Source organism: Cyrtonyx montezumae, unplaced genomic scaffold (assembly GCF_038088225.1).
Source record: "Cyrtonyx montezumae isolate F1298 unplaced genomic scaffold, pur_monq_1.0 scaffold_16, whole genome shotgun sequence".
Lineage (NCBI taxonomy): Eukaryota > Metazoa > Chordata > Aves > Galliformes > Odontophoridae > Cyrtonyx > Cyrtonyx montezumae.
This window is the reverse complement of record NW_027071892.1, coordinates 7598100-7886457: the sequence shown is the minus strand read 5'-3', so window position 1 is coordinate 7886457 and position 288358 is coordinate 7598100. Positions and strand designations below refer to the sequence as shown.

The window sequence follows — 288358 nt, the reverse complement described above, 5'->3', positions numbered from 1 at the left end:
TAGCTCAGCTACTTCCAGTAGGTTTGGAAGTAGAAGTACTTTTCTTAAATGAAATTAAATATACTATTTTCAGGTAGTTTAATACTCAGGTTCGGTTGTCCAAAGTAGCAGATTACTCGTTCATGTAGGATTATGTGTCTTTGCACTTGCTGATCATGAATTAAACAGATCGGTTCAGTTCAACAGCAGCATTGTCATCTGGCTTCAGGTGAAATAAGGTAATTTGATTTTCCAAAAGAAAAGTTGATTGTTTTCTGAAAAGCAGTTGATTCAGCAGAAACTACTTTTATTCCATAATTATTAGAAAAGCAAATGCTCATTTCATACTTCCACAGGAACTGCACAAATTTTACTGTTCAAATAAGGTTGTACCATAATTCAGTGCTTTGAGTACAGTGTAGGAATTACCATGCTGGTTTTAAAGGGCAGCTATTTGGATGCTGAGCATAGCAAAATTGCAGCAGCTATTTAGATGCTGAGAAGCAGAGCAAATTACACCATGCAGAGGGGATACTTGGCAGCATAGGCATAGTCTTTAATCTTTTAGGCTGTATTTGAAAATGTGCAAAATTACCTGAAGACTTCAAGCTGTATCAGGCAGGCTTTCAAACGAGCCTGGGTGCTTCGTGTTTGATTTCAGTGGAAGTCATGGCCTTGGTGCTCCACAATTTCTCCTGGTGAAGTATCAGCATCTCTCTGAGTTGTCTCTTGGAGCTCCCATCAGTAAAATGGGAACTGTAAAAATTTTCTTACTTGGCTGAGATTTTTAATTGCTTTGAAATTAAGTCATGAAGTGATGCTGTACTATTGAAGCAAATAGCTTAAGTGGCCTAACACAGAAAATGAAAACTTGCCTAAATCGTATAAACATGAGGTTAAATGATGTCTGCTGTGATATCAAGTAGCATTTGCAGTTGGCACAGTGACCTTTGATAAAGTAGCAGGCAATACTTGAGATAAACCACTAAGATCATGTTAAAGCATCACATAGCTGTACGTTTGAACAAGTGCTTACAATGTTTTGGCCTTTAACGTCACAAATGTAAAAGTTTGTTCTCAAAATGATTCTCCAGAGCTGACTGAAAAGCAAGATATGGCTTTAGAGAGAAAAAGAAAGTAGGAAAGGACAGCACTTCCAAATTGATAATGGAATTTATTTTCCTTCACAATGGTTATTGATTTTATGTTTTTTAAACAAAAATGTCCCATGGGATGAAAAACGCATTGCTGGTAACATGCACTTGACATAAGAATACTTTAGTTAAATTATGTTGGTACTGTTGCCTCATTTGTGAAGTCCAAATATTCTCCAGATCAAGCCATTGTGGAGAAACGTGTTTTTCTGATCCTCATAATTAGTGATGAGAAGATGACTGAAATTCCCTGCATTCTGGATCATAGATAAGAGCTTCTGTCAGCTCAGTCTTTTCTTTCAAGTGCAAGTACTCCAACTGTTCCAAGAAAATAGGAGCAACTAAGAATTCTGTGAAAATCCATTTTCCATCCGTCTCTGCCCCACACCTCTGCTCCTGTCACTGCCCAGAGCCAGTGCTGTAAGGGTGGGACGTGGCTCACATCTGCTCTGGTAGCACCAAGCCTTTCTCCCACAGTGCTGCCCCTCAGCTCCAGATTGAGGAAGAGTATGCAATGTCCCCTTCCCGAGGCAGTTCTTATGTTTAACTGCTTGGCATTTTCCTAAGTCCATTTCCCTTACCTTTTTTTGGCTGTTGCCCTTTTTCAAGCGTTCCCACTTTCAGCCCATAAAAACTTTCTCTCAGAAGTTTTTCAGAAGGTTAGCACGCCCAGCAAACTCCAGAACTGTCAGTTCCTATTATTGCTCTCCTGTTCTTCATTATCTAGACTTCATTGTGATAACAATGTCAATAGTGAATCATTATGTGTGCACTCAATTGAGCACTTTACGCTTGAAGTGAAAGCCAGGAGACAGCTCTGTGCATTGCAAGAGGAAAGCAGTGCTTCTGGGCTTTGTACTTTCTCACCAGACTCCAAAAGCTGAAGCATAACGTTTCAAATGTATTATCATGCAAATGGCATAGCAGTGATGATGAAATAATCTTACAGTAATATTCAGCCATTAGTGGTCAATAACTGTCACATCATTTAGCTGTTGTTGGTTGCATGCCACTGGCTTGTTCTTATGAATTCTGATGGATTTCTTATGCTAAATAGGTTAATCCTTCTTCCCAGCTGAAAAATATGAAGGTAGGTGCATAAGTCCCCAAAGCAAGAAGAATTACGGAGAAAGAATTACAGAAGTGTAAATCACGAAAGTAATATTGAACTTTAGAAGACAGCATACAATAATATGACACTTTATTCCATTGCAGCCTCAGGTTTATATATACTACTGTCACTTCCTTACTGTTCTCCACCACTAGTAATTTTCTTTCAATCTAATTTTTATTTCCCAAGGGTTTGCCAAGGTTAAAAGTGCTAGAAAACCAATGACTATTCACTTGCAAAGGACAATAAATTAAATTAACCGTTGTTGGTAGCCAAGTCAGGTCAGAACTATTTATATGTAAATAGGTGAAAAACCCTGGCATAGTGTATGATTATTAGCAGCTCATTGCAGACTCCACATCAAAAATTAAAAACACTACAAACACAGTTGTGCCTGCTGCCTCCCAGAATATCACTTGGATTTCTGCTTTCATGGTATCTTGTTATTAGTGGCCTTCCTGTGGATTAGAAAGCTAATTATTCAAGATCAAACTTAATGAGATCTTTCTACTAAAACTTGTTTTATTTCAATTTTATCTCCTCTTAAACACTGTAGTAGTGATTTCCAATTGATGGTACTAATGTGGCTAGGATTAATATGCACCATATCGTTCTGTTGTACAGGAAATGAGTACGACTTTGTGAGAGGCATCCGTTAACCTCAGGTCATGCCCCTCACTAACCTCCCACATCCTCTTTTTGGGGATCAAGTAGTAACAGTTCACCTCTTAGTATCACCTCTGTGTGCCACACCATTTTCTCACAAGACCCTTTGGAGTTCAAGTATAGTAGGAGCTCTGCGTTCTCCTGGATCCCTAAGATAGCAGCTGGAATTGTACCGTGTCAAACTTAGAAGCATCAGTGTCCTGGGGACTATTGACATGCCCATAGTCCCACCTGTGCAGCCTGCTTAGGGCATTTTAGGAGCTTTGCTTGGGTGTCAAAAGTGATAACAGCACACAGGGAAAGAGAAAGAACCAAGCCTAAGGGCTCCCAATGCTCTGAGCAAGATAGGTGCTGTTGCTCAAAGCATATTTATTGCTGTGTTCTTCCACTGTAAACCTTATCTCAACCTCTTTCTGAAGCACAGAGCAGGACTTGGCCATTGGTGCTAACAGGAAAAATATTACCTTTATGAGCATTGTGAAGATTCTGGTAAACCTGCCAGACAATAAGTATTGTGTGCACACCAATTTCAAAAGATTTTATCTGCAAGAGGGATGCACAGCCTGGCATGGAAAAGAATCAGCACCAATTCCTGTGAGCAGCAGTGACATACAGCCCGAGAGGCGGGCGATGCAGTGAGCTCTGCAGAGGTGCCTCTCTTCAGTGCTCTGTAGCTTCTATGTTTGAACAGTTACTGAAAGAAGGATCATTATGTGGAATTCTGCAATTAATGCCCTGGATATATACAGATTAAATAACAAAGAGCTCTTTCTTAATTAAGACCTTAGGCCACACGCCAGTTTTTCCTTTTCCAAGTGGTATTAAATCAGCAGGTAGCTAAGATGCTGGGTGTTTGCAGTTTGGACTACTTCATCACTTTAAGCTACTTGTGTAAGGAATGTTCAGGACAAACTGAAACACTCGAATTCCCATATGTTTCAAAGCATCATGAAGGTATGTAGTGAGCCTGCTGATATTATTTGCTGCCCAAATAAGTTTGGAAGTATCGCTCCAAAATATTCCCTGGGATAATGGGACCCAGAGTAGTCAGTCCCAACATGCTGAATATTAGTGCTAAAAGCTAGCTTTCTTTCTGAGGATTTATATTCTGCGCAGTTTTTTTTGTTGGCTTTCACTTGAATAAGCTCTTCATTTGGGAAATCCATGTGCCTAAATACTTCTGTTAATTCATTTCAAAAGGGCTCGTTATCTTGATGGGAAATTAGATACAGTGAGGTATCATGTATACATTGGGATGCTGAGAGAACTGGAAAGGGAACATAAGGTTTAACTGTTTCCCCCTTTATTTTTATGTTAGTGGTAACCTCTAAATGAGCGAATTTGTAGTAACTCAGGAAGGTATGGACTATGCACACATACATTACTGTCTTGAACAATTAATGCTTTCATGAAATCTTAAGACATTAAGTAGTGATTCTGTTGTATGTTATGTATGTGTTTGTTCAATAAAACTATGGATTTGGCCAGTGATCGTGGTGCAGTGGTATTCAACAATCTACTTGCTTGTTAATTCCTGACAAAAGTGTGTAAGTTCACTTCTTGCAAATTTGTTAGAACATAATATTCTTAAGAGAAAAACTCAGTCTAGAACTTTCTTATTTGCATAATTAAATAGATTTAGAGAGAATTAATGCTTCTTTCCAGATGGTTAGCTTTGCTGTCGTTTAATACTAAGTCTGTTCTGTTCATTAAAATGATAACATTAGGCATAAAACACAATTTTTTATGAGTAATGCAGAAATTAAGCATGATTTTCAAAGTGTAAATTTGCCAGTTCTACTGTAATGTGTCTTTTTAACTTCTAAGTTGAAAACACATTTGATAGGCAATTTTGAAAAGATTTACAAATAGTTATGCTGCATATTTAATTGTACAGGTATATTCTCTTTATGACTGAATCATTTTAATGATTGACTTATTCATTGTTAAGGATATTAAACCATCAGAAAATGGTACCTATCAGAACTGTGAGAAAAAGTACCAAATATTTAGAAAAATGCCTAATTACAGCCCTACCAGATTTGAATTGACACCATTACATAACAGTCTCAACATCAACAAAAATATCTCCCTTAAAAACAGAAATTGCAACTATCAAATATTCATTATTCTTCCATTAAAAGAGAACTAAAACATGTCTCTGATGAAATCTGTTAAATTGCTTTGTTCATATGAATAGGAAGAGAATGTTTACTGGCAGCCCTATGGGCAAATTCATACAGAAACTGTTTAAACATCACATCAATATGATTTAATTATGGTTAAGCATGCCCCAAAGAAGTAAATGAGACAGAGAAACAGCAGCACCAGCACATCTTTATGTTCAGCTCTGATAGTCTGTTATTTAACACAGAAATATGTGGAAGTTTATGCAAGTAACAGGTGCATTTTGGGACACTTGGGCTTTGGAAGATAGTCCTGTATCATTATAGTGCCTATCTCCTTGGCACACCATTCCAGCACACTCTCAGCCTCTCTCTCATTGTGACCAAGTGCTTGTTTTGCTTGTGGACTCCCATGAGAAAATAAACACACTCAGTTTATTAATGTTCCTGTTGAACATCTATCTTTGTAAACATATGCCTAAGTACTGACCTCTTAGTTCGTGCTTAACCTCACTCGACTTGTGTCTGATTTAAGCTTACACTTCAGTATTTAATTGTCTTTAATTAGATTACACTGCAGCTTATTAAGACACCACAAGGCAACTGGGCGATTGGTAGGGGTTTCCTCTTGTCAGCTGTGTGTGTAAGCTGCATTTAAGCAATTTGTTAACAGTTGTGTGTTTGGCGTTTTGCCTGGTTGGTGGTTACCACTTTCCCCTGTAGCATTACTGGAGCTGCTGTCTTTGGTGGCTCTAAGTTATTTCAATCTGCCCAACAACCCTCTGCATATAGTTAAATAATAACAATGAGGATGCAAAGAACTCATTAATTGTATCTGCTTAGTGTTTCAGGTCTCTGTCTAGTAAAATCCCCGCGTGCAGAGGATTTATGCCCCAAGTAATGCAGCAGAATAGTGATGTCAGGTCTCTCATTACTAATTTGTAGAGGGGTATTGACTGAGTATCAGCCCCTAATAATTCAACTAGGATAAGACTAGTTCCCTTAAGCCATTGTAGCTTTAGGTATTTACAAGCACATCGGGACACTTGCAGCATCGTAACGCTATTAGCAGTGCCAATATAACACATCTTCCAATGGTATTAGGACTGACTGCTTACAGTCAATGACATTTCCACTAAAACACATGCCAGTCTGCACACTAATGCTTGAAGTAGCCTGTGTGTACACAGCAGGCATTGATTTCACATAAAGTGTCCCTCAGTTCAGCATACCCTGAGGTTAAAACTGAAGCACAATGAATACAGCTATAAAACAGGTTCTTTAATGTATTGGTGTTCTGTAAGATAGGTGTATTTTCTTCCTCAGCTCTGTTTGGTCAAGCAGCTATCTGACCATGCCATGAAATGTACTGTGTGAGACTCTGCTATAATTCTATCTCATAAAGCTGATATCTTAGTTATTATGGAAGTCATGGCTAAACAGGCTTTTTAAAAAAAAAGAAGTGAAAAGCTTATCAGCAGTAAATCTGTCGGTGTTTTAGGCAATTAATTCATTATTCACAAATAAGCCTAGATGAAAATGAACTATAGTGTCTTCCGAAGAGGGTGGTTTGGGAGGAATTCTCTTCCATTACTATCAAAGCGTCTTTGGGTTTCCCACAGCGTATCTTGGTAGGAAAGTCCTGCAGTTTTTCTTTTGCCTGAGTCATATCATGCCCTGGTTGTGCAAGGCACTTATATAAATAGAATGGCAATAATTTTAATTTGAAGAACAGCAATTAAATTATTATTAAAATAGTTATGGATTTTTTTGTCCTTGCTGTTGCTACAGGCCAACAGCTGGCCTTCAGAAGCCCTTAAATGGGGTTTGGGAGAGGTGGAGGTCAGCCCTTAAATGGGGTTTGGGAGAGGTAGAGCCAGGCTCCACCCCTTCCACTCACACAGGTATATCACCTTCACCTGTGCCCCCATGGCTGACTTGGTGCTCACCTCAGGTGACCAATCAGTGGTTCAGGCTGTGATTCAGCAGTTCCCATACACTGATACATACCAATTTTGCTTTCCATGCTATAATGTTACAGTCTCACAGACAGAGGAAGTTATTCCAGGCTGATACCTACCATCTCTCTTATAAAACTTAAAATTTACTTAAAGGGAGAAGAATCCTTACCCACTGCTTCAGGGTGACTTCAGGTAATGGTGTGGACAATAGAGCTGACTAATGTGGCACCAGCTTCTTCATCTTTTAATTTTGTAGCCAGCACCTGAACAAGCTTAGACCTTAAAAATACTTGCAAGGAAACAGGAGCTTGGCTGCCCCCCTTTTTACTGTGATGTTAAATGTGAGTTTGATTTTAGTTGATGATGGTACATCAGATGGTATTTTTGTGCAGAATTTTAACAACTTGTTCTAGAAAATGATGCGATATTCTTGTACTTCTTTGTTTCTTCCTCCCAAAATGAGATGCAGTTGTTCTAACAGCCTCTGGCAATTTGGAGAGGAGCATGCAGGTGTAGTTTGCTTTGCACATGTTCCTGCTGCGAGTTGGGGTTGTTTACTGCTAGCAGAACAAATCTTCTTGTGTCCTTCTGGATGTCTTGAGCTGTTTAGCAGTGAAATTAGAAATTATGTCACTAGGACTTCTGTTTCTCACTGCCCGTGGACTCAAACAAGTAGTTTTTAAAGGTTCAGTGCCTGCTGTTGCCACCAAAGTATGGAGGAAAATCTGTCCTAGTATTATTTTTGCAGTTTTGTTTCCTGTTCTGATCCAGATGAAGTACTTCCCAAAGTGCTCATTTATCTAATAACAGTCAGACTCTGTAAAAGGCTATGGACTTTTTTTTTTCCCACTGACACCTGATTTGGTTGAGCTGCTTGCTTTGGGGTATACTTACCTCACCGTTACTGTTCTTTTAAGTGAACAAATGCAGCCTTTGAGAAGTTAGAAATGAACAAATGATTCCACATTTTACATTTAGAGCACAGGTCTGCACATAAACTGGGTCCTTTTCCTTTTCTTCTGCATTTATTTTTTGATTTCAAATGATTGAACCAGGTACCTTGTCTGCTAATTATCCCACATTCCTCCTTGCTGACCCAGGCTTCCAGCAGTATCACAGTTCTGCTGAGAAATGCAGCTGTGAGGTGCAGTGCCCTGAATGCCTCGTGGCCCCGCACTGTGTGCCTGGAGCAGCAGCTGTGGCTATTACTCATGTGATTCTTTTACTGATTTTTTAAAGAAGTATTAACTTCTTTAATGGGCACACAGTGTTAAACTAATAATCACCTGCCAGTGTTAGCTGGGGAACTGTCCATGAGGAAAGTGAAACGAGGGAAAAACAAGAAAGCTCCTGTGAGCACAGTCACAGCGTGTTTGGAGGGGTCCCACCCTTGGCCTGAGGAGGTTCCCTTGGCTCTGGAGGGAGCGCAGGTTCATTCATCCTGGGGTGGGAGAAGTACGATAACACAAGGTAATATGCAGACAGAAAAACACTGTGCAGCCTCATTAGTGAGAGAATGGCTTGGTGCCGTGGAACTTCGTGGGTAAATTCTCACTGTGGGGGACGTAAAGGGCCCCACATCTGTAAAAATAGAGTGCAGAGGATACAGGGGATCACATTTATTAGAATACTTAAAAAATAACACGAAGTGCTATTTTCTTTCATCTTTCTGAAAAAGAAGTAAGATTCTGCCCTGGAGTGCTTCTGCCGGGCCTGAGAATGTTGTGAAAGAAATGTCAATGGCACAGTTTTGTACTCCATTTCCAGGCAGGAATGCTGCTCTCAGAGGTGCACTGGCCTGCTGGGATGAGGATCTGTTTGGCTGTAAGACCAAAGCCACTTATTTGAGGGCTAGAAAACAACTCTGTGTAATCTTTCTCTCATATACCCTAGAATATTAATGAAAGTAAGAAGTGGCACTTATTCAGGTCCCTTGTTTCCATTAGTGTGTTTTTAGATCTCAGAGCAAGGCCTGGCTCTTCTCTTCAGCTATTCTCCTTGTAGGTCTCTGTCACCAGTGCTGCTGTTCTCTGCTCCAGAATGGCAGCATTGGTTTTCCTGCTTTGGGGCCCATTCTGCCCTTTTCAGTGTCTCATGCAGTCCATGTATTAAAATTTAGAACAGGAAATGAATATATTTTGCAACTTTATTTCACCTTTCATTAAGCTTTAGTTTTACTTTCTGCTGTCTTACTATGGTTGGTTTACCCTTCCAAAAAGTTTCATCAGCTCTTAAAGCTCATTTAAAATCTGATAATTAACGTCTCCTTAAAAGTATGGTACTTACGTATGAATGTCATGTTTATACAAATAATATGAAAATATATTGTCCAGCATAAGGTGTGCTTAACCTAAGGGCCACAACATTATTTCTTTTTTTGCTCAGTTTTCCAAGTGGAACATACAAACCAGTGCTTGGCTCAGAGTGAAGTACTTACACATGATGCCAGACACCATGACTGGGTGAATTGTCTATAGTAAAAGACTTATGTTTGCTCTAGAGAAGTTAAGAATCAGAAGAAAGGTACAAGATAGTGAAATCTCTAATAATAATAAAAAGTGTCATTTTTGAGCATGTGTATCTGGTTGAGGAATAAATTCAATCTCTAATACCCTTTACATGTGGTATTCCGTTTGAAAAATAAAAGGCAGTCTGAGGTTGGCAGATGGGAACTGTAGGCACAGCAACTTTAGTGGAGAAGAAAAACTTGCAGCCTTTCCTTAGCTGGTGTGTGAATGAATATGAGGAGAGCGGTTGTCTGGATAAGGTAATTGCCCCAAAGATATTCTTTATTGAATGCTAATAATCCCTTCTCCAATCAAATAGGAATTTGAGAAATTTGTAATTATAAAGTTGCCTATAAGACATAAAAATAGAATGAGATTTGGGAATGGAAGTGTGTGATATAGAAATTTCTAACTGGAAATCAGAACAAATGGAGACGTTTTTTCAGAAGTCCTTTTTGTCCTTAAAACAGCAAGAAGTCTGCTACTCCTGTACACAGAGGAGGCAGAGAGGTTCACAGACATTTGCTCTTGAATTCATATTTAGAAATAGCTTTCTGCTTTTCCTTTGCGTGCTTGTCTGTCCAGCAATAATTATCCATCCTCCTTTTTTTCCAGTTACATGCTTTATAATGTTTAGCAGCTATTTCAAGAAGCAGCTTATTCCTGTGTGACAAGATTTAATTAAACTTCCAGTGAAATAATTAGAGAGGGTATTTCAAAAGGCTGTTTAAAATCAATGCAGCACTGAGGTCCAAATAGAGTTAACACTGTCATCAGAGATCAAAGCCACCAAAGAACGTGACTGAAAATTAAACCCCCAGCAGCAGTCAAATAAAGAAGCACACTGAAACAGTTGTGATTTTCTGCCTCTTGGGTCCTATCTACAAATTGATTTGACGTGGAAAATTTCCCTCAGGTAAAAAATGGTAAATTTCCATTAGTTACATAGCAAAGAATGTTCTTTCTATAATTTATAACCCATTAGGAAATGTTTTGGGAGGTGTTTGCCTCCCATTATCTTTGTTTTCTGCTTTGCCAGCAGACCAGCTGAGGATGGTATGGGGGCTGTTTGCTGCCTCTTGGAGCTTCAGGCCCAGAAGAGGGCGAGTGTGGAGGTCTTCTGAGGAGCAGGGAAGAGTGAAGTGCTGAAAGCATGGCATCAATCACGTGTTGATAAATCCCAGCCTAGAGGCATGTTCTTGTATATCTCAAATCTCAGGAGAACAAGGCAGGGGCTCCTCCCTTAAACCTGTGGCCTGCCATTTACCTCAAGGTCATTCCTCTTATCCCCTCGTGGAGGTGTCATCTGTATTGAGAACAAAATCCTAGCACTGCCCAGGAACTGTACTTAGATCAGGGCAGCCAGCAGTTGGTTTCTGCAGGAGCTAGATGGAGGTGTGCTGTTGAGCGATGCGGGCTGAAGTGCAGTTAATTCTCCAGGGCTCTTTAGGCATCACAGTATGCAGATAGGTTCTGGAGTTCTTGGCTCTATGACGGTGCGTAAACCACAAGCTTAGCAGGACTTCAGCCTGGCTTTTTGTACGTTCACTAGGACTCTTCATGGAGACAGTATTGAGTGTGGAGAGCAGGAATTTGGCAAAGGATGAAAGCAGCTCAGTGTCAGTGAATGAGGGGCAGTGGAGCTGTGGTGTGTGAGGGAGTGCTTCCCTCCAGGTGGGGAAACCTAACCACCTGTGTGCCCCTGCAGCCCGTGGCCATGTGTTGAGCTCGTGGGAGATTTGTTGGTTTCTGCTGTATTTGTAACTGGGCTCTGTTGATTTACATTGCCTGAAGCTAAGGACTGCATCTCTGGGTAGAACTCTGGTGAAAATATCAAGAGCTACTTTGCAGGGAATAAATTTAATGGGTATGTGCTATGAGTTGCATGTTTGTCATCTCTTTTGAGCTGTGCTGTGCCTAGTTCGAACTGTGAAGATGTGAATAATTTATTCAGAAAGTTGTGCTAACTATGTATGGCACAGAAACCCTGGAGATGAGTAAATAATTAATAAATGCATTTCTTCTGCAGCTCTGTCCTTGTTTGAGTCACTCAAGTCTTGCTGAATATGCTGAGCAGTCAAATGCACTTCTCTGTGCCCTGTTATCAGAGTCCCTTCAATGTTTCTATTCCGAGGACTAGTAATTCCTTTACAGCCTCTTAAAGAATTTCACCTAAACAATTAAAATTGAAAACAGTGGAGTCTGTTTGTGATATGTTGGTAGGTTTGATTGAAATAAAATTGAAACCAAGCTGTCAGCAGCAGGAGAAAGAGCTGGCACTAAGCAGGGTCAAGTACATTCTGAGCAGGCGTAGTGGGAAGTCGTTGCAGAATAATTGCTTGTGCGTCCCCAAGGGCTGAGCACCTCCAGGGCCAGTTAGTGTTGAAGAGCAGCTGAAAGTCTGCTGTTTGAAGCAGGGATTCAACAGCCAAATCTTACGATTAAGGATGAAACTACACTACAGACCAGAATTACCACATGGTCTTGAACTCTCTTGAGTGTGTTTGTTTTGAGCATGAGATTTCTGGATGTCATTCTCTGGGTTTCTTCTATTCCCTTTTTCTTTTTTTTTAAGGTTCGTTTAAAAAGACAAGAAAATGTTATGTTTACAATCTCAAATATCCCAGTGCCTATTTGCATCCTTTGAAATACTTCTGACAAAGACAAAAGCCATTTAATAACGAAGGATGGTAACAAGGAGGCTTGAACCTCTTTAATTACTGTGTGCCATGCTGTCCATTGGCTACTCTTTAAGGTTTCTTTATTCACTATATATATATATTTATGAGAATAAACACTGAATGCAGTAGTGAGTATTCATACAGCATAAGGCTGAACAATATAGGCAACAAGAACTGCTTGTTTTTGAAGGTGAAAACAATAAGTCTTAGTACCCTTAACTATGTGGAATCACTCAACTTCATAAATGTTGCAGTCAAATAGGAGGGACTGTAGCGTGTGGACTTTTGTCTGTCTCACAAAAATGAGACGTTAAAAATCAGGATTCTAAGAATCGGAACTAAACCCACTTAAAACAACTTATGGCTGCAGTAAACTTATTTCAAATACGTAGTTGATCTTTAGGTTATTTTTTATGATCTTACACTTTTAGAATAATTATTATATGATGTTCTGATTTATCTGCAGTCTCATCAGTGGGAAGGAATATAAGCGAATTGAAATTTTGTGTCATAGTTCACTATTTTCAGAATGAACATTCAAGAAATTATGATAGTTTGATTTCTGAATAGTCAAGAACTATTCACAGATGACTCATACAGTGTTTTCTTACTTAGTGCCCTAAGTACAGATGAAGACTTTTGCCTACTATGAGTCCAAATTGTTTTTTAATTATTATTATTTTTATTTTTCTAGGGCTGCTTCTGAAATATTTAGGTGTGGAATGGGTCTTCTGACAGCAAGTATTATGGTAAAGACCAGAGATTTACAAGGTAATAAGAATGACATCTGCTTATGTGATGGAGGGAAGGAATTTAAAGAAAATTTTTGTTCTCTTACCTGTAATGTGGTAAACACTGTGGGAGAATGGTGCAGTCACCTCAGCAATCATGGTGATTTGATGTAAGGATACCCACAGTGTAGTGGCTCTTTCATTCATATTTATTCATATAACAAAACATTTTCCTAAATGCCCTTTGGGTAATTAAATGAGTGTCTTTGTTGTACAGCAGGCTTTGAATAATGATGACGTCCTGGGAGGTAATCATCACTCCCAGCAATCACAGTCATAATCTTCGGAGAATGAATATACAATTAACCAGCAACCCAGGCTGCTCTCTGTGAATGAGCAAGGTGCTCAGCATTTTGCTGGATGAATAACTAAATACTTACAGTGAACTTGGCTCCTTAGTGATGCGGGTCGAGGAGTCAAGGAGCAGTGAGCTCAGTGGGCAGTGACTGCATGCAGTGCTTGGAGCATGCTCTGATGTCCTGGACAATGTTCATCTGCAGTTGCTCTACACTGTGCTCCCTTGTAATAAATATTTTTTGTTTAAAGAAAGTTCTGAGGGAAGTTACAGCTGTACATGGAAGGACTTGAAGCATAGGGCTTGTGGTACAGTGCACGCAGTGGTTTGAACTGAGTTAACTGCAGAATGTGGTACTGGCGCACCAAGCCCTCCCTCTCACCGTGTGTGCACACATAGATCAGGTCACCAGAATCAGAATAAGAACTCATTGGTGCTCTTCAGCTTGCAGAGCTTTTGACTGGGGGAGGCTTGTTATGTCTGCAGTTCACATCCAGTTTGCAAACTGTTAAGGTGTGGGACAGACTGTAGGATGCCTGGAGGGAATAGGATGCAAAACAGAATGACCTCTGACCATTAAATGTCGGTATTTGAGATTTTTGCACAAAGTGCCTGGGTTAAACATGTAATACAGTGCATGTTTAAGCAGTCTGTGGCTGATGAAAAGAGTCTGTGCATGTTAGGGATGAGTGGGTTAAGTTTTTAAAGAAGGAAGTTTGAGCTAAAGATGCTTCTGCATGTTTTCTTCTCCTTTCAAAAAGTTAGCCACAGGGAAAATGTAAATCTTGGTGGATAAGTTAAAGATGACTCGAGGCTGCTGTCAGTCACTTGGAGCTCCTAGAACAGCTGCTACTAAATAGTTTGTTTGCTTCTTGTACCTCTTTACTTCCTCTTGATAGCCGCTCTTTGAAGATTTCTTCTGAGCCCATTTGCCTTTGACAGAGATGACTGCAGGAGTGGGGGACAGAGCTGATGGCAAGCATGTTCAGCAAACAAAACTCAGAGATTTTTTTTAATCAGTAAAATGTGCATTAGTATGACTAGTGGTCCAAAGACATGAAACAATATGATTGTTATCAATCCTTACCTATCTTTCAGCAAATTCATACATTTCCTACTATCTGTGGGTGAAAAGCAAAACTACTCAATATTTGGTGGCTGAGACAGTGCTTATCTGTAGGCAAAGGCAAAGGAAACCGAACAACTTCTCCCCTGCAATATATAACCCAAGCCAAGCCATTTTAAAGTTGACACAGAAATTGGTGAATCAAAAATACGGTGTGAGTCCTTGATTTGTTTGAAAGAGCTCTGGTTGGGTTCATAGATCTGGGGGTTATCATTGCCAAGTTCCCTATCAGTTATTCTTCTGTCCTGTTAGAACACAAAGAAGTCCGTCCCAATGAAAAATTCTGTGAGGTTTTATTTTTCTACCACATGAAGATGGGAACAAGCACAGGAGGATCACCCCAGGTCCAATGGCATAGAGCTTTTGGAAAAAGCAGACATCTAAGAAAATATCATTTGGAGGGATGAGATATGAGACTAACTGTGATATAAAAAGGAAATAGAGGGGTATCTGAGGGACTGTATGGGATAGGAGTCTACATATAGCCAGAGTTATGTAAAAGTGAGAGAGAATGTGCTGTCACAAACATGGAGAAAGGGGATAGGGATGGAAAGAGAGAGAGCTTAATTTGCTTGATTTCATTGAATAATTCAGATGAAATCCACAGACTGTTCCTCATTTTCATTTACTAGTTCAACCTTCCGCAGCAATTATCCTCTTGGGGGCTTCTGGTTAGAGAGGCCTGCTTTCAGAATGCAATGGAATTAATAAACAGTAAGGGGAAGTGCCATGCTGGGCACAACTGACATTTACTTGGTATCCCTGTTAAACAGCCAGAAAGCTGTGGTTATGCATGAGAAGTGACCTTATGGCTTTTGTGATCTAAAGAAAATAAAGATTAAAAAAAAATCCTTTTTCCAGGACTCTGGGTAGGATGCAGCCTGCACTGGTGATCCAAACCCATAGAGCATAGTGCATCACATGAAATAATTGAAAAATGGAGCATTGTTAAAACTTCTTTTGAAGCAGTGTGAAATTTCTGGTCGCCTCCTTTCTGCTTCCAAGTTTTTCAATTGTTTAAATACTACCTTTAGAACAACAGTGCCATTCACTTAGTAATTTGTCTTTTTATTCCTGATAATAAGCATGTTGACTACAAAAATAGCCATTCTACTTGTGATCATCAAACTCCAGCTGAATTTTAGACAAAGAACTTGGCAGATCTCCAGCTAAAATATTAGGCAGCCATTCAAGCAGTGATTAGAGTTTGTTGCTTACACACTTTGTGCTTTTAAATCTCTGTATTACTTCTGATACTTCAAAAAACAATAAGCTATTGTTCCCCTAAAACACAATCTGAAGTGCCTCTGAACTGAGTATTACCATATTTTTGCATGGGAATAAATCTTCTGGAATGCAAGAACTAAATATTGCACAAGAAAGTTACTCATGCTTGCAGAAACAGAATGCTGCCCATCCTGGTTGGTTTGCATTGCACTTGTTTAATCTGAACTTGGTCAATACACAGATACACTCTTGTTAAGTTTTCCAGGGAAAGGCCTCGGTTCTTACATCAGTTTCTCCAGTTATATTTGTGTTTATGCAGTGTTCATGTGGATAAATTATAGAAGACACAGTTCCAAGAGAGACGTATGCTGTTTTTTTCCGACTCAAAACCTGGTCATTGACTGAATAGATGAAAAAATCTGAACCCATGGCCTCATCCAGAGCTTACTGTGATCAAAAGAGCTCCATTCACATGAATCATGTTTTCTTATCAAGCAAGCATCTCTCTTGTGGCTTCAGTGGCACTGGTCCTGTATTGAAGTGTTACTTCAGTAACATCATAGAATCATTAAGGTTGGAAAAAACATCTAAGATCACCAAGTCCAACTGTCAACCCATCCCTACCATGCCCTCAATCACCGCATTGGAATTTTGGTCTTTTGTTTGGTAATACAGCCTCAGTTCCTATTGATTTAGTATGCTCTAGATTTCATTCCTGACTTGATCCATCAATCCTCTCTTTTTTTTTCTGGTTTATTAAATTAAAACTATATCATGACAGTTCAAATGAATGACGCTCAGCAAAACCTCAGGACTAAAGGTTCTGCAAGTTGGGTGTGGTAACCCCAGCCACAAATCCAGAGAGCAGAACTTCAGTCTAGAACCACAGTACACTTTTACCTCCTTCCTTTTAGAAAGCACTGGGATGCAGTCATTAACTGCAAAAAGTAAACGTACCTAATTTCTGGTCATAATTCCATACTTAATTTAAAGGATATTTTAAAGCTGCCCATTTGAAGACATTAACAAGAGGAAGAAAGAAGCATTGTTCCTTTATCTTCAAGTCACACACAAACTGAGGCATCCAAGGACCACATTTTGTTAAGCTCGGTGCGATTTATCTCCCAATTGAAATGAATGTTCTTCCTTTTAAATGTATCTTGGGATTCGTATTACTTACAGCTGCTCCGTTTCTCCCCTTCTCAGTCTCCAACTTTTTTTTTTTTTAACATGCAGAGAAAGTGATTTGCTTCCAAATATGTATCTTTTCATAACGTAAATTCATGGAGAGGATGGGCAAAGATGTATATGCTTGGCTGAGCTAATGAGAAAATGACTCAGTCTGTGTGCCTAACATCTCCTTGTATCACATCAAGTGTTTGACAAAGAAAAATGGGTTTTGCTTTAAATACTCAGAGCTGCCACAATAACTGATCATATTTTGTAGATTACAATAGGCTTAAAACAACAATAAAACAGGAGCCATGCAGCCTGTTCTGCGTGAGGTGATAAATACCAGCTGCTGCTCCGTAACAAATAAAATCCTTACTTTGAATTTACGTAGAGCACATTTTGAAGAAATGAAAAATCTTAATTGAAGGAAGAGAGCAGAAATGCCAAGCTGTAACCTTATCACCTCTCCTGTGAGAGCACTGGCATACAATTCAGACAGTTGCCTTTTTTTTTTAATTAAAAAATGAAAAACTTGTAAGGACAGTGTGACTGACCTGTTTCAGACGCAGCCTCGTCTTTCTGGTGTTCATAGCTTTTCTCTGTGCTCCCACTCCATCCCCCCCACAAACAGGCAATGTATTAGGTAAATTTAGGTGAATTTAATTTCTCTTCACATTGTTTTCTCCTCCTTGAATCCTTCTTAAATGAAGACTTCTTGTCTGCCGGGAAACGTAACACTGACCTCTGTTACTTAACATTCTAGAGTCCCATAAAATGAGCTGGGGAGGGGGCCGAAGTCATACCTGGTGGAGTAATGAATAGAGAGCAATTCTTCGGATTAACTAAAGCTTGATGGAAGTGGAAAATCTAAGACAGAAAAATGTGAGGAAGCGTCGGTATTTCATGAAATTTCCATGCTGTTTTCTTCCTCAGTAAAGTTTTGTTAATTTTATGATTTCAACAGGTGGAAAGTAATTTATTTTTAGGAATTCCTAAGGCAAGTTTAGTACAGATACTTGTTACAAATACCATGAGATTTCTGTCCCATGCAATACAAATGTACCATTCCAGATGTACACAGTGTCTGTTAATCAGCTTAGCTTTCATTTGGCAGTCTCATTTCATACACTTTTTTTTTCATGAGAAAATTGCTATAGTATAATCTGAATATTTAACCCTAAGATCCTAAATCAAGATAGTTCTACCAAGCTAAAAATGGAATTAAAGTTTAGATAAGTAAAAATTTGGCTTAGCATTGTTTTGCTAACCTCTTACTGAGTAATTTAAACTGTTTTGAAGTCTATTTTCTGCAAAATGTGTAGCCTGTTTACTGTGCTATCTTTATACTGATTTGTGAAACCCTCCTGTTTATTGTTCTGTGAAGAAGAAATTACTGGCAAGGATTATATATTTTATATTGTTTTTTTTAAAAATGCATCTGCTTTGGCTAAGTAAATTAAAACACTAATTTTATGCTTTCAGTCTATCTGAATTAACTGAGATTGCATTGAATGCCTGTATGAGCATGATTGCAACAGGTAAAAAGGATTTACTGCATTCTTTACAAAAATTAGATGTTATCGATCTCCTTTAAGTGTGACTTGTTAAAGATGCTGTTCATTGCTGTAGTTTTTCTCTTGTGATGCTTGTTTTGTAGGCTGAGCTTGCTTCAGCTATCTGTGGGTTCAAGCAGAATTATAAGATCTGCTGATGACAGAGCAAATGTTTTGGCATGTACAGAACAAGGCAATAACAAGCAACTCCATCAATGCTGGGCTTTGGATTTGGTGACATTTAAAATAACTTGCCAGGTGTCTCTGAATAGTTTTGTAACCTCAGAGGGGACAGGGAAGACCTTTCTGTGGTGATATTTTCACGTGAAAAGAAAACTAGTAGCCCCACGTGAAAATGAAGCAGTGCTGCAAGTTTTTTGTTATCCATTTTCAATGGAGATCCTGCTTGGTATTAAATATTGCATTCTTTACAAGCCTTGAACATTTTTATAGTACATTCTGTGTGCACTGAAAAGAATGTGCAAGTTTTGACATAGGTAATTATTTCTGTATAAATTTAACTTCCTGTGCAGGACAGGTGGTGATGCAGTTAAGGCTTACAAGAGGAAGTCAGGGAAGGATGAGGGGAGAACTGAAGGTGACTTGCTGGCCTTGGCATTTCACCCAGAAGTTTATTTTAGAAGCACATAGCATCCTGCTTGCCATTTCCTGCATTCACAGTTCAGAGATACAGCCAGGCTGACCATATATGTAGAACAGATCCTTTTTAATTAGTGTCAGATTCCAGTACCATGTAACCTTTTCTCTAGGCCAGTCACTGACAAAACAAGTCCACTTGAGTGGGTTCCTTGCACTGCTGGCACATCCACGCTTTCCTGCAGTCTCTGAGCAGTGCCACTGGGTTCAACTGCAGTAAAAAATAAGGGAGAGGCTTCTTATTGACAGATTCCCACAGGGAGATGGGAGGTGTTGTTCACAGCAGCACTCCTTGGCTCCACATAAACAGTGTGGGAAGCCCAAAGGTGGCCATGAAGGTTGTGCCTTGGACAGGAAACCAGCCTGAGGCTGTTCCAAGTTCAGTGACGCTTCGAGACGTTGTAAGGAATACCTGGAAATTTGCAAACAGTGTTTTAAGTGCTTTTTTGCAGTGGTTATCTCTTGCTCATCCCCAGCTTCCTGAGCAGTGCTGGAGGAGGGAGCGAGCTGCCCACGTGAGCTGCTCAGGCACACAAATACAGACCTCTGCATTCTGACAGGGCTGTTGGTCCATAGCTTTGTGAACAGAACCCAGTTGTGCTCTTCCTCTGCTGGGGAGCTGGTTTGAATGCAGCCGTATGTCTTTTTAATAAAATTAACTGATATTAATTAGCTAGTTCCTTCTTAGCTCTTCTGACAGTGTAATCCCATGTCACAAGAGCACCATATTCAATTTGGCACCAGCTGCTCACAAGAGAGGCTCCGAGATAAAAGAGCATGTAATCTAAATTACCTTTAAACACTTGAAAGAGCAACCCATCTAGAGGAGGTGAAAGTCATTACTGGTGAGCTGACAGTGTTTGGTCATAAAAGGCAGCAATGCATAGTTTCCTGGAAACCAGGGAGGGAGTTGAAGTTTTGTCTGGCTATGTCTGTGTCTTTCTTTGCACCAGAGGGAATACACGTTCAGTAAGAACATCTTTTCATCTGCTCTAATTGAGGAGTGGTTACAGTTAGTGTGTTTGGTAACTGAACATTTTGCCATAAAAATATTAAACGATATGGGAAAAATTTTAGTTGGAGAGCATTTTCTACTTCCCTTGTGATAAGTCATGTAGTGGAACAATCTGTTTGTGTGCTGATGCTTAGAAGTAAATCTCACATTTTGGGTGCAGAAGAAATTGTGCAAATCAGTTCCAACATCCATTTGTGCCATTAGAAGATGTGAGGCCAGAACAACTGAACTCTTCATAAAGAAAAATGCTCCTCTGAGAAGAATAACTACACTGAGGTCAGAGGGCCAAATTCTATACGTAGTTACTATTCATATGGTTATGTTTTATGCTTTAGCCTTCATAAATTTACATTGGTTGCTACTTGTAAAGAGTACTGTATCACTGAAAAGTTGTTTCTCTGGTGATGGTCAACTCTAAATATGAGGTTATTCTTTTTTATCTTCAGGGCTGTGAATCCTTGAGATGTCTCAGTGCAGGAGCTATTGACATTTTGCCTTGTTTAGTTATGATCAATGGACTGCTTTGCAGACCAAGAATCCCATGACCCCTCCATGTCATTTTGCGCTGTGCCTTTGAACATGGGAATATGCTGTATAGCAGAAGCACAAATATTGCCACTAGACAAATGTGTGATGACAGAAAAAAGTCCTGCTGCCAGGCCGGTCATGGAGCAATTAAAGGATGTAACTTCTGTGTCTGTGTGTGCTGGCAAAAAACAACTTCTGTTTGGTTCAGCGTTTTGTACAGTTGTGTTATGGTGGTATATGCATCTACTTTTTCTGATGTGAGAAATGCTGTAGTGGTAACTGAGAAAATGTTTGTCACTTTGATGTTTTCAGATGCTCTGTACCTTCTGCAGCAGAGGGCAGGTAGTGTTATTTCTGTTGGTGCCGTTGCAGCATTGTGTAAGAGGTGCTGTAATGCTCCTTGTGGCTGCAGTAAGTTGTGCACATGGAGTGGTTCTCCCGTGCTCCAGGTGAAGCTTCGTGCTTGGGCCTGCGTGTACCCTGGGCCTGTGGCAGTGCTGCCATGTGGTCCTGCTTGGGCTGCTCGAGTCATTGCTGCAGGGTAGAAATACGCGGAGGAACATCTGCCAGCTGTAGCTGCTGGGAAATGTAAATCATTCAGTGTTGCACACAAGCTGGTGCTGAATGACAAGGCTAGAGATCCCCTGAAGTCTGAGCTTCCCGTTGCCTGCCAGTGTGCAACAGCAGAAGGATCTGATTGCTGCTGAGGAGACAGCTGATAAACACAGAGGCTCAAAAAAAGTGGGTGCAATGTTTTTCACCCTATGAGGTGGTAGTAGCAGGCTGAGAGGAGATAGTGGTGTTGAAAGCCAGGTTTGCTTCCCAGCCAGTGCCCCAAACCCTTAGTATCCTATTGCAGAGCCTTGAGCAAGGCAGCATGCTGCTGGTGCCATGGGGTGCAGAAGGGCAGCGTTGCTTAGGAACTGGCTTCCTCCTGGTGCCTCTCACTTGGTTGTCCTTGAGATCAGCACAGAAGCCTGTCTGCAGGCTTACAGAGGAGAGCAGCACTACCATGGCTGTGAGGCTTCTGGTATCAGCAGCACTGCCATAGAAATATGATTTTCTGCTTCTCTTGTGATGGTTGAATCTTCTTCATACAGATTTCATGGATGGATGAAGTGTTGAACACTGTGACTCAGTGTCTAGAGTGTGGTGGGTGAATTGCACAGCAGAGATGCTCAGTAAGGCTCCTTCAAGCTGAGGTCCTTACAACAGCTGGATCCCTGTAAGAGAAGTTTGTGTTGCTGGGAACCAGGCCTGAGTAATTAGATTTTTAAAGCTAATATTTTCACAATCTCTAGGTCTTTGAAGTTTTCCAGTCTATAATATTTACCAAACCTGGCTTATTTCTTGTTTGCTTCACTTGTTAAACTGTCACTCCTTTTTACAGATGCAGCTTCTCACTCCCATTGTGTTTCTAATGCCAGTGCCTGACGACACTGATAATCTGCATGTTCCATTGTAGTGCCTCCTTTACTTTTTTGTTTCTCTTTCCTTTGTTGTTCAACAATTTTAAGCATCATTATTTTTTTCTATTTAGAAAATTCTTTCTTTTTATTCTGAATTCAGAAGTGTACAAAGCCCTCAGTTTACTTGCAAAAAATTCCTGTGTTTGTGCTCATAAATCTGCAGGATCTGCTTCAGATTATTGTGTCTGACAGAAGTGCTTTCACGTTCCATTTTATAGAGGAGTAAGCAAAGGCCAAGTGAGCGGAGGTGTGGGCTGATCGCAGTATTCCTGGTTCCAGGTGTGAGACCTGTGATTTACATCTTTATCTCCCCTCATCTTGGAGAAATGAAACTCAGGCTTTGTGATTTGTATCAGTAAAATAATTTCTGACTAAAGTTCGGAAATGTTTTCCTAAATCAGTATTAAAGAGAATCTCAACTGTAACAACAATATTCTGTCATCTTCGATACAAGCTTATGATTTACCTGGTTTTGGAAAGATGTCATCTTTCCCACGTCCTCCAGGACTGCATTTCAAGGATGCTAGCTTTGTCATTAGCAAGTAAATAAACCTGAGCATGAGATTATGATGTCTTACCTTGCAAGACAGAAGCTTTGCATCTCTTCTAAAGTTAATTCATTGGTCTTTCCCTTTCTGGGCTGTGGGCAGTGAGATTCTTTGACAACTGTTCGCCATAACCATAAATTTGGAAGTAATTCAGTGAGCTTCTAGTGGAAAGTGAAGGCTTCTGCCATACGCTTGAGGCTTCTGTAATCTCCTGGTGCTACAAATCAACGTGACCTTGCAGTGCCACACAGACTGCAGTGTGCCAGCAGGGAGGAGAACCCGGCGCACTGCTGCGTGGGAAGCTCCGGCTCTGTTGGTACCGCCCTGTGCCAATTGAGATGTAATTGTTTGGGGAATTGGGAGAACCATAAATAAAAGAGATTAAATTCTACAGTTGAGACAGAAGTTTGATTTTAAAAAGTCGTGAGTTCAAGAGTGGTCATGCTTATGTGCAAAATGGCTCTGTGATTCTGGGAGAAATGATTACAGTTTATAGATAATTTGGAGCCCGTGGCTGCTTATGAGCCCTGAATTAAGATGCTGAAGTTGTTCTTTTGTTGTGATTTCATTTTGTGCTGCTAGGTTTTCCATGATAGCTGTTCCCAGCTCTAGTTGTTCCTTGTTTTGAACTCTGAATGCCTTATGAACGTACGCTACCACAAATGCTTCTGACTGTATGCAGCCCTCTGAATGCGAGCTCTTCTTGTAAGATTAAACAGATCCCAGGTAGCACCTGTTTGGGCAGTGTGCTTTAGGAGAGGGATGTGACGCAGAGTGGCTCCTCATCCCTGCACCAGCTCCCTGTGCCTGCCAGGCTGCTTGAGCCCAGTTACCATCACAACAGCCAGAAGCATTGCCTGAGTGGATTTTTCTCGTAGCACAGCTCTGTGTGTCCTCCAGCCAAGTAGAACTGTTAAGCTGAATGTTAAACTGAATTTATAACATTTCTAAAGACACAATAATGACATTTCCAAAGGTGTTGACTGAAAAAGGAGAAGTGTAGAAGAGGTTTTAATTCATGAATATTTCTTCATTTCTAGGAAATATGCTAAGAATGAATTCCTTTTCCTTCTTCAGGGAGCTGGCACAACATACACTGAGCAAACTGTGCCTTCTTCTGGTTTCACAAACTATCAAAGTAGCATGCTCTCCATAACACACACTTTCATTAGAGGTAGCAGTTACCTGGCCAGGTCAGTTACTGTATTTATTGCCCAGACAACTGGCCTGCTGTATTGCTTTCCATGCTCTGCATGGCCTCACTTTCTGCAGGTTGCCTGCATTCAGAACTTGTGTGTTAGTTTCCCCATACTGGTCTGTAGGACAGAGGTTGGATAAGCTTAAAAATAACTTGATGAAGCTAAATTACGCAACTTCTTCTGTACAAAGTGCAGAGATGAAACGTGGTAAGACAGTAAAGACAGGCATCTCCCCAAAAGCAGCAGAAGGTGGATTTTCAAAAACTATCTTCTAATATGTAGTGTGTATCTTCTAAGATAAAAAAACTATCTTCTAATATGTAGGTGTATCTTCTAAGAATGCAGATCCAGACCTTTAAATACGTGTTTGGTTTTTTAATTGTACAGTCTGTAAATAAGACTTTCCTCTGAAGACAATCGTAATACTGGAGACTGATTTATTTATAGGTATTGTAATCAATCTTCAGAGTTTTGAGGCTGAGTTATTCTCTGAATTTTGGGTGAGAACTGTGTTCTTGCAGTTCAGATTGAGTTACAAGTAGAAGTCCTATTTTCAGCACCCATTTCTATCTCCCCCGAATGGATCCCTTAGTTGCTCTCTCAAGTTTTGCCCAGTAATATCAGGGCTTTTCATTTTCAAGCAGTCAAAAAATCCAAAGTGTGCTGACCTATCTACCCATACAGTGTTCCCACTTAATGCCATTTTTGCATTTGAATATTTTTCCATCTGATCTCTTAAGCTAATTGTACAAGCCCTTAAGCATGTGTTTTTCCCATAGCGTGCCTTGGTTGCACTGACTTCAGTAGAGCTCGTGATGTGCTGAATGCTGTGAGTGCTTGTAAATCCTTGCCGAATTTGGTTCTTTGGTGTGATGTATGGAAAATGATTACCTCAGTAGGTGTTAGTCTGTTAGAAAAAATTTTGGAGACCTTACAGGAAATCCCAGCTCTTCTAAAAGATTGTTGTTCCGTGAGTTCATCGTTCTCTTTTTTTCCAATCATTTGCCAGGAGTACTGCATCACTGACATCAGGAGGTGCTTTAAAAAGACTGGATCCTTGGATTAATTATATTATAATTAGTTTAGCAATTCCCTTTGAAGAAACAAAACTCTATTACATAGAAATAGAATCAATTCCTTGTGCCTCAGCATGTGCTTGAGAACTTAGGTGTCTGTGTCCATCAGCAGTAAGAACTGAATTTATATGTGTAAGCACAGAAGCAATTTCCTCTCTGTTCTACTTCTCAGCATGTAGCCCCAACAGTGGCCACCCCGTTCCAAGATTAGAAACACTTTTCAATATTATGTATTTAAAGGTAAAATTACATGCTGCTTATTTGGGCTATTTATTATTATACAAATTATTTTTGAAGCCTTTGGAGTTTTTCTTCTCTTTCTGTAGATTTTTTTAAAAGGACAAAAATATTTCTGTGTTTATATGATAACAGTTGAAATTTTTTTCTGGGCTAGCTACATTATTTTTGTCTATTTGTGGAAAAAAATCAGGCTGTTTGTAGTGTGTATAGTATTGTTCTGCACTTGGACACTTCGTCATTGAGACACTTCCCAAGGTTGGTAGTGATAAAAAACATTTGTCATCCAGTGCATGTTCAGTGACCCATGTGAAATGAGTTTAGTTTTTAGATAAGGGTTTTCAAAGTTGTGTTATAGAAAACAAGCGTTTTTCTCACTGTTTGCATTTATAGAAGCAGGAAAAATATAAAGATGCAATGTAACTACACTTCAGGGAATATAAGAGATGTAGAATTGGAAGTTACACAGCTATTTTCTTACCAGACTTTCAGTAAACTTGGTTCAGAATTTGACTTGATCACACACTAAGTTCCAGCATTTAGTTCAGGTTGATCAAAGCCTTTGTAATCTTTTAGATAAAGTTGGCTTCATCTGGAGGCTTACAAGAAAATGTTTGCTTGCACCACTTTCAGGCTTTGCTGGTACATTTTTTACAGGCTTTTGCTGTAGCTTGCATGCTTGGGTGCTTGATTGCTCCTGGAGTGGATATTGACTTTCTGCTGAGACAGACATGGCAAGCTGATGTGTTTTGTTTAACATTTAAAAGCTACTCAGGCAGCCTGAAGTTTGCATCCACCTTGAGAGGAGAGGGAAAGAACAGAGAAGCAGAATGGGAGGGAAACAGTTTCAGAGAAAAGCAATTGTAAAAACCAGTTCTCATTCGAAGTCAATACATTCAAATCTGTCTCTGAACAATAGAAAACCAGATTTTGAAAGACTTCTAAATAGCTCCCTGTACAGAGGTCAAAGAAGAAAGTAATCCCATTCATGGTAGAGGATCGATCGATAGAAAATCCATACAGGGCTGTGCTTTTTGTGGCAGTTGTGTTTGGAAGTTTTGTGCTTGGCAATGTTTAGAGTCAGAATGTCTTGGTTAGAAGCCTGTGTTTTCAGCATTATCGATGTCATTTGGCAAAACTATTGCTTTGTTTTTTTTTTCCTGGTATCAGTTGGAGCCTTAGCAGGAGAAATTGCTGTGACCAGCTCAGTTGTATCCCTCTTATTCCTGATTTACAAAGAGCTGTTATTCCAGATAATCAGAATCCAAAGCGGTAGAGATAACTTTCTACGATTTCAAATGTGAGTATGAAACTTTTATATATATGTATATTCATATACCTTTATATAAAAATAGATATTGCTCTTTGCTACAAGACAGTATACCAGTGAAGTCTTAAAAGTACTTTTCTAAAACTTCTTCCTATAACTGATTTGTTAAGTTGTTAGCATGAGTAGCCCTCAAAAACTAGCTTGAATATAATTTCAATTCAGTTCTCCAGCGGTACGTCAGAGGAAGGGGGAAAAAATAAACAACAGAACATTCTCATCTTCATTTACAGTTTGTGTCAGTCCAATTCGTGTTACTTCATATAAGTGAAAGGTGCTGATGACCTTCTCATGTTGTGCTGAGGTGTCTTATTACAACATATGTTGAAGAATGCTGCCCAGACCCCACCCCTGGTTTGAGTCAATTGATCAATTTCATACAGATAGTGCTTTCAGATATGGGGACTCAGCATTCCTTTTTGTATCCAAACTTTTCAGAGTAATAGCAAAAGAACAAGATTAGATAATTGTTTATCTTTTTCTTTGTAATGTTAAATTCACCTTTAGAATGGTCCATATTATTCAAAAACAATAAATCTGATTTTTATATTGCATTTTATCAACAGTAAGAGAAAACAGAAGTGTTTTCTTTCTGAGTATTTCAGTTCATTTCTTACTATAGAAGCTAGAAGGGAGTGATCAGGTTTCAAACCAAGGTGGCACTGGATGCACACTGGGCTTCTCCATTAGTTGCTGCTTCTTTCTGCTCCCTGTTTTCCCTTTGTTCCTGGTCTGTAATATACACATCAGCTGCAACATGCTTCTCTTTTTCACTCATTGTGCCAGAATAGACCTTGATCTTAGTGATTTTTCCTTAGTGATATTATCCAAGGTTAGCCTTTTTTTCTTGACTAGTCAATCAGAACTTCTTCCAGGCTCTCAGTAGTTTGAACACTTATTTCATGGATTGGACTTCACAAATGCAGTTTCACTGTGTGTAAGTATACTGAGTGCAGTTGCCAAGACAACTTTTTAGAAACATTCTTCGAGCCTTGTACTGCTCTGGATTCAGCTGTCCCTGGCTTTTCTTTCCCCTGTTCCACCAAGTGTCTGATGGCCACTCTGGGACGTCCCATTCTGTTCCATGGGATGCATGCCAGTTCAGCCTTTCCCTCCCAGATGTTGCTCCTGCCTATATGCTGGTATGAACCACTTCTTTGAAAAGTTTCCATTTTGCCCCCGTTGCACAAGCTCATCACATTATTATAACTAAAATCCCTCACAATATTTCTGCTGACAAAAATGTGAGAAAAATTGCACAAATCCTTTAAGTTTTCGTAAAGCAATTTTGTTTTTTGTTCTTGATGTCTCAGTCTGTTTTCATTCATTTTTTCATGTTTTAGTGAGAGATTATTTGGAGGAGGAAACATCTTCACTTTTGTGTTATCCCATTTTGTAGAGTATGCACCAGACTGTGAAGGCTGTAATGACTGTCATGGCTGGAGGTCCTTCATGGTGTTAAAAATTAAGACTAACATGCAGGTGTTCGAAAGAGAAAAATGAGTAGCTTAATTTTCACATCTCCCTCTTCAAACTGTCCCAGTTTTGATTCCAGGTTATTAAAATTCAGTCATAGTGTGAGTACATTAAGTATAGTTAATTCCATTGGAATTCTGATTAAGTGTTTTTAGCCTGCAGATGAAGTTAAATTAAATAATACTGCCATATGCCAATAATTCTTGTCTTCCAGGATTCTACCCACAAAGATATGACATTAGTAAGTCAAGGCAGTCACTAGGGTTTAAAGCATATCAATTTGGAAGTACTTTAACTTGGAAAGAGGCAGAAAAAATGAGCCTGAAATGAATCTGTGCCTCAGACTCGTGGAATTAATTCCGTCTTAGAAGCGGCATCTGTAGAGTTTCTCTAGCGGTACTTCCGGAGCCAGTTACCAGCCTGCCTTTCTGGTTCCTGACTAGTGGAGTTACTGAGTTGCTCCTTGGAGGAGGTTATCAGGAGCCTTGCGGATAAAATTCTGAGAGAGTTTATTACCATGATAGAATTTGTATGGATTGCCATCACAGGATTGTTTCTGTTACTTATATATCCTGCTATGACAATTTATATAAACTGACAAATAAGAACAGAATAAAGTAGTTCTCTTGTGAAGGGAATTCAAAACTCACTGTGCTAAAGCTCTGCACCTCAAAGTAGTCCTCATCCTGAGTCACTGAAGCAATTTGACTAAGTTGACATTAAATATGCTGTTTAGCTTTATTACAGTCCTGACAGTGGCACTGAGACTTGGATGTGATCTTTATTTCCCATAACCTTTCTGTCTCTCTGTTGCCTTAGACTGACTCTCCATTGCATTGTTTCTTATCACTTATTATTTTTGTTATAATATTAAGAGCCTACATAGCAGGTAGAATATCTTGTGCGGAGGGTCTTAATGGCACACTAAGCTGCCTGCTTCACTGAGCTAAGGGAACTCAATATAAAGCAAATTTGAATTCAGCTAGTTCTGGCCGTGCTCAGAATTCATTAGCTGTTTAAAAATCTTAGTATTAGATAAATTGATGTGGCTTTGAATGTTGATAAGGCTGCAGGCATAAAGGTGTACGTGCAAAACTGCTGGAGTGCAGATAGACTTAACCTATTCTGTCTTCTAAGTATGCTTGCTTTCACAGGGTCTGGATTAACCCCTCAAAGGGAAGTGACAATTTACCATCAATACAAAAATCCCAAATTTTCTTGCTAATGGGAGTCTGCTTATGTTCTTCTCTTAGGCAGCATCTGTTTTGGCCCTAAAGCACAGCCTCCTGCTCCCAGTAATTAAGCACTTGCTTGGAGCAGAACTCGGTTGCTAGTTAAACAAACATATCAGTCTTTTGGTTGAAAGATAACCTTAACACTTTAAATGGCCAAACTTCTCAACTACATCAGCTGGATTACATTATGCAATACGTCTGCCCATCCTGAAGCAGTATTAGAGTTTAAAAACAGAAAGTTCTATTTTGTTTTCCTTAGATAGACACATACCTCCCTGTTGAGCTGTTCTGCAGTGCATGAAGTCGGCCAAGCTGCCATCAGAGGCACCTGGGCTGGCCCTAGTGCGATGATAATAGGTTAAATTTAATTGATGGGGCATACTATTCCGAATGACTAAAGTTGGCAATTTGTTACGTTAGATGTGCACTTTTATCTGTGGTTTTCCTGGGCCAGAAACTATAAAATTCTGAGCTACATCCTTTATTCAGACTTACTGTACATTCCTAATACTATAGAGCTCTAATATCTTGCTGTATGTCACTGTCATCTCAGCTGCTAGACTATGATGCAAGAATTCATCTTGGCTGTGTAGCCCTCATATCCTTTGCACAAGGCAAAAATATTTACCAGAGATGGAAAGAGCAGATGCTGAGTAATATATTTGAAAAATGATCTATAAATACAGATCTCGATTGACTGGAAATGAAATTCTGTGATAAAAATTCCATTTGTGAAAAGTGTGATTGAGCCAAGGAGTGCATTGCCTGCTCTAGGGCTTTATATAAGTTGTACCGTTTAAGTGTGATATTATTTTTTATATTGCTAACTGGAACTTCAGGAAAGTATACTAATGGGTTTGGGAAAACAGTTACTGTAAAACTATTGCCAGGTTCCACAGCTAGACATCATTGTATGCACTTTACAGCACTGTGCCATTCTGGATTAGAAAAGCTTTTAAAAAGGAGGGGAAGGTGATAGATATGGCAAATTCAAGGAAACAAAAAAGCCAGTACTAATAGATACATATTTGATTTGGGCTACTTCAAGCTCATATTGCTTGTAGTATAAGATCCACTTTTGAAACTCTTGTTCTTTTAGTTGATAATGAAACATCTCATGGCACATTTTAGGTTGTTGGAAAATATCTTAGCTGCTGGGTGTTCCTGTCATTATGCTGAGAAATGGGTGCGTGCATCTTAGGAAGCATCACACTGGCTTACTGTGACTGGCACCCATACCAGCCCTTCAGACAGACTAACTGTATGAAGGCTCTAAACATACCTTCTCTCAAGGACAGCTGAAATATCCAAAGACCAGAGTGAGTGTGAATGGAGACATGGTATCAGTGTGATTTTTCTCTGTCATTTGGACAGGTACAGAGACACGTAGGAGCAGTGAAAAAAAACAAGAGGAGACAGAGCGGGAAGAGACACTGTGTCCCTGGGGCGAGCAGAGCATGGACTCTTTGTGGCAGCGTGCAGCTGGGGAGGTAAGGTGAGCTGAAACTGCAGTTGAGCAAAGGGACTCCTGTGTGCTTGGATGACTGTGGTGTTCAACGTGGTATTTCAGAAAGCTTAAGCGTGCAGCAGCATTTTTGTGCCTGTGCTCATCTGCTTGCTGTGAAACTCAGAACAGTGAATTCAGTGAGAGAGATAGGAGCTGAGGGCTCTTGGAGTTCAGACTGGTGCTGTGTGTGGTGTGAAGCTTTGTAACTGTACAAAGCCACATTGTGGAAGGTTAGAAGTTACAAAAGTGTTGATCCTCGTGGGTCAGGGCTGTTTGGGAACCTCAGAGGTGCATGGGAGACCTCAGTGGAGGTGCGTGTGGAAGGACAGGCAGGCCATTGGCATCAAAGCCTTCATGGTTGGTTGAAAGCAGCTCAAGCCTTCAGGTTTTATGAATTTCTGAGAGAAATTCAGTATTGCTTTTAGTGTAATAAATTACAGAGAAAAGCTGAAGTGTATAAAAGACCACTTCTTTCAAAGAGCTAGGTATCTTCAGATCCAGGCCACTGCATTGTGACCAGAGCCAGCCAGAGGAGCTGCTGCCTGGCCGTGGTGCCAGCCCCTGAGAAGGGGGTGATTCATCCAGAGTGACCTTCCAGTCTTCAGCTGTTTCCTAAATGTGCTCTCCTGAGGTGCTGTTGTTTAACTGCAGGCATCAGGGCTTGCTCTCCTGCTGGCTCTGCGGCTGTTGCTCATTGAACAGGTTGGAGCAATCGATGTGGTTCCTACTGGGCTGCTGCTTCAGAAAGGTCATGTACGCCCTGGCAAAGTCTGTCACTCGCCTTTTAAGATCAGTAGGAATCAAATCTTCTCAGTAACTGTGACCAACAAAGCTACGGGAGATGTTTTGCAGCTTAATATTCTATTACAGATCAGAGCCACTGGGAAAACTTTTGAAGTAACACAAGAAGGAACAACAACAAAAAAAAAAACAACAACTGAATAAAAGGCTCTTCAAGGCTAAAGTCTTTTAGCAATCCAGGCTGTCAGTACATTCACCAAACTCTGTATGAAAATAAATGAGGAACCCTTGGGAGCACCAGGTGGTTGCACCAAGCACCCATGAAACGTGTGTGCAGATGATGGATTGCCTACAGCCAGGAGCTGGTTGGCATCAGAGATGATGGAAAGGAGGTAAGAGGTAAAGATTTAAGAAAGATGACATTTTAGTATTAGGTATGTGCTGTGCATGTCTGAGTCAAAGGCCGCAGGTTAAACTAAACATGAATATAGTTCTGTTAGGGAACTGGTTGTGTTGTATGTCAGCTCTGAAGGTCTCACCTCTATTTCAGGTCTCATGGTAAAACATAGTCATGGAGCTAGAAAATGCAAACTTCATTAGCAGCTGTTATTGCACTGCATAGGGCATTTCTGTACTCTGTGATATCAAGCATTTGCTTTGTGCTTCAGAAATGACCTTTTCTTCTCCTAATGAAAGTGGGCACTTTGAAAATTGCTTGAAATGAGAACAAACCAGAGATCAGTTTAACCAAAATTTGTTAGCCAAAGCATTGTGTAAGCCACAGGTACCACATGCTGCAAGATGGTTAAAAATACCCTGAAACTGCAATAACCATATGCTAATTTTGTATCAGTCACAAGTTGGATTCTTTTCCTTTGTTGAAAAATGCACCTAAAAAAGGCAGAACTAAATGGGGCTTACATGTGGATTTTCATTGCAATCTCTGAACAGCTGTGATTGTGTAAAAGAATTAGGCACATCCAAGCATTTGTTAGGTTATTTTGATTGCTTAGTGTGATTTCTCAGAAGACAAGTTGTCTGATGTTGCTGGGTAATGCAGTACACAACCTTGTAGACATTCAGAGTGGCTTCTGGTGGCTCTTGCTTAATGTGATTGGTATATTGTAATTTTCATGCTCATGGGGAAGTGTGGCTTTTGCTTAGTTTTGGGAAAAGGATAAAAATGAGTCTCTAAGTAATTACATTTTGCCTGAGTGTTACTCTCTTTGATACACAGGACATTTAGAGGTGAAATAGAAATAACTTCTAATTCCTTTTGAATTCATAAACCAATGTTTGTGGTTTTTTTAAACTAGCCTTCCCTTTTTTTAACTCATAAATTTCCTATTTACCCTTTTTTCACTTATTTTAATATTTCATCTCTAATAAATCCTTTCAGCTTTTAAAACCATAGAGGAATGTAAATGGCAGCTTGGTACTTGTGGTGGTAAACTGTTGTGTTGGAGTACTGTGGAGTGCCTGAAACTGTGTTGCTGGTTGGTCCCATCCAGAGCCCTGTGGCATTCATGAGATGCTGACTGTCACCTTGCTGCCACAGCAACCCCAAGCCAGGAGCAGGAGCTGTTAGCTTTGAAGTATGTGAGCCCTCTCCTGCAGTAACAAAGTCTTTCTCAAGCAAATAGGAGATTTTTCCCTCAGACATAAAATGGACACTAAGTGCTATAGCAAACAAAATTCCACTTTGCATCATCCTAATAGTAGTTTTTAAAGACATCACTGTATTAAAGAGTTTTTTAGCACCTGATTTTTTCTCCCTGCAGAGGTGCACTGCAGCCCTGTAGATGCCTGATTTTCTTTGTGACGGCCTAAATACTGAGCTCCTTAATCTCTGGGTGTCGAGCATGGTAGTGTGCAATGGCAGTTTGTTGTGGAAGGGAATCTCACATTAAAAATGTTAATGCTAAGAGAGGAGGGAGGAGTTCAGTGCCTCTGTAGTGCATTATGGTGTGCCAGGCGTCTCGTGATTTGCATTCACGCAAACAACTTGCTTTGTAAATAATCTCTAATAGAGCAGGGCACAGCACAGCGTTCACTTGACTGGCAGGCAGCCAAATGTTGTGTCCACTGACAAACACAACATAGTGCAGTAAGCAATGCAAGTAGAGCACTACTGTCTTGATTTATATGCACACATGGAATGAGTTGTTCTTTTATTTGTGTGACAACTGGGACGACAGAATTTAATGAGAGTTCAGTTCCTTAACAATTAAGGATTAGTGGTGGATGAATATAGAAATATTCTGCTGATATGGGTGTGACTGGATTGTAGAAGGGATATGCAAAATGAGAAAAGAGTTAAGGCCTCTGGCAATGTTGGTGTATCATCTGCTGGCTTGTTACTGCCCTACCCAAGGAGATACCTGGTTGTAGCTTCCTTAACAGCAATAATGTTTAGGAAAGAAAAGTGACTTTCTTGGTTAATTTGTGTTTAGTTTGTTTTTTAAAGTAAAGTAATACTTGCAGTATTGATGTGGATTTTTGATACATGGTAAGAATAGAAATTACCTTTGTCTTCTTCTCCTTACAGGCAGAACAGTATTCTGGGTAATAAGACTTACTTAAATGCCCTCTGTCTTCTAGGTGTCTTAAGGATGTCTTAAGGATGGCTGGGAAATGGAGGAACTGTGTTCCTCTCAGTAATTTTCAGAAACTTTATCAGTAATTTTTTTTTAGGAGAGATTTCAAGTAGTGTGCTACCTATTAATAGGTTTGAGGATACAAGACATCGAGGGTTGCACTTAAAAAGGCTCCAGAACTGAGATGTACCCCTGTTTTGCCAAGAGCAGTACCCACAGATCCTGCCCTTGCACTCAGCAAGTTGAGTTAATACTAAGAATTGAGCAAATCATTACAGATGTGAGTTGATGAGCAGTAAAAGGCTGAAATGAGAGAATATGGAAAATCTTTCTCTCTTGCTCACTCTCATCTTTCCCTTTGGCTTACACTCCCTCATTATGTTTCCTGTGCTTGTCTTTGTGCTCTCTTGGCCTCCAGTATCTTATTGGGGGAAAGGAGGGGAGCTTGCTGCTTGCCAGAAGCTGCTACTGCATGAGGACTAGTAACTACATTCAGTGAGGGTTCTCTGGAAATATGCCTTTAAATAAATAGTGGGTAGGCAAGATTGCAGAGAGAAAAGTTAAGGCCAAATTAATCACACCAGTAGGCTTTTCATGGAATACTAAATATTTATGTTCATTGTTAGCATGGGCATCACATTATGCACCATTTATCTTAATATAAATATCAAAGTGCCTGACATGGCATTACTCACGATGTATATGCTGTCAGAGTGTGTCACTGTAAATCACTCATACTGTTGCAATCTCATTAATTAATGGATAAGTTAAGTGAGTAAGGAAATAATAAAAAAAAGACACTTATTCCTGAGTGAGGAGCAATTTTATGTATTATTAACCCAGTCACAGAGAGAGACCCTAACGAAGTTCCCCAGCTGGTTTTATGTGGTCTTGTGCAGTCCTTTAATATTGTCTTGAAAGATGCTTTTTGTTTGTTTTCCTAACACATCATTACGGTTTAAAATGACATATCCATCACACAATCAATGAAGTCTATGTTTTTAGATCCTTAGGGAAAATTTCTTCTGCAACAGTAACAGCAATCCTTGTTGCCACTATTCTCTACTTGGGGCAGGTCATACTTCGGAAGTAAACGTTGCGTCTGTCCTTCCCTTGTGTCCCAAAAACTACACTGAAGCAGTCTGTAAGGAACATCTTTGTAATGGCCAATGACATGTTCTTATTGTCTGGGGACTAGCATAGTTTGGCAAAGCAAATTTGTTTCCTCAGGAAAGCAAAGAAACTAACCTCTGTAGTGCAGTGCTGGAGTGTAGATCAATGGAGCACAGGATCTAATCAAAATGGCTGCTGTGCACACACAGCAGTGACATCTTTCCTTCCATGCCAGTTACTGCTTCTCAAGGCTCTGTTAGCACCCGGAACCACAGGGTCCGTCCCCTTCGTGCCAGGGATCTTCCTGTCCCCCTTGTGGGATTATGTCCATGTGCACACTAACTCTCAATTCCCTGGTTTGTTTTCACCAGATGGCTTTAAAATAGCACCTTCCACACTGAATATTCTGTATTTAGTTGTCAGACCCCTAGATTTTTGGTATGTGTGTATTTTCTTTTTTGAAAGTATCATACTGTTAGAGTTGAATTTAAACACCTATTGCATATCTCATGATTTCTATTTATAAGCAGGTTCTTTGCTGGTGCTCCCATAACACGAATTTTTTCTCCTGGAACTCGTGTGATATGAAGTACCACCAGCACAGGGAGATGGCTGCCTGGCTCTGCTCTTCACTGAGCTGTGGGCATCTGGTGTGAGTGCTCTCCCTTCCCCAGCTAGGATTTCCATGTGTGTGAAGCTGAAGTCAATTTGACTATAAAAGGTCATTAAACATTGAGATAATCTGTTCCATATCTGTAATTAGAGCTTTGAAGAGAGGATCTTGCGGAAGCACTAACAATCCTGGAGAAGCTAATTAAAGCCCAAATAGGAACATAGTAACACTCTCAGGGAGAAAGGAAAAAAGAATCATATTATTGCATTGACAGAAGGTTTTGAACCTCAACTCAAACACCCTTCGTGTTCTAAGTGCACGGTTTTCACTGAATCTGATTTGGTTGTGAGTTAAATTAACTACTACAGGCTTCTGTTCAAAAACATAGCTAGAGTTTTATGGGTTTTTATTAATTAAAGAAGGGAAAGCAAGTTCTTTTCACTTGCAACACAAAAGCCAGGAAGCCCAAGTGTCTGCTGCATTCCTCAGCTGTATATCAGGGGTGCATTCACAGCATTTACAAAGTTACATCAGCGCAAGTAAGGGAAGAACAAAGCTTTGATAGGTTAAATCTTTCTTTGAATATGCAGCTTGCCCTGGGTGGGTATTGCCACGACTTCATACTCAGCTGTCCGAATTACAGGCCAGTCAAGTCTCAGCCCTGTGAAGTATTCAAGCACATGCTTGACTTGACATCTAGAAATCATCTGGAAGATAAGGGTATTCAGCTCAGGTATGAGCCTGCATTTCGATGGGGCCTGGGACACTTCAGGGCTTGAATGTCTTCTAGGGCTTTTTTATTTTGACAAAAGTCAGGGTCAGTACACTCCCAGTTTTCCAGTTCTTCATAGCCAGTACTCCCCCTGCCACCACTCTATAGCTGACATGTTTGACATTAGGATGTGAAAATCCGCAGGAGAACCTAACTTAAAGTGCAGTTTCTTGAAGTATGAGTGGTACTGAATTTTCAGAATGCTTGAAATTCAGGCTGGGTTCCGTTTTGCAGCTATACCTTTCTCTTCAGTTCAATGAACCAAGGCAAAATCCAGTCAGCCTGTAAACTTTCTGCTTTGAAACCTTATAGAAGTTTTGGAGTTGCTGCTTGTATTCAGTTTAGTTTATGAAATCTGGAAGGAGCAGGTTTTATTGGTTAGAAAACGAAGAAGACATACTTGTCAATTCCTTGTCCAGCTAATCTTTAGCTTTGTTGAAAATGAGCAGAAGGCCTACACAGCTGTGAAGAGGATGGTGTGCTTAGGTAGTGGGTGAGTTAGGGCTGGGAGAATTTCTGAGGCAGATAGACTTGGGAATAGTTGAGAAGGAGGTGGAGCATAACAGGAAAGCACTGACTTTTTAATTCACTTCCTAGAGCATCCAGCTTCAACTTAAAATTTTAACACATGTATGTCCAAAAGACTCTCAACCAAATGAATATCTTCTCCAGATCTTTCCATATGCCTGCTTCTGCATTGAAGAAATTGGATTAGACCTAGTGTGGCACTGAAACTGATAATATCATGACTGGGATTAATAGCAGAATACTGTGTTGTCATCTTTTCCTATAGTTTCCTTTATGTTTATGTGTGCGTCAACATCTTTTCTGTTACTCATCCACAAATTTAGACTTGATTTCCTGTCTTAGAGCCTCTGACCATGCAATGGTGATCTAACTCATTCTCTAGGATGAGATATTAAATATTCTAGGATTGGTATCAGCTTGGGAGAGATGTGTAAACTATGCACATTACAAAGAGTGACCACAGAGGGAGTTTGGCTGGCAGGTGGCTGGCATATATTTCCAACAGCGCAGGCTCTGTTGCTCCCTGTCAGGCTGGCAGACCCCACGGAGAAAGGTGGTTTATTTCAGTGAGACACTTTTAACAGTAAGTGTGGATTCAAGGCAGTGAGTAGCAGAGAGGATGCAAGCAGCAGCATTGGAGGCAGGAGCTTGGGTGGGGCTTTGTGCTGCTGCTAATGGAAACTGCTAGGTTCCAAAGGGATAATTCCTGCTTGTGAGCTCCTGCTGCATCTCCATCCCTGCACCAGCGTTCATGCAATGTAGGGTAGACTGGTGGCAAGCAAAGTGATGCAGGATGGGGACAGAACATGAGTGTTGTTTTTCAGGTGAGGGGATAGCAGCTGCCTTTGCAAGAGCTGGCACAGCTGTCCGTGCTAGGGCACATCTGCTTTTAGCCATTCTGTCTTCACTGTCACCTCTGATGAGAGGAGAGGAGTACCAGAGCTGTAATCTTCCACTGCTCCTTGGGGAACAAGGGCTGAGCCATTGGAGGTTGCAGTAGGAAGCAGTCTTAGATTGTGCCAGGGGAGGTTTAGTTTGGATATCAGGAATAATTTCTCCATGGTGAGAGTAGTGAAGCATTGGAGTGAGCTGCTCAGGGAAGAGGAATTATTTAAGGGATGTGTGGATATGACAGTCAGGGACAAGGATCAGTGATGGGACTTGGTAGGTCAGGTTGGCAGTTGGGCTTAGTGGCACTGAAGGTTTTTTCCAACCCCAGCGATGCTATGGCTCTGAAATGGGCTCTGCCACAGAGGCCAGATTTGATACATATTCGGGTACAGTGTCTGTGACACTGTTACCTCCACAGAGGTCCCTTGCAGCAAACCAGATGTTGCTTTCAAATACTCTGAGGAGTCTGAAACTAATCATTTTGCTTTGTTTCATTAGCTCAGCTGTAATGTAGCAGAGCTAATGCAGTCATATCCCAGTTAAGGTACCAAGCAGCTTTAGCTGCTTATCTGCTATGGAAAGAACCACAATCACTTTTGCGATGAAAATTAAATGTGGAAATAATTCCCTTTTCCTTTTTGGAATATTACTGCATGATTAAATAGGCTTAAGAACATTAAAGAGTAATGACATGAAGTTGCATGCATCATTATTTTAAAGGAGATTGAATGAAAATATACTATCTGTTCCAGCTCTTGCCTAATCCTCAGTTTAATAGAGATTTGTAAGGGCCATGATGTGCATACATCTTAATAATGAAGTAGAGTTTTCAGTCTCTAAAATGGGAATTTCAGTATCCTTGCTATGAATGAAGTAAGCATAAAAGACACTGAGGATCCTGTTTTCTCAGTCAGGCAAAACTTTTTCTGTTAAATGACATAGATAAACCTGGAGAAATTAAAACTAAAATAATAACAGAATATCAGATTCTTTGCTCCCAGCTATGTACAGCAGCTGGTCACAAACATTTCTGTTGTTACCTCCACTCTTTGGCATCCCATGACTGCACTGCCTTGGTTTGACCATGTTATAGCTGCGTGGGATGGTTTCTCTGCTTTACAAATGGAGAGAGGAAGCACAGGAAGATGAAGGAGTAGGGGTGTAATCTCCCACTCCTAAACCATGTATGTAGCACAGGGAGCTTGTGTGGGTCTGTGAAGCCTGCAGCCAGCACACAGTCAAGCATCAAGCAGCATGAAGTTCCCTGAGACCATGGATCTGGAAGTTTAAAGGGGGAGGTTTCTCTTTCAGACATTGCACTTCAAATTTATTTTGCTTGAGGAGTAGAACTAGATTACATCAGTGGAAAATTCTCATGTCTGAGTTGCCCTCATTCAAAACAAGGACTGAAATGGAAGAGAAGAAATTGTCTAGTAGCTGGAGCACATACTCAGAATGAAATATTCATACAAGGAGGAAATGGGCTCTGTGTTTAATAAGAAAGAGAGATTGTTCAAATATTGTGCTTTTCTTCAAATCTAGGTTATAAATCCAAAATGTATAATTAACAATCCCATAAATAATGCATTTCTAATTTTAAAACATGAAATAAACTTCCCTTGCCTATTTTTATGGGGTATTCCTTTGAGAGAAAATGTTCTTGGTACTGAGTCTTATCACAAGAGGCAAGGAGAAGATGAAGAGTTTGAAATCTACAGTAGATTCATTGGAATGCTCCTGTTTGGAAAATGCAGATGTTTTTGTAGGTCCCAACTTCCTTTTTATTGAAATAAAAGAAATAAAATGAACTGCAAGGTGAAAGTAGCAAAGTACAAAGTTAGTTCTGAAAGCCGTGATGGGATGCAATTGTACTTCTTTCAGTCATCTGGGCCCATTCAGGTTCGATTGCTGAATGAAACAGATTGGTGGGCCCACAGTCATTTCAGTAGAGCAGGTGCCCATTGTATGGGAACTGCCCACCCAGGCAACAAGTATCTGAGTCAATACTTGTTATTAAACCTTAGTTCAAGGAACCATTCTGTTTAGGTATTGCCTTGATGAAGTAATACCTTTATTTTAAATACCAAAAGCAGTGCTCACCTGCTGCTTGGGATGCTGTGTGTGTTGCTGGTGCTGTTTCTTCTGCTGCTGAGTGCACGTAAGTTCCAGTGCTGCCGTGATGGTACACAGTAATGTGTGCATGTTGCAGTACAGGAGCTTGGGTTCAAATTGTTGAGGTATGGCTAACATAATGGTAAACAACATTTCAGTTACAATGAGAATTTGCAGTGATTGCATTTGGATGTCTGTATTCACTTTTTCAGTCATCCTTGCCTTTGCTTTTTCTATTGGAAGTAGGAATTATGCTATAATACTCAAACAAATCATTAAAACTCCCTTTCAAAACCCTCTCTGAAGGATTTGGTGACTTTCAAGCAAGAGATACAGGTTACCATTTCTTCAATAGAATGTGAATGTACTGATAAAAATGATAAAATGAAACTAAGGAAAGTTACTGAATAACTTCTCAAGAGTTTAAAATTCTCAGTGTACATATAAAAAGGCAATAAATAGGCAAAGGAGGCAAAGTTCACTGAACTAAATTTCATTATATACTTAGCTCCATATTAACCCCAGTGTATTAATACATACATAATTCAATTACAAAACAGAACAAAACAAAAAGTACAATGGTGTAGTAATTAGCACTAAAAAGTGGAGGCAGGGGCAAGGCAGGTTTGGGGCCAGAGGACTTGCAGATGGCCCTGGCAAAGGAAGCAGAGTTCTCTTGCAGCTCCACTCCCAGCAGGACAGCTCTGACCATTTCCCACGTGGATGGGAGCATGGGCTCTGGAGCTCAGCTGTCTGGGTGCTGGCTTGTGGCAGCTCCCATCAGAGCTGAACGTTGCACTTACTGTAGCCTGGGTGCTTGGGGACTTGATGTCTCTAACGAAATTAGCTCTTAATTTGCTTCACATGTGGCCCTTAAATTAGGTACTTTTCTAAGGAAGTAGATCTTCCTACTGACACATTGTGAAGTTACTCTGTATTCTGCTTTTTGAAGAAGCAGCAGGAAGTCTGTTACTTTCACTGTGGTAACTTTATCATGTGCCAAAGAGCAGTAGGACAGCATAGGTGCTTCTGAGAGCCAGCCAGCCTGAGAATGCTTCCTTTAAAGAGATGTTAAGAGGAAACACCGCAGAGACTTTTCCGAACAGTATCTCATTTTAAAGAGTGGGTCTCCAGTTTAGAATCTGGATGGTTGCTAACTCAGGAAGATGTCCTCAATGTTACAAGGTGAAGACAGCGCCCTTCACAGCTGAAGCACTCTTCAAGGATCTCACTTGCCTTCATCAAGCATCTCTTCTGGAGAAAAAAGTATCCAGCTGAAATTATTTGTGGAAGAGAATGTAAATAAGAATGCAACTGCTGAGGGAAGAGTTTCCTGCTTCTCTCTTATCCAGCAAGACGATTCTTCTGTCAAAGCAAGCCACTAACAGGGATCCAATCAATGAGCCTTCTACCTACCAAGAGAGTAGAAGAATAAACACTATTTGTTGTGTGGTAATGAAAGGAAATGAGTGTTCAGTTTCACATTAGGAGCCAATTGGAGAACACTGATTGTATTTCTTGGGCACCATGCAAACAGATGCTGAGACAGACAGTGCTACCTTGAAAAGTTTATTCTCTCCTAGGGAGCCAAGGGGATGGAAATATGCTTTAAGAGGTTAGCCATCAAAAAGCTAACATATATGCCATGTAATAAAACACCCACTGGCTTATTCATTGATTGTTAGTCATTCACAGTTGACTCACAATGCCAGACAAACTTATTTTCATCATACCCCCTCATCTGTATTCACAGACAAGAGTCTGGCTTCTCAGAAAGGGAGATAAATGTGAAAGACAATACTGTGCTCCCAGCCAGCATGCTCCTCAGAAGGATGTAATGCAGAAATCATGAATGCCCAGTGGCATCACAGCTGCAAATGGTCTCCCAGCCCATTGCTGAGAGAGCAGCTCTGCCATTCTTTCCATTTAATCTGTTGGAATGTCAACACGTTACAATACTTCATAACATCTGCTAGGGAAGTTGATCTTCATTTCCATCCTTAAAATCGCTTGCTGTAATGATAATACGATGGCATTTTTTTTATATAATATTAAAGCATTTTTTTTTCTCTACAGTCTCTTTACAAACTAGAATGAAAACATCTGTGTGTTTTTTCTTTATTTTTTGTATCCCTTTTTCTATTCTTTATCTGGAACCATGAATTATGAGAATGTAAAAGTGAGTGAAACATTGAGAATACTTCTGGTATATGGATGGGGAGGATACAGGAAGGTGAAGCTGATGGTGAAGGAAGAATAATAACCATTGTTACCCAGAAGAGGTTTTTTTGTTTTTGAGACAGGAGGTTTTCATTACTCAGCAGATAACTTGACCTTTCCTGTTGCCTCTGTCAAAAGTGAGTGAAAAGGCAAAAGAAAATGAAAATGTAGAAAATAAATGAATATTGCTACTACACTCATCATAAGAAAGAGTGATATAATCTCTCTTCACATCACTCCCACAGGGAAATGTGGATTATTCTTTAGTCTGGAGGTTTTCTTTCTTTCTTTCTTTCTTTTTTTACTTCCTCCTCTGCAAGAGTGGGCATTTTCAGAAACATACTTTGCAGTGAGCTGAGCATTACAACCTCCAAAAGTAGAAGATGAAAAAGGATAAGACAGTTTGAGAGAAGGTTGATATCATGTGCATTTGTGCACACATTTATGTGCATTTTTACATTAACAGGCTCAGAGTAAGGAATATGAAAATATTTGGCCATTAATTATATCCCTCTTCACACTTATTTCTGCTGATTAAAGGAACCATCAAAGCCTGTAAAGGTGTTCACAGATTGCATTACAGATGAAGAGTGAATCTTCAGAATTTCCAGGTATTGTGCACCATCACTACATAAAGTGTCATGATTTCCAGAACAAGAACTGAGAGCTGAGGATGACAGTTGGTTTCCTCAGATAAGGTAGTCCAAGTCATCTCTGTGTAGCCACAGAGCCTACTGGCTGGGGTGTTTCCACTGCTTCCCCTCACCAGGTTTATATGCAACTCCATTCAGCCATTTCATAAGGCTGTTTCTAAGTGGCACATGGAAGGCCAAGTGAACTATTAGGACAACAGTGGTTTGCAAAGCATGACAGATTTAATGGATTATCAGAAAAAATTGATGTCTGCTGCTGGGAACACCACATTCATTTTCATGCATAGTTATGCTGCTTGACAGAGGTGATGGTGTTTGAGACAGCATAGGGAAAGGGAGCAGCTAGTGCACTTGTAATGTCCGCTGTGTTCCCCACCTTCCTGACTTGGCCGTGTGATTTTGCAATGAGTCAAAGTTATTCTCTTGACAGGATTATTTATACACTAGGTGACTCAGCTGTCTTCTGAGGGATGTCAGCTTTCCTGCTCGAGAAGCAAACTTTGTAGTGCCATTCATGTGTCATTTTGTCCTTAAATTATTCATCCCATGATGTTATTTCAGTGTTGGAAGTGCTATAAACACCAAAACAGTGATGAATGAAAAGAATATGTGGAAATTGCTTTATGTTAATCATAACTTGAAAAATGGGCAAAATTGATTTGCTGTTTGTATTTTCCTTTCTTATGCCAATAACAAAAGGCCTTCTGCTGTAGGAGAATTAAGAATAGGGAGTCTACATTTCCTCCTGAACCTGAACATTATTTTACATCTGCTGAGTCTTTGTCTCTGTACAATAATTTCAATGGCTTCTGTGAAATAGTTCCAAATTTATAATAACAATGAAAAATCAGGATCAACCTTTCCTTTGTTGCCATGCATTATGAAACTCATTTCTTTTGTACAAGGCACAGGTACAGCTTAATAAGACATTCCTTGGCTTCTTGCAGGGGCTGCTTGCTCGAGTGGGCAGGATTTTCACTCAGAATAATGCTTGCATTGTTTTTGTGAGAACCTGGATCCATAAGTCTTAGTGCTGCCCCGCTTCGCTGCAGGTCTGCTTGGCTGTGTTTGTCTTTCTCACTATCAATTTGACGTCCTTTTCCTGCGTGTTTTCATTTGTATGCAGTAAGGCTATCCTGCTTGTTCTTCTTTTTAATTTTTGTTGTTGGAAGAGTGTTTCTCCTCATGTTCTGCGGTCTTTTTTATTCAGAAACAGTAATTGTTTTGCATTTCCTCGAGGCACTGAGCCATTCCAGTGGTAGGAGATAATCTATTTTCTGTGCAGTGAGTTATGTGCATGAAAAGACAGAGTATGTGGCTTTCATTTTCACCTTCATTGCTATTGGTTTTCACCTTCATTGCTATTGGTTTTCACCTTTTTCAATCTTCTTTTTGCACTGTCTTTTTTAAAGCTAGTTTCCACTGATTTTGTGGTACTGGGTTTGATTTTGCTGCTATATAGCTGACTCTTAGCTATTGTTAGAGGTTTGTTTGCTCTGAAATTGTTCCCTTTATCCAACTAAATTCATCTTTATGAATTCAGAATCATCTTTATTCATTTTTTCCCTGTTTTTAATTTAAACTAGAAAGCCCTTACCAACATAGAGGCACATTGAAATAAGCATTAAACTTGGTTATTTGGATGGTGTGGTGTGCTCATATACCAGTGCTCGAAGCCTCCTGGCTGTAATATTTGTTGCTAGGGGAAAGAAAAGCCCTGCAAAGTCATCCTGCGTGCTGAGGATGTGCTGATCTTTGACTACAGGTGCCAGTTTGTTTGATCTTCAGATTGATTTTGTGAGGACTGCACTCCTGAGGCAAGTTCCTTGGTGAGAAAGAGCTGATGACTGGATAAGGCCACTTCTCAAACTTGTTGCAGGCTTTGGCCCACTGCTGTTCTCTTGCAGGCTCTCTGTGCCATGTGAATACAAATGATCACCTATTTGATGAAGGTGGAGTTTGTGAGAGAGGATGTTGTGCACAGGGAGGTGACATACAGTTTATCTATGTGCAAGAGGTGAAGTTATACCCCAGACCTCAGTTCCTTTCTCACTCTTTACCTTTAAATTGGGTAAATGCAGCCCATGTACGATGAGATTTCCTCTGCTACATGGGGAGTGCTGAGAAACCTGGTTCTCTCTGTTCGGGATTTGGTGTGCTGATGGTGCAGTTGCCTCTCAGGATGACAGTGCAGGTCCCAGTGCATTCAGCCCCTGTGCATGGCTGGAAGTGATACTGAGGCCAAGAAGATGAGAAGGGACATCTTACTTGGATCAATTTGATGTGAGAAAGTAAGTTCAGTTCTAATGTTTCACAGGTGGAAAGCCAAAAATATTTGACAAGCTGAAAGCTCAATGTGATTTCAACTACACAGACACTCATGTCAAATAAGCAATTTTACAGAAGTCAGACTTTTCCTGTAAATTTGTATCATAGTAGAAGAACATGATGTGTAATTATGTTCCATATCATTTTAAGGATGAAGCTCATATTCCAGGCTCCATTAGCTTTCAGAGTCTTTGTAATATATCTATAGAACACAACCGAAGAAGTTAGAGACAGGATTATCATTGATTTTTACTCACAGCAAGAGAGATTCAGTTGACGATTGATGCTATTGTTTCATTTCTGTTTCTTTAAACTTGTTGGGTTAAACGTTGGTCTCTTGGCCCTGAAGATCAGCTGGTCATTGTGCAAGAGGTGGTGGTGTCTGCAGAATGTGTGTATCAAAAGAATTTGCCAAGAGCTATTAAATGTTCTGGGGGTGTGCATTTTGCCCCCCTATCCATTATCACTGGCTGAAGGGAGGCACAACTGTGCCATGGAAGTGCCTGTTCTCTTGTAAATCAGGCTTCTATTTTCAGCAAGCTTTGGTATCAGATTGCGTGCAAAGTCAATAGTTTTTCACATCAGAAAAAGCTGTTCAGATCTGTGATCTCAGCTGATGCAAGCTTCCACTTGGAAAGCTTTTCATAGTGTTTGCAGGTGGAGGTGGCAGCTCTGTGCATGGACAAATGTTGTTTCTGAAGGTAATGATATTCTACACATAGGAGTTCCAACCCAAGAAGTCTTGTTTCTGGAAAAATATGAAATGCACATAGTGCTGCTCTGAGTCAATAGAATTAATCAATTCTCTCAGCCTGCTTTATTCGCTAATGTCTGTTCTTCTGAATTGTTTTCTTTTGCCAACACAGAGTTCATCAGCTCGTGTGTGTAGTTTTGGTTAGAAGTGGGGCTCTGTCTGCATTCTCATCATTCCTTCAGCTTTTCAAAACTAAAGGTCTTTGAAGTTATTCTCTTTTTAAGCCCCACTTTTTATTTCTTGAAAGGAATAATATATTACTAATTGCTGGAAAAATTAAATGGCTTCTGAAATGTGGTTAGAAAATCAGCTCTGAAAGTAGAGGTACTTGAGAGGAAAATCTGTAAATTCAGAATTGAAACATGACCAATCAGATTTCGAGTCAGAATTGCAGTTTAATTAGAGACATTCTATGATAGTAGAATATGAAAGAGACTGTTGCACAGAGGACTGGTATTTCTGTTTATTGTATAGGGCTGTATACCTGGTTTTCAAATAAAGCTGTGACCAACCTGCAGAAGGCAGCATTGCTAGCATAATGCAGTAAAAATCATGGATTGATCTCTTTAAGGAAATGAAGACCTCTCCATACTGGCACAGTGTGGGGGATGGTAATGTGAGATGCAGAGAAACATGATATCTTCCAGTGCTGTATTACATTAACAATTTTTGTGTTGTTGTACAACTGATTTTGTTGGTCCATACTAGGTACTGAGCTGATCACTTTCCTGCTGTCTCTTTCACACTGTAAATAGAGGAACCAGAGTCATTTTCTGGAGTGGCTATGACTCAGTAGCAGTGTGAGCACATTCTCTATTTGCCATGTGCAGAAAACCCTCTATAACAGGTGACATACTGACCCTTGCAAAATGCTTTTATGAGAATACATTCATTATCTGCCACTGTCAAAGAAAGAAATACTTCCTCTGCTGTCTGAGATGAAGGGCTCAGAATGACAGACACAAGAGTAATGATACAGTAATTTGCTGATTTAAGGTGTGAGAGATGATTCACACTTTACAAACAACACTGATGGGTCAGTCCTACTATGCAGAATTTTTAGACCTCAGATAAATAGAGGTCCTCTTGACTGTTCTTTTGCACTGTAATTTCTTAAATATAGATAAAAAATGAATACCTATTGCATGTAGACCTCACTGTTGGAAGTTAGCATTTGTGTATACAGTGCATTTGCAAGTTCACAGGTCCTGCTGATGAGCACTGTTCTGTAATGGTAAAAAATGCTGAAAATAGACACTTGGTACTAAATACTTCCCTTCTACTTGCATTGTTTTATGCAGAAGTGTTGTGTGTATTTAGCAAAGGCCAATTTGATTCCTCTAATTTATCTCTTTTTATTCCTTCATTAATATTTTGGCACTTTGGGACACGCTGAACAACACCATTGGCTGTGTCTGCAGTTCTTCTGAAGCACTCTCTTGAAGTGTGGTGCTTCGAGGAGCTGTGTTTGTGGGGTTACACCAAGACAGGGAGTGTTAAGTCACAAGGATATAAACTGATGGATTTGGAAGAAAGAGGAGACTGAAAATGGAGCTGCTGTGCTTTCCTACCCGACTGCTCTCTGACAGCCATTGGCATTGCAGGAGAGTGCAGGGAAGGTCATCAGTGCTCAGTTTCTGCAGTTACAAAGAACAGCTTCTGAAAACTTCAGTCCTCACTGCTGCTGTGTGCCCAGGCCATGCAGGCAGCCTTTGTGGTGGCCTGCTGTCTGAGCCTGGAGCTGTGGTGGGCAGGGTCCCTCCCAGCCCAGGGAGGAAACTCTTTCCTGGGGAGGAAACATTTACTCCTTTTCAGATGCTGCAGAGTGAATAGTTCACTTCCACCTTAACACTGCCCTTAAGGAAAGGTATAAATCAATATTATTTCAGGCAGAATAAAAGGTAATGTGTGTTAATAGAGCAGTAATGATAGAAACACTGAAAGGCTTCCTTATTCCGTGAGATGACATTGTTGCAGCAAAGCAGTAGTATACATGCATTGTGTACACTGAACACTGGCTGTTTCCATAATGCTGTCCCTGTGCCCATGTGCTGAGACATGCAGCTCCTGAGTCCTCACATGATGCTTTCTATGCCCATGCATCTGTCTCAGTGCTTGCCAAGATCAGTTTCTGCAACATGGATAGAGAAGGAGAGGTATCATCAGGTCAGCTCAGAGATGAACTAATCTCTGTGGTCACAAGCAAAATATAATGCTGGACAACAGACTGAGTACGGGCACTTCATCTGAAGGTGAACTAACCTACAGCTGCCCCGTTGTGTGGACAAGATCTGTATAAATCTTTCACTTTGAGCTGTTCACATGGAATAAGGACCTTTATATACTATTTAGTGTATCCTAAAATATTAGAAATAAAGACTGGAGAATTCTCAAGCTTGCCATAAATTTAATCGCAAAGTCTTTCTGCCTGCTGAATTTTATGTTCAATTGAGCTAATAAAACCTTCCACTGAAAATGACAGATAAAAGGCAAAATGGTATTGAATTTCTGCTGGCTCCTAGGACAAAATTTGAAGAAGAAAAGCTTAGCTTTTTCCTGGGAAATATATTCACTTCATGAGATCATCGAACACTTCATCCAGTTGCATCGTAAAAGCCTTTTGTGATGGGAACTGCATCTTATCCCTGGGGATGTTATTCAGTGATTGTCCTCACTGTAAAACATTTCCTGTCTTGTACCAGGTGAAACCTCCCCTTCAGCTCATACCTGCTGCCTCTTGCCCATTTTCTCTAGTTCCTTCGTTCTCAGTTTTCCAAGGATGAGCACTTCAGATGCTGTGACTGATCTGTCTGTTGGTTTGGGGGGTAGGGCTGGGGTGGAGGGACTCACAGGGACTCGTACAGGGCGAGTGTTGGGAGCAGACCCAGCAGCAGAGCTGGGGGTACAGGTGGCAATGTCAGGACTGGCTTCTTGCCAGGCTGCCAGGGTCTGCAGGGACTGCAAGAGCAGTGGAGCCTCAGAGCCGTGGCAGGTGTGCTAGAGAGCCAGGCTGGAGGAAGGACGATTTCACAAGGACACAGCAGGCGATGTGGGAGACAGGATTTGTTTTCCAATCAGAAGATTTGTGTTTTGTGTTTGAAGACTTATGTTGTTCTTGCTTAGGATTTTGTGTTCTAATTTAATAGCTTTGGAGATAACACCCCCTTCCTGCCTTTGACACAGTCTCTCCAGGGCTACTGCCCTGCGCCCATACCCAGCTGAGCAGTGCTCTCCGTGCTGGCTCCAAGGCTGTGACAGTGCCTCCACCTCCACCCCCCGTGTGAACACCTCCTTGAGAGAAGGAAGCGTGTAAAGATCAGCCTGGCAGTTCCCCAGCCAATGTCTCAGAAAGATGAGGGGACAAGAGATTTACGCAGAGCTGATCTGTGGAGTGCACAAGATAATTTTGCAGTATATGCATAACCTTTTTCCTTCAGACCTTCCTCTTCAAGAGGAAGGTGGTGTCATCGATGTGAAATGCTCAGTTTATTCTGCTTAACTCTGAATATCATGTTTTGGTATTTCCAGGCCTGCACGCTCACTGTGAAAGACTTCTTGCAGTAAATATGTTGTATAGGTACAGGTACAACATATTTACCCTGTACCCTTTGACAGACTGCTAATGGGTTGTTGGTTGTACCCATATCTGTCTGGTCACTGCTAGTGACAAGCACTGAGAAAATGCCTCTAAATATCCAAATATACATATGATTTTGAGCAAATAGGCTTGTTAACTTCTTGGGAGTGATGTAATATTCACACCATTGAACTTGATAGCTCAAACACTCAGGTGCTCATGTTAAAAGTAAGACTTACAGCCTTTCTCAGTGAAGTATTGCATACCTCTTCTATCTATCTAGGTACCAGAAAGTTGATTGCATTTCATTTCCTTTATAACTTCTTTGTGACAGACTTTGAATAAACCAGGAAAGTCAATGACAGCTGAATTGAGAATTCAAAAGTCCATTTAAAAGGGATTATAGTAAATGAAACTGTCCTGGTTTTCCTTTACAAGTCTTTGTGGTAGTTGCACTCTCTCATTTTCTATTACCAGTGTGCTCTATAGGGTGAAGCAAAGCTTTCTTGTATTTAATTCTGAGTAGCATCCTTGGTGCCTTGCAAATGTGGGAAGAAATGAGTGCAGGAGAGTGGAGTGCCAAGTATGATAACTGTGCTGATAATGTGAAACTCTTTTTCATAGTGAAAATTTTCAAGAACTAGAAATTATATTTAGGCAATAGGGCTGTATAACAATATAGTACAAAATTTTAGTTTAATATGTTGTATTTTAAATCACACTGTAAGTAATGGATTTTTCTGAATCAGAAGATAACTGAGTTTCTTCATGTTTGAGGTATATATGTCTAAGCTTTTATCTCTGTGCTCTGTGCAAGTATCATCTAACATTTGGATGTACTAGATCTCACATCAGATCCTTATATTTTAAAGAAGAGTAAATCAATTAAAATTTTGTGTGATAGAACTGTTCTTCCTTCCTAATGCATAATTTTTGGGCTCTGCACTATGAGGAAAAACCTTAAATTTGATAAATTTGTCTCTAGAATTTGGATCGACTGTGAATGAATGACTTTTGGTGCTTCAGACAGTTTGCAAGAGAGGAAAAGATTGTGCAGCAGAGTTTGTAAAATCTCAAAGTTTGCAACGTAGTGCAGGGGCTAAGTTTAAGAATGAGAGAATTAGAGAAAGGAGGCTTCTCTGTAATAGAAAATACAGACCAAGACCACAGTGACTTCTAAGATAGGTGCTGCAAGCCTTTATCTGAGTTTTCATAAGCAGCTCCTGCAAAGTGTCCGGCATCTCTCATTTGCTTTCTGCACCCACGCTGTTGAGTTGTTTTTATTATGCATTTAATGACCACTGTACTCCAGTGGCCTTGATTGCTAAAATTTATGTCTATTTACAGTGTCATTATTAGCATCCAAGTACATGTTATTTTGTTGTTTTTAACATCCTGGAATCATATAGCTGAAAGTTTTCAATTAACACACTTGGTTGCACAGTATGCAGTATTGGATAGGATAATTAAACTCAATCTTTCTGACTTTATTGACCTAATTGTATCATCTGTATCACTTTATTAGTTTGTTAAAATAATCCTTCCCTCCCAACATATTGGAATGATACTGCACAGAATGATTTACCTTTACTTTAGTGTCATCACAAGTGAAATAGTTCTGGGCTTTTTTAACCAACTGTTGGCATTATGGAACTCATTTTCCTTATTAAGTTCCATTCTTTGCAACCCATTAACTTCTGATGACAGTATGTTGAAGGGGACCCTTCCCTGTTACGTGGTACCTCCATAGCCACTTCAAAGCCACACCCGAGACAGGCTTTTTCTTCTTTGTTATACAGCCACACGGTGACACTGGAGTCACTTCTCCTGCGCCCCATGTTTGGTTTGGCCCCCACATAGAGCTCCCAGGCACACATGTAATGTATGAGGAAACTTCTCACAGCCAAACACTGCACGTGCCCACATTTCTGAGTACATTCCAAAGTGTTTGCATCAAGATCTGCTTAGTACTCAGATAGGAATGTTGTTTGCATAATAATTATCTCTACTTGATGTAATTACTGAAGTTTTAAAAACAGAAATTTCTGAATATTTGTTTTGGTTATTTCACAGTAAGCACAATAATATCACCCTGCTGTTCTAAATTTGTCTTCTCTGCAAAATGTATCCTTATAATGGAAATAAAGTGAGGTCCATTTTTATGCACATCTCCACCTGTCTGTGCTGTAAAGGTGGGAGCAGCACTTAAATAAGACAAGCTCTGTGGTTACAGGGAGCAGCTGGGAAAAAGTCAATATGAGCACTGGTATTGTCCGATGTGACAAATGATATTTGGAGTTAATGCAGCACATTTGGTGTAAAATGACTTTTTGAAGCAGTTAATAGAAGAGAAATCTGTTTACAGAAATCAATATTTGTACAGAAGGCCTTTGCTGCTTTTTAAAGATGAAAATTTCAGCCTGAATGCATTGTTTCTGCTGTGTTTTTGTGGCTGTCAGAACCTGAGCAATACTGAGACCAATAAAGGCAGTTTGGCTCAGAAACCTCCTCCCTTCATATTTTTAACCTGTGCTTTCTGGTTTTGTTCCTACTCCCTTTAGGTCTTACACTGGGTAAGGTAAAAACTTCTGCTGGGCTTAGAGGTGGCCTGGGAGGACTCTTGGAACAGGAGGCACCCGGCTTCTCTGTGATGCTGGAGGAGCTGCAGCAGCTCCTGCATGGCTATGGCCTTCTAAACATCAGTGTTGTGTTCTGGCATTGCTGGCAATTTGGTGTCAGTGGGGGTAAAAATATATAAAAGGTTGCTCAGAGTTACGTAGGATTATTTTGGTTGCTTTGGAGGAAGGCAGAACAGCACAGCTGTCTTGTCATCTAAGGCTCACATCTCTTACCCCTCTTGATTCAAGGTAGCAAATTTTGCATAAGGTTTTGTATTTTGTTATACATCAGTTAGGGATTTTTTTCTTGACGGGGTTCAAATGCAGCCTCACCAAAATGTTAAGATTACCTGAACAGATCTTCCAGGTTAGGAGCTGAAACCAAATTCATTTTGAGACAGGGTTTTTCAGTCCCATAGCAGCAGCAGCTGCTCCTGTTCCATCCTGGCTGGTGCATGGAGCTCGGGCTGCCCCTCAGGAGCTGCTGTAGGCAGTGCTGTGTGACACACAAGGTCCTGGCTGGGAGAGGGCCCCTGTGGCCAAGCACTGTGTGAGCGTTAGAAGGCAGGTGTTTAAAGAGCATTTTCCTTTGGATGGAGTGTTGGTGTTTAATTCCCACTATAATGCTCCTATGAAATTTTCATCTGCTTTGATATAAGTGCTGTCCTCCACATCAGAAATGACCGAAATGATCTCTTTATCTGTCTGATATCCATGAGCAATTGTATGAAGTGAAAAAGCTGTTAAAATCTTTCTCAGATGCATGAAGTGTGTCACCTGACTGCACTGCTTTTCCCAACTTGGTCTCTTACATAAAGCAATAGCAAAATGTCAACTGGAAGTAACTGGCTGTGCCCAGCCCCTGTCACGCAAGCATGGAGACATCTCAGGCATGAATGATTGCTCCCAGTGGGCTGCTGGAGAGAGCCTGGACATTTCCCTTCAAACAAGTAGTGTTCCTGTCCTAATCCCAATTGCTTGTGGGACAGTGGGACCAAGTCTTCTGATCAACACTGGTTTCAGCTTCCGTTATGTGAAGAAAATCTGCCATTAATATAAATACTTTTCATTATTACTAAATTAAGCTGTGGAGAAGCATCAGAAAGAGGAACTTCAGGAAAATATGGGCGTATCAAATGGTTTGGATAATTTCCTATAAACAGAAGAAATAAACTTTTCAGAAAAAAAAAAGTGTTGCCTTTAAAATTCAGGACAGCCGAGAAGGAAAGAGGTGATGGCAGGTTTGTGCTGGGAAGAGTTGTTGCATTTTCTTTGAAAAACGCAGAAGGTGCTGCCTGGGCCATCCCATAGCAAAGCCTGAGAAAGCCATGCACAGCAGTAATTGGGTATTTACTTGGTTGCTTTTCCTGTTTCTAATGGAAGTACAAATGAAAAATATAAACCATAAATCTTGAGTTTTGCTAAGTCCTGAGCAGCACTTAAGAACAATAACTTTGCTCTAGTGGTGGAAGCTGTTAGAGGAGAGGGATTTAGCAGCTGCTGCAGCCCAGGGTTTGTACAAGGGAAGGCTTTCTTGCTTGGGGGTTAAAGCAGGTAAAGTGATATACTTAAGGCTTCAATTTAGAGCTCAAAATTCTGCAAATTCAGAAGGTTTTGACAATTTGATTTTTCTTCCATACATCAAAAAATATATTCTTCATATTTAAGCAATTCCCGACTTTTAAGATTAGAAGAATATAGTTCAGAACATATGTTTTTACTACTCCCTTCTGGCAGTATGACCTGTGAAATGCTGCCAGGTGTTAGAAGATTCAGTGTCCAGTGGAACAGATGGAAAGCATCCTATGGATGTCGGCTTGAGCTGACTCCGCAGAAGGCTCTGCATTTTCACACAGAAGATTTTTCGTTATCTGTATTCTCCCTGTCTGTTGTTACGTGCTGCTCCAGCTGTGGGAGATGCTAAGCTCTTTCTTATTTGCATAAGAAGATTATCAGAAGGTTCTCCTTAGCATACTAGGAAAGTCAGAGGTTTTGGGCAGAACTTTGGCCCTAAGTGCAGAGCGAGGGTTTGACTTTCCTTATAGCCAGGGCTTCACGTGTTCACGTATGCCAGACTCTGACTTCATTTAGAATTCAAAACAGCACAGTAATAAGGGAAAAACAAAATGGGAAGAGAGTCCCAAGAGAGGACCAGAGAGCAATGCTTTGTGTCTGCTCTTGTCCCCTAAGGCCATGTCAGCCCCAGACCTTAAGCATCACTGTGGCTCCTCGAACTGCTGCAATAGTGCTGGGGATGTGCAGGCATGGGATTGGATCTCATTGCTGGCTAGATGTTTTCTTCCATTTCTAGAATGCTCTGGTATGGAAAAAAGAGTAGATCAGGATAGAGTTAAGTGTTCTGATGCATCAAACAGTTGACATCATTTGTGGGCCTCAGCTGCCTCTGTTCACCCTCAGTGCTCTCCACAAAAGACGTAAAACCAAATAAAGATATGTAATTAATAGGATCTGACTAATTTATTTGCACAATAAAACAGCAATAGCCTAAAGTTAACTGAGCAAAACCAGTCTCACACTAAAGTGCTAAATTAATACCTCCCTGCTGCACAAATCTATTGCATGAATGTGTTTTCCAAAAGTTTAAAAATAAGGTGTTCACTGTGAATGTGTTTTAAAGATTATTAGAAAGAGCACTTCTGGGTAATTCTGTTTTCCATTATTTTTAGCATGGCATTCAGAATATTTTAAAATAAATTGTATTGGCAACTCTTGAGCTGCGCTGCATAGCCACAGCTGATTATGAGTACATTAAGGACCAGCAGCTCTAATGCCTGTTTTTAGCTGCTAACCAACTGTTGGAAGTTGTTCTCCATAAAGTATTTTTGACCTCCTTTCTTCTTGTTTGTCCCTAGCTGTCACCACAACATTGCAGCAGCTTTCCTCACTGCTGTTGCAGTATATTGTGCTACAGCAGCTGCATATCTCAGATCTCGCTGTGCTCCCCATTGTAGGAGGGCTGCACAGTGCAGCAAGAGGGAGAGCTGCTTGACCTGATGCTGCAGTGCAGAACAGGGCCCCTTCAGCAAGCAAAGCATGCTGCCTCGGGTCCATTAACCATCAGTGCTCATCACTCAGATGTGGCTTTCTGTGAGCAAAACCTGCAAATCCCAGAACATGTATTAAGAGGGCCCAGAAGTTTGTCTGGGAAGGAAATGGTCCTCAAAAATAAGCTTGCAGCCTGGGTAGGTGGAAAGACCTTCTTTTTTCTCTTCAATGGAATGTGACCTTGTGTTGCATCAGATGTAGAAGCTGAGATGTGAGAATGACCACCATGAAATAGGGAGATGCCAGAGACTGCACAAGTGCTTTGCACCAGGACCTCCTTTCTGGTGGAGTGTCTCAGTGCCTCGTGCTGCCCTGAAAAGTGAGAGAGCCTCAAACAGGATGTAAGGCAGCTCTGGGACCCCCAGCATAAAAGAGACATGAAGCTGTTGGAGTAGCATAGAAGGGACATGAAGCTGTTGGAGGGGTATGGAGGAAGGGCCACGAGGGTGGAGCTAGTTCAGTTGTGGTAGAAGAAGGCTCTGGGGAGATCTCAGTGCAGCCTTGCAGTAAGTGCAGGAAAGATGGGCGGGGAATCTTAATCGGGGAGTGTAATGACAGGACAAGGGATAATGACTTAAAAACTAGAAGTGGGCACATTTAGATTATATATATATAAGGAAGAGGTTCAGATGGTGAGCCACTGGCACAGGCTGCCCAGGAGAGCTGTGGCTGCCCATTCATGGGAGTGCTAAGGACCAGTCTGGATGGGGCCCTGGGCGGCCTGATCTGGTGGGGTTTGGAACCAGATCATCTTTAAGATCCCTTCTCAAACCCAAAACATCCTGCGATTCTATAAAAAGGAAGGAATAAGGAATCAAAAATGCAGGCATAGAGATAAGGTAACAGGGAAGTACTATACATTTTAAAATGTAAATGTACAGTGGAGAAAAAATCCAACAAACTATCCTTTTTCCCTGATTCTGGTGTGCTTCTAAGCTAAACACAATTCCTGTCCTGTGCACACAGATCTCAGCTGCATGGCCTCTGCAATCTGAGAAATGAACCTTTGTAGCCTCTTAATATTTCTATTGCCTGCAACATTTGTTTTAGCCACAACAGTTAAGCATCCCTTTAAAATAGTGACACATCTGTAGGAAACTGACAATCCGTAACATCATTTAGCAGAGAGAAACTTAGTTTCATAGTTTCACAGCTACTACTTCCCTAATATATTTTAGTGATGGATGACATTGCAAAAGAATCCTGCTCAGTTTATGATGCTATATAATCCACAAACACTGCAGCTGGAGTGGGATTGCATTCACCCTCAGCAGCACTGCAGCTCCCCTGGTTTGTTATTCCCAACACTGCTGTTTGTTCAATCAGTCTGACCCTGGACTGCATGAAAGCCAAGCTACAGAAAATAGGGAATGAATGTCTTCCTCTGCATGGTGAATCCTGTTACAAGACACGGGCATTAAATGTGCTTCTGAAATGTGAATCTCGGATTTGAATATAGTAATTCTCACCTAGAATATTTCTCTAAGCTTTGTTGAAATATGTCCCTTTACTTCTAGAAGTTTCTACAGTGTGCAAGGTAGCTTAATACTTCTTAGAAATTAAAACATTAATCCAATCTCTATCAGACATTTTCATGTGCTTTCACATAATAATGCAGAAGAAAAGCTCCTCTAAGAACTTACAAAACATTGTTTTTTTCAGTTCTCTCCTTGATTGTTGCCCCCAGCATATGTCCAATAATATATTCGCAAGAGCTAACAGCTACTGTTCTGTAGCCACTGCTCACTGCATTAGTTACAGCTCTCTCTTTATATCCACCTGCTGTCATTTGGCTCTTGTGATCTCTTCCAGTTGTGCAAACATATTTAGGTCAGTCTGAAAATAATACCTTGTATTTATTTCCATGGATACCACAACAGGTCCAAAGAGCACAACAACACTATTTGGTAGAGCGCATTCTCAGTTACAAAACAATATTTTTCAACATAGTCACCGCCATTAACTGTGCATGTTCACCAGCAATAAAGAAGAGCTGCATGATGCTCTCATAAAAGTCTGCACCAGCAGAGGTGCTGCACTGTCACTGCCACCACTGCTGAAACACATCACCAGAGCCTCACTGTGCCACGGCCACTGTTCAGTTTCAGCAAGCGTCCTTGAGTGTCAGTGGGTGCCATTTTTTTCTGCATGGAAGAATTCATTTCCCCCCCTTTGCTTCATCCACACCTCCATGTCAGACACCATTGTGTCAGAGCCCCTCTGCTGCCGTCTGTCCCACAGCAACAACTGTAATGGGATGTTGGTGGGAAGGTTCTGCCCCTGCTGCCATCCCACCAACAGCTGCCTCTGACATCCTGGGCCAATATAATAAAATAGGAGGTATTACTTTTGGGGCAGCCCTTGTACATTCATGCTCTTGAATACATGAATAGGATGAATAATGGCTTTAGAGTCTCCAGTACAATCTGCTTCCCTCAAGATAAGCATGTGAACAAGTGTTCAATCACAGATTTAAAGTGTAAACTCCTTGGAGCAGGGATTGCCCACTGGTAGGACTGCATAATGCGTCTTGCACTGGAGGACTACAACTGCACTCTGTCCTACCGTGAACAAAAAGCAAATGTTTATGGACTTAAAGCCCTTTATCATAAAATCCAGTAAATATGAAGGTGGTACTTTTGAAAGCAGCAATTAGTGAAATAATTGCCAGCTCAGGTTAAGTAATAACCTCTGAGGAGGTTATGAATTAAAGCCAGTTAGGATATGGATAGTTATTAAAAGCTACAAAGTGATCCCTTTGGACTTGCAGAGATAAATCCCCTTCCTGCTGATGAGCCTGTGCTTTGCAAGGAGCTGCCATCCACACCTCTTGCAGAGGTGCTAGGAAAGCACAGCTTCCCCTGTAGAACATTTCTGTCCTGTAGCAAGGTGAATCCTCTCTTGTTGCCCTTCGCTGCTTCTCCTCCATGTGAAGAGGACAATTCTGTCCCCTTTGTATCCACTTTAATGACCCTGCTGACTGCCAGCTCAGCCCTTCTGTACTTCTGTCCATTTTCCCTGGTGTTTATGGCTACTCAATGTACCTTTCTAATCAGTGTTACAATGACCATACTTCTGAGTGAGAACCAGGTCTTGCCAAACGGGGTTAACTCTGAAATTGCACAGTGAGTGAAAAGGCTGCCATTGATTTTAGTGGACTTTGAGTGCTTACTTGTAGACTTAGAAAGCAGAAAGTGCCTGGAAAAAAAACAGGCTTTAAAATACCAAGGTATTGGGTGTATTGAACAGAAAATGGAAGGTGTGACTTGGGCCAAACCTCTACTGAGAGGAGTGGAAACAATGTGCTGCGTGTGCATGCACACGTGGCACCAGCTGAGCTGGAAGCACGGCAGTGGCTGCACTGCCTCGCAGCCCTGTGGGAGCAGCAGAGTGTGCTCACAGCAGTTGAAACCTAGACACTTTTTCCCCCAATAATGATTTACTGTAATGAAAGAAAGAAGTATAGGAAACTTTTGGATTGCAGCCCACAAGGGGGAAAGTGAATGATCGCAGTGGTCGAGCCATTGTTCACCATGCTGTCATCATCTATTGGAAAGTCTGAGGTTGTAAGCAGCAGCTGTCCAGGGAGACAAATCAGCTGAAAAATTTATGTCTAACAGGCTTCCAGATACTGACCCAGGGAATATAATCAATTATAAAATCAATGTAATACATGGAGCTTGGGATCTCATTCTGGGCACACCAAGTTTTGAAGGATTCTGGCTGTGCTGGAAAGTGTAAATGCTGCAGGAGTTTATAGGCCCCAAACAACCCAGATTCACGGCAGCACACCAGCCTACCTCCTCTGCAGGGCACACTCATCACTGGGTTTCAATGTTCACCTTATATCTTGCGTTTGTCATAAGGTGTGAAGGAGGTGAGAAAGATATAGAAAGTAGAACCATGTTTAATGCATCAAGCAGTATGTTTTAAGGTTGGATATGGGATTGATTTGTATTTAATGTGGTAATCTTAATTGTAGTAAAGTGAAGGCAAAATTCCCATTGGCTTCAGAGGGACCCCATGTTCTCTCTGGCCTGCCCCGCTCCGTCTCTTCTTTGGGATTTGTCTTTTTTTTTTTTTTCCCTTTGCTCTTCCCTAAGCTTATGAATGTACTATTTTCTTCCTTCAACAGTGTCACTATTCAGCGTGTGCACCATTACCAGCATGTTTTCCTCCTCCCAGTTTCCAAATATGCCAGACAAGGACAGGATCTAATTAAAAATCCTTAGGGTTTGTTGTCCCTAATTGTCTTGAGCACTTTTAGAAAAATTAAGTCTCTCTAAGCAAGCAGCTAATGCAAAATATCATATCCAGTGAATAAGTAAAGTGAACTGGGACCCTCCTCCAAATCTGAGTGGGTTCAGTTACTGTGCTTTGAGCTGAGTGGGAATGTGGTTAGCATTTGAGATGCTCTAATTCTGTACCACAGTGGGAAATGCCTTTCCATTGGTGCTTGCATTTTGCTCACCAAAGCCCTGGACCCAGGGCTATCATCTTTTTCACAAGGCACAGGAATGTTCCTTCAGTCTGAGGCTTTCTCAAGATGCCCTGCAGTGTTTTCCTGTGAGGAATGCAGACAAGCAGGGGGATTTGGGGTCACCTCTCATGACAGTGTTTCCTGGCTGGAACGGCAGTGCTGGTTGCCAGGGGGCCCTGTGTGCTGCTCCTGTCACACACCTTCTGAGCCTGAGGTCCACCTGCAACAGAGGGGAGAAGGGAGAGGACAAGGAGGACTGCACAGTACCCTGCAAGTCTGTGGGAGGTCAGCATGACTTCTGAGTGCTGCTTCCTTTATTTAGTGCCAGGACCAAGATCAGGCAGCTGGTGAGATACTTGGTATAGAGCGTCCGGCCGGCAGGCTGGCAGGAGTGCGTGACAAGGAGCGTGATCTGTGGTTTCCAGTGTAGTGTGTGTGTGCACAGAAGCCAACTCTGTGTAAACCGAGGAGCGTGTATGTGGGGAACTTCATAGCTTTTTTCTTTTTTATTTGTTTAGAAAACACATTTGTGTTGCAGGCTGGAAACACTGCAGTAGAAATACACGGCCTGTGTATAACAACTGTGAATTCTGCCTTATGGACATACTAAGCAACGTAAAGAAAATATTAATCAAAAAAAGAACACAAGAAATATAAAGTTCAACCATACCATGGTTTCCTATTTATTACAAGATTTGTGTCCTCATCTTTTTCAGCATGTCTTTTATTAAAACTTTCATCATTTTATCCTGTACTTCCAGTTACATACTTCTTAACCTCGAGCACCGTTATAGCCCCATTTCCAAAAGAAATAAAGTGAGATCCAAAATAATCCATATTATATCCCTCAATTACAAGAGAAAGTTCCACTCAGTCAATGTTTTGTTTATGATACAGGTAAAAGTTGTGCAGTTTTTGCAGTTAGGCACAGCCTAATGGGACTCCTGCTCTTCGTTTTATTTAGTTCCTCTAGTTTGTTCTGTGAATAAGAAACCTTCTGTAGTTTCTTCTTTAAAGGAACTGGAAATAATAATTTCTTTCTAGTTTAACAAAACTACCCTGGTAGTGGTTCACCTGGGATGTGCTTCCAGAACAAGGCTGATAAAGCCAAGTGATGGTTGATACACGTTTGTCAAATTGAGGGTGATGTGAAGCCTTTATGTGGGAGTCAAGTCTTGTGCCCGGGTGCTGTTTGTTCAGCTCTGTTCTTTATTTTATCAGTTTCCAGAAATTTAAGATGTCTTCCATTTAACTTAACATCCAGATGTTCATCAGCTCATAATTGATGGTAAATAGTTTGAATCACAACTGGTATTTAGAACATAAGATGTTCCTCACACAGCAATTTTAGCCACTGTTATTCCAGGCACACAGAGCAGTTTTGGCTCAAGGTGGACTACGTTAGTCACCACAGCATTTATTGCCAGGGGAAGAAACTCCTGCCTCTCTAGAAGCCAGCAGTGTGTGCCTGCGTGTATTTTTACAATATCTGTTTTATAAGAACAGTTTCTCACTTCTACTCATTTGAGAATTGAATTAGCTTTTGCTGCTGCTTCACTGACTCCACAAAACATTTCCCTGCAATCATTTAACACACTATTAAATTCTGGAGTATGTTGTCTGTACATCTGATAATTTGATTTTGAGTGATGTTTGTGTCATTACTTAGCATTATAGTCAGCAACAGCGTTAGTAATATGTAGAGAAGCTTTTAACAATGAGCTCAGAAAGAGACTTTAGAAACCTCGTTGTAAGGCTGCCGATGAGCAGAATGAATTACTTTCAAAGCCATTATGGCTTCCTAGGCTCCATTCACTTAAACTTGCTGCTTTTGCGTTTTCAACAGTTTCCTTAATTTCTTCTATTTAATCCAAACTGGGTAAAATTTGGTTTCACTGATCTGTTTTTAAACAGTTTGAAACATCCAAACTGTAAAATATGAAGTACTTTGAGGATTGTGCTTCTCTCTGAATGTCTTTATATTGCATATTGTTCTTCAAGGGCTATCAAATCCTGGAGAAGACCTCACAGACTACTTTGGCCACCTATTTTTCTCCAGTTCTGGATCTTTTTCTCCAGTTCAACTGGGCAGCTCATCCCACTGGTAATGAACACTATCAGAGCCATGCTAGATTGGAGCTGTCAAGCCTGGGTGCAGAAGTGGTGTCCAAGCACCAAATCTGACAGGGAAATTTTTTCACTAGCAATTTACCGTTTGGAAGGTTTGTACCATCATTTAAAAGGAAAGGAAAAAAGAAAAAGAAAAGCTTGTTTAACCAGCAGCGCAGATTCGTCTTTCTTCTCACAAATGCTGATGTTACAACAGAACATGTTTTTGTCTGTGACCCCTGCAGCTGTGCTGTCAGTAGCAGTTACTGGGGTCTCTATCCCATCCCAAATGCTCCTCTGGTCCTCCTCCACCATCACAGAGAGTAGTGCCTTTTCTGTGTGTGTGCATTAATACAGACCTGTGATGAAAAAAAGCCCCACCAAAGTCCTAGTGATTAGAAGCTGGTGTCGCTTAAAGTCACCTTTGTAGATTTGGAATCGTGAAGGCTCTGATTTGACTCCTGTGAAGGCTACAGTTACTGGTGGTCCCAAGAGTCAGTGCCTTTTCTACCTTGAGTCAGCAGTCAGAAGATAGATGGTCCATTCCAACTCTCACTCTATTGACTTTACTGTTCATGCAGAGGTTCACTGAAATGGCAGCAAGACTGGGTCTGCAATGCCTTTGTAGGCACTGCAGCAGTTCAACTGTCCTGTAATTCAGTATAACAGCAATAATTACAGTGTATGTTAAAAATAAGCTTAGGTCATTGCAGTCCATGCCACGGTGGTGTCTTGTTAGGCTGAGCAGAGTGAGAGGTGCTGGGCTGAAGCTGATGGCTGCATGTGAGTCCTGTGCTGCTCAATGAGAGGGGTGTTTGGGTTCTGGACCTTGGGCAAGTGCTTGAACAAATGTTCTCTAGATGTGTTCAGCCCAAGGGGCATGGGCAAAAAGTAGCTTGGTACCATATCTACCTCTTGGTCTTCAGGGACAGGATCAACTCTTGGCACCACAATTAGCTGACTGTCCAGACAATAGAGACTATATTGCTTTGCTTTGCTTTCTTTGGTTATTTGTGGGGGTGGGAAAGGGGATACGTTGTGATTATCATAAAACCTGTTACTTCAATACTTGTTGGGTTTTGTGTATTTTTAGTTTCTCCCAGAAGTCTTGTCCTAGATAATTCTTCTATGAATTGTGAATGCCTTGCTTTGTGAACATTTAATCCAGTGTAGGACTTAGCAGTAATTAGCCATGTGGATATTTATGGAGACATTCTAACCTGCATTGTTCATGAATATTTCACCACGGTGGAAATTTCACACTCAATAAATCACTAATGAAAATGTCATTTCCCAGCTGCATTTACCTGACGTGCTGTTAATCTTGCTATACTCATTGGAGGTAGAATTACTGTCAGATTTGCAACAGGAAAGGAATTGATTTTTAATTAGTGACCCCAATAATGAAGGTTAAAAATTATTTTTTAAATGGTGATTTAATGGTCCTCTTTGCATAATGCTATCAGCTTCATTGCCTGTAGTGATGTTTTGTAGACTGCTATTCAAACAGATGCTGTGAAGGACAGCATAACAACTGTCTGCACTGAAGGGATTAGGGAGAGGAGCAGAGTTATGGAAAAGGTAAATCTGAAAGCGAGAACTGTTGGAGTGACAAAGCAAACTTCATCTTCCTCTGTATTGGATGAGCTCACAAGGCAGAAGTGCCAGTCTCCATGCATTTGCCTCTGGTTTTCTCCTGAGGTGGTCCTGAACTGGGCCATATAACCCTTGCTGACATTTCATGACAGCAGTTGTTACAGGATAGATTGTGGTGTTTTGAAAGATCTTAAACTGTTTTGCCTGATTTATGATCTGTATCCTTACATTTTCAAATTGTAACTTACATTGCTGCCAGATCCTTCAGTCAGACATCTCTAACTTACGACGTAACAGAGTGGCCAAGCACAAACAAGAGTACAGCTTCCCTAGGATTGTCACTGCTGATTCACTGACTTAAGTGAAGAAATTTAATGAAATACTAGAATAGGATTATCACTGTTGAAAATGGTCATGAAAAAGGATATGAATCGTGCCATATGAGGGAGCTGTAGCCTTCTCCTTTCTTCAGTCATACGCTCTAGCTGTATTTTATTATCCTGTACATTGCTGACTGCAGATGCTTATATCAGAAAGCAATAATAAACCCTCTGGTCAGTGCCGGCAAATCCTTCAGCAGGTTAGATTCTGAGAAAATGTGAATTTCCCAAAATCCAGCTCTGCTTCTGAACTTACAGGGGTGTGTACCTTTGTGTGCACAGATGCTTCTCAGTGTACATAGAACAGCAAGCCCCTCTGCAGTCAGTGAAGAAATTGAGATCAGGGAATAATAACATCGTCGTCATCTCACAAAAGAGGCCTTGGGATTTGCACCTGAATTCTGAATATTGCACACTTAAGGCTTGTCTACAACCATGGTGATTCAGCCCTCGCTATGGCCATAGACTTCTTGTGCACCTGCTTCTGCTACTTGTCCTGCAGGTAGAATAACTGTGGACCAAATTTTGAGGTTTTCTATTTAGTCTTGATTGTTACAAAGACAAGTTTGCCATGGTTTAGCTGATACTGCAGATATCTGACACATCTTAAATAAGGCCTCTCATTGCCGCAGAAATGATTAAAAGCATGAGCCAACCACGTTCCACTGAAATCAAACCAAATTTTTCTTTTCATTTTGCTCAGTTTTGAATCCAAGCTGAATTCCCAAAGTCAGAATACTCATATTTGAAAACATTATCTTTGATGACTAACAGCTCCATCATGCTGGAGACCATGGAGCTGTGACATGACTAAGCACCACGTTCCCTGACTGCAGATTTTTTATATCATGGAGAGGTTCATAAGAGTGGCGTTACTTACTGTGTGGATGTAACTCCTCTCTCCAGGGTTCTTTAACTGAACAAGCACTCCAAAAGCAACTGCCTCTAGCATTAGTTTTAGCATCTAGTTCATTAGTTTTATTTGCCTTCAGAAGCAATGCAGAATACTCTCTTCTTTGAAAAGAGAAAGTTAGTATATTTTTGAGAAACAGGTTAACCGTGAGAGTCATTTTTGATTTCTTAAATTAGGAGGGTCTCCTGGTTTAATTGTCACAGGGGAAATGCTCTGAAAGAATTGTGGTCTGCTCTTTGTGTCAAATCACTGCTGAGTGTGAAAGAGTTCTGGTAGAACTAATGTAAGACTTTGACTCTTTGAGGACTTATCTGTTTGTATTCTATATTAATGTGCCTTCATACCATGGTTTGAGGGTTGTGAAAGTAGTATTGATTTGGGACCATGAGTACTTTCTGTGTTTCTCCTGTACTGAGAGCACAGAAATTGGTAGAGCCCATTGTCCATCGTTCCTTCCTGCTTCCCATGGCTGTCAAGGGCAGCTCAGTGTACCTCTGCTTTTAGACACAGTTTTTTCCCAGATATAAATTAGTTATTCTGTGTTTCTCGATTTTGCAAGCTGACTGCTTCCCATGCCCATGTTAGAGCTCCAAGCAGCCTCTCTGTGAATTCACGGAGCAACCTCATGGGACAGGATGAGTTTACATGAATGGATCCCTAAGTTCGTATTGTCAAACACTTTGATAAAATGGCAGATGAAATTCATTGTTGATAAATGTGCAGTGAGAAAAACACACTTGGTGATGGTCTCTGAACTAGCTATTAACTGCAAGATCTCTTTCGTGAGTGGTTTTATAGAACTATCCATTATATTGTCAATTTCGTAGCAAAGCAAAACAAACCAAAAACCCAGATAGAATGGTAGGAATTACTAGGAAAGGACCAGAGGTAAAAGCAGAAAATGTTCTGTTGTGGTTAAATGGACTGATACTTTATGTCATAGTGAAGAGGTACCTAAGGGAGGAGTATGACAGAAATGTGTCACATAATGAGTGGCATGGAGAAGAGGCTTGGAAACCTGTTCCTTTTAGTGCAAGGTTAAGCCACCTTCAGGTGAGGTTGTCGCATTAAGATTTAGGACAAATAAAAGGAGGCACTTCTTCACATAACAATTCAGCTGAGCTGTGAAACTCTGCCATTTATTGTTGTGGATATAAAAAAAATAGGTAGAATTCTCAGAGCAGCTGGGTAGTTTAATGGGAAGCTGGTGTGGCAAGGGCCATGGAATGTCTGTATATCACCTGCTGCTCTTGAAGACTCTGAGCTGCTAATGAATCAGGAGATTTAACAAGGAGGTGTCACTCACTGGGTGGTTGCCTTGGTACCCTTGGCATCTGGACACAGGACCCTGGATTGCTGCTTGATCCCAGAACTTTTATTTTGTTCTTTGACAGTTAAGCCTAAATCCTACCTAAGCTCTTGTGTGCTGTAGGCACAGGTTCCCAACAGGTGTTCCAGTAAGAAGGTGTCAGCAATGTAATTCATCCCAATTTAAGGAGACTACATAGCCTGACATCTGTCAGATACCTTCAGAGCTCTGTACAGATTCTTACTCTTTAAGTGTGTCTCCTTTTTAACAACTGTGAGCACAGGGAACTTGGTTGCTTCATGTAAGTCAGAGTTTCGGGAAGATTTGAAAAGTCCCAAGACAGAAATATTTTAAAAGACTGCTCCTTTGGGTGTGAGCTGGTTTGCTACTTTGCCTTTCCATGGTGTCAGCTCACAAATGTTACTGGTGCAATGTTAATCGTTCAAGTTGAAATGTAGTACTCTCTCTTGTCTTTCATTAACAACATTTCTCAGGAGAAGGAAGGGTATTTAACTCTCAGGACAGAGTTGGAATGGCCGTGGAAGCTGAAGATTTCATGTTTTCATCACAAAAGTCTCTGAAATGACAAATGAGATCTCATATCCCAGGAGAGGAGCAGTTAAATTTGAAAGAGATTTCCTTGAAAGCTTGAACCTTTCCAAGAAACAAAACCAAAGCAATGAGCAGCCACTTGCTAAGGCTCTCTTGGGATGTGCTGCTGTCCTGGCTTTGCATTGAACTTTTCAGGAGGAAACAAAACAGATATAACACCAAGTCAGAACTGAAATTGCTGTCTGACCGTTAGCTTACTACCTCAAAATCCCAAAATGACAAGAAGAGCACTTGCAAACCTAAAAAACTCTTTTCTCAATGCTTAATTAATTAACCCATCCTTAAAGCTTTCCTGCTAAGGTATTTTTAATAACTGAATGCATAGAAACTGAAGTAGATTCTGATCCTGGCTTTACTTGTGTTTCATGTTACCCTCTGCCAGATACTTTTTCCCCTTCTGGCATCCTGCATTCCTCAAGCAAAGTGTTAATTCCTTCTGTAACTCTTTCTTCAGTGAGCTTTTCAAATATACAAGCAGATTTGTATCAATGTGTCAGGCATTGAAACCTTTATGCACCCAGTCAGCTTACCCCTGCAAAACATACTTACTGATCTGAATCCTGATCTTCAGTGATGGCTTTAGCAAGTCCTGTTCCCCAGGCGTCTGGTGCAGCACAGAGCAGCAGGTGGTGTCCCCACAGCCCCCGAGTGTGGCCCGATGGATGGATGCCTGTGGGAGACACAGCTCTGCTCTGCCACCAATCTGTCTGCTGAGCCGAGCTGCAGAGCAGTTCAGATACAGGATCTTGAAGCACGTGCTGTTCTCCATTCAGATCACATCCTCCCTCTGCTGTGGATGTGTTATTCTTAAGGGAAGCTTTGGTGTCTGTATGTGGGCAATGCAGTGACTGTGTCGTGTCTGTGAGTCATTGTTAACTTATTCTATTGCAATGGAACAGAAATGTAATCAAAACACTGATGATAATGGTTGCATGGCTATCTCATAGCCGTGGTTTATAACTGAAGTTTCAGATACACTCCTTCCTCACTCTTCCTCCCCAGAGTGCACAATTTGAGAGAGCAAACTTGAAGAGGGGAAATTGAATGGATATGAGCATAACATGCTGTGGGGAGGGCTGGCAGCTACAGCTGGATGCTCCTTGGAGTGCAGGAGGGCTCCAGGGCCGGGGTTTGGCCTGAGGGCGATGAAGCTGGCTTTGCTTGGGTTGGCTTCTTCTGGATTAGGTCATTTCACAGGGAAAGCCTTCTGTTTATCATAACCTAATCTAATGACTTTTTTTACAGACTTTTCTGCACAGTGCATGCTACATGGAGGACAAACTGTAGTCTCTTAGCCCCCTTTCACTTCTTTTTCTCTTCACTTGCCCTCAACTGTAGGAAAAACGCTAATTCTCATGGGGGAGATAATGTGCAGAATGGTGGGTAGTTGATCAGGGAGCCTGGAGGTGGGGTGATCACCCAAGTCTGATGCAAGAAATACTCATTAATTCAGTGAAGTGGTAGCTGGTTGGAAGGATTCCCTCTGTAGCTGTGCCACTTTTGGAAGACAAACTCAGGTCTGGCAGCTGAAATCACAGGCACAGCTGAGGCTGCCAAGACAAAGCAGAAGTGGCTGAGCAATGAGCCACTGAGCTGGGGAGCTCATTTTCTGCACCAGTGTAAGCTGGCAAAAGGTGTGCCTCCACCAGCCACTCAGGCTGCAGTGAGCATTAATTACAGTGACTGCGCAAGTTAATAATACTAATAATTATAGTAATAATGCTATTAATTGCTTGCCTTACCATAACATTCAGTAATCATCTTCCTGGGTGGAATAAAACAAGTAATGAAGAGAGACATGAGTGCTACTCTGATAGCGGGTGACTCTGAATCCATGCTGGTGTGTGGGACCAGCACTGGGTGCAGAGCCCTCTGCAGCACCACACTGTTTACTCACCCATCAGGGAGGCTGAATCACAGAATCACCAAGGTTGGAAAAGTCCTCCAAGATAATCAGTCCAATTGTCCACCTACCACCACATTTCCCCACTAAACCATGTCCCTTAGTACAGCATGTTGGGAAGGATGTGGCTGTTGCTGCCTCGCAGTCTGTTCTTTGGGTCTGTCTCATTTCTGAAAAGACCTCTTTGGAACCTGAACACACAGACAATGGTTGGCTACAGATCAAAACTGATCTTGATGTCTGTTAGAGCTTGAAGCTAATTTGTTTCGGCACCATTCAGACATTGCCACGAGGATGGCAGCAGCCACTCTGAATGATGAGAGTCTTTGTCCCAAGGCTGAGAGAGTGCGCGTATGTCCCCAGCAGGGAGCAATAGCAGGCTTGCATGGTTTTGACTGGGAATCATTGGGGTTACTGGAGCTGCTGATGTCTTTCTTCTTGATGCAGTTGTCATGTCCCTGGTCAGTCCTTCCACAAGCAGCATTGCTGACAGTGCAGCTGGAGGGATTCCAGATGCTTCACTTTGATACAAGTCATCTCTGAAACCTAAGATAGGGTGCAGGATGACAGTCACTGCAAGGTGAGGGGCTGCAGCACCCATGTCTGTGCTGCAGGAGGACACTGCCAGCAGTGAGACATGGGCAAGGGCTGGGCATCTGCAGTGTGTGAAGAAGTTGAACAAGACAGCCTGGATTTCCTCAGGGAAAGAAATGAACTTATCACTTTACTTTATGATAATGACGCTGAATTCTGATATGAACAGACTGTGCCTCGTTTTTACGTCTTTCACTCAACTCTGCTTTAAAAGCTGCTATAAAACTGAATTAGAAGACTCGCTTCACTGGAGTTAGCTCAGTGCAAGTCCTTCCTCATTTATAATACCAGGTGACTTATGAATCTGGATGCAAGTTGTGCAAGCATGTAAGCAGGTACCAGGGACATTTCATGTACTCAGGATACATGCCCACTGAAGCCCAGGCTATGGGCTGCACTGAGCTGTGGGCTGCCTCTGCATGGACCTCCTGAGCTGGCTTCCTAGCAAAGCCACTCTGCTGTAAGCAGGTGGGAAAGGTTCTCTATGCTCTGGCTTGCAGCTTTGTCCATTCCCAAAGCACCGCTCCACCCTAGATCCAACTTTCATTCAGCACCCTGTTTAATTAGAAACTATGTAAGTGTCACAGACATCTTTAACCACCTCTTCCCTCAGTCACTATATGCAGCAGCTGGTAGAAATGTTATACTTTAAGCCCTTGTCCCTGTCATGGTTTTGTGATTTCTGTTATGTTACTGATATTCAACATCATGACATCGTGTAGTGTATTGGGAGTTGAAGAGCTAATGCTCTTGGTCTGGCAGTTAGGAGCCAGTGCTCTCATGGCTGCAGCCCGGGTTTGGTTCCCAGTCAGGCATACCCAGAATGCAACCAGAGCATTAACTCTTCAACTCCCGGTACCCTACACGATGTCATGATGTTGAATATCAATAATATAACAGAATTCACAAAACCATGACAGTCCCTTTATCAAGTTTATTTGGAGTCTTAGGTCATTGCTTGCACTGCTGAGCACTCAGCATTGTGGTAACCCAGTAAGGGCACCTGTCAACAACCCACGTGCTGCTGCGTGGCATTAGGATTAAGCTTTGACTGCCCAAGTGTGCAAGCTGTAGTGGCCACATCTGCTCAGAGCAGTGTCCAAAAGCCTGTCAAGAATCCTCCTCTGAGGTCTGCTGGTATTACAGTCTCCTCCCCACCTTTAGCATTACCTGCTCTATCATGGTGTACTAGTTCATAAGTTCATAAGTTCATAAGATTGGAAAGGACCTATAAGATCATCTAGTCCAACCATCCTCCTATCACTATCTCTACCCAACTACTAAATTAAATCCTTTAGCACCTCATCTAAACGCTTCTTGAACAGCGCTAGGGATGGTGCCTCAACCACCTCCCTAGGCAGGCCATTCCAGTGCCTGACCACTCTTTCAGAAAAGAAATGCTTCCTCAGGTCTAATCTAAATCTTCCCCAGCGCAACTTGTGGCCATTCCCTCTCATCCTGTCGTTATTTATCAGGGAGAAGAGGCCCACCCCCTCCTCACCACAACCCCCCTTCAGGAAGTGGTAGAGTGCAATAAGGTCTCCTCTGAGCCTTCTCTTCTCCAGACTAAACAATCCCAGCTCCCTCAGCCGCTCCTCATAACACTTGTGCTCCAGACCCCTCACCAGTTTTGTTGCCCTTCTCTGAACAAATAATAAAAATAGTAACTCAATACTCTGCTCTTTGGGTTATAAGAACAATTTCTGCCCTCTTACCACTCTGGAAACAATATTTTTTTCATCATGGCTTGTGCTCTCTTCCATACACAGTCTGACCTTGAGCCCCACACCTTTACTAAGAGGTTGCTCATTCCTCTACATGGGATTCCTGCAGCAGCATCTACTGCTTTCTTGAGGGAGAAAAAAGCTGCCTCACGTGAGCCCTCATTTTCTCAAACGATGACCACCTTTATTCTGTTTGCTTCTAAGTCTGATGTATAAAATCCTTTAAAAGTTTAACTGTGGGCTAACCCTGCCAAAAACAGAAAGGGAAGGCTGGTTACAGCCATTGTTTTCACCTGATCTTGGTAATCCTGCCTGAGGATAATTTGACAGATCTACAATTAGGAGAAATGTCATGCACCTGATCTACATGAATGGAGCAAGACAAAATACAGTGTTCTGATTTAAATTAATATTGATCCCACTAATGGAATCAGAAGTCCAAAATAAATTACATAAATTGAGTAAATCAAGACAAAAAAAATCCAAAAAGTAACCTTATGTTAATGGAGCTGAATTTACTGATGTCAAGTAAAGATGTGCAGAGAGATAACTGAGCATTTGTCAGGGAAGGCAGCGAGCACTGCCTGAACATCCAGGGCTGCTGAGCTAGGAAATTATTTCTGAAGACCTAATATATTAATTTACAAATAACGATTTTTTTCTATTTTACCCATCTCTATGGAACTACCCAAAGCCCTGGGCTAGCAGAAAGCTGCTGTGTGCGGCCGATCGCCCTTATTTCCCTTGCCCAGGGGACCTCCTCAGCCCGCGGGGCTGCTGGCTGCCAAGGGAAGGGAGAGCAGCGAGTGGGGAGCCAACAGGTGGGGATGGACAGCAGCTGTCGCAAGAGAATTGCTTCAAAGCTTCTTGGCAACAGACAGAGTAGATAATGTTTTAAAAAGCTGCTACTCCTACGCTCAGACCTTGCTGCACCAGGCGCTGCTGAACAGACGTTGTTTAGCCTGCAGCTCCGGCTGTTAATGCCGAGCTTTCCTGCCACGGGAGGAAGGAAGGAAGGTACAGGCAGGGCACAGTCTGGGCTGTGCTGGCACAGGGTCTTCTGCAAAGGACCTCAGAGCATACGGTTTGTTGTCTGCAGGCAGTGGAGAGCAGTGTCAGATCAGCGCGGTTAAGCGTGTGAGCTGCTTTGCTCTCTGCGGGGCACCTCTTCCCAGCAACAGTGGTCAAAAAAAATTCAAAGTCTGGTGGAAAAGAAGTCTTTAACCAAATTTTGACACTCACTGAAGTTGCTTCTGGAGCATTTCAAGCTATGCATGAATTTAATCACATCATTTCCATTCTTTTTGCTTCAGTTCAACTTTAGTTCCATACATTTTGTTTATATACCTTGGATTGTGTGAAGCACTGCTATTCCTGGCTGTGGAGCTGCATGGCACTGTTGTTTGTTGTTGTAATCTAACATTTTCTCATGACATTTTTCTGACATTATAAATTTAATTGTACAAACTTAATATTACGTTAGTAGGTATTTACATATTTAATATGTTTCAGCTTTGTCTGTGCACTAGCTGCCAACGCCTTCTAAGAAAACCTTGAAAAGCATCTTGAAAAGCATAAATCTTCGTAGAAAGCTATTTCCGATATTTTCCTGTTGTAATGGTTTCCATGTGTTTGGTAGAGAGCTTGTGAGGTGTTGTGCTCTAGGACACTGAACACAGAAACTCAAAGGGCATAAAATTGTCCTGGGATAGTGACTCCATAAAATAATACTGCTTCATTACATGGGAAAAGCTACATTATCCCAACTCATCAAGAGCAAATCTTTCCTATCCATTAACTGTAATGTTACTAGCAGGACATTTTACAGTAAAGGAAATAGAGGCCAAGATGGACATGTTAAAATATTGACTGGAGGAATGGCAAGAAGCAAAGAGTGCACATGTGCAGTGTGCTGATGTTCTCCACTGCACTGTGTACCCATCACCAGTCTGCAGACTTTCCTATTCATCATCATATCCAGTCAGTAACTTGCACGTAACAGAAGATACTCTCATCCTTCTTCGTCTTCTTCATTTTAATAGGAAATCTCTCCAACATTAAGGTCATGTCTCCCAGTGTTAAAGTTATGTATGCCAAAAATCTTTGGCCTACACAGAATCCCACCATATAATAAAGAAAGGTGTCCGAAGAAGAAAGCCTTTGCCTGCCTGGGGGTGCTCTTTGCCTACAGTGTGTGCTCAAAACTGTACAATTACTGTAGCACTACAAATCCCAGAACCTCTGAATCTGGGGAGGGACCCGTGGCAGTCCTGCACTTGCAGTGCTACAGGCACCAGCTGGACAAACCGGGATGGGCCCCAGGCCCCCTGGTCCCATCTGTTGCTCAACCACACTCTCCCCATCAGTTCCTGATCTATAGAAGGCTGCAGAATTAGCTTGGCTCAAAGAATGATGTATGAATGTGTGTAGTAGTGAATACATTGCATGAAAAAATAATCAGTTTCCCAAACTGGTGAATTGACTTAACTGAAATCTGCGCCTGTAGAACTCACAGAATATGGAACAGTGTAATTAATTGCTATTAATAATTAATAGTAGGCAGTTAGTTCACAGATTGCCATTTGTACTGAAACCGAGAGCATCAATAGCAGAGGCTGTGTTACATCACCAGGTGTTGGATGTACTATGGCAGGCTCAGACTCTGAGCATCAGGCACCAGGCAGAGGTTGTGGGAGAATCCCTGGCAGCCAGGGGGGAACACTGCCTTCATCCCACCTCCACCTTCCTCTTCACGTGGAAAAAGGAAATAAACCCAAGTATTTAAAATAATGATATCTGATTATTTGGCTTTTGGAGAGAGGAAGGAGTGGCAGAAGCAGAAATTTCTTCAGGCCTGAAATCTTCATGGAGACAGACTTGTCTTGACAATATTTCTCATAGTAAATTCTTCTTAGAAATCTTGACTACAGAAAGATGAGAAAAGATGAATATTCAAAACCAGGGCACTCGGAGCATTTAAAAATGCTTCCTTAACCCATAAATAGGACAGAATGGTTCTCTCAATTACCTGCACACTCAGAACTGAAGCATTCGCAATCCCACTCACACCTCTTTCTCTTTTTGGAATCCTTTTTTGAGCAGGGAATTTTTACTGAAGTGACAATTAGGCTGCTTTTAACTTTATGTATTTATTGTGCATTCAGACAGCTGCCTGATACATGCCCACGCTTTGTTTATGTGAGGAAGTCCAGGAGATAGCACTCCATCAATGCCAATGAACATCCCAAATGTCACTTTCTTCCTGGTTTGTGTCAATCATTACATCTGCATTCTTTCTAATAGGAAAACCAGTGTTCATGGGAGAATTTTGAGCTTACCAAGGATAGCATGCCTGCAGTCTGAGACAGAACTGTTCAGATAACTGAGCTTTGCTTGACTGAGCTTCTGTGTCAGTGTCTGTCCTGACCAGTCTTAAGAACTCAAGCTGTGTGGGCTCAGAGTCATGTCATGGAGTCTGCCCAAAGGACACCCCAAGCTTTGCTCTTCCCACCTTCCAGCAGAGCTGGAAGCAGCTGGGGAGCAGGTTCTGCTGGGAGGTGCAGTGGGGCTGGGGACTAAGGACTTCACTAGGGTACAGAAAGCCTGGGGAGGAGGGGGTTCCTTGAGAGGTTGGGAAGTAGACAAGGGGGAGAAGGAAGACACCAGCCTTCACTTGAAATCTCCAGCAATCATTCCTATGGAAGTCTTCATAGAAATAACTGCACTGCCTGTATCACCTTTGAACATAACATATTCATTCTGGTGCCAGTAATAATGTTTTATGAAAAATAGGCTAGCAGTTGTTTTATTTCACTATCTTCATGCTTCCGAGGGGCCAGTAATCTTTGGTAAATTTTTTTTTTGAGCTGAAGAACAGTTGCTTGTAATTTGTATTAGGACTATTTTTAAAAGTCGTAATCAATTAATGAGAATGGTGTTACCTCACTGAACTTTAGAAAAGTAAAAGAGGAGTGCAGAACAAAGAACAAAATCTGCCTTGCTGTCCTTTTCACCGAGTTTCTGTCTTTCACATCGCGGTGCTGAAAGGCCAAAGCAGCACTGGGGAATTACATTGTTGAAACAGGAAGTCATTCTTCCCTCCTTAATTAAGGAAAATGAACGATTTAAACTCACAGTTGATGGTTAGAGAACCAAAGCCAGACTCATGAACTTTCCAAACGTGCTCGAGTTCCCCAAAGTCTGTATCAGGGAACTGGCATGGGTTTTGTCTGTAATTGCTCAGCTGAACTGCTTGGTCCATTTTATTTTCCCCTTTGATGTCCAGCTCTGATCAATGACCTCCAGCAGCAGAACTTTCTTTTGGCTGTTCTGTGTGCAGTGTGGCTCTCCTGCAGCAGTTTCATACCCAGTCCACATTGTCTGCATAAAGACTGAGGTGACACCCAGGGGGGTCCCCACCAAGGTTGTGGCCAAGTGGATTTGGTAGGGAGCTCAGTTTTATAGCTGGCAGCACATGGCAGTGTGCTCCTGGCACTGTCAAAGCTGGACTTGGGCTGGACAGACCTCTAGTGTGTCAAAGGCAGCAGTACCTCTTAGGGCTTTTTCTTGGTTTCATGAAATCTTGTGTTCACAAGAGGGAGATGGATGGAAGTGAAGGGGTGCAGAGCTGCTGGCAGCTTCCTGCTCACACTCTGCAGTTGTTCCTAAGGTGAGCAACCAGAGATGATGCTGCAAAGCTGGGTAAAAATGCTACCTTAGACATGTATAAACTATGCATTGTGAGCCATGAAAGTGTCAGTCCTCAAGTTCCTAATCAATTCTTCTTGTTGCATACAGAAGGCTTTCAGCGAGCCGTATAAAAGGAATCAAACTGGAAACTAGGAGCATATATATGGTCTTCTAAAGTTTTCAATGAGTTTGATATGCATTGCAAGCTACAGAGAAAGAGGGATGCAGTAAATCAATGTGTGACTTTGCTCCCTTCTCTGTACCATAAAACATAATGAGCCTCTGTGGGCACAAACTCCCCTGTTTCCAAGCAATGCTACAGACTGCACCAGCAGAGGAACAGCTCTGTCAAATTTACTGGGCAAGACCTTGGCAGAGTTGTTTAGGGCAAATCTGTGGGAGCAGACATATGAGCAAGCTGAGCACAGGCTAAGCAGGTCTGCAGGAACAGGAGCTGGGCTGTGCCCTGGGCTGCTCCACCACAGTGGGTACAGAGCAGGGAGACTGCAGGGAGAGCTAAGCAGCCTCATTCCCCCATGCACACTGAGAACAAGTGTGCATTGGTCTGAAGGTACTGTAAAGGAATTCTATCCGTGTTTTACCACCTCTTAGATGGGAATCAAAGATTTGCTCTGCTTAAAATTTCTGAAAACCTCCAGGATGTCTTTCTCTTCCAGTTAAAATCTACATCTCCCCTAAAACAAATAACATACTCCCTCCTAAAGCCCAAGAAACTCTCTCACGCCTCTGAGCTATCTTTTAGCTCACGTGAATTCTCCTTGAAAAAAAAGAATCTTAATAACGTCCCTTGACTTGATAAAAATGGAGTTGGATGCAGCAGGTTCAGATTTAATGACCTGAATTCACCACACCAGCTTTTGCTTGGGAGCAATCCAGCCCAATAGAAATTGTATGTTTTGTGTAAAGTTCTCGTGCAGATTAGAGGACATTTAAATAAACAATAAAAACCTTTGGTTTCATATATGCACAGGTTTCTATTAATCTGCAGCAAAGCAGCGAAGTTAACAAATAGCATTTTTGCCTTAACCTCTGAGTTTGATGAAAACAGTATTTTGTGCCGATTATGATGATTGTGTAATTCAAAAAATATACGAGACATTAAAACGCTGTGACATCTCCTTCCCATGCTAATGACTGTAAGAGGGATTGATGGGACCAATAAATAGCTTCCCCTAGGAAAGACTGTAGCAAAAAGGGGAAGCAGTACGAAATATGGCCCACCTGGTAGTTTTATGACCCAATCTGAATGCTGTAATCATTTTAAAGAGATGCTGATTAGTACCAGCAACAGGAGTTTGAATTGGCAGCATCAGTAGCATCAATTTCAGCAACAGCACTGGAGGTCCTTAAGTTCCCATTCTGTGACTTGGATGCAAATGAATCATGCAGTCAGCAGGTGCTGTTCTATCCGTACTAAATATATATAACTAACAGATGAAGGAATGCAGAATCTGTGCTTAAAGAAATAATTGAATGCCTCAGCCGTCACTGAAATACAGTGATTTGAAAGGGGAATTTAGAGTACAGACAGAAAGAGGAGAGGAAGGATAGAGCTCCAACCATTGGTTGAAGTGAGCACAGCTCTGCTGCTTCCTCCTTCCAGGCAGTGGTCACAGAGTGGTGCCTCACTTCTGTCAGGGCTTCTGCAGCCGAACCCCCAGCCCAGCTCTGCCCAGCCCTGCAGGTTCTGCTCTGTGTGGTTCACCTGGCTGCACCTGATAAAGGCAGAGTACTGCAGGTGCAAATAGTTCAGAAATGAAGAAATGGGTTTTTAATGTATGTATTCCTTAGTATATCAAAAGTGAGCTGAGTTCTAAGAGTTGTATAGGGCTTTCTGAGCTCAGTCCCTGTGAGGTTTGGGGTCCCTGGCACCCAGCAGGATCACCACACCTCGCAGAGGTGAGATGGCCCTCACCTAAATCCCTCCTGGTTCCACCAGCAGCAGAGCAGAGCAAGAGAGTGAACATCTGCCAGAGTGTGGGGGTCCTAGCACCCTGAATCATACTGATCAAAGCAGTGTCATAAACATTTTACTCCTCACAGACATTTGGGGCTCCAAATGCATTGTACCATAAATCCAGCTTCTGCTGTACAATTACTCTGGGACGCTGGTTTCTGCACTCCTTTCAATGTAACCAGTTCCTGCAGAATTTAGTGACAAATTGGACTTACATCAGCAAAACCTTGAACATGCTGCCCATTGATCTCATGGCAGAACATACTGGTTCTGTTATTTGTGGGGGTTCTGTTCCTATCTTCATTTTTTTCATTTCTTTGTCTTTTATAAAAGGAAGATAATATATGATATATATTATCTTTTTTTATTTCCCTGTTTTTTTCTGATTCCCTGATTCCTCCCTTCCTTCCTTCCTCCCTTCCTTCCTTCCTCCCTTCCTCCCTTCCTTCCTCCCTCCCTTTCTTTCATTTTCTTTTCTTTCTTCCATTTTCCTTTAAAGCATGGTAATTAATGAACTGTTCTGATTTCCTTTGAGACAACATTCTTAATTGCTGTAATTCTCACTTATGTCTTTTAGGCATCCCTGCTGGCATTGATTCATTTCAATTTGCATTCTTGAATGCTGTAGCTATAAATGCTCAGTCAATACATGCACCAGCCAGTCTCCTGTCCTTTTAAATGCCTTACAGGTTTTTATTGCAGTTTTATTTTTTATTATTTTTTGTAGCAAAATTAAATGGTGACTTTCTGTTGTAGCAGCATCCTAAAAGCTGGCGTATGCTTGCCCTTACTGCATTTTGCTTTGGGTTGGGTTTTGCTTTGGATTGATGGTCAAAGTGACAGAGTTTTACATGATTTCTTCCAGGGTGTGTGCTTGTCTTTTAAAAATAGATTAGAGAATAATAACCTTGAGATTTAAAAAAATCACATTTTCCAAACAAATGAGTTTTCCAAGGATAGAAGTTGTAAGGTATGAATTGGGCTTGCAAATCTGGAAAAAAAATAATTTGTGCTGGTGACATAAGATTTTTTAATGAAGAAATGGCGTGAATGAGATCGTATGAAGAGGAAGGTCTCTTGTTGAAAGGTCTCTATACAATGAAGGCAGTAGGAGCAGCACAGCTAATGCCATTGTGCAGAAATATTTCACTTTTGCTGCCCCTTTGCATTTGTCCCTTTGTCACCCTGCCCCAAGGATCGACCTGTCAGTGGGTGGAAGGAGGAAGCCAGGTTCTCCTGCCGTTTGCATCCTGGCTCCATCCTACATTAGCTTTGGACTGAACATCTTTGCATAATGTTTTTCCACTATCAACCTGCAGCCATCAAAGAAGCCAGGAGGTAAATGAGTTCTAGTCACTACTGCCCTAAATAAAACTAAACAAAGCAAAGCAGCTCTGTGTCTTGTTAACAGACCCCTGGGTTGCTTAGTCCCCATGGTTTCCTGTTTGGCTTTTCATTCTGGAACAATTATTTCTTTCAGCCACAAGATTTAAACATAAGATGAAATGATGCTTGGATACATATTAGAATAAGTGCATCCAAATAGCTCCAAGTGCAATAAAAACATCCCCTATAGAGTTAATATTTATGGATCCAAGAAATACAACAAATAATCTGCTATTTTTCTTAGTATTCCTAGAGAAGCATTCCCGAGGAAAATATACATAGTTTGGCAGTGACTAATGGAAGCAGTTGCATTTACTGTATTGGTGACAGAGAGCTGCAATGGGAAAGATTTCAGGGTAGCAGTAAAATGGACTGACCAATTGTCTTCTCACTGTTTAAGGTGATTAATCAACTAATTATAATAAGGATTAAAAGCCTAATGCGTTAAAATAATATTTATACTGGTGATGGAAACTGTCTTCATGGATTAATTCCACTGGAAGTTTTGTCTGTCCTTTTGCCTATGATTAACCACCTAGGACCATTACACATGTCAGCAGGGCACTGGCATCCCAGTGCTGATGCCAACACAATGCTCATGGCTCCCACCTCTCTGCTCCCAGCCATGCTCAGGGGCATGCCTTGCTGGAACAAATGCTAATTTACCAGCTCCTGAGGGCAGTTTAATTAGATGCTTGTGTCATGTTTGTTGGGGCCTTATCTCAGAAGTTTGTGCTGGATTAGCAAAGGAGAGCAAAGGAGAAACCTGTTGCACACTTTTACACTCACTTTGACACTTTCTTCATTCTTATCAGCTTGGCAGTTTGTCAGTGGGATGGAGAAAAGCCCCTAATAAGACTGCCAGAAAATGCAATACAAGCACCATTGCAAAGTGCACAGTCTGTGCGAGAGAGATTCAGAGAAGAGATGAAAGCTGTTGTGTGAAAGGGTGGAAGTAATTTAATTATTACTTATCAAAAATTACATACAGCCAGCCACTGCGTTCAGAGATCTCTTCCTTTTCAGTCTGGTTGCAGTACTCCAGCAGCTGCCTTAGGACATTCCCAGGGTGGTCAGGGCACAGCACCCAGCTGGAGGCCAGGCACTGCTCATGGTAGCAGTCCTGGGGCTGAGAAGGTTTAACACTTCTGGTCATGGTCATCATGGACAGTATCGTGTGAGGGTAAATCAGAAGAAAAGCCCATCAAAATTGAAGTGTTGTTAGTACCTGGCTGGTGGAGGCAGGATGAAGCTCTGGTCTGAGTGTGGAACTGCCCACCCTGGTGGGCTGCCGAGCTTTCCAGCCCTCAGTCCTGCCCAGAGCTGTTTCACACCAACCCCCATCTGGTTCCTATCTCAGAAAACCTCTGCACAACCCAGGTCCCACTTCTCTTAGTGACAAACGCAGTTCTTGGGTGGAGGGAATGATCCCAGCACTCCCAGAGCAGAGCAAATGGGTTCACAGCCATGTATGGTTACTCCATGGTGACAGACAAGGAATGATCTCACTCAGATGTGGGCGCACTGCCTTGCAGACCTGCTCTTCACTGCCTGGAGCTGATCTGTTGTGCATCTGCCTGAGCACAACTGGGTATGCACAACTGGCAGTGGTGACTGTCTAGATATGCAGGTCAGAGTGATCTATCTGCCTGGCCACGTGTCTGACTGTTGATGTACACAGTATTTGTACTATATTTCAGAAGTGAATTATTGCAGTTATCACAGTGAGTTTTGTGTCCCCAGCTCTCTTCCCTGTGCCTTTCAAATCAGTATTCCCACCCAGCAGTTCCCTGAGCACTGGACGTGCTGCAGCGTGCCGCGAGGACTTTCTTGGCAGATTGGTTTTGGAGTATATTAATAATAAATTGGCTCATTCTCCTTGTGTCTTGGTTTAAAAAGAGATAGATGATTTAGAAGCAGAATGAATTAAAATTCAAGATGTGTTGGGAGCTTGAACAAGCTGGGCTGGTCTCCAGGACATTTCACAGAGACAAAGGCAGAAGAGCAGGTAGCAGGAGCAGCAGGAGCAGGCACAGAGCCTGAGCTGGGCTGGCAGGTGGCAGGGAAGCAGTGATTCCCCCGTGCTGATGGGGGAAGCGATATGAAGAACGTGCTGCTGTGCCCATGCTCCATAGAGAACAGGCTTGTAGTTTAAGCTGGTTTTAATCCAGCTAGGAGGGAAATGCTTGGAAGTAGTTATCCATTTTCCTTCTAAAATTGATGCTACTTCTGTTTGCCATTTTCTCATTTCTCAAAGTCCAAATGTTTCCACCAGCTCTATTGTTTTCAAAATTAAGGAGAAAATTTTTTTTTTTCTGATGGCTTTTTCCCTGGGCAGTCCTTTTGTTGCACTTTCAAGCGCAACAGTGCAAGGGGACCCCTTTCTCCTCTTCTGGGGAGAAGGAAAGAAAAACAACCCAATTAAGATAAGGAGAAATAACAGACTTATTACAAATGGTAGAAGAATGTAAGATAATAATAAGGAAGAGAATTACAATTAATCACTCAAAGGGGAGAGAGAGGAAGGCTACAATTGGGCTGAACCCAGAAGAAGCTTCACTCTTATCAGCCGGCGTCATAGATCATGTGTAGTACATCTCAGCTCATTTTCCTCTTGGAGAATCACAACTTACATAAGGAAGAAAATCTGAGGAACAGCTGTACTGTGTAGGGGAAATGCTGCAGTGCTCCTGACCAGGAGCTCTGTGCAAGATCACAGACAGGCCTGGTGTGGCCCCTGAGCACTTGAGGAGATCTCTGAAAATGAGAAGTGCTGAGGGCCACTGAGAGAAGCAAAAGCTGAAAAAGCACCAAAAATCTCATCTTTCTTTGGATAAAGCAGAAGTTAGCATGGTCCACTGACAGCCTGTGTTGTCCCACCATTTTGAAAGTATTTGCAGTCATGTATTTAGGAGTTGTAAATTCACTTTAGAGTTGCTCTGCTTTTGTTTTTACTGCTGGTCAAGATTGCTGGTGTTTCTGAGGCTGAACTTGTGGGCGCAGAGTGATGCTGTGCAGCATGGGGCACCTGGGGAAGGTGAGAGGCACTGCACAGCAGTTCAGGGCCTTTGGTTTCCTTTGCGTAATAATGCAGCACTGGGCTGCAAAGGGAAGTATCTTTCTTTTCCAAATGTCTTTTAGACAGGAAAAAAAAAAAGACAGTTCTTTCTTGCATGTGCTGATATTTTCTCACAAAGAAAATGATGAGTGGATCTTAAGTTAACACCACTTTGCTTGCAAATGAGTTTAAAGCAGGATAAAAAATGCAACAGAGCTTAAGGCTCTGAGTCATTTATTGAATTCTTTTCCAGATTATTATATAAAAGAAATTTGAGCAATAGGATTTTCTGCTAGCTTCATAAAAATAGATAAGTATTGTTTGGAAGGCACGATTAAACCAGGAGGAGATGTAAACAAGGAGAACAACACATTGTATTGTGACTGGGATTCCATTTTTGCAGAAGAGCGACATACATGAGAAAGCAAATCCTTAATGGATGCTTTTATCCTCTGAAATATCAAAGCTGATATGAGAGATATTATTATGCAAAATTTTCTGTGAGGAAACAATATGCAGAAGGTAACCAACACATGCTGTAGTAATTGCTCCTTCAGCACTCTTTTTCATCAATAGATTTACAGAGTTGTATTTCTGCCCAGTCTTTATGCAAGGTTAAAACATACAGGCCTGAGTAAGCTAGACAGTGATACATCAAGCACCCTGAAGCCCTGGTAATTTGGATGCTGTTGTTTAGATGGTTACTAGAGCAAGCCAGCAGCTGGCTCAACATTTGAGTTGGGTTATTATTTTAAAGGGGCAGAAAGAATTAGGACAAATAGCTGAATGATGGTGGCAAATAGCTGATGTGGTGGTTACTCTGAACTTGGACTGAATCTCCAGCAAGAGTAGCTCAACTTTTCTTCCCTGCATTTTGTATCTACCTCATAAATTCTCCTTTCTGGAACTGGCTGACATAGGAGCACACTTATTTAAGGTCAGAGCTAGGTTTTTGATGGCTTCCATAATGGTGACTGCCATTCTTAAGAATATATGCTGAAAGAAATATAAATGGACTAGCCTTTGCTGCCTGCTGCTGTTTGTCAAAGTTCTCAGCTATAAAAAATAAATATCATAGTGCTCTTCCATTTGCTGCTAACACCACTGAAGCCAGACAATGTGCAGCTGATGAATGAGTGGGTAATGGCTCTGTTTTAAACATCCTGGCTTTTGCCAGGCTGCTACTGAAGCCATTTGTTTGAGATCGAACCACTGTTTCTCACGTTTCAGCAAGCACTGAATTTCCTCAAAGCATGACCAGTCTGTGTTTAAATCATGTAATAGTTTGCATGGATGTAACACCAGGGCAGGGCAGCTTGCTGTGCCGCTGCAGGAGGGAGTGGAGGTTTGCTCACAGTGCCCACCATGTTCATGACACCTGCTCCTCCCCAGCCACTTGTCCTGCCCAGATAGCTTCTTCTCATTAAAATGCACACTTGGGAGAAGTTATGCAGGGCTTTCTAGGTTGGACTCCACAAAATGAAAAGGAAAGTGAAAAAGAATAACTTCAGAAGTCTGAGAGAGTAATGCAATGTGCAGCATAAGAGTACAAATTCACCACAGAAAAAATAAGCCAGTGTACTGGCAAGGAGATGTGTCTGTGTTCACATACTAAAGCACAAGCAGGAACCATTTTATAAGTGTGGCCTCAAATATTTTCTTGTTTGCAAAATCAGATTGTCTGTGAAGCTTCACCTTTTTCAGCCTTCATGACCTGCCAGCAGAGACACACTGAGCCCTGCTGTGCCCGGCCTGGGGCCTGCTGGGCTCCCAGCTGGATTTCCCAGCATGGTTTTCCTACAGCACTGCCAACAGCTTTGGGCATCTTGCCCCTTCATTACTTCTGTTTTGTCTTCACATCCAGGCTTCTCTCCTGGAAGAAGGCAAGGATCATAGTGAAGGACGATGATGTAATAATTGCATAATCCATATAATAATTATTTTCATGTGCTGTGCAAAGAGCTACCTCTCTTAGGAAGTCATACTTGTGCAGCAGAAGAGAACTGTGCCTACCTGTGCCTATCCCATTGTCCCAGCTCTGTCACAAGCCCAATCTGTGACGTAGTGTTGATCCATAAAGACTGCTAAAATGCCTCAGTGACTTACAGATTCTTAGTTCAACTGTTCAAGAACAAAGGCTTGTTTTATTAACATTTGAGATGTACAGGTAGTTCAGCTGTGACAGAAATGCTGGCACACTACTGTAGTTACAGTACCCCTATAGCATTCAAGACCTAGACATATGCAAACAACCTTAGTAACGCATTTAAGCTGTTTTTTTTTCTCCTAAGGAGCAGTGTAAGTCAGTCTGTGAAAACATCTTTGCAGAAAGTAGTAATTGATCTGCACCTTTGATCCAAAATCGGAACTGAATGGAAACAAAAATACGTGGGGCATTTTGGGATTGTTCATTCTCTTTTGCAAAAACATGGATGTGTTCTTCCACTCCTCATTTTCAGGTCTGAAGTTGTAGCTCTTGAGCTACAAAATCCACTGACTTTTTTTCATTGCAGCCAGTTAGGATAACAAGACCCTTATTTTGTTTAAGGCTTCCGATCTCAGGTCTAACCTCAATATTCAGTAGGTTGCACTGATGGTATTCCTGTCCACTTAGTGATACTGTGTCATCCTGCCTCTCACTTCCAAATTTTCCACCACTTTGACACAGCCTTCAGTTGCTCGGGGAGAGCAGGCTGTTTTCTGCAGACTGCTCAGCTCTGCTCCTTCAACAGGGGTTGGCTCCAACTTAGGGTCACCTTCCCAAAATACACTTAGAGTTGGTAAGTGTTACAACAGCCCCCTTGCTTTCTATTAACACAACCTTATTTAAGCGTGAGCGGAAGCTTTTGTGAGCCCTTGGTGCGTGCTTGTAGTAGGCGTTTTGCTAACGACCTCTAATGAGTGCCGGCAGTTAAGATGGGTGAGCTGAACAGCTAATGGGTTTGCAGCCTTGTGCACACAGAACTGGAGTGAAGATGAGGAGGAGAAGGGACTTGCTGTGAAGCACATGGTGTTGAAAGCCTGCTGGCTCCTGTCCCAGCTCTTGGATGGGAAGAAGAAATGGGAGGAGGGAAGAGTCTGAGGCCAGCAGAAGCCTTTCTGTGCAACACAGTGTAAAGCAGAAATAGCGAGGACAGCTCTTAGCAAGCTGCTGGGGAGCTGTTTGAGGTTCTGCCCCAAAGCTCTGTCGTCTAGCACCAGCATGACTTTCCCATAAAAAAACTGCCAAGTAAGGAAGCCAGGAGAGAAGGCAGATCCTGGGGAAGGCTGAACCAGGTTGGGCTGTGCTGTGTCTCTCACTACCTGGTCACTCAGAGGCTCTGAGATAGCATGTTCCTGTGCCCATTCATGCCAAGATGCTTGAGGAAACACTGTATTCCCTTGCCTGTATGTGACGTTTTCTTTATGGTTTCTCATTATGACCTTCATGTTTTCTTGCTGTTTTTTAGAGTGTGAATAAGAAGAAAAGTGTGAATATTCTGGAGGTCCAGCTTATGGCTTGTGTTATTGCTTCAACAGTCTCACGCATGGCTAGAGGAAGCTTTTTAATGTGATTCAGATGTTGTCTGTAATAACAGGGCTTGGATAAACCTTCACATTGCAGAGAGGGTAGCGAGCAGCTCCATGCTGCAGCACGTCATTAGTCAGGGTGTGCCAGCCAAACAACACTGGTCAGGAAGCTGCTTTAATGATGGCTGGGTTCTGAGGCTGTGAATCACTTGGTATTACAGCAGCACTGCATTACTTAACCCCAGCCCTGGAACTGATGTGCATGTGGGATGCTCGAGCAGAGCTCGTCTCAGGCCTCTGCCCATAGTATGTTGTCTCTACTGGAAGAATAATTGTTTGAGTAATTTGTGTAATTTAAATTAAATGTTTGCTTCATTTGTTGGCAATGGACATTTAGTTTTCATTTAGCACTGGCAGAGCAGTGCTGCAGGGCACTCTGGAGAGAATGGGAGCTTGCAGGGTGACAGGGTTAACATGGTATCACATGCGTTGAGTTCAGAATGAGACCTGCAGGGATGCCAGCTCAGTGCTGCCAGAAAGTTTAACAACTATTTTTAGTACATCCAGGCAAACTGAACTCTGAGAGACTTTGCACTCATCAGCTGCACCCTGCTTTTGGCAGTGTGTAGATGTAATGGGAAGATAATTCACACAAGGGCTTTTCTACCTGAGGTATTTTGCAGGTGATTGTCAAGGAAACTTCAATTTAGGAAGCATAGGTACTTCTATAACCTTAGCATAGGTGAAGCAGTGCTTTTGTTATGTAGCAGAGGAGAAGACCCCGAAACCTTTTGAATGTTTATGAAAGGTTTGAGTTTCTTCCAGCCATTTGGAAATTTTCTTTGAGAACTAAAGCATCTTTCTGAGGTTATCCTCCATGCTTTGATGTCTGAATAAATACTGCAAAAACGTCTCCCTGTCTGCTGTGGCTCCACATTTATAGCGTGCTTAAAGCAAAATGGTATTTCTGTTTGTAGTCATAAAAACTCCCAGTCTGATCCTTAAATAGATCTGATTGCTGTAGTCCTTATGGCCTCAAATTGTCTTCAAAATATTGGTCTGTCCTTTTTAGTCACTAAATATATGCCCCTTCTGTCTGCCACCGAGGATTTCTACAGTGCAAGCCCTCTCCGCAGCGCTCTTTGTTATTTTCCATGTCAGGATTAGAAGAGGCTCAATGGAGTGTAAATCTTTACATGATTTGAATAAACAGTTATCAGCCTTTCTTCTGATAGTTAATTTTGTTCATTAATTTTGAGCGTTTTTTCCTGTCTGGCAGAGCAGCTGTAGCGATCGGTGGGATCTGAGGTCAAGGACTGCTGGAAATAAGGGGCCAGAGAGGAGATGTGATTACAATAGGGTTTTCCAATTTGGTGGGGAGCATTGAAGGACTGTTGTATTTTCACATGTGAGGAAGGCACAGAGTTAACCTCACCCTGTATACTCCTCTCCAAGCTCTTTGAGAGACCTGGCTATCACTTTTGTGAACTCGTGTTACTTAGCACGGCTTTGGAAAAGCATTTCAATAGGAAGTAAGTTTCTCCTTTTGTTAAATGTTTATGTCCTGAATGTAGATAAAGAAGTAAAATGGAAAGGGATAAAGCATATAAAAATGTATTGATATCAGGGTTTTTTGGAAAAACAGAAGATTTGTGGTTCTTCCTCTGCCCAGGTCAGGGCTGCCTGCAGGCTCTGGGGAGCCTGAGGTGGTTGCCCTGGAGCCAGGGCCAGGAGCAGTGCTTGGAGCCCTCCATCTGTGGGAGCCAACGTCACCAGCTGGGGTGGCCATCAGCTCCTGGCTCAGCAAAGCAGTCTGTGGGCAGTCAGTAGGGCTTTGCCTTTCTATGGCTGATATTTGTATTTTTGCTGCTGTGAAAAGCTTTCACTTACATGGAATTGTTGGGTAGGAAATAGCATTTCAGGCAAAGGAAAGTCCAATGGAGAAATTTCTGCTGGCTGATGTCATTAACCTTAACCAGCTTGTGTTTTCAGCTTGTAATAAGATGGGAAAGTCTTCTACTGATACTCAAGTATGTAATCTGGTACTGGCTATATACACCAGAGCTGCAAAGGGAATTGGAGTATGGTCTTGGAGAGATGTTTCTCAGGGAAGGCCAGCAGCCCCAAGGGGGGGATCTGGGAAAAGCCACCTCTAGGGAAAAGCAGAGCTGGATCTTCTTGTTGTGAGACTGGTCCACTTTGCATCAGCTGAAGGTTGTTTTGTTGATGTTCAGCAAGCAGAGGTGAGCAGAAGGGCAGATGATTTGCCCAAGCTGTCCAAGAGCTTCTAAGCTAACCTCACAAAAAATCTTCCCAAGTTATTGCAATTTTTTTAACTGATTTTGAAATCAAAAATACATTTATTTTGGGTTTTCACTTGCTGCTCTTTGCATTTCTCCTGACATCATTGGTGGAGCTGTCTTGGCATCCAGGCTGGGTTTCCCAGCTGGAAGGATTAATTTCACATTTGTGTCACTCCTGTAGGCACACACTGCTACTGTAATTACCCCAGAGCCATCATAAGCTAAATATAGTGTGCTTGCTCCTGCTTTGGTGTTGCAAATTGACATTAATAGATGTGCTTTGGAAAATGTTATTTATTCTAAAGAAGAATCAGAATTGTTCTGCTATTTATGGAAGATTTCTCGGCTGTTTTCCTTGCACTCTTTTTAGAAGCTCTTCACACTTGGGACTGAGTGGCGGGGACAAGAGTCTGTGGCAAAGTGAATCGGGATCTTTGGGATTACTGGGGAGTTTTGCTCGAGTAAATTGCTCTAAATAAGCCCTAAAAGAAAGCAGGTTTGCAGTGGAGAGATGCATCTGTCAATTGACTTTCAGACATTTCAAAGAGCAGTGAATACAGGTGAGAAATTATATGATGGCACTATATGATGACATCTCTTTGAAAAAATCTCAAAGTATGTGAGATCTGTTTTTATCAAGTGTTGGATTACCCATCTCCACGAGAAAAGGCATACATTTGAGGCTCAATTTTGCTGCAGACTTCACAGATTTACCAGGGACGCTGCGTTTTAAGAGCTGTCGTTGTAGTGCGTGTGGCCCCTCCAAAGACATCCCCGTTCTGGAGAGCCCTCTTTGAGCAAATCTCACAAGCCTCAGTAGCCATTTGAAGAACATGTCATCCGTTAGGCATCTTTTTATGTCACTCCACCCCACTTGTTTTTAACAGAAATACTGTGTGGAATAAAACTCGTTAGTTTCTTCCTTTTTTAAATGTTGTTGGAAATTCAGTGCACAATGCCTTTGTTCCATCCCTGGAGCAGCTCCTGTGGTGGCAATCCAGGGCTGCATGCAGCTCTGCCATGCAAACGCTCAGGTGTTGCAGCACTGTTCTTGCAAGCTGGCTGCCTTATTGGTGACCCTCACCCCTTAATATTAAAAGACAGCTGAAAATCTTTCTTTTCATTCCAGAGTACTCACACTTCTGTTTTGTCCCTCTGAGATATTTAAAGCTGGAGCACTGTGCAGTGTTTTAACATAATTGTTGTGTACAGTTCTCCCTGTATACTCACCTCAGCAAACAAAGGATTGCACACCATTGATGTTTGCAGTCTGCAAAATTTAGTCCCTAGGGTTGTTTATACATGATGTTTGTTTTATTTTCTCTCTCAATGCTCATATCTATCAGATGACAGCTGAGAAATTCAAGATACTAGTGTTTATATGAAATGAGAAGCAATTTTCACTTGACTGAATGTACAAGGCAGCAGTTTTAGAAGGGCACCTCAGTTTTGTCTTCCTCATTTAGAAGCCTGAAAAGAAACAAACAAAATGATGTGTTTCTTGTTCCACTGGGGAAGCAGCTTCCCACGTAGGCCATGATTGGATCAAGCCATGGAGCTCAGGCTTGATCTTGGAGCAAGAGCAGCCCCTGGGTTTTCAGTGACAAGCAGGACAGTTGTGATGCAAAGTTTTAACTCTGAGTACTGGCTTGAGGCAATGGTCATATCCAGGTTTCTGTAAGGGCTAATTGCCTATAGGAAGGCTAGTTCTTCATTCCAGCAATTGAACCTGGTATGAAGCACTCAGATGTCTTTTTGAGCCCTTAGCACTACAATTACACAGATTTGTTTGTTCTTTACATCTGGAGGAGCTGCGTTACATGATATTACATCATACAGTGCACAGGAGCATATATCGTATTCATATACAAAATATACATTGATATTGTTGGGTGTTGCTTCATGTTGATGAGCACCTTGAGAGGTAGGAAGGTCTATGGCAATGGACAGCAGCTTAGGAATCTGGTATTAGTCTTCTGAAATATATGCACGTCCTTGCTGGGGCTGTGCACCCAGCATGGCCAGAGCTGGCCCGGGGCACGATGCGTCCCCTGGGGCTTTCTGCTCCTGGCCACTGGGAAGGGCTGGGCTGGTGACCCCACTCTGTGTTTGTGGTCTAGGGCAAGTTGCAGAGGTGTGGCATGGAGATATCCCCATCTGTGGAGGAAGGATAGCATTACTCATCTTCCAGATGGAGATGTTGCTGGGATCAGACAGTTAATGTTTGTGTTGGTCTTTAAAATGTAAAGTGCTACACAAAGGATGAGCAGCCCTGTTAAACACCGGGGACATCTGTGTTGTTGCATAAATAGCAAACAATAATAAAAGTATTAAATTGGGTAGACTTCTTAAATAGTTATTTCTCCAAGCTGCCTGTGACATCTTTTTTAAACCATTCAGAAGCAAATTAGTGTGGATATGTTTCTGCCTCCATTAGGAGATGATTTTGCCACTTTTTAGTTGAAAAGTTGAACAATGCAAGATTAGCAGTTAAAGCCTGTTATTCTCTCAGTTACAATGGAAACCATTTGTCAAAAAGAATCCAAGGGATTTCTGCCTCCATTTAAAAAATAAAAAATCTGCATATGAAATGTGAAGAGAAAATACCACCCATGGTCTTGTGACCTCAAAGGAGAAAATAACTAAACACAGAATTGTTTTAAACACTCACCTACGCCTGTCATGGGAGCACAGTGAGCCTTGTAACTTCTTTCCACATCGTCTGCCTTTTGAATTCTGTAAGGTCATACCTGTTTGGTCTCCTCCAAACACACAGATCAATGAAACATAGTAGTGGGATATGACTGACAGGCTGAAGTGTTTTGAACAAATCCTGTATGAATTCAGAATTAGTCGAAAGCAATGTGAGTGGTACACTTTTTTTTGTTGTTTTGGTGATCAAAAGAAGAATTAAATCTATTGCCTGGAACTGGAGTGTAAAAATGGATCTCCTTTCTATTTTGCATATTTCTTCCTGCTTATCTCTTCTGAGAGGAGGACGAGGCAGAACATTATTTATACCTAAGGCTCTTCTCCTTGTCTGCCAAGCACCAGAAGGGAATGCAGAACCATATTAAATGGCCTAGGCTGGCTGGGATGGCTCAGTACTGGCCGTGACCGACTGGTGGCTCGGGACTTCTGCTCAGTGGTGCAGTGGCCACCGGGGGAGAGGACCTGGAGCATTAGAGCTGTCTGGTAGAAGTGCAGTTCATCTTGGCCCAAGCTGCTCTGACACAAATCTCAGCTCTTCCATTAGGATTGCCAGGAGCTCCAGACAATGGAGATGTTTATTGCTGAGTGCTGGGACTGTGGGCCTCCAATGTTCATTGCTTTCAGCACATCGCTGAATCGTCTTTGGCATCACAGTTAGCAAAGACAGCAAAGACTGACAAGACCAAAGCCTGAAGGCATTTTGCACAGCAGCAAATAGCACCAGCTCCCTGTGGAATTATTTTTGAGCTCTATAAACCTTGTGTGTTCCTGTGATTTGATGTTCAGGCAGCAAAAACTGGCGAAGCCTCTCCACATTTATGGAGACAATGCTCTGGAACTGGACCTGCAACCTTGGGATGGGATCACAAGAGAAGGGAGGCTGGATAACATTTAAGTAAGCAGGATGGCACGTATTGCCATCTAGGATGCACTAAATAAAGCTGTGAAATCCTGAAATCTTTGTTAAAAATAAAGCTTGCAGAATAGAATTCTGTGGGGTCAGACAGGCAATTGCTGCTGTGTGTCTAATCCCTCTTGCTTATGTGTGATGAAGATAACATCATTCTAAAAGATGGACCATCCTCTGTTCACAAACAGATGGACAGATGATGCTTAGAGGGAAGTTCAGTCCTATTGTCTGGTGTCTCCTGCATAAGATATGCAATGCTTTCCGCTTACTTATTCCCCAAACATCCCTGAAAGGTTCCTGGACATTCCCCAGATGTCCTCCAAAAGGTACCTGTACCAGATGCAGATGTGATTGCGGCTCAGAGATGCCAACTTACTTTTCAGAATAACTCACAAGGGAAGCGGGCAGATGGCTGCATGAAAGGTGTGTGTTCCTGTACATCTGTCCTGGGAGTGGGGAAGGGAACCTGGAACAGTGGTTCTCATTTATGCATCTCAGCCAGCTTTCCTCAAGGGGCTCAAACACATAGTAAGGCGAATAGTGAAGGAGGTAAATGTCAGTTCTTAAACGAATGGAGAATGATGTACAGGAGAGATACAGGTAGCCAGAGGCCTTTCTGAAAGGTGGGCTGTCAGTAATGTAGGTGTGTACCTGAGCCTGGACCATGTGTGTGCCCTTCACAGAAAGGCAGTCCTTACTTCCTCAGAAGTGGAATAGATGATGTGCTCTCATTTGTGTCATCTTAAAAATCTGTTCTGCCATAGCAATTAGTCTTTAAAAAAAGTATATGTGTGAGTTGTTAGTTTTGTTAATTTGGGGAATTCAACTCTTGTGCAGTATAATTAATGAAGTTTTCTGAGATGTAAAAAAATGCTACCACCTATCTCATCATTGCTAACAGCAGGAATGACTGAAGAAAAGCTGTGTAACTTTGTCTTGCAGCAAAATAGTATCTCATTCTGGGGACTCTTCATGCACTGTGTGGTTTCTATCCACAGCCTGATGGGAAGGGATGGATTCATCTCTGATGCCTGCAAATTGAATGGAGTTTGATTTATTTTTAATAGCTCCACACAGAGACACGGCTTGGGATGGTCAGTGGGTGAATATGACCCCTGAGCTTAGCATAAATCATTTATTTTGCCTTTTCTTGCTGCCATACTTAAAACTTGCCCATTTTCTGCATGGTTTTCGAGTCATTTTCTCAGTAGTCCCTGGGATGAAATAAAATAATTTCATGCATGATAAAGAAGTCCCTGGTCAATTCTGTTCTGAGAGAGACCAGCATCGGGAGCTTTAGAATGAGATAAAGTGAAAAAGAAGGCTCAACCTTTCAATGCCTCTTCCAAAGACTGCTTTTTCTGCTTAATCTTCAAAGAATTCTGTCTTGTCACAGCTCACACAGTTTTGTCACTGATCTGTCCAGGGTGCTCTGTATGGAGCAGAAGGGTGGAGGTATCTGTCCTCACTGACCTGTGGGCACAGTTCTGAAAGGAACTCTGGGTGATGTATGCACAGGTAAGGTCAGCAGGAGCTTGGCGTTCAGTGTAAGCCTGACAACAATGGACAAAAACAAACCACTGAAAACCATCGGATTTGAGAACAGAATGATAAGGAATTAGACTGAAAGCATGTGGTTTGGAGGCTAATTTCTTTGAATTTCTAAATGCAGAGAAGACTTCATGCCTGTAGGAAGGATATTAGGAAATTAGGAAAAATTAGGATATTAGGAAAAATTTCCTCTCTGGAAGAGTAACAGTGCTTTGAAATGGGCTGTCCAGCAAAATGGTTGTGTCACCACCCCTGGAACTGTTCAAGAAATGTGGAGATGTGGCACTGAGGGGCTCAGGCTGCTGGGTGCTCCTGTGCCAGTGGGTGCTCCTGGGAGGGACCAGCACTTTTTTCTCACTTAGTACATTCTAGTCCAGGCACTGCATCTGTGCAGCTTTTAACCAGTAATACCATCACCACACTGTCAGTCTAGGCTTTAGCACCAAGTTGGGGTTGAAGCAGGTGGAAGTCATCTGATCCTCCTTGAGCTTCAGGGGCTCCTCCCGGTCATTTATTTCATTCCCTACAGCATCACTGACCCTCCTGGCACAGGTAGATTCTTGGACATGCTAAATGCAACTGTACTGTGCACACCAACACATTTCCTCAGCAATCAGCTACATCAGTGAATAGCACAACTTGTAATTCATCTTGTCCATCAGTGGGTGTGTTAATCAAGGGGAAAATCTGTGCAATTGACTGATCTCGATTCCAATTAATTTCCCATTAACAGATTTCCTAAATCACCAACAGAATGCCTAGTCACAGATGATGCCAGTAACTCTTTGGCACACATGTCCTTCCTGCCCTCAGGGAATGGGAGTGGGTGGTGCAGCCTGGAGGGAAAGCCTTGAGGATCCTATGCCTTTCTGAAACGGTGAGTTTTTACCTGAATACTTTCATAGAGCAGCTGTCTGCTGTAAGGCTTTGATTGATCTTTTTGTGAAAGGTAATGAGGTTGTGTGTGATAAAAAGTGAAGTTTATAGTGGCAAATGTGTTCTGAAATCTGGTAACTTCAATTTCACTCCAAAGTTATTGTAGCTCTGTTTAAACCAGAAGAGTGTCATATTCCCCTTGTATCCTTCGCTTTTACTCCTAAGTGGTTGGAACTTTTCACAGCATAACCTGCTGAAAAAAATAGCATGTTATCAAACCTAATCTATCCTTTTTCATACCTCTTAAAAATCCCTAAGGGCTATGGAAAAGCATTTTGGAGCTGCTAATAACTGGAACTATTTATTAAGTACCAGGAGGACTGTGGCTGATGGTCGATGGTTCAGAGGACCTGCAGGATCAGACCTCTGAACTGTGCAGGGCTCAGTGTATCAGGAAAGAAGAATGTTTTAGTATATTTAGGTATTTTAAAAGTTTTGTTGAGCTTCAGGTTCTTGCTGTTTTCCAGTGTTCCTCTGTTGCAGCCTTAGCACCAGCCTTCCTGGGGTCTTCTTCAGCAGAGAGGGTTTGGGAGCAGAGACTTCCTTGGTGGGAAGATGAGCAGGGTGGAATCTCTTCCCATGGTGGCCCCATCCATCCATGCTGTATGGTGACTGGGTTCATGCAACACACCACAACTCAGCAGTGCTTTGACATTAGCTTATATGTTTTTGTTTTGGTATACTTAAGTGTTAGAAGCTCAGTTTAGTAGCTTGCAGTGAATGTAACTTTACCCACAAATTCTGCATCAAACACCAGCCATGGAGCAGCCATGGAAGTAGGACCTGAAGTATCCATTGTGTGAGCCTGGAATTTAAAAACAGCAACATGAAAAAGAAAAAAACACTTCACATAATCTGACCAGGGGGAAGGAAAATAATTTTATTTTATAATTAAGCTACAAAGCAAGATGACAGACTTCATCAGCTGAGTCCTGTTTCCCTAGACAAGTCAATTAATGTACATGGTTGGAATAATACGTGTTTTAACAAGCAGCATGAAAAATAGTGCATTTCAAGTTAGGAAAGTCACACTCAAAGTCTTTAGCATGCACAGTCAGCCAGATACGAAACACCAACAAATCTATCTTAACAAGCTTTTAAAATGTATTTGAAGTAATGAGAAGAAAATACAGGAAGGCTTATAAACAGACATGAAACATTTCAGCAGTTACAGATTACATACTGAAGTGAAAGTATTTTAGTTACTGAGCAGCAGTAAAATGTGTTGACTGTTTAATTTGTACACAGTTTTATTTTACAGCATTTTAAAAGTTGCCTTTTGGCAGAGAGAATACAAAAGGATGTAGACTTGTTGCAAGGCAGATAACTGATGAGAAAGCTTGAGGTTAAAATTATCATGAGAGGACAATGCTCCCAGGGTCCTGGGATGTATGTGTCTGCATTTGCTTCTCTAATCTGTCTGAGTTAAAGGTCCCAGTAGCAAAAGGATTCTCAGGCACATGCAGGTCATTAACAGCTACCTTCCAGGCCTTTCAGATCTGATCCCAGCATCATGCAGGACAGCATGCCCTTCATTCAGTGCACTTAAGGTGGGACCTTTAATTTGAAAGCATCTCTCTGCAAATATGCCATAATTCCACAGAACAGGTTTCTCATTGCTGTTTGTGAAATGACTGTGACTTCCTGCATTTATATAAGCACCATGTGGGAGTCCCAGAGCTTGCTGTGAAGTCTAGAAACTTCAGTACAGGTATCTTTACAGTCAGTGGCTTCAAGCACAGCTTAGATGAAAATAGTGCCATTTGCATAGTGTACATAAATAGTTCTTCACCTTGGCCAAGGAGTTTGGGTTTCTCCTTTCAGCTGAAAGAGCAATAGTAGGCAGGACTGTAACCCAGTTGTGTAGAGCTACTTTGTGCTATGCAGAGTGGGTGTAGCAGGGTGGGCAGCATGGAATGCTCAGCCAGCTCCCAGCCTCAAGGAGGAATCAGTCCATAATATGTAAAAGGGAATATAAATGGATAAGAGCAGAACTTTCCCTCTAATAGCTTAGAATGATGTTCTGTGCATGCTGCAAGGTTTATTTCTGATGAATTCTCTTCCTGCTTACCCTGGAAATGTTGCAAATGTTGAGCTGTTGTTTCTTAACTACTCCAGACTCAATACATGTGAGAGGTATTACTGCTTTCTGTGCTGTACCTGGATTTGGATCACTAGCATCATCCACCACAGGCACAAGTCAAGAACCATGGGCAAGCTCAGTACTATCAATCCATGAAAGACTCCATTCAGACTTGTTATTGCTGCTTAGCTAATAGCAGGGGAACAGCTCTGCTGTGCTGGAGGTTTATAAGGGCCCCCAAAATAGCAGTCCTGAGTTTACCTCCATTTGTGGTTGGTGCCACATCCCATGAATCAGTGACTGTTAAAGCTGTAGCCATCCCCCACAGCCTGTGAGACGAAGGGCCAGGTCCCCACGTAGCACAGCTTCACCAGCAGTTCCTTTCCACGTGCAAGTGGACACTGCCCTTCTTATGCCTCCTTGGCACCTCTGGGCCAACTGAGACTGTCATACCTGGTATATGTATATTAGTGGCCACCAGAATCTGGAGGATGGTTCTTAGCAGAAATGGGACCAAAAATAGTCACATTTCTAATGCATAGTCCAACCACAGTGCTGAGCAGGTGTCAGCGCTCCCACTCATCCCAAAACTTAAACTCCTGCTGCAGCTGAAGGGTTGCCTTGGACCCCGCAAAAATCCCTGCATTAGTTAGATTTTGCTTTTTGAAAGGTATTTCTTTCTCTGTTGCCAGCTTGAATGTGCAAAAGAAGTACCAAACCTAAATGCTCCAGCACCCACCCATTCTCCTTTGAGCTCTGGTGCAGCCAAATTCACGCACGTGATGCTCAGCATGGCTCTTCATCTCACTGAAGTCAAAGCTCTGGTTATTCATCCCATTGCAGGGCTCTGAGTGCCACATGGGCAGTGGTGGTGATGCAGGTGCCACCCTCAGGGCAGGTGCAGCACACCCTGGCTGTGCTCAGCCCACTCCTGCCCAGTCCCCTGCTTACGCTCCCCAGAGCTGCGGCGTGCTGAGCGTGGGCCTTTGGTGGCTCTCATTTGGAGCTCAACTTCCAGAGTGCACACAGCCCTGTGATAGTCCCTTAAATGTAACCCGAAGGAAGGAAAATAGATCACGTTTCAGTTTGATTTGGTAGCTTCAGTTCTCTTACTTTCCATGTGTTTAACTTATCTCTACATTCAGAATTCCTCATGCAAATTATCACTGACTGTTTAACTCTGCTTAACTAATTGGTGCTTGTATATGCAAGATTAGCGATCAACGATATTAATATTATTGACCCCTGTTTGCCTCTTAGTGCTATCTGTTTTTCCCAGGTGATTGCAATTACAGCATAATTAATTATCAAATAGCTATGTTCCCTTTATTCTGAACACTGTAACAATTATGCACAAAGACCGACACAAAATCCTGAATACATAATTCATTGTTTTGTGCTTTCCCCATAGAATCCATGGGAGATCTGCTAGAAAACAGACACAAGCAGTTGATACATAATGTATTTAAAGACCTATAAAAGTTTCATCCTTGTGAGTCCACGGGGAATAGGATGGTTTGAATTTAACTTTTAATTGTATAGCTGAGAAATGAAATACAGATCAAGGGATGGTTACTGTAACTGGCACCAGCCCAAAATAAATGCCGGGCCCAGCTGTCCGTATCCATGAATACATGAATAACTGTATGCTCTTGGGTTGTTTAATTGGATTCTGTGGGACTGTGAATTTGAGTAAACTTATTCATGCATGAGCGTTTTTTCAGGACCAGGCTGCTGCAGGCACTCATTGTTGAACAGACAGGGGCAGTTTCCTGGCGCGTGCAGCCGAGGCCCTGCGCTCTGTGGTGGAGGTGTTGGCTCTGCTCTGGCCCGGGCAGTGCTCAGCCATCCCCCAGCAGTGCAGGAACGTGTGGGGCTGGGCAGAGGTCTGCCGGCGTTGGGCAGGAGCTGTGCCCATGCCCAGCCCTCAGCCTTCCCATGTCTCTATCAGGTTAGCAGCAGAGACAGAGGAGTCTTTGGTGGTGAAGATGGGCAAGAAGGAGACAGGCTAAGTGCTGTGATCACAAGGGAGACTCCTCATCACCCTATGGCCCTTACGGATGTGTGGGTGAGCATTACAGAGATGGAAGCCAGCTAGGCAGTTCCCTGGGGGGTTCTCCATCTCACCAATTGTGGAGCTGCACTGGAGAACCCTGGGCTGCAGAACACCTCGAGGTGCCTATCTTTGGCTGGGGTAACTGGGATCACTTGCTTTAGCATGGTTGTCCATGCTTTGCTGATGGTAAGGTGGGGATTCAACATAAATGCTCTTTTTTACAAAGTGCTCTGAGATGCTGTTATTGCAATGACAGACATGGGTCTGACTGCACCTTTCAGTAGAAGAAAACAAAAACAAAACACAAGAATCTGTATATGAGCTTTAAATCATCCTCTTTTCTCACCTCTCCCTAAATTAGCTTAGAAAAAATCCTAACCTCAGCGTATTGCTCGACTCGGGAACCTGTTTCACCGGGCTGCGGCGGGCAGCAGGAACGCTTTCTGAAGGTTTAAGCGCGCAGGAGCCCGGGCCGCCCCGCACAGCGCGCGGTACAGCGCAGCGCTCCGCGTACCCCGGGCGGGGCCGCTGCCACTCCCGCCGCGCTCCCCCCGCCCCGGCCCCGCCCGCACGGACCGTGCGCGCCCCGCGCCGCCCCCGACGCCAGTGCTGCAGCGCCACCTGGCGGCCGGCGGGGCGCGGCGCGGCGCGGGGCGGGGCGGGGCGGGGGCTGATGCCGAGCCCGGGGCTGCCCCGCGTTGCGGCGTTTGCTTGGTTGATTGGTTGCTTTCTGTCCTCACCTCTAGCTTTGCGCTGTTTGCAACTGGTTTCGTAGCATCTGTAACGCCCGTTCACAACCAATTCTACCAGTGCACAAGCGTTTCTTCGTCCTTTGTTGGCTCCTATATAGGGCTCCACGAATTCCAACTCTCACGATGTTTGTAAAGGCTAAGAGTCTGTATGCAAAATATGAAAGTGCCTTAATTAACTGTTTTAATAGTTTTCCAAGAGATTTTCCCAAGAGTGGTCCTGCTGAGCTCAGCTTTCCACGGCAGGTTTTACAGGTTTGAGATGGAAAGTAGCTGTTAACGTGAGAAGGTGGAGAGGGAAGAAAAAGAAAACACCCCAAACTGCAGCACTGACAGACTGGAATACAATGAGCTGAGCTCCTCCTGGCTGGAAAGTCCTGAAATCCTGAGGCTGCAGGAGAGGTTTGGAATGATGTTGCAAGAAGGCTAAAACATATGTTCCATCTTGCCTCTAAGTTTTAATTGGCACGAGTGAATGAATCAGATTTTACTGGTAGAAACACATCGGAGTTCTGCATGCAGTTCTTCTCACAGTACTTCTTACATGTTGCCCAACATAAGCGCTCTTTGGACGGGCAGTTCTAAAATATCTCCGCAGATGCTGATGGATGCCTGACGTGAATTAGGTTTTCAAGGTGTCATTAAGTTGTTGCTACTCTTCTCAGCTTATCCATCTGAGAAAGTGTGAACCATAAAGTCCAGCTTTCTAATATAATATATTCTTATAAAATATTTATAATATTTCTAATAAACATGTCCTGCAACATAGAAAACGATTCCAGGTCCATAAATTGTACACATGTCCTTAACGATTTTCACTTCAATTTCCTCTTGGTCAGCGCCTGTATTGGATAGAGCATGTAGCCACTCTGTCTGCCACTCCTTGTTCTGGGTATCAAAAACATCAGTGCATGAAGGCAAAGCTTCTCCTCCTAAATCAAGAGGGTTTGCTATCTGGCTGTCACATAAAAATAACTCCAGAGTAACATCTGGCAATACTGCACCTCTGCCCTTCCAGTTGTCTCATGTGGAAATTGCTCATTTGCAGAATTAATTATGTCAGTCTTAGCTTGAGCCAAGGCTCTGTATTACGTTTGGTTCCTGCCCCTTCAGTGGGGTTTGCATGAAAGGAGATGGTGCTCCCTGCCCTCACTTTCATTTCTGCTTCTCACTCAGACCTTTCCTCAGCCCTGTTGCACTTCTGAGAATTTCTCTCTTCATTGAGGGAAGGCCGCCGCCTTTGGCAGCTGCTGAGTTATACACAGACTGTCACTCTTAAGAGCAAGTCACAACCAGAATCCTGGCTGTATCTCTTCAGACAGGACAGGTAGTTCACAAAAGCATTAACAGAGTTGTTCCTGTTGTCCATAGTTGGAGCTCAGCATGCTGCTTAGGAACACTTCTGTGGGGTACTCTTCCATTTTCCAGAAAGAACTAAAGGATGTATATAGAGAAGGAAGCAGTGGGATGTTAACTGTGATCAATTACTTTTAGACTGGATTTTTGCTGCTGATTCCCAAGGGATAATGTTATCCATGTCTTACTGCATTCCTTCCTTCAGATGTGGTCCTGGTGTGGCTCTTGTTGGTTTGTGTGCTGTGTGCTCCCCCCACCTCCTCGTTTCAAGTGAGTTCTCCTCATAGCAGGCTTTTTGGCTTCACCTTTTTTCATAAGTCTATATGTTGTAGGGCAGGTGGAGGATATTCTATTTTGGGGTAAGAAATTAAGTTCTAGGCTTTTTATCTATTATTGAACCAGGCAGAAAATGAGAGCTTTAAAAATCAATGTTATTTCTCTGTGTTGTGAAAATAATGACAGTGGGGATGAAAGAACTGTAGAGAGCATAGAAGAAAAATAATAAATGTAATACACTGTATGGGAATAGATCGGAATGGGAATAAATAGGTATTTATTCCATGTGTAAGTCCATGGTCCTAAATAAAAGGACTGTAACAACATGTACAAATATAAGTGGAATTTTGCTTTCACCCTTGGAAGTGCTCATGCACAGGCCTTGACATTTCTTTGAAGGTCTTGTGGCCCTCCCACAGGATTGTGTCCCATAGGGTAACTGAGACTTGAGCAATGAAATGCAAAGCACAGAGTCCAGCAGGGACATGAGCTACTGAAGTCCACGTGTCAAGTAATTGTGAAGAATAAAAGCAAAAGAAGATATGATTTGGTTGTAGATAACCTCTGACCAGAGAAAATGATTGCATTTCAGAATTGGGCATTTACTGAGAACAATCCACCCACTTTTAGAAAGCTTGCTTTCCCGGGCTCGAATCCCCGTAGTTCTTAGTGAAATAAAGCCTCGTTCTTCATTCTGAGCAAAGCAATGCCAGCTTCCTGATTTCAGTGGAACGACTCTGCTTGCATCTATGTAACTGTCAGCAGAATTCTACCCTAAGTTCTAGAAAACCCAGTTGCATTTCTTGTATTATTTATTTTAGCATATTGTTTTTCAGATACTTCTGGTTCGTATTTAACAAAGGTACCTCCTTGTTTTTTGTTAAATTACTTGGTCAGTGTACAAATCAGAACTTGTGGTGATACAGGATGGTAAAAGTACAGATTAGCACTTGTGGTAATATAAGAACACAGAAGTATTCTTCTTCTTCTTGCTAAAAGTACAGTCCAGTAAGAGTCAGTGTCTCAATCCCGTATTTGTTTCTTGTCTGTTGCACTGAGTCTCTGGATGGGTCAGTATGGGAACTTGGAATCTGATGGCAGCAGCACAGCTGCCAGGTCTATCATTAGCCTATGGGCATTACAGGTTGACCTGACGTGTTATTCTGAGCTGTTGCAAGGTCTTCACATTTTTTGGCACCTTTACACCTCCTTCCTATCTGCTTTTGACAGATATTTGTGCCAAAAAACAAAACAAAAACAAAAAAAAAAAAAAAAAAAAAACCCTGCTGGAGGAGTAATCTCCAGACAGACACTTCAGGCAGAAGCAGGAGGCACTGAGCAGTCTGCACTGCTGTGAGCGTTGGGTGAAAGGCCGTGTGGGGCTGGCTGTCATGGGCTGATGCTGCAGCCAGAGCTAAAGCTAATGGGGCTGGGAGGGAAGCACTCATATCTGAAACAACCTTGGAGATGCTGGAAGGCGGCTGGGATGGATGGAGAAAACCCTGCATGCTGGGATTGCTGTAGCAGCCTGAGAGAGCTGGGTAGCCACTTCCCACTGAAGCTCAGTTTCCTTTGTGTCTGCCACACACAAGGCACTGCCCTGCACATCATTTCTGCAATAACTAGCCAAGCTGCTGTTACCAGGTCTGGGCTGTGCAGACATAGCACGTGATCGGTGGTTTCTGAGTATTTAGGGGACAAAAGTACTGTCAAGACACAGAGTAGGATGGCTGCTTTTACCTCCTTTGCCTGGATTCACTGAGTTTAAGTTCCGCCAGATGAAGCAAAAGCTGGAGATTATTTTCTGCTTAATACATGCTTTTCAACTGAGAATACCACTAAAGTTTACATTAAAAAATACCCATAATAATAATTAAAAAACAATGTTGAGGTTAAGAGTGTAGCTTATCTACAACATGGACTTTCATGGCCATGCTTCATTTCCTCTAGACGTTACTGTAGCACACTGCTGAGTGCTCTGCTGTTTTCCCCTCCCAGTTAGCTCACTAAATTGCCCCCAGGTTCTGCAGATAGGGCTGTAACAAGAATACATGGTCTCATCGCAATCTGCCAGCCTCAATAGATTGATTCCCATTTCAAACGCACATTGATTTTTTTTTTTTTTTTGTGGAGCTCATACAGTAACAGCCTTCTGCTCCCTGTTCTGTACCCTTGACTGATCAATGTTAGTCTTCAGCTGGAAACCTGGACATAGCTCGGGTATGAACTTCAGCTTTATGTTCATTTACAGCTTACAAGGCTGAGGGCTTTCAGCCTGCAATAAGACAGTGACTTATTAGCAGCTGAAAAAGGAGGTTTATCACAGGAGTGTACAGGAGCCTGAGCAGTCACTGGGTCAGGTGGGGCTGAAGTGTCCTCAGTCACATCTCCTTGTGCTGTGCTGCTCTGCAGCCATGCTGGCTTCAACAGTGACACTGTGTCAGGAGAGCACTGATTTGTACTGCTGTCACATCATCACACATAGCAAAGCAGAATGAGAAGCCATAACTAAACTGTGGTACACCACACACTTATGTACTTCTTCTAATGCTTTCTGTCAGCCCCTTGGTCTGCAAATTTTACCTGCAAAGGTATTCTCTTGCTCCTCTGCATAGTATGTGCTAAATTTATTTGAAGGCAAATAAAATGCATGCTAGGAGAGAGCAGGACAAAACCCCAAAAATGTATAGATGTGGTGAAATCTGAATGAAATGATCCCATAAAGGAAGAATTTGGGATCAAACTTACTATTCAAAGAGGACACTGGGATAAGAGGAAGGATCATCTAGATGTTACCCACAGATCCTCCTAGAGCTGTATCTGGACAATCTTAGAAAACTGGCAGTACTCATTATCTAGAGTTCAGGTGTACAATAGCAGGGGAAACAGGATATATTAAATCCCATCTAAAATGTTATTGAGGCGGTTTTGGCTATTGTACACAGTAACAATCTGCATTAATAGAATCCTTGATTGTTCTGGAAGTTCTCAATTAATGTTCTCAGTTCCTACAACCAGGTAACCATGCACTTAGTCACGCCTTTAACTTGACAGTCCTTGTCATCTTTTTATTGGCATTTATCTCTGTAAAAAATTTAGTAACTTTATGCAAAGGGACTAATCTCATTATTTTATTATTATTATAAGAGCATACAGAGATAGTTTTATATAAAAACAAAACAAAACAAAACCCATCCTTCAATTTCTTATCATCATGTGTTGTGGTTTCTAGTGCTGGTTTTGACAATGATTAAGACTGCATAGAGTCAACGTATCTTCTTTATATACATGTGACACATCAAAGTAATACAAAATTGTCTTCATTTTGTCTGGGAAGAGGGAGGGAGCAGGAAGTCAGCCCAGGCACACAACTCCTCTGCTGTTTGCATCTGCTGCACATGACTGAGCTTGTGTTTTACCCTTACTGCTGATGCTTTTTCTTCCAGAGAGACGATATACTATGGTGCTTCATCTTATTTTGTGCTTGTGTTGGCTCTCAGGGGAAATTTGGTCTTTTTAATATGCTGCTGCAACACTATCTGAAAAAGTGTCATGGTTTGGATAATAATTTTTCAAACTAATTTAATACACTGATTTCCTTGAGATGAAAAGTGAGCACTGTTCCATTCAAGATGCATCTAAAGGGCAACTTGTTTGAGTTAAGTTTACTGAAACAGAAGTGACACAATATCAATTTGTTTTCTAACTTCATGTCATATTTGAGAATCAAATAAGCAATTACATGAGGCTAAATTGGATTTATTTCAGTATCAGACTTGAAGTCCACTTGTTATTTTATTGTGATTTATTTGTGATAAAATAGCCCTTCATTTTACAGTAAACTTGCTCGAATCTTATATTTCTTCTTTGTCTTCTTATGAGCTTTTAGTTTCTCAGACTTATGTTGAAAACATTACTGATAAATCATCAATATTTACTTCATTTAACAACAAAGGCCTTCCTGTGTTGAAATGACAAATATTCCCAAACCTCCCTTTCTTTGCCACAGAGTGACTTGTAAACTGGTACCGAAGTATTTGTGTTAACCTCTTCCATTATTTGCATTTAACAAAAGCCCAAATTCAAATGTAAAAACATAACCTCACACATATGCTATTTGCTAAGCTATTTGCTTAGATCATGTGCAGCCATGCGTAAATAGAGGTCAAAATGATACGTCCCCACAAGTGTTTGAATTTAGCTTTTATTTTAGAAAATATGTCCTCCTTGGATCCTTCCCAGACTTTCCCAGATGTTCAGATGCCTTTGAGTAATCCAAATCGCCCCACTTAGAGTGAACAAATTTTGGCAGCCTATCGCTGCTGCTCCTCACAAAGCTCTTGCTGCAGTTGGGTTTGTAACACAGAAGTTTCTGCTCCATAATGCTGCGTAAGGATCCTGGGCACATAAAGAGTTAATGAAGAGAAACATCAGTGCTTCACCTCCAGGCCTTCTGCCTACCTGCAATGGTAACAGTGCTGCATCCTTCCCCTTCCTTCATGCACAATGCAGTTTGTAATATGGGGCAGATGAGCTCTTCAGTTCTATATATTTTCTGAGTTTGAATTATTTCCCATATTAGAGAGACAAAGATCATTTGGCTTTTGTCTTGGTTCATCCTTTACACAGAATTATTCTGGAAAATAGTCTGTTACAAATTACTTCTGAATAAAAAAGCACATCCTTTATCTGCAATTGTAATGCCACCCTAGGCCAAACAGGGTTTTGGTGAAACACACAAAGCTCTTTGCCAAAGCCCTCAGTTGCTGCCATTCAAATCAAACTCATGCATTTAGCATAAACATTAAAGAAACTCCAAACATGACAATTGAGGTTTTACCAGCCTGAAAATTATAGCTCAACCATGATAATTGAAGTTCTGACAGCAATGAAGCTGAAATTTGGCTGCCAAAAGCTGCAGTCAGTTGTTTGTTTTAATGCCTGTGGTCCCCAGGAATTGCAGAGGGAAGCACACGGCGCAGTGACAGCAAGGTGTCAGCAGCAAGGTGCAGCTGGCAGCCAAAGCCACGGCCTTGGTCAGCCCACGGCTGCGTCTGGTTCCTGACTACACCAAGGAGGTGCCTACAAGGCCAGCAGTGTTATTTGTGTGTAGCACAGCCCCATACATGGCCACTGATGCTTTCATTCTCTTTGCAAACATTTTTTAAGCCATAATTTGGCCCTTATTGCAATCATTCCTTAATATCCTTTCAGTAAAGTCCTATCAGTCACTAATACAGAGCTGCTGGGAACATATATTTCTAGCATTCTAGAATGTGCAGAAGGAAAACAGGGAGATCATCTGTGTTTGAAACTGTCCCGGGCTCTCCTTCCTTCCTTTCACCCATGTGCATGTCTGTAAGGTTGCAGAATATTAGATGGGAAAGGATCCTGGAGTTTTGATTTGCATTCCAGGAAAATTCGAAGTGCTTCTGCCATCCCTGGTAGATTACTTGTCTGAACTGGGTTTGTGGAGACTTCACAACCTTCCCAGACAATCTTACCGATTCTCTGAACTCTTTTTTCATGTCTTCGTAAATCTTAGATCTTGCAGTTTTCTTGTCCTGCCTTCGTTTGGGCTCAGAGAACCATTAACTGACTTCCTTTTTATGGCAGTCTTATATTATATTTGTAGGCCATTAGCCTTAATATTTACCAATTTTTTTGTCCAAGGTGTATAATATACACTTTCATTTATGACTTTTTGGCATTCTGGGACAAGCAGTCAGGCTGTGTCATGTCACCCTCTCCAGCATTAAGGACCTAGGTAAAGAGTTTGCCCACTGGCTTTTCTCAAGAGGCAGTATAAATCTACATCAGCTCAGGAACAGGCCAAGGATAAAGTTTTTATTGTTCTACCCTCCTGGGTGCCTCATTGCTTCAGTCGGGAAGTAATTTGCTTTGCTTGATATGCTGTTAGCACATCACTTCCCAGATGCAGGGACTGAGTTATTGTGGCTGCTGTGCCAGTAGAAGCAGAAAGCTTTAAAAACCAATTTTTTGCCCTGATCCGGTGATGTTGGGGTAGAGAGAGAAAGTGCATTTAATCAGACTTCCAAGACAGATCTTCAGTACACTGGCACATGCAATAATCTATTCTGAGAGTGGGACAACTGTACACAGTGAGCAAGAGAGTTGACTTTAGCTTTACCTTATCACTTTCCTTGCCAAGATCTAAAGTTGTTTAGCAAATGGAAGTTTTCCTTTTTTCCCTCTCTTTTGGATGAAGCCACGGGTATGTCTCCTGACACAGGACTCTACCTCTACCTACAGAAGGTCTTGGGCTCACCATGCCCGCAGTTGCCGTCAGTAGCTGGAGCAGCTCACCCAAGTACATTGTTTTGTCACCAAAGAGTCTCCACTGCCTGGTGCTGACCTGGCCATCCCACCTTTTTTTTTTGTTTCTCACCTCTTTCTTCAGAAATATTTCAAAATTCAATCAACTGAACTATTAATCTGTTCTGAAAAAAAATCATCTTGAGATGTCCAAGGCAACATGAAATGTTTTCAAAACATAAATGTATACTAAGGACAAATATGTTATGCAATTCTCTTTTCTAATTATTTATGGCACTTCCATGATATTGCATGTCAGTTTAAATTTTCACTGCTGTTGAAAGCACTACTGCTGAAGTTATCTGACAGTAGGTTCTGATTCTGATGTGCAGTCACAATGGTGTAAATGACACCTAGTTGTAGTGGTAAAGAAAGCCGGCCTAGGAGACTGCTTTGGAAGGTCGGTGTGGTAGGAGGTGGGACATTTCCTGAGGCTCGAGAAAGGGTACAGAGCTTTTTCCTCCACAGGCTTTGATAGCTGCCTTAATATCAGGGTTTTGCTGTGAGTTCTAAGTTACAGTTCTGGTAGATGATGATTCAGATTGTTGTTTGGTTCCTCTTTCAGGTTTCTGTTTGACAAACAGCAGCTGAGCTAGAAGGGTTCCTTCCCATTCAGGGTACTAGTTTTCATGTCTCCATGATAGGACTGTTTCTAGCCCTTTTGCACAATTACTTGGAAACCCAGGGAGGAGTTGCTCTTTTCACTCCTTCATACTTCCTGATCCAGCTGTATCAGAGAACAAGGTCACTGTTCCTTCTTTGCTATCACTGCAATGGAGAGCAGTTTGTAAAAGTGCTCCCAAGCAGACTTCTGCCAGAGTCAACTAAGTAACTTCAAACAGTTTTTAAATGAATAGTCTGAACTACCAAGACAAATTCGCCTGAAGAACAGTAGGAGTGTTCCTGCAAATGTGTTCAGTGGACTCTCTCCATCAGGAAGTGGTGACAGGTGGCTGGTGCTGACGGTCCCTCCCACAAAGACAGCTGGGTGGGGACACGATGGGCATCCCCAGCCCAGACCCTGCCCCAGCACTGATGCCACTGGCTGCACCTTCAGAGGAAGGTTGTCATACCAATGTTTGATCAGTTACATAGGTTCATAGTTTCATAGGTTCGTAAGATTGGAAAGGACCTACAAGATCATCTAGTCCAACCATCCTCCTATCACTATCCCTACCCAACTACTAAATCAGATCCCTTAGCACCTCATCTAAACGCTGTTTGGGTGGCATAACCTTTCTGATGGATATTCTGACACCTAGAACACTTGGTACTGCACCATGTGAAACTGAGAAATTGCCTCTGGTCATTTAGCAGGTTATTTTGCCATTTTAAGTGGCAAAATCAAAGGCTAATAAATGCCTGTGTTTTCATTCCATCCACCAAATTAACGTTTTTTAAGCAACAAAGAGATTTAATTTGGTTAAGTGCATTCAACATCCTGTGAAACTCAGTGGCATTTAGATTCACTTGTGCACCTTTAAATACTTCAGCCTTGATTAGGAATAAGCTTTACAATACTATTTAATAAACTAGTGACTCTCCATCCCACCTTTTTCTTTCTTTCTTTTTTTTTTTTTTGCTTTCTTAGTCTGTGTGTGAAACAAATTGAACTAATATCAGTAGAGCTCTTAATCCGTTAATCTAGCTAGCTTTTGTTTTATGAACATGAGCCCGGCTTTCAAGCAGCTCCTTCTTCACATTTTGCCTAAGGTTCTAATATTTGTACTTAAAGACTTTGATGGATTTATGAATAAAGCCAAGCCTGTTGTGTTATGCCTCTGGATCTATGTATACTACAGCTTTTCCTTCTGGAAAGACAGTTCATAAGGTTTAGAGGCAGTGAAATGATTTAATGTGTACTCAGTTATAATCTGTGCTGATACTAGCAAACCTGCTAGCAGAGAATAGGAGAGGATGCTAGCAAACCATGGAGGATATAAGAAAAATAAGTTGGATGTGTAACCCAGAAATACTGAAGGCTCAGAGGTTGCCACAGTCATGTTTTTAGAGGAATGCTCACAAGCCCAAACACTGTGAATAGACAGGAGTCTTCTGCAAAGGATCAGGCTTAGAAGCTGTTCATCAATATGAGGTTAAGAGCTTATGCCCCTACAGTTAGATGCAATGGTAGGCATGGTGCAAGGCCTTGGTCACTTGGCGTAAGTCAGGAACAAGCACAATGGCGTCCACAAATGCACACTTGTGGTAAGAGCAAAGACAGGCATCATCTCTACATGCTGAGGGATTTATTTGCTGTTCAGGATTTACAGTCATCTCTGACAATTGCTTCTTGCAGCCACAAAACCAAGTATATCCTACAATGAAGCAGAGCAATAACAAGATTTGAATGTCATTAGGAGCTGCTCCTACACATCTTGTATTAAAGCAGCTAAGTGTTTAACCCGTGAATAGAGCTCCTATTATCTTCGCTTTTCTCAATATAGATCACTTAACCACTCTGCAAAAAATCCCATGAGAGACCACAACAGCAGGGAACAAAGTAAAGAGAAAAGGATTGTATCTGCTAGAGTTTCTTAAACACATTTTTCATATGAGCACAGAGCCAACGTATTATTCCTAATATAGATTAACCTAAGGCAGATTTCTGCAGGGCATGAGGTGAGAAGAGAATTTGGGCAGGTAGTTTTTGTCAGTGAAAAGCTCTGCCAATTACTTGCAGCACAAAGGAGAGACTAATGCATGAAATGCATAATAACACGGCCTCTTTCATAACATGGAGCTTAAAAAATGTTAGATCCTGTTTGCATTTTCCATCTGTGCTCAGGTAAATCCAAGACAGAGATGATAATCTGTTGAAGTGGAGTTTATCTAGTAGAATGAGCTATCAGAACTGTGGATTCATTTTCAGGCAAGAATGTGGCCACTGAGGCGTTTCAGTGCTGTGCATAGTTAGGCCACAGTCTTATCAACAGTTGTGGAAATCTGGTGGGCTGGGGGTGGAAAGGTAATGGAAGTGTGAGATCTACTTGTCTGAAAAGGAAGTGAGAAATGAGCCCGTCTGCTGACTAACAACCTTACCTGCTTAAATACATTTCATAAATAATAACTGAACATTAACAAACAGCACACTTTTTTGCTTATATTTTAATGCTTCAAAAATGATGTCAGATTGGCAGCGCATCAAACAAATAGCTTTGTTTAGTCACACAAAAGTTCTCTACTAAAAATGGTGAAAAAGTCTGGCTTCTCCCCAGCCCTTACCCTGTGACTGGAAGGAGTGCCTTGAATGGGCTCCTTGCAGGGGAGCCGGGATCGGGCTCCAGCTGCGACTTCGCGCTCCTTCTGTGATTGCAAACGGTAATTGTGATGAAGCCATGTGCACAGCGAGGTGAGGGAATAAAGGCGAGGAAATGCAATCAACCTGTGCTACCAGTCAACTGCAGTCTGCTCTTTGTGAGTGTGGTTGTAACAGTGTTTTAACAGCAGCTGTACAAATTAAATGTAGGGCTGTATATTCAAACAAACAGGATTGCAAATGCATGCGTAAAACCTGTGCTAAGAGCTGGCTGTGGCTTTCCAGCGAGCCAACATGACTGTGCTCTGTACCTCCCTGCACAGCCATCAGAGCACTCACAGTGCTCTCTTCAGGATCCGGTGATGGACTGAATGAGTTCATTCCTGGCATTGCCACAGACCTGGGATACAGAAACATCCACCCTGTGAAATGTGAAGGTGTTTCCTTGTAGCCAAATGAACTTCTACAGGTCATCTCCTAAGGAAAGGCTGAGCAGGACACTGCTAAGCAAAGAGAAGCAGGGTGCTGACACCCCCTCTCTGTTTTGATCCTTTATGGATATCTTTGGTAGGTCTGCCCTGGAGGAGGAAGGCATTTCTCAGATACACTGCATAAGCTTTTGTTTAGCTGGACAGTTTCCCAGTTCAGCCATAGACAAAATTTCATCTGGAGACAATGTTGTATTGCGTATTAATTTTCAGGAAGAACTCTCACACTTGCTAGTGAACAGCAACCTAAAAAACATTTCTGAATTTGTGAGTGGGAAAAGAATTTCAAAACTTTTTTACAATTATTTTACAAATACATTAAAAAAAAAAAAGCCTAAGAAATCACTGTTGGTCAGTGATCAGGTTTTAAAAAGCCTGTTTCCTTTGTAAGTATTTTTTTTTCTGCAGAAAATGATAGTGGTGTCTCAAATAAGAGATTAAATACATGGGAAATCTTGCAGATGAGTGGTGATAGAAGTTTTGGCACAAGCTTTGCATTGGTATGGCATGGTGTTAAATGTAGTTCCATAAACTGTCTGTTTTGAAAAACAAACCATGCTAACAGTCTCATGTCATTCTCCATGCAAGACCCATTTTATTTTTAAATTCTACTTCCTTTGATTTTCTTCTTTTCCTATCAAGTGGCAAAACAAAAATAAAAATAAAATAAGCTAAAAAAGCAAAACCCAAAGTGAAGGCCTAAGCCCAAGAGCCAAGGTCCTTCTGCATCGCAAGGAAGTGCAATCTGCAGCAGTCAATGGCTGCTTCCAACTTAGATAACCCAAAGTAGGTCACCTCCACGAGTCTTCCAGACTTTCCAACTTAGTAACTCAGAAGGATAATACAATTTTTAGTTAATGAGAGAACATCAGAAAAAAGAACTGTAGGAAGCTGTGAACTGCAATATCTCCTTATTGAAGGCACAATGCCACATGGCAAGAACAGATGGGTAATCCTTTCGTGATTATCCTGGACTACTGGCTGAAAGAAAAAGCTGTCGCAGCGCTGACGGCTGTATATAAAGGACATATACATGGCATCTCCTCTCACTGGTAGTAAAATGTTATATATGTGAAAGGATTATACAGAAAAAGGGACAATTTAGCACAATGTCAAGGGAAGTAATTCTTCCTTTTTCCCTCAGTTCCTGAAGTGGTAGAAGAAGTACTAGATATTCCACATACGTTGTATCTTATATAAATTGAACCCAGAAAAGTACCTGTTTTTCATCTGACTACCGTGATGCAGCAATGAAAATAAGGGTTATTTATGTTGCTAATTTTAAATATTGTTATTGGAATGAAATGTTGCTGTAAAAAAATTGATTTCTGCATATCTGTAGTGATACCAAAACTTGTGTTTCCATATTATTAAGTTGGAAGACAAAACTACAGCAGCTTCAGAATAGCTTGCTGGAATGTACAGAACGCTGGGCGTACAGGATGACCAGAGATAGAGGTGATTCTTGCACACAGTGGTGACATCTCCATGGCATCAGTTCTGCCAGTGTGCATGCGTGCTAAGAGAGAACAGAACATGGCCTTTGTAACTCACTTGTAGAGGAGGTAGATATAAAATGAGCACATAGAAGTGAATTTGTTTGTCTAAGAAAAGAAGACAGCATATTAAAGATACTCATCTTTAGAAAAATCAATTCATTCCAGATATGCCTTTTCTCCCTTCGCCATGATAACCAATCTGCAGTCTAAATTTTGATGCAACAGGGACGTGGCTGTTCTTAAGAAAAATGCAAATCTTCACTCTGAAATAACTTAGTCTTTCACTGAATACAGAATGTGCTTCTAAAGTGCCTGTGAGTCAGCCTGTGAGTTGGAGTTCAGATAAGCCGGTACTGTTCCTTCACCAGATGGACCGTAAGCTTTTTAGAGAGAGAAGGATATTGCTTATTAACACTGCTCTAAACTTCATTTATTTTCTTGTACATGGTTCAATTTCAGGCTGTGTCAATGTCGTAAGGAGAAAGAGGGGACAGGTACTCTGAAGTAAAAAATGTACTGGAACAGAATCTAGTAATTTGTTTCCGTCGCTGCAGGTCGGCCCACGTCCTCTCACACACACCCGGGCTGAGTTCATGTATCTGTGCAGGGGTAAAAAATAGTTAAGCCAATCAGTCAGGATTTTACAGCAAATTTGACAACCCACATTAATTATCCTTTCTTGAAACATCACCACTTTGACTGCTAAGTGCAACCACGGTAATACTTTCCTAGGACAAATAAATCCATTTCTTGTTTGTACTTTGCACATTCTTAAGGAACGTGAGCAACATCAGAAGTTTTCAGTGGTCACTCTCCCAAACATCTCCATGTAGCCAGATTAATTCTTTTCTGATTCAGCCTGGTTCCCCTGAGCTGCTCTTACTCGTTAAGCGTCAAAATAAGAGAACTTCATTTTGAGTTTTGAACTTGTGTCATTTCTGATTTGAATTTATTAGCATTTGTGCAGTGTAGTTATTCCATTTTTATGGTGGTGTGCATTTTTGTTGGTTTTTATTCCTATCTTCAAATTCTCAAGAATCTCAGTTCTGCCTTTTTTACTTTCTTGTTTGAACAATTATAGCACAGGAAAAAATAGTTCAGTTATGCTGCTACTTATTGCTATTTGACTGTTTTCTTTGGCAACAAAGCAAGGATATTATGAGCAGTTAGAGGTCATTGGTCATAGCATGGTTTTACAAATGGATGCTCCTTTCCCACTTTCCAATGCCTCTTGCATTGTCCTTTCCAAATTTCACATCCCCATCTCACCGGGGAGAGGAGGGCACTGTCAGAGGAAGCCCGCTGCCCTCCACTTGCTGAGGCTCCCAGCTGTATGCAGAAGACTCAGAACTTTATGGGTTATAAATGAACGTGGTTTGGAGCCAGACCTTTCCAGACACGCTGTCAGTAGCACACATGCACAACCAAGCATGCATAGCTACTCCTCGCTGCCTTAATCAGTCACAGTGATTACATACAGAAATTAGGAAAATCCCCAGATATTCTTCTGTACAAAAATTGCCTGAGAATTTTGAGGAAATTTTGAGGAAATTTTCCAATAGGACTTAAAAAATTAAGGATCAATGGATCAAAATTTGCTCATAATTACTTCTGTGTCTGCCTTATAGAAAGCAGCATCAGCATCACATCATGTGCTAAAATGATGCTTGGCTTTCTGTGGGTTTATCATCATGTTTCACGACCCTGGGCAGCAAGCCTGTCTGCCTGAAAGTGACAGGAGGGGCCGCTCTGCAGAGCTGCAGGGGATGTGGAGGGAGAAATGGGTATGAGTGGTGCTGCTAGTAGCTGCAACCAGGAGGGAGACTGATAACCCTCTGAGCAAAAGAGCTTCTGTTGAAATCCTCCTAGTAATGCTGTGCTTCTGGGGAAGATCCGGAGGCCTCAGTGGAAACAGAGATGTCCTGTTGCTGAGCAGTGGAGAGTTAGTGCCTCTTCCAGCACACAGCATCTCAGGGAAACAGGCACAGCCTGTACTTCTGGTGCCAGGGCTCATGGTGCTTTTCTTATGGACACTGAACCTGTGTTCACCAAATCTTGAATTTTGGTTTACGGTATTTCTGTGGCATTATTTTGAACATGTCTCCCACTTCAGAAAGAGGTGAAGAGGACTAGAATCAGGCCCCTGAGGCCTTCAGAGCTTGTGATGCTGGTGGAAACCCCCCTCTCCCCCCGCTATCATCAGACAGGATCTTCCAAATGAGGAAGCCAATAAGCATGGGAGAAAAGGGCACTGAGGTAATCCATTACGCACAGGTTCTGAGGCAGCAGGCAGTTAATTACAGTCACCTGCAGCCCGGCACCTGCTCTCACGCGGCGGTGGAGCCGCGGCCGCCCTGGACCCGGCAGCCCGGTGCAGGGCACTGGGTGGGCACGGCCGGCGGTACCGACGCGCTGCGGCAGTTCAGCTGTTCGTTCGCCGTTTTAATTTTACGAAGGAACACAAACCGCGCTGCTTTTCGCTTCGACCATTTTAAACGTGACCGGCCACGAAACCGCTGGCGTTCCGATGCGGTTCCGCTGAGCGCTGGGTCGGCCCCGCCACGCGGTTTGGAGAAGCCCGGCTCGCAGTGCCGTGCGGGGTCCGCTCCCCACACGCCCCGGGGCCCGGAGCCGCCGCCGCTCTCCCTCGGAAGGTGGCAGTCGCCGCCCGCGCGGGCCGCCCGCCCCTCCCCCGCCCGCCGCGAGGCGCGGAGCCGCCTCACCCCGCCCCGCCCCGCGGCGGCCCCTTCCCCTCTCGCGGGGCCGGGGCTCTGCCCGCCGCCGGCGGCCCCCCGCCGCGCTCCTCCCCGGGCCGCAGCCCACCCCGCTCCTTCCTCTTCCTCCTCCGCCCCCCCCCCCCCCCCCCGCCCTTCTCGGGGCTCGCCCGGCCGCGGGCTGACGCGGCGCCCGCCGCCCCCTCCCCTCCCGCCGGCTTCTCCGGCACCGCGCCGCCACGCGCCGCGCACACCTCCGCCTCCCCCCACACCCCCGCCCTCCTCCCGCTGCTGACGTCTGGCTCTGCCCGGCTGAAAACTCCGCGCCGCGGCGGATGCGGCGGCTCTCGGCAGCGCGGCGGCGGCGAAGATGGTGGCGGCTCCGTGCGCCCGGCGGCTGGCGAGGCGCTCCCGCTCGGCGCTGGTGGCGGCGCTCACCGTGCTGCTGCTGCAGACCCTCCTCGTCTGGAATTTCACCTCCCTCGACGCCGGCGAGGAGCAGCGCGGCGCCTCCGGCCGCGAGAAGCGGGACCGCGGCGGCGCCGCCGGCGGCGAACACCGCGCGCAGCCGCACCGCCGCGGGACCGGCGCCGTGCACGGGAAGGCGATGGTACGTGCGGGGGCTCCGCGGGGCCGCGGTCGGGTTGCGGGGCGGTGCCGCCCGAGGAGCGGCGGTGACCGCGGGCGCGGCGCACCCGAACTTCGCCTCGGGTCCGCCCGCTCGCCGCGTGCTGCGGGCGCCTTTCGTTTCCCCGCTCCTTTTTTTTTTTTTAATACCTTGAAACCGCGCGGGCGCCGCTCCCCCTCCCCGGCTCTGCCGGGCCCGGTGGGTTCCGGACGACGCGATTTAATGCAATAACACCGTCGCCCTCCGAACGCGTAGGGTTCCGTCTCCCGCCGTCTCTTCGTTCTCTTCTTTCGCAAACCGGGGCCGCGCAGCGCCCGATCCGCGCCGCGTTCCGGCAGAAGTTGTGCGCTGTCCGTTCGGGGCGCAGCCGCGCTCTGTCCGTGGTGTGGTTTGCGTTCGCAGCGCGGGTCGGTGTTGAGCGGGACGGGGCTGATGCTGAGCGCCGCGGTGCAGTGCTTATCCCTGAGCGACTTCGTGTGTTGGTACGCATTGCTTTAGGAAGTGTAACTACTGGAACCCGGCGATTTTTCCTCCATCCCTACCGTCCGTCTCTCCCGATCCACTCCTTTGTTATCTTCCCCTTGTTAGCCCGGAGCCGTGCTCCGCAGGGCTGTGTGCAGGGCCGGCTCCAGCCCCGCTCCTCGCCTCGGGAGCCCCCCTGCACGTGTCCCAGCACTGTGCCTGGTGTGCTGGGACGGGCACTTAGTGCACGGCTGAGTGCGTTGAGAAGCATTCCCTCTGCTGGGGCCGTGTGGATGGAGGGCTCTGGGTGCCCGGATCTGGGAGCTGTGCCTCACTGCTGTGTGCACATGGATTTGAGCAGAGACCTAAGGATGGAGCACGGGGGTTCCTGGTAGAAGACTTACATTAAAAAGTTTGCGGGTTCTCCCCTGGTTCCCTCGGTAAGTGACAGTACTGTAGCACACCATGCTGCAGCTGGCAGTGCCACGCAGGAGCTGTGCTGCAGGCAAGTGCTGTGTTGAGAGGGGATGATGCTTCATTAAGACAACCTCATGGCACTCGTGGCTCTGCTTCACCCGCATGCAGGGATGTGGCTCTGAGCTTAGAGCTGCTTATTCAGGCTCTGAAAGCCATATGTAAGACCCAGCCTTTGGCACGTGGGATGTGATTTGTGCAGCTCCCAGCACTGCCAGGTCCCGCTCAGCAGTGCTCATGGCACGTATGTACATACCTGGCCCCGTGTGTGCTGTCTGCCTCCCAGGCAGGCCCACCTTACAGTTTCGGGCTCAGTTTGTACAGAAACTGTTTAGTGGAATTGCATGATACAGAATCAGTGCGGAAGATATCTTTTTCTTCCTTGTGCTTGGCTCCCATGTTAAAATCTAAAATGCAATGCCTGTGTGAAGTTGTTATCCCTTTCAGACCAGGCTTTCTGTAGTTGGTGTGTGTCAGGCTGCTTTGCCATGCCAGGAGGAGTGGGCTGTGTGAGCACGGCGCTGTTGTGGGGAAGGCAGCTTTTCTCCGGCTTCTGTCCGAAAGTTGCCGTATGAGGTTACAGTGTTTTTATGTTGATTTTTCTGTCTCTGACCTATGTGTAGTACTCTTTTGAGTCAGGCTTCAGAGAACAGTGTGAGGACTTGGTCACTTGTGTCTGTGGGAAAGGAAATGCAATTCTCTGAAGCAAATGTTGAAGAGGTATTTAGATATTTTGTCAAATGCTATCAGGTCCGCATAGTGAGCAGTCTCATTTGAAAAATGGAATAACACCTGCTGTAGTGTTTTGGTTGTTATTATTATTATATATATATTTTTAAAAGGTTGCCATTGAGTCTAATTGAACATGAGTTGCCAAGTTGGCAGGAAGAAATGATTTAGAAAGGAGCTATTCTGCAGCTGCAAACCTTCCCGGGGCCGGATCCCCAGGCCGGCTGCGTCTGCAGCTTTCAGTACTCATAGGCAGTTTCCTGCAGTTGTTCTGTGTTTAATTAAATCAGGTGATAGATATCTTTAAGGAAGTATGAATTGTAGCAGTGACTTCAGCGGGTGCTTACCACCCCGTGTGATTTCCACAGCTGCGGAGCACCCTTTGCATGGGCTTTGTTCCTGCAGCACTCCAGCAGAAAAAGCAGGGTTCAGCAGCAGGTCGCCGCTTTGCTCGCACAGCCTGCCTGGGGGGCTGGAAGGGGCTGTCGGTGGGTGCTGTGCGCTGGGAGCCCGAAGGGAGGGCGGAGGAACGCGCATCCCCGCGGCAGGTGACGGGGAGGTGACGGCAGGCTCGGGCAGGGCTGCGTGCTGTCCCGGCTGTGGCTGCACGTCGCTGCCGGCGGCTGCAGGGCTGTGTCCCGGCTCCCGGAGCCACACGGCACCGCTGCGTTACCGCCTGCCTGCGGAGCACGGTGCCGGCTGCTGCTGTGCGGCTCGGCGAGGTGTGGCTGTTGGCTGCTGGTGTAGGTTCGGAACGCTTCTGTAGGCTGAGATGTTGGGGATTGGCTTTAAAGGAGTGCCGTGCTTCTTCCAGGATGACGCTGTCTCTGGGTACCGAATACAACTGTCAGTAGCTGGAAATGTCGGAATTGGGAAATGCAGAGAACTAGTGTTTGTGTGAGGGGAAGGTTTTGATGGGAGGAATAAAGCTAAACCTGTTATTTCACCTCTAACTCAATCTTTCTGCTTCAATCACTGACTAGGTTCCATATGTTATATCACACAGGTGATCCCTATCTCTTCATCTTCCCCTCGTTAATGCAGACAGGTGGCCTCACTCGTTCTGGCTTTGAATGCAAGAAAGGTGCAAGGGAGCTCCATATGTGTTCACCCCCAGGGCAAGGTGAGGCATGCCCTGCTTGCTTTCAGTATGCCTCTGGGTGTTGGCAAAACAGCTGAGCTAAGGGCCTTAGGTTGAGAGTTAAAAGTATGGGATTGAGCTGTGAGGTGGTTAAAAATGGTACATTTCTAGGGAGAAGTACTGACTTGGATGTTAAGTACTGTTCTGCTTGCTAATAGGACCTTAATCATGGAGCAGTACAACTTCACTAACAACGGGGAAGGAGAATGGAGGTGGCTAATCATTTTATAATGGGAAGGGGGGACGTGATACATCTGGAGCTAGGAGCTGTATAATGATTTCTGCAGTCTTAGCACTTAGCAAGGCACGTGTTAATAAAGAAATCTTTTCAGTAACAGAACTAATGTATGCATTATTTAAGAAGAGTACTAGAACTGGCTCAGGCTGATGGACTCCTGCAGCAGTTGCCTCGTTAAGGATCTTGCTGTGGGATGTGGGAAGGTATATGAAGTGGATCTCTGTTAATTGGCTATGCCATCTGAAGTCTCTGCCAGGCCACTGGTGTGCTTTCTTGTTGTGGATTTTTTTTTCTGCTGTATGATGTGTTTTTGCAGGTGTTCCCTTTGAATTAGAAGCATAATTATTTTCTTTTTTTTTTTTAGCAAGGGAAGATCAACTGTTGTTGTATCATTACCCACAGTAAGTTTCTGCTGTCTAAAGAAGTATTTTTCAAAATATTTTTTCCCTCTGTGTTGAAAGTCCCTGATGAGCAATACAGCATCTTATCAGTGTTTGAGGGGACAGGAGTACAGTGAAAGCAAGAAGTCGGCTTAGTTTACAAAGGTGGTCAAATTATATAACCTCTAGGATTATCCTTAATCAAATGCTGCCTGATTTTTTTTTTCTTTACAGTGTTGAAATTAGGTCTGGGACATCACTGGAATCAAAGAGAGCTTTTCTGCAGACCACTTACTTGCCATTGGGTGCCTGGTGTTTTCTCCCCTGATTCGGGTGGCTGGTTTGGGTGGAAGCAGGAGCAGAAGAGGGAGCTGTGTTCTGGCTCTTGGGGAGACCCTGGAGAAAACTGGGGCTTGTGTGCTGAGTGTCCATCTTCCCCACTCTGGGTTCTTGTTGGAAACAACGTGTGTGAAATGTGTTTTGGGTGTAAAACTTGCTATTGGAGCTGGCTTTGGGTGTGTAGTAGCACAGCTCATGACGAGTAGTAGTGTTCTCAAGTGTTCTAGTCTGATTCTTAGACTTTGGTACTGTGATCCTCCCTCATTGCCTTCAGAAGCCGAGTGCTTTTAGGGCTGTGGTGTCAGCATATGTGAGGCAGATGGGAGAGTTCTCTGTAAGAGCAGAGAATGAAGTTGGAGTCCTGGTTGTGTTCCCCTAGCCTCTTGGCATCTGCAGCAAAGCCTTCAGAGCCACGTATCTAGAAGCAGCCACTCATTTTGGGCTTTCCAGTTCTTGAGTGTCCAGACTTGGTCCTCTGATCTGATAACTGTGTGCTTTTTTTCCTCCAGAGAAGCTGAGCAGTGGCAGGCTCTGCCTTTATCCCCTCCATGTTTGGTGCCAGTTATCACAGCTGTCCCATTTTGAGCACTTAGACTTGGGTTGAAGCTCACAAACACCAGGCTGCTAATGAATGGAGAGAGCTGAGTGCCTCCAGAAGGCAATTGAGCTCTCTCCAGACCTGAATCTCTGCAAATGAGCTGGGGAGACCATGGCAGTTCTGCCTGGAGACTTGCTGTGCCTCGCAGGGATCCATCCCTTCCAACACCAGATCTGCTGCTCTGCACTGCAGTCTGCAAAGTGAGTTTGGTGGACTTCCCATTTTTCAAAGAAGTGTTGTGGGCTGAAGTAATCAGTCCTTGTGAAATAGTTGGAGGTGCTCAGCTAAGACTGGGTCCAGCTTACCAGCTGCCATTGGTTGGTATGGCTGCACTGAACTCAGCACACCAGCTGAGGATTCTGGACCCACAAATGTAATTATCATTATAATAATAGCATCAAACAAGTAATCATTATTTTTACACTCTCTTTTCATTTCAGAATGAGAAAATGATTTCCTCTTGGATCAGTGAAAGTAGTTTACATTAGGCACAATAATGGTCTACATGGAAATATAATTATTATTCATTTGTGTGGTACCATCTGGGCACTAGAAGTTTTACAGACCTATGTAAGGAAGGGTCCCTGCCTGGAGGAGCTTGCAGGCTGGATGGCAGCTAGAGCTAGTAATGCCCAAATGAGCCACGAGTGTCACTGCTGTGGTGCTGCTGTCACCTACCTGCTCAGCACACGGCTTCTATGGAGTGCCTGGATTTGCTCTGTGCTTGGCATTGCACAGCATGGGGGTAGGATGAGTTGAAGGGTTCATCAGTGGGGTAGAATGAGGAATGAAATCAGCAAGAGGCTGCTGCTGCAAATGGGCTGCCCAGCTGTGCCCCTGCAGGTAAAGGAGATTTCCAGACTTTACTTGGAAGCAAAAATTCTGTCAGTGCCATGGGGACATCTGAGTGCCTTGAGCCACTCCTCAGTGATGCATTAGGCAGAGGGCTGAAGGCTTTCTTCAGATTGGATGTGGTCTAGAAAGTAAGAAACCAAAGAAAGCTTTGTAACCTGGTGGATGTAGGAGCTGCAAGAAATTCTGCATGGTGTGACCTGGCTGAGCTCTTTTTTATTGCCAGGTACCAAAAGAGTTGGTATGCCTAAGTCGTATGACCCCTTATTTTTGGAGATGATGAGAGAATTCCTCCAAGGACCATTTTTTTTGTTGTTGTTTGTGGCAATGAAATTAAACATCGCCATTACTGTCAGTTCAGTGTTTAAAAAAAAAAAAAGCTGAGAAAGCTTTCATACTGGAGCGTGGTTGGGCCTCCAATGCTTCCCACGTATTTTGATCTCACGTGGCTGCCCCCACTGCTGCTCACTTATATTATTAGAGAGCATTAGTAAGTGCAGTGTTTATTTAAAACAATTCTACAAAGCCAAATGAGACTGCAAAGTTCAATTTAACTTGGATTTGGTTGGATGAGTCATGGGCACTCATTTTTCCTTCGTGCTGCAGCCTTCGCTTGTCCTTCAGATGTACTTTTTGGTTCAGTTATGTTGATGCAGTCTGAGCATTTTTCTTACAGTTGATGGCATTCACTGACTTTTCCTAATGCTGAGTTCTGAATTTCATGCTCCCTGAATTTCTGAATGGTCTTTGGTTTTGCTGTTAAAGCCTGGCCTGTTTGTAGTTAGCTTTGTTCCTTATAATTGCACTCTTTGATTGAGGAGGACACATGGTTCAGTTAAAACATGTTATTTTAAAAGAAAAAGCATTGAAGGTCGTGGCTGTATTGACTACAGTGAAGCAAGTTCCCTGAAATTATATCCAGCTCATTGACCCTTACTTGAGAAATGAACAGACAAACCTGAAAAATGACATTTCCCTGGCAAGCTTTTAGTTCCTGCAGAGCGAGCAGCCGTGTGCCAGGGATGTGTGGAGGCTCCTCTCCCTGTGTCCTAGGGTTTGTGGGGGACGGCTGCCTGTGTGGCGTGGGGAGCCCCACAGCTGCTGGCTGTTGGCTAGCTGTAGCCAGGGGGTTTTGCCCTCAGTGTACCTGGAGCCTTAACTAGCTAAGTGGCTGTCTGCTAATTAGGGTCATTTAAACTGAGCCTCTATGTGAGGGAGGCATTAGCAGGGTGCTGCATCGGTCATCCTGAACCCTCTAGCAAGTGTGGATATGCTGGTGGCGATGCCACTCATGGAAAGCAGCAGCTTGTTGCCTGCAGAGGACCAGATTTGGGTAGGTGGAGGTGGTCTGTATGTAGGCCCCTAATTACGTTGACTCGGATGCCCACAGGCTTGTTTACACAGAGACCTTTCTGTGGAGGCTGACACAGGCACTGCAGTCTGTACCCGAGGGCACTCAGCTTCAGCAGCTCGGCGTGCGGTACCTGAAAGCCGAGCAAACAAGCTGAAGAGGAGTCAGTGTAGTAAACAAAGCTGTTAGTGTGTATACCAGGGCAGTAATAATACTTTGCACAGTGACTGTGCCTCAAATTGCTTACATCTTGGCGCTCCCTAGGACTGAGTTTAGTCACTCGCTGCATAAATAGAAACTCGGAGGTGCAGTGTGCTCGGGGCGTGCGTGGAGCGACACATCGGCAAGGAGCTCACTTGCTCCTTGGCAGCCTTACAGGAGATGATGTACCAGCCTTCAGTGTAATATTTTGATAAGTCATTGATTCCTATTAAAATAATAATTACGACGATAATTATAACTGTAGCTGGCTCTTAGACTGAGCAGCTGAGTGGGGGGTGAGGGGAGCAGGGCTGTGAAATTCTCGCTGCGTGTGGTTGGATATTGCCTGCTGGGCTCAGAGCACGTGGCTGAGGACACTGGGATGTGGGCTGTGCTGCAGTGCTGATCCTCATCCCCCGCCTGAGCTGCTGGTAGTGGGGATGTGAAACACCATAGCCTGCCTTGATCACAACATCACCCTGATAAAATGCTGCAATAAGCTCCGACTGGCTTTCTGCTGTTAGCACAGCGTGCTGTGTTGTGCCTGTGACTTTGAACAAGGTTATGGCTCTTGCACCAACGAGTATGGTTCAGGCCCTGGCAGTATCACTGCTGCTGAGAGGGGTCTGTGCTGGTGGCACCGCAGCCATGGTGGCACTGCCCCATGCCTCTCTAATCCAATTCAACATTAAACATTTACACTAACTGGGCTGCCACTGCCTGACCCTCTGTGCTGAGGGAGTGCAAATGATTAACAAGTATTTATTAGAAAAAGACAGTTTCGGATCTCCTTATTTTCCAGGTTGTAAACAGAGACTTCCTGCCCCCGAGCCCCACAGTTGCAAATATGGCATTTTTCTCTTTGTTTTCTTCTCAAGCTGTTTTTTGTGTCCCTGGAAGCCTAAGCAGCAGTGTTGCTTATTTCCTGCTGCTTGAGTGGAGCTGCAGAACTTCTGGATCTGGGTGTGCCGTGGGGTCTGTGGCCTTCTGTGCATATTCACCGTGGCAGAGTCTGACCTAAGTATATTTCAGGTGGAAGATAAGTGCTTGTCTTCATACAGCAAATGCGGAAGCAAGAAGTGCTCTGTGGGCATTTGACTCGCAAGAAGTTTGGCACGTGAAAATCCAGCCTTAGACTTTCTCCCAGCAGTTCCTTTTGGTCCGTTGCAGTGCTGTCACTGATCTGTCAGACTGAGCAGCTGGCTCATGCTGGCTGGTGTTACCATGAGGGTATTTCATTTTGCAGTTTGAGTCCCTCGGGATTCTTCACTTTTTAGCTGAGGGTGAACATGAGGCAGTTCTCGCATCACACGCTTCCTCGTGAGTGCCTGCTAGCAGAGGGAAGCTGGGGTCTGGCAGCTCAGCTGGTTCTTCAGGAGCATGTGTTGGGGCAGTACAAGCATCTCTGCAGCTGCTGGGGACTTGGGCTGCTTTGAAGCGTCACTGGTTTTCTAATGAGTGTTTGGTGGCCACAGGCAGTGCCAGAGGTGCTTTCAGTTTGCAGGAAGTTTGATGCTTGGATAAGTGAAAGTAAGCCCTCAAATTTCATGCTGTCCTGGTTTTAATTAACTTCTGGGTTTTGTTTCTAGTTGAATTATGAGACTTCTACAGACTTTGATTTGAACTCTGCCACCTCAACAAACTTGTTTGGTGGTTGGAAGGCAACTGCAGCCAAGGAGCAAGGTGTTGTTTTGCTCGTTAGCAAACTTCCATTTCATGTTGTTATTTTTAACCCAGTGCTGTGTGCTGACTTCCCCCTGCAGCCAGAGCAGTTTGTCTGCTGCTGGAACCGTCATGGCTCAGCCGGGCAGTGCTGGTGGCAGCACAGTTCCTTCAGAGATGGATTCCCATCGTTGGGAAGTGAAGCACTGCGGATCTCTGTTAGCTACTTGGTAATCAGGAGCTTTGTTATGGAAGCGTGTTTGTCTTCTGCTGAATGAGTTTGTTGGGGTTTGTTTTCCCGGCTTGCTGCTGTCTGTGAGCTTTCGCTTCCTGACTTGTGGCTGCCTGCTCTGACTGCTTCCTGTTTGTTGAAAATAAAACTTCTGCAGCATCTGCATATCCCCACGTGTTTGGGCCTGTTGCTATGGTTGGGATGGTAGAGGTGCTTCAGTAATTCAAAAAAATCTCATTAGTGAAGTAGTTGGTTAGTTTATTTTACTTTTTTCACTGTTTAGCCACTGAGTGTCCTCGTTAGGAGCTGGAGTGCAGATGGGGAGTGAAATAATGCAAGAGGAGTCATGTCAATATGACCATGATAGGGTTTATTTTTTTTTATGTAGGCTCTATATATTCATTTGAGTTGTTGAATTCAGATGGATTTTAAAATAAAGGTGTTTCAGTTGTCCTAAAGTGCTCCATAATATATATACCATTTATTTGGTAGGAACTCTTCTTTATGTGGACTTTATAAGTACTGGTTCCATAAAGCCTAAAGCTGATATCAGACTGATGTGATTCATTGTATTAGGCAGTAAGTTTAAATGAAAGCATTGTATAAAATTCTTTCAGCTTTCCACATCTTCCTGTTCTGTGTGGAAGCTGAGGGCAGGAGACCGGCCTGGCTGGGTTCCTCCTGGCTGCAGTGGGATTCCGTGATGGTTGCTTTCTGTTTTTAGTGGTTTTAGGGATGCTGAAACTTGTAATTTGGGATTTTTCCTGAAGCCCTTTAGTATCCTGCTGGCCTGTTGGTTCTCTTTCAAATCATGCTATGTTAATGATTTCATATGATGCAGAATTACTGAAGATCCTCATGCAGGAGGGAGGCGCTCAGGTGTGTGTTATGCTTGATGCAGAGTAGTACTATTTTGGTGGAAGGTATGTTACATCCATCTGTACTGTATTATGCTTCACCTCTCATACTTTCAGCCTTCTTTTAGGAAGTAGTATACTTCTGTAAAGGTTTGCTGGTGCGCTGAATTGGGTCAGCTTTGTAAGAGGTGAGTGGAGTTTCTGAGTGGGTTTAAAATGCCTACTTTGTCTTCAAGTTATCTGGCGTTAGAGTTTGATTTAGTGTATTGATCCCTACTTAAGGAGATATCCAAATTAATCGTATGTGTCGGTCAAGGTTAGGGCAAACCACAGACACTTATGCTGAAGGACTGCGCTGTAGCTGATATGTGTGCATATCATGCCAGCACTGCTGGGGAGCAGAGCAGCCCTGGGGATGCAGGAGGGCAGGGCAGGGCTAGTGGCTGTGCTGTGGGGATGCAGAGTGCGAGGCTGCCATGGGTTCCTGTGGCCAAGCAGGAGGTGTGAGGCACTACGAGTGGCTCTCAAGGAGTTCTCTGTGTGTATGCATATCTGGGATTACCCTTGAACCAAGTGGAAAGCACTTTACTTTGTTCTTTGTTCTACCTCACTAGGTTCATAAGGCCCCACCTTCCGAGTTTACCAAGGACTCTCTGGATGGCATCCCTTCCTTCTGCCATATCAATTGCACCACTCAGCTTGGTGTCATCAGCAAACATGCTGAGGGTGCACACAATCTCTATGTCACTGATAAAGACATTAAAGAGTACAGGTCTCAAGACAGACCTGCGGGAAACTGCTTGTTACCAGCCTCCACCTGGACATAGAGCCATTGACCACAGCCCTCTGGCTGCGACCTTCCAACCAATTCCTTACCCACCAAATTTTCCACCCTTCAAATCTCTCTCTCTTCAATTTAGAGATAAGGATGTGGTGTTGGACCATGTTAAAGGCCTTGCACAGTTCCAAACAGATGATGTAAGTTGTCTTCCCTTTGTCCACTGATGCCATCGCTCCATTGTGTGATTGGTCAGGAGTGACCTTAACATGGTGAGGCTGTGATGGCTGTCTTGGATTACCTGCTTGTCTCTTATGTGGCTAAACATCTTATCCAGGGGAAGAAAACAAAATCTTGGTGCATTATAGCTGATGAATTGTGGGTGCTAAGTCCTGGAGAAGGAACTGTTATCCTCAATGCTGTAAACAAAACAAACACAGATGTTTCCTCGCTGGCAGTACACCATAAAGGCATTGGTCAGCTGCAGGTTGTGTGCGCACAGAGCTGGGGACCAGACAGTGTGGGCATTACTCAAGAAAACTTCCTGCAGGGTTGAATGGGCTTGCTGAAGAATACTTTGCATGTTCACAGTTCATTAACCATTTAATTGATTGCCAAAAGCTGCTTTCCATAGGTGTAAGTTGGTGAGGATGCTGTGGTGCTGAGGTTGTGCCTGGCTCCAGGGACATGGACTGGGCACATGGTGGCTGTTCTGCTGTCCTGGGAGCAGCGGCTTGGCTGTCACCAAGTGAGACCAGAATCCTGCCCAGTTCTGCAGTGCAGGTGGGACACAGTGGTGCTGTGCCCCAGGGATGGGGGCTTCCGAGGTACTCGGTCCCCGAGCAGCTCTGTGCTTCAGCCGAGGGAATGGCGTGTTTGTGCAGCAGTGTGTGGTCAGGCTGCACAGCCAGCTTGGGAAATCTGGCTGCTTGTACTCTTCCTGTCAGTGCTGAATTTGCTATTGTTTAAAGAAAAATCTTTTCTTGGCTTGTGTGCACTAGGGCTTATGTAACAGTAATTATTTTAGTATGTACATGTTTCAGGGATTTTTAGAAGTAGGAGTTTCTGTTAAAAGGCAACTTCAGTCACCTGGCTTGTGGATCACGGGATGTCACTGCCTCAGAGCAGCTGGTGTGTATTACTGCTCTCTTAACTCCTGACTTTCCTTGGTGTTCTCATCATGCTGTCTCTTGTCTCTTTTTTTCATTTTTTTGCCAAAAACCTCCCTCCTGATCCTCACGTCGGGCTGAGCTCGCTGCTACATCTCTTCCACTGCCTGAGGCAGCAGCGCATGGAAATGCTCAACTCAGCACTGTGGCATGGCTGCTCCCCAGGGCCCATGTGTGAGCAACTAGACAGTGCTGCTGAGCACTGGATATGGTTGGATGTGTACCAGGGATGCTGGCGGATGGAGCTGCAGCTGCCTGGTGCCAGGGATGTGCCCAGTGCCGTGGGACAGCACATCCCTGCACAGGGATCCACTTTCTGCTCAGGTTCCACCTCTGCCTGGGGACGTATTCTCTTGCCCAAAGCTGTGATGTTTCACTGCTGGCACCTTTTTGCTTTCCAGGGATGAGGTTTTCCTGCTCTCCCTTTAATCCTTTATTCTCACTGATGTGCATCTCTGCGTCTGTTCCTTCCTTTTCAGAGCAGAGATCATTCCTTGTTTTAAGTGCTTGAGCAATGCAGTTTGGTCCCCTCTTTGCAGAGAGAGATCTGCTTTGATCAGTAGAAAAAGCAATTGGTGTAGAAATACACACTGTGCACTTCTTGCATATTCTGAGTGCCTTTGTAACTAGCGCATAGCATGTCACCTCTGGCAGCATGTTTCTGGCATGCGCCTTCTGTTTGTGCTGCCAGGGACCTTGGCAATACCTCACTCCTTATGTGAGTCCTTCTAGGTATAGGACCCATAGTTCTTCTGGGTATTCAGTATTGTGAGTAAGGACTTGATGTGGGAGAGCAATAAGTGGAGGTGTGAGTTTAAGATGCAGTTTATTTCATACTGGGTCACCATGGGAGTGATGTGGCCCCATATGCAGTGATGCTCTGTGGTGTGACCCATCTGGGTACATTGGGTGGACTCAGTGATCTTAGAAGTCTTCATGTATCCATGGTTCAGTTTACGTTATTCTTTGAAGAGTTTGTTTTTAATCATGCTGTTCAGATGCCCTTTCAAACTAGTGTTTTCATCCCTCACATAACTTAGCTTGTTGTACTTTACTTGCTTCAAATCTAAGTAAAAATGTCATTTTTCCCATCTCTATCTGATGTGTTACTGAGGTTTCCTCTCTGGATGACAGCTGTGAGGCCATTTTTGCAAGCACTCTGTAATGCCTTTACATGGGATCTTTTGTTGTGTGTCATTCCTTGTTTGCATCCATTTCGCATTGATGATGTTTTCACACCACAGCTGTGCAAAAAGGCAGCACAGATCTTGTGCACAACTCAGAGGCCCTCACTGAACCAAGGGACCGTGTGAGAACAGCACAGGGGAATTTGTCACAATTTTCTGCTCTGATGTGGGTTTGTGTCCTGAAGTAGAAAGTGCCTTCAGAAGTCTGTTTGAAGCCATGGTAAGCAGGAATGTAAACGTGATCAGTTAAAAATTAATGTTGGATAATAACGATGTCTGGGGGAAAATGTATCTAAGTGGCTATGTCTGAGGCCTCGGGTCCTAAATAATACACTTAAGGAAATAGCAGCTGAGTTTATATTCTCTTATTCAGTCAGAAAGCCAGATTGGAAGGGATGAGCATGCTTCTGAGGCTATAAAGAGTCCAAGTGAACTTTCTGAAAAGTAGCAGGGTAAAATACATACTTTTGTTTTCCCATTTCTGTGGGAATTACTTCTTTGCGATGCTTATGTAGCAGCTGCTTTATGAGAAGCATCTTTCTGTGTTGCTCTTCAATACCAGCAACAGGAGAAGGCTGATAGTTGTTTATATTGATGTTAAAATTGCTCCTGGAAACAGGGTATGGAGCATTTGTTATATAAGTAGAATGGTAAAAAAATTAAAATACAATAGATGACTGCTTTGTATGGGTTTGCATCTTCTCAAGAAGCACTGTGGATTGTGTTCTGCAAGGGATGTACAGCACAGTACGTGGGAAAGCTCCAAACTGTTCTTGAAATAGCCACTTAATTGTATAGTCTGCATACATTATTAACTGTAGAATGTTTTCTGCTTTCTCAGTGCCACTTAGAGTTGAATTAACACTAGGAGTTTCACTTTCCCATGCCGTGAAGTGTCCAGTATGATTTCTCTACCCTGTGGAACTGGTGGCAGAATCCACTCTTATAGCAGAGAAGCTTTCGCCTTGTGGCTTAGCATTTGCTCTGACATTTATCCTCCATGTTAGAAACTCCTGATGCAGCTGTGGGACCCACGAGTCAGTGATGGGCTGCAGTCACATCATCCACAGCCTTGAACCACTTCGTTTGTTGTCCAGACTTAGGGTTGATGTTTCATACTCAAAATCAAGATCAGTACTGATGCTTGTTGCCAAAGAGGCATTACAAATTCTGCTCTTATTTGAAGCAGTACGGCATGATGCAACGTTTATACAATAGCAGGTAAAAGGACATGCTGAGCTAGTGGTTAGGGCTCTCCTGTCAATGTGGAACACTTGATTATTTTTGTCCCTCCCTGCCTATGAAAGACACTTGTCCCAAATATGCCATAAGTAAATATGTCTAGAATAAATGGTTTTCCCTATGCCATATTTACAGAGGAATCAGCCAGCCTTACACAAATATATGTATATATGCATATATATATATATATATATATAGGTGTACACACTCGTGCACGTTTCTTGTGGCCTGCTCCAAAGCCATGAGGGACACACCTGCAGCAGGAAGGCGGAGTGCAGTGCAGCTCACCTGGGTTTGGGGCCTTTGCTAATGGTTGGTGAGGATTCTATGGGGCTCCAGTGGGTGGTGTTGGTTGAGGGAAGACAAGAACACTTGATCGATCCAGAGCAAATATCAGTGTAAAAGGACTTAGGTACACGGGTAAGATGTGTGTTTGTCCAAGTCCTGGTGGCTGGGGAGCATGGGCTGCGTGCTGTGTTGTGCTGTTTGCAGACTGACTCTTGGTTCTTAGCAGTGTTGTTACTCTGAAGTCTTCTGCAGTGCATCCAGAAGCTCTTGTCGTGTTTGGCTTCAGGTTAAAGCTGTGCAAAGCTTTCAGTTTCATTTTGTTGTTATTGTTTAAATAAACGTGCTTAAATTCTCTTACTCAAGATAAGAAGTGGTCTGCTACTTTTTATTTATTTTTTTCTCATTGTAGCTGTTCTTTGTGGGGACTGTAACAACAGCTAAGTAAACCGTTCATATTTGCAACATGATAAAGTGCGTCCTTAGCACAAATTATGTGTGGCTGGATCAGAAAGAATAGTAAGAGATTTGGAAAGTAGCCTGTCCTTACCTAAAGGAAATGTTGATAATCTGTGAGCTTTTTAACAGCGTGGGGGTGTAATATTTTGTTACTTATTTGTGATCTCCACTGATGAGGGTGTCAGTGGGATCCTACCCATTTCTTGTCCGTTTCTGTACCTTTTCTCCCAAGTGCATTAGAGTAAACCTCAAATGAGGTCCTGTAATCAACCTGGAGGAGTGCAAGGTGACGTAGCAAAGTGCTGTCCTTGTTAGTTTACCTTTGGTACCTGGCAGTTTTTCAGACACTACCACTGGACACAGTGTATATTCACTGTGTTGATAGCTTTTGCTGCCAGCTTACAGCTGGTGCAGTCTTTCCAGATGATTTAGAAATTCATAAATGTTGTACCTAAGAGTAGGGCTATGTACTGCATCGATTAGAATTCGTGATAAAGTAGGACAGGTGTGCTGAAGATGGAGAAATTAATACTTTGTGAAGATAGTAGCTCTCTAACTTCAAATTAATTCATAGCTTGGATTATCCTTTGATCTAAAGTGTCAGTAGTGCATACCATAGATCTCGGTGTTCTTCCAGTAATTTTAGGTTCATGTTAAAAGCTGTGGCTCAGGCCCTCGAGTGAAGTGCACCTCTGCAGAAACTTCACTCTGCTGAGATTCCACGTGGGTCATCTTCATGGAGGGTTTCTCGCAGAGGGGTGAGCTTTGCACTTCCTCCGTGCGAGGGAGGCTGCATGCAGGTGACTGTTGCCCTGTGCAGTGCATGTGGCCGCTCTCATTGACTCTTCCCCATACCTCATGCTGAGTTCAGAAGATGCTGTGTTTTGTTGCTGGCAGAGAGAGGAAGGATCAGGCTGTGCTGGGAGATCTCTGGACTCTGCAGAGGGTGCAGGGTGCTGGGAGCAGGAGCTGTAAGTTTTACTCATCCTAACCTTTCTGGTGGCCTCGGCTGCCCTCAGGGCCGCTGTCATGCTCTGCATTCAGCCTTTTGTCTCTGCAGAGCTTGTTAGTTTGCTTTGAAGCAGAAATGCTGGTTCTCTGTTTAGCACAGAGAGGCCCCACTGACAGCAGAGGCATTTGGGGGCCTTTGTATTATGGTAGTGGTGGGCAGTGTCATAAACCAACATAAACAAGCTGGAACCTGGCTGTGGATGTGCTTTGGATTTGAAGTCAGGCTTGTGCATAAGGTTGTGTTTAACTTGAGGGAGCTCAGTATGTTATTAACGAAATATTTAGCTGAAGCATTATGCAGATTTCAAAGGTTGGTTTTCTTTTCTGTTTTTAGTTTGTTTTTTTTCTGGTGTGTATGAGTCTAAATAATTGAGCAAAACGTACTCCCTGTTTTTTGGGTTTAATGTAATTGATCCCAGGATTTCCTTGAAGCTCTCATCAGATGGAAGCTGCTGCTTCTTTATGGGAACTTCTTTTTTTTTTTTTTTTGCAAGTTTCTGTAAGACTTTCTCAGAACTTTGTTGTTGCCTGACAGCTCCTGATGTATGCTTTACCTTTGGATGCTTCTACTGGATTATCTTCAAAGCTCTCTCTCATCCTGCTTGTAAACACATTTATGGAGAATTCATTCAGCACACCGTTTCCTGGCTGTACTGGGTGTTATGGGTCACCTGTGCTGCTCCTCTTGAGCATGGTGACATGCAGACACCACCTGGCCAAGTGTGTGTTTTAGGGCCAAGAGCTGGGCAGCACGATGCTGTTGGAAGGGTGCTGGCAGCAGTGGTCAGCCTTGTCAGACGGAGCTGTCTTGTGGGTCTGTTATTCTGAGAAAATAAAGTCACTTGTGTGACATTTTGATGCTGAGCTGTTGTTCCTTTTGATTTCTGATCATCCATTGACTTGTCAAACGCTTTCTATTACTGCTTTGATTGATTTACCAGAAGTCATCCTACTTGGGAAGATAAATTTAGGAGCTCTGATAACAATCTCTAAGAAGTGCTGTGGTTTTGAACACCAATTCCAAGAAAAAATGGAAGGAAACATTTTTTCAGTTGAATGCTGTTGCATAACATTCTCAGATGGGGAGCTCACGTTGGGTGCCTTCAGACAACGCCTCAGGCACATGCTTTGTGCAGCTCTTTCACATTTACAGAAAGAATTAGTGCTGTCTTTCCATGCTCCTGCAGGTTTGCTCTGAAGTCACCCTGCTCTGTGATTGATTTTACATCAAGGATAGATCTTTCCTTCAGCACCCAAGTGCAAAGGTTCATATGCCTGCACAGAATAGCTGAGCGTGTGTGTGTGATCCCACAGCCTGTGGGAGAGCAGGGCGGGGAGCTTCCAAGCCAAGTGCTGGCTTCCAGGAGCTGCGTGTGCCCCCCACTTGAGGCCCAGTATTTTCTAGGGGAAGTTTCCCAATAGTTGTTGACAAATACTATTGTTCTCAAGAATTCATTGTTCTTGCATAAAGTAATAGCTGTTGCGATCAGAGGCAATGGAGTGAGCCTTGCAGGGAGTCCTACAGGTTGCAGTGCTGGTGCTCAGTGCACTGGAAGATGATGCTTTGCTGCACACCTGGCACATGTGGGTGTGTGAGAGCTCTGTGCAGGGTTTCAGTGACCGGAGGACAGAGGACACACGCCCTTGCTGTCACCTTCTGCCATTGCTGTCATCTTTCATTCTGTCACACTGGCTATGAGATATCCCAACATAATGTACTTGCTAAGAGGTGTATGTGCACAGTGGGTGCATGGTGGGATTTGTGATGCCTTAAAAATGCAAAGTGTAGAAAACACTCGAGAAATCTTATCAAGAAAATCCATATCGAGTTAAATTTAAGATTTCCAACTCCTGATCCTTGAGCAGAATCCAGGTCAGCTCCAGGCCTGGCTGCTGTTCAGCTCTGTAGACAGTGGCTGTAGTTCACTCCCAACAGGACCACTTGGAGTTCTGTTTTATTGTTTGGTGCGTGGAAGGGTGTAAGACAATGTCTGTGTCTTTACCGAATGGAAAGAATTTCATCAGAAAGTGTCTCCACTCTGAGGGCACTCAGGTTTTCTTTACTGCAATCAATACGGTTATTCATGGCTCTCTGCTCGCAGCTCACTTGTGGCTGTATTTAACATATGTCACGGCGCTTTGAGAGCGCACGTCGTTGTACAGATGTGTGCTGCAGCGGGAGCGGTGTTGTATACGGCTGCTGCACGCTGCGTAAATCTGCTGTGAGTGTGTGGGGCTGTGCTGATGGCTGATGTCTGTTTTAAATTCCTGCAGTGGCTGAGGCCAGCTCAGCAGGTCTGCTTCAGTGTGCTCAGCAGCGCCCTAGCTTTGCACGTGGAACTGCTCAGGTTGCCTGCATAGTTTGCTCAGTGGTGAAATAAACTGCATTAGCTGATGGTGAGGCCTGTGGTGTGCGTCCAGTATTGGTGAGGGAATGTCCTCTGCTGGCAGATCAGATCTTTGGAAGTTCTTGGCCTTCTGGAAGGAGATGAGCGTTCAATTTTCGGTGGCTGTTTTCTTTTAAGGGCATGGGGGCACCACTGGGAGCATCTCTGTTGCTTTTCTGAACGCAGATGAGCCAACGTATTTGAAAAGCAAGTTGTACATGTTCTTCTATCTCCTTCAGAAAACCAGGTGAGCTGTGGTTAGAATAAAGTAAATAATAAATAAAATACTGAGCTCTTAGGATGAAACTTTTGGAGTTTAAAGCCAAAACTGCTCTGAAGCCAGTGTGATTTGGGGGCGGATGCACAGAACCCAGTTATTTTGGGGTTTCACCACCAGTGGTTGTCAGAAACTTGAAGCTCAGTGGCACCAACCAGAGGGTGCCTGGCACTGCTGCATTAGGTCCCAGCTGATCTGGAGCACACCAGGAAACATGGAGTGTGTGGCACTTAGGCAGGGCTGGAACCTGCCCCGCTAACAAGGGGAGGCTTCCATCCAGCTCATAGATAAGCACTGGGTAATTTTTTAATAGTAATTTTTTTTCCTTTACAGATGAGACAGAAGAGGCTGATGTGGAGCTATGCCTGTGTTCATTTCAGGTGTCAGCCCTTCAAGGTAGAGCCAGGTCGTGTGATGTGTGAGATAGGTGCAGACTCAGGTTGTCACAGAAGACAGGTTTATCGTTTCAGCTGCTCTGTTGCAGACACAGATTACAGTGTGAGGGGAAGATTGGGGTCGCAGCCTTCCTGAGATGCCACTGGGGCAAGGGAGGTGCAGTGCTCTGGGCGTTGGGCTGCAGTGTGTGCCTGGAGTGCCTCCATTCTTCTCCATCAAATTGTTTTAGATTGGATTAGGTTAGAGCAAGCTGTTACATATTAATGCTGGAAATCTGGTAAAATAACAGAGTATGATTTGATCATTTGTTCTGTCAAGAGAGCATGCAGCTCTGCCAAAATAATATCAGCAGTAGCAGCAACAAATACTTTAGAGACTGCGATAGTAATAACCCTTTTCTTTGCTTCATTGCATCCAAAGCCTGCAGTAAACACGGGAGAGTGAAACTTCTTTCCTTGCCTGCCATTGACCCACATGCACACACCGTGCCCTGCAGAAGTGGGGAGGCACTGCCCCAGGGAGCTGCGTAACCCAAACCCAAGCAAATCTTAACTGAAACTTGCCAGTCTTTCACTTTCCTCATTGCCCAGCCTTGCTCTGGTAGCCTGGTGGCTGTGCCCCCTGACACGGAGTGCTGGGCCTAGCTGCAAGTGGAGCTGCTGGATTCCTTCTTCCCTCTCCTTCTTCTTTCTCCATCACGTAAATGCTAATGCTTCAAACCTGTATTTTTTTTCCCAATCAATAAGCAGACCAGATCTGAAAGTGGAAGTATGATGTAATGGCTGAAGTGATGAAATTTCTGCAGTCTGGATCTCATTTACTCAAATTGCAACCAGCCATGCTTTGCATAGTGGGCATAAACTAAGCTCTGCAGGTGCTGCAGTGTTACCTCCCAGACATGAAAGCGTGCATCAGGCAGAAATATTGATGTGCACCCTGCAAAAATCCCCGAAAAACCTTCTCCACTTCAGTGCTCTGTGTGGGTTGGCTTTAGTTATTAATAAATTGCTTATCCTTGTTTGCCATTTGCTGATGCATACCCAGGCAGTTGTTATAGAGCTATGGGGCCACTGCTGTGCTTGGCCACAGGTTGTAGCAGCATTAGCTAAAGGCTTTTTTCAGGGATGTTGGTGTGACTCTGAGCTGACTCTGGGTAGGACTGCAATGATGAGTGGCACAGCCACTTGTGGGGGGGTGCTGGGAGGACATGAGCATGTGGTGTTCATTGACAGCCTGTGGTTCATCAGCTGAACTTACTTTCCGCAAAGAGAATGTTTTTTGCAGGTCTTGAAAGTCACACTTAAATATTTACCTTTATCAACTTAGCCTGTGTACCAGGTGAAATGCAAGGTATTGGGGATGAGATGGCATTATTTGCTGGCTGCTCAGAGGATCAGTTCTGTAAATGACTAGTAGAATAAATAAAGCCCTATTTATTAAATGTACTCAGCATAACCATTCAATGAAATCACAGCAGTCTCCAGCTTTGTCAAAATTTTAGGACTGATGTGTTGAATATGCATTTATTTCTTATTGTGAAATGGAACAGATCTGATTTGTGTCCATTAGAAAGTACAAGGAAAACACCATGGAGTATCTTAGGTGTGCACTGTAACTATCTGTGGCCTCCTAAAAATTGAAAAGCAAATATGTTGCTCTGTGAAATGCAGCTGAAAGAAAAGAGTTTGGGGAGTATTTTGTAAGGGACAGAACCTGGATGGATATGGTAGGACAGTGTGCCAGCTCTCCAGCTGCATCCCAGCTCTGTGGGGTTGGCTGGGGCCAGGTGTCTGCATCCCTGCTGGTTGCTGCGTGGGCTTCACTGGGTCACTTTCTGTCCAAGAAATCGGAGAGTGAGGCCTCGAAGTTTTCATAACTGCTTTATTTAAAGCCTCATAGTCATCATTCAGTGAATTTGGCCAGCACACCTCTTCGATGCTCCTGAGCACTAACGTGTCCCGCTGGGCGCTGCCCGGTGCCCGCAGCCTCACAAGGAGCCCTCTCTGCAGCCCAGGGACTGCAGGGCACCGAGCTCAATGCGGCCCTTTCACCTCTGTGCTGAACTTGGCCTTGAGGTAGGCTCGGACAGACACTGCCTCCCTGTTGCACAAAGAAAATTGTTGCTCCTTGGGGAAATAACAAAGTTGGACCTCTGTTGCCAACTGTTATGTAGGATGCCAGCACAGCAAATGTTTGCACTTGGAGAACTCTCTGCCTTGCTGCTAACAAGGGCTGATTGTGCAGGAGGGGAGGGCCTTTGCATGGCCTTCCAGGTGTGCAGTAATGGGTAGTGTTGCCGTTAGTGTTTGGTCATTGACAGATCCTTTTTTTTCCTTAGACACCATCGACTGCTGTATTCAGCTTTAAACTGGAAGGAATCATTTGTAACAGATTTCTGTGCAGTGATATAATTCCCCTGCTCAGTACGAGTGATTTTTATTGCACTGTTTCTATACCAAAATGTATGTATGAGAAGAAAGAGCATGCTAATTTCTCCCACATTGGAAGCAGTAAGAAAGCAAATTTTGGAGAAGTTAAAAGCTAAGAGCATATTTGCTGAGTAGTTAAAGGAATTATAAAGCGTTCGTGTTACAAAACACCCTTTTTGGCTTCTGACCAGGTGATATCTGTTTGGTTTATTGCTTAGAGAGCGTTCTGTTTAAAAATCACTGTTATATTTATTTTTTCATCAGAAATCAGGTTTAGGTTTTTCTTATCTACCTTAAGCAGAGTTTTTGGAAAACACCAAAGGACACTGACCTGGTGAACCCAGAGAAAGACTTCATTGCAGTTGCAGCGCAGGATAGGAAGAAAAAAGTCCAATGCACTGGAAATTCAAGTTCTTGGAGAGCATCGCAGTGCATCTCCAGGGGGAGGGGTGGGAACAACTCCAGTACTTAGTGACACTTTGAAATTGTGCTTCCCACTCCTGTGGGTTAGGGTGGCTGCAGTGGGGGGCTGGAACCCGGGAGTAATGGGAGCAGTGCTGTGTGTTGGGGGTTTGAGTGCTCAGGAGAATGTCTCCTTTCTCTTGTGCAGTCTCCCTTGCTCTGCTGAAGCACATCTGAAAGCGTGTAAAGCTTTCCCAGTGTACCTGAGGGTATTCTTTTCCTCATCAGTAGTTCTTTCTTGTCTGGCCCAGTTAGGTGCAGATCAGTGTAATGGCCGAGTGCAACTTCTCAAGTTCTCTGTTAACTTCTGTTATTGCCTCGGATGGGGGCTGTGGCCCTGCTGATGGCAGCTGTTAGCGCTGGAGTTGTGCCAAGGATTAATGCAGATCGTTAATTCTGCAGATCTTACAACTACAGCGTCTGTGTTAGAAAGGTACAGAAATAGGAGAATAGAGGTACTTCCCATTTTCTAGACGCAGCTGAGAGAGCCATGCACATTTAAACCAGGGAAAAATGGGGCAACTTTATTGTCTGAGTAGAATTGCATCTGCTTGTACTAGCTTTGACCAAATATTTAATAAATAAATGTTGCAAACTACCATATGGAATTTATAGACCGTAGTGCCCAGCATTCTGCTAGAATGCTTTGCAGTGCGGTCAGTGTCTTGCTGTGACCCTTCTGCGGATCCTGCTCTGTGACTCCCTGGGGTCACAAGGAGTGCTTTTCCATCTCTTTGGTGAGCATTCCTGCACACCTCTGCAATGTGCCTCTCACAGGAGAAGGCTCTGCCGGGGCAAATACACACTGGGAACAGGGCTTTCCCTCCTGTGAATGGCTGCAGCATCTGTGTATTGGTTGCACAGCTGGAGCACAGCGGTGACTTGGGATTGTTTGGGGCGTTTAGCTGAGGTGGTTGTAAAGACTTTCTTCCCTTAAAGCTTGAAGTTCTGAGAAAACATTGAGTAACCCAACCCAGTGTGTATGTTGTGATTCAGTCTCGTGTGCACAGTACATGTGTCGGTGTAGTTCTGCAGCTGCTTTTTGCAGGAAACACCCATGTGTGCACGTGCTTTGGGAGAAGGTCAGAAAAGGGTCTCCCCTTCAGCACTTCTCTTTAATATGAGCCAGAGCTCTGCTTCTGTCCTCCTCAGGTCTGCCAGCAAGTTCTAGCTCTTAATTACGGTACTCAATGTTGTCTCATTTCAGCGTTGTAACCCTTCCTTTTTGGGGTTTCTGTACATTACTTTTCCTCAGCTAGCAATCAGAAACTTGGAGGATTGTTTCCCTGCTTCCTTTCTGGGAAACAGCTGGGTTTATTTAGCTCAACTTGAGGATGAGGCCCACAAGTGACTATTTAAAGTCCTGCTTACTGCATATTGAGGAAGTTCCTGGCCTTTCGTACCCTCCAGTCCCTTAGAACAGCTCTGTGGGGCTGTGCATTAATTCCCTTCTGTTGAGCCCCATATAGCAGCACTGTTAGTACGCTGGTATGTGCTTACAGACTTTAGAGTGTGGATGGTATCTTGCCCCAAGCAGATTTTCTCATCATTAAGGAGTGAATGAACTCAGAGCCTGTATTTTGTTGCCTCCAAAGATGTGTTTAAAAAAAAAACAACAAAGTGAATTGTGCTGGCAAACCTGCTGACTTCTTTTACCCAAATCAAACATGTACCTGACTCTGCCATTCAAATTCTTGGGGTGATCTGGTGTCCCACAGAGTGACACTGGCTTTGTGAAAGTATAGTTTACTTCTACTGAAATTTTCATCTTCTTTTGGAACAAAATGGTAACAATATATTGTTTGCTAACACACATCTCTTTTTAAAAAGTCTTTTCCAAGAAAACCCAACAACCAATGTAGCTACCTCCATAGAGAATACTGAGCCCCACTGATTTGCTTGACAGATTTAGCTGTGAAAACTTTGTATGAAGTTTATTCTGCTGAATGACTCAAATTTGCCTGGCTGAGAAAATGCATTATTTTCACATGCACAAATCTTTTCTGATGGTCTGAGGGGAGTTTGCTGTATGCTGCCCTTACTTAAAGCAATTGCTGCTAGCAGTATGAGTCAAGGTATGTTTCCTCGTAGGTAAAACAGAGATTCCTACCTGCAGCCTGGAAGTCACCTGTCACTTAGAGAAAACCAAGAGTGAGAAACACTTCCCTTTGGTATTCTTTTTCTCCTGAAACACTTGTTGGTTATTATTGCTGTTAGTTATGCAACATTCAGGAGCTTACCTGTCTCTGACAGAGCAACAGTGTTTGTGCTTTAGATCAGTGATGGTGCCTTCCAGAATGGAGAAGTTGCCTGTGTAGCAATTGCTATTTGTGTTTACTGGGATAATCAGTCTGCGGTGTTCTCTGGAAGTGCTGGGGTTGTTCCAGTGCCTTTCTAAAGGTGTGTGTCTGCACAAGCGGATTTCCAAGCTGTGGGTGGTGGCACGCTGCTGCTGTTTACTTGGAGAGGTAATTATGGAAACAGAGTTGTATGCTGCAAGCTTGTAATTGTATGTGCAAATGAGCACTGTCCAGACTCCCTGACTTTCGCTGCAGCACTCAGCCCAGGACTGGCTTACAGAGGAGCTTCTTCACCTGGGATGCTCAGCTCTCTTTGCATCCGTATTGTTCCACGTGAATGTAAGCCTTCATAAGGCAGCCAGTAGGAGAGCAGTAGGTTCAATTTCAAGTAGAGATCTGAAACCTTTAGAGTGCTTCAGCCCTGGTGGCATGTGGATATCTGTGGTAGCACTTAGTGCTGTAAGAACTTTGCATCTTAGCAGGGTGCTGTGGTGGCTCGTTCTGGTAGTTACAGGCGAGAGGATGAGCCTCTGGGGCTGGATGACTTGTAGCAGTCATGGCTCAGCTACTTCAAGCTAATGTTATTTCAGTGTCCAAATGCATTGATATCCTGATGACAAGTCATCTCCTCTCAGGAAATCCTGAGAATGGTGTAGTTTTGGATTCCTTAAGCAGCTGATATAATTACATAGGGGCATTATTACAGGCTTTATGCAGTGTCTGTATTAGCCCTTAAGGTCAGCCTTCAGCCTCCCTTGGATAAGATGTAATGGAAGAAAACCTTTCAGAATTGCATCCTAGATGCAACAAGAACATACTTGATTGTACGGGCTTTCAGACTGCATCCAGAACGATTGGAAATATAGACAGATTTCAAATGATGATTTAATTGTTTACAAGTGAGTGTTTTCTGCAGCATACAGAAGAGAGGAACTAATCCCAAAAGGCTTTTTAATATAAGTTGAACAGATGATTTCCTGACATTGTTATACATCCTGGTTTAAGGCGATGAATAATTAGGTATTTAAGTTGGGAAAAAAAAATACCTTGAGAACTAGATGCCAGCTGAAAAGCTGTCAGTAAATTTGGAACAGCTTTGCATGTCAAGTTGATTATAGCAATGAATAAAAGGAATTACCAGGAAAATGAACCGTGCGGTTTTAACTTTGGTTTCCCCACAGTTTCTCCAGGCTCCTAGGGCAGGCTGCTCTGATATCACCAGACTGTGGAGTTCCCTTTCACATGCTCCCTTACTGTAAGCAGCTCTTCCTATTTTACTCCACTTCGGTCAGTGTGCAGTCACTTGAAACCTTTCATTCAGGATTTCCCCCCTCCAGCCATACAGACCATTAATAGCAGCTTTTGTCTGACTTCCCGAGGTACAGAAAGCCAGAGTGCAGATTTGGGTCCAGCTGATGCCTGGAGTCAGCCAGTCTGCTGAGGGCAGTGGGTTGTCCTGTCCTCCACATCCATTTAGGTACTTTATAACTGGCTAGCTGATGTTTTCCAGTGCAGGTCAGGTGGGCTCGGTCTCCATGCAGTAACCAAGCAGCTGCCAGTTCTGGGGGCTCGGTGGGATGGTACTGAGCAATAAGGAGTTCTGAAGCCTTTTTAACAAGAACATTGAGTTGTTTTAGAACTCTGCACATGGCTGTGTCTGATGAGGTGCCATGGAAATCTGGACTGTGTGAGGTCTTAATGTTTTGTTTAAGCAAGTGTTACTTGAGTTAATGTTCAAGGCTTGCTCCAGAGGGCTTTAGCATCAGCACAGTTCAGCATTGATACATCTTGTGTCCCTTTTTGGTATAATGGTGTTGCTTTCAGCTGGTCAGTGTGCTGTGTGGGCATGTTTAGTATACTGTTTGGGGCTGAAGGAATCTTGACATTGATACAGCGTCAATACAGTAGAAATGCCTGCCAGCACCGTGATCCCAAGGCCAGAACCAGCTCCTACAGTGTAGTCCTAAGTACTTGGCTGTTGATGAGGGGCTTAATGGCATCACATGAATGGATTGGCGGCTAAATGAAGGATTGACTAAACTAATCTCTGTGAGAATCCTCTTTAATGAGTTAATGAGGTGTTCTTAGGGCTCCCCACATGCACAGATGCTAATGAGAGTTTTTCCAACTTACCAAGTGATGAACTTGGATCTGCATCCAAGCTGATAACTGAAATGATGGATAGGTTCTACTATTGTGGGGAAGATGTTTAAGTTCTGGCATGAAAGCTAGAGAGAGGAGCCAGGAATGCTGCCTTACCTGCGTGAGCAGCATGTGGAGTAAACCCAAAGCATGGTGCTGAGCTTCACTTGGTGCTTCCAAACTCTGGAAACCTATGCTTAAAACACATTGGTTTCATTAAAACACAGTTTATCTGTTGCATCTTTTGAAGATCAATTTTACCAGTCTATGTTCAAAAACTTCTCAGGAAGACATATAGTAATGTTCTTTTCTGTTTAAGCTTGAATGTTAAGTTCCAGCTGAAGAACTGTCTGGTCCTAAATTGATTCATCAGGGGTGTTACTCTGTAAAATCATGTGTTCTTTGTTTTTCCAGATAAACCAGGGAAAAATTGGAAATTGAACCTTAGTGGGATTGAAGGTGATGTGATGTTTGTCATCCTCCAAGTGGGAGGTTACTCTGTGTGTCTCATGGGCAGATCCCTGTCTACCTGACACCCTTCCTAGCTGTTGGAGCAGCAGGTTGGCTGCTTGTGGGGTGACAGGTGGGCTTCGGGCTGTGTTGGAGGGAGTGTGCTGTTGGCTGAGCCCTGGAAGCAGCCAGGACCCCTCCCCTACACTTGTCAGCAGCTCTGCTGTCATCAGCACAATCTGGTTGTAATGCCATCTTCAGATTTCATTAGTGTGCTCCCTGTTCCAGGTCATTAATGAATCTGTTCAGGAAGACCTCCCTTCAGCTCAATACAATGCCATTTATCATTATCATTTGTTTACAGTCCTGCAGCCAGTTCTCAATTCCAGGGCTGTGCACTGGTCCTTTCCAAGTCTGTCTGAATTAAATTCTCAATTAGGATTTCGTGAGGCACAGTATCAGATGTTGTCCTGAACTCCAAAAATATGACCTCTGCTGTGTTCCTTTTATCCACACTGTCTGTAACTCTATCAAAGAACAAATAAAGCAATTAAATTTGTCTGGCAGGCTGTATTCTCTGTGAAGCTGTGCAGGCTGCTGCTTCGCATCCTGTTATCCTCAAGGTTTTTTAGCTGGATTTTCTTAACTAATATAACTATATTTTGGCTTTTTTCTTTTCTTTTTTTCCACTTTCCCTCTTGAAGGACCGCAGGCTGTGTGCCCTGACATGTGTTGTCATCATTGTAGTTTTTGACAGATCCTGTGCGTGGTGCTGGGGTGGGTGGAAGTGCTGCCTGCTCGACCCAAGCTCTGCCAGGCTGCATCCCTCTAAGTTTCCATTTAATATTTTTCTGCAGGCTTTAATTTTCTTTTGGTAAGTTACTCGCCTGGAAACTTTGGATGAGGCTGAAATGGGTCCCAGCCCTCCTGCTGGCTGTCTGACCAGGCAGCACCTTCAGCTGTGGCCGCAATGCTGTGTTTGCTGGGGCTGAGAAACTGGAGGTGTTCAGAGAAGAACTGGGAAATGAGGGGAGAAGCATCTCTGCTCAGTATCATCTGTTCTGACCCCCTGGGATCAGTATTCCCCATTTTCTCACCTCTTGGTATTCCATGCTGCAATCTCTCTGCATCCTGAGCCTGGAGAGGTTGTTGTGCCATCTGCACAGCTGTGCAGCACTGTGGGGCCCCAGTGAATTATGGTGGAGCGTGGGATGCTGACCTCTGCTCAGAGAGGTAATGTATATCATTCTTAAGCACAGATTCAAGAAGGTGATGTTGGTGCAGTTATCCTGTATTACATGTCAGGGGTGAAAGATAAGCCTGCCCCAGGTTAATGCATTAATTGTCCTGCAGCTGCGGGACAGCCATGTGGCCTGGGGAGCCAGTGCTGTGGTGGTGGCAGGAGGTGGGTTTGCTTGGGGTAATAGGTTGTTTCTTGTTAATATTTTTCTATGCTGGACCCTCCTTGAGACTAGCCATAACCACGGGAGCTCACACAGGGAGAGCTTGCAGTGGGTGCTGTGGCTGTGCATTTATAGGACTGCTCATGAGGTATGTCCCGCTGTGAGCTGCCCTCCCTCCTCCAGGCTTTTCAATATGAGATGAGGAAATGTTCTTACTTAAAAATATTTTTCCCCAGCGGTTTATTTCTAGTAAGCATCAATTTTCCAATTGGGTTCATTGTGTGGAACACTTTATCATCCATTTATCAAAGTTGGGTGTTGGCAGGGGCCACACAAGCTTATGTGACTACCGAAGGACAGCTTGTTGAGCCAGGTACAGTGGATTGTGCCACAGGGCTGAGCAGGTTGGTGGCAGGCCTGGAGCCTCAAGTGGTGTCTTTGTGATGTGGCCATGGTGTTGCTGAGGGGACCCCTCCCCATCTGTGTCCACCATCACCATGTAGAGGGCTGGGAGCCAGGCCATCTTGAGTCTACCAGATGTGGCTGTGGGGATGTCTGGTCACCCTGCAATGCTGTGTGACCCTGTGCTGTCACAGGGCTGCTGGGTGATAGGGGCCTGTACTGCTGCAGGGAAGGATCCAGTGTGCAGGGCTGTGGCTGTCCCCCCTCTGTTTTCAGCCCATGCTGACCACATCCTTCCATGTTTCCTCTACCCAGGAGCTGGTGGCATTGCTCGCGTGCTCCTCTTCCTCTCTTCTGTCTCCCTTCAAGGTGTGTGACAAATGTCTGTGGCTCTTGGTTGTAAGATTTGGGTATGTGGCTGCAGAGCAGTAAGGCCTGTGTATGCTGGAGGACTGTTTTTCTACCCTGCTATGCAGAAAAGCACAGAAAGATCTTGGTGTTGAGGTGTCCCAGACCAACAAAAACCCAACTTCAGGCTTTGCAGACCTGAGCAATGCTCACCCTTCTTCCCTTTGAGTCCCTGCTTGCTGACACTGCTACCGCTGGTGCCCATGGCAAAAAGCAGATGCACAGGAAGATGTGCAGTCTTCTTCATCTCTGAATGAACCCTGTGTCACAAGCCCTGCCCTGCAGGCAGGCAGTGTCTGAGCATCCCATCCATGTCGTGGAGGGCTGTGAGCAGGGTGACCTTGTGACTGGGCTGGAGCTACCCACAAGTCTTGGCCCCATGTAATCTGATGTGTGCCTGGGAGCTGGCTGGAGGTGGAGTGAGCGGGTGGTGGTGTCTGTTTTTGGGGGTTGCAGTTAGGGTTGCTGAATGTTTCCTGTAGGCAGATGCTGTTTTTGGTGGCACGTGGTACATCACACCCCATCCGCTGTCAGCAGTGCAGTGTGCTGGTGCCCCCGTCCTCTCCCCCACTGTGCCTGCCTGGCTGCTGCCCTTCCCCTTAGCAGAGAGAAGGCAGAAACCTGATGAAATAGCAGTCCTGGAGGTCCCTTCCAATGGTATTTTATTAGTTTCTGTGAATATCCAAGGGTTTTGAGCCAAACTTGAGCACAGGGTAAAAACCGCAGCTGGCAGGCTAACAGAGCACAGGGCTGTGATGTGAGTCAGCAGAACAGCGCTGGTGCGGCCGGAGCTGCAGCTCAGAGCAGTGCCCACACACAGCGGTGCCTCTTTGTGGCCCTGACCTGCGGGCTGGGGATGTGTGAAGTGTCACTTCTGGGTGAATGCTTTGTGCCTTGGTGCTCACAGCAAGCAGTGCTGGTGCTGGCCCTACTTCAGGCTGCCTGGCTGCTGGATCCTGCCTGTGGCCTCTCTGGCTGTCCTGCAGCTTGTGCTCCTATCTGAGCTGGTGAAGGGTCTGAACTGTAAATAATGCAGAACAAATATAATGAATATCAAATGACAAAGCTTTTCTTCTGCTGGGCCCAAGCTCTGGGCCTGCCTGTCCTCCTCAGTCTCCAGCCAACACCAAAACTGTGTGCAGGTGAGCAGCGGCATGCATGGAGCTGTGTTCAATCCGGTGTCTCTTGAACCAGTGCTAGGAAAACATTGTTTTGTGGTGAGAGTGAGGTTTGTCTTGTGGTGAAGGTCCTGGACAGTGGCTTAGAGATTTGTCCTCTTTCCAATGTGACGTTGGGGTATTTGGTTTATTGTTCTGTACCCCTGTTCCTCTGACTTTGGCTTTGTTTGAAGAAGATGTGCTCCACAGCCACTGCAGTGTTTTTCCTGTGTAAGGTATTATGCCCCATACAAAGCTCAGATCAGTGTTGATGAACATGGTGGCACCTTCCAGTAGGAAGCCTGGCTATGTTCCCATTGGTCTTTTAACATCAGTGTGTGAATTAGTACAGCCGTGCCATGTTGCTTACACCTCCATCCAGCAACAACTTAACTTTCATCACTGTCATTTGAATGAATGATTCATAGCACTTGGAAAGCAGCAGCCTGGTATCTCAGATGGGATGTTTGCTGAATGTACCAGCTCCTGTGGGGCTGTGGTGGCTGCTGACATGGGGTAGGGTTAGGTGAGGCTGAGCTAAACCTGGTCAGAATGGTGCCAGATATGTTGTGGTATATTCCACATCCACTTAGAGAAGTGATAAGAGGAACTTTGCTTCCTGGCACAGTCTTTCAGTTAACAGCTATCAGTTATCAGTGAGGGCAGTAAGTTGGGCAGAGCAGAGAAGCAGCAGCTTGAGAAAAAGTGCTGCAAAAGGCAAATGAGACACTTGCAGTGTGGGTGAAGCAGCTATTGCCTTGCTGCTTTTTTTGCTCTGCTTAGCTTACTGCAGTCATTACCTATAAACTGGTAGCATAGGCAGCATTGAAATCCAGCACAGATAGGGTATCTGAGCTCACCGAGCTGTGATAGCTGCTATAAATGTATGGTGGTACTTACTGTAAGTTGTAACCTATGTCACCCAGGTTCTGCTCTCTCTTATTTTTATCTGATGACCTTTCTGCTGATGTTTCTGTGTGGTAATGGGTCACTGTGTCAGTGATTAAATATTTACCTTTATGAAATGACAAGCACTCACAGGTTTCCTATGCAGCAGTGACACCGTGCCGTGGTGCAGGTGAGATGTTGCTGTGGCCCACATGTCCCTGGGCTGCCCTCTGCTCAGGGCTCAGTTCTGTGCTGGTGCTCCTGTCCCGCTGGCTCTGTGTGAGCAGCAGCTGTTCTGCTGCCTTTTGGTTCAGCTGGGTTATTTGGTTCAGTGGCAGTATGCTGAGTAACAACTAAGCCTGAATTTTCAGTGGGATTGTGAACTGATGGGTTACTGTCACTTTTGGAAAGTCCAACCTTTGCTATTTGAGCATGATTCTCTTAGAAAATGATTGACATCTCTGTACAGCCATTTTTTTGCCGGCAGGCACCAGACTTCCTAAAGTAATGCTTCTGTGCTGTGAGCTAGCAAGAAAGTGAAAAATGAGGTGTCTGTTTAGCATGCATTTGGCAGTGCCCACCTCGCAGGAGGACTGTGTCCCACAGGGCTGGTAGGTATTTGGTGCGGGGTGTATGTCACCTTTGATGCTGATTTCTAACTTCTTGGAAGCAAAACTACACAAGTATATAGCTGAATTTACTTCTTATTAATGAAAGGAGCTCATTGTTTTGGAGTAATTGTTGTTCTTCAGCTCCTGCTTCACAGCGGCATTGCAGGATGCTGTACTCCAAAATGCTTTCATTTTAACCTCCCATCTGCAACTAGAAGGAAGCCTCTTTGTTTACAGTGAATGGTATCATCTTAGCAACCACTGCAGCTCTCAGATCTTGTGTTTTGCCTGCTCCAAGTGATGAGATAACTTCCTGCCTGCTAGGCACCCAGTGCCAGGACGGGACGGTCTCAGCGCGTCGCTCTGCACCCCGGCAGGAAGCAAGCTGCTGGCACTGCCATTGGTGCTTCACCGCAGGTGCCAGGTTCAGGTCAGAAGGTACTGGATGGTACAGTAGGTGGAATATGTGTATTTATCAGTTGTGATTTTAGTTCAGTTGTGAAGAGATTCAGTATCTCATGTACAGGTCTGACCTGGTGCAGAACTGGGTGTCGAATTATGGTTAATGCCACTGACCCCATCTCTATGGGTGATGTGGGATTTGGAAGTGGCAGGGTGGTGTTTTAAAGGGTACTCTTAAAGCAGACAGTGCAGTCTTTTTTCCTACTTTTTGGTAGTCATTGTGAACAGGAAAAAAAAAGAACCTCTGCAAACCTTCACCTGTTCCCAGTACAGCCATAAATTTGTTCTGTCATCGTACTGATAACTTCCTGCGTTATTGTGGGAGAAGTCATTCTGAAAGTGAGTTCTGCCTTTAACCCCTCATTGCACAATGATTATGGAGAGGGGAGTTCTGACTGGGGGCACAAAGTGCTGTCTGCAGTCCCTTGCCCTTGTTAGAAGATTACCCGTAATTAAACTCCAAGCTCTGAAATGTGTGTGTTGTAAATACTCAAAGGTTAATTGCATGTCTCAGAGCACATGTTAGGATATAGATAAACTTTAATGCTGTTAGGCTGGCTTTCTGGTAAAGGTAAGGCTTGTATAGCTGAAGTGTGATACTTACGGGCTGAGCACACCCTTCTGCCAGCATTCCTTCTGTTCTCACAGCTGTCTACTTTGCAGCTACCCCTTGTTTTTCATTTGCTTGCACCTGCTGGTGGAGCTGTGCTGTATCCTCCCTACTGAAAATTGAGCCCTTTCAATGCAGCCAGCCATTACAGGGCCACCCGTGGGCCTGGTGTCACAGGAGCGTCCAGTTAGACCCATTTGTCACTGTCAGACCTGTGTGTGGGCCTGGTGTCCCAGCAGTGCCCGGCACTGGGTGCGGCATTGCTGCTTCCTGGTGTGGTGCACAGGGGCCAGCTCCCACCTGCACTCAGCATCATCTTCTGGGAGGAATCATTTGCTTTGCCTCGAATTATTTCATCCCACAGTGTGCATTTTGCCTGAGGGATTTGCTCGCTCCCTGTGCTGTGAGGAGCATTTTTCTATCAAGTGCTACCGACCCATTTCATTGTTATGAAAATATTTTTGTTGTACCACTTAATAAATTGTCCATTTTTTTTTCCTCAGAGCTTTCTTCTTTTTAAAAAGAATCTATCAGTCTTCAGTCACAAGTACTGGAGAGTAGTAAAGCTGCATTATTCTCTCCTGACAGTGCAAGAAGAGAAGAAATTATCACATAGATTAAAGTAAACGCCTGCCTTGAAAGGAGTGGTTTACAATGTGTTTCATGAGTGTGGGAATGCAAGAATTAATACAAGTGATTTGTGTTCAGGCTCTGCCTGCTTGAATCAGAATGCTCCTGTCCATTTTCCTTGTTTTACTGAAGAGGCTGCTGTCACTGGCTGTGGCTGGTGGGAGTGGGAGAGCAGGCAAACCAACCCCACGTAGTACATCAGCAAAGAGTTGTACAGTTAAGTCAGTTTTATAGAGGGAAGGAGAACACAGTACCAGGTCCTTGAAGAGATGATCCTAGGCATCAGATGGAGCATCCTGCAGCACGTTGGGATGCCCCTTGTGTGCCACACAGGTTGGGGGTGCCATGGGGCAGCTGTTGCCCTCTGTGGACTGCTGCTGGGAGAATGGAAACCAGCAGGCACTGCCTCTAGCAACAGCACTCATGCAAAATGTAAGAGCAAGAAGAAGAAAATTATGAAAAATTTACCAAGTTTGTCTCTTGTTTTGCCTGTAAAAGCGAAGCTTCTTGTATTCTGTTTCTTTCCCTGAGATAACACAGAACAGCATGTCACGTGTATGAAGGATGCTGATTCTTAATAATGGGGGCAAAATAGGTGTTCTCATTGTGCATAAATAGCCCAAATTAGGAGGAAAGAAGACAGGCATCCCAGTTTCATTGGCTCATGCTGATGCGTTATGTCCCACATGGTGAAGTAATGTCATTCAAAGCATTTTTTTTGGTTGTTGTTACAGTTTCCTTTTTCTAAAAGGCTTTTGAAATTAATAATTTTCAAAAGAAATCTGCTTAGCAAACTGTGCTGCATTTGTCTGGGTTGTGAATAGTCTGAAGCTGTATCTGTCAGATGGATCTCCTGATCTTTCCAGGATGTTTGATATATACAGTAGCTGCTTCCTCTTATAGATACAGCGCCGTCTGGAAATGAGCAGTGCATGCTGAAAGAGCTTTTGTGTGCAATCAAATTGGCAGCGACTGAGAAAATCCAGATGATCTCCCAAAGGAAAGGCTGTGCAGCTGGGCCGGTCTTTGTTAAAGCAGTGTTTTCCTCTTGCTATTTAGGCACGTTCTGTGTTCTATCTGCCCCTTGCACCTGCTGGTATTGTGATCTTCCTGCGATGATATCAATGGGAACGGGACAATGCGGAGCAGTGCTGTACCCATCCCGCTTTGCGTGGGGGCCAGCTGCAGTGTGAATGAGTCCATCTCTGCTCTGTCTCTGAGAGGAGAGCTGAGTGCTGAGGTTTGCCTTTAGAAACATAAAGCTGTCTGAAGTCATGTCTTCTCACCTCTTCTCCCACCTTCAGATGAGTTTTTTTTTCTTAGCTTAGCTGCTGATGTGTTTGGATTTTGCTGAGGTTTCTTAGTCTCTTTCCAATCTTCTGTCCGTTCGGCCAGCTGTCAGATAAGCTACCACATGTAGTAATGGTACCCCACTGTGGGAACACATTGGCAAAAGATTGAGTGTAACTTAGAGAGAGGCCAGCTGCAGTTAGTGGTTGCTTTCAGCTGGGCACAGTCCGTGCTGCCTGCACCATCCTGTGCTGTGTGGAGGACAGGAGTGTGAGGCTTTCCCAGCTTGCTTCTGCCTCGAGTGCCTGTTATGGACCCATAGCTGGCTTCTTCAGTAGTGAATTTACGATGAATGCTGCATTGAAAGCTGCTTGGTAGGCATGAATAAAAGTAAAAGCGAATATATGGTTTCTTGGAGGAAAGCCAGGTATTTTTTTGATCCTTGTCTGTGGTTTAGGCAAAGTGAGAGTCGCGATGACCTGAAGTTTCTGGGGATATTAAAACTCGAAATTAGTCTCAGGAGCATGATAACCTGACAGATGAGAATTTATTCTGCTAAACTAAAGCTGTCTAATTTCAACAGATGTGATGGATTAAAGAGAAAGCATCACTGACCTGGTTCCGCTTCGTTAGGCATTCCAATTAAGCTGAATGCTGTAGAAAGTGAGACTTTGCAGTAATACCTTGGACCAGCAGGGCTGAGGTTTTAAATGTTGTTTTACTTTAAAAGATGTTCCTGTTAAAGATTTTGTTAGAGCACTAATCCCAGAGTACTAATGATGGAGTCTCCTGTAGGGATGCTATCTCTTTCTAACCCCTTAATTAACTGGCTAAATAGGCAATTCTTGTGCTTTTCTGTTTAGAAGCTCTTTAACAAGGCTTGAATCCTCTGGCTGAGCCAAGGTAAGGGTTTAGATTGTGACACCAAAGAAGATGCAAAACTACAGAAAATGTATGGTGTGCTAACACATAATGTGCAGAGCTGGGGAGAGACTTTCATCACAATGACATCTTAATGGGAAACAAAACAGCGATGTAACTGCAGCTGTTGGGAGGAAAAGTTCAGCTGAGTTCCCAAGTTTTACTGGAATCAAACGGGGTCAACTTTCTGAAAAAGTTTAATGCCTTAAAACAGTGAAGCACCGATTAGCTGTACTCTAATAAAGAAACAAAGCAAGGGATTAAATCAAAGATGCAAGGGTGTGCGTCCTGGAGTTGTTCTGTAGCTGGCGAGGCTCTGACCTGCATCTCTTAATGCAGCTTCATCCAAATATAGTAGAGTGCTGCAATGCTGTGTGATGGTAGGATGTCTGGAGAAGGAGCAGCTGTGCAAAGGAAATGTCATCCTTGCTCAAGCATTTCTTCCTAACAGTGCTGCTTTGGACCACTAGTGGTTCAAAATGCCTTCTTTTCCCTATTCCTGCTGTTTGTCTGCTCTTCCTATAGATCCAGCCTCCAGGTCCCTGTTGGAAAATCAGGTTAGCACTATTCCCCTCGTTTCTTACAGCAGACTCTGAAAGATGGGGATGGTCCCCCATTGCCTCGGAGCTGCCTGGAGGAGCTGTGCTGTGGCAGCTGCAGTTGCTGTACCTGAACAGGACAAGAAGCAGAACCTTCACTGAAATGGGGGAGGCCAGCAGTGATGAGTTAGGCAGCAGCAGTGATCTGTGCTTGTCCAGGGAGGGGGGTTCTCAAGGCAGAGCAGATATCTGTTTAAGGGATTCTCACTTCTTCTTGCATCCTCAGCTTCCTTGTGAGCATTAGGATCGTAGCTGCTTGTGTATACTCAACATTACTGTTGTGCTGCAGATTTTTTCTTTACAGTAAATGGTATAAAATCTGTGGAGATGCCTGGTATGAGAAGGTCAAAGTGACAGAAAGGATTTTGCAAAGTCGCTGATGCTTTGATTCGTGTTTTCTAACAAGGCAGCATCATTGATTTCCAATCTTGTTGATCTTCGTGAGACAGCAATGGCGATGGTCCTTGCATACTGAAGATGAGTGTTTGTTTGGAACATACATTTCCAGTGTCCCTTAGTGACCACATAGGTATTTCTACCTTGATGCTCTGATGGCATTTTCCCAGGGGGGACTTCTGACTGTTGTGCATTTGTTTCATCAAACCTGCACTGTTTTTTATGGGCTTCACATGGGAGCCAGGCCTTTGAGTCAAAGCTGGCAAGGAAGGATTGCACACAGATTGTCATACACAGTGTCATTGTGAAGTGGTATCGAAGCACAGAGCATGTAATGAAGTACAAACCCGTGCATGGTGTAGAAATGGAAACACCCAGTAACAATCATGGATCCTTTATTATTGACTCAAAATAATGTGGTGCGTGTTGTTTTAGATCCATACTTTCAAGTCAGCTATTCAGGGTTAGCCCTTAGCTGCCAGTGTCTGTTCTCTTTGGTTGTGAGCAATAACCTCGGCAGCCCAAATGTTTTGCTGTCTTGAACAGGATGCTAATAGCACAGTTGGCAAAGATTCCCCAGGTTTGCAGGAGTATCACCACACATCTTATTCTCTTCTCTATTCTTTGGGGACAGATAGAGAGGAGCTTGGCACTGTTCCTTTGGGGTGTGCTGGCAGGGCTGCAGTGTGCTCCTCTGCTTGTGGTTTCCTGCATGGGCTGGCATTCACCATCTTGTTGGAGAGCTGGTCCTCCCCTGCCCGTGGGCTTCCTGTCTTGACTGGGGCATGGCTAGTATTTGTTTGTGGTATTGACTTCTGAGGCACACACTGTGTGTTCAGAGGAGGCACTATTCTCGAGGCTGTATTGTGAATTCTTCATCACTTTCCCTAATTTCCCCAGTTTTCCAACTATTTCAACATCTGTTGAAAATTTTGCAAGTGTGGCTGCAAGTGATCTGAAGAGAGTGCTCTTGCAACCTGCTGTGCTTCGGCAGGTCTCTGTAATTTCTCCCATAAAGATCACTTTGGGGTTGTGCGTGTAAGTTGACAGCTGCGTGCAAGCGAACAAAGGGAAATAAGGAGCGGAGTGAACGTTGTTTTGCAATAATTTTGTAAGGTTTACACCATTTCTGTGAACCTGAGTTAATTTTTGCACAGTACCCTCACCTCTCTCTTCTAAAACAAAGCAAAATATTTGGTTGAGGTGGAACCTGCCAAGTGGCAGTGCTCAGACAGCAGCGTATCGCAGCTCATCTGGCTTCATCCATACCTTCCTGTGCTGGGTCAGTGTGTCAAAGGGAGATGCAGTCAGGCCGTTCATGTTTGGCCCTGCTTGGTTCTTGTAAGCAGGATCACATAGCTCCCAAGCAGCACAGTCTTCAGCTCTGCATTTTTCATGTGTTAAATTGCGCATAGCAAGCATGCACTGTGTAATGTATTGATTTGATGCAGAAGATGAACAACTTTTTAATCAGTTGTGTTTGGGAGAGTAGGATGTGGCAAATTTATTTGCACTGTGTTGCAAAACAGTACTTATCTGGAGTGAGACCTACAAACCTGGTTTTTACTGCAATGTTAGAAGGTGTTTTGTACCAACTTCACAATCTATAAACCTTGCTGTGAGCTAATGACCAGAGCAGGCACCCTGAGCATCCCGGGGCTGTTTGATAAGGGCCTGCTGGTGGAACACTTTTGGAGGGTTTCAAGCATGTTTATCTGCACTAAAATGCCAAGAGCTCTGAGCATAACGGGGAGAGAAGGGAGAAAAAGAAGAGAGGATGGTAGCTGTTCTTAGCAGTTGAGGCAGTTGTGCATTCCCTGTGAAAGAGCTGTGACTGGCTGGTTTGTCATGGTTTCGGGAGTTACCTCCCTCACAGAGCATGGGGCTGTTAGGGTTTTTGCACATCCCAGCTCTCATTTCACAGAAATACCAGAAGCCAAATGCAGTGGCCTTGACTGTGGTGAGCCCAGAGAGTAATCCTGGCCCAGTTTTTCTCTCCCTTGGAGCAGTGGAGTTTATGGTCTCTGGGTTGAAGGGATTGCTGTCCTTCTGCTTCCAGAGCTGCTGTCCTGTGGCTGTTGGAGGGCTAGGCAGCGCAGAAGATGATTACATGCTGGCAAAGTACCAGTGGGAGGGATGCTCTGAAGGACTTTTCCTGCTGTCCTACATTGAGGTTGTAAATGTTGATGGCTGAGGACATGCAGCAATATTTGTGCTGTGCTATGGCAAAGCCGGAGCTCTTTTCTCACTTGTGCAGTTTGGGCACGTCCTGTTTGCAGGGCTTGCCTCTGTTCTCTGCTCTGGAGTGCTCCTAAGCAGAGAGTCTGCTTCTGCAGCACAGAGCAGGGCAGAATGCTGCTTGGTGTTGTCCTGTCTACCATTTAATTGGTACTATTTTTTTTGTTTTTGAGACCACTTTTCAGAGAGCCTTGTGCAAATGAAAAAGTACTGTCATTAAAAGGTATTTATTATCTCATAATACCTTTCTCTGAAATATTGTCTTAATTTGATAAGTGACTCAGAAAGGAAGGCTCACAGCGTGCTGTTTGGTCGTGGGTGTTGCACTTCACATGAAGTGGCCACTTTGAGCAGTAGAGTGGCGCTCCTGGCACATTGCTTGTGTGTGCCCAGCGAGCTGCCTTTGTGCTCAGTGCAGGGATGTGTCTGAGTACAGCTCAAGTGAGTGCAAACCAAAGGGTACCCCACTGAAAATGAGAAGAAAACACACTCCACACTTCAGTCATCAGAACATATGGATGAGGATTATTAAATAGTCAGGAAAGTGTTTTGAAAAGAATCCGGCTAAAAATAATGCTCTGGATCTTCTCTATATCTTTGTTTTTAAGGTGTCTTTGGGATTACTTTGAGTCTTTCTCTTACCCCACAAGTTAGAAACCTGGGGAGTTTTCTGGTATTAGTCCATATTTGTGGAGAAAAAAAGGTGCAGGGATCTGAGGACCTGTAGAAGAACAGCACCTTGCAGCTGATGACATCTGGGGCTGGTAATGCTATAAGCATATAGAGTCTTTTGTAAAAATATGTTGGAAAGACAATGTAAACCTCCAGGATGCTGGCTTTTCACAGTGTAGCTCAGCGTGTTTCTTTTGACTCATAGTTTTTTGGGGTGGGCAGCGGTTTCACGTGGGATGGAAGGAAGGTGCTGAAATGTCCATGGCATGAATGGCCACTGCGAGAAATTCTGCCATTCTTTGAAGATTCTTTCAGATCTGCAATTTGTGGCCACCGTAGCTGAGGATTTCTCATTCTTCTGTTGAAGTGAAGAAGGAACAGCACATTTTTCTTCCTGCTGAGAAAAATGAAAGTGCAAGTGGATTTGCATGGACTTAACACTGCACTCTTCTTAATGCATTCCCTACAGAAACATCCAATGCGATCGTATTGCTGAGCTGTTAGTGCCTAATAACCAGATGCATGGATGTAGGCAAAGATAAGGTCAGAAACAGGATGTCTTGTTAAATCACATCTGTATTATTACACCTCTGTTTTCCACTTGAAACATGTCCTTCACTGTTAACATCTTTATCCCCGGAATTCTTTCCCACTGTGTGCTCTTCTGGGGCTCCCTGGCCTGCAGGAGCAGAATGCACAAATAATTTCTTAAGAAATAATAATTAAATGAATAGAGGCAGCCACAATTGTAGCTTGTATGCAGTGTTTTCAAGACAGTGTTTTCAAGATCTGCTCTCAATTATTTTGTAGCCAGGGCAACTTTAAACTGGCTGTGTCTACTTTCGTATAACATACCAGAAAACTTATCTCTCTTTGCAGTTACTCAGAATTCTGAGTGCCAGTGACTGCAGTACAAAAACAGTGGCTTTGGCCACGTCCTGCACATGCCAGCTGCTGTCCATACCATGTCCCAGGTGGGACCAGACCCAGCACCCAGTCCTGGACATGAGCCACTGTCCCTCATGCAGCCTGTGCTCCTTGTCTGCTTCTGTCTCATCCCAGCCTTATTAGTTAGGTAACAGTTCCTGAGGAGTCAGAGCAGTGGGAGGCTGTGTGCAGGCATCAGCAGAGATCTGAGTTTGAGGCTTGCCTTCCCCAGCCAAAGCTGAACCCAGTATTACTGCCTAAGCTCCTTACACTGTGTGCGTGTTGGGAGCTGACAGCCTCAGAACAGGATTAGTGAAATCTGTCATGCTGTGAAATCCGAAGGGTGGGAGATGCCCAAATCTCACGCTGTGGGGGCATGCAGGCAGAGCTGTGCCATGCCTGCACCCTGTGCGTGCCAGTCACCTCCCATCGGCCCAGGCAGTGCTCGTGCCCCCCTCAAGGAAGACAGGAGGGAGCAGTACCCCAAGGTCCTGTGTCATAGGGTGTGCCAGGAGGTGGGAGTTCTTGGGGACCCTCAGCTCCTCGGTGTGTGGGCCCAGCTCCCATGCCCACGTTGTAGGGTGGCCTGGTCACCCTGCCCTGTGCAACCCTTTGGAGACAGCGTGCCAGCGGCTTCTCGCTCCTTGCTGCTGGGCTGTTCTTTGTGCAGATTGTACTAAGTATTGTTACGTGGTTTCATAGGAGCCAGGAGGAAATGTTACTGTTATTAATAGGTTAGAAAAGACTTCTAAGGTCATCCGGTCCAACCTCACTGCTGCTGACCACATCCTCACTGCCACATCTGCAGTTCTTGAGTACCTCCAGGGTTGGTGACTCTGGCTGTCCCTGGGCAGCCTGTGCCCAGGCTGAACTTCTCTTTCCAAGGAGAAATTTTTCCAGCCCAAACCTCCCAGTATTCTAACTTCATCCCTCCCCTTTTTTTTTTTTGTCCTTGAATTGTGCTTTCCTCTGTGCAGTGAGATTATTATGACTAATGGTTGAGATTTTAGTCAGCAAACAAAACAGTGTTCATAAACTCTGATACTGAATTAATGATACTAAAAGACCAAACACTGATCACCTATAAAATGAGCTTATTTTTAAATCCTGATGATGAGTTGAAGTGCACCCAGCATCTGCTGCTCCTGCCCTGTATGTGTCACCCTGTGCCAGGGCTCCTGTGCTGTTCCCCTCTGTGGTTGGACAGACCCAGCCCAGGTAGTGATGGAGTTGTAGAGGTGCTGTTACCAGCAGTGATGTGATTGTGCCAGGACACTGTTGCATGTGTGTCACTGTGCCATTCCTAAGAAAGTCTGCTTCCTCCTCAGCAAAACACCTGTAATGTCTGTGGGGTTAGGGCTGGGCTGTGGAGGGCCCAATTCATGCTCCAGGTATTTGCGAATTGTCAGTGTGTACACTACAGAAATCTCAGTGTAAGCTTCCTGCTGCTTTGCCTTGTCCCACCACAAATAGTTTTCACAAATTCTGGGTGCAACTTGAAAAGAAAACCAATAATGTGTGAGCAGTTTTTCTTCTGTGTAACACAGCGCGGCATGCAGACCAGGTTGGAAGCTGTTCTTTGGCTGCAGATAATGATGACTGAGTTTTACACCAAGTGCTGTTACCAGGAGCGTTCGTGGGGCTGTGCTGTTTCTGTCCCTTACCTGTGGGTCCACCTGCAGGCCGTGCCATTCCCTTCTGACAGCCATCCTTCTTGCATTGGCTCTGGAGTGAACTGGGAGACTTGGAACGGTGCCCTGTTTGCACTAAGCAGGCCAGCAGAGGAAGCTCATAAAGAATTGTTGGTCCAAGGTGAATTCCTGTTCTGTTTTAGCATGAATGCCTTTCCAAGTTAGAGTCTCACATCTGTTTAACTCTGGGATTAGGTTGAGTATTTTCCAAAGCCCCATTTCCTTGAAGATGCTCTCAGACCAGCTGCCCGAGCCCCTCTGCTTCCCAGCTGCATTGCTGCATGTGGCCCCAAAGCCCAAGGCCCATACTGGCACCAGTCAGAGCAGCAGTGGGAGCATTGCTGCTGGGATGCGGGGCGGATGGTGCCCATGACAATGCCTGCACTCCCATGTCATCTCCCAGCAGAAATGTCATGACTCTGCCAACGTAAGCTGCGTCTCTTCTGTTTTATGTTCTTGATTTGGGTTTAACTTTTAGTTGGTGTTCTCCATTATCTCGGAGCTTTTTAAACTGAGGATTCTTTTGCCTAATGTTTGTCTTTCTCTGTGGGAGCATATTTTGTTCCCTGTAGATAATGAAATGCTGGCTGTGCGAGAACACTTTCCCGGTGTCCTTTATTCCATTATTTTATTCTATTATTTCTCTCTTTATGATATGGTATGTGTCTGAATAACTACAGAAATAGTACAGCTAGGGCTGAATTCTGCCCATGCTGTTTTCTTGGAGAATGCAGTGTTTTTTCTATTCAGGCTTGAAATTATAGGACGTTGGCTGAAAGTCCGAGTTACAAAGCTGTTGTTTTCATCTTTTGTATGTTCAGTAACTGTGTTTGCACATAGGAAAATATTGTATGGAGGTAGTGCAGAAGATAGCAGCCCCCAGCACAGGAGGGCAGACAGCTGCCTCGGTGTGCTGGGCAGTGAACGTGTCCCTCCAACATCTCCCCAGCTCGAGCCCTTAATACAAAAGCATTTGCTTATCACTTCAGTGAACTGGCTTTTGCAGTCTTAATAGGTGTTTAAATTAATTATTTGACAGCAGTAATGCTGAAAGGGGGTGAATTTCAAAGATGCATGTGCTTGAGGCAATGCCTGGGCACAGCTGCACTCAGCCTGCATCAGTGCCTGTGTGTGTGGAGGGGCAGTGAGACTTCTGGGGGTGCTCAGCTTTGCCCTGGGGCAGCTCTTGTTGGCTCCGGGTGTGGCTGTGCAGCTGAGAGGAAAAAGCTGCTTTTCCTACCAGTCCCAACTTTTAGAGATCTGAAGTGGTTTTTCAATTCACTTCAAGACAAAACCAAATATTTTGATAGTTTCGTAGAAGACAAGCAGAACGTGCTCATTAAATCCTTTCAAGCATTTATTATTTAGTGAAAAATGAAGTATTTTTTCCAGCTATCCCACTTTAATAGTTTTTCCAAATTCAAAACTGTTTTTGGAGCGTAGCCTGGAAAGAACAATGATGTTTGCATCATTTTGTGTATCTAAATAACTGGATTTTAGAAGAATGTGCTTAGCTTGCTTCTATGCAGGTATGTAAAGCTGTGATGGTGGTAGATGTAGAAGGAGAGCTGTGAAGTGCTTCACTTTTTTTTGCCAAAATTTTGTTTAATCATCAGATATGACCTGACAGATTCAAAGCCAACTTGTAACTTCAGAGCAAAATGAGAAAGCTGCTGCTTTGGTATAAACTCCTGTTACTGGAGACTGAGAAAAGTAATAGGAAACAACAGATGAGTAAAGAATAGCTCCTGTCTGCATAATAAGATGAGTGAGTGTTTAGACAATAAGGCTAACAGGAAGGAATTACCATGGTTGTTATCAGTCCCCATTTTAGCAGTCAGATGAGGGTCACAGCACAAGGATGTCTCCAAGGTTTGCCATTTATATTCTATGATTCTGTATGGTATTTGGTTTTCTTCCCTTTTCACGGTTCTTCGTCAACCACTTCTCCTTGCAACCTATGGGCTGAAATGAAACCACTTTCCTTCCCCAGTGGCCTGAAACAGTTTGCAGAAAGATTTCTCCATCGTGACTCTTGCCCTGACCCATCTGCAAGCCTGCATTGTGTAAGGAGAAAAACCCACTGGGAAGTACCCTCAGAGTATTTCTTTGAGAGGATGTCAGGCTCCTGTTGGCTTGGCCTCATGGTCAGATCCTCGCTCCCACAAAGCTGCTGTTACTGAGAGCTGCTATTGACTTCTAGGCAGTAGAGTGCAGTAAAAGAATCTTTGAAGCTTCCTAGTACAATTTGGTTAAAGAAATGGGATGACATACTAAGAATAAGTCTAGCTTTGGCAGTCTGGAAAATGTAATGGCTCAGGGTGACTCTGGCTTTGTTGTCATTGTGCTTGTATGCACGTGAATCTTCAGCCAGGCTCCCAGGGCAGCCCTGTGCTGTGTACAAGAGCCCTGCTCGAGCCACAACTCATGTAGCTATGTGATGTGTGCGTCCCCCTTGCTGTGGGCTCTCGTGGTTGCACGTTGCTGCCTTGCAACCCAACCTTCCCAGTGTCTCCCTACGGCTGCCCGTCGTGGTGTGCCCTTCCTGTGGGTCACTAACACCAGCACCTTGCTCATTAGTGCTTTTCTTCAGCAGAAATATCACTGATGTTGCAAGTAGCCTCTGCTTACTATTATTTGTTGTTTATGACATATATTAATAAATAACATTAACAAAAATCCTGTACTGTTGTGGTGTAGTTGTGCTCTGACATCAGCTTGACCTGAGGTATGTCCAGTGATGTGGGGGAATATCGGTTAATAGTGGTGCTCCTCTGTAATGCTGAATAAATAGGAAAGTCTTGGCATTGCTTTCAAAATCTTAATGCTATCTCCTTGTTTTAAATAACAAATACCTGCCCTTAGGACACAGGCAGTAGCAGCCTTGTGCATGTTTCTGAGCACCCAGACACATCTCTGGGCATTTACACATCACCCTTCATACCTCATTGTTTTGGCTGGTTTGTGCTCTTCTGAGAGGGCAGAAGCATACAGTCAAATAAATGCTTGCCAAGAGTAAACACAGTTTTTTAATTACATTTGTTATGGAACTGTGCAGGTCTGTCTAATACCTACATTTAGACTGTGGGCAATGCCATGCTCTGAGTGTGACACGGGACAGCAGAGAGCTGCTGCTGGTGGCAGCCCCTCTGCCCCACGGTGCCATCGTGCGCCGCTCTGCCTTTCCCATACAGACCATCCCGAGTTGTGTTGTTATCTGCATGGGAGCTTGCTTGCTTCTAGTGCCATCCCCAAACAAAGGTGCCCCGGGAAGAGCCGTGGGCACTGCGAGCAGCCTGCAGGCACTGCTGTGTCCCATAGAAGATAGCGAGCAAGCGTGGGCAGGAGCACAGAGCCAGCCTTAGCACAATAATTCACCGCGCGCTGTTTCTCTGTTTATGATTCAGTTTTAAAGGCCCTTTTAAGTGAAATTGGATACACTACAAAGTGTTGGTTTCATGTGTTTTATTTGCAGTTTAATCAGCGGGATCCAGCTGCCAGTGCAGGGGAAACCAGAGCTCGATTTTTAATTATCCCTGCTTTGCCTGAGTTAGGAATTCCCAATAGTGCTGTCTGAGAAAAGATGCCAAAAACCACATTGTTCTTTAATTAGCTGTTGTAATTGTTTCAGTCTAATCTCCATGATTAGCAGCAGCATTAAATACAGCAGTAAGAATAGGCCTGCCCTCTTTGTGCTGCCCTAGTAAACACAACATTCTTACTTCTGGTAAGGGACGCAATATAAAATCAATTAGAAGCCAACTAGTGTTGATTGGAAAATGATAAAGAGTGTCTACCGTGAAGTGTGGATTGCTTTGTGAAGCTGGTTCCTCGCCATGCTTCTGGGACATCTTAATTGCCCAGTTTGGGGGAAAAACAGCAGAGAACAGGCTCTGTTACGGAGGTACTGCTGGGGATCTTGAGGAGATTGTCCTCTGCAAAACCCCAAAATCAGCTTTGCTGTCACTAAGGTCATTGCCTGGTTAGGTTTTGGGAAGGGGTCATCCATCCCATCTCAGCGGGTGCCTTGTCAAATACGAACAATTGTAGAGTATTCCCCTGAGGAATGGGTTTTTATTCCAAGTTTACCTAAGTTTTATTCTGAGGCTCAAAGCTGTTGTGGAGCGGTCAGTTTCTAACAGGAATTCTGCTGTTGAGGGAACATTGCAGCCTGAGCAGTGCATGTTAGATTTGTTTTAGGATGGATCATGATAGACTTTAAAGATACAGGAAAACTACTTACTGAGATAAAGTACAGCTCCCAGGTCTGCTCTGATGGTGCTGAGGTACCGGTTATTATCCTTAGGTTCCTCAGTACCTTTGTATCTTTGGCTTTAAGTGTCATTGCATGTGGGAAAAGCAGGAATTAAACTCCTGCAAAATGCAGGCTTAAGGTAAGTCATGTGGTGTAAAGTGAGCGTTAGTGAGTGCAAAACGAGCACTTGTAGATAAATGTAATTGTTGTAGTGGTGATTGTGGTCACAGACTGTGGAAATGTGAACGTTTCAGGTGATGTTATGTTTTTGTAAGGTAACTGATACAGTGTGTGTCTTCAGAAGGTATCTGTCGGAGCCCCCATGCTCCAGTGTCCCCAACAGTCCTGCAGCACGGAGTGGTGCCGCTGGGTGCATGCTGCAGGGATGCAGTGCTTGCTTGCTGTGCACAGCCTCATTGCTGGCTCCAGGCCTGCACCCGTCCTGACAGCAGCACTGCCTGTTGCTCTGTCTGCCCTGCAGTTAGCGGTAGAATGGAGCAGTTGGAGAGCTCTGTAATGGGAAGGATTGGAAGCTAAATACCGCACAGTGACGTGATCTTCACACGCTGCTCATCAGCCAGCATTTATTGTCTGATCTTTTCACAGTGGTGGAAAACCTCACCCTACTTAGGAAAAAAAACATGCATTACTTTTAATATACCCTCTGGCTTTGTCTGAAGATGAAAGGGCTCCAACAAGTGCTGTTGCACAGAGGACAGTTTCTCCAGCTACCAGGATGTGTGTTGGTGGTTAGGTTTGTTCACATAGAGCTTCAGATATTCTGCAATGAGCCAGAGGGCTGCTAGCTCTTAGCTCATGAATGGACCCAGTTCTAGCAGTAGTCACCCAAAAGAAGCAATGCCATGCTTTTAGCCAGTGTAGTCACCTTCTGCTGTTGGTTAATGCTGCTGATTTAAACCCCGTCATTGAGGATCCACATCTTTTCTTTGCCGAGGTGGCCGGGCTCTGAGCTCTCAGTGAAGCACACAAACAAGTTGCTGCTTTCTGGAAGTGCTGCACTCTGATTTGTTTTGTTTTATTTATTTATTGCTCACATAATGCTTCAAATGCAGTCTGCATTGCTCAACTGTACAAAGTAGGTTTTCATAACCAGTTTGCAGCAGAGAGGAGGAAAAAGAAGAGAAAGGGGGAAAAAAAAGTTCTCTGTTCTTTGCTTCTTGGCTGGCAGTGCAGTTGTGCCACTGATGGGTTCTTGATAATTTGTCTCCAGTAATCCTTAGGGACTGCAGAGAGCTGCCTCCATTAGGCATTAGGTTTGGGCTGTGCTGGCTGTATCAACTGCCAGAATTCCTCTTTAGAGATAAAACCACACTGGATGCAGAGCACATTCTGTTTGACTCTCCCACCTACACCTTGCTGCAGGATGTTCTGTGACTCTGGTTAAAAAGTAATCCTCTGCTTTCCTCTGAACAGGCAGTGCTTTGCTCACTGAGCGTGGGCTGTGTGAGGGTGTGTGCGTGATGATCTCAGCAGCCCCAGAAGCCAGTTCCTTCCCGGCCAGCACACCCCACCCCACCATGGTGACAGCTGGGAACACACAGGAGTCTTCCCAAATAAATAGGATTTGGTTTTATACTGCAGGGACACGCACACTGACTGCCTGCAGCCTGGTCTGAAGGCCGCTCTGTGCTCTGCACAGGGCCCTTCTGTGTAGGCAGGGCCAAGCTGTGTGAGGCTGCGATGGCTGCAGGGCTGCACCTAGAGCTGCAGGGAGCTGAGCATGGGGAACAGTTCCTTTCCTGTGCTGCAAAATCTGCAGTGAACAGCATGTTTTAGTTAGCCAGAAAGAATACCATAATGAAGGAAGTCCTTCTGGTCTCTGCTTTGCTGCTAGCATGAGGACATGTTTCTCTTACCACTAAAAATATTTGTGCTGACCTGCTCAGTGTTTCTGCTTTGCCATTTAGTGCCATACTATATAGTAAAATCACAATGCCCAGGTTGTCCTCTTGCCTCCTTTGCTGTCATCCTATGTTAGTCACACCTTTGCTTCCATCTCAGGTGATAGCCAGCCTCAGGTCAGCCCTGCTTCAAGTACTGCTACAGAGACTGTTTGGGAACCAGTGAGAAAGGGGTGAGGCACAGCTGCAGGCTGCTGACCCACGGATATGGCACTAAGTTCCTGGTTTATAACCTGTATGGCATTGGTACAAGGACTGGGATCTTCAACTTGTGCTGCACAGCCACGCCCTTGGAGCTGGCACTTCCTAGTGCCCTTTCTGTCCTCCTAGTAAGGTTTAAATGCAAATGCAGTAAGTCCCAAGTCTGTCTGTCTTTTTTTTCTTTATTTTTTTATATCATTATATGGTCATTTCTATTTCACATGCAATTAAGCTGCAAGAAAAGATGATGGTTCTTTTTTAGTTGTTTTTTTTTAATTAGTTAGAATTACTGACCACAGTGGATTTTTCTCAAGTATTAAATCTATTTCTCGTTTATTTTATGGTTTGAAAAAGCTATTAAATTAGCTCCTGAGAAACTGCATGGGTTAGTTCTTTGCAGCTTGCTTATGAGCTACAGACCTGCTCAAACTCTGGAATCTCTGCAGAGCCTGGGTTGTGTTGGGCCCTGGGACACATCCAGTGCAGCTCAGAGCTGATGTCTGGCTCTCTTTTTCTTTGTAACAGCAATGTGTGGGTCTAAGCTGACTTAGTCAAATGTGCTGATCAGAAGTATCACTTGAGCAGTCCTTTCTCCTCTGAGTTTTCCCACATCCCTCCTACTTATCAGGTATTTTGTAGTGCTACCGTGCATCTGTCTGCCCTCGTTTTGCAGGTAACTTCATAGCCTGGACATTTAGTGTATCTATTTATGTAAGTAAACAAGGCCAGTAAGGTTTTGAAGGTTGATAATTCACAGACTTAACTGTTTAAAACAGCATTATATTTGGGGACCTTTTTGCAACAGAATTGATTAATTCTTTCTATATTAGGGAACTTCTGCACTTGAAAAGTCCTTGTGTGGAGTTGTTTCTTTTTGTTTTTTTTTTTTTTAAAGCATTCTTGTATTAAATGAGTTGCTAAAAACATGCAAAGCCAGGAGTGGTCACTTACTAGCTGTTATGTGAACCCTTATGTTCCTTCAAATAACCACACAAATTCAGAGCCATGCATACTTAGTATTTTACAGTTTGTCCAAGCTGCTTCTTACCTTGTCTTATTCTTTGTGCATATCAGAATCCACACCGACGGTGGTTTACATTCCCCAAATCAACAAAAGTAGTTGCATGTTGATTTACAGATAGTTTCTGTAGAATCTAACCTTGGTGAATGTTCCAAGCTAATCCATGCAAGAAGTTTCATTGGCTTGTATGTCTAGGTACTGAGAGCCTGTAAGCCTGTGAAAATTTCTGTTGAAAAGTTGAAATCAACTACGAGGAGGTGTTTCTTGACAAACAGAAGGTTCTTAGGGTTGGTGTCCACTTGTCAGTAAAGTTCTGTCACTTCCTTGGCAGCCCACACCCTGGGGCTCTGAGACATACAGGCATGGTGTACAAAGTGGTTCCTGATCCAAAGAGTAGGTAAAAAAGTCAAACGTGTTATGTTTGGAGATGACAACGGAGAAGTTAATGTGTTCCTGTCCACGGGACTGCTTTAACTGCTGCTGGGAGGTTATCAGGTGAAGATGCTCTTCATTAGATGTGTAAATAATTGCTAGGAAGTACCTCACTTTGATGCGATGTTTTATTTAACCAGCCCTGACATGTAAGGAGAGTGAATTGACATCCTTAGACTTCACCTGAGAAAAATACATCATGATGGATTCCTGTTGTATTCCTGGATAGGTGCAGTACTGAGTTGTGCTGGCAGCATTGGTGAGGGGCTCAGTGATGTGTTGGTGGCCAAGAGGAGGCCAGCAGACTGGGCTGGCAGCTGCCAGGCTCAAAGGGCCCCAGAGAACAGCAAGGGAATTCAGCCTATAGATTGCTTGAGCTTTGGGAGACTGGCTGGGAAGCAAATAGCAGTTGAGAACAACATCAGCAGCAATAACAAGGTTTAGCTCAGGTATGTGGACAGCATGCAGGCCATGCCAGTTGCTGGGCTGGCTGATGGCAGCAGTGTGTTGTATGCTACGTGACCCTGGAAGATGCACTCCCAGCAGCTGTGAAGCTGAGCAGTGAGCGTTTGTATCGTTTGTAGGACATCTGTTGTCTGTGTAACTCGTTCTGCAGGTGCTGGGACAGTTGCAGCTTTCTGATGTCAGGCCCCGTTTTGGACACAGCGATGCTGAGGGCTACGTATTCTTCAGTGTAGAGTGGCAGCAATTACCATTTATTTGATGTCAGTTAGCCATAGTCACTTCAAATTAATCTGAAATTGTCTTCTTCTGGCCTTGACGTACAGAAAAACATTTTGTCCCTGCTTTCCTTTTCTTTCCTTTTGCATTTCTAACTATGTCACTATTTCATATATATGTTTTCCATTTCTTCATGTAACGTTGAATCTCAGTGCAGACCACACTCTTCAAGGAAGGACATGTGCTATTGAAAAGCTGCTTGCTCCTGATTTGTAAGTCATTGAGTAACCAATGTTGTTGATTTGACAAATCATTCTATGCTGCAGATGAACAATCAGGATAGCAGGAACTGCGAGCTTCTGTTCAGTAGTTCCTAAATTAATGGTGTCATCTCGGTACAGCAGTTGTATCTCTTATTATAGTAGCATACATTTGCTTCACTGGTGGCTAAAATTAGCTGTGGACCATATGGGTAGCATCTAAGCTCTTCTGGCTTTGCAGAAGTATTGCTTAATGACCATGTACTCTAACGTCTGGCATTACAGCATCTATTAGTTGACCTACTAAATTAGTGGAACACAAGCTATCATCTGCCACTACTCTGTCTGAGAGATTTGATGACCCTTTGTTGCATTTACTGCTCCCATTTCTCTTTTTGTGGACTTCCATGAGGTGTGTGGAGGTTCCCTTGTAGATGGATTATAAACCTAGCTGAGATTCAGTTTGGATTTTCTAAGACAGGGAGTATTGGTTAGAGGAGTCCTGTTTTGGTATTTGTATCCTTACTGGGAGGTATTGCCCACAGGTGTCCAAACAAGTTTGGGGAAAAAAAAATTCCTTTAGTGGAAATTATTTACTGCTTGTGTTGTCGTTGAAATGTGTGGTATTTCAGTGGAGATTGTGTGTTGTGGAGTATGTGGGATGAAAGATGCTGTATAAGCATTAGGAGTTTACTGTGTTTTAGCTAAAGCTGGCCACAGACTGCAGTGAGAGCTCAGAGATAAATCATCCTTGTTTTCTCCCTTTGAATTTGCTGAATCTGCAGATTGAATTTGTGGTCTCCTGTTTTACTTCAGATGAGCTGTAGTTTTTCTGTGGAAAACGCCTTCTGCTTCTTACACAGCACTGTGCATCCTTCTCACTTTTGTCTCACCACTAATTTTTGAGTTCTCACAGTACAGCAGCTCAGCCCCATTTAATTAGGTATGTGCTACTCCACAATTGTTCTGTTCTCCCTTGTGCTGTGCTGCTGCACCCGTAGGACTCGGGCCTCCTTCAGGGCTGGCTTAGGTCAGCGTGCAGTGCAGGCTGGCTGCAGGAGCACCCCCTGGCTGGAGCTGCACTCCTGCAGAATCAGTGGGAATGTCTGCCCCAGGATGCTGCACTGAGCTGCTCCTGTCTGCTCCAACGGGCTTGTTTGCTATTTCAGGCACAGTTGGTACAGTGAGTGGCAGCTGAGTGATAATTGCAGCTATCCTCACTTCAAAATTAAAAAAAAAATGGATAGCAAGAAGTGCTAAGCTTCGTTGGGAGTCCAGGCTTTGTCAGCAGCCATGAGTCACCGTGCATTGTGTGAATGGATGAGATGAAGCAGTGTGATGATTTTTTCCTTTGTTCTGTAACCTTTTCTGAATAACAGGCAGGAATTGCCTCTCTGTGTCTTAGCACCTGAAATTCCACCGGTGTATAAAAAGCATCCATTCACAAACCGTGCAATCCTGACTCATCAAACACTGGGAAGGTGCCACATCAGCAGCTTCGTCTGTTGCCATTACGAAACAGAGAATGTAGATGTGTGTCTTCTACATTTTAACTAATATTTGAAGACCCAGCTTCCTTTAACTGAGTCAACAAAGGGGGTGCCCAACAAAGAGGCTTTTCTCTTTCCACTCTCTCCTTCTCTTACTTTATTGTTCACTTGATCCTTTATAAGAGTGGCTGCAAATTTACGAGGTTGCATGGGAGACAAATAGGCCATTCTGAAACTTTGTTTCAAAAGAAAAACCAGGAAATGTGATTTGTAAGTCGCTGTAAAATGTAAGTGTATCATGATGCGTAATAGAGACGTCTGCTGAGTTTAGTTTGGCCTTCAGTGTTTGTAGTGTATTGTAAATTCACTGCTTTATGCATATTTTCATTGTGCATATCTTCTTAAGGACTGTAATGGTACTCAGAAGCAGGAGGAGGATCTCTGCCATCAGTGTGACTCTATTAGAGGAGGGATAATGCAAGGGAAACAGGGGAAGAAAGTTGTGGAAGGATGATGGATGTGCTTTTGCTGGCCCAGAATATTGGTGAAGGAGTTCATGACCAGCAGGATGGACAGGAGCTTACAACAAGGGAAAAAAATGAATTGTCTGAGAAAGGAGTAAGGAATCCATGTTTGTTTTTTGTGATAACATAAGACAGATTATGGTCAGAGAAAAAGCTGCTGGGTTGGAGCAGCATTATCCTGGCTTTAAGGTGCCCAGTTAACTCTTAATTTTACCCATGAAAATAGTACTTCTAGATAATACATGCAGTCTGTGTTTTTTAATGGTACACTGAATGCCTGTTTCTTGCCTTTGCAAGATCACCATCATACGCATAAGAAAGAGATTAATTAATAACAGCTTTACTGAATGTTATCCACATATGCTTAAGGTAGTGTTAAGAGTACTAGGAAAGTAACCTCAAAGCATTTTCTGTATTACGTGGAAAGAATTCAGCGAACACTGCACAATTCCAGGGTAGGGATCTGTTCCGCTTTGAGGGCGGTGAATGCCCACTGGATCTGATGAATCCCTTAGTACTGTAGTTATGTGCTTTGCAGCTCCATGGCATAGAAGACCAACTTTGGACACTTAAGTGTTTGGAAACTCAAGCTTTATTCATTACGGATGATGTTTCAGTCCTCACCCAAGTCTGTGCTGCTACTTTAAGGCTGAAAAGTTCTAGGGATCTCATCAGCTTTCACTGGAGAGCCAGCAGCTGAAGAAGCCTGACTCATCCTGACAGTGCTTCATGGGCTCAGTCCGCTGTCGTAACTGTGAGCAGGATTTGACCCGTGGCTGTTTTTATGTTCCCTTGTCTATTTAAAAAAGAGCCTTTTGTTCCTTGTCTGACAGGTCCTAAGATCTGCAAAGGTTGGAACCTGAGAAAGGGCAGCAATTGGACAAAAGGTGAGCTACTGAAGAGCAAAGCAGAAGCTTTGACAAGATGAAAAGGAAAACACACAAAGGGCCTTGTACCTGCACACGTGGCATCTGGCAGGAGGGGTGCTGAGCAGTGTGCTTCAAGTTTGGCTCACAAATTACAGTCTGAAGGAAGCTGAGGGCTAAGAGTTAAGCAGACCCAATCCAGGGTTTGTTTCGTTCAGCCATGTGGGGCTTTGGGAGAATAGTCATGACAGTATTTATGCAACTCCTCATCCTTTCTCACTGTTCATATACAACATACGTTCCAATGAATGTCTTTGACTTTTGTTACGTATATATTTGCATTTATATTTCATAAAGCTGTTTGCTTTATATTTTCCTTCTTCCTTCCTGATTTTACCAAATGTGGATCGTGGAGGGTGAAACCCTTTATTTAACATTGCTGAAAGCTGTCTACCTTTACATCCCCTTGTGCTGATGTCAGAATCTGCATTTGCTTGAAACTGTTATTGTGAAATACTTTTTTCCCTGTAACTCCTGTTTCTAAATCAGGCATTACTTTTGGTTTTATACATTTTGCCATTCAATCTGCCTGACCTTTTTTTGTATTATCAAGAGCTAAAATCTTCAGCCTCTGGCGATTGCCCTGATCTTCAGTCAGGTTCTCTTAAATAAAGTAAGAAATCCCCCTAGACATTTGAGATTGTACCATCATCAGCATGAAGGGTAAATGGAATAGTGTGCTGTTGAGTATTCTGCTGACCTGGAATGGAATTCTGAGCACAGGGGCATTGCACCTTGTTTCAGAACTCCTGGGGAAATTTAGCCATTGAACAAAGTACTCCTAGACAGTGTGTGCCAAGGGATTTTCTAAATCGGGAAAGCTGTTGTTTCAGCCATGTTATTTCAGTGTTCCCTTTGCTTCATAGTCTTTGAAATGAAAAGTGACAGTTGTTTTACATACTGGAAAATCTTGCATGATTGGTCTCAGCTCAATATCTGCAGGAGAAAATTAAGATTATGCTACCCACACATTAATGATGAAGTTCCCGTGGCTTTTTAATGACATAATTATACTTTAAGTACAAAGACGCTGTGTTGGTGAACAAGAGCACTACAGTAACTCCTAACGATCACGATCAAATCATATTTATATGAATATGATCTGTAATTAAAAGCTACTACTTTGTAATAGCAATTAAAACAATCCATGAGTAATTAAATGCTGCTTCTTAAAGACTTTTCTGTTTGCATTTAATGAATGCTGAACTTACAGCGGACAGGGCTTGCGTTAAATAATGTCCTGCAAAAACTTGTGAACTAATTCTTTCTCCATCACGCTGACTTCTGGGCAGAGGCTGTCAGCACGTCACCCGCTCTGTAAGCCCAGCTCTGAAGTCATATGCTCACGTACAGGAATGGTCTTGTTGGCTGTGCAGCATTTGTAGTTCAGCTGTTGTGTAGTGCTGGGATCGTGCCCCTCTCGTGGGCGGCCGATGGCAGAGGCCAGTGAGGGATTTTTGAGGTGCCCCTCCTGGCTGTCACTGCTGTTCTCTGTTTCCAGGGGAGTTTTGGTGAGGTAGCACATGTGGGGAAGGATGAAATAATTCAAGTGACTCTTTACTTATTTTACTTGGTTCTGTAACAGACCATTTGTTTACTAGAAGTTGTTCAAATTGTCATTGGGTCAAATAGTTAAGAATGATAGTAAATCTAGTTCCTTTTTCAAGGCTGAGATGATGCCAGGAGAAAATGTTGCCTGATAGATACCTCTGTGCTTTTTGAATTTTTTTGGTCAGCTCTGGGAGTCAGTGACAGCCCATGCAGATGTTAACAGGCTTTCACAGGCTTTCCTTTTGGAAGGGCAGAAAATTATTGTGAGCATGAACTGAGAATCTGGGCCCTAGGCAGAGCCTAATGTTGTTTCTTCTTGATTAAGGCTTTTGCTATGATAAAAGACAGCACACAAGTTAAACTAAGCGGAGACGACAGCCCATTCTCGGCTTTCATCACATGCGAAATGCATCTTTTCACATCAGTATTTACGGCGGGCTTCTGCTTGGATCAGGTTTCTTGAAGTCCACTTGGCTAACATAATTTGATGCTAATAAGGAATTATAAAGGGCAACAATTTCAGATCTGCTGACAAGAAGTAGTAGCCCTGCCTTTATGAGCAGTAGGAACCGGGAGCTCGTTTTCCTGGAGGAGCTGTTTCTGTCGCAAGTGCTGCTCTGCGATACAGCCGCGCTCAGAATTGCAGTGTGTTACCTGCTGGGAAAGCTCATCTCCGGCTATTTGTTTCTTTAGTGGCAGAGGGGTTTTTTCCTCCTTCCTGTTTGCTGTTCAGCTCGTTGCTGGGCTGCATTGGTATTCTGGCTGGCGCAGCTCTGAGCAAACACTTTGTGCCATCCTTGTCACGGCGGCCGCACTCACCCAGCGTGGTGCTGGCAGCAGGAGGGTGGGAAAGGCAAAGGGAGAATTCAGGGAGCCAGGTGCTCTCCTGTTTTGCCTCTCTTTGCTTTAGCTGTGCTTTGATAGAGCTGTGAGCAGATGCAGCGGGGTCAGAGTTTTGCCCCAGAGTTTAGAAAGGGAAATCCCAGCAGCTTGCCAACACGAGCTTTTCTGGGAAAGGGTGAATATGTGCAGGGACCAAAATCATGGAAAGCTGCCGAATTTGCCAGTTCTGTCATAGCATTACATTACTGAGAGGCAGTGGATGGGCAGGCAGGATAATAGCTGCTGTTTGCCTTGGTTATAGGAAAGAGCCCAACAAAATGCCAGGGCCTGCAAACTGGCAGGGCTTTATCTGCACCCATCACAAAAGGCACATGGTGTGGTGTGTGTGTCACAGGCTTTGCTCCGTGGAGTGATTGATACATCCGTCCTTAACAAACACGGGTTAGAAACAGCTAGCTTCAAATTCGTAGTACCGATAGCTCTGGTGGGAAGCTTTTTGGCAGTGCCCTCATCTTGGCAGCTTTTGCATCCTAGATAAGATTAGAGAGAGATTTTCTTCATTTCCTTCAAACCTTTTGGAAAGATTACTCTGCTGGAGCGTTATTATTCTGTTGATAAATATATAGCATTATACTTGTCAGGTGTCACTTTGGTACTTGAATTGGTTGCATAGTAAGAAATACTAATAGCAAATACGCATTCTGAAAAACAGCACGAACCACATTATGTACATTATTGTGCTGTGTCAGTTCTGCAATCAGGAAATTTTCAGAAGAGTTTCCTTTTAAAAGGTCTGTTACAGGAGCACGTACATCAGGGTTGCTGTAGACTATTAAATATGCTTGTAACAGAGATTTCTGTTGTATGTCAAAGACCAAATCCTTACACACCAGGCTTGAAATACATAACCAGAGGGGAAGCTGTGATTCAGATTCTCTTTGGCCAAATGAGAGAAGGCCCCACTGAATGTGTGTCTCTGACAGCTCCCCCCTGTACGCACTTCAGAGTGAAGGGTGTCTTTGCCTTTCAGCGTTACCACAGTGGTTTTGGAGGCTGAAGAATGTTGCAAAAACAAGAAAAAATCCAATTGACAGAAAAGAGTGGCTAGTTGGAACTCCATCCTGCCACTTCCACTACCCATTTCAGTCCAGTTAAGTGGAAATAGTGCCACAGTTGGCAATTGGTAGCATCATGCTCCCACGCTGAGCTTGTTTTGGACCAGTGCTGATGATGTTGGACGTGACTAATCAGAATCCCAGGTAAATCTGATAAATGTTTGCACAATATCTATTTGTAGACACAGGTTTCACTTTATCAGACTCCCTTTATGTTATTTTACTGCTTTAGAATGGGGAAGATAGGAGGAAGACATGAATGAAAACTTCTTGACAGACAAGGCAGATTTTCATTGCTCTTATTATGTGTACTAGCAATTCGTTTATTTATTTTTCCAAATGAAGCTTTGGTTAATTTGGAAGAGACCAGTCCCCAGGAAACCTCTAGGTGTGCAAGCTGGTGCTTGCTCAGGTCTGTGCTGCTGAAGCCTCTTGCATGACTTCCCATATGTGCTGTGCTGCTCATGAATGAGGTCTGGGAGTAGGACTGTGCAGCTGCTAATGCTCAGTCCTGTGCTGCTGAAACAGGCTTTGCAAAACAGCCCAAAGCTGCTGTTTTGAGCAAATATTTTGCTAGCAATGATTTACAGTTTTCTCTGTGGCAGGGAGAATAGGAGGGGATATTCCATGAATAAAAAAAGCATTCTTACGGGCTGAACTTCCCCGTTCCTTCAGAGGCAGTGCTTCCTTAGTGTCCCTGAAGTAAAGATAGCTCTAGGTCACCATGAAAACTGCAAGCTGTAAATATAAACCTTTGCTGTGGTTGCCCTTAGAAGGAAGTACTTTTATGTACTTTTATGTACACTAATGCAGTTACGTGTGTTAAAACAAAGGAGTGCATTGTGATTTAGGTCCTGTGTGTTCACAGGTTGTAGAGAGTGACTGGCAAAGTCAGTGTTACCCTGTGCTGCCAGGGCAGTTCTGTCAGGTAAGAAGTGCCTGTTAAGGGAGGTGGCTGCTGCCTCAGGGTGAGACACTCCTTGTTTCTGACAGAATTCCTGGTGGGAGCTGCAGAGCATCCCGTGATGGCACAGGCCAGGATCGAACCCCTCATCCTGGCGGTCTGTGACAGGTCTGGTGGTGTGACCTGTGAGCAGCATGACAGGGTGCATTCCTGTTAGCTTTAGAGCCTGAGTCTGGTTTAACAGAGGCTTGAATTAATTTCTCTTAATTAAATCATCTCCTAATACTGGTTGGCACACAGCCATGGGCCTGCAGGAATCTTGCCTGTTTATAGGAGCAGAAAATTTGTGCAAACCACGTGTAGCTGTGACAGGATGCAAGCTTTGTCTGCAGTGAAATCCATCTCTGCCCCAGCAGGGCAGGGCTGAGCAAGGTGCATCTGTGTAGAAAGGTTGGAGCAGCTCTGGGGAGCTTGTGGGGAAAGGGACTTTGAACCAGTCCTTAGAGAAAGAGGAGTAGAAGGGATGCTTTCCATACAGCATCTCTTTGTGCTTAGGGGAAGGAATAGGGAAGGGATGTTACAGCAAAGTTGCCTTCATTGGGTGGAAATTAAATGACAGCGGTTTGTTTTCCACCAGCAAGAGGTGGTGCCAGGTTTACTGGATCTATACTACAAGGAAGTGCTGTGAACACCCATCCATCCCTTGTGGTCCTCAGGGTCCAGGACCGGTGCTTGAGACTTGTGCAGAGAAATCATTTGGCTCATTTTGAACAGTGAATGCTGAGCTCTGTGCTGATGTGTTTCCAGTGCTGGATAGCCATTGCTCACCTACAGCTGTCCTACGTATTTAAGTGTTCCTATTTAAATCTTGTTCAAAATCAGAGGAAATGTGGAGTACAGAATGTTTGATGGTACGTTCCTGTGGTACTGAGCAGTTGAAAAAAGCTTGGAATTAATCTGTTTCTTTTAGTGCTGCTCATATTAGTAGGCTTTGCTGTTCATGCTTGTCATATTGTAATTCTGATTTAACAACATTTATCAGTAGAAGATCACTGCAGGGTCTTTAACGATTATAGTTGTTCAGGCTGATAGTCTGAGACTATTAAATAAGCTCCAATTACTTCCCATTTATTTGTGTTGTATTTTTCCTCCAAGTAACAAAATGTAATCCAGAAGTTCATTATTATTCTTTGCATTGTATTTATCTGAATAGATTTTCTACCTAATTAAAGCTGAATATGTTTGTGTTAAACTGACCGTATTTTACAAGGATGTTGTTATTTGTATGTGAGGGGGTCTTTGGTTTCTACCATCCATACTTTAATTATGTTTAATCTCCGTAGCTGCCAGAAATCTTATTGTGTATCTCAGCAGTTCACTGTGGGCTGCCTGAGATTGTTTAGATGTGAGTTGGAGTAGTTTTCCAGATGAAGTTAGTTGGAATCTAGTTAATAACAAATCATCAGGAAGCAATTTCAAGTGTTTACTACTCCTCTGAAAGACATAAAGTGTATACGAGCTGAATTTTGGCTGAAAGAAGTAAGAATGAAGGTAAAGAATTCAGGTCACACAGCCATGTTATTTGCTGTGGGATGGGTCGCCGGCCATGGAATGCAGGAGAAAAATCTTTTGACGAGTGTGGGAACTGATGAACAAGTTGGCAGGTAATGTGTGCGCAGTGTGGTCATCGTGTTGGTAGTTTGCATTCAATTGACTGAGCTTTACACTGTAAACACTTGGTGTTCTTTATTTATATAGAACGCTCTTTCTGGGCACCCTTGTCACTTAATCAAGCAGTACAATTTGCTGTTAATTAAATACAGAAAACATTGCTTTCTTTTCGTTATCAGAATAGTCCTTTAGGGAAACACCTACCTGTGCCCACCCCACACTGCCACGGGGCCGTGCTTTGCCTTCCCCAGAGCCCCCTCCACAGGAGCCAACTGCCCTATGGAAACCTATGGGGCATGAGTGGCAGTAACTTTATGAAACTGCAGCATTTTTCAAATGTTGCTTGAGGATCCTTTTCAAGGAGCACAGAATAATAGGCATTAATACAAAAAGTCACTTAAATCGTCCTTCCTTTGAGAAAGTGCTGACTTCATGTAGGCTCCTTCATGTCTGAACATGAAGCTCCTTCATGTTTTGGAAGGACTGTACCATCCGCCTTCTCTTGGGAGGGAGCTATGGGCCAAAAAAAAAGAAAAAAAGGACAAGTAAGCCTCCAGGTTTTCCTGAGCTTCCTCAGGAAACCCCATTTTGCACTTTGGGTCAGTCCTTCCTCATCTCTTTCCTAGCTTTGTGCTGAGCTCTGTTCAGAGATGGGGTTAAGTTGATACGAGGCCGGGAGATTGAAAATGCTGTCAGTGTTGGAGGGCGGCTGCTCTGCCAGCACGGGTGCTGTGAGTTGCCTGGACATGGGGTTGGGCATTGTGTTGGTAAGTTGGGGGCAGCTCCTGACTATAAAGCAAATTCTGTTACAGACTGAGTAGAATAGTCTCTGGTATCTTCGAGTCCTTCTGCATAAGTACAGATTTTCCTGAAGAGCTTGAGATAGCAGAAAAGAAGGTTGACAGTTTTTAAAATACTGCAGATATTTGCTTGCACGGTTCCCTGTAGTATTATTCCAGGCTCTAATAGCCAGATGAACATTTGAAATTACTGCTAATGCAAAAGAGCTGCTCATTTAGGCACTGCACTGAGCTGCAGGAAATGTGAAAATCTGTTCCATCTCTTGAGGGGTGCTCTGTGGTATTATTATGTGATCCAAATCACTCAAAGTCAGACACGCACTAGCCAGAAAAAAAAAAAACACAAAAAACTGTTCTGAGGAAAGCAGCCAAAGCTGAATTTATTCTACATTTTACCTTATTGTAAAAATTGCATGCATACGAAAGGAAAAAGTATGTCCCTTCTACAAGAGCTGCTCTGAAAGTAATGCCTTCTATTTTATTACATTGGTCCATGACAGCAGAGGTGGCTGTTGGTGGGATGGCAGCAGAGGCAGAGCCCTCCCTCCAACATCCCGTTACAGCTGTTGCCACGTGACACACGGCAGCAGAGGGCACACTGGCAAAATGGCATCTGGTATGGAAGTGCAGATGAAGCAAAGGGGTGGAACTGAATTCCTCCACGCAGAAAAAAATGGCACACATGGGCATTCTTGCTCACTGAACATTGATGGAGACCCAGCAGTAAATGTAGCACAGAGAGGGGTGGGTGCTGCGGTGGAGCAGAATTTTATATGAGCGTGGCATGCAGCTCTTGTTTATCACTGGCAAAAAATGCACAACTAATGGTGGGGCTATGCTGAAAAATAGCGTTTGGTAGCTGGGAGTTTTCTCTATCATTTAGTGTTATTGTGCTCTTTGTATCTTCTGTTGTTTCCATGGAAGTAAATAGGAGGCATTACTTTCAGAGGAACCTGTGCATTAGTGATAGTATTTGTTCATGCTGTTTCCTGAAGGACTGGTGCTTTTTCAAGTCGCAGAATTCCCCTTTAAATCCAAGTGATCACTTTTTCCCATGATCTTTGTACGTATTAGAGGACTGTGTTTGATGCCATTGCATCTTTCATCTCTCGACCAGCTTTCAAGTTCAAAATCAATAAATTTGTTTTCACCCTTTCCCTCTTTAATGTCAGGCACGAAGTCGGTTCATACATTGCTTACAGAATGATTCTCACAAGTCTTCAGCCTCTGACGATTAAAGTACAATGTACTTATTACAGTGAAATGGAAAAGCATATGGACAAAGCTAACTGCTTTAACATCTGCTATCGCTTCTCCATCTGCTCTCTGGCTGTGCTCCTGTCCAAACCTGCCAGAAGCACTCATTTTTCAAGGTCTCATGGCCCATCAGCCACGTCCTCAACGGAAGTCCTTAATTTCGTGTTCGTTCTGACAGAGCAACAAGACATCTGAGGGGGGCTGAGAGCAGCAGCACAGCACCAGTGGTGGTACCTCTTGTTATGCTCAGCCTCAGAAATCCTTTGCAGTGACTTGTTTGTAAAATACATTACTATTTGCTGTCATTCTGTTGGTGACCATCCTTCACTATGCATCTGCCAGAAGAGTTAGGACAACTCCAGACAAATAGATTTATTCTACAGTGATGGCAATGATGTTTTGATTTGCTTTTTTTTAGGGATTCTTACAGAATTATGATCTTAGAGGTCCCTTCCAACTCATACCATTCTGTGATTCTCTGTGGTTTGACGAAGAAGCTGCCCGTGAGTGTGCCAAGGTCTGGGCATGGAGGGAGGGCTGTGCTCCAGGAGCATCCCTTACTTGTAGGGGTGCCATCTGCTGACTTCTTTGGCTGTTGGAAGGTATCATTATTGAGTAATTAACAAGCATTACAAAATAAGATGTCACAGAACTGTAATTAATGTCGAACAAAGAGGAGACTTGCTCTAATTATCTTCTCATGTAGTACTGTTTAAATCCTTCCTGGCCTCAGGATTGGCCAAATAGATGTTCCTGTCCCCCACAGAGCACTGCCTAGCGGCTGCATGCTGCACATCCTGAGGTCTGTTACTTTGTGGAAAAAGCCCAGCTTTGTGTGGGATGGAGTTGTGATAGGTACATGCTCCTCAGCCCAGCAGGCCCAGGGCTTTGCACTTGGAGAGGAAATAGTTTCTCTGGCACAACGTGTGAACACTTACCATTCAGGGCTTGTTTGCACATGGTCCATCCATCTGTGTGGTATCTGTAGGGCTTCCATGATACTGGGATGGCAGTGATTGACCCTTCCAGTGGAGGGAGCGCAGTCTCACTGCCATAAGGAGCAGCTCTGAGCAGTGCTGCCTGCCCGGCACAGCCACTGCTCACTGGGTTCAGTGCTCAGGGTCAGAGCCCTGAGCCACACGTGAGCTATCTGCAGTGCCCTCATTGCTCTCCCTGTGGCTGCCTGTTTGTCTGCGTGTTAGCCAGTTTGGGAAGTTACTCAAACAGTGGGCAGCATACCAGAGAGCATTCATTCTGCATGGGAGATGCTTTAGTAAAGATGGAGTTTGTCAAATTAAAGCCCAAACAGGTTTTGGAGGACAGCTCAGACTCTCACTGTGTGCTTAGAGCTTAAAACATTACTTTTCAATAATGTTATATTGTTATTTTTAGCATCAGTGGCAATCAGTATGTAATTGGCAGTGAGCTCATCCATGCTCTGGGGTACAGAGTGTTCCTTCCCAGTTTGGGAGTGTTTGTTACTGCTGAATTGCGACGTGTGCGCGTGCAGAGAGGCTCCAGCGTCACTAAAGCTCTCCATGCTGGGGCTCTCACTGTGCAGCACGCGGCACTTTTCCTCTCCCTGACCTTCTGAGCACCAGATAGAATCAGGACCTTAAATTTGTGTTTGTGGAAATCCTTCTCTCGGGCTGTGTTTGGTGATAGACATGACAGGGTCACATCTGAGCTCTAAAAAATGGAGCTTGCAAAGCGATGAGAGCCCTCCAAGGTTTTCTCGGAAAGGCTGGAAACAGAGCTGGCTTTTAAAATGTGAGGGAAGCATTCTGACCTGGTTGGCAGCTCTCTGCAAAAGCAGAATGGCAGCAGAGCAGAGAGTTTGTCAGCTGGGCTGCTGACACCGCACAAGGATGTGCAAATGCAGGTTTGTGGTTTGTCCCCAAAGGGACACGGTGTGGTTTCCAGGCTGCAGAAGAAGCACAGCTAAGGTCAGACCAGACTGAAGGGTGTGATGGAAATAAGGGTTAGGTAGCTTGACTCTTGGGTGGTATGTGTTTGAAACCTGTAGTGATCAGTGATTATTAGAGGAGTCCTCCCAAACATGGTGGCTTTGGATGGAGTCTGTTCTGGTCTGTGGCTGTGCCTGAAAATTATTCTCTTGCAAAGACCAAAACACTGATATTCATAATATTTTTCTGAGCATTCCGTGAATGAGATTCGGTTTGTACAACAAAAAATGGCATTGTTAGGTGCTGACTTGAAAATGCTACTTTCATCTTTGACTGTGGAAACATACAGGTGATATTAATAGGCTCTGCTTTTGATTTGGCACGGGTGTAGTTTTCCTTTTTTTCCGTCGTTGTATTCAGTGTAATTTACAAGCACAATGGGAGATAAGAAGGTGCTGCTTATGAACAGCTGGACCAAAGCTGGGAAGGATGACTTTTCAAACAGCACTGATACAGACAGCATTGATACAGATCTCATAGTACTGCCAGAGCTGACACCGCGTGGTTTCACCACGGTCTTTCTCCAGGATTTCTCTGTCCTGACTTGAACACCTTAGACATCCGTGGCACAAAGTCTGCAATGAGTCCTGCATTGTAAAATAAGTGCTGCAGAGCAAGAGAAGCCCATGTTCCTGTAGCCAGCTGAAGCCCACATATGCTACTTTTGCCTGTGCTCCCAAACTTTGCAGATGAATGCAATTTATTGTCAGCAGATGCTGCTGTTTTGAGCTTTTAAGTGCTGAGCTTTGTGTCCCCTCCCTGCAAAGCGTGTTCGTCCTGCCTTGAAAACATTACACCACGTAAAGCATGCCTAACTTTGCTGAAAGTTATTGAGAGATGAATGGGGTGTTTGGGTTTGGTGGCTTGGTATTTGCATTAGCAGGTGTGAGAGCACCACGTTCACGTGAGGCTGAAATTGGGCGGTGTCCAACTGTGGCATTTGTTAAGCGCCTTTTTTGTTTTTTATTCTATATACCCTGATGTACATACATGCCTCCTGTTGGCACAGTTGTTTGCAGTTGGCCCGTGTTTTTAGCCCTCGCTCCTCCCAGACGCTGTCTCTGAACAGAGCTTTTGTGGTCTCCTCTGTGCCCCAGGCAGGCAGCGATTAAAGCCCAGTTTAGTTCTGTGCCTGCCTTTGAAGCGCTTGTGATACATTTGTCTTCTCAAATTCCAGCGTGTACACTTGGAAAGGCATTTCCCAGAGGGGAGCAAAGCACTTGAAGGGAGAGAAGAGTTTGAAGAGGCAAACCTTATGCCAGTAAATCCTCTGTTTACTTTGCTTTTTTCTCCTGAGGTTTCGTCACAGCTTTCTACCACTCTCCTGTCATGTCAGATGCGATTTGTATCGGGAAGGTCCCCACACCTCATCCTTCAAGGCTCTTTAGTGCTGTGGAGGGTTTTGTGGCATCAGGTTGGGGCTGAGGGCAGGGCACTCACCAATTTCTTACTGAGGGCATTAGAAGAATTAACTGCCACAAAAAAAAAAAAAGAAAAGAAAAGAGAAAAAAGCAAAAGATAGTGGGATTTTGCTCTCCTCACCCTTATCAATATGCTGTTTCCAGTACAGATTAGAATGACTGTCACTGCAATGCAACACATAAAGTTCTCATTTGCTCTTTCATATTTTCCTTCATATTCCACATATGGGACTTGCTGAAGTTGAAGGACTGTAAATAGCTCAGAAGGTGTTTGGGACCTAAAGTTTATACTAATTGAATTAATAGCGTTTTAGATGGCTGTTGTATTTCAGCTTCTTATAAGCAGGGAAAAAAAAAAACCAACAACAAAAGAAGCAAAGAAGAATCTTCCTGTTTACTTTCACACATTTGTGCACCCAATTATCTATTGCCATCAGGGTGCTGTCTACACTGCTGTCTCCTAAGTATGAAACAGATGTTATTAGCACGCAGATTGAGAGGGGGTTGCCTCCTGTGTGCTGATGGCTGCAACACAGGAGCCGCAAGCTGGACCCAGCCCCGCACTGAGCAAGCACAGGTGGATGCCCCAAGCCATCCCATCCCCACCAGCAGGACGTGGCTGGTTGATGGGTTGACCTTGAGGATGTCAAGGTGTTATTGGTCTCACCGGCCACATATCAACTTCAGCCTCTTGTGTGTCATTCAGTTGTCGTTTGACCATCCAGGTAGCTCGCAGTGGTTTTATTGCCTTATAAAAGGGGTTGGTATGTATGTGTTAGAATATAGAGTGAGAGACAAAGGTGAGCTCCAGCAGCAGCTTAGAGGAAGCGTGTCTGCGGAGCAGTTAAATTTTCAGAGCTATTTTGTGTATACAAATGCAAGATGTTGCTTCAGTGCATTAAAATAAAGCAAGTCAAAGCAAACCACTGGCATAGCCAACATAGGGTTTGGGAGTTGGCTGAACAAGAAAGGGAGCATGGCAGCTATCAAACATCTGAAGCATTGGACCATTACTCAGCCAGCGGCACCTCGGAAGAGATGCTTTGGGTATGAAGTTAATGAGCTTCATATTTGTCTTGCTCTGTTTGCAGTTTGCTGCTGGGGTCAGGGGTCTTTTTTTTTGAAGATGCATAGGCAATATAGAATAAGTAAAAGAAGTTGGGCTCTGAAAATAGAGGAATTTTTTTGTTTGATCATTCATGGGAACAAGTGCTGTCTTGAAGCTATTTTTTGGTAGGTTTTTTTGTTCTTTCACTGAGTTTAAATTAAAAAAAATCTTACTCCTTTATTTAAAAAATAGACTTCATGCACTTCCTGCTCTTAAAAATGAGATACTTTTTTTTTTTAAGATGTGCTTTCTCCAAAATAAAAATATTTTGTTTGAAAAATGATTGGCTTGTGGAAAACCTGCATTGTATTTGCAACAGCTACTTGTAAGCTGTGAGTTATTCATGGAAGAGAATCACTTCGGTCACTCACAAAAACAGATCTTCTAATGAATAAACTATTCAAACATTTCTCATTGCTGAGCTGCAGAGGTCAAAGCGATACTGGCTTGCTGCGTGACCTTGGACAAGTCATTATCTCAGCTTCCTTCGTCGCTGAAATCTGACTGTGAAATAGCTCTTCATAGTAGAGGTGGGAGAAACAATTAACTAGTGCTGGTGGAATGTTTGGAATATGAGATGTGGTTCCTAGGTGCGAAAGATGGCTCCCATCAGTCATTGTTAGCCACTGCTGTGATTTGGCAAGCACTGCTTTTTGGCTGTTTAGTCTAGCAAGAGTGGAAAGAAAGCTGGATGGAAAAAAAGTCTATCAATATTTATAACCTGGTCATCAACTTTTTTAGTAACAATTCCCCTTGCTTTTGTCTGCTGTTGAGCACTTTACTAAGTGGAGGTACTGCCCATTCCATGAGTCTAGAAGAGTGTTACCACCTAGCCTGAGGGCTAGCTTCTGCAGCTGGAGCAAAGGTTCCCATTTCGTATTCATTTACACACACAAGTGCCTCTTGTTCTAGCCTTCTGTGTCTTTTCTCAAACAGATCTCTATGTTCTCTGATGTCCCTGGGATTGTCCTCCTTTTTCTTTTCTGTCTTACAGACTTTCTCCTGTGAATGTATTTATTCAATTTGTCAATTGCGTGCCAGCCAGGAGAGGTTTGCAGAGGTCTGAAGGGAGCCACGTAGCCAGCTCTCAACAGTGGTTGGGATAACTCAGATGTTTTACTGTTCTTTGTACGTTCTCAGAATTAATTCTGCCCTTTTGCTGAGGATTTCTTTCACGCCTGTCTGATCCCCATGAGAATATGAGCAGCTCAAGCCAGCACAAAGAGTGATAAGGGTTTAGAAATGCTGGTGAAGGACACTTTCAGCTTAGGCCATCCTCAGTCTCCGCTGTGGCTGGAGGACATGGTGCCCACAGCCCCATGCTGTCCCACACCTCCCTTCTCTGTCATTATCTCTTTTACAGCCTCAGTCTGCCTGCCTGGCTTTTAGGAACCTATCTAGTCTTTTAGGAGCGTTACTACAGAGCCCCTTGCTCAGGTCCACATCAGGTGGCTTCTGAACATCTCCAAGGAGGAGACCCCACATCAGCTGGGCAGCCTAAACCAGGGCTCTACTATTGCACTGTGTAATGGGCAGGGGGAACTCCTGGGCAGGGTGAACTCCTGTGCTCTGTGAAGTGCCCACTGCCTCTGCTTCTGGCACTAGGCACCACTGCCTGAAGCCTGACTGTGTCCTCTTTGCATTGTTTTCAGGTGTTAATGGACACTGATGAGATCTCTCAGAGCCTCACCTCTATGCTGAACAGTCCCAGCTCTCCCAATCTCCATGCAGGAGAAGTTTTCTAGTCCCTTCGTCATCTTGGTGACCCTGTGTTGCAGTTCCTCTAGTATGTCCATGTCTCTCCTGTACTGGGAGCACTGGATGCAGCACTCTAGGCATGGCCTGGCTCAACTCCCTCAGCAAGAAGCAGGCTAGGCAGGCAAACAGCCCGCCCCTGTGGGACAGCTTGCATCCCTCTGTCTGCAGAGGGCATGCAGTGGTGCAGACCATGATGGTGTCCAGGGGTAGGCCGCAGAAGTGCCTTCCTTTTACAGTTCTTTCTGTGTTTAATAAGCATGCTTTGGAGGTGATTTGGAGGACAGCTATAGGAGGAGGTTGCACAGCAGGACTGGGAAGCCAGGGAGTGGTGTGGGCAGTGCAGGGCTGGGATGTGGGCAGTGCTGAGGTGGAACTTGGCTCCTGGTGAGCCCACCCACCAATGCACAGCAAACACAGGTGTTCACTGAGTTTGTAGTCCTTGTGTGGCCTGTTGTGTCTTCCCCAGGACTTGTCACCAGTGTAATACATCTGATGGCAAATAAAAATGCAACTTCTTAAAAATCTGCTATTGCAGTCGCTGCTCGGCTGAGTTTCCATAGTAACAGGTGGAGGGGGAAATCATGAAGGTTGACGTTATTCTGCAGCAGACAAACATTGCACTATGTCCATTCCCTCTCCTTCACCTAGTATGTTTTGAACATTACAACTGCTATGGTTGGGGCGTTCATCCAGGTGTGGAGAGGACAGGAGCAGTGGGTGAGGACTGGTGGTCAGGGCCTGGCGTGGTCCTTCCTGGAGAGCTTTGCCATTGTTGTTAACGGTGTCAGGGTGACGTCTCCAGTCAACGGCTGCTCACAAGCCTGTATAAACCACCTGCTCCATCCAAGATGGAGTTGTGCCCATCTGAGGGACGAAGGGTGGTGGATGATATGTTTGTCTCCACTGATGTCAACAGCTCCAGTGAATTCCTCAGCCTAACCTTTCTGTTACAAGCCCTAACATGGCGTTTTTCACTATGTTAGATATTCATTTTTGTTTTCATGTATGAAATGCTTGCAATGTATGGCACGTGAGTATTGTAGTAAGAAGAGTGTAATTTTTCTCCCCGTTTATAGGATGGCTATTTTTCCCACCGACCGAAAGAGAAAACGCGAACGGACAGCAATAATGAAAACTCAGTCCCCAAGGACTTTGAAAATATTGATAACAGTAACTTTGCTCCCAGGACTCAGAGGCAAAAACACCAGTCTGAGCTGGTGAAAAAACCCCTTAGCAAGCAAAAGGAGCATTTGAGAAAGAAACTGGAAGAGGAGAAGATAAAGGAGAACTCGCTGCTGGGGAAGAGCTCCAATGAGGTGCAGCTGGGCGATAAGCCTGGAAAGAACAGCAGCGACAGCAACCTGAAGGACATGCACACGTCGCCCAGACAGCAGCCTCTGAAAAAAACTGGAAATGGCTCTCCTGAACTGAGGTACGACCAGGCACCCAAGTGCGAGGTAACGGGCAAAGAGGCAATCTCGGCCATGTCCCGGGCAAAGTCGAAGCAGTGTCGCCAGGAGATCGCGGATGTGTACTGTCAGCACAAGCACGGAAAGCTGATGCCGGAGAAGGTGGCACGTTTCTGTACGCTGGAGGGTAAGTTGGGAGGTGGTGAAGGAGAAATAAAGCAGTGTCTTGGGGGTAGGATTTTATATGATTGAAATGGATTCCCAGTGACAGAAATGGACTTTGCTGCAGAAACACGTAACGTATTTCTCTCGTCTGTGAAAGGCAGGGAGAATCTGAGGATGTTTTAAGCAGGGAGTTATATGGGTATCACAGGATTCTTGGTAGATTCGTGCTGAATTTATTTTTGTTTCCCCCAGATTTTTTATTATTATTATTATTTTTGCACTGTGTGATATGAGAATTGAGCCTCTACTTTTATTTCTTTAAGTTTTTGATCTGCAGATGCAGAGAAGCACGGTTGAGGTGCATGTCTTGGTACTGAGTTGCCTGGGATCAGAGAACAGCTATAGTGAATTCTGGTGTCTTCTGCTAGCCAGTAAATGAGATATACTGCTGTTACAGACATTTTTAATGTTTCTGCAGTGGAATCCTAGCTAAGAACCAGGGCCACTAAGCATTTTTGTAATAGATAACTGTAAGAAACCTAACAACTATTTTTTTTAAGTATTAAAAGAAATCCGATTTTGTGACTCACTTCTGTTTTTAATGATCTTCAATCAGCTAATTTCCAAAATTACTGCTGTAGGGAGCCAGGTGCCAACTGTTGCCTAAGTCAGGCTTTGATTTGTTGCTTGTGGTTCCTGTGTGCAGTCAGATACATCAGGCATCTCTGCTTGGTTTCACTTTGCATATGTGAGCCAGCCCGTTTCTGCCTTTCAGTAAGAACGCTTCATGAGCCACCGTTTACTCAACTGTAAACTTCCTCTGTAGTAAAGTGCTTGTTTTAAAAGAACATTCTGTTTATTTCATGAGAAATATTAACTTACATCCTCTAACAGTTTACCCATTCTTTGCACCATCTCACAGCAGTAGTTACTGTTGGGTTGACTCAGTGTGGTATGGAGAAGAGAGGAGGAGCATGGTGGTGTTCTTGGCTGAACTGAGAGGTTAAACTCTTTTTACAGAGAGTGGAGAAAAGGAACTGCCCCAGAGGATGTTTCCAAACAAGAGCATCTCCCTTTAATAGAAGCTTAAGTTTTTAACTTAGATGTTGCATATTACCACAGTGGAAGGCATCAGCGCCTCATTTCCCACCACTGTGACTGTTGTTTTGTGGCTGTGGCTTTTTTGTTTTGTTTAGTGTTTTTTTTTTTTACAAACATCTCTTTTGGTGTTTTTCTTCCTTCGTTATTGTGGTAAAATTCAAAATCCTTACACTGTGGGCCAACATTGGAGATGAAGAATTAATGGAGCAGGTAGAAGACTTAGTGTTCAGTGTGAAGTGGGGAGAAGGACAGGGAAGGCAGAAAAAGTTTAAAGGAGAGTAAAACCAGGACAGTAGAAAGGTAGGAATTTAGCAAAATCAGGCATCGATGGCATTCTCATCATCATTGAGTTCTCATTGGTGCTCCAGAGGCATAGAGAAATGGAGTCGTTGTCCAATATGCTTTTATTTTAAAATACACATGAATTTATTGGCAGCTCATGAGTTACAGGGATATGTCACATTAAAATATTTAGTGTAAAGGGACTGTGGGTACAGCTTTTTGGGTTAACACTGAGTAAGTTTCATTCAAATTTTTAATTTAGGCAATGATGCCTATTTTAAGAAGAATAACTCAGTTATGTCTTAACTTAGCCAGATGGATCTTTGTGGAAAATGTTCACTTTTATTTGCCTTAAGGTTATTTCCTGCTGCCCATGCTGACAGCTGAAGTTTACTGCTTCAACAGCCAGATTTCCTTGTCAGAGAAGTCTGTACGTCCTGTATTACGTTTAGGGTTGCTCTGAAAGACTTGGGAGCTCTGCTGTGGGGAAGTGATAAAGCAGCAGCATGTTGAGTGGGACATGAATTGCTTATGCAGGTGGTACCAGTGCACAAGCAGGCTGGAACCTCAGAGCTATGAAGAGATCCAGGCTTAGAAGTGACTTCTCAAAGATCTGAGTACAGAGCTATTAAGGCAGACGTGTAGGAACTCTGGAATTGAAGGTGCTCAGTGCTTATCAGTAGGTGTTAGAGTACTCCTCAGGACTGGTCCCAGTTCAGCCATCAGTCTTCTTCTATTATGATACAACGTGGTAGATCTGTTAAATTTTACAGCCCTGTTAAAAGATCCATAGCCTGAGTTCTGTGTTGTGGTCTCAGACCTTTCCTGCCCAGTGCAGAAAATGCTGCTGAAGTTAGCCACATCCTTGGTCAAAGAAGTCTTCGTCAGCTCCAGATATGTCTTAAATGCATTGAGCTTCATTAGTGGAGGTTTGTGAAGCACTGGCTATCAATTTTTGGGAACATAAGACACCCTGTTGTCAAGATTGCTGGTGGAGGGAGGTCTGTATAGATGTTTTGCCAGTTTATGCATCAAGAAAGCTATATGCTGTTTGTCAGCAAAAATCAGGCATCCAGGCATTTGTTAGTCTTTATTTTTAGCATGCAAGCACTATCCCTTTCAGTTTGGTTTGAAAAAAGATTTCCTGTCCGTTTTCAGCAGAGCTGTAAAGTTTAAATATTTATGCATTATAGAAGCACATTCATCCATTATCTCTATGTATAAATGTGTTCTCAGTGTTACAGTTTCCACTGAGATGTCATCCAGCAGTTAATCCCGTTGGATCCTGTCTTAGTTGATCAAAGCCACCAAGTTACTCAGCATAGCTATCAATCATGGACGTGACTCCATCCAGCTGGATTGTCATAAATGTTAAGTGATATATTCACTTGAATTGTTATCAACAGAAACAAGTCTTACAGGCTCTTTTTTTTTTCTTTCAAATACTTTATTTCCAATGGCAATAGGCAAGGTCATGCGAGTTTCTCATATGCTGCCGAGGAGAAGATGCTCCGTTTCATTTTAGAAAACACAGCCTTCTTCTGGTTTTCAAGCCAAGAGAAAAGGGCTCTGAAACTCGGTTTACTGTATGATACACACAGGTAATAGCAGTGTGTGTAGCTGAACACTTCAAAGCACTCAGCAGAAGGAGGTTGATTTGCAGGAAGAGAAGGGATAGGCCTCACAGATGTCAAATAAGAGGTAGAGCAGAGCATTTCTTCAAAACAAGGAAATGGGAGACTCCTCTGTATAATTTTAGAAGAATGGGAGCTGTAACTGAGCAAATATTAAATTTCACCTGCTCTGTATGCATGGGTAAGCACACAGTGACATGTAAATGTGTGCCTTTGTTTAGCTTTCACAATTTCAGCATTGCTTTTTTGCACTCACTGGGTTTGATCTAAAGATGATTGGGCCCCAAATTTATCTTTTTTTCCCGGTTTCAGGATTGCCAGTGACAGTGGCTGCTGCTTTCCTGCACCTCTAATCTGTTGGTGTGACAAAATGACTGTGATGAGCTGTGCACGGTTTAAGAAGCATATAAGAGCCACTGCACATACAGCCCAGACAGCGTTTTAATTTGCTGCACCATAGATGATTCTGGTTGCAATAAATTTACTGTGAGTAGACTAATTGCAAAATAACACTAATTGAGTAGTTATCAGCGAACAACATCCTGTGGAACAAAACTGCTTACAATTAATAGCTTTTAAGCCATGCGCTGTTATTCTGCAGAACACCAAGATGTAATTACACCATGTACAGAGATTGTGTTCTCTTCCGGAAAACATGTTTCCAGCACTTCTTCCGTTATAAAAGGCAGTTTCAAGATTCAGTGCTTGAGTTCTAGGTGAAGTGAGCTTCTGAAACGTGGTGTGCCTGCCTTGTGCCCTTTACCCCATGTGAAGCAGGACCAACAATGCTGAAATCAATGAACCTGTGGCACTGTAAAGAGAAAAAAAGCTATCAGCACAGTGATAGTGATTCTCAAATTAACATTTTATATGGCCACATGTACATGTTTTGACAGATAAAGCTAGAATGGAAAGACATTTTGTTGTTTTGCCTGAAAATGGACCCTACCTCATTGTATGAATTGTATATGCCCAAAAGTTCATATAAGCTGCTGCCACTGGGCTGGATTTTCAGGCAGGCACCAGATGGAAGGGCTGTGTTTTTGTTGTGTGCCTGGTGCACTTGATCATTGGAGAAGAAAGGTGATGCAGCCTTCATCCAAAAGCTTCCAATGGAAGAAATGTTCCTGGGAAAGGGGATCAAATTAGTGGTTTATCCTCAGAAACTGACTCTGGCCAGTGAGTCAGAAGCTGGACAGCTTTCTTTGTAGATGGAAAGTCTGTGCATATCTTGTAAGGGAGGTGAACAGGGCAGCAAACTTGAGGACAGACAAGCGTTGGCAGTTGGCATCTTGAGGAATTGCTGAGAGCACTGCACAGCACAAGAAATGAAGCACAGAGAGGCTGATAAATTTGCTACCAGCAGCCCTACTTGTCACCAAATCGCTGTTCTGGAAAACACTGTCATTTTAGGGAGCATTAGAGGGGCAGCTGGGCAGGTGTGGGGGCAGCTAATGGCCGAGTGTCCCAGCTCCTGACCTCCTGGGAAACAAGTGCCAGGGCAGCAGGGGCTTAGAGATCACTTTGATAAAGATTACTGCATGTGTACAGTGATGAAAGGAAAGTGCTTGAGCAGTGGCTAATGCTCCTGTGACCCTGCAGCATGCGTAGTTGGAGCGGTGGGAATGAGATGGATATGATTGAAGCAAAAGAAGGTTGTTGGTGGGAGCTGGTAGGGCTTTAAATTAAAATTTGGACTGAACATACGTTGAAGTGTTTTGTGGTAGGAAAACTCAAGCCATACCAGCAGTTTTGTTTTTGTGTAAAACAGGTGTTGGGCTTCTGATGTGGACTCGTTGCAGTGATTTAGTGCATGGATGTTTAAGAAAAAGCACTGCATCTAAATGGTCCTGGTTTTATTCAGTGCTGAGCAGGAAACTGTGCGATGTAAAGCTCAGTAGTATTGAATCAAGCTTAAATTAAGGCTGTGTGAGCAGTGTCGGTGTTAGTTCTTCTCTAATCTAACTTTGCAACCATAACAGAACTGTTGGAGTATCACTAATACACACTAAATGTTAATGGACAGCAGCAACTTTCAGGTTTGCTTTCAGTGTTGTGTCTGCAGTGTCACCAAGGGCAGAAGGAGACGGAAGGGGCTGAATCGCTACAGATTCAGCTCTGCCTTTCTAACCATTGCACATCTCTAAGCAAGGGAAAGGAATACTAGTTTTCACAGGAACCTCTATTTGATTAGCTGTTATTTTGAGGAGAGGGGACTGCTGTGTCCCAGCAATCCTATGTTAGCTGCAGCTTGAAACAGCCACTGCTGGGTCTGAAGTCAGTGGTATAATCTGGGGGGAAAAACCTTTACATTTAATTTCCTACTTCTGAGCTGGGCCAGAGAATTTTTCTGTTTTGTGCCTACTTGAAACAGATGGCTTTGACTGTTCACAGAGTTTGCTCCAGGATTTGGTGTACAGTTAAAGGGAATATGCCCTGCTTCAGGCACGTTTTCAGAGGGGCACGCGTATTTTATATGTTTAGGGAGTCGCTGAGCCTTGTGAGACCAGAGGCTGTTTTGCAGTGTCTTTCCTTGGGAATGAGGAGGAGTTGCTGAAGGAATCTACTCTGAATTAAAATGCCATCAGTCTAGGCATGAATCCAATCTTATAGGACATTAATGCTATTTTAAGAAAACCATGATTTAGTTGTTTCTGTGCAAGTATTTCTTACACAGAAGGTAGTTTTAAAACATCAGTCTTTTTTTTCTCTCTGAGTAATCAAGACTGGTATAGAAAAAGCGAGTGGCTAGAGTCTGTAGCAGAGCAACCTTGGATAAGATTTTGAAATTGCTCCATGTATATTTAGCCTTCCAGATAAATGCTTGTCTTTTGTAGCTCGGAGGAGCTTGTTAGAAGTGAATAGTCCTGATTCCCCCACTGTCTGCTTTAATATCCATGATAAGTCACTGATTTATCATCCAGTTGTGTCTAAGAAGACATTCCTGATTGGCACCTGCACAAGGAAGAATAGTGCTTCCAACCCCCAGTATCTTGTTAGAATTGCATGTGCATTAAATGTGTTCTGTTTACAATTTTACTCACAAACTGTTCCTGGCGAAATCTTGGTTTTCAAGTCCTGGCCCTACTCAAAAGTCCATGGCAAAATGGCATCATTTTCCTTCTCTGATTTTCTCACCATCCTCCAGGGAGGCCAAAGAAATTTTTGGTCTCTCTCCCAGAGCTCACTGGAGCCAGATCCTAACAACCAGTTGTGTTCGCCTGTCACCATTCCTCCAGTGGATGTTCCTGTAAGGATGGCAGGAGCCCATGGGAAACCTCACTGCTGAGCAGGACAGCTCTGCCAGTAACTAATTATAACTGTAATTGCTTGTATCATCCTCATTGCTGAAAGGTGATTGCTTCTGTTTTCTGGAGACTTTCTTGTCCAAACTGAAGGCAAAGTGCTTTGTTGAAGTCTTGATTCATTTGTGTAACTCATCAGAATGTTAGAGAAACACTTTGCCAGTGAGGATGCATCCTTCTGCTGTAAATTGCAGCTGAAGCACTGCTCTTGCCACTTACTCATCTGTGCTTTTAATTGGAAATCAAGGCTTCCAGCCAACCAGTAGCTACTACTATGCAGCTGAGTATTTTCAACTGCTTTGAGACTGAAGTCTTCTGTGTTGTGTGTTACTGTACTGCATAATATTGTTGAGCTTGACAGTAGCATGACTAAACAGAACCGTACATTTCCACATTCTCCATTTATCTGTGAGCTATGATTCATTCTGGGTAATTCACTGAATGGTAAGCAGAAGAAACAAATTTTAAAGAAGGAATTTACTGCAATACATGTTTTATCTATTTGTACATTTTCTTTTGCATGGGATTTAAGTGTAGGTGCTCTGAAATAGTTTGAGATAATTTCTTATTGATTACATTTCTATAAGTCTCTGAACATCTTTGAAGATCTGGACCAAAATCATTCCCTCTGTCTGAGGAGGAGTCGTCTTTGATCATGGTAAGGATTACTCCAGAGCTGGGCAGGAGAGCCAAGCCTGGCTCACTTGCCCACCTTGCCAGCCAGCATAAGCAAACAGCTAATGAAAGCTGAGGCAGCTGCTGAGATTAATTGGGAATAACAAGACTTCTGTGTAGCACATGGTCGGTTTGCCAAGCCACAGCAGAGGCAAGCTATGTGGAACTAAGATAGATTTTTGCATAATTCTGCTGTTTTCTGCCAGGAGGTGAAGACAAACCCAAGATTCCCATGAAATATTAAAAGCAAAGTATGCTACTGGTATAGCTGATGTACATTGTGCTAGCTTTGATGACCTCATTTGAACAGTGTCTTCAGTAACTAAAACCTGCTCCGGTATTTGTTTTCCCCCTTAAAAAAATACATTTTTGAACTTTGTTTCATGAATTGCAGGTGGATTTTCCAAAGTTGTGATACTGTCTCCACTCTTCTCACATAACAATTCACTTCTGTTTTGCATGCCAGTAGCTTTATGTATCTGTGTTTCAGGTAGCAGCAAAATGACATATCTCAGAAGGAGACTGCTGTTCCAGGGTGGTCTGTTTCTGCTGGCTTATTGTTCATTAGCTCGCAACAGAACAAAGGGTACTGTCTAATGAAGAGCAGTATCTCTGACCATTCAAATGTCACAGCTCCCCCTGCCCCCCCCCCCCCCACACACACCCCTGGTTAGAAGTTGAGCAACCGGTCTTGGCTGCATTCCACAAGTTTTTCCATTGTAGCCCATTTTGACTTTCTATATTATTTTATGTTATGCTTCAGGAGTCTGAATGAGGAGTCCTGAATCTTTTATATTTCTGGGAAAAACTCATCTGTTTTATTTAGGTATCTGCTCAAATCAAAGATGATGAGACAGAAATGTCTCTTTTTGCCTCTTTGTAATTTTTAAGATCAGCTGTGAAAGAGAAGATAGTTCTTGTCCTATCGGAGAAAGTGAAGATCAAGAAGGGAAGAGGTGTTCAGGGCTGGAGATTCTTCTCTTTCTAATCCATGGATTAAAAAGCCAAAGCAAAGCATGTCCAGCTTGTGGACATAATGAACTGTTGTATGGCCGTTTTGATTCTGAAAGTGTTCTGCCAGCAGATCCCTTAAAAGCAAGTGGGAAAATCATTTCTGTCAGGCTCAAGAGAGATGCTGCAGAGGGGCTTCAGTCACTTCTGGCATTCTTCACATAGCCAGGAGAAATGAACTGTGTTCAACCTGATCCACTTCTGGATGTCTTTGATGAGAAATCCTGTTAGATTTAGCTCGGTCCTTTACAATGAACAGGCCAAAGTTCACACTGAAATTCACACATTTTTATTCTCTCCATCATTTATAGCCATTTGTAGTCATAATTTGCCAAACTTTAGGCAGGTACACCTTGTCTTTTTGTTTCCTTTCTATTGCTGCAGATTTCGAAAATAAGAGAAGAAATGAGAGGAATTAGAAAGCCCCATTGCAAGCTTGAAAGGGCTCAGAGAGTTACACTGGAGTTCACCCAAGCAGAAATCTCTTTAAGGGAAAAAAAGAGGTTCTCTTGTTCTCCCTATGGATGAAAGAATATATTTTTCAGAGTCTATTTGTTAGATTGTCACCTGAGGATACGATTACTCACTGAAGTCATTAAGGAGCTCCTGACTAAAGAATGAGAGCAAAGCATGCTGTTACACCATATCATAACCCATAAGCACTGTCTGGCACTGTGGGAACTTGGATTTACCCCCTTGATACCTCACAGGCTTATTGGGACACCTCAGGCGAGTTACACCATGTATAGACCAGGGGTAAAAGGTGCTTAACTCCATTGCAACTTATGTAGATGAAAAATGATGCGTAATGGCATTGTTAGCTTCCTATTTAAATGAATTTTAACATCTGATTATCAAAAGCCTTGGAGTTAATTTTGTGACAGAATAATAAGGTGGGTTTTTTTTGTTTGTTTGTATTTGTTTTTTGAGTCCACAGCAATGCACAAATGTGAGATCAGAGCAGAATTCTGCTGCAGTGCTTCCCCTCTGTTTTCATCTGCCCAGCCCAGCACCTTTGCCCTGTTGCAGGAGCTGCAGGGGTGCCTGCTGGCTGTAAGGTGTATGAGTTGTGCTTTGCATCAACTGATAGTGTCTGCACTGGAGGCCTGGGAGAGGCACATCCCTTCAGTTCGGTAGCTACTAACATGTCTGATATTTGTGCACCAAAACAAAACCATTCACTTCATTTCAGGATGCCTAGGATGGGAGTTGTGTTTTTAATTATCATATATTTCAAAGACTGCCTCGAGCTGTGTTTGGTTTCCATAGAAATTTTCCTAAGGTAAAATGACTAAACAGTAATTTTTCATTTTGAATCAGCTATCCATGAAAGATTAGATTTAGGTCAGAATTTATTACCCTACGGAACTGAAGCCAATATTTAACATAATGTCAGCTATCTTGATTTTAGAGAATTTTAATGGCTATGCAATTTTATTCAATGATGAAGTTATTTCAGTTGTGTCCTATATGTCTAGGCAATTTGATGTACGGAGCCTTGAGATGGAAATTGGATAAACATGGAAAATGGTGATTGATTGGCAGAAGGTTGCAATAATGTCTGCCTTGATATACCTTTTATTGTTAAATTATTTATCTAATGCAATCTCCAACACTTTTAGGAGTCTTTAAGTTGGCATTAAATCGATGTTTAAATCTTCACAGTCAGAAAGGCCTCATAACTCATACTGATAAATATCTTCTAACATGTCAGGAGGAATAATGATCCATCTTAATATCTGAAAGTAGGGAAGATATTATTCTCTGTATTTGCCATGAATCCCCATGGAAGGATTGAGACATAAGCCAGAAGAATTAAGATTAGGAGACAGAAATATTAGAAGGAAAAGGAGTATAGCAGTAGTTTGTCTGGGGAGTTGGGGTTGAGCTGTTTGCTTTGAAAGCTCACTAAAAATGTTCCCAGCAGTGAGCAGCCTGGGGCTGGCTGGCCTGGTTGCTGGGGGACCCGTGCATCCCCTCAGGGCACTGCTGGCTGCTCCTCGGGGCACTGCTGGGAGATGTGGGCTCTTTGGGCTGTCTGCACACGCTGAACCCTTCTCACATCCCAAATCTGCTCCTGAGGGATTCATACCCAATGTAAAAATAAATGGGGGATCAGTGGAGGAGAAGCACGTAGTCTTGCGAGAGCTGGAAACAAAATCACAGGATTCATCCATCTCGGTAAAACTTGGAAAATAAATGAAATCCTCATTCAGATGATAACTAAACGTAGGGGAGAGTGAATGAGCAGTGCAAGTTCCTTTCCTTTCTTAAGGAATGACATATTGTTGAACACTAATGCTGCAATTTTCTTCGAATAATAGAAAGCCTTTTGGGTTTGGACATGGAGGTGGAAAAAGCTATCATACAGAGAAATGGGATGTCCAAGTGAGTTTGCATCTTTAAGTAATATGGATTTATTTCAACTTAATCTAAAGCTATCCGGCTGCAGTAGCATGAAGTTGCACTAAAAATACCTTCGAATCTGAGTTTGTCCAGAATTTAGGCAAAAAAGGAAAACCATCCATCATCCCTGAGTACGTTTCAGAACTGAGAAGACATATTTCATCGCTTGCATAAATCTCGAGTAGAAATAATTGCGATTTGACAATTTTCATTATCTTAGTTGAGAACTGAAAGCGATAACTCTGAGCTGATGTAAGTTGGTGCAGCCTCATTTCGATGAAGCACTGAACCTCACCAGTGTGGCAGTTTTTCTGAGATGCCCTCGTGTTCCATTCAAACGGCATTTGCCATTCAGCAGGTTTTACATTTCTACAGATGAATTGGATTAAGCCAGACTGGAAATGGCACAGTGCTGTGCAGTCAGCATTTTGCACCCCCACAACTTCAGGCTTGAAAGAACAGTTACCTCAGCAGGTTGGGCACCCTACCTGGGCTTGTTTATTGCTTTGAACATCCAGACATACTTTTATGACTCATAATCATCCATAAAGAAATTTAACTGTTATTTAAAATGCTCTGTTGGGAAGGCTCAGTAGCTATTAATTAATTATGCATCAGTAAAGCAACAAAAAGGCAGGCAAAGAAGCAGTTAGAAGTGTTGGCTGGGTCTCTGCTGCCTTCGGAGCTGGATTTATGTCTTGGCTCCCCAGGGTTAGCTCACTGGTGAGCACTGGGGCTCTTTCCTTCATACTCCAGGCACTCTCCTTATAAAATACTGAATGATGCATGAATATATCCATTAATTAAAAGTAGATCTAAATGTGTCTGATACAGAAAGCCTTGCTAGTACACTGGTGTGGGTTAGGGAGTGCAACCAACTGCTAACATGAGCATGGTGCTGGAAACCATGAGAGGAGAATACCAGCACTCCACAGTGTCTTTGCAGTGCAGGAGGCTGAAGACTTGAGAACAGTAAAAAGGTCCCCCCCAAGCTCCCTATGAACTGTGGTTATACATTGCTAAGTAGAATTAGCGATTAAGGGTATATTTCAACTAATGAGGTTCATGAACAGTGGTTTCACCACGACACCACAGTGCCAGTGAGGATTAAGGCCACAGAAGTTAGCACAGAGCCGGGTGTAAGTGGGATTACAGTCAGACTGGGCTATGAAGACAAAGGGAACAGCCTGGAGATCACATACACCCGCTGCTGGCTCCAGCTTGAGCTGCATTTAGTGGTATTTGGTTCCCATTTGACTTCCATACTGATTACCATGCTTGCAGTGCATCCTTTTTTTGTGCAGTAATTGGTAATCTGGGAAATTTGTGTGTGCAAAGATCGGTGTGCAAGATTTAATACTGGTTCCTGCTGTCATGCTGACAGTGAATTAGCGTTCAGGACTCTGTAATATGTTCTCAGCAGGCACACACGTAATTAAAGTGAGCACACGTTGGGTTTCATATTAACAGTCAAACCACCTTTGGCAGAGGTCTCTTTTCCTTTGGATTATGCACTTAGGCAATGTAATTGTAGTGTCAGGTGTAATATTTATTTTTAAATATTTTTACTTTAGTGTATTAACTTTCCACAAGAAAAAGTGATACTTGAAAGAAGTTGTTCCTGATTTCTATTCAGTTCTTTTAGCTAAAATGGAGAATTGTTAAGGAAGCTCAAAGTTGGTCTGCACGTATTTAGATGAGGAATTGTTCAGAGCTGAAACAGGAGCAAACTGAGCAGGATGTGGCTCAGATGTGCTGATTCTCATTTGATACTGATTTAATGCCATCAATTTGCCATTGATTTCAAATTGGTGACTCCTGCTTCATAGCAGGGGCGAGCTGAGGTGAATTCAGCAGATGAACCTCTTCGGTTTGTTTTAGCCTTCAAGCTACAGCAAGAACAAATTCCACAGCTGCACAGAGGTGCCCACAGCTGCAGCAGTAATTGGAGACATGGCTATACCTGGAAGCCTCGCTGGTCCTGTGCTGGTGGCTTTGGGGTGATTGCCCTTCTGTGCATCAGAGGTACCAGTGTCAGGTTCCTTACTGATGCCCTCAGCACATGGGGAGGCTTAGAACCAATTTCCCAACAGACAGTTGGGGCTTTTCCCCCCATCTCTCTTCCCCCTGTGCCTCCTCACCCCAAAACTGCTGGGGACATGCTGCTGTTACCTGTGGGCTGCATGGACCTGCAGCTGGGGCAGCTGGCAGCCAGCGAGCCTGGGGCTGTCACTGCTGCTCTCTGCCAGGAGCCTGTACTTTCCCCACTCTCGTTTTTTTAAATAAGCATGCCATTTTACAATCTGAGATGTTTCACACTTTCTCGTCTCCCAAATGAGTTTTGCTTAGCAGTTTTTCTGCCAGTTGAAGGTTTTTCTGTCCCGCTTTGCCATGAAAGCCAAGTTGTGAATGAATTGTTTAGTTTGGAGCTCTGGTCTTTAAGCAGACAGGGACTGAACTGCACCTGGGTATAAGTGTGGTTTGTTTTTCAGCCTCCCCTTGTGACAGGAGTGGTCAGTTAGCTTGTGTATCGGTGAGCAGGTGGCAGGAAAAAGGATTCTACTGGAAGCCAGTGCTACTAGATTACAGCTAAAGCTTGGGAGCATTTTGTAGCACTTGCTTGCCCTAATGTAAGTATGTAGCTCCTTGGACTCGTGCCCTGCTCGCCGTGTGCCGCGCTACCGCTGTGCACGGCTCTCCCTCCTGCGCTGAGCTCGGGGCGGCAGTGGCTGGGAGCTGCAGGCTGCCCGCAGAGCAGCAGTGGTCTCGGGAGTAATATCCATTGTTATCTTTGTCTCTATAGAAGAGCTCTGTATTAAAATAGCTGTTTTCAGTGTTGGGCGGATACTCATTTTTTGCAGGAGAGGACAGACTGCGGGTTGCTGCTGACATCCAGAGACATCCCAGCTTTGTTAAAATCCGTGGGAAATCTGAAGCTCCAGTTTATAAATGATGGTGTTAGTGCAAGAATGCGTTGCACATGTGAATTCTCCCCAAATGCTTTTAGCCACAGCCAGTAACTTATTTAGTAAAAAAAAATGCTATTTTTCTTCACTTCCTTAAAGTTTATTGTTCTTGATGGCTTTTGTTGTTGTTGTTGTTCTTTTACAGCAAAACTGAAATGTTTACAGAAAAAAACTACTTCAATTTTCTTTTGTTGAACGTTCTCCTTTGCCAACAATTTGTTTTTTGGTTTTTGTTGTTGTTGTTGTTGTTCTGCTAGTGGTATGCTAATGGCAGGGAGCAATAGAATGAAAGTACTTTACTTTAGCAGCAGTATTGCACTTTTTGTCTCTGTTCTTTGTCCCTAAATATAAGTGTGAAGTATGTACGTGCTTGTGAAACCAGTCCAAATAATTTTCGTGAGAACATAAAAAATCATCCCTGTTGAGATGGAACAGGTGGGAACTTGTTGTTTGCTTGCAGACCCTGTTGGCTCAGGAGGATGGGTGGTAAAAGGACAGCATGCCCATCCACCTGCTGAGACCTCAGTCCTCTTACTGGCAATGTGTCTCAATAACTGCTGTCCAGCTGTGAAACAGGGAGTTATAATAATGCATTTTTAATTGTGTCTTTATGAATGGAAGAGAGTTTGGTATTTAAGTAGTGTTGTCCATCCAGCGAGCTGTGGCCGTGGTCGGGGACATTGGGGTGATGATCACATTGCAGCACAGCTCAGGGCTGGGTGTGAGCAGCCATGGGAGCAGCTGTGTGCCCACAGCGCCGATCCCGACACAGCATGGAATTGAAGATATGATTTTCAAGGCACCCTAATTGGATTAGAGGGATTGTATTAAAGATATGTTGACTATGAAATGTTTAGAGGATTAATGCTCCACGATTTTCTTCTTAAACCATCTGTACTAATCCCTCTTGATCAGCAGCAGCTTCTGGAAGGCACTGCGGCCAGGAAGGCAACCCGGCCCCACCGCTGCCATCCCTGAAGTGCTGCAGTTTGCACTTGTGGCTTGTGCAAGAATTGCTGTTCCTCTATTTCTCTTCTGTTTTGACCTAAGCACGTATGATGCAATCCAGCTAAAGGAGTGCAGCATTATTTATTATTCAAATGTTATTGCAGCTTCGCGTACCATAGGAGTAATCTTTCGAAGTCTGCCAAAGGAACCACTGTTAATTGCTTACAATAGAATATATTTGCTGTTGGAAATGTCACAACATAATTATGTTCTATTTCTCTGTCTGACAAGTAATATACTGGAAGAAAATTGGTCCTCTTTTTCTTCCCTGTTGGGTGAAATTATTCACACTCACCCTTTCAGTAGTGTATATGGTAGCAAGCTTTCTTGAAACACAAGAGCTAATCAGTGATAAAATAATTAATGTGTCACTATTCAGACAGATAAATGAAAAGTACATCGTATAGGGAGTGTGAAATGCGCAGGGTAAGGCTACAATAATTAAAATTACACAGAATTAGTGGATTTAAGGCATGTAATGCAGAGAGACATAAAACAAGCACATTGATGGATGCCAGTATTAAGGGAAGGTCCAAGTGTTGGAAATGTCTCGTGATTCTGTCTGACAGCCCCAGTGTCTGCTCATCAGAAGGCCTTTGTTGCTGGGTGACTTGGCCAGGCCCAGTGGTCAGCAGGGCTGGAAGCTAAAAGTGAATGATGGCAGTACAGCCCTCCTGCTTGGGAGCAGCCTTGGGTAAGCCATTGCTTACCAGTGTTCTCTGCTATAAGGGATATTTCACAAGAGTTATGTGCCAGCCCGTGGGCAGAAAAAAGTGTGCTCTGAATGCAGAAATTGCATTTATTTGAGAAGCCAGTTTCTGAGGTGTAGCGTTCAATGTTTTTGTTTAAACATTTAAATTGATTACTTTTTCACTAACCCACCAGTGTAAATGTGCATATGTATGCACACAAAATGCACATATATCCATGGTGCGTACATGTACGTGATTCTTATGGCTTTCACATCTTTTATTTCCACAATGTGAGATTCTTATATGCAGTCAGATGCATTGCAGTGCTGCAGCTTTGGAAATCCACAGAGCTGAACTCAGTGGCATGCAGCTCTGGAGTGGAGCTGCCTGCGTGTGTGCTGTATATCTTTTATATCTTTTGTATCTATGAAGAAATTCCTATTAATTCCACTTGCAGTGCAACTCATGTCAGCTAAAATGCAAGTCTGAACTTAGGCAATGTTCTCCAACATGTGGTGCAGGTTTGCAGGTTTATTTTCAGTGCATTGTTAGTGTCAGTCCTCAGTGCCTAACGAGGCCTGTTCAAATGATGCCAAATGCCTATTAGTCTTTGCTTTTTTTTTTTTTATCTGCCCAACATCACATTTATGGTCATTTTGGTCAAAGAGTCCAGGCAGACTCAAAATCAGAAATAACAACTAGGAGACAAATGGAATTGGAATCTTAAAGGAAAGATGAATTTGTAGTTAGCAGCCCAAGCCCTCATGTGACATAAATTAACTTGATTCTACAGTTGCAGTGAAGTTACCCTGGCCATACAGCAGCTGGTCATGGTGACTGTTCATTTCTTAAGGGTATCGAGGGAAAAGATCCTTGATGCGGGACATGAAGGATGGCAGCACAGTGGTAGAACAGAGCAGGAAGGCATTGATCACTGGATAGCCAGCACACATCTGTCTGCCTGTTCATTCCTCAGCAGTCTCAGCAGATACCTCCTGGCAGGTTATGTGAGGTAGAGACTATTTTAACCATCTAAGTGCATATGTTTTCACTCCTTATTGATTACTCGCGCTGTGAGCACGACAGGAAGAGATTGAGTGAAGGTTATGGATGTGCCAATCTCCAAATATGGTGCAAAACAAAAATAAAGAAAAAAAACAAAGTGCTGGAATCAAGAAAGACTGGTTTAAATGCTCACTTGAGGCTTGAGATTTAATAAGGCTGTATTTCTGTTACGCTTTGGATGTGCTGTAATGATTATTGTCGCTTTCTTGCTGTCTTGATTGCTCGGTAGCATTGTGTTAGCATTCAAGTCCAGTAATGTCACTGTGAATAGTCAAAAAAGTAATATTCATTTAAAAGGCATTTGGTATTAGCCCTAATAACGTTTATCACAAAGTAATTGGTTGTTAATTGATACGATGAATATTATTATTAGGAAATTCATTCTAATTCAGCATTCATTCATTTCCTGTTGCTTTCCAGTGTTTCTTTATTTCTTCTCAAGAATCAGTGGCAAAAGGGAGAAAAAGTTTGGCTGACACGCTCCAGCAAAGCTACAAGCAACTGAGATCTGTCTCCTGGGAACATGGCCATTTTCATCATTAGAACGGTCAGAAAAGCGAGCTTGGTAGTTACCGTAGTAAATGAAGTTCAGTGTGTGTTGTGAGAGCAGTGTAGCAGTATCTGATAATTACTGTCATTTGCAAAATATAGAAATGGCTTCAGTAACTACTTCAAGGTGACTGCAAGACAAGGCAGAATTTGTATTTGGAGCACAGCAGAGTGCTTCGGACCCAATGCTGCCTGCTGTTCTTCGAAATCCCACTCACACGATGTGTTGGCATAACACACACACACGTGCACAATCTGAAGTTCTGCTCTGGGATTGATTGTGCACAGTCCTGTCTTATTGCAACAGCTTTGGGATAGGAAAAATAGAAATCCTTGTACTCAGGGATCTTAAGCACGAATCCTTCTTCTGGTGTGAAGAATGCCCCCTGAGTTTCCTGGTGCACTGCCCCAATTGGGCAGTGGCTCTTGGATGAGTGTTTGCAGTGGTGCACACAAAACAAAGGTTAAGCGTCTCTGACAGCAGGATGACAGAGCAGGGATGGAAATGTTTTCTTTCAATTTCTAAAATAGAAAATCATCTTTTTTTTCCCTGGAAAAGATAGAAACAATTCATCATCTTATGATCCAGTTGTGAATATGAAACAGTTCTCCATGTGTCCTCTCTGCTCCTACCTTCCTCACACTTGATTTTTCTGCTCATGGAAAAGGTAGAGATCCTCCAGCACTGGGTTTTCAGTGAAACGCAACCCAAATCTGTAACGATAGCCCTTTTCCCTTACTATATTGAAGTTCTGCAGGGACGTAGAACTGCTTAATTATTCATGAATTCACTGCATAGAAACTTGCAGTGATCTCCTCCAAGGCCTTGTCCATCTGTAAGGGCTGGTCTCCTCTCCTCTGGCTGCCTGTGCTGACATGATTCCAGCGTGCCCACATCATCCCCTTTGTTCCAGGGCAGGGATTCTGTTCAGCACAGCAGAACATTACTGAAATCTGTCTCTTTAATGCTAAGTGGCCAAGTCATCGAGTGCTTGTACATCACATTTCTCTGCTCCCCACCTACCTTGCATTGATTTTTGCTTATGGGTTACTTGATCGTGTGAACTTACAGAGGATCATAAATTGCTTCTATAATTCATGGCAGAGGCTGGGAGTGAAAAATACTCTAGCTGAGTTGTTGAGATAAAACATTACTGTAAAAAAAAATGAATATCCACTTTTCAATAGCAGCATAATTTCTGAAATTTTATCCCAAGTCCTCAATGCTAATTTGCAGATAATTAAGTATGGGTAACAGCAATTTTAGGGAAATCTGCAGATCATAACCAGGAGCGTTTCATTTTGTAAGTCATAAGCATTCCTCACAAATCTGTATGCCCTGGGGGCAGCTGCATGGAAGATCTCTGCTGATTTCACCTCTTCTGCTTTGCTGAGTGCATTAAAATCCAGTAAGAGAAGGCGTGCCTAAGGCCAGTCATGTGAGTGAATTTCAGCAGGAGCAAGATGTGCTTTGCTTGGGGCAAAACCTGGTGGTGACCAGCACACAGCCCTGCAGTCTGAGCACAGCACTGGTGTGCAGTGGGAGGCAGAGGAAGCTGGGGCTCCTTTCAAGGTGCATCAGCATAGAAATGCACCAGAATTGTACGTGCTGCCCAGCTCATGTCTTGAATACCCGCTTGCACTGTGACAAAACTCTACTAGGTTTCTGCGTTCTGGGACAGGAACATTTACTTTCTAACCTCAGCACGATTCACACAGCATGCTGCAGGAGTTGTCTTGTCTTTGTAAGGTGTCCTCACTGGAGGGAACAGACACGGTATCCTCTCTTGAGCCTGGTGGCTTTACTGAAATGGATCCTTACATTAACAGAGCATCCTCTCTTTCTTAACTCCAGTAAGAGCTTCCTCATAAATAAGTCCAGAGATATTTTGCTATTTTCAGGCTATCAAACAAAGACTTCTCATAAGATCCTAAAGGCTCAACAGTAAATTGCCACAAAGCTGTTTGTTTTGTTGCTTTTATATAAGTGTATGTATGTATGTATACATACACACACACTGCCATCTACTTCTGCTAGTTGTGTGAGAAGCATTCAGGTTTCTAAATAAAGGTATTTTTTTATTCTTGTCTCCAGTAGAACACAGCAAAACTGTCTTTGGTCTATGCTAACCAAAATGGAAAGGGTTTCAGACAAAGCCAAGTCTGGATATTTCCAAAGTTCTGGGTTGTTAAGAGTAGTGAGCAATTTGAACAGAGGAGCCTAAAGTGGGAGTATGCAACTACTGCTCAGTGGCAGAAGTGGTCCCAGGAAAGGGAATGGGACTGTTCCTGTGTGTTCAGGCAGGGATGGACAACTCTGCCTCTATGGAGCGCTTAGGGCTGGGATTCCTGCTGTACTGGTAACTGATTGTGTTTATGAATGTGGTATTGGTAAACAGTGTGCTGAGCTACACAGCAGTACCTCTTATGATGTCCTCTGTCAGCTGATGGATGGTATCAAGGCCCAGCACAAAGTGGTGTTCAGGTTGAGTCAGCAGCATCCAGGCATTCTGCTGAACAGGCAGGACGATGCCAAGCTTGGAGTAGAAATGGATGGATTAATTTACAAAAAATAATATGGCTCACAGAATTCATTAAAAGGTTGCTTGGTGCTGCTAGAGAAGTCTGATGATCTCATTAATTAGCACTAGAAGTAATAGATTAGTTGGTTCTGAGTTCTGTTGGTGAATGATTGAGCATTATATGGCACTACAACAAATAGGAAAGTGATTGCATAATGTTTATTACACTGGCATTTAGTAATACTGCAGTAGTTGAAGAATAGACTCTTAATTATTAGTATTGATTTCTCTGGGGCTTAGAAACTGCAAGTTGGAACTGCACTGGAGATGAGGTTTGCCTGTTACCTGCAAAAAGAAAGGTGTTTGCCCACTGGCAAACCTCAGTGTTGTTGAGCAGAAAACTGAAAGACAACTTCCCTTTTTCCAAGTAAGTTTATAAAAGGCATTTTGTCACAGAGCAGAAGGCTGCTTTTTTTAACATGATGTGAGAGTCTATGGTGTGCCACATGCATGGTAAGTCTGGTAGGAACACTGTTGTTAGTGCTGTTCTACTCCTCATGTTGTTTGTACAGCTCTGAACTCCTGCTGTACTCATTGAGCAAAAAGATCCTCCGTGTTTTACCTTACTCAAAAATCCAGCTGGTTCTCTATTATCAGCAGAGCTGCCTGCAACATAGAGAGTGCTCATCAGCCCCAGACTGGAAACAAGTGTCAAACAAACACAAGTGTCGGTATAGAGCTGAAGTAGCAGATACTCTGACACGTGGAAAAAAATACAACATTCTTACCTTCGTGAAATTCCAGGCAGGCAGGGAAAGGATTAGATTAAAGAAGCCAAAATAGTGTGCAGGTGGAAAATGGGACTGAAAAAAACTGAACCTTAAAAGGCAGAAGGAAGGAACGCGTGGAAAAAGAGGTTAGAGAAGGAAAATAGAGAGGAGAGTATGTCACTGCAGGAATTTATTAGAGAAGCCTGCTGAAGTGAGGTGGCATTTCAGATGAGAATTCAGGAGGGTTTTGTTTTCAGTAATTGCTAGGTAAATGATAGTGTGGATACTGAAAGCAAGTGAGTTTAAAATAAAAGACCCACAGTAGGGCTATTTTAAATTCCCATCTCCTTCTATATATCATTGCAGAAAGCCACTAATTTCAGAAAAGAGATATCCAGAAATGTAATGAAAACCACTAAAAATATTTGTGTCCACTGATGGTATATCTCCAGCTTGAAATCAGAGCAATTTAAATGAAAAATTGCTTGTTTTAGCTATTGCAATTGCCCTTCATTCTCCTGCCAGTTCTCCTTGCACGTTTTCTTTCTTCCACGGTCGCTTTCTGTCCCTGCTGCTGAGCTGAAGCCCTGAGCACACACACGGGGAGGCTCAGCAGTGATGGAGGAGGAACAGAACAACTGAGTGCACATAAATGCCATACCAGGCAAACTGGATGTGATAGAAGAAATGGAATACGAATTCTGTTCTAATCTGTTAATCTGAGTTAATCTGAGTCTTAGTGAGTTAGTGGTGGTTGATTTTTTAAAGAAATGCCATTTAAGTTGGCGGTGTCCTTTTTAGAATCAAGAGGGACTCGTAGGGCTAGAGGTTGCCTGGTAGGCGATCTGAACACATCTTGGGCTATTAAAGTTGCATTAATTTGTGAGCAATACCACTGCAGATAGGCATTCCGTGAGGTGCTGCAGGGAGGTAAAGGTCTTTCACTGGGGCAGGTAGGCACGTAGCTGCCTTCCAACCCCGCGTGTGCAGCAGAGAGCCTTACTGCAGAGGCTGGATGCACCTCTCACATGGATAGCTTTTCTCAACCTCCAAGACAGAAGAAACATATACTTATCTATTGAAAAGCACTACAGAAGCATGGCTGGCCTGTTAGGCCAGAATGTGGTATGTGGATATAGGCCAATGTGTTGATGTTCTTGCATGTGATCGCAGCTGCTGTTTTCAGCTGGGGCAGCTCATGCATGTCCATTTCCACACCTTTCTCTGTAATGTTAAGTGAATGTTTGGGTCCTGTTCACATCCGCTTATATTTCTAGTAATTAAGTACATATTTGCAATATAATTAGAAGTTCAGGCTTTTCAGGATGGTCAGATAGATTTTCCTTTCTGACAAAATGAACCAGAAAGACAGCACAGATGATGGGACTTTGAAAAATTGCACTTATTCTTTTGAGGTCAGCTATGTTTTAGACAATGATACTGCCTAGAAAAGAAACTTTACGTATGCAGGGGGGAAATTGAGGCAGGGGTAGTTTGGAGTTTGTTAATCTTTGGGGTACTTCTGCTTACATATAAAATTTCAAGTTCCTCCTAAAACATTTTTCGTGAGAAAGATCCTCACAAAGTCAGAGTGCTGAAGAGGTTGTTGCATGAAGAATGAATGGTAGGGTTTTGGTTTTTTTAATAAAATTAGGCTTTTCTTCTATCACATTCAGATTTTTGAGTTGAAGAGATGTTACACTAAACCAAAACAAAGCAGTCTACATTCCTGAGTAAAAATGTCCCTTCAGCACTTATCAGCACATCCTGCCATAAACCTGCAGTGTGGTGTTTTCTTCAGAAAATTGAGATCATAAATTCTTCTGTTAATATAAAAGATAAAAATAGATTTGAGAAAGGATTGTAAGGCCCACTCTCACACATGGAGAAGCAGAGGTGCACAGGATGCCATTTAAATGTTCAAGGCTATACCTGCTGCTCCAAATAGATGTTATCTGTCAAGATAATCCTCAGCTGCTGTTAAATAGCAGAGTTTTACCAGCCTCTCAGCAGAGCTGTGCTGATCAGAGGAATGAGGGTTGTTTGATGGAGCGAGGGTTTTCTTGCTGGAGGAGTTAGCTTTGGCATTTTGTGAATACTTTGAACGGCACTTAGAAACTTTGAGGTGATGGCTTTGAAGATGCAAATGTGCGTGTCCAGGCAGAGCTTGGTGCAACTGATTCGAAGAAGGAGCTCAAACCTTTGGGTCCTTCCCTATGCTCATGTGGCCCAATCTGGGTGGAAGCCTCCGTGTGGGGATGGTCTTGGTGGAACGTGGGCTGGCACCCCTTGGAAGTTCTCAGTTCCCCTTAGAGACCAGTTTTGGTAAAAAGAGACAAAGTGAAATGTGTGCTGCTCTCAGATACGCTCAGAGATGTCCTGTGTTTTGTTTTCAAACAGGAAAAGCCAACAACAATGTACAGTGGGATGAGGACTCCGTAGAGTACATGCCAGCCAATCCAGTCAGGATCGCATTTGTCTTGGTTGTTCATGGCAGAGCTTCTCGGCAGCTCCAACGCATGTTCAAGGCTATTTACCATAAAGACCATTTTTATTACATTCATGTTGACAAGGTAATATATCACTGGTTATAAATTGCCTGTCTTACCATCTGTCAATCTACCCATCTTTGTCATCTTCTTCATCTTCTCTTTACCTCTGCCACATAAAGTGCGTGTCACTTCCTGTCTTCCCATCTGTTATATGTTTGGAGCCGCTTTTTCCCTCTTTCTTGTTACTCTGTCTATGTAAGAGCCTTCATTTCTTTCTGTATGTCTGTGAGTGTCTATCCATGTCTGTCCATTGTACACTTAGTTGACAAGTTGCTGCAGACTTACTGCAGTGGCCTCTTGGATGGAGAGCTGACCTGAGCTCCCCTGGGGGAGCTCGAGATGCAGGTATTAACAGCTACCTAGGATCTACCGATGAGAAATCACAAATAAGCATTAATTGTACTGATTAACTATTACTTTAGTTGTTATAAAATGAGCTAAGGGAGCTCTGCACGTGTCCAAATTAATATTTCACAGAAGAAGGTTGTGCACTGTAGCAAGTGAGGGCAAAGCAGTGGCAACACTCAGATAGTCAAGAAATACTGCTATTGGTTAGTCAGTGCAGGAGGGACAATTTTGGACAGAGTAACTTGAATGTGTCACTTTTTTCTCCTGTAAAGCGATCCAATTACTTACACCGGCAAGTGCTCCAGTTTGCTAACCAGTACCCAAATGTGAGAGTCACTTCTTGGAGAATGGCAACTATCTGGGGAGGAGCAAGTCTTCTGTCCACCTACCTGCAGAGCATGAGGGACTTAATGGAGATGAATGACTGGCCGTGGGATTTCTTCATTAACCTCAGCGCCGCCGACTACCCGATCAGGTACAAGTCTTTTAAGCACATCTAAACACGTGTCTTGTTCCTAAGGGAAGTAAGTACTGATGTAAGGGACGTTGTTTCTGTGCTGTAAGAAGTAGAGGTCAGAGGGGCAGTTTCTTCTGTCTTACAGCAGGAGACTCCTCCTGGTGAAGCTGGTGTCTCATAACCGTGCTTTTGCCTTGGACACAGTCGCCTTACTGTACCCTGCGCATTTGTTGTCTGCCTGTGGCTGCAAGTAGGTTAGCAGAACCAATTCTTGACTTTCAGTGAGGAAGCAGGCGCTTCTCTATTTAATCCCCATTTCCAGCAAGGAGCACCTAGAAGAGAGGCTGAGTAAAGTAATGGGAAACACTGGAGCTAAATGAACTCCGGGCATGGAGAGATTGCTCCCTGCCAGGGGCTCCGATCAGCAGTTTGATTTGATGTCTCAGAAAGTGTTGAAGGTGTGAATGTAGATTCAGTGAAGGTAATGTTCTGTTCTTCCCTTTTTTTAATACTTTTTCAGCAAAGGATAATGATAGTAGAAGTGACAAATAAGTTGCTAGGAGTCAATTATATCTTCAGCACCAACCGTTTCCTGAATGTCTCTATTCAGACACCATCAGGGAAGGAACTTCACACATCACCGCATGACAAGGCTTGTGATTTTAAGTGAAATTATGTTCTTTCTGCATTTACATAACCCAGGCCCTACAACTGCATTTAGTGAAGTTTACTACATTATGCAAAAGTAGGCCATTAAAAAGGGGAGGAGAGTAACAAAGCAAAGAAGCAATTTGGAGCAAAGGCCAGTTGTGCTTCAGCTGTTGTTTTTAGGCTATAAGAATTATCAAGAAGAGAGAAAGAGGATGTTATCCTTGTGACATCTGTTTCCCTTCATACTGGAAGGAATCAAGAAAAGGGAAGTAACTTTCTTGGGTAATTCTCCAATAAGTGATGACGTTACATGCTTTTAGTACTAATGGAAAATACTATTACATTAGCAAAAGGCAGTAAAAAGGGCTGGTTAGATTTCTGCAAGATCTCTCTCGAATAATGGATCCTTTTCTGAATCTTCCTTCTCAGACAGGAATCCCCACTGAAATGTGAATTGGAAACAACAGGAACATTTCTGTGAGAAGTAGCAAAAGGCTTTGTCGTGGTGCCCATTTCTAAGCACCATCAGTAAAATGCACTGTGTTTTAGGAAGGAAAACTAGGCAAGAGTACAAGTTACAGGGAGTGCGCTGATACTGGACCAAGAGAGTTTGAACTAAGATCTCCCAGTATTTCACACTGCATCTGATTTGGTGTCCTACAGGAAGAGCTGTAGCAATTTTGTCTTACTGTGTACGGTTGCAAAGGAGAGTATGTAATGTCTGGTGTGTCTTCTGAGTTTTAGAAAGAAGTAGATTCTTATCCCCTGCTCAGGAATGCTATATTGATGATAAAAAGTAGAATAATGCAGGACAACAGAGGAGGAGGTAGGTGATGGGACTTTGAATCAAGTAAGATAAATTGTAGGAGAGTAAATGGTTGGAGGTATAGTGTAATTACAGGATAGTCCCAGCAGATGTATCCAGTTACCATGCTGTGGTTTTGTGTTCACCCTAAGCATAGTCTTGTAGTGCTGAGGCCGTGACCTGCGGCATTCTCAAACACTCTGTGGAACAAGTTAAACCTCAGGGCCAAATGGGATCAGTCACTCACAGACGTGACCATAAACAGGCACAGGATTTGTTGAGTAGACTGTAGTCAGTTCTGCATTAATGGATTCTTTGTAGTAATGCTTAAAGTCATTCAAACTCCAAACAAGTGCCATTCAGCTGGAAAAATTCCAGGCGTTAGTGTCTTCATGGTGGGAATTCTTGAAGGTCACACTTGTGTTGCAGCTGCTTTGGGAGTGGTGTGGTGGGCTCCCAGCAGCTGGGCAGGCGCTGAAGCACTCGCTTCCCTTTCTGTCAAAGTACTGCGTTACAGAGCTGTTGGAATTAGGCTCCCTCTCAACACGATGCACTTCAACACAAAGTAAAATGCCTTTTTTAATGCTATGACTTCAATAACAGTGAATTACAGGTGCTGTAAAATTTTTTGAATGCGGACTATTACAGCTATAAACCCTAGAAAATGTTAGCTCATCAAAAATATGTATGAGTCCATTTAATTTTCATAGCAGAGGTGCTATAAATTAATATTCTTTATGATCTTTGGGAGGGTACTACCTCTCTGCGTACTGTGCAGGGAGCTGATTGTTTTTTCAGGAAATAGTAAATAGGGTGTTTGAGGGCTTTTTACTTTTTCCAGACATTAGGCTATGATTTGTTAGATAATGGGCTAGAGGCAGTTCTCACACTGGTTAGTCATATTGCAGTGTTTTTAGCTAGGCTTCCCTGCATAAGAACATATGAATTTTGTGGATTAATAGTTTTTATCCAGAGCTGCTTCACATTAAGCTTTCGTTTCCCATCTGCCATTCCATCTGTAATACTGAAACCTTTACTACTTCTCTTCTGATAATAAAAGCTAATCCAGCCTTATAAGTCAGGAGAACACATTCTATATGTGGGGTTAATTCTGTATGATGAAGGCTGCATCTGTCTGGGGAGCAGTCTGATATGCTCACAGGCTCCATTACAAGTACTGGGAACCCTTCATCTTTCAGAGGAGATGCCTAGAAGCAGATGTCAAGGATCACAGCATATAAAGGCACAGGAAGAAAAAAGAAAAAAAAGATGAGAACCATTCATTTTGGGAGGGAAGCAATTAAAATTGAAATAGAACATACGCAAGCTAAGAAAATGTGAATATTCCTGTTGCTGTACTTCATGCCTTAGTGTTTAGTTTTTGAAGCCTTAGTGAAGTCTGTCGATCCAGTACATACTAGGAGGTCCTCGTTCATGTGCTTCTAGTCACTACTGCAGAAGAAACCACTCACAAACACAGTCTGAGCAAAATAATGCATTTCCCTCTAGTCATGAGGCAGGAGACTGTTCATGGGTCTGAGGGAAAGGGTTTGGAGCATCATTCAACTTGACTCTGCTCAGCTCTGATAACTATAGTGTGTAAGAGAAGGAGGGATGAAATGGCAGAGGAGAGATCTCTGCAAGTGATACTTCGGTGTGGGAATTTTCTGACTTCTTTCTCCTTTTGCTCTAAGGTTGTGTGGTTTTAGGGTTCTTTTCATTGTTTTAAGGGCTTTTAAAAAGACGTTCAGGTTTTTCAAGATACCATCTCCCACAGCCATTACATTCACAGAGAACAAAAAAAATATACCTTCTTTTTTCTTACTTTTTTCATGATTTTTCTTTTGAGGAAAAAGTCTTTTCTTCTGAGAGTCTCTTTCAAAGCTCTGTAGGAAAGCTATCAATGTCTTTATCCTTTTATTTTACATGCGTATTTACTTGCATTATTTATTGCCTCTGACAAACAGCATCAGGTAGTCAACCTTATCTTCAGGGACTGAAATTTCACTCCCAACAAGGTGAACTATGCTGAGCATCTATAGGTGCTGAATGTTTAATGTGCTTTGCAGGAGTCCTTGGATAATGGGGCAGGTGAAGTGTTGCACCACTTAAATGATCTCATTAAACTTCCTCATTTAACAGTGAATGTCGTGTCAGTGCTTACCTGGTCACAAAGCTTGTACAAAGGGTGGACGTAATGAAACATCTGAACTTTTTGTAACTTACAGTAAATCACTGAATCTCCATCACCAAAGGGATCACCAAATCTAATTGCCAGCTAATGCTCTGTCTTTAATAAAGGTCAAGCAAAATTATTAGCAGAAGCTTGGGGAGTGCTTCGGAATGGTAAGAAAATAGAGCAGCTTACTTATAGAGCTGGAAATGCAGGTAATACTGATTTTCGAGTATGAGCAATTGGGTATAATAAAAGAAACCCAGTGAAACTATTCGTGTTTTGGTAGTTCACTCTATGAAGATGAGTTTGTTTTAGGATAAAAATTTTATTGAAATGTCTTCCTGCATTGTGGAGACTCAGTCAAATGAGATAGTAGAGATTCTGGCGTGGAACTTAAATGTGTATCAGAGTACCGGTTGCATCTGGGGAAGGGTGGGTACAGACTCTGAGGGAGTAAACAAGATGATCTAACTGGGACGAGTACTTTCACAACAGATGCCAAAGTTCCTGTAACTTATGATGATCATCTCTGTCAGTCAGAATTGTATTCAAAATTTAAGAAAAAACAGCTGACGGAGAGCTCTTGAGTGACCTGCTCTTGTTTTGTGATGTTCTCTTCTGATCAGTGGTCAAGTTAACTTTTTTAATGCAGAATGGCAATTCATCTACAAATTTCAGTGCTCTGTGGGATCTTGAAGGATGCTCTGTGAAGGAGGTGGACCTTTTTCTCGGGTCAGCATTTCTGGTCCATTGGCCAGCAGCAGGCAGGCAGCCTGGCTCTCAGTCCTTCATTTGCTCCAGCAGACCTGCACTCCTGTCTCCCTAGGGGAGTTGTTAGCAAAGATAACCACGCAAAATCAACAGTTTTGCTTGAATTCCTGCCAGAGCTGAATGTGGCAGGGAGCCTGGCAGTGACAGAGCTGTCCTTTCATTCATCTTTCTTCTTCACAACTTTCATCTCTAGTAACTTAAATGTCCTGGTCCTGCACTTGGGCCACACTGGGGACCAGAAATCGCTTCCGTTGGATATCAGGAAAAGAAACCAAAGAGAAAATGTTTTGCTATTTTTTCAAGTTCTTTTTCAGGTGATGGGACCACCCAAGGGATCAGCAATTTCCTTATTTCAGCAGAGCATGGGTGACTGACACACTATAAAAGTTCCTTTGTGATGGCTTTTGCTCTGTATAACAGATTTACAGTTCCTATTCTGCTAAGATTTCTTGTGGACATTTGACCCAATGGCCAAACCTTTCAAGCAGATGTCTGAGAAAGAAGAAGTGGGAGAATGCAGTTTGTATGGAGTGAGCAGACCGGATTGAAGCTCCCTGTCCGCTTTTACAAAACTTCACAGCTTTTGCAATGGGCAGGCTCGAAGTGCAGTACTGGGAACACAGGAAGATCTCTTTAGAGAGCTGAAACAAAGAACTGAGCTCTTAGGTCGAGCACTCTAGCTTTATGAGAAATGTCTGAGACCCAGCTGTGCCCTTTTGTTATTGTAAAATTACAAATCCAAAGCCAGCAGGGCTGATGGAAGCTGTGTAATAGCAACATGATCACCAAAGACATTCGCTCAAAAGGCATTTATGCTCTCTCTCAACTTCTCATCATTTTGACTTAGTTGAACAATCATGTTTCACTGAGGTTCAGACTTCAGAGCCATCTCTTCACAGCTATTTCCTTCTTGGTATTACATACGCTTTTACTCGATGTGAGAGCCTGTATGAAGCATGCTGGTGTTCCAGGCCTGGGTTTGACCTTACACTCAGCTCATGCACCTCTTCCTTTCCACTAGAAAGTGGGAAGCAAGGAAGTGGGCAGTAGGAAGATAATACTTTATGCATGGTTTAAAGAGTGTTTCATACATGGTCCTGAGCTGAAGCATGGGTAAATCGTATCTGTTTCAGTGGGAGTACAGAGCAGGTAGCTTTGGCAGCACAACATCTGTTAAGATGCCAGCGTCCAAGGTTTTTATCTTGGTGTTGTAGCTGACATCGTATGCAGTTTGGTTTGCTCGGAATATCTTTATCTGGTAAACCAGACATCAGTCCACTCTTAATGCTTCCCAGGAAATCTTCTTTCCTGTCCAAAAAGAGATTTTATCTGTGTTTTCCATGAATCTGCATTCTCTTAGAGCTTCTGATGCTGTTCTTCCTTAAATCCCTCAAATAACCTTTTCTCCTTCTCTTCCCTCATTTATCCAGCACATTTGCATGAGATTTTTTTTAAGGTTATATTTTTGATCTGTTATCCCACTTCTCTGGTTTACTGCTAGATTATCCAGTGGTGGCAGAGCAGTGCTTTTGTGCATGCTGTTTGCAAAGGGTGGGGTGAAATGCCAAAACTATTGTGACTTAAGACTTTTATTTACATCTGGTGTTAGCATAGTATTTTCTTCAACCTGGCAGTGATGGGAGACCTGCCCTTGCTGTGTGCAGCGGATGAGGCTGCTCATTCTTCACTTCTCCTGCTGGGCTTCGAGCTACAAAGCAGCTTAGTCAGGGGTAATATAGTCAGAAAAGGGTCCTTAGTGCACAGTGTCTCTTGTCCTTTCAGTCCATAACTGATGCAGTTCCCCACTGACTGGCCTGTGCCAACGGGCCCTTCCCTTCTTGTAGTGCCTGTGGGCAAGAACAAGGTTTGTGGCTGGAAGTGGGCATCGATGTGACACCATGTCCCGAGTGCCCCCCACAGCTTTGCTTCAAGCAGCCTTTACTCTGTAGATGTAATTTGGAGAGGGGTAAAAAAAAGCTGCAGAGAAACAGTCCTTGTGAGTTTACCTCGGCTTTGGGAGCAGAAACTTAATCTCTACTGAGCTGCTTTTTATAGAACGTTCAGTAAAATCATTATCAAATTCCAAATGCTAAAACTGCTTGAAAAAGGGAAACGTTTTTGTTATAGCACTGCATTTTAAACATGCTCTCCCTTTGTAGCCCTGCAGAATTCTCTCAGGAAATTAAAAATCTGTTGAAATTGTCATTAAGAAACTTCTTTTGTTTAGATTTCAGGATGCCACTCACAATAACACAGCTGCAAAGTAATACTAGGTGGCAATTGAAAGTGAAGATGAAACAGCAACATGTGCCGTTACCTTTCCCAAGTCACTCTTAAACACTAAGGGGCCACTAAAGGGTGAGAAAAGGGTTGTTTTGGTTCAGCCTTTCAGTGGTGATGCTGAAATAGAAAGGAGAGGAAATAGGTAAACTGTTTTTCACCAAAGTAGGGCTAAACATGTAAAAGAGTCGAGTGGTAATCGACGTTAAAGATTTTTCTGCCAATTTATATATAAATTAAGGTCTTGTAGTATTAAATTATGTGCTTTGACATTTTGTCTGTGCTCATTCTCTGCATATGAATGAGCAGAAGGGCTGATTCGAAGGAAATAGTTTGCAACAGAATTACAGCTGCTTTGGAGTGACGGATCATTTGGGACATGCTGCAGAATGCATTTCTTTCTCCCAAGATAATATATTTTTGCTGTGCTGATTAGTCAGGACTTTAAATTTTGGGATGCCATGGAAGCTTTGGCCTGGCATCTTGTAGTGCAGAAATTTAGGACCTCCTTTTGCCTTGCAGTCCCAGGTAGGATTAATGTCTTGTTGGCTCTTACAGTCCCATGTTACATTTGAGTATTTCATTTCTGCTCTCCCTGCACAGTCACAACACATTTGTGTGATACTTCTCTATCTATATACACAAGTGACAAGGTGGTGCTGAACACAGCTGACTACGTTTGTGACTGCACATTAATTCCAGGTTGATCTCAGGGGAGGAGACCCTAAATGGATCGCCGCAGCACACATTCCACTCTGCAGCACACAGGTCAATTATATCCATCATTCAGCCTTTCATCGAGGTAACTGCACTCTTTGACGTGTTAGGAACTGGTTTGGGGCCAAGTTCTTTCCAAATACAGAATCAGTCTTTGTTTGAAAGTTTGCTTCCACAAAGTAATTTTTAGCAAGTAAACTTGATATAATGCATTCTTTGGGCATCTGAAGTTCTTTCCTAGGTTGAGGTGAAGCGCTGGTTCTCTCGATGAAACAAGGCTTCATTGGTTGTGGCTCTGAGTGAGTGGGAATAACAGCCTCCCACCACTGAGCTGTTTTCCCTCCAGCCCCAGTTACACCAGCTGATGGAGCCAGACGGTGCCTTTGACGTTTTTCTGCTCTCTGCTAGATGCTCATGCTCATCATCCCAGCGCTGCATTCCTCACTGCCGTACTCCAAAGAGTAGGGCAGGTCATCAGCTGGCCCAAATTGTCAAAATAAGATTATTCTTCAACCCAAATAAAGGTAATAAAATGTGACTTTCCGTTGTTAAAATCAATTAAGTTTCCTTCCATCAGCTCTCAATTCATTATCCCTTTTACCCTCTAGGCCCTGTTCTTCCATGTTTCAGGCTTGGTGTGGAATTAATGTTAAATCCCATTAGCCTGACCCCGTTTTCCCCTGTTTTGCCTTCTGGTCTTTTGAATTGATGCACTCTGACAGGTTGCCCAGCAGCTCAGGGATCAAAGGGAGTGGCAGGCCCATGAGAAGCTATGGAAGATGCTGCTTGAATCTAACTCCCATTGCTTTTAACTAGGGTTTGTGGAAGGGCCTCAGCAGCAGGGGCTGGCTGGGGGGAGGCCAGTGGCATTGATGGCACATGGGGGACCCCTGTGCTGGGGACCCAGGTGTGTTCCTCCAGGTAACCCTAGTTTAGGGGATTGAGGTCATTGGGGGTGGGTTTCTGTTCCCTCTTGCCTGTTCCTTAGAAGGCATGGGCTGGACAAAAGTATTTATTTGCCTTAGTAGATCTTTCCCACTGCTGCTCTCAGAGCTATGTAGAGCTTTGTTGGCTGCTTTTTCCAGGTTTATGTCTCAAATTAACCAGGGATGTAAGGCAAGACCCAGTGTAAATACCAGGTGGCGAAGCTATGCTGTGCCTCTCTGGGCGTTCTGCTCCTGTTTCCAGCAGTGCAGTGCTGGTCTCAGGTTTGTTGCTGCTTGCAAGGTTGGTATGAGCTCTTTGGGTTTTGTTACCAGTGCAATGTGTTGGGTCAGCAGCACGGTGGGTGGCTGGAGCACTACAGCAGCAGCTGCCCCTTGTATCCTGTGGTATGTGCCATGCACAAGCCTCTCCCTCCACTTCCATGGAAGGAAGTGAGCATTTTGTATTATAATCACTCAACCTAATGAGAAAATCATTTTTCTTACTGACTTGTACAAACAAAATTTCAGTTGGATGAAGGAATGTATAAATTAGGTAGGAAAGTGAGCAGCTGCCTTAAATTTAGGCTTCTGTTATATTTCTTCGCTTTTATGCAAAGATGCTGATAATTTAATTTTGAAGTTTGTGAAAAAAAGACTTGCTGAATGTAAAATATGAAGTATAAAATATGCACAGCTCAAACGAAAAGATCCTACTCAGCCCAATATTGGGACTTTTTTTTTTCCTTTTAACCAAAGTCTCACTAATTTGAGTAATGGACTTGTTGATCATTTCTGCCGCTCACTCCACTCGCTCATTTAATCAGTGATTATTGTTTTCATCCAAATGGGATGTTTCTGTAGGCAGATGGGGCTCTGCATGAATATGCTGTGGCAGCCAAGCCCTGAAAGAGCACAATGCAGGGGCATTGTTCTGTGCTGCATGAAATCCCTGTGCTCTGATAAACCTAAAAATCTACTGCATTTGGTTCTGATTGTGAAATATCCTTGGATTAGGAAAGTATCTCACACATTTTTACTTTTTTTTTTTCTTTTTTGAGATGCTTTTCAACAAATATTTAGAGCGGGCTCAGATCTCTTTTTTTGAATCCTGCTCAGAATAGTGGTGTGTCTCTTAACTGTTTGTGGTGCTGTCCTTGCAAATTATGTTCACAAATCAATAGGAGGCTGCTCTGGTTTGATCCATCAGGAGTGAGTTTGTTAGCTTGTTGAACAGGATGCTTCTCTCTATTACCTCTGCCCTGATGCAGTTTATTAAAGGAGTGTCTTATTATGATGTTGTGATTCAGCTTTGTGAAAAATTGTTATCTTGACAAACGTGTTTCAGCAACTGTTTAAAATTGTGGAGTGACATCACTTGGGCAGGTTAATAAACAGGACTTGTGGTGTAGAAACGGGAGCTCTAGAACTTTTGCTATGGAGCATTTACCTGCTGTGAAACACATAAGCAAAGAGAAGAGAGCAGCTGTGAGAATGGTCAGAGGACAGTGCTCATTTTAGGCTGTTAGCAGGCTGCAGTCCAGCAGCATTCCTCCCCAGCATGATCAGCGTGGGGTCTGGGCTGGGAACCCCTGTTAATCCCAGCAGTCTGGATTAGGCTGTAATTAGAAGTGTGTGAACTCCACATTGCGGTATTTTTCTCTCCACCAATCTGCATTATTTTACTTTCCAAATATGAATTAAGGGACTGCCAGTGGGGCTTGGTAAACAGTTTTTGCCACTGATGGAAGTGTTTGCACTTTTCTTCCATGCATTCAGTTCAACTAAACTGACATCTCTTCTGAATGTGGTGAGATTGGAATTTTGCTTTGCAACGGTACATACCTACAACAAGTTTTCTAGCCCTTATCTAAGTTAGACACATGTCTGTGTAGTAACTTAGAAATATTTGTTGGAAATAAGCAATTAATGGACTTTTTCAGCAAGGGCTGCCTGGAAGGCACTCAAGCTCTGGGCTAGCAGGAAGGGAAAAATCCCAACCACAAATGATACCGACAGTGATGTGCTGATCATTCGTAAATTGAGAGAAAAATGCATAATAAAATTGTTGAACGAATCAGGGTGAAATGTTTCCTTCCTTTCCAGCGAAATGCCTCTGTGTTGAATGCCTGAACAGCAGGTGGTTCAGGAAGGCATTTGTACTGAATGTGGTTGGTTTTCTTTGATGGTCTTGCACGTGTCTTATCTGTGCAGTTGCACGTTTGGAAGGATCTTCAGAAGCTTCTGTTCCAAGTGTTTTTTTCATTTTTAAGTGCATATAATTAGGCCTAGAGATTGCATAGAGATAAATGTATGAAAGGCAAACAGTATTTTAAGTAAAGCATCTCCTAATTTTACTGTAAAATGCACAGGTTGGTTTAAAATTGGAGAAAACAGCTGTATGTTACACAGCAGTGTAGCATGGTGCTTTCCTTACTATTTTACTTCCTATTGCAGCAGTAGGGGCATTCAGAGCAAATTGTTTGGCTGTGGCAATGACTGTAATTGTACTCCTGGAGCCATGTGATAAATCCATGGCGGAGGTGGACGAACCAAGGTGCAGCTGGATTGAGCTCCCTGGAAAAGCCTCCTTAGCACTCACACACCCAAGAGATCTCAGTTGAATTCAAGGACAGCTCCTAGCTGATAATTTTGTGTGTAATCGTTGCACATGCTGCTTGCTAACAGATGGACATGCAGACCCATACCCTTGAAGCAATTGCTGAGGCTGCAGCATGGAAGTAGCACTGTTTCAGAAGAACCACAAGTGTGCTACAGTTAAGCACACGCTGTTAAGTGCCTCCCTGGATCAGGCTCACAGTGGCTGTGCTGTAACGTGGTGTGTTCGATACGATCCTCTATAATTTAAATGCTTCTGATGAAATAGCGCTATAAAATAATTGGAAATTGAGTAGATTACTTCAAACCAAGCAAATAGCTGAAGAAAGTCAAAAGCAGCAAGTTAAAAAGTTTTAATGAGCATATACAGTGAGTATTTTGTTATCGTAAAAGCCCAAGGGTTTATTAGCTGATATGGGGCTGGCGTTTTCCATTAGCCACAGGCACTTCGAGGCTTCGTGGGATATAGCTGGAAAACATTCCAAACAAATGAATATTCTATTTTAAAAGAATAATGAGACGTTGAGGGTTTTTATAAACTCCAAAGTTTGCTAAGCCAATATCTCTAATTAGATGAAGGAACCCTCTATAGAGTCTTCGCATCGATGACTGTGCACACAGCAAATGTTTTAAGCATTTACATATCAAATAGTGCTGGCAGCGCGTTGGCTGCAGTCCAGAGCTGCAGATAGTTTTAATCACATTTGTTCATTAATGCTGGGAGGAATTCTGTTATATATGGTCTCTCCAGGATGCTCATTTTAAGCATGCGCTGCTGCTTGTCAGTGGTGGGCTTCTTGTTTATTTGGTTGGTGGATGACATCTGAAGCACTGAATTTGTATAACACATGTTATGGAGTGTCTCAAGAGCAGAAAATGGAGTTCATTTTTTTTCTCTTTTGTGCCCAGATGTGTCTGTTCTCACTGGGTTTTTTCAGCAATGTGATGTTTAAAAGAAGACTTTACCTCCTACTCTGACTCTGTTAGTTCTTTTCTGCAGGAGACATACAGTGGTTGAATGCGAAGCAGTAATTGAAAGCACTGTAAAGGTGATTGTGTTACTCATAAGGATCCTGGGGGGTCACCCAGCAGTGGCCAAGCTGTGACTGCCTGGCACCTGGAGCACCCGAACGCAGCAGGTCCTGCTCAGCTCTTGTGTTTTGCAGCCAGGCCTGCTGCTTCTCCTCCACTTGCTCCTCTGCTAAACACAGCTTGAAAGACAAAACAAACTACTAAAGACAACGTTGCTGAAAAAGCAGAGGTGTTAATAGTCACCTGCAGCCTTCCACATGCAGTTGGCCTCTGAAATCCCCTCTGTCACTCTCATTTTTATGCTATGTTTTATGAATGACTGCTCTTAGGGGAATCAGCTTCTCTGAGCAAACGCTAATATTTGTTCTGTGGCAGATAGCGAGGGCTAAGTATAGCCTTCCCCTGTGTTTTTAGACAGCAGCATCATCTCTCCTTGATGCTGCCAGATCCTCTGGAATCTCTCCTTGCAAAGGCAGTGCTGGAGCTGGGGAGAGGGGTGGGTTAGCAGCACCATGTGGTGGCCAGACTGGGTGTTCAGGGTCCCAAAACTGAACCCTACAACAGGAAGCAGCTTTTTAAATTGTTCTGCTTGCATCCATGTGGTTTTATCATTTTGCTGTAAGCATTGCTGCCTGGTCCCTCAGTGGAGCGGCAAGACTGCACCCAACCCCACTGCTCAGGCATCTTTACAGGCACAGATGCATGGGTGAGGGGGGAGAGTTTTGAGCTATTCTTCATCCCATCTTACCCTGTGTGTAAGGGAGAGAGCAGCAAGGCAGAGCGCCCAGGATAGCACGGTGATGGGGTGATGACCTCTGCTGTTGGCAGCCACAGCTTATCCTAATGTTTCACAAGGATGCACCATGTAAAATTAAATTAATTATTCAAATCAATGAGCTTGATCACAGTCATTAGAATTCATTGAAAAGAGGGCAGCAAAATCAAATGCTCCCTTCAACTTCAAGGCTTGTGTGCATGCCTCCATGTTGAGAATAGCTGAAAGGGGCCTTTGCAGACATCTTGTCCAATGGTCTGAACAATTCAGGGCTAACCAAAAGTTAGTTATCAATAATCCATTTGGGTTGGGCATTATCCAAATGCCTCTCGAACACTGAAAGGCATAGGGGCATTAACTAAGAAGCCATGTCATGTTTAACTCTGGGTTGATGGGCTTGCCCAATCTACTAAGTTTTATTCTCTGAAGTCTTTTTCCCCTCCATACCAGGGAGTCTCATGAGCTGATTTCTAGGCGAGGAGTTGGAACAGCGTTTTCCCTGGGTGTGGAGCTGGCAGCCAGTATTAGGGGATTCGATCTCTGTTTTCACTGACTTGGTAGGCTGATCTGAGCAGTTTTGCAGCCAACTCTCAACACAGTGTTGCACGAAGTTCAGCCAGTGCCTCTTCTGTTCAGCATGTTGAGATGTGTATTCCTTTCTGTTGAGGACTGTGGCCTTAGTCTTTAATAATGTTTATAATATTTTTCCTATCCTGTAGGCTTACCAGGTCAGGAAACATTTCCGTTTGTGAGTGTATGTATTGTGAAATACCATGTGAGTTATGAGTGCCATGAATGTCAGTAACAATTACGTATGATAAACGTTGTTCTGGTATCACCACAGTGTTTCCAAATGGGCCTTGGCATACTCACTAACTTAAAGCTTAATTGTTTCTGCTGTTATTGCAGTTATTTCTAAACACTGATTGCTCTCAAAATTAAAGTTAGAAATAGCAAGTTATAGTGCAGGATAGATGGATTGTCTGTGGTCAGAATGGCACTAATGCTCTGACATATGCAGGGAGAAAAATAGGTCACCTCCTGTAAGGAACCTGTTTGGACTCAGTAATCTCCAGAGGTCCCTTCCAACCCCTATGATCTGGTGATTCTGTGTGAGAGCTGTGTGAGTGGCTGGTGCTGGTAGCCCAGCACACAGAGCCATGTGTGAGCGGACCATTCCCACGCAGTCAGTGTTGAGGCTGTTGTTAATCTCCACTTCAGCCTGGGCAGGCACTGCCCAGGAACCGCTGTACTTCTGTACAGCAGTTGCTCTTTTGTTCATCTGATTCCTACACAGGATCAAACTGTATTGTTCCTGTACAGGTATGCTGCCAAAACATTCTGAAGGTTTGATCTAACGTAAGTCATGTTGTTAAGCAGTTGTGCAAGTTTTGGCTTGTGTGTAGACCATTGAAGTGGATGCTATTCTTTACATCCTTTGAGTTGTCCAAGTGTTAAAGCACTTTGCTGAATCAAGGACATTTATGTTAGCCTTCACTGTTGTCCAAACGTAACAATTGCTTGTTTTCCTTTTCTCAGATTCACCAAAGACTTTTCTTAATCTATTTTCACAGCTGTAAACTAAGGGTATCTTTGCTGTTTGCTTGGATTAGTCACCAGGACTGGGAAGATTTGTTTAAAACCAGCACTGCCCTTTGTTCTGCGCAGCACTGCACTGCGGCCATGCATGGGGGAGTGCTCATACTGCCCCTGGGCAGGTTGGCCTCCAGACAGTGCCAGCACTAAGTCACTGGGTTTCTTTCCCATTTTCCAGTTCATTTCCCAGTGCTCATGCCATGTTCTGAATTTACTGCGGTGCTAAGCATGTATGTGTGCTTGAGACCCTAGTGACTGCTTACAGCTTGGGACACCTGAGCACCAATACTCGTGAGAAAATGCCAGTGGCTGGCTTTGCTTTGCTTTCCTTTCCTTTGGCAGTCTCTCTGAGCTCCAGTGCTGCTGCACATCTCACCTCTCTCTTTTGACCCCTAACCCTGGTGCTGGTCCTAACCCTCGCTGAGCCCAGCAGAGGAGCTCAGCTGTGGCTCTCCAGGGCTGCATCCATCCTCTGAGCTGAGTGTGGATGGATCTGGTGGATCCCACCATTCTAGCTGAAAGTCCAGCTTTTGCATGACACTAAATCTCCATCAGTGACTTCAGATCTGCTCTGTTTCCTCTTCATTCTTCTCCACTTGTCTCCTTTTCATGGACACCCCATAGAGTCTCTCTCCACAGTCTGAATTCACGAGCGGTTCAGTTTCACGTCTCGCTCTGCATGCCACACACCTGTCACTGAGCACATTTCTTCTCCCCTCCTCTATTCCCACATCACCCCCTCTCCCCACTAACCACACGGGTACGCAGTTAAATAATCCTTTTCCCTGACACCTCACCCTCCAAATTAACAATAACAAAAGGAAATGAAAGTGGGAGCTGTGGTGCATTCGCCACCTGCAGCCTCACACACCGACTCTGGAAAGACTTCTTCCTACATTTGTATTTGTGCTGCTACACACTGGGGAGACTGATTGAAATGTAATATGTGTATTAGCGTGCAAATTAGCACAAACTAGTCTCCCTTATCCCCATGACTTTCTGATTTCCTCCCTGGGAAGGAAATAAAAGAAATGTGCAGCTCTTGTTGCTTTCTGTTACACTGTGGTGGTTAGTGAGGGTTGTTTGTTTTATTTTTTTTCCAGGTTTGTGCTCAGTGAATTGCCCTGAAATGCATGGAGTTAGAGCAGAAATTAATTTGGCATTGTGCTGATGATGTTGCTCCCAGTGATGTCTGTGGTTGGAACTCTTAGCCTTCCATTGCCTCACTCAGATTAAGCACAAGCTCATGCCTTCAGGATTTGTCAGTGCTGGAGGTGCTGTAAATAACCAGCAGCTCTGTGACAGCGCTGCCCCTGCACACCAAGAAGAGCATCTATGGGGTGTCGAATACCTTCTGTTTTCTTTATAATGTGGTGCAATGGAATAACTCAGAGGTGGTGTGCAGCGTCCTCATGGTGTCAGGGCCAGAAGAAGTGGTTTGAATGAAAGCTTAATAGAAATTCAGTGTGCTCCCATACTGAGCAAAGAATTGGTTGACTGCAGGAATCTGAATGTCAAATAACGGGAGTGTTTTACCAAATGGAAATGTGATGTTTTATTTCCATGTTGTCAATACATGAAAAGAAGCATACTTAAATGACAAAGAGTAAAATCCGATACGGAGCTTTTTCTAAAAAAAAAAAAATATCTTTTATAGAAAGTAGGACCATTGTGCCACCAGTGTTTTCAAAGAGTGGAAAGTCATCAATCATTAATTTTTTGGAGAGCTAAAAAGCAAATGGGCTTTTATAAGAAGTATCTAAAAAGTGGAAATGATTAAAAAGCTCATACGACAGCCCTGAGCCCAAATGCATTCAACAGAGCTCCGTTGAATTGCACACTATAGATTGGTGAGCAGTCCCTAAATGTGATTCATTGAGTGGTGTGGGTCATTGCTTTAGTTGATTTAATTTTTGTCCTGTAAGAAAATTAAAACTCAAACACTTCCAAACTTTGTTATATTTCTGAAGATCATCTTTGTGTGCCAGCTTTTGCCTAGAAACTCACCCAAAGATGTCAGCCATTGAAACCATTTCATGTGGAAGCATTGCTAAGTAAATTCACTAAATGCCTATTCATCCCAGTAAGATGGAGAATCACTGGAGCAGCAAATGTGAAAATATGCACAGCTTACTATACAGAAAGCAGTTTTCTGAGGTTGCCAAATTGAGCTGCAGAGCCTGACCCTGGGAGGTATTAAAGTTTACATGAGTGAGCATAGGAGGAGGGTCTAAGGCTGCTCAGCCTGGTCACACAGGCCAGTGGATGGAAGGAATCTCCATTTGGTCCAGATAAAATCAATGGCTAACTTGTTCTGTACTCCTAAGTGCAGTGATGAAATGGTATTTATGACAACAAGAAACTGGGTTTTTGAGATATGGAAATAGGTTACTAGTCTGATAACACTTGAGTTGTTGCAGCCTGACCCCAGAAGTTAAATGCATGTGGTACAATAATCCTGTTTCACTTGATTTTCTAGGGCTTATATGAATAAAATGTTTTCAAGGTGCAGTGCTACTGACAGCTGGTTTATCTTAATTTTTCTGCTGTCAAGTTCATTACAGACCATTGGCTTAGCAGCTGTTGAGCCTATAATGAGTTTCTGAATGCAAATCAGAAGGTGAAGATCTTTTTAATATGATTTGTTCACTTTTCCTAATATATGCTGACCTAGGTAAACAGAGAACATTTCTGCTCCATTGTTAAAGAAATAACCAGACCATGAAAGCTGCCATGCGTAAATACAATCTTGGACACGTCAGCAGAAATTCTGCAAGTACCAGTGCCAAGCTGCCAGTTGTATGAACTGGAAATCACCTTCTAAGTTCCTTTGTGCCTATTCATTTTATTGGGATTTTCACAAACAAGTTCTCCTGCTTTCTGCATTACAACCTTGGTCTATTTACAAAGACTGAAACAAAGAAAATGCCGATAGATACTTGACCGAATTCCCTGAGCCAGATCTAGCTAAGCATGTAAAAGGGAACTATCAGTCAGTCCTGCTGTCTCACAGCTGGATTTTCATACTTGAAAAGTACTGAGCAGTATTTCTCAATGTGTGCTCTGTTCCAGTACTGAAAACATCTGCCAAGATTTGATGGGATTTTTTCTTTTCAAGACATAATAATGCTTCTTTCCGAGCACACTGTGCTGAGTAGAGAGGAGGACAGTGGAGCTTAGCAGCATGATTTAAGTTTTTCAGTAACTGCTTCATTCTGCAGAGGGTCTCCAAATGGGAACAAGAAGTACATAAACCACTCTAAAGATGGCACTTTTTGCCACGTGACTGTACATCTTCTGTTCTTTCTCTCACAGAACAAATGACCAGCTCGTGGCATTCCTGTCCAGATACCGAGATATGAACTTCTTGAAGTCACATGGAAGGGACAACGCAAGGTAAGCCAGCCTTTCCTCTGCTGCTGCACCTGCAGCACTGGGCTTCTGCATAGCGACTGCTCTTTGGTGCCACCTGAGTGGAGAAATCCCTGCTCCAGCGAAGAGAAGTGGGTGAGGAGGATCCCCTCAATGGTTGTTGTTCCAGGGTGGCTCCTCCTGATGCTCAGATGTAAAGATGCTTTTGTAGGGAAGGAGGAGTGAAGTGGTCAGTGCTTGCTCTCTGCTCCAGGGCTACCATGGATGGCTTTTTCAGGAGTGGTACTTGTGGAGGAGGTGTGTGTATGAGGTTTTCCTTTGTTTTCATCTCCACTACTTCTACAGTAAGCAGTATTTACATATGAAAATGACCACTTTCTAACTCATTTCTCAGAAATGGCTGGTATCACAGGCTCTGCCCAAGCAGGCATCTCAGACTGTTCTGAAACTCCAGAAACCCTGTCATTTCACGGGCTGGGAATGCCTGTGAAGGAGGAATTAATCAGAAATACTTGTTCCAAGTCTGCACAACCCCTTGCTGATCACTCTTACAGACAGTAAAACTTCTGAAGGGGTCTGAAGGCAGCAAGTCTCTGAGCTCTGTGCCAGCCTGCACGTTCTAGCAGAGCTGGGAGTGATAACTGGGATTACTGGGATCCCTGTGATTTGAAGACCTCAGAGCAGTGTCCCTCTTCATCCACCCTGCAGGGGTCCAGGAGGAAAGCAGATGTGCTTTTGCCCACAGCACATCAGCTTTGTGCATTCAGGGAGCTGCAGTGACCATGCACCATGTTTCCAGAGCTTTAAATGGCACCTGCAGCTGGAAAGGCTTTACCATCTGATTGTGGTGCTCTTCTTTTCCATATTCTTGGCATTTTCATAGTATAGCACCAATCCTATGTCAGTTCCAGCAACTCCGTATGCTGAGTCCCAGTAGCTTTGCACCTGAAAATAATGTTTTATTCTGCCTGGGTCAGCAGGTGATCTCTTTATTCTGTAAAATGTCAGGTGTGCTGTAAGGCTGAGTTCAGATAATGTGTAGAGAGAATGTGAGACATCACGTTGCGTGTTCAGTGCTGAAGGTGGGTAGAATAGCTCACAGGTTTCTGTTCTTGACAGTTGTTGCTCTTGTCATTGGGTTTATCAATTCTGTCATGTTGTGGTTTGAATGGAGTCCTTGTGAGCATTCATCTTGTGCGTGCTGACGTTCTGTAGCAGGTAGTAGAAAAAAATACTGCGAGGAATAGTATTTAAATTAGCATCAATAGTTTTCACAGGAGATTCTCCAGTCTGGGAAATGCAGTGTCAGAGTGATTGGCAGGCTCAGCTCTGCTGGCAGCAGTGGTCAGCATTGGTGCTGGGCAAAGGAGGAAGGAGCAGCATCCAGGGAGATGCAGTCAGTCTCAGCCTTTCTGCCTGTCTGGCACACCTGAGTCTCTTCTCCAATTCTGTGAGCTGGCTAACGAAGGTAGCTAATGAATTATGACATGCCTGCATCAAGCTGGATGGGGCATGCTAACTTCAGCTAGGTTAGAGCAATTTAGATCAATTAAACACATAAATCTGGTATTAATTATGTAATAAAATGAGTTAATGTGTCACTTGTCCTCTACTCAAAGCAATAACCACCCATTTATTAGTTCAGTGGTTCCCTTTGACTCTATGAACAATCAGATACCTTTTACCCCATTACAACACGTCACCAAGTTTTGGAATTTTTTCTCCTGGATTTCTAACAAGAATTCTCTGTGCATCAGAGAGAATCATGTGGGACACGAGTGAAGTTCTGCTTCCTCAGTCTGTCCTCTGTCTGTGTGCTCCATGAATCCCATAAGCACTCCTGGTCTTGGCTGCTGGATGAATGGATCCTTTCACGTCGCCCCTTGGCAGCTCCCCAGAATTTCTGTAGGGGAGATAGGCTGGCTGCCCTCCTGCGTGCCCAGGATATCTGAAGGGACAGGACTCAGGCCAGCAGCCGCAGAGGCCTCTGAGTAATATTGGCATTCAGTAAATGTTAATTCCATGAGTGTCAGAAGCTGATCAAAAAACAGTTAGACCTGTTTGCATAGTAGGTGAATTTCCAGCCTGATCGTTCAGTTTTAGTGTTCCAGTAACTCTGTCATGTCTAAGTGTACTGTCTGCCCTGACCATGTGGTGCACCATTTCCAAATGACTTTTATTTTATGTCTAAGCTGTGGTCATAACAGTGAGATTTAGAGGTTTAGCCCTGTAGGCAGAAATCAGGAAATCCTTTGTCTGGTCGTTCTATAAATGTTACTTTGCCTTGTCACAGCCCTATGGGAAACAAGTATTCAGTGGGGCAAATGGTATGAACAGGAGCTCCATGAGAGCTGAAGAGAGATGTTACAGCCTCCAAAAAAGAGAAAAAGGAAAACAAGGCCAACTTTGTATTTAAGACACAAGCCAATCTCCAACTTATGGGGCAACAGAAGAGAACTTTCCCCAGGGACATCCTGTCTCAAAGCAGACTTGATCAGGAATTTTTCTTTAAAATGTCTGTCTGAAGCTGTGATAAGGGAGAGGACGCTGCAGCAGGCTGACCGGTGCCCCACGTACAATGATAACTTCACTGTTCTGTGGTTTTTCTCAAAACCTGGTAAACTAATAATTCAGGAGCTCAGCATATAAAAATCACTGCAGTTTTCTATTTTAATTTGTGAGTGAATATGACTCCTAAAAAGTAAGCCTTTCAACTAAATCTGCTTTGTAAACCACTGCATATTTTCTGAATTCTAAGTCTTTGGATCACTCAACAAGGATAGAAAGATCAGAAGTGCCATCTTAAAGCTGAAATGCTCATACAGCTCAATTACAGTGTGCTTTGTATTCAGGCCATGTTCACAATCAGTACATGTTTTACTGCCAAATAAGGAGACAAAGCAGGCTTCCTTTTGTAGAGAGAAGTTTTCTTTTAGTTATGCCAAAGTCATTAAAAAGTGCATCACTCTGATTTTCGTTTAGTAGCTTCAAAAAAGGGAACGGATGTGAAAATGGCTCCCTTAGCTCAGCTGGAGAAGCATTATTTCTTTAGAGAGCTAGATGTATGAAGTGAAATTGCATGCAGAGGCTGGAGTCATTACATAGCACTTAGTGGGCATGACATTTTCTCCTCTTTTCAGTGTCTTAGACTACTGAAGTGAAAGAACAAGCCAGTAGTTGTGCAAGGAACTAGGAATAGGAACAGTACAGTACCTGGATGATGCATAATAAAATATGGAGATGGTGAAATGTGACATCTTCAATGGCAGGCAGGAAAACGGCTTCAAAAAAAACCCAAAAAAAAACAAACAAACAGAAGCAAACATTGGTCATTTGGGAGTGCTGTAAGCATGCTGCAAAGGTTGGATGCTGTTAAATCCTAGCAGAAAACAGGTAGCTAAAGAAAAGGCCACCACAAGTTTGTCAGTTTGGGTGGAACTTGGGTTCTCTTCTTGTGTTGTTTTTTTGGTTGTTTGTTTTTTAATACTGGGAAAATATGGATTTGTTATCCCTGCTGTCAGACGAGTTTAACCACTTACCTTCCTGCTCACACCAACTATTTGGTGGTTCATTTGGCTCAGATTTCACTCCCAGGCTTTTTTTTCTTTTTCTTTTTTCTTTTTCTTTTTTTTTTTTTTGTTATTTTCGTTTCAAACTCTTCAGTATTCTGAAGCACACAGACTGGGAAGATCTATTTTTTGCTTGCAAGTAGCTCAGCCCCACACTTGCATGTGAACTGTAGCAGCTGAAATAGCAACGTGCGCCTTCTGTGCAACGAGTGCATTTAAAAATGGTAGACATTGCAGCTAACTTTCATATGTTCCTTACTGCTTTATGGAAAGTGATAGGGGTGCCTTAAAGCCTTCACTTGCAGTTTGATTGTTTGCCTCCCTGTAGGGCTTTTTTTCCTGTTCTGTTTTTGAAAGCAGTGCTAAATGGCCAACACAAAGGAAACAAATAGATGAAAGATAATAGGAAGATGCAGTAAAAGCAGCCATGTGCTTTGACATGGGAAAAAGTGGGATTTTTTTGTTTTTATTAATCTTGGTAGAGTATACAAGCAAGATCGTCCACCAGTTCAGGAAGAAGCAATAAGTGAAAAGATTCAAAGTTGCAATAACTTTTGGAGTGGTGTGGGAAGATGAAAATTGTGTTACAGTAAAGTAATCAGAAATCTGATTGCTATCTAAGAACATTGGGCTGCACGCTTTTTTTTTCAGTGGTGTAAGTAATAAAATTTGTGCCCTTTCATCCAAAATCCTGAGACGTTTTATAACATTACTATTGCAGGGAACATTTTTTTGTCAGATAGTGTTGGCCCTGTTCTACCCCCTGGTAAACAGAATCGGAGATGAATAGCCTGATTTGGCGGCTTGGACACCCATGTAGAAGCAGCTCATACTTTCCCACATCACTTGGAAAGTTTAAATCCCCATTTTCATGCTCTTTTGTCAAGTTGTGACGGCAGCAGCATGTGGATGAGGCTGACTTAGAGCTCAGCTGCACTGCCCCAGCAGCTCTCCCAGGTGGGGATGCTCAGTCGTGTGGGTGCTGGGGAGAAGAGGAGATGAGGGAAGAAGAAATCTGACATTTATTGGAGACAGACAGCAGAGCGTCAGCTTTCATATCACTGAGTCTGTGTGTGATGAATTTTCGTGCTCTCTCTTCATTGCAGTTTCCTCCATGTTTTGATTATTTTTATATTAAAAAACAGAAAGAACACTTGAGTTGCAAACTCCAAGATCATGAGAGCAAGCTGTTACGTTTTTGTCCTTGTGAAAGCTGTCCCAGTGTTTCTTAAGAGACATTGGAATTGAGGAGTGGTGGAAATGCTAAGGCAAATCATTGAAAGCCCCTCCGGAGCTTTATTCTCACAGGGGACTGGATGGGAGTGTATCAAAACAAGGCAATGCCTGGTGGAGTCATTACTGCAGAAATAGGCTCCTCGAGTTTCCTACACTAAAAGCAGTTTTAGAATTTTTTTTATTTTTGGAACACTGGAGGAGTTTGCTCTCTGAGCCACAACATCAAAATGTTAAGAAGCATGAAGGTTTTTTAAGATTCCTCTGAGAGATTTACAGAAGATGGAAAACAAGATTTTTTCAAAACTAGAGCAAGTTAACTCTTAGGAAAAGGTCGACAAGAAAAAAGTATCGTGAGAAATGTCTCCTGAACCTCATGCAAAGATGAGATATGATTAAAGCATTAATGGATAGGCTGAGGAAATTGCATATGAAGAAGCAGAAATAAATTATGTAGAGTATGAGGCTCTATTATAAAGCTTGAAAAATCCAATTATGTTCATATAGATATGGAATAATGGCCAGATAAAACCTGTATCCATCAGCCATGAACAACCCGTCTCCTGTGGAATACCCTAAACCTGATGGATGTTTGATTTCCACAAAGATGCCATTGCTTTAGAAGAGACATGTATAACGTAATAGTCAAAATGCTGTAGCTTTTATACTATGCTGTGATCTGAGTTGTACATTGCCCAATGTTCGTGGCAGCAGACCTGTTGTCTGACGCAGATTTACTTGCACACTGAACTAAAAACTCCCTAGGAGTGTTGGAAACCATGTTGGTAATGCAGAGCATTGGGAAATCCTTTGAGTAGAGCTGTTTGGTCTCAAGATACCCAATGATGATGGAACTCACACCACTAACTGCATCTCTTAGCACTGTGTGTCTTTTCCATGGCTACATCACCTGTGTTGTCAGCTCTGAGCTGAACCCTGCTCCCCCAAGGCCAGTGCTGCTGCTGCTCCACACAGCCCAGAGCCTTTCTTGAAGGGCAGAGATGAACAAATGACCATCACTGATAATTTTAGAAAAGCTACGTTCTGCACAACTTCTGAGCAGTTATTGCAGTGGGCAGAGCTTTAAAAGCGTTTCGATTTGTGTGCTTACTTACGGGTTCAGCATGCGCCTGTGAAATAGGCCCAATCTAAGTAAAGCAAATCCACCCTTTCTCCTTTTGTTTTGTTTGTTTCTGCATTCACACTAAAGCTTAAGGGATTGATAGGGCTGTGTTGTGTTCCTAATTTTTTTTTCAAAGTGAAGGAATTAAAGGAAGATAAATAATTCTGCCTTTCACATTGTAATGTTTGCATTTTAGGATGCTGCAATTTAAACACATCAGTTACGGGTTTTTTTCTCCCCCTCTTTTCTTCTCTCTTTTTATACTGAGAGTTTTCCCTGATCTTTTCAAAAGGCCAACGTTCTGAATTGTGCACTTTGTGCATACCCAGTTGCCTGTTGTGCTGGCAGGAGCTCTTCCTGCTCTTGTATTATATTCTTTCAGTCATTGTTCATAAGAAAAAAATTGCAACCTGGTAACTTCTGGTCCTTAAGAAAGTTTCCTTCATTGTGGACTTTGGAAAGCAGATGGCAGCAGGACGGAAGCATAAGCTTTTGCAGGGCACCCAGTAGTGGGGGTCTTAGTGTCACCACAGTGTGCATCACCACTTGGAGAAAACTGCTCAGAGGGGGAGAGTGGCTTATGGTGTCTTTGCTGACAGCAGGTAACTGCAGCAGTATTTATTAGCAGTGTAAACATAGTGCAGGAGCTTAGCTGCATGTTGTAGGAGTGTGTACTAAATGTCTTACAAATGCTCCATGTGTTACACAATTGTAGATTCTCGTCTGAAATGAGTTAATAAATATTTAAATATACAACAAAGAGCAGTTTCCTAGAGTACACTGCAATCATGAGCTGTCCGGGCAGTTAGCGACCTGTATGAGGTGTGACAGAATGTGCTGCAGCCAGTGTTGGTTTTTTTTGTTATTTTTTTTTAATGAAATATAAATACATTAATCTGAAATCTTGTGAAGCCCAGTACTGTTAGGGCAGGAGCAGTGTTGTTCAGATCCACAGCAGCCTGGCTGGGGAGCTGAGCGGGCGAGCTGCATTGCTGTCATACAGTGCTTGCAGGTACTTGAAAGTGAATGCAGCCTCCTTGAAGCAGGGGGCTTCTGATTAAGGCATAAATTAGAAGTAAGGATAAAATGTCTTAGATGGAGCTTTATATGAACTACGGTAAAATGGGATCCTTTTTTCTTAACCCTAGTTTTATCTTAATTTTAGTTTCTTCTGGTTGGCCCTTTTCATATCATTATTTTCCTCCTTTTGTCCATTTAGATCAGGAGGTAGGTCATGTGTCTTCATCTGGTGGCAATCTCCATTGCATTTGGCTAACAGTGCTCTGATACAGCTCTGTGTGTCCTGGCAAGTGCAACTGCAGTGTTACCTGCAGTTCAGGATGAAAGCACCAGAAGTTGCTCACATTGAGTGAGAGAAATGAAATGCTATTGCTAATGTTTGGGTTTTTTTTTGCATTCATTCAAAAGATATCTGCTAGCTGTCCTACAAAACCCAAGAAAGAGAGACAGAAGGGAAAAAATCACCATTTCTTTTGCATTTTGTTGCTTTCTCTGAAGCTTGGCATGCCTTTATAAAAAGCACTGTTTGAGAATTACAGTAAGTGTAGTGAGGAACTGATAAATGCAGCGTTAGACTAGAAACAAATCAGTAGGGTTATGGTTTTGCCCTCCCTCTTATCTTTCTTTTCAGAGCTGGCTGCTGCAAGCATTGTTGGATGGCTAGTGAAGAATCCTTATGAACTGTTTGTAGCGTTGGAGGGGTTTTGATTCCTTGAAAGGCCTACGCAGCATACAAATGGCACCTTTTGCTTTCCCTCAGGAAACATCCAATATACTTAGAGTAAGCTCTCTTTTCCCTTATTGCCAGAATTGCTCTTGCCAGAGCAGCCAGTAACATCAGTCATCCTGGAGCAGAGCATGGAGAAAAAGAAAGCCTCTTCCACCTTTTCCACTTTAGTATGCAGCTCTGCACTCCGCATGCCAGCAGCACAGCCTGGGCTTGCTGGGACAGCCTGCTGCATCTTCAGTCAGGATCCCTTTGCCTCTGGCAGATCTGAGCTGAGCTGGGTCCCCTTGGCTCCCAGGGAGCGTAAATGGATGAGGAGCAATTGCCCAGTGGAGAGCTCTAACTTCAGAGTCCCTTGTATGAATTGCTACTTCACAGACAAAAGGAGATCATCTGCTGTGCTAGCATGTTGCAGTGTTAGGTGTAATAACTGTGTGTGAAGCATGCTGAGTGAGCCTTCTGAGAAATGCCTTCTTATTTGTTTGTTACTGCTATTTAGAGCCTGATGTTCCTGGGAAGCATTCCTCAAGAAGCATTAGCAAAAGGATTGGCTTTTGTGGGTCCCCAAAGACTTTGCTGCTTTTCACTTGGGCTACATTGCGTTGCTGGCAGATGGATGTTGGAACACACATTTAGCTTTCTTCTGATAACCTTATTGAATAGGATTTTAGGACTAAGGCTTACTGTGAAAACATTTGTGCTACCAAGAATGGTCTTTCTTCACTCCATATGCCAAGATTTGCTTGTCCAGGACATTAAAAAAGCATAGAACTGTGTATGCTTGCAAAAAAAGGGAGCCTGGTAAACTGTTACAGAAAACATGAAGCTGTGAGTCTAGAGCTGTTGGGACTTATTCAGTTTGACCGTGGCTGTGTTCTTCTACTGCCAATTTCAGACAGTAAAGCTGAAGTCTTTGGGGATTTGTTACTATAAACCCTGTCTTGTAATGCCAGCTGAGATAGCTGGGAGTGGAGGGGTTTAGAAATGGTCAGGCATTTTCATGGGTTGGGGGTTTCTGTTGAAATCAAAAACCCTTCTGTTAGAAAATGTGAATGCGAGATGATAAATCAGTAGAGATAGCAGTTGGAAGAAATGACTTCATGGAAGAGAACTTTACATCCTGTTTAAATATGGTCGATAAAATTCTGTTATTTTCTTAAAATAATTAACTCAAACGAGTATTTAGTTTTGAAGGAAATAAATAAATGACCAAACTTTCAGGCACATTAATATTTGATTTGGAGATAACTACATAAATATTGAATTCGAAGATTACATTCCAGAGCACTGCATTAAAATTGCAAGACTTTTCTATTATCCTTCATAATGGAACATGAAATTAGAAACTTGTTCATGGAAAGAAAAATTTTGCCACTCATCATCCACACATTCTTTGCACGGTTGTGTTAACAGAAGAGGGACACAGCTATCAGTAGGACTTCAGGATTGACCCTGCAGTCATTTCTGGTGTTTTTGAAAATTAATATGCACTGCTTCTTAATTTTTCCCAATTTTTTCTTGGTTCTTTGATTGATACAGAATGACGCTTCAACCAGGGAGTTAGGCTACAAGGAGAGACACTGGTGTTTCAGGATGCAGGAGTCCAGAGAGCTCTGCTGTTGTTCCTGAGCTTTGGGGCTTTTTTTTCCTTCCACGGGCAGTGTGTGTTTAAATCCCATGTGTTTTCTTAACTTCCAGTGCTCAACCATCTGTACAAAGCCAGGCACCACAGCCAGGTTCTGCAACTCCCACTCTCTGGCAGTGCCTAAATCCAGTGAGACCCTGATCCTGGCCCATTAGCCCGTGTGTTTGTTCCTGTAAGCAACCTGGTTAGCTCCTGCGTGCTATTCCTTGGGATGCACAGGATGTGTTCAGCACAGCAACTTGCCTTTGTGAACGCACTCGGCCCCCGTGTGTAAACCCGAGCTAATTCATGGCAGTCCTGCTTCCCTTTGGTGGAAATTATTTTGAAAATGGAATAACAAATAGAAACCTGTGTCACACTGTCCCCAGATGTGTGGGTATCCAGTCCAGAGTGTTTTCAAACACAGATAGATTTTCCAACGCCTTTTTCTTATGATATTGGTCTCAGTTCATTTCCATAACGCTGTAGTTCTGCGGTTGCTCCTTATATCCATGGTTCAGCAGTAAACAAAACATTGTTCCCTGTAGACTTGAAAATGGAGCGAACATACTCATTCTAGAGCAATGCAATTGTATTTCTTCCTAATTAACTATACCCCTGTAGAAAAATTCACGGAATAATAACGCCGAGGTAATTGGTCATTTTGCCTTTATGTACAGTTTGCTGTTTTCCAGAAGCAGTGTGTTTATTTGGAGAAGCTGATGGCACAGATTGGTGGTGGTTCCACTTTGCGTTGCAGTGGTTCCCCAGTGGTTTGCAAAGAGTTAATGAGCATTGCAGAGTTTCACGCCGTGGGGCACTGTAATGTGCACAGTTTTGTCTTAAGACAGCGGCAGGTGTAAATGATGTTTAAAAGCAATCTGTTGTTCTTTTCCCTGTATATGAACATATAACTGATTAATCATTTATTAAACCTCTCTGTGTTATTTATGACTAGAGCAGAAATATAAGCAAGTGACCTCTTGGTCCTGTTTTGAGAAAGTAGCTTACTAAAGGACTTAATTTAGTAGTTGGGTAGAGATAGTGATAGGAGGATGGTTGGACTAGATGATCTTATAGGTCCTTTCCAACCTTATGAACTTATGAACTTATGAACTTATGAACTTATTTTATTTGTAGAGCTAGGGCCAATAACGAAACACAGCTAAGCTTGGATGTGTGGTTTTGCATTCCCTCAGATTCATTAGGAAGCAGGGGCTGGACCGGCTGTTCCTGGAGTGCGACACGCACATGTGGCGCCTGGGGGACAGGAAGATCCCCGAGGGCATCGCTGTGGATGGAGGGTCGGACTGGTTTCTGCTCAACAGGAAATTTGTGGAGTATGTCACTTTTTCCAACGACGACCTCGTAACAAAGATGAAGAGGTTTTATTCTTACACGCTGCTGCCTGCTGAGGTGAGTTCGGAGCAGTCCCTCTCGGTTCTCTAAAGGGCAACTTCTGTGTGTGTCTCAAAGGCCACGGAGTGCCAGGGCTTTGGTGATGTCAGTGGGCTTGGGGTCATCCTGCACTTGGTTATGAGAACTTTACTCTTGTGCTAAATAAGTCCATCAGCATTAGATCTGTTGCTGTAGTTCGTCTGTGGGACATCTTTGCGAGGAGTGGCTTTGTTTTATACTTTTAAGCCTATTAATCTATCACTGAACAACCAAAAATCCATCTGCCACGAGGGCTGCTCCTTCACTGAGCCTCAGAGAGCTGTTAGAGCTGGCACATTGTCTTCCTAAGTAGCTTTGCTCACTATTACCCCTCCCTTTTGTGTAAAAACAAAAACAATACAAACTGTTTATTGTTCTGCTTGAAGGCATCCTTGCAGACCATCTCCATCGCCCAGGGAGGGCTCTGGCTGCCAGTGCTGCAGGTGGGGCCCTCAGCAGGCTGGGCTGTCACACGTGGCACTGTGTCAGGGGATCACACGGCGTCCCCAGGCAGGGGTCCCCAGGCAGAGGCTGAGCCCAGCAATGCTGACCCCGCAGATCCATTGCGTGGGGCTGTGCTCCCTGGGTGTGCAGCCATCTCAGCAACACCTTACAGCTCTTTTTAAGGTGACAGCTTTCCTCCTTGCCACCAGCCCCTGAACACTGGGAAGGATTGATGAGACTGATCTTGCAAATTTAGGCTTATTAACTCACAGTGGAATGCAGTGATTGTCATCTTATGATAGGGGTTTATTATTCCACACACATGTTGAATAATTCTGCTTTAATCCCATTTCTGTTAAAAATCACCTTTTCTCTCAACTCCGATAACCTTTTCATCCATTATCTCAGAGAAATTTCTGTATCATTATGAGAGGACACAGGGCAGTGGGTAATTGGGTAAGGCTTTTTTTTCTTCCTCCTGCTTGAATGAGAATGGATGCCTTTATGGGTTTAACCAAACAGTTCAAGCATAAAATCCATATTCACTGGGCTGTCATTTAACATTAAAAGGGTAGGGGGATTATTTGGGGGCCCAGCCATGCTAGTGTCATGCTGGTTATTTATAGATCTTGCTGTTGCTGATTTTAAAGAGAAGTTGCTACTCCTAAAATTGTCTCTTACAGAGCTAAATTTGATCATATTCCATAGTTTGTATCTACAAGGTTTCCTCTGCAAGATACGTGACTGGCTTCTTAAAATCACGCTGCCTTCACTGACCTGTTAACCTGCTATATCAGTCCCCATTACACATGATTTATGTAATAGCTGATATTATGGAGATATAATTAGGGTAGCCCAATAGGAGTTCCTTGCTGCCTTGAGTCAGCAAATAAAGACTTATGATTTCAGACATAATTGCGGAAGGCAGAACGTCCTTCTAATGCCTGGGATGAGCTGTGAATTTCTGTGCAAGCCCATTCAACCAGCAGTGCATTTCAGGGTGTTGGAGGTGCACGGACCCATGCAAGAGCAGAGACTTCTTTATATTCCGTAGTAACCAAGTTGGTGGCTAAGGTTTGAGAATTGTTTTAGGGAGCAGTTTGAGATTTGTCATCAACACATTGCTAAGAAAAATGGTCGTAAGCCTGTTGGACCATTAGGACTAACTTGCTGAACAGAAATAACAGGAACTTCTTGGAAGTACCCATATAACTGAAATAAGAGTAAAATAATTGCTGGCACTAATACTTTTCCTGGAGCCCAATGCCCAAAATTGATCATTGCTGTTATTCCGTGCCATGTCATTGTGGTGTGGCCTCAACCACAGCAGACTGTAATTTTTCACACTCTACAAAATGTGTGCATGGAGTGCTTTTTGTACGTAGCAAGATGGTAGAATTAATCATTTCTTCCATTTTGAAGGAAAAAAAAATCACTGCATTAAGTTTAGGCCCATGGGTTACAGTGAAAGGAGAAAAGAGTACAAAGCGTTGAACGTGCTCATGTGGTTTGTCTCTTTTTCAGTCTTTCTTTCACACTGTTCTGGAAAATAGCTTGTACTGTGACTCCATGGTGGACAACAATCTGCGCATCACAAACTGGAACCGAAAACTCGGTTGCAAGTGTCAGTACAAGCACATTGTTGACTGGTGTGGCTGTTCACCCAATGACTTCAAACCAGCAGACTTCCACAGATTCCAGGTAACTGAACCATTCTTTTCTGATACCACAGGGGGCAGGTGTACCCAAGCAAGGAGGAAAAAGAGGCGTGAGGATGCAACTGTCTTTAATTCAGGAGAAGAAAAAAAATGCCTTTCTGAGACTCAACTGCTGTGCAGCTGGGCCCCAGGATTGCTCTTTGGTCTTCATGGCATTGGTGGACCTGCTGTGCTAGAAATGAGGGAAGCTTGGCTGTCACACTGTTGGGCTGTTTTATTCTTTCAAGTTCCATCTCGAGTGCCTTCATGATTTCACGGAGGTCACGACTTACATTGTTACATTTCTCTTCTTCGGAATAAAGCTTAAAAAAATTGACTAGAGGCTTGCATAGCCCAAGGCAAATCAGTCTTCATTACTGTATTCTTAAAAACAATCATATTTCCATTTGCTTCATGATTTTGAGGCCAGAGTTAGGAACTTCTGGTCACGCAGGCTTGGCAGGACTGCCTGAAGAAGTTTAATGGGTTCCTTTGTGATACAGTATCCTCGAGGCAGATGTGAGAGCAAATCCTTGTGCTCAGGGGAGCACTCCCTCTCAAGACTGTATCTGGCCTGTGTATCTTCTGCTGAGAATGAACAAGTGCTTGTTCCAAGGTCACCAGATTTGCTGTTCCGTCCCTTCAGCTCTTGAGGCTCCCTGCATAAAGCATGTTTGTTCAGGCTTTGTGTGGGATGGGGAATGTGTTACCCTGTGGCACAAAAGTGACTGCTCCAAAACAGACACTTTTCTTCATTGTGCTGTGCTGCCTGCCAGACATGGTTGAAGTCAGAGACACAAGTGGTCGGTCAAAAAGGAGCAAAGGAGATGTTATCTAGGAGGGGCTCTGCTGTCCTGGACTCCAGTCCCAGGAAGGTCTCCAGTGCAGAATAAATAGGAAGACTTAAAATGCTCATGAAAATCTGCAGAGGTGGATGTGCTCCAGACTGGGAAAGCAACCCACAGCAACAGTCTGAGCAGTGAGGGAATGTTCAGCATTGGAATAAATGTTAAAGGCACCTTCTGACACTGTTCCTGATGAGAGTCCCTCGGATGAGCGCGCTGTGCCAGAAGTCTCACTTGTGGTTCCCACAGAGACACAAAGCAAGCTGCAGAGGAAGAGATCAGAGAGCCCTCAGCATGTGCTGTCTGAGAGTGAAAACGAACATCCTCAAAAGAATTTTCAACCATCTCAGGCACTTTTGAACTCCTTGGCACATCAGAACCCATGTCTGAATGTGAGCAAGGCAAAACAAAGGATTTTTAAAAGCTGATGGTAGTTGAGCAGTGCATATGCAGTAGTATACCTGAAATCATGTCAAGTGCAGAGCAGAAAAGCTCTGAGAGATCGCTAACACGAAGGGGTAGGGTGCCTTCCCCATCCCTCCTGCATGTGGAGAGCTTTCAGAGCAAGGCAGTGGGAGGTGGCTCCTGGCACAAAGTGGTTGGCACCTGCAGAGAAAAAGTAATGCTGTCATCTGTGCCATTTCTTGCACAGATTATATTCGCTCTAAATTTTACTGGTTCCTGTCGGCCAGGTGTTTGGGAATCACACAGCTGCTGTCTCATGTTCTTGACATCCAGATGTGTGCATTGCTTTGCTAGAAGCTAGCTGTGGGACCTGGCTGATGCTGCTGGCTGGCCTGGAGAGTTCGTTCTGAGGAGGCCCACACAGTGTTCAAGCACTAAGATAAATAATAAGAGGCTTCCAAAGCCTGCAGGATTTTTTTCTGAAAACATACAAAGAATGGACAGCAGGGAAGGAACCCAAAACTGTGCAGTAATTCTGATGTCTATGATGATAACTGCTGTAGAAACCAGACTTGAAGGAAACTTGTGTCTGGTGCAGTTTCAGATGAATCAGGTGACAGCACAGTTGTCATTATTTTGTCCTGAGTTACAGTGACTGTTTTGCTTGTGTTTACAGCAGGACCAGGGTGTGGGCTAGGAACTGTCACACAGCGATCTACACACACCGTTTAAATGTTAGCATTCTTTGTGACGTGTTTTTGACCCATGCCAAACAGCACTGACTGAGTATGGCTGAAGAGAAAAGGCCAGTTGTTGTTTCCCATAGCCAGTGCAGGTAAAGGAGTCCATTTTGTCTGTAGGGAATAGTCCAAGCTATACAGATGCAGGGTTCACACTGCTTGCCCTTAGGACCAGGGAGTGGGCCCTTCTCTGTTTTATTCACTAGCAAGAAGTGTGTAAATAGCCAGCTGCAGCTTTGTTTTCTGTAAGACATGTTCACACATTGCACTCGCTATTGTGTCTGTTACCTGTGAGAGTATTTGCCTGCAGAGTAATCTGTAAAGTGACTGAGGAATTGTGGCTGAGTTTTAAAAGCACACTTACCTGAATGCGTGTTGACTTGTAGGGTTATCCCAGCCATTATTTCAAAATAACTGACCAACTTGACCACTTAATTGGACGTCTGAAATGATGGAGTTGTGCATTATTTGTTTTGTCTGTCCCCAGACAAAAGGGATAAAATGCATCCTAAGAGGTAGACAGGAAAAAAATTAATTTCTGATATTTTATTTGTCTGTTTGTCACACTCAATATTTCTCTCTTCCAAAAACAATTTTCACACCAATAAACAATGTACAGTGCTCAAAAATCCCACGTCCAAGGAACAAAGGATGCTTTTCTATCAGAAGAACAGTGCAACACACGATTTTCCTTAAACTGTTCTGTTTCTTTTAATTTGATTTTTTCCATATCCTACATATTAGTAACAGCCATAATGCCTCATTTGCCTTCATTTTAATTCTCTAAAATGATTTAGCATTTTCACCTCATTTGAATGCAGTGCTGCCTGAAAATTCAGGAAGATGTGCTTGTTTGTAATGACAGCATGCTGAGGAGAGCTACAGGCTGTAATGACCCTGTTCCTTTGAGGCTTCGTGCAATGGGAGAACGTTCTCTTAACACCTCGGCATAATCTCCACCAAGTCAAAACAGCCCAGTGGTGGAGGACCCGCCAGGGAGGGCACTTGAAGCCAAATAGTGGAAAGCTCTGCTGTGCTTCCCCTTTGGTCTGATCTGATCCCGTGCCTTTGCCAGTCGTTGAATTTGTTCCTGATGGTAAAGACGTGATTTGAATGGGTGATGCTGAGCCCAGGGCAGAGCACTCCTGTAGGGCTGACCACCCTGGGCAGGCCTCGGGCTGATGTGCACAGATGGGCCTCACGTCAAGGCCAGAACCATCTACATTTTCACTGAGTGATTGCATGGCACTGTTGTCGTTCACGCCTTCTTTGGCTGTGGGGAAGTTCTGTTCACGTCCTCAGCTCATCTTTTCCTTTCACCTCACCACAGCAGACTGCCAGGCCAACTTTCTTTGCCCGCAAATTTGAAGCTGTAGTGAACCAGGAGATAATCGGCCAGTTGGACTATTACCTGTACGGCAACTACCCGCCCGGCACCCCCGGCCTCCGCTCCTACTGGGAGAACGTGTACGACGAGCCCGACGGCGTGCACACCCTGAGCGACGTCGCGCTCACCATGCACCACGCGTTCGTCCGCCTGGGCCTGCGCAGGGCTGAGGCCTCCTTTCACACCGCTGGGGACAACAGCTGCCGGTCAGTTGGGCTCTTGGTCTTTTTCTGGGTGTTTTTGAGGACGGAGGCTGAACTGAAGGGTGAGGAGGAGGTTCAGCTGGGATGTGTTGGCGTAGCCACCGCTGGGCCAGGTGGCCGCGAGTGTACAGCTCTGATTTCCAGGAGTATTTATGCCTGTAATGAAGTGTTGGTTGTTCAGGGTTGACGTTAGGTGACCTATTTGCTGCACTTTTAAGGAACTGCTCTGCAGCCTGATGAGGACTGACAGGATCCAGTTGAGCACGCTGCCCCTGCTGCTGCATTTTCTTTATTAATTTCAGTGAGTGTATTACACCCGCAGCTCCTAAATCCTCCGTGTGATTGCAGCAGAGGTCATGCTCACCTCTATTACGCTTACCAAAGCACAGGACAGGATTTCAGAATTAATGTAAACCAGGCGGGTTAATGGTCTTTGCTTGTTTGCTCCCCTGGGTGCATGCATGGAGCACAGAGAACTGCTTGCTTGAGCAGGGTTTGCTTGCTTGCTGCAGCTGTCCGTGCCAAAAATGCTGCAACAGGTGGGATCCATTAACATCAAATAAATAAAATGTATGTCTATATAAATACATACATATGTTAATAGCAAATACAAGCCATATTCTAAATTCCTTTTTCATGCATAAGCTGAACAAGTAGGAATTCAGTATAAAAATGTTTTGAGGGGAGAATTGCTAGAGTAAGACTTGCACAGTAAGGATTTACCTTATGGTGGATGCTTGCTGTCTGCACACACATCTGAAGCTGCTTAGGTCCAAAGCTGAGAGGGGTCGTCTTTTAAACTCTTACTTTACAGTCTCTTAATTCCTTCCTCAAAGTGTATTTTTGGGACCCTGCCTTTTGTAATCTTAATAGAAAACACATACAGGCTTAGCTGGCAAGCATTTAAGAGGGTCCTTGTACTTGGACAGGTAGAGTCAGCCTCTCTTGAGTTCTTGAATGCACTGTGACCTTCATACTTAGTTGTGTAAGTGCTGAGCAGTGTCCTGTTTTTCAAAAGATATGGCAATAGGTGGTTCTGGTTCTCATTACAGCTTTGCCATTGAAGGTTAGCAGTACAGAGCAATAAAAGATCAATAATGATTAGATATAAATAATCACTAGTAGCATAACTTCCTTATATGAAATAAAGGCAGACTGAAAGAAGTGCTGGGGTCATTTGTCCTGCAGAGTGAAGTCAGCAGAGAGGATGGGAGCTATGTATTACCAGTACTGAAGTAATGTAACAATTACTTCTGTGCTTATTCCTTTTGCTGGTGTTCTAATGATGATTTATATCAATAATCACTATCATTTCTGGGGAGCTTTTCATTGCACAGGAACTCAAGGTGCTTTTCAGGCTTGCTCAGATGACAAATAGGGAAGTCACATCATCCACTGTTGATTGCAGCTGTCCCTGGGATAAAGCTCAGCTGCATTACAGTGGGCTGCAACCTCACAAACAGCACAAGAAGGAATTGCAAACACTGATGGGCAGGGGAGGCTTTGTTTCATATCTTCCTAAGCGCCCTCAAAGTGTTCAGTTTAAGTCATAGAAAAGGGGTAATGTCCAGGTTGTGATTCACATCTCTTTTCTATGGATACTCTTGTCTTTCTACATGTGTGCATGTATGCACTTCCTCCTTCTCTCATGATTCTGAATGTCTCTAAAGCAGTGACAGCAGGAACGCATTTGGCCTGAGCACCACAACAGCATTCCCAGTGCCATCAGGGCTGTCAGCAGCAGGACGTTAGCTGATAGCAGTCATCACCCCCGCTCATTTCACACTGCTGCAGGCATTGCAAGGAAAGCGTCCACCAGTTTGCATCACGTTTAGAGCCAGTCCCATGCTGCCGCCCGCAGCTGCCCAGGAGACATCTGTAAGAAACTGTGCTGCTCACTTTCCTAACAAGGGACAGCCTCAGCAAGACGTGCCCCCTGTAAACTGCTCAGCTACCAAATTAGATTGCAGATCAGCATCTTCTGTGGGAACAGCGTTAATGTGCGCTTGAGATTTAATTTATTTCTCACCATCTCTAGATGTTTTTGCTCGCTGCTGCCAAGAGACAATTTACTCAGACTATTTCAAGGGTATTGTAAATATTTGCTGCTGCACATATGAAACAGGAGGCCTTAGTGCTAAGCACAGAAGTCAGATTGTTGCTGGTATTGGCTGCATAGCTGTGCTGTATTTTCACTTGGTCTGTCAGTGCTGGCCCTGTTTGTAGCCCGTCTTGTTATGTTTATTTCTTGGGCTCTAGAGACTTCCTGCTGGCTGCTGCTGGTTTAGGGTAATGGAAAGTCATTCTTGGTTAGCTGTCTTAGTGCTAGCAAGAGGAGCCAGTCCTCGCTGACTTGAATGGGGAGGCTTGAGACTGGTTGGCTTTGAGTATGTTGCAGACATGCCTGATTGACAGTTAATGTCACTGCTGTAAAGAAGCAGATGATTTCAGAGCCGTGAATGGACTTCTAGTTATTAACGCATCTGTGTGTGCATACATGAATCATTCCAAATCTTTTGGGGGCTGCAGCAGACAATTGACCATAGATTTTAATTATTTGAATCAATGACTGCATTGTCTCTAAAATCCAAACTGTAACAGAAGGCTTCCAGGTCTCCCAAGTAGTGTTTTTTCCTCTTAGGTTGACCTTCTTTCAGTTCCTTTTTAGCTGTGAGTAAAAAATGTATGTCGAGAACTGTTTCAAATCTTTAAAGAGCATGAAGTGTATTTCTTAAAATACAGGAACTGGATCCCAGCTCCCATTGCTGCTGCACAGCCCTACCAAGTGCTGCCCTTGGGAGTGCGTGGGGAGCAGATGTGTTTGCAGGACAGCGTGGGGCGTGGGCTCACCCTCGCCCAACCTCGCAGCACCCTCTGCTGTCCCGTTGTCAGGTACCATATGGACTAAACCTGCTGAGGGCACGAAGAAAGGAGAGCATCCAGTTTAGGGCAGTAAGCACATTTCTTGAACATCGTTTATCTTCTGTTTATCATTTATCCATTTAATATCTCTCGGTGGCACATTTTACCCAGAAATGGTAGAAAGGGAGGGGCGTTGGCTGGCACGGCACGGAGAGGTATCTCCTGAAGAGCTTATGGCTGTGGGTAGCTTCTAAATGAGTATATATTCCTACTGACATTTTCTGTGTTTCAGGGTAATCAGAATAGCCTAAGAATGTTTGATAATGAGTCATGAATTTGAAATCTCTTAATGTACAGCAGTGAATCTTCTAGTTGAAATGAATGCTTCTTAAGCCATTAGCTCCAAGTAAATGGAGATTTCATGTCTCTCTTGTGTAACTGATGAGTGTGTGCACGTGCTGTCTTGCAGATACTATCCCATGGGCCACCCCGTTTCCATCCACCTTTATTTCCTTGCTGACCGTTTCCAAGGTTTCCTCATCAGACACCATGCCACCAACCTGGCTGTCAGTAAACTAGAGACTCTGGAAACATGGGTGATGCCAAAGAAAGTCTTCAAGATCGCAAGTCCACCCAGTGATTTTGGAAGATTACAGTTCTCAGAGGTGAGTATTCATAGCTGCTCACTCACACTGTTATGAGCCACGGAAGAGATGGTGTACTAGTTCAGCAGCCTTTGGAAACGCATTTCCATGTAATTTGTAGCTGAGAGTGGCTCTGTAGTGTAATGCAGTTTCTTTATGAAAGACAATATTGTTTGCCAGCCCGGATCCGTGGTTAACTCTCACTTCTTATGTTACTCTGAGTGTCCTCATCCCCTCTTTGACAAACTGAAGGCATTCACTGTTGTAAAAGGGGCTCAGAAACGTAAAAGCTTTGTGACTGTGATCGTTGTGACTGCTGTGAGAGCGATGTGGGAGCTGAGAAATGCCGTGATTCTGCAGCTCCAGATGTCAGCAAGGATGTGGTAAATGTTCCTCTGAAAAATATGCTGAAAAGAGACCATGAAATTAGTGATAGTCAGGCACCAGTGCCACATTTGAGTAGAATATTGATGCTGCAACATGAAAGAGAAAATCATCACAGTAGTGGCTGAGATTTCCCACAAATCCTGTTATTTGTTGTAGGAATTTGTCTCAGCATCTGACATACACTGTAAAAAGTGTACCCTAGAATATATCAGGAAAGTTGACCACTAATAGAACCTGACATCTGTGTTCTGTTTTAAAGATACGACTGTCTGAGCAGTTAATTTTGTGATTTTTCATGTTAAGCCACAAATTTCAATTAAGGCACAAAATTGATTGAACAAATGCATTCCAGTCATCATGGCCAAGTCCATAAATTACCATCTACTTGGGCAATTAAGAAATGCCTGGGTAGGATTCAGTGTTTTGGTGTGCATGGCAAATCCACAACATTAATGTGCCATTAAAGAGATGGATGGAAGGTGTGTTTCGTTTATCAATGTGTCTGATGGTAGACTTGCCATTTCATGCAGTGATAAATGATCATACAAGCTTTAATTCTTGTGATTTGTAGGAGTACTTCTGCTGTTTATTTGGTATTTTTTATCTCACTTTCAGCTTGATGCCTTCTTTGAGTCCTTAGAAAAGCAGCAGGATTTTTTTTCTAATTACATGATAAAAACAAATGGATTTGCTCAGTATTTTAGAACTAGAATAAAAATATTTAGAAAGAATATATCTTAACTTCATCTCACTTGTAGGGAGGGAGCACTCATGGGACCATAATTTACTCTCTGGCCACTTGCCAGATTCTCTCTGTCTCCAGTGCCTTAGCACCAAACCTTTTTTCCCCCAACCCAGCCCTGCAGTAACCATGAGCCTGCTCTACATGTCCTGGAGCAGCAGAGCTGTGTTGGTGTCCCCTGATGGGGAAGCAGCAGTGTGTCCGTGGCCTCTTTGGTGCACTGGGCCCAACACAAAGGAAGATTGTTGCCTTGCTGGGCTGCAGGCAGACCTGGAGGACCCACTGCTGCAGTGACCTGTGTCAGTGCAAAAGCATGGCAGGGATTTGGTCACTGGGAGTTTTTTTCAGGTTGAGGAAATCTTCTATTTGAAACCCGTGAGAAGAGTTTTGGTGGCTGCTTACATATTTTCCTTAGTTTTTCTCACCTAGACAATTGGATTGTCCTCTCTTTTCAGAAATGATTTATGTTTTAAAAGATCAGGAGGTACAAAGTCAATCATTTAGTTGTTTTTGCTTAATTGTTTGTCTTACTTTCTGCCTTCCATTGGCCAGCAGGCATCTCTGCCTCTGAGCTAAATTGTTCTCCCAGTTACCCTGATATAAATCCAGCATTAACCTCTTCAGCCTCAGTGTGGCTGCAAAGCCTGTCATCTGCTGCCACTTATTAAAATGCCACCTCTTTGCCCAAGTCAAGTGTAAAGCAAATTTAGCAGTTCCGCTCAGGTGAGGGCATCGATGTTTGCAGGTTAACCACCAAAAATGAAATTTATGATGTGGACTTAATAGGACATAAATCTGTGCAGGTTTTCCTTTTCAAATCTCATCCCATAATTTGGCAGAAGCTTGAAACTGAATGGAGTCTTTTAAATGGGAGTTTTGTCCCCAGCTTACACCAGTGGGACCAGCCAGAAAGAGCACAGACATGCTGAACACGCTCCTGGGTGCCTTTGTGCCACTGAGACACAACCAGAGTGGCAGCTGAGACAGGTTCTCTCTGGGCAGGATCAGCCCTTCCTGCCCTCTACTCCTTGTCTTTGCTTCTCAGACTTTGTATCCTGAGTAGGGGACTTCATCATACACCGTATGAATGATCAGTGGGGTTAATAACAGTGTTCCAATTGCACTGGGCTCCTGCATTCAGTCTTCGGCTGAGAAAATAAAATATCATTACAGGAAATCCAAGAAACATCATTTCCAAGTGTTTCCTCCTTTCTTTCTTGGAAACTCCCACATCTCCTAAAATTGGCTTGTACATAATACACATAGTGTATCTCCAATTAGTCTAGATCAATGAAAACTTCTACGTGGAAGGAGGAAGATTGATTTGCTGTAGAGTACTAGAAGTCTCAGCTCAGAGCATATCAGTGGAACACTAAGTTCATTTCTAGTCTTGTTAAGACTTGTGATTCATCACAGAGAATAAAATAAACTAGGTGGCAGGCAATTAGTGAGCATTGTGTGAACCTAATGGTCCTGTTTGTGGTGAGCAATGAGACACAAACCCATAATCAAGGCATAATTTATCTTGGGAAAATTTTATCTGGGGACTGAACAGAGATAGAATTGGGAGTTAGAAGCCAGTGAGGAAGTTCCAGATTTCCAGACATCCACCATTCACAGTGCTTGCTCTTGAAGCCCAAAATAGTGATGATTAAAATAATGACATGGAAAATGTTGGCTCTTCATATTTTATCAGTTACTTGTTACTATTTGTTTCCTGCCTATACTTTGTGTATTCCATTTGAAAGTGAAAGCCTACTTCAGATGTTTTAAGGGGCTGTGAAAAATGTTACAGGACTGTTACAGCTTCTGGCCTGTAATATCAGACATCTCGGTACAGGTGGGTGATAGGCCACTTTGGGTGGAGTCTTTTCAAACAGAAGCCTTTGAGGGAGGTATGTCTAGTGGTGGGAAAACCTTCTCCAAGGGGAAAGCTAGCAGTACTTCCTAAATTCTGTTCTAGTTTGAATTTAACTGACTTACTAGGAAATCCTTGGATAGCAAGATCCCTGAATGACGTTATTCCCATTCTCATATGGTGGTCAGCACTGCTTTAGGGGGACTTCACCGTTCACAGACTGAAACACAATCTCCAGTTTGTCTCGGCCTGATACTGTTAACTGCTTTGAACATTGCTGGGTTTGGGGGATGCTTTAACATGTTTAGTTCTTGAGGATAAAGTCTGCTTTCCTAACAGAGCAATTCAGTAAGAAATACCAGGTGTGGCAGAAGCAGCTGTTCCTTGCAGGGTTTTCTTTGCCCAGGAGAGTGCATATTTGTTTCACGTGTTGTGGCTTCGTTATGTCCAGGTCTCTTGAGAGGGAAGTGTGAGATTGCCATGCCCAGCGAGGGTCAGTGGAGTAGGCAGTAAGATCTGGTCAGGAAATTTTCTTTCTCAGCTTATTCCCATACATATTCAGTTGGCTTTGTCAGGAGAGTTCACTCTGACAGTTCCTCAAGGCAGTCGCTGCTGGGGTCTGATATCTGTGCTGCACTGTCAGGTTTGATTAGCTGGTGTGCGAGGCGAAATACCTTGGAAATACCAGGCACTGCTGGGCTGATGGCAGAGCAGTAGAAGGCTCATTTTGTCTCTTATTCTGCTGTGTCAGAGTCCTGTAGGAGGAATTCTTACAAAGACAGGTGGGTTTAGGATGTTAGGCTTTCATTGTGCTGGCCTTGTAGCTTTTTGCTAGTAGTCCTCCTGTAATTTGAGTGCCAAACACGGGGATTTATTTAAATTGGACTCAGAACCAGACAGTTTCCAAAATACACATCAGTGGTAGTAGATATCAGGTAGTAGGTAAGTTTTCCAGATTTGGGGGACTACAACATTAAATTGGTACCACTTATTTTCATCAACTAAGGTGAAGTCTCAAAGAAAAATCTTTAAGTAAACTGGTTACCATCATTTGTTACACTTTGAGTAAAGCAGGTTCTGCCTGAGACCCGTGTGAGGTAAATATGAGGGGCAAGGACAGGGCAGCATTGGGGAACTCTTCAATATCCACATTTACTGAAAGAGAGGATCCTGTCTGCACATGGATGGGACTCCAGAGATATCTGAGAGAGTCCTGTGGTTTCTGTGTAGGGAATAAATTGACTTATATGTCATCACCGCTGTTCATTTGGAGATTAAGGCCAAAGAGCACCAGGAGGACTAACAGGGATTTCAGTGCCAGGTTGGTGTGGACATCTGTATGTCTCTCCGAAGAATAGCATCAGATATCTCCTTGCAAAAAAGAGCCAAGGGCTTCTTCTGTTCTTCCCTTCCCACAAGGTCACTCAAATCTTTTTTGATACTGATTGCTTTTGATTTGAGGTCATGAGAGCAGGACCTTATGGGACAAGGAAGATGGGCACTTCACCCAAAAGCTAATATGTGACCTTCAGTACTGTGATCCACTCTGTTGCCTTGTTGAGAATGGATAGAACTTGTCTGTTAACACCAGCCCTGTAAGGGCATGCTGCGTAAGCTGCTCTGAAAGTAATGCAGCCTGTGTGTTTGCATGAAAACTACAGCACATATAAAGAGCATAATAGCACTGTTTAATAGAGCAAATTCTCAACTACAAAAAAAAAATATTTCTTTAACAGTCACTATCGTTAGCTGTGCATTTTCACTAGCAATAAACAAGAGCTGCATGCCATGCTCATGTAGAAATGAGCTCCAGTGAAGGTGACCCACTGTTTCATAGCTGCTTTGATGGCATTGTTGCTGAAACGCTCCACCCACTGCCTCAGCTGTGCTCATGTCCACTGTTAGGTGTCCATCAGCATTCAGCAAGTGTCCATGAATGTCAGTGGGCGCCATTTTTTTCTGCATGGAGGAATTCAGTTCCCCCCCTTTGCTTCATCCACACCTCCATGTCAGACACCATTGTGTCAGAGCCCCTCTGCTGCCGTCTGTCCCACAGCAACAACTGTAATGGGATGTTGGTGGGAAGGTTCTGCCCCTGCTGCCATCCCACCAACATAATAAAATTGGAGGCATTACTTTCAGAGCAGCCCTCATAGACCTGGTGCTGGAATAGTAAAAAGTAAAGTTGCCCTAAGAGAGGCAATTATTACATTTCCATGCCATCTGTTTACAGATGTTGTGTTGTTTTGTTTTTTTTCCGGTAGTGTACAAATGCTTAATGGGAGCAGCTCGTAAATTTGTGTCATCCCGTGGGTTATGGTTGAACCATTAAAATTCGTATAAAGAACAGTGAAATATGAAAGCTGCTAGGGAAAGGGAAGGTCCATTAAATATTTACACTAGATTGTGAATCAGTTGCTTTACTGTTAGTTAGGAATAAATAAAAAAACAATGACACTATTATGACAGGGAGCAGAGAGTTTACCAGAAGTAACTTGCATCATGCAGGAAGGGAGTGCAAGGAAACAACACCTCGTGCACAGACTGTAGTAAAGGGCCCAAAGTGATTTGTCCTGAAGTCAGTACAAGCCTCATCCTTACTCTTAGCCGTAGCTGGCTAGGTCTGTGTTGCAGGCTCTGTCTCTCAAGTGTTAGAATGCCCAGGAGATGATAGGTCCTATGCTTTGCAATAGCCAGTGTTCAGTCACTGGGCTTGGTCCTTTATTGACTGCCTTCATGTGGAGCAAAAGCAGAGCTGCTGAAGCCTGCTACATCACTCTTATTATCAATGTAGTCATCCATGTACCTTGTGAAAGTTGCTTGAGAAATACAGCTTGTGTGTGAGAGCCCCTCTTTGGCACAGGAGTCTCAGCTCGCAGAGATGATGCTAGCAGTGGTTCGGTCTCTGATTTCAGATTGGCACGGAGTGGGACGCCAAGGAAAGGCTTTTCCGGAATTTCGGAGGACTGCTGGGGCCGACAGACGAGCCAGTTGGCATGCAGAAATGGGGAAAGGGCCCCAACGTCACTGTTACTGTCATCTGGGTGGATCCGGTCAACGTAATAGCAGCGACGTACGATATCCTCATTGAATCCAGTGCAGAATTTACCCATTACAAACCACCCTTGAATTTGCCCCTGAGACCCGGTGTCTGGACAATAAAAATTCTGCACCATTGGGTCCAGGTAGCTGAGACCAAATTCCTCGTTACGCCTCTCACCTTCTCAAATCGGCAGCCTATCAAACAAGGTAAGTTTTATTATTTGTTACTGGAATAATTCAGTTATTTTGCCTGTATTCATTGTAAATGCCACTGTTAAAAATGAAGTAGTGCGGCACTGGAAGCAGCGAAAATAGAGGAATATTATGAATAGTAAATCAGGTGAAATTGTTGAACCAAGACAAGCCGAGTGTCTGTATCCAGCCCAAACAAGGCAGCCACTTTGAACACAAGTCTATTGATGTCTTTAAAATAAGTACAGTTCAAAATCCAGGGAAGTTCAGACTCAGAAGTAACAGCTATCATAAGAGCCATCACTTAGAAAGAAAAACGGACCCTTCTCCAAAGCTTTGCATTCACAATTGCTCATGAAGAGTTAAAGGTGTTTAAACTGTTATCTTGGCAAAGGCGGTGTCTTTAGCAATAAAAACATTAATATATGAAATACTGAATCAGTGAAAATAACTCTAGGCCAGAGCTACCTGACAAGTTGTCATGTCCAGGCATTCGCTTCTGCGTGATCCCTGCCAGAGCCTGCTCAGTGCGTGCCAAACACGCGTTACAAACACCAGTAGATGCAGCAGCCATGGTGTGTGCAGCATCAGACCCTGTTAGATTTTGTAGAAGGAAACCATTTGCTTCCCCACCAAAGCAGCACTGAGCCACTCTGGGACCACCAGCAGCCCACACACTGTGTGCTCAGCTCTGTGTGCTGGGCTGGGGAGAGCACAGTCTGCAGCCACACCTGTTCTCTTGTTAGCTGTGATCAAAATGAGCTTCTTGTTAGGAATGTCTTCACTGTTCTTCTTAATGTGCTCAAGTGCTCCCATCTGCCTAATATAAATATTCCTAACTTTAGGCATCTTAAAATTGATAGATATGTGAACGGTCCTTTTAAGTTTTCAGAAGCTGTTCTTCCTGACGAGGCAGCAAATAAACTGAGGCAGGCCTTTACCTTCCAGCACCGCGTGCTGCTTCTGTAACAGCACCACCGGACAACCGCTGAGCGCTAATGCCTCCCTGCTCGTGCTCAGCAGGAGCCTGATGCTGCACATTTCTCACCAGGACAGCCAGCATGCTGGTTTCTTCTTCTAGCATTTGGTGACATCATTTCTAAAGGAAAAACTATACCACGGACAACCTGCTGCTCTCATTAGCCACAAGGCAGGGACACGTTTTGAAAAATAAGTTTGAAGCAGCCTACTTTAAACGTGGCTGTTACACTCGTCTCCTGCAAATGAACGAATTGCATGTTCTTTGCTAATTTAACAGCTGAGGCACAGATTGGATTGAAAACGTGGCACCTAGCCAGCAGCCTTGCTGCTTTTTGCTATGTGAGAGTACTGAGCAAAGCCAAGCGTGTCTGAGGCTTCAGCCGCGTGTCCATGCTTTGTGGTGGCAAGGCAAGAGCCCTCGGGTCCAAATGCCAAATCTCAAATCGTTCCACTGGAATTAGGGAGTCGCTCCATATTGCCGCACATAAGAAAGAAAAAGTTGTCCCATTGATTCACTGAGAGAAGATCTGGCTCGTATTCCTTGTTAAAGAGCCCTATTCATATGGTAACGAGAATCCACTGTAAGAATGAAATACAAAGCCTGGGAACAATATTATCAAGGAAAAGCCTCAGGAGCGCTTTGCTGCTGATGCTGGGATGTATAATATCCCCGTGGCTGAGGCATGAAGGTAAAGGAGAAAATTAATTACAGGGGCAGATAGAGACACTTTGCTGTAGTGAGAATGATATTTACAATTCAGATTTGTTTGTTTGGGTTTTTTTAAGACTTTCTGTCTCAGTGACATTACTGTGCTCTGTGCTGGCAATTGTCATTTAGCTTTGATTTCAAGCCTTAGTCAGTTTGTCACCACTTTATTACTTAAATATATTTTTCTGTGCCAAATAAAGGCATTGTGAGAATATGACAGAGGAATTAGAAGTTCTAGAAGAACAATTTCTGTTACTGTTGTAAACAATGTGAAAGCTGCCAAAAATCCTCTGAAATGAAGGAATAGTATTGTTGTCTCGTCCCGACACTGAAAGTAAAACATACATCAGCCTTAGCCAGGAGTTGTCAGCAGAAGAGAGAAGTGTGTTTTATTAGGGATTCAAGTTTTGTTATTCTCTCACCCTGAGTGGAAATAAAGCTCCATAGCTCTTGTCAGAAAGATTTCCATTGCAGATAATTTGCTCCTCCAGAAGCTTTTTTCGTATACTTGGAGTGTGATTTGCTTCACTGTGATCAGGCCCACTCTATCGCACATTCCAGGTGCAAAAACTGGAGTCCACATAGGTACGTACATAACGATCTGCCCATATCTGTGCACAGTCTGACTGGGTCTAAAAAATGTTTGCACAAATCTGGCAGCAGCCACTGAGCTCTTGTGTCTCTAGAGCAAGAACATGACAACTGTCACTGCATTTCCTAAATCCTTGCATATCCACACATGTCCAGCACAGAGCACAGGGTGAAGCTGCTTTCTTTTTCCTAGCACCATGAGGGGAGTTAACTTGCTCCTCTCTTAAGTAAAGCAGGACATGTTCATTCCTGTATCTCTCTCTCAAAATTCATGATTACAATCCAAACTAAAAACATTAATTCTGGGACAGCTACCAGCAAAGACATTTCATTTAGCAGTTTATAAGAACAGCATATGCAGCTAGTTATTCATTTTCTATTCCCACTTACTTACTAGTTTGGGCCTAGAGTCTGTGTATGCAAGTAAAGCCATGAAGGGAAATCAGAGACAGGTTTTTTCCTGTGATATTATGTCCATATGTGCATAACTGTCAGAATGTAAATTGTTTAAAGACAAGCATTTGCTGCCCTGCACAAGGACTGGACCTATAAAAGATCCGAGATCCATTCTTACATGGAATGATTGAGTACACTTGGAGGTTTGGGATGTTTCCACAGTAAATGAAACTCCCAAAGCTATTTCAGCGGAAAGCTTGAGTCCAGTGTTATTTATCCTTTATTGCTCCTCTTTCCCCTCCAGTCACCCAAATCTGTGTCTGTTTTCTCTGAGTTGTGTCTCTGATCAGCTCTGCCCTCAGCAGGTCCTTCTGGCTCAGGAGTGCCTTCAGGTGTTTGCATGGTTGGAGGAAGAAAACAGTGTGAAATAAGTGAACTTGTCAAATAACTGATTTGGTAAAAGCAGGTTCAGCTTCACTTGGTCCACCAGTATCTCATTCTCCCTGTGTCCTGCACAGTCAGATTCTGTTGTTCGTTTGTTTGTTTGTTTGTTTTAAATGGTGACTCAAGAGTGTCTCACCATATGGCTGAGTGTGTTACAGCCAAGGTCTCCATGCTCACTGTAAAGACATGGGAGAGCTGCCACAGACCACTGGAATGCTCCAGGCCAAGAAAGAAAAGAAATGTAATGTGGAAAAGACAGGGAGACTATTGCTAGAAGATGGCTAGCAGTGATCATACACAAGGATGAGGGTTTCTTACTGTCTGCTTTAGGCAGCAAATTCCATGGGGGTTGGCTCTGCATCCCCATCATCTCTTTCTCTTTGCTGCACAAAGTCTGTGCAAGTGCTCCTGCCAGGTGGGATTGCACATGTCTCCCTGAAGCTGAGAGGTGCAGGGAAAAAGCCAAACCAATTCATTTTCAAATTTGAGTTTATATTCATACGAAGCCTTGACAGTGGTCTCCCAGCTGGAGTGATGCTAATGAGTTGCTGTGTGTTTAATGTAATTTTATAAAAGCTAAGTAAGTTACTGTGAGCCAGTGGGCAGATTCACTTCTGGGGCAGATAAAGCCCCAAACCTCAAGCCGATACCAAACACTGGATTGAAAATAAATAAATTACTTAAAAACTTCTGCCCTCAAGCAAAGAAGGAGGGAAGGAGAGCAGCCTTCTGCAGAGGTACCTTTCATGTTTGGTTCCTGGTGCATTCACATGCTTCTGGTGTGGAGCTCCCACTGCCCCAGAGCGGGACAGGGAGCCTCAAACACCACCCCATGGTCCCAGTGCCCTTCAGCTACAGCTGCCTCTTTCAAAGACCTGGAGGCATTAGCAGACATCCTGGGATGCACACATACATCTCAGAAACCTTTTAACCTAATCCATATTTATGGATCAGCTTAATTAAGTATATACTGGGAAACCTTTGTTTTGCTGTTGGTTATTTGCAGTGGCTCAATCAATTCTAATTGCATCTATACAGATTATAAAGTGGGTGGCAACTTGTGTGAGAACTGCTGCGATTTCTTCAAATTTACCAGCTATAACATGACACATTCTTGATAAATGTAGTAACAGCAGCAGGCAGGCCTGTGGCTGCAGGAGTGTAGACATGCCCTAGAATCATCAGTCCAAGAAAAACCCTGAAGACAGGGATTTGCTTTGAAATTTAGTTCAGATCCAGTTGACAAGGAGTCGATTAACTTTGCAATGAGCAAATGCAGCACTGTCTTGTTTGCTGCAAGAGAAAACAAACCAAATGTCAATAAAAAATTAGCTCTTTGCCAGAGGGCTTCGATGCAATTCAAGTAAGGAAATAAAGCTGTACGTTCTGTGTTGCTTAGAAAAGCCCACAGGTCTAGCAGCTTCGTGTGTACCAAGGTAACTGCTTCTCTCATTCCGTAGCCCACTCTCTGTCTAAACTCGTTGGCTTTTTCTGCAGAATGAACAAACCCACACAGAACTGCTGAAATCCCAGCCTGTGCAGCTGACTGCAGGCTGTGTGCTAAGTCCAAAGGAGTTATGCTAAGGAGAGTCAGTTGAGGAGGGAAATGCCCTCCCATAGTGAGGTCCAAACAGCAGCGGGGCACAAAAAAAAACCCTTATTTTTTAAAAATGTAATTAAGTCAGTGGGACATATTTTGCATTGGTAAGTCTTCCACCTCAAAGGACCATATGGATGTTTGTGCTGGAAAAAAATATCTGGCTTACTGCCTGCAGTACAGTTAATTTTGAATTGGTTGATGTAACTGCAGAGTCTTAAATGTCTAAAACCACATCTCACGGTGGCAGGCCTTACATGCATTCATTATTTTTTCATGAGCAAGGACTGAAGTGTAAGTAAGTGCTTTAAAATGATGCAGAGTAGCTCCAGCCTGCCTTTGTGCGGTGTTTCAGGGCTTGGGATCCACATCTCCCTCCTGTCCCAGCCCAGTAGGTTATAAAGTCATTATTATATCTTCTTTCTTATCGCTACTGCACAGAGAAATAGCATCCAACATCTCCCATAGCGTGGATGAGTCGCATGGGCCATAAACAGGTCATTACTTTCTCTTGTGAACTCTTGAACAAAGATGTGGAGGCTTAAGGAGTGGGTTCTGGGTTAGAAGTTCCTGTTGATGCGTAGCTCTGCACTGACTGCTGTTCACCAGCTCTGTCCGATAATACTTGTTTAGGTTACTTTAAAGAAAAAGGGTTCCCTTCAGTTCCTTTATGCACTTTGAGCACTGTCTCTGCTGGCACATCCATGCAGCACACTTGGTTCTGGAGCGGAGTGCAGCGGTCACTCAGTGGTGCAGAACACCACAGCAGTGTGCTGCTGGGAGAAGTACGGTGTGTCCAGCAGTTTACAGCAATAGCAAAATGGAGATATTTACATTTGTTGAAGGCCTTAAGATTATCAGTGTTATTTTTGCAAAAGCAGTCCCCTGACCTGAAGCAACAAAGGGTCACAGACTCAGAGAAAAGATTATCTCCTGCTGCATTGCCAGTACCTTGTCCTTTGGCTTTTGCAGGTTTTATTCCTACCACAAAGTCCTGAAGCCTGGGACAAGTCTGAGAACGAGCGAGTTCTGTTTCATCCTCTTATTTGTCTGGAAAAACATCTCTCTTCCACACAGCAAACACATGCACGGCAGCCTTCAATTCAGGAAGCTCTCTGAGCTGCCTGTTTCAGTCAGATGATCCTGCTAGTAATGCCAACTCTTACTTGTTTGGGGATTTTTATTTATAATGCTCCTATTTAATTAATATGTTGACAAACAAATTTCCATATTTAATTATTTCCAAAGGAGGAAATTTGATCATGTGTACTCTTCTTGTTTCTTAAACTGCAGTGCTCTGGCAGAGCATACTTCTGACATACTCCTTCTGACTAGAAGTTATTCTGGATATTTACCATTTAAAGGAAAAAAGGGGCAGAGAGATGAATGCAGGAATAGTTAAACCATGTATAATGGTGATGGGGATCTGCAGAACTAATTTAATTGGGGATTTAAAGTAATGGACTTGCACTGTATCTGACATTAAAGACTTTGCAAATGTAACAGCAAAGCTTCAATTAAGTGTTCCTTTTCCCTCTAAATAAATGTACTGATTTATTGCCAGTGCCCAAGATACTGTCCTCTGTGTGGAAGAAAGGGCTCAGTGTGAGCAGCAAGGATATGTGGAAGGAATTGTAGACGTGAATATGTAATTCCTGGCCTCTAAATGATATCTGAACCCAGTGGCTTTCCTAGCCTGGAGCGCCCTGAATGGGCCCTTTTTGTGTTTCAGATTGTGTATGTTGGCAGAGCTGAACATATCCTCTGTGCTGCCCGGAGCAAAGATGGCAGAGAAGTCAGCTGAGAACAGAAAGAAATAGTTGAGAATTTACTCCCTAGAGGCACTGAGTGAATTTTTTTGTTATGAGTAGCATCTTAGCTACCTCCAGAAGTCAGCAAGCCTCAGACCGGGCTGAAGTTCTTTGAAGGTGTTTTCACAGTCTGACAGTGACTTTTACTAACTATGTACTGCATTTGACTGAGGTAAAGGAGTTACTCTAACAAAAGCCACCACAATACAAGGGGAAGTGTCGTTGGGAAATGGGTTTGATCCATTATTCAGTACAAGTGCTTGAAATACGATTGTCATTGCAGAGCACTTACCCAGCGAGGCTGGAGCGCTGCCAGGAACAGTGATGGGGTCACAGTGCCACCAGCCCTGTCGGGTCTGTCCAGGGCCATGACACTGTCCTTTCTGTACCAGCAGTGTCACCGCATGGCTTCTGGAGGCAGATACTGCTTACCAGTGTTGTGGCTTCCATAGCAGGGGAAGGGGAATCTGTTTAGAAGAGAACCAGGCTGATATCACAGCTCTTTCTGCTAGACAAGTCATTGAAAACACTTGACGGTCTGAACTCAGTTTGGAATGTTCTCACCTCGGGTCTCCTTGAACCATTCCCCCATTTCAAAGCACAGTCTGTGTGGGTGTTGTCAGGGTATCTGCAGGCCTCCTCTCTGGGGAGAGAGACATCAGCTTTTCCTGAATGCAAAATGAGTTCCTCGGGTACTGCATGTTGCTCAGGCTCCAGCTATAGGCAGGAGCTGTGAGGCTGCCGAACCCTTTAAACCCCAAAGGTTTTCTTCAGCACACTAATTCTGGAGTTTTTGTTTCTGCCTTTTCCAGAGGAAGCCATGAAGTATCACAGCGGGCCTCCAAAGAATGCATACATGGAGCAGAGCTTCCAGGGCTTGAACCCCATCTTAAACATCCCCGTCAGCGCCGCCCGCATGGACCAGGCCAAGAGGAACGCGGCGCTGGTGGGCGCCCGGCTGGACGCCTGGGTGGACTCCCTGGTTGGCAGCATCTGGTCGGCCGTGGACATCTGCAGCACCGGCCCCACTGCCTGCCCCGTCATGCAGGCCTGCACCCAGACTGCCTGGAGCTCCCTGAGCCCTGACCCCAAGTCCGAGCTGGGCCCCGTCAAACCCGACGGTCGCTTGAGGTAGCAGCCGGTACGCCCTCCTTCAACATAGGGTTTTAAAAGGGAATTGAACCTTGCTCGTACGTGAATCTCACACCAGGTTTCCCCTAAGGGAACATTATACTTTCTTGTTACATATCACAATGTAATTATTTCTTACCAAATCATCTGACAAGGCCTTTGGCACTGCTCTCCCCATCAGCTCCGTCCGAGCGGCTTGGTTCAGCCCAGCCGTGCGGGCCTCGAAGCAACAGCAGCATCAAGCCATGGAGAGGGCAGTGAGGGAACAGCTGCTAAAAGTGGTGTTTTTTTAAAATAAATTTGTCTGTACCTCTGCTGTTTCATAGGCTTTAATTATTTTGCTACCATAAATAAATCACAGCAAAATTCCCTTCTATTTATGCTTCCTGGGGAGGTTAGTTACTGCAGGCTGTATCCCAGATGGCTGCATTACCTTAGAAAGTGAAATAATTATGGTACACCCTCATAATTATTTTTTTTATGTAACATAAAGTAATTCTAGATACAGCTAATGTCTGTTGTCATCTTAGAGCTGAAGCAAGGGCCTTCAGATGACATTCGGAGACTTTCAGACTAATTTCCTGATGAACTCTACGTGGAACCGGTGTTTCGCAGTATCAGCTTTTCATTTCTCATGTAGTCAGGTTCAGGGTCTGGCTACTTCAAGTATTATTTTAAAAGACTGAGAAGCAGTTTGGATTTCAGACCTTTGGAATGTGCAGGGTCTTTCTAAGCTCACCAGCACTCAGTATTTTGCAGATTTCCTGCACAGAAGTGTGCGTCAGTGGGCACAGATTGGGCTGTGACTGCTCATGTTTGTTGTTTTTTTCTCAGGCAGTGGAGTTGCTCAGTACCAGTACAACAGTGGCGTTTGGCCTTTTCAGTTCCAAGTTGGAGATTATTTTGGTCAGTGAGAGCAAGATTGGGACCTAAATCTGCAGCAACACATTTCTTCCTTAACTTGAGTAGCGACAAATAAGTGAGTCTTAACACTAATTTCCTCCTTTGGTCTCAGGTCCCCTGGCTCTGTGTGAAGAAAGGTATTTGAAATTTATCAGGGCACCTGGAAGGCTGAGCAGGGTTCCTGACCAAAGCTGGACATGAAGGAGAGCAACACCTCAGTGCTCTTGCTTTATTCTCTCAGCAAACTCTACCCTCACCTGTCTTTAGAGTTTCTAGCAGGCTGCTTCCTGTTTGAAACAGGCATCTGTTGTGTCATTCTAAGCTATGTTTTCTACAGCAGGAAAAGATTTCACTTACTTACATTCCAAGAACTTTTTAAAATAAATATAAGTTTTATGTAGATTCATCTCCAACTGATGCATTTTGCATTTGCATAAAACATGCACTTTGTTGTTGCTGCTGTGGTAATCTCTTGACCCAAGAAGGATGTTAAGTGCTATTGGGTTAATTAGGAACAAAATCTTGATGATTTAAACAGCGAGGTATCTGTTTACCCTTCTGTGTGTGTATGTCTAGCTTTCCTTCCTGCTGATGGGAGTTAAGCTTCCATACCAGGAGGGAAATAGACCCTTAAGTCATTCTGTAATCACATCTCACAGAAAGGTTGAATTCCCTTTTAAACAGTGCTTGCAAGATGTCCATGACACAGAGATCCCAGCAGCTTGCTTGTTCTGTTTCTCTCTGTAGCATTGGTTTAAAGCTACTTGCAGTTTGCTTTGGACTTGAAATTTCAGTGTCAGCTGTGCTGGCATGAAGGCAGAACATTGAAATGTTTATCTGGCATGAAAATGGATGCATAGAAGGAACAATTTAGGTATTTATTATTTATGTTTTAGTCAATGACTAGTTAGTAGGTGCTGCTTTTGCAGCTTGAAGATTGTGTTATCTTACTAACTGAAGCTGCCTTTATTAAGAAAAGGCCTTCTTCCCCTCACACCTCCCTTTTTCTTTATCATTCTGACAGTCATGAGAGCTCTAGGTTTAGGAAAGCTTGTAGCAATGAGAGCTGGTTGAAATAATTCAGTCAAAATAATGGTCTTGCTTTCCAACTGGCTGTAGAGGCAAATGTGTTTAAAACCAGAGTTGACAACAGGTTTATATAATAGAAATATGGTATTATTACTTACTCAGTATGTTTTTGGTTTTGTTTTAGCAGTGCTTGTTTTCAATTTAACATTCCATCATGAAGTTAAGATTTTCTGGGGACCTCCAATCCTCACTGTGAAATCCATCCAGGGCTTCGGTCACACTGATGCCGTGGCAGCTGCCACAGTCACAGCCCTGTGGATAAATGGAGAACTTGATAGTTAGAGCACACGATTAACAATGCCATCAGTGATTGTTCTCAGTATGACTGCTGGGATACTCACAGACACCTCAGTCTGTCTTGCACGTTAGCAAGTGTGCCCACACACACACATGCAGATAACTTGATTTTTAAATTTGATACTTTTTTATTTTTAAACAAGAGTGTTTTTAATTACTTTGTTAGGAAGTTCTCGTTGTTAACTAGGTGAAACAGAAGGTAACAGCAACCCAGTTTTCTGTGGCTAGAAGAAAACCTGTCAGTCCTGTCATTCAAAATGTAAGGCACAGATTAGTTTGGTTTAGTTCAAAAGGGGAAAAGAACTCAAGTGGATGCTGAAGTATCTACTTACATCCTATACTAGGTTTGAAATATATATATATTTAATATTAGTTTGTTTTCTGAAAGACAATGAGCATCTGCTGAAGAAGTTTAATAACAAGCTGACATTCCCTGTGCTGCTGTTACAGTGTCAGCTTAAAACAAGAGGTCCTTCCTCAGGCAGAGCTTTCACAGGGCACTGATCCTGAGTAAGGACTCCAGAGTCAAGTCCACATCAATAAAAAGGGTGAGACAGTATGCTATCAGTAAATACTGTATGCGATTGAAATCCTTAAAGGCTGAGATGCTCTGTTTGGAACATCTTCTGGGTGAGTGTCAAGCTTTGGACCTACAGTACAGCCTCTGCTGTAGCTGTCAGTATGTAGACACAGACAGAGGTCCTGCAGAGACATGTCTGAGTTGTTGGGGAAGTGCTGTAATTGTGCAGTAAAATCCATGGACACAATGCTCCTTCCATCAGGAACCAGAGCTTGCTCCAACCATGGCAGTGGTAGCACTGATGAGTGGCTTTTCTGGTCCTGAAGTGGCAGGCACTTGGAGCCTGGAGTGAATATCATATATTGTTAGAAGAGAATAACTTCACAGATCTTACATTTGGTGAAAAGGAGAATTCAGAGCAGGGACCCACAGTTCATATAAAACAAGCAAGTTATGCATCCCATCTGAATGTGCTGGTGTTATTTTCCAATCACGCTGGCTACTCCTTGCTGAATGGGACTCCAGCTGAAAGCCAACTTGATCAGAACCTCTTTCTGTGGCAGGGGGTGGGTTTCCATATGCATGCATTTGCCCTCTGTGTGTAATGCTTTGCTCATTTAAATTCTGTGCCCTCGCTGCACAATAGCCACAGAACTTCTGTGATCAATCAGAATTACAGAGAAAGGAAACGTGGCCAAACGCAGAACAGCTACATACATGATTTAATGAATTACATCCAACGTCGGTCTTAGTGATATGCAAACCTGTTTATATGGTAATGTTAAACCTTGAGGCAAACAGAAACAGCTGAAATGACAGTTTATTTTTAGAAGTGTCCAATTCTTTCTTTGGTAACATTTGGACATTAAGTGATTGTATTTATATTTTCATTTTCTGATATTCAAAGGCTTTTTACAGTTGAAATTATGCCTTTATTTTTTGTGCTCTCAGCAAGCAGGGAATTTTAACAATCCCTCCATGATGGCAAGTATTATACAAGGAACTCTATCTGTATCTCTGTTGCTCAGTCTTCATTACCACTGAGCCTAGAGATGGAGGAGTATGCATTTGTGAGTTACAGATCAACTTTCCTAGCTATCAGCTTTAATTTAGAATGCATGTATAGCTGTTCAACAGCCACCTAATGAGCCTGCAGCACCTTCAGAAGGACCAACTGATGTATAGTCACCTTCTGTCCTACAGCACTAATCACAATATTAATGAAGCCTCAGTCACTCGTGTTGTAATGACCAGAGTAGAAAGTCAGAGCTGGAATATTCTAAACTTGACTGAAGGGAGAGGCAAAAGATAAAGAAAGTACTGAAACTCTGCAAAAGTTTGACATAGTTGTACAGGAACTCTTTGAAGAAACTGGCCACCTTCTATGCACAACAAGCCTGAGAAATACTGATATTATGAGATCTTAGTTTTGATTTCCCAGATAAAAATAAAACAAAACCCAGATTTTAATTGTGGTCAGACAATTAGAACCAACTTTTGTTGATTTCCCTAGTTCTTTCATCACAGCTGTCAGAGAGCTGCCAGCTTGCTGCTGGCTATCACACCCTCCTCGTTTTCCCAGCTCCCAGGGCTTCAGGAGTTGGCCAGATGGAACCTTGGCCAACTCCATTGCTTTCCGTCGGGCAGGAAGTTTTGTACTTGTGTGAGCCAAATCCCTTAGGCTTCATCAAAACCCCTAGTTGTAAATCAGAAGAGTTTGCTTTTCTGAGCAGCCTTCAGTCAACTCACTACTAATATACATGAAGGAATCTGAAAAAAATGACAGCAAGTATCTTTTCCCAACTCTTGCAGCATGGTTTTTTAAGATATGTAATAGTCAGTTTGGTTATTTCATCAGCAAAGACTGACCTGGTAGAAAGCAGTTAGCATTGTCTCCTGCTGTCCTTAGCTTCAGTCTGACAGTGAGAAGATAATGACTGCCATGTGCTTTCATTTCATCTATTCAAGGCCTCCAAGATAGTCTGAAGGATTCTTAGGACACTGCATTAAACTCATATTCAATGGCAACTGAAAGCATTTGGCTGATGTCCATGAGCAGAGTAGGAGCCAGCTGGCACTGGACGGGGTGGGACACTGCCTTTTGGAGCCTTGCAGCAGTTCCTGGGACAGGAGGCCCAGCCACACAGAGCTGGGCAGGCACAGAGCAGCAAAACCAAGAGGGCAGACAGGATGCTGTAGACAACATATGGCATATAGAGCCTTAGCAAGTATGGGCAGGACTGTGTTGGGAAATACCTTTCTTCCTGTAGACTATTCAAGAGCTCCCTTCGGAGGTGCAGCATAGAAGAGGCCAGCTTCTGAAAGCCTTCACCATCACCACCACTGTAAGGAAAAGGAGAATCAGGCTGAGAGCACTGAAAATTGAGGCAACAAGATCTTAACAAACAGCCCGTGTTGCCCAGGACCACAGCAGCACTAGGTTTCCTGCAGTCGAGCAATTAACCCTCACAATGTGAGGCTGCAGGTACTATGTTGATTTTGCTCCTTGATACTACCAGTAGTGCATAGATCACTCTGCTCTTTGCTTCTGCCTTGGTTACCTTATTTTGCTCATGGTGCTATCACAGCTGCTACCTCACTGTGTCTGCAAATACGTTTACCTGATAACAACAAAAAAGGTACCAGAAATCTCCTTGAACTGAATGTACAATCTATGCAAATTCTCTTTCTACTTTGTTAAAACCTAGAAGTATTACTTGTAACCTTGCCAAATAAACAGCAAGGTACTGTACAGGTGCCTCTGATAACAGAGTGACAATTCTAGGCGCGGTTCATTGCGCTGCATTTGTATATTGTAATGACTTTGCTTGTCTTTGGTTCCGTTGTAATTAACACCCTCAATTGAGAAGATACTAATCTCTTGCTGGGGGAGCACCTTCAGTTTGCTGGGAATATTCTTGAAGATGGCTAGGGCATTTATTTTCAAGCTTATATCCAAAAGAAAGCACAGACCTGTTGGCCAGAATTAGGGCAGTGGTTCAGATCTTCTGCGGGTAAAGCCTATCGGCTTTGAATCGCTCAGTGTCTGTTCCCATTGTGGCATTCAGAGTGTGTTGCCCCTCAAAGAAAGCCTTACTTTCATCCTTTCTAAATGTGGCCTTAAACTGTGTGAGAAAGTTAGGTGTTGTCTGTGTCTTGCTCACTTCTTCTGTTTGTTGTGTAAGGAATAAAAGGCACCTTGAGATTTCTATTACAGCTCAGTTGTGTTGCTGTCAGCTTACACTTCACAAATACAATAGAAATTGCTTACAAACACAGTCTTTAAGGGAAGAAAATGACCTTCCCTTTGGGCACAGGAAGGCTCAGACATTCATATAAACCTTAGCAAATTATGAGCTCTGTCTTTGCAGCTTACTGTAGATAAGGAAGGTTGATTTAATTACCTACAAAGTGCAAACGCAATAGCTTTTTATTTATCTTCAGACTGTAAACAGGACAGACTCTGCTCTCAGATCCACGAGACAAATACTGGAGCAACGTCACTCATTCTGGCAGAACATGGCATTCATGTCAGATTTGTACTCGTAACTGGGAGAAGATGTATCTTCTTAATGGTACGGTCTTAAAAGCTGAAGAACTTCACCACTTGAGGCCAGATTTTGAGTGATGGTTGGGAATCTAACAGTAGGCATAGACGACAGAGGAGTCTGGCTGTATCATCAAAGTCACAAATTTGGCCTGTGGAGCTTTATCCAAAGGTTGTCAAAGTCTGCAGAAGCCAAGAACTTCTGCTAAGACTTGGGTATCTTGGGTTTCATTAATATTTTTCTCCAAGGAGAACTATCAAGTTTCAGTAGCACCAATATTCCCGGCAGGCTGCAGTGCTCTTAGGAATCCCATATCCTTCCCTGTTTCAGATTCTGATGCATATACAACCCAAAGGCAACTGAGAAGGGTTTACATAGCAAGCAAGATTTGTGAAACAAAAACAACTGATTTGAGTTAATGAAATGATTTTTCTGACTTTGTTATTTTGGTTTTGTTTTGGGTTGATTGGATTTTTGTATTGCCTAACATAGTCCATAATAAGTTATTCCTATTCTGTCATTTTCAAAGACTGGTGGTAATATAGTTTTAAGAAATAACTATTTTGTTATAGATCATAATATGCATAAAGCTGTACAGAAATATTTTGTAAGCTATTGAATAGGGAAAAACAAAAACAAAAACATGTATATACAGCAAAGTTTAAAAAAAAATTGGAAATTCAAATGGAACACACTGAAAGATGTAGATATTTTGCTATTTATTTAAAGGAGTATTTTATGAGATATTGAAATGTCTTAAAATTGACTGGTAATCAAAGTTCAAAGTCAGAATGCTTTTCTTGTAGTAGAATGTGATTTTCAGCAATTATTGCACTACCCGTTTTTGCACCCTCTTGTCTTTCATTTAGCAGAAAACAATGTGCCTTAGCTGTATTCTTTGTCAATGGAAGTTTGGTTTTTTGTCCAATAAAGCAAATTTTCTTGCAGAAAATGAAATGGATGTATTAAATACTGTATTATACCAAAAACACTGCATTGTATATAAATGCTTTCTGTCATACTGTGTTTTCAGATGCAGAATTTTAAAATAAAAAAAAAAAAAGCCATCTTTAGGAGTGGATGTACATGTGTTACTTCAAGCTAATACCACTAATGGTAGTCTTTATCTAAAGAAAATTTCATTATTTGATGGTATTTAGGAGTAAAAAATGGAATGAAGCACTACTGACCTGTGATCCCATTGGTGATGCCAATATGCTGCCCAGTTAGTCATTTTTTAGGCTCCATTTCCCAGCTGTGGTAATTACAGAGCAGGCTTGCATGGATGCTTCTGGAAATCAGTTTCTGTTGGTCAAGATGATGGCTTGCACATGCCACAGGCCTAGTGTCACCATCAGCAAGGGTGTTGGGAGGCAAGAGATGGACACCACAGGGCTCCCAACACTGCCTATTGGGTCCAAAGATAAGCCCAAGCTTTTTGAGACAAGTTCTCCTAGTTTTTGATCACAGATGTCTCTTGTTTGGTCTTTTCCAAAGGTGCCACGAGGTGGTAGGCAGAGAGAGCAGAAAGAGAAGGAAGCCTGTCTTAGCTCTCTCTTCTAAAGACTACTATGGTAAGGTGCACTGAAGCAGTTTCTTTCCTGCGTCCCCAAAGTGTTCATCCCCACCAGAGAGGAAGGTCATAGACATAGACTGGGTGTAAGACTAGGAATTAATGTTAAGGCCTCCTGTTTACAGCAGTGTGTCCTTTGTTTCTGCTGAGAGGATGAGCTCAGAGATCCACACTTGTTCCTTAGTTCCCCCACATGTGTTAAATACACAAATTAGCCACTGCTTAATGTTAACCTGTTACCAGGCTCCAATCTAAGCATGGGATTCCTAGAGCTACTTCTATACTTCTATACTTCTATGCAGAGGAAAACACCTGCATTCTCCTACAAACAGGGTGCACCTTCAGTGCACTCCTCATGATGTATTATAAGTTTCTCTCCTAGTGCTGCTTTTTGATGTGGGATGCCTGAGAAAAAAAAAACTCCTTGACGACCTTCCAAAAGTCTCTGACACCATCAGGAGCCTGCGTGACTTATTCATGCACCCCCAAGCAGTCCTGCAGGTTCTCTTGGCAGCCAGAGCTGCTTTTGATCTTCTGTTTTCTTTTCACCTGCTGTTCTGGAATTCCACTTTTTTGGCACTTAGATGCAGTGAGGTCTGTTTAAACAGAGGAGGGAACACACTGCTAATATTTTAGTCCTGGCACAAAGAAAAGATTTTCTGTAGAGGGAAAAAAAAAAATAACAAAACAGTCTGCTCTCAGTACTGAAGCCTGGTTTTATTTATATATGGCATAAGCATGCTGCTTTCTTTTTTCCTAGCTGAAAAGCTCAACCTTTGTTTTAATTGTTTCCAGATGTGTCACTGGCCTTTTCATTAAAAAAAATAAAATAAAATCAAGCTACCAGGTGCTCATCCATTTTGCTTTCTTTGCAGACTTCCACTGTGATCTGAACGTTCCTTGTAGTTATGCACAGAAAGCCCAATGCATCATGGAAAGGTCTGTCTGCAACATCATGCTAACAGCCATGTGCTCGACAGACCATGTAGCTTCGTCTCATTCAGATCACAGTGTCATCATTTTATTTATTTTTTTGTATCTGCCATGCCTAATCTGCCTTGGTCATCATTAGCATTTATATAGAGTAGAACGTACTTAATTCACAATAATGACTCAGGTTGTTCTGCAGATCAAGTTGCCAGTAAGAAAGCACAAGAAGCCAAGTGCAACAGCAGTGAAGCATTTCATTGCCTTGACAAGAGGGATTTCTTTGCATTGCCTGGATATTTGACTTTTCTTCGTCCACTACTAAAGAACATGTAGCCTGAGTTGTAAAAAGAGTCCATAAAAGATGAAGAAGTGGGAGACCCATGAGATTCTATTATATTTTAAAAACAGACGATTTTCATTCTCTCACAAAAGATGACCTTGGTCATCACGGTGCCACATCAGCTCTTCAGCATGGTTTGTGCCTTCCCCTGGCAGCCCTGGCTTGTTTTGGGCAGCCCTCAAACTACATGGTCTCATACCAGGTTCCTAATGTCACACTGAAGGAGTCTCAGTTCCATATTTGTTAATGCATTAATATGATCTGAAAGTGATCTGCTGAGGTCTCTTCTGAGTCTTTTGTCAGTCTGCCCAAATGGAAATGAAAAGCTGCTTGAATGGCAGCCCGGCATTAAAAATAAATAAAAATAGATGGAAAATATATTCCTCTAGTCTGAGAAGAGAATGATGGTTTGGACACCAAGAACATCAAAGGTGTTAAACAGCTGTTAGTGCCAAATCTAGTGACACAAGATGTGTTGCTAGGTTGTAGTCAGTCCCTGCAGGTCTGGGTGTCGTCAAGACTTGCATCTTCACAGCCCAGCCCTACATGAGCCACTTGTAGGGGCTCCTCACATTCCCACTGCCCTAAGCCCACCTCCATGTGGCAGCAGGGCCGTGGAGCAGCCGCAGCCCCGGGCATTTTGTTATCGCACAGTGCAGAGCCTTCAGGCAGGAACAGTATTTCACTCACATATTAATGAGTTAAAATAATTTAGTTCTCTTAGTCTGCTTCTCTAATTGTACTGTTTTTCTTTCTTTTTTTCTTTTTCTTTTTTTTCACAAATAGACCATGCATAAAAGATTTCACTAGAAACATAAAGTAGATTTTAATGCAATCTCATTTATGAACGTCTATCGCTGGGTACATATGGCCAGGAAATGAAAGTCTTCTTAAAACAGATTAATAGCCAAGATCAAATGCTTCACTTTCTAATAAAGCCCGCCTATATGTGCTTTTAATTCCTTGCTTAATTTCAATTTAAATGGACTCTTTTTGTGTGCACTGAAAGCAAGTCCCTGCCTGCCACGCCATCCCTTGCTTTCCCATCACTGCTCACTGATGCTTTGCTTTCATTAGCAGCCGGCTCCAGCCCTGGCCCTTTAGAAGAAGAAATAACTTTTGCCTCCAGATAAAATAAAAAAAGGGACATGAGCTCATCGGCAGCAGCAGGCCCTGCCTGGCCGGGGTGGAGCAGGTCCCCCAGAGGGACCGCGCCGGGCAGCACTCCCACCACTGCACAGTCACCTCCCATCCCTCTCCTGGGATGCCAGCACTTGGCTAGTTCCTGAGTTCCACCACATTCCCTTTTTTTGCATGGATAAGTGCTGAATTAGTTCGCTCATTCGTTTAACTAATTAACATAAATTACACTGGTTTCAATATGAGAACTCATTAAATAGTTGCACAAATGCTAAACTTCTCAATTTAGCATGCTTCTGCGTGTATGTGTGAATCAGTACCAAAGTGAACTTGATGCCATGTATCCAGTGAATGAAATGACACAGATTTATGCCAGCTGCCTCCTGATACAACCTCAAAACCAAAAAGCCTTTTTTTCCCTGCCTTTATCCAGCCTCGAAGACGTTTTGAAACATACCATGGGTTCCCGAGGGGAGCCTAGCACGGCAGCAGTGCCGCTGGTTTATTTTCAGTGCTGCTCCTTGGCCAGCGCAGCTGCATGACAGTCACACAGGGCTGCAGGAGTGTGACAGCGGCACTGCCCTAACAGAGCCCAGAAGCCCCCGGTGCCTCCCTTCCTCCTGCTGACTGCAGGAAGATGCTGAGGCTGCCTGCAGCTGGGTGGGACAGCAGGACATGTGCTCCTGAAGCCTCAGAAGGGTTGTTGTTTTGGTTTTTTTTTACGAGGGAAACCCTTAAACCGCGTTGCATTGCAAGGGCTGCCTGCCTCGCGCTGCTGTGCTGCTGGACCCCTGGGCAAGGAGAAAGGAATGGGGACGATCTGTTAGGCATTCAGCACTGTATCTACCCTTAAAGTGCAGGTAATTGCAGAGTGGAGCCAGGATCTGTCCCTGCAGCCCTTCTCGGCGCACCACAACAAAACACAAGCTAGCCAGCAATGGTGTTGCACATTAGAGGAATATTTTTAAGACTTAAGATTTTCTTTCCTCTGCTTTAGTATGGGAAAAAAATCTCACTAACCTTGATGGGGCTGCTCTCACACAAGCAGGCTGATTTCTGTTCTCCTGATGCTTTGGCTTGATTGCAGCCCGTCCTCTGCTTCCTTTTCCCACTAGAATTCACTTAGGACTTCTGGTGAACTGACTGAACCAAAAATAAAAAATGCATTTTATTTAAAATACAGTGAAATAACAACAAACTTGTGAAAAGAGATGAACACAGCAGCAGTTTGTGTCCTCTGACAAGATTTCCATGCCCAGTCAGGTGGCTCTGTAGAAACCTGAGAATTTTCCAGTGCTATACCACACAAAGGAAACTTTTTTTTTTTCCTTTGGTTGTTTAATAGAAATCGCAAAAAACTTTGGGACAGAAGACAATGTCCATTACAATTACAATCCAGTCCTAATAAATCTCTCCCTTTCCCACACACTACACACCCCCAGTAAGCATCAGCCACATAACAAAAGGACAGGAAGCATTTATAAAGAATGCACACGCCATGTAGGAAACAATGGCACCATGTCCACAACTTTTCCCATCCTGAGCACTTAAAAATAAGGGCACAAGTAGAAATGGCTCAGGTGCATGCCAGGAGCACGGCATGGCAGACTTCAGTTGTCTTTCTTCTCCTCTACTAATTCGTAAATGTGCCACCTTTAGGCACTGCAATGGCTCAGGGGCTCTGTGCTGGTAAATGCAAACTTCAGCTGAACGATGCTGAGCAGCACAACATTCTCTCTGTAACACTTCTGGCCATGCTGGGACACAGCCTCCCTTACCTCGTCCCTGCAGAGGTGTTCAGTGACGTGGGGTAGCAGGAGAACCTCAGATAACCCGTACTCCTTTGGATTTCACCAAAGCCAGGACTGGAAGCTGGAAGCATCCTAGATTTTAACACAAACATGTTAGAGAAACAGCAGTCAATACTCTGATGAGAAAGCTTCCTTTCTCAGGCAGGTTTCAACAGGAACTTGTGAGTTTTGCTTACTATTTATGACTTCTTAACTACTCTGACAAAACAAAGATGATTGACAGTGCTGTCATGACCATACACACTGAGGAGCTAACAGCACCAGGGCACTACAGCCTTCCAACAGTTTGCTGGGCTGAAGTCATTGCTCTGCTATGTTTTTTTACTCCAGAAAGAAGGAATAAGTGGACTCTTATTTCCATTTGCCATGGTCCATATGTCCCATGCTGGAGTAAGGCAGGCTTCATGCCTGGTCTAAGGGGATACAGATCAGACTGGGGGTGAAGGGAATCTGTTTTCTATCTGAGAGTACTCTGCTGAGCAAAGTCAGATTCTTTTATTCCTCTCTTGCATTGCAAAACATCACTGCCTGAAGGAAGACCAAATGCCAGTAAGAATGAGGTATAACATGTTGCATCTCACTGTTTCTTTAGAGGTAACAAAATGCTCTTAACTATAGAAGCCCTTTTCATTATCTGAGCTTTCATCTAATATTAATGGCTCACCCTAGAGAATTAAAAGCATGGCTGAATTGCCAGCACGTGGCTCACAGCATCTGTGCATGTGCAGAGCCCTACTGGTGGTACTTGCCATTATTTCACATTATCTTACATGGGGATAACAATGGAAGAATCAGCACAGAGCACTCAACACTGAACGTGTCCAACCAGTTACATAGGTGCTTCATATTCTGTCACTGATAGCTCAAAGTTCAGTCTGAATTTTAAGATATGGATTAGAGGATAAAAGTGAAAGGTTTTGTGGTCCCAAGCCAAGTGTGGGTCACTGTGCCGAGCTCCTCACTGCCATTGTATTTTCACTGGTTTTCAGCATTGCATTTATATTCCAACAAAAGTGCAACTTAGAAAACATTTTGGAAATACAAGCTCATGTTGCAGTTCCCTCATGCACACCATGTGCTGCAGCATGGCATCCTCTCCACTGCCCCCACCAGCACCAGCACTCATTTGACTGCATATATATTTGGCACCATTTGTAGTTTCAGTCCTCTAGATACCTGCAAACACCAGTGGTTCCCAGCTGGTTTTGGGCTGCAGTCACTTCATGACAGGGAAGGGAAACTCTTCTGCTCACACAAAAGGTGCCTGGCTGTGTGCCATGAGGTAACTGGGAGAAGACAACTTCCCTGTGAGCAAACACAGGCGGTGAATCCCACAGCATGGGATTCTGTGCATCCCAAAGAGCTCCCCCAGCCTGCTTCCCTGCTGATGGACATTCACATACGTTGTTGTTAAGAGCCTCCAGTTCTACAGGGAGTGAGACTCTTGAACGACTGGAGTTTCCAGCTGGCTGTGATGCATTTTTACCAGGTTCTTCTTGCCCCCATGCAGTTTCAGAATGGTCATCCCAGTGCACATCACAGGTAGGAGGGTGCTGCATCTGCAGGGCTCTGCATGGTGAGGGCATCTTCCCTGAACCTTGTGGCAGATGAAGAAATATGTCTGAGCTCGTTCATATCTCAGGCTCATTCCCCGCCCGCTGCATCATTCCCTGCCTGTTTTCATATGGCACAAGAGCTATTTTTAAAAGTCAATTTGGTTTTATTAGTGACAAGGACATAAACAAATACCCTGAACTCCTTGGTTCCCTGTGGGAAGAGCTTTGATTCAGAATCTTGCCATTTATGGGCAGAGTCAAAACTAATTTCCCAAAAGGGAAGTGACATCTTTTAATACTATTTTTCCCCAGGAGCCACAGGGCTGGGCTCCTGCTGGGTGGGAGAATACAAGAAATCCAGAAGAGATGCTTCCTCATTGCCCTGCTCTGTCCAAAGGCCCAGCCTCCTCTGTGCCAGGACTCCATGCAGCATAAATCTGTCCCTTCCACTACAGAACTTCTGCATGGTCCCAGAGGCTGCCAAACAGCCCCTAAGGCCAGCAGAGCAAAATCAGCTTTTGGGGGCTGCATAGTGCACAGAAAATGATTCTTTTTTTTTTTTTTTTTTTTTTTTATGAGCTGCTGATTGTGGATGTCTCATGAGCAATGCTGCTTCCAGGCCTAACATTGCAGAACCTCTATAGGACAATGCATCTGTAGAAAAGCAGCATTGAATCCACGCTTTTCTTACTACAAAAAATCTTATTTTAATTCATTCAATTTTGAATAAAAGGGGTTAAAGAGATGTAAAGAAATATCAATAATTTTCATTCCTCAGTGAATCCCGAGGAGCAGGAAATGACTTGGTGCCACTTTCTAAGGACTTAACCAACATTTAAAGGCTTGTTCAAAACAAAAGCCCCCCAAAACCCCAACAACTTCCGTGGCTTGGTTTCCTCAGTACTATTTAACTGCACACTCTTCAGCAACCAGACCTGATGTTCACATGCATTATGTGAAGCCACAAAAAGCTGTGGCTTTTTCCAAGCTGTATTTTGGAGGGGGAAATAATGTAAAAAAACTTTCTTCCTGTGAGCTACTAACACAAAGCAAATGCATCTGCTTTCCCTAGGCAAGGAGCAATGCCTCTACATGACCACTCACCACTGCGTTTAGCCACTTGGCCTAACGTTGGGCTGAGGGAGAGGTGGGCAGAAGGGTGGATGGCTCACCACCCTGGAATGTGGGCAATGTTCATGAGTTTATGCTGCACTTACGATTATTGTTGGGCTCCAGCACATCTTTGCTCTTCAGTCTTGAGAATGCAATGGGAACATTTTCCTTGGGCTATTCTCCCTCAGATAACACAGGCAATATTGAGGCCCTCGGTCTTGCAGCTGGGTTTTGAAGTCAGCCTTTTGGGATTTAGCTTAATTTCTGTTGTAAGAAAAAATGAATGACAAAAAAAAAAGAAGAAAATACAACAATTTTAATTTAAATGTAACAAAAAATTAAACCTTCTTGATGCCAAATGGGAATTGTTGACTACTTCTCTCTTTCCCCTCCTAGTCTTTCAGCCCTAGCTTAACCTGTAGAAGAGTGTCATAGAATCACACAATCACAGAATTGTAGGGGTTGGAAGGGCCCTCTACAGATCATCTAGTCCAACCCCCCTGCCAAAGCAGGCTGTCATGTATATCCATTTAACCACTGAACAGAGATATTAAGGTTCAGATAAAAATACAGATGGAAACACAACCCTCACTGCACACAGTGTAGTAACACTGCACTCCTCCTGGAATGTTTCACAGTTTTCTATTTTCCCAAACACTCCCTATTTACAACTAAAAGCTGATCCCCATTTCCTCAAACAATACTGTAATGCCATAAAGCTTTTGTTCTCTTCTAGGTAACTAAAACGACAGAGAGGAAAAAAAAATTGACCAGGAGCACAAATTCCCATCTACAGGCATCTTTCCCAGATTCCATGGGCTGGAATATCTCAGCAATTTATATCCTAATTTGCTGCTGCTGAGCAGTTCCTACCTCCTTGTGATGGGAAACATATATATCCTTTTACAGTGCAATAATATCTCTGTCTGATAAAGCAATAAATAATGGGAGATTTAACAATATGTGGCCTTTCTTTCTGCCCTGCAGTTTAGGCTTTGATGCTAATATGTATGCATTTGACTTACTGCCTTGATTTTCGGCCATTTTGAGGAACTCTACCACAGGAGGATGAATCTTCCTTACCCAAAAGCTCTGTGCCTCTGCCATCCACGTGGCACAGACTCCCTTGCTGGGATGTAGCACAAAGCAACAATGCAATATGGATACACTTCTGTATGCAAAACCCAGCAATAACCCAATGCCAAGAGGAGGTAAGATAAGTTGTACCAAACAAGGGATCAAAGCAGAAAAAGAGAAGTAAATTATGTCCTTTTTCAAGAATGGAAGGTTTATTTAGCAGTTCCTAGCAGTACATCAATTAGCAGCTTGTACTGATCTCTAAGATGGAGAAAATGCCCCTGAGAAAGAAAAGGATGAAGCCAGGAGCAGCATTCCCATTGCACAGGTAGTGCTATTGCTATGTGCACACCAAGGACAAGTCCAGGCTAAAGTGCAGATCCAAATGCTCTAGAAGTGCCAGCCTGGGAGGCAGGGTGTCCTTGAAGGCACTGCTAACAATCCAGATGGATACACAGTCAAACCAGTGACCACTGCAATGTGTCAGGTAAGGCATAGCCTAAATTCATATGACATGTTTTACTTCTGTATGAATGCAGATAGACTTTGCTGTAAGGTCTCAACAAGATAAATGAGCACAATAATACATAAAGGATGGAGGAGAGAACAAGAGAGCAGAAGTCAGGAGCTAAATGAACTCAGATGAAAGTCAGGAGCCTTGGGCAAGTAGCTGCAGGCTGTGCTGTGCCACATCCATAGGACATATTTATTCCCAGAGCAACGGCCTCCCTTCCATGCCTGAACCACTCTGCCTGGAGGTTTACTCCATATGTATACATTTATTTCTACCAAAACTATATAATGTATATACATAGTGGGTAGTGTGGAATAAAATGCTAGGCCAAAACAGAGAGAAAAGCAGCTTGCTGTGTGCCTGCCTTGGAGGAATGGGACCCCTAAAAAACACGTGAGAAGTTTGTTACCAGATGCAAGAGCAAATCCAAATGCTTGCAGGCGATCTTATTAAAAGCAGACACTTGAGCTTCACAAAAAAGCAAACATTAAACTGATCCATGTGGTACACAAACATAAACAGGCTGGCAATGAAATCCCCCCAACCTCTGAGCATGCAATCACTTCCCAAACTCAGCACAGATAAAAACAAGTTTCCATCACAAGTGCAACCTTAAGCAGCTCTGGCTCCAGGGAAATTATTTCCTTCCTTCCATCAACTGAAGAGAAAGAATTGTCTCATCCTTCCCCACCCTAGAATCAGTGTTGATGGCCATATGAGAGCTGGGTTTCAGTGAATGAGTACGTGAAGCACAGGGCCCTGCAGGTACACAGATGCCTAATATTCACTGGGCACTTGTGCATGCAAATAGCAGCATTCCTGCTGAGCTGCATGCGCACACAGGACATATAATTGCAAGCAGGCATTATTTAGTTTTCTCATGTCTTTGCTCAGCAAAATGTCTCAGTACAAACCTGCATAACTCAGGACAAGAGTAGCTCTGCTGGGACCAGGTTGGCATGCTTAAGGCCATCAGGATTTCTGCAGCCTGGTGCAAGCAACCCAGGGAAGAGAAGGGTTTATCCTTAAATTCACAGCAATCTACAGGTGTAGTATTGCATAGAAGCATACTGCACAAGTGCTTCCTTTACAATGCAGACATCCTAAAAAGACAACTGAAAAGAAAAAATGAATTAATGTAATATTTCTATTGCAAGATATTGTAAAGTAAGCCCTACAAGAACGCTCCCAGATGCTGCTTTTGTTTTTGTTTTACTCCTGAGTGCCATGTCTGAAGCAGGTGTAGTTCAAAGTTTAATCTTGGTTATCATCACTGAAGCTGCAGAGAAAGCTGGATATTCCCAGCAGCACGTCCCAAAAAATTGAGGATATTCACAGCACAACAGGAAAAGTGTATTACAGCACAGATGGGAAACTGCTCAATGAGCAAGAACACCTTAGCATCACAGAATCATTAAGGTTGGAAAAGACCTCTAAGATCATGTAGTCCAACTGTCCACCTATCGCCAATATTGCCCACTGATCCATGTCCCTCAGTGCCACACCTCTGCTGTTCTTGAACACTGAGGGATGGTGACTCCACCGCCTCCCTGGGCAGCCTGCTCCCTGCTCCATACTTGACCACTCTTTCTGATAAGCAGTTTTCCTAATATCCAACCTGAATCTCCGCTGGCACAACTTGAGCCCATCACCTTGTCTTATCACTGCTAACCAGAAGAAGCTGACCCCTAGCCTCATCACAACCTCCTTTCAGGCACCTTGTTAATATGGCTGACTACAGGCAACCCCCTTTGCCTGGTGTCAATGGTTTACGTGCTGGTTCAGCCCAGTTCCATGACAATTGGTGCGAGGGACACACAGACCCACATTTATGATGTGGAATACCAATACCAAAAATCATGAAACCATGACACCTGGCCAGTGGCTTTGTGCTCACTCCCTACATACCTGTAGAAATATTGTCTACTCAGTTACAGGGATTTTCATAGTACTGTCATTGGTAACGTTCTGTGCAGTGGAAAAGACACATAGATAACCTCAAAGCACGCTTTCCTCCATCCTGTGGACAGCTTCTTTTGTTAATAGTTTTCTTAAGATAACTGAGACTGCAAATGATTTTAAAATTGTTCTCAAAGATATACAAGTACTTCATTTTTTGGTGACAGCTTTAATTATTCAGCTTTGCTCTAGCCCCAGATTAAATTTAATCACAGGAAAGGACTTCCAGCACCACCAGTAACAGCCAATTGTGGGGATGGCATGTTTGAATCAGCAGTAAAAAACATCTTATACTCTCTGACCTCTACCCAGAGAAATTCTACTGTTGCTATAGTTGCTATTCTGAACAGAGCAGTATTTCTGTAGCAGAATCTCTTGTAAGAGAAAAGGAAAACACCACCTTTCCTTGAATCATTTCCGTGGTTCCAACTTGTATCTTATCAGCAGACTGATTACTCATTTACAACACAAATCCACTGAAAAGGTAATTTTTTTTGTTGTGACACACATTACTGCTATAGGTAGGCTGTGATTCCTTAGCATCTTGAAGTCTTATGAAATAAATTCAAACTGGAATGTGACACGGGCAATAGCTGTGTCATAGCCTCCCTTTGTTGTAATCATCTTGTTAGATTTTTACAGCATTTTTATGTCTTAAGTTTGTAAAGAGATTTGAAATATGTAGATGAAAACAGCAATACCACAGCACTTCTTTGGACCTTTAGATATCTTTGGATATCTAAACAGTTTGGTCCTCATTTCATTCTCCTGTTTCTGCTTCAGAGCACCATTCTCCACACCGTTCATTCTGGCTGCATTGCCATTTCCTTTTCTGCCCTCCAGGAGTGCCCTTCTACCTCCCTCCCTTAGAATCATGAGGTGCCATCATTAACAGCCCAGGCACAGTGACAGGAGGAGGATCTATTAATTTGGTTTTCCTGCCAAAGCTGGGGAATCTAGTGTCAGGATGTCATGGCTGCAGTTGGGTCATCACCAAGAGGAAGCCCTCCAAGAGTTGCAGCTTATCAACCCTAAAGAGCTCCTCAAGCAGCCTCACAATCATTTTCCAGCAGAGATCTAGAAGAATAGGATCAGCTATCAAGCTTTGTAATAGTAACACAGGCCCTCTGGTGTCCTGTCTCCATCCACCAGAACTACAAATCACATCTGCACTTGCAGGGATATTTAACCAGCAAACACAAAACTTACATTTCTTTTCTTATCACTTATGGGAGCTTAAGAAAAATAGAACTTCCACTTTTCCCGCTTTCGGGATGAAGCTGTTCAAGTCATCTGAGCTCTTCTGATAGATTCATTATTTGAAATGCGTTGGAAGGCAAAAAATCCCACCCCGAGCCTTTGGACACTGCACCAAGGAGGAGAGAAACCCTCCAAAATGATCCCAGAGGTCAGGAGCGACCCATGGCAAGGAAGAACATTAAAGCCCAAACATGAATGTTGCTTAGTGCACAAAACCTTGCTGAGATGGGGTATGAGATTCGCAGTGACAGATCCATGGTTTGGATAGAGATAGCAAAGTTGAAGAGCCCTAAACTGGCTGGAAGGAGAAGGACATCGCCTTGACTGGAAGGAGCACAGGACCTTACAGCATCTGAACCAGTTCCTACCTTCCCCATAAATATTTCTTTAAGTGATTTTTCAGTAAGGGAGAAGCTAAATGACCAGACTGGAAAATAATTAAAAGCTAAGGATAAATGGAAAGATGAACGTGGTGAGCAGGACCTCGCCAGTTCCATTTGTTGAAATGTTCAGTCAGGTTTCTGTCTGGCGAAAGTCAGAAACACCAGCTGGGAAAATCACTTAGTTAAGAAAAGAAGGAAGAGTAAGTAATTAAGGTCCACATTATCCTTTGAGTTTGGCATCTACTTAAATTAGCTTGTTTGATCTCTGCTTTCTCCTTTAATCCAAGTAGTTTTGAAAGCGTTATTACAAGACACGGGTCTCTGTTCTGGTTTACCTCTTGGCCCTACTGTTTATCCAATTAATTTATTCACCATGTATTTTACATTCCTTTGTCTGCGTTTACCAGTTCTTCCTCTCATCACTGTCTGGTCTTTCTGCCTGTGCTCTCAGCTTCCCCCCTGCACAATGCATCTGGGTCTGGGATGGTGCATTTTTAGGAAAGGAATTTCCAACATTTCACTTAAAACCGTTCAGCCCTGTTTTGGTTATTTTAAAGCACAGTAGCTTTCGTTTTCCAGGTGCTGAAGGCTACTAGCATAAGGATTCAAAACAGGCAGCCTCAGGCTCTGCACCAAACCCATCTTTGTTACTCCCCCACCACTTTCTGTGTGCTCAGTAAGGACAGTGCTTCTAAAATCCAGATGTATTCTCAATGTTAAAATGATGCCCATTTGGATTTTATTAGTAATTTTCTATTTTGTTAGCAACTTCATGCAACCTATTAACATTTGTTTTTAATATATTTATCACTTATCACAGAAGACTGGTCCTATTAGTGGTTTTCATGCAGTATTACAGAAAAAAATAATCCAAGAACACCACATTGATTCCTTATCTCGCCATTCCCATGCACTTACAGACAGCATTTTCCTCCCTCCTGCTCGCAGTTAGTGCTGCCCAAGAGTTCAAGGCACGGATGGTTGGGAGGTGTCACATAAAAAATGTTCAAGGGAGCAAAACCAAGAGATGAGCTCTTTGCAGGCAGAGCAGAGCAACATCCTTTCACGTACAAGAATGTCCTGTTGAATCTGATTGAAAGTGATTTGCTTCCTGGTAGAATTTTTTCTTCCTCCAGGTACAAAACAGGATTTAACAGAAATCCTTTTGTTATCAGTTTTAATATTTTTAACATATTGCCAAGAGTCAATACCATCCTTCCTCAGTTTGATTTTTAACCGAAAATTCAGATAGATTAATTTCAGTGAAATCACTAATGAAATATCTATTCTAAAATCTATTCTAATTGATTCATCCCTTACTAAAGACTGTACGATATTTTCTTCAAGAGACATCCATGCATGCAGATGCATTTACAATCTACACTGAAGGCAACGTTTAAGATAGAAGCACAATATTACTGTTCATTACGAGCAGGGGAATGTAGGTCAGACTTCTGGATATGCATCCATGAACTTTAAACTCATCTTTTCCCCTTTTAGTTCTTTCTCACCCTGGAACTCATTACAGGATACAACATAGTAGCACCAAGAGACGGCAATTAACAACGATGTCCCCAGGAGGTGCACCATGCTGTTTGGGATGAGAACTGCCTGTGATACTTACACTGCACTGAGCCCTGCACTAGTGAAGTATGCAATACTAACGTTTAGAAAGAAATCATTGTGATAGACTACAATACCTTGCAAGAAAAAAAACAAAAAAAGGCCAAAATGTTTGTATCATACTTCAGGGCAAGTTTTCACCCTGCTGGTCCATTTACATTTACAACATTTTGTAGGCTTCATAATCCTGCTTTCACTTTCAGAGCTGGTATATTAGCCTGGCTTCCATTCAATCCAGGGACTATCAAGAGAAAGAGAGAGGGGTAAATCCTCTGCGTAGTGGATGCAAAATTGCCCTTATCCTTTGATATATTAAAACTGAAGTGCTGTAAATTTCTGTTGTCATGGAGATATTTTCCATGCCACACCATGATTGGTTGTCTGAATTCACTTTCCTTTGGGTTTTCCAGCCTAATTAACTGTTATATTTTTTATCCGTAGAGTGGAAAAACCCACATGAATGGTTTTTGATCCGTGATTGCATCCCTTACAGAGCAAATTTCATTTTCATATACTATTAAAGGCAAAATGTGTAAGCTTGGCTTGTATTTATAGAGCAGAACTACTTGGGGGTGGTGGGAGAATGCAGTAATGCTCAGGCAGAAGTCAAGCATGATCAGGTCAGAACATACAGTTATTTATATCTCTATAACGCAAAGTAGTGTAACCCCAGTTAAGTCTACACACGATGTGCTCCAAGGGCAGTGCACAACACGGATGAGCAGTGGGCTGTACCCACAGGGAGCAGGCACAGCAGGCAGAAGCAGCAAACTGGGCTCCCCTATGTCCCTCATTAGGCTGTGGTACAGTGACCGAAACCAACACCTGAAAACAAATTCATCTGGACCCACAAAACAGAAAAAGCACCTCTTGGCAAAGCTCACAGCAGACTGGCATCAACTTCAAAAGCTCTCTTTACTTACACACTTGTTTTCCTTACCCTCGTGTCACTGGATTGTCCAGACTTTATTTTGGAGCCTAAGGATGACTGGTAGAATGGGCAATCCCCCTCATTTCAGTCATATCCCCACAAAATTTCAGGCTACTGGTATCCTTCCAAGTGCCAGACACAAAAAGTTAAACACTGCATTGTTGGATGCTGTTTGAAGAGAACAACTGGTGGCAATGGCCCGTCCACATCCAATTCCTAGTGATACGGCTGATAATAAACTCAAAAGGATTTATCTGCTGCAACGACATCTGCAAAATGGGCAGGCCTTGAGATCAGTTCCCTGTACCTTTTTCAAATTACAGCTTCTTTGATGTACTTCCCTTCCTGCCTTTGAACATTTGGAGTCCATTGGTAAGGAACTGAATGCTTCGGTACTGAATAGACTCCTTCTCCTCATTCTCCCCCTAAGAGGATTAGCATCAGATCTTAATTTACTAATGGACTAGAGACATCCATTAACGTAGCAATTAATTCAGTGCTAAAGTGCCTGCACAACAGAACCATGCTGAGTGCATGGGGAAAATCATCACAAGCGACGTCTCACCAGTAAGCATCACAGGGCTAGGGAAGAAAAGTTAATTTAACAAAGAAATAATGCTGCACTTTATTCCTCTTCTGCATCTCTGTGTCTAATGACAGCGCTTGACCACAATGATACACTCAATTTTGAATTTTTGGATGGGTGTTCTGCTCTTACTGTCTTTCAGAAATGGAGCAGAGCCGGCTCACACCAGTGCAAACAGCGGCGGCACCGTCCCAGCTTGGCAGCGTGTGGCTGGCAGCACGGCAGGGCGCTGGCACTCCTCCCAGCTCACAGATCCCACACCACGGCCTCACGTTGGGGCGAGCAGCTGCAGCATCACACAGCAGCACTGTGGATGAGTACACGTGCACCCCACCCCATAGCATATCACATCCATCTCGTCCAAAAGCAGCATGTCCTGCAGCTCCAGGGCCAGCAACACCCTGTTGTGTCCATCACAACTGTCTTCAGGTGCTTGAGAAGATGTCCTCAACTTCTCAAAACACAGCACTGCTCTTGCAAAGCAAAGCTTTGGTGCGTTACACCATTGTGCAGCTGCTCTGCTGGTATTTTTTAGAAGAGAGGACATGCGCTCCTCACATTTCAGATACCCTCTGGTGATTGAAATTAGCCATCCTTCTGAAAATAATTGCTGCCAGTGGCAATTATTACAATTAAAATGTTTACTAATGGTTTGCAATGCCCAGACTAAGGTAGGTGCTGTGTGCCAGGTCATGGATGAACTTAATTAGAGATTATTTAGAAGCACGTCTTGGTTCATAAATTAAGCACCTTTCCAGCTCTGCTCATTTGTAAGGTATCCATCGCATTCAAATGAGAAAGACAAAAGAGCAACAGAGCAGATCATGCTTGCAGCTGCTCAAAGGACCGTGACGTGATCAGAAATATTTCTTTAAATGCTAGATTACTGATTTCAGGAACACACCAGCCTATTTAAATAAACACACCAAATTAATGAGGCATTAACAATTACGTGAGTTCAGGGTTAGCTAACACAAGCTTTCCAATGGACTTGATGTGGCTTAGTTTGGATGAAGAAGCTCAGCTGCAGAGGATACTGCAACCTTGAAATAAACTGCACCAAATTACTACTGTGGGGTTTCTGGGTGCTGTTGATGCTCACACATATGGCTTTTATCATCCCTTGTGCTTCAGCTTAAGAGCAGGAATGAACAAGATTACCAATAAACAGATTGCTCTTAACTGGTCTAATGTTGCAGAGGATGAGTACACACTGCAGTTTGATAAAGTATCAACAGGACAACGATTTCATTCTGTATTACCAGGATGAATAGGATGATGTGGGTGCTCAAGTCACAGTGTTACTCACAATGCTCATCAGTAACTGTTCAAACAGGGTAAAGGAATTGCTGAGGTAGGTGTACAGGCAGCCTTCTGGCTGCTTATTGTGTACATACAGTAACATCTGTTGTGTTACACTTTGCTCTGTCTGTAAATATCTCATCTGCAAGAGGTTTCTTCAGCTGAGATGTTTTTGTACACCCAGTGCCAGCTGACTGGCTTGGCTGCCACTAAGCCAACCGCAGTGTGTCCTAATGTGCTCCCAGCCTGAATCCTTCAGGAACGTTTTCACCTCCAAGTCCAAGCTTCCCTCTAAAAGCGGCAAAGTAGTTGTACATGGTGTGTGCTTACAGGGACACAGAATAGATGTGAACACAATATTTGCATAGGGATGCAGAATCTTTGTTATTGTGAGCATCATCTGTTAATGGCATTCAAACATGGCCTTAATTTGGAGAATATGGTCTCACAGGCTGCAGACCAGGCATTTCAGAAAGGCCATGTTATTTTCTTCTCTGAGGCTCTTGCTGCCCTGTGGCACCTTGTCTGGGAAAGCCAAGCAGAGGCACGAGCACTGCACCTGCAGCAGTGCCCACTACTGCAGCCTCCAGGAGCATATCTCAGCACACTGCCCACACCTCCTCTTTATCAGCCTATTTATGGCTGAGTGCCATCCAGCAGCAGGGGACCTCATACCCCTTCTTTAATTCTGTGCTGTAACAAAAGTAGCTCAGCTCCCAAGCACACATTTGACTTCAAAGCTCGTGTGATCTGCTGGTGACATACATACGCTAGATTGGGAATCCATGTGTCAGTCAGAGCTAATAGCAGGGCTCAGCACAGAGCATTATCCCCACCAGGAGCTGGCACAGCATGAATATGCATGCAGGAGGGTGAGCATGTTTAGTACAAATGTATTTACAGGAGATGGGCTCAGACAGGGACTTAAAATTCTAGGTGGGAGCATCTGTGATAACCTCAGAGTTAGCACTACACAGACATGTTACGCAAGAACAGCAGTGGAACAAGGTCTGCTGCTGCTTTCTGTGCCCATGTCTGCTTCTGGATCGTGCCTTCAAATACTTTTTAGAAGTTAAAATAAGCATTAAAAGCATCAGAAACATTTTGAAATCCGGAGTCTTGGCATTTCTCTCTAATTCTGCCACTGTACAATGTTTTTTTTTCCCCCAAAACATCGCTTCTTCAGTTGGAAAGAATGGATCAAAGGAGACCAGAGATGATGGATGCCTATAAATATCCTACTTAAATTCACCACAAACAGAAAGGAGCTGTATGTTGCTCTAAGCTGGACTTAGTCCTAATGCAGCCACCAGCCCAGCCGAACAGGCATGGAGCAGGACAGGGAAGTCCCTCCTGAGGCTCTCACCTCTGCAGTTTTGATGGTCAATTCTGGCATAAAATGATGAATAATATTAATAATAGTGAATAATATTTCAGAAGTCCTATGCAGGCTTAAGCCAGCTACACTCAGCCATGAGGGAGCTCCATTCCCAAGAAGAAATGCCTCAAAGCCCCCATAACACAGCCCTGTGTCCCATGGCTATGCGCTTCCTTTCAGCCTCAGCACTTCAACAACCCACAGCAGTCAGCAAAACATTTTCCTTTGCCATTTGCTCCCTGTTTAACAACATTTTGCTTTTAAGCTTTGAGCCTCAAAGGCCAAAACTCACCCCAAAAACATCATTGGTTTAAACCAATGGTTCACTGCCCAAAGGGCAGCAGGATGGCTGCTCCTCAAAGCTCCAAACCCACACAGTCCCACTTCACAGCCTGCCCTTCATGAACTGTGTGCATCTATCAGACATAAGCAAGGAGCAGGGGAACCAGGAAGTTTAAAACATCTCCCACAAGCTTTTCCCAGTCCTCAAGGCCAAGGAAAACAAACTGACCTCGCAGTACATGGTGGGGAGGAGAACTGAGACAAAAAAAAGACCTAATTAGAGCAAAACTCAATAAGCCGTAGGCTTGTTTTATAATGAAAATGCTACTACATTTTTGCAGTGGTGACATTGCTTTCTGCCTTGAGGATTAATACAAAACACAGAAACACTTGCAGCTGAAGTTTTCATCGTAACTGCCTGAAAAGATGTGAAGTTTGGAAGATTATCAGTTTTCTGGGTCAGAATGGAGTTTTCTCACAGAGATTTTGACTCATTTTCCTCAATTCTCTTTAACCATCAGCTCCATGTGGCTCACCACACTCCTCTCAGCACCCAGCCGTGTGGGTTCCCAAATACTAAAAAAAAAAAAAAATGCTGTTGAGTCCCACAGATCCCTATGGGGACAGCACTCCCTCCCAGATGCAACACCAAAGCTGCAGGCAGAGAGCAGTCAGGACTCGACTGGATTTAAATCAGACATTTGTTTCACCTCAGACACATTTGCTGTGCATGACAGTAGCTCATTTCAATGCACCTGAGCTGGGTATAATTAGCTGAGAGTATGAGAGATTATTCAATTTATTATGTGAATGAGATAATAATTTTTCTGCAGGTTTCCAAAACATAGCAGGATGAGAAGGTGCTAATCTGTACTTCCAGCTCTCACCTGCCACCCCAATATTAATATAACATCTTAATATTCCATATGCAATATAAATATTATATTAACATATGTACTAATGCAGTATGAATACTAACCACATTTTAAATGAGAAGCCCACAGCACCCACCCAACCACACAGTTACTGAGGCTGCCCCATACCATAGCTAACACCAGAACTGTGCAGGAGATAACCATCTCCAAGCTCTGACCACTGTACAACACTGAGCATCTCTGAAAGGTCACCCAAGGATCTGCAAGTGGTCACCAAAATAAAGTTTAGTGCATGAACAAACAAATAAGCTCAAAACCTACCAAAATATTACAGAAGCAGTCAAGCAGACCCAAAGCAGTTTCCAGAGCTTGCTTTATGTCAGCCATAAGCCACTATTTGAAAGGAAGGTTAAAGATGTTTTTTTTTCTCTCCACTTTCTATTACATGCTTCCCACATTTTTTTAATGTATGGTTTCTATGAGAACTGCATACCTTCCAGCAACTAACAGAAAGACTCAGATAACGAAGAGTGCAGCTCCTGATAAAAAGTCTCCAAGTAAGAATTGGCCCTAAGTAGTATTATTTTCTACTTTTGAATTTGTGTTTATATGAACACAAAAAAAGCTGGCTGATTTGGGAATCATAGCTCCACCGCAAATCACAAGTCTAGTAATACCATACCTCAGAGGTGAAGGTTGGACCATTTTTTGAAGTAAGATAGGGAAGCAACATCTTTGTTTCTCCCACTCAGACATGCCCGTGTGCCAGAGCAGGCTGCTGTACCGACATGTCTTATTGCAGCTGTCCATTTGTCACAGTGGGTTTTCCTCCTGATGTAGTAGAGCAGAAAAGACAAGGACTAGGAACTTTAATTCTCTGTTCTTTTCCCTACTTGTAGTTTGTAGATTCTTGTGCTTCCTGCTATTACACAAATCCCAACAAAAGGATTTACACCTCACAGGTTACGTGGGTCACTTCTCCAGTCAAAGTGCTGAAGCACTTCCATGGCTGATAGATGCCCAGGATTCTCCCCAGCTCATAACAGTACACAGCTTGCACTGCTGCTACTGGTGTGGGAGAAGGCAGGAAAGTAAAGCTTTTTACAATGAATTTTTGTGAGTACACCAGAGAACTGCGTCAGCATCCCATTTGTACTGTGCAGCATGTCATCTTCACCAGCTCTGCCTGTGACATCTTTGCAGTGTTTTCAGCTACGCATATGTGTAGACACAAAACATCTTCATTACTGAAAAGGTCTCTTATACACCAGAATAAAAACCTGACATTCAGAACTACTCAGATATATTCCAAATGGCTTCCCAGAATAAGAATCAGGAAGGCTTATTTGCTTTCTCCCATCCTACCATATTTCTAATCAAAAGAGAGTCTGTCTGCTGTGTTCATTATATCCAGCTTCTGCAGTCTTTGAGCAGTTTTGCCAAAGCATAAGTCAGAGCAGCAGAGCTCTGCGTACTAGAGGCTATAGGGGTCTGCACATCCACTGTAGTAAAATCTCATCACTCCAGAGAATGTGCCTATTTATTTTCTCATTCACCTTTCAGAGGAGCTGGAGTAGTAAAATGCTCTCTACTGATGTTCCAGAGAGAGAAGAAAGAGTCTGGAAGAAACAGTCTGTAATTTTAAGATGAAGATATGGAGCCCAGATGCTATTCACATCCCAGAGGA

At 43.3% G+C, this 288358-nt stretch overlaps 1 protein-coding gene across 2 annotated transcripts; it reads left to right on the top strand.

Annotated features, from left to right (window-relative positions):
• Positions 1-114996: 114996 nt before the first annotated feature.
• Positions 114997-260855, top strand: XYLT1 (xylosyltransferase 1). Of its 2 annotated transcripts, none has more exons than XM_065732627.1 (11): positions 114997-115286; positions 184283-184802; positions 207167-207339; positions 207939-208141; positions 225784-225864; positions 236336-236552; positions 238542-238718; positions 242038-242297; positions 245626-245821; positions 251703-252036; positions 259363-260855. In XM_065732627.1, exons 1-11 carry the CDS (start codon positions 115047-115049, stop codon positions 259683-259685), a joined length of 2724 nt encoding a protein of 907 aa, XP_065588699.1. In that variant the 5' UTR covers positions 114997-115046; the 3' UTR covers positions 259686-260855. The 2 variants fall into 2 exon arrangements, with proteins under 2 accessions (XP_065588699.1, XP_065588698.1); XM_065732626.1 differs by having other exon boundaries at positions 242035-242297.
• The last annotated feature ends 27503 nt before the right edge of the window (positions 260856-288358 follow it).

Coding starts and splice junctions, on each gene's coding strand:
- XYLT1 (XM_065732626.1), top strand. CDS start 115,047: ATGGTGGCGGCTCCGTGCGCCCGGCGGCTGGCGAGGCGCTCCCGCTCG. Junction 184,803..207,166: donor ACGTTTCTGTACGCTGGAGG/GTAAGTTGGGAG, acceptor GTTTTCAAACAG/GAAAAGCCAACAACAATGTA. Junction 252,037..259,362: donor TCGGCAGCCTATCAAACAAG/GTAAGTTTTATT, acceptor TGCCTTTTCCAG/AGGAAGCCATGAAGTATCAC.